The sequence below is a fragment of the Acomys russatus genome, chromosome 7 (genome assembly GCF_903995435.1).
Source record: "Acomys russatus chromosome 7, mAcoRus1.1, whole genome shotgun sequence".
Lineage (NCBI taxonomy): Eukaryota > Metazoa > Chordata > Mammalia > Rodentia > Muridae > Acomys > Acomys russatus.
In genome coordinates this window covers 16457414-16745771 of record NC_067143.1, presented here as the reverse complement: position 1 = coordinate 16745771, position 288358 = coordinate 16457414, and the positions used below count along the sequence as shown (strand labels likewise).

Genomic DNA, 288358 nt, shown 5'->3' with positions numbered 1-288358 from the left:
AACACAGCTGGTCTGAATCTCCTCACTAGCATGAATGGAATCATGCAGAAGCCTAGCTCTGCTCACCTAGCCAGGAGCATAAGGTGTAGAGCCAAGTCTCCTGGTGCAGAAACCAGGTCACCTGCTGGTTCCAGAGAAGAACTCACTAATCCCCACAGGCAAGGGCATGTGACCTATAATCACTCACCAACTACCTACTCTCAACAACCAGTAAAGGACACAAGAAGCTACCACCAAACATCAGAAATACAAGATCATGGAAGGACAGCATAAGAATGCAAACAACAAACCCAAAACAACTCAGCATCCCTAGTTCCAAGCTATCCCAAAGAAAGCAACCATGAGAACTCAAACACAATCAAAATACAAGAAAATGACCTCAAATCCTTAGTAATGAAGATGATAATGGAGGAAATGAATAATCTCTGTAATCAAATCCAGGAAGAAGCAGCCAAACAGGTGGATTATATAAAAGAGGTTTATAGAGAGGCACTGGAAAAAAATTCAGGAAAATACCAACAACCAGATGAATGAAATAAATAAAACAGTTCAAGATCTGAAGTTAAAATTGGAAACCGTAGCAGCCTTGTTCATAATAGCCAGATCATAGAAACAGCCTATGTGTCCCACAGTAGAAGAATGGATAAAGAAACTGTGGTACATTTACACTATGGAATACTACTCAGCTATTAAAAACAAGGAATTCCCGAAATTTGTGGACAAATGGATTGAACTAGAAATGATCATAATGAGTGAGTTAACCCAGAAGCAGAAAGAATCAAATGATGTATACTCACTTATATCTGCATAGTAGCCCAAGGGGCATGTCCCACGAAAGCCTTCACTTACCAGGAAACTGGGACAGAGGGGAAGACATCCTACTGGGACTCTAGATGAGAGAAGCATGGGAGAATGGCAAAGTAGAAGGATCCAGAGGGTCCTAGAAACCTACGAGAAGAACATTAGGATAGGCAGATTTGGGCCCAGGGGTCCTGCTCAAACTAAGGAACCAGCCAAGGACAATACAGGTGGTAAATTTCAAACCCCTACCCAGATCTAGCCAATGGACAGGACATTCTCCACAGTTGAGTGGAGAGTGGGGTCTGACTTTCACACGTACTCTGGTGCCTCATATTTGACCATGTCCCCTGGTGTCACTCAGAGGAAGGATAACAGGCTACCAAGAAGAGACTTGATAGGAGCATATACAGGGGGAGGAAGTCCCCCTCAGTCACAGTCATAGGGGAGGGGAGTAAGGGGAAAATGGGAGGGAGGGAGGAATGGGAGGATACAAGGGATGGGATAACCATTGAGATGTAATATGAATAAATTAATAAAAATGGAAACAGTGATAAAAGCACAGATAGAAGAAAAGTGAGAACAAGAGACCTTAGCAAAGAAAGTAAGCAACACAGAAGTGATCTTCTCTAATAGAATCCAAGAAATGGAGGAACGAATCTTGGGACTAGAGAATACAATTGTAGAACTCGAAGCAACCATCAAAGACAAAACTAAATCTCAAAAATTTCTCACACAAAATATCCAAGAAATCAAGGACACCATGAAAGGACAAAACCTGAGAATAATAGGCATTAAGGAAAGAGAGGAGACCAGACTCCAAGGCCCAGCAAATATCTTCAACAAACCCATAGAAGAAAATTTCCCCAATTTAAAGAAGGAGATGCATATAAACATACAAGAGACCTACAGAACACCAAATAGAATAGACCAGAAAAGAAAATCTCCCCACCACATAATAAAAAAACATAAAATATACAGAACAAAGAAAAATATTAAAAGCGGCAAGAATAAAAGGCCAAGTAATATACAATGGCAAACCTATCAGAATTACACCCAACTTCTCAGCAGAGACCATAAAAGCCAGAAGGGCCTGGACAGAGGTCCTGCAAACTCTAAGAGACCACAGATGCCAGACCAGATTACTATACCCAGTGAAACTATCAATAACCATTGACAGGGAAAACAAAGTATTCCATGACAAAAACAAATTCAAACAAGTTCCTTTCCACAAGTCTGGCTTCACAGAAGTTACTAGACAGAAAACTTCACCCCAAAGGGACAAGCCACAACCAAAACTACACAGGGAATAGATAACTACACCATCGCAAAATCGCAACCACACAAATGTTCTACTATAACAAACATCAAAAATTAAGGCACTTAACAGTCATTTGTCATTAATATCTCTCAACATCAATGGTCTCAGTTCTCCAATAAAATGACACAGACTAACTGAATGGATGCATAAACAAGATCCAACATTCTTTTGCATTCAAGAAACACATCTCACTCAAAATAACAGACATTTCCTCAAGGTAAAAGGCTAGAAAAAGTATTCCAAGCAAATGGTCCCAAGAAGCAAGCTGGTGTAGCCATTTTAGTATCTAAGAAAATAAGCTTTCAACAAAATTAATCAAAGAGGATGAGGAATGACACTTCATACTCATCAAAGGTAAAATCAACCAAGATGACGTCACAATTTTGAACATTTTGCTCCAAATACAAGGGCACCCACATTTGTAAAAGAACTATTAACAAAGCTTAAACCACACATCAACCCCCACACAATAATAATGGAAAACTTCAACACCCCACTTTCACTGAAGGATAGGTCATTGAAATAGAAACTAAGCTGAGAAATAATGACATTATCCAATGTCATGAATCTAACAGATATTTACAGAACTTTTCACCCAAACATAAAGTATTATATCATCTTCCCAGCACCCCATGGAACCTTCTCCAAAACTGATCACATAGTAGGTCACAAAGCAAACTTCAACAGATACAAGTAGATTAAAATAATACCATGTACCCTATCAGATCACCATGGTCTAAGGCTGGACTTCAACAACAACAGAAATAACAAAATACATATACACACATGGAAACTAAACAACTCTCTACTTAATGCCACCTGGATCAGGGAAGAAATAAAGAAAGAAATTAAGGACTTCCTGAAATTAAATGAAAATGAAGGAACAACATATCTGAAATTGTGGGACACATTGAAAGCGGTGCTAAGAGAAAAATTCATAGCACTAAGTGCCTTTATAAAAAAAAAAAAAGTAGAAACATCCTACATAAGCAACTTAACGAGACATCTGGAAGCCCTAGGAAAAAAAGAAGCAGAAACCCCCAAGAGGAATAAATGTCTGGAAATAATCAAACTTGGGGCTGAAATCAATAAATTAGAAACAAAGAAAATGGTAAAGAATCAAAAAAACCAGGAGCTGGTTCTTTGAGAAAATCAAGAAGATAGACAAACTGTTAGCCAAACTAACTAAAAGGCAGAGAGAAACTATCCAAATCAACAAAATCAGAAATGAAAAGGGAGACATAACAGACAGTGAGGAATACAAAAATCATAAGATCCTACTTTAAAGGCACATATGTCATAAAATTTGAATTTCTAAGGGAAATGAACAATTGTCTTGATCGGTTCTACTTGCCAAAATTGAATCAACATCAGATAAACAAATCAAATAGTCCTATTTCTCCTATAAAAATAGAAGCAATCATTGATATTCAGGCAACCAAAAAAAAATGCACAGGGCCAGATGGTTTGAGCACAGAATTCTACCAGACCTTCAAAGAAAAGCTAATACCAATACTCTTCAAGTGACTTCAAAAGATAGAAATGGATGGAACACTACCAAATTCTTTCTATGAGGCCATAGTCACATTGATAACTAAACCCCACAAAGACCCAATTAAAAAAAGAGAATTTCAGACCAATTTCTCCTATCAACATTGATGCAAAAAAAACCTCAATAAAATACTTACAAACCGAATACAAGAACATATCAAAGATATCATTCATCATGACCAGGTAGGCTTCATTTCAGGCATGAAGGGATGGTTTGATGTATGGAAATCTATCAATGTAATCTACCATATAAACAAACTGAAAGGAAAAAAACACGTGGTCATCTCCTTAGATGCAGAAAATGCATTTGACAAAATCCAACACACATTCATGTTTAAAGTTTTGGAGAGATTGGGAATAAAAGGCACATATAAACATAATAAAGGCCATATACAATAAGCTAATAGCTGACATAAAATTAAATGGAAAGATACACAAGTAAATTACTCTAAAATCAGGGACAAGACAAGGCTCCCACTTTCTCCACACCTCTTCAATATAGTTCTTGAAGTTCTAGCCAGAGCAATAAAACATTAAAAGGAGACCAAGGGGATCTAAATGGGAAAGGAGGAAGTCAAATTATCCCTATTTGCACATGATAGGATAGTTAGTGTACATAAATTACCCTGAAAATTCCACCAAGAAATCCTACAGCTGATAAACACCTTTAGCAAAGTGGCTGGATGCAAAATTAACTCAAAAAACTCAGTAGCCTTCCTATATACAAATGAAAATCATGCAAAAGAAGAAATTGGGGAAAGTACATCCTTCATGATAGCCACAAGCAATATGAAATATCTATGAGTAACTCTAACCAAGCAAGTGAAAGACATGGTTGAAAAAAACTTCAAATTTCTGAAGGAGATTGAAGATGACATCAGAAAATGGAAAGATCTCCCATATTTGTGGATCTAGAGAATTAACATAATCAAAAGCCATCTTACCAAAAGCAATTTACAGTTTCAATGCAATCTGCATCACAATACATACACAAATTTTTTAAAGACATTGAAAAATTGGGCTGGACATGGTGGCACACACCTTTAATCCCATCACTCAGGAGGCAGAGGCTGGTGGATCACTGTGTGTTTAAGGCCAGCCTGGTCTACAAAGTGATTCCAGGACAGACAGAGAAACCCTGTCCCCCCCCCAAAAAAAAATAGACATTGAAAGTTCAATTCTCAACTTCATATGAAAAAAAAACCAGAATAGCTAAAACAGTCCTGAACAATAAAAGATCCCCTGGAGGAATCTCCATACCTGATCTCAAGCTAAACTATAGAGCAACAGTAATTAAAGCAGCATGGTACCAGCATAGCAATAGGCTGGTTGATCAATGGAATCGAATCGAAGACTCAGAATTGAATCCACACACATATGGTCACTTGATTTTTGACAAAGAAGCCAAATCTATCCAATGGAAAAAGGATAGCATCTTCAACAAATGGTGCTGGTCTAACTGGATGTCTACAAGTAGAAAAATGCAATTAGACCCATATTTGTCACCATGCACAAAGCTCAAGTCCTAGTAGATTAAAACCTCAACATAAAACCATAGACACTAAATCGGTTAGAAGAAAAAGTGGGAGACAACTTCCTGAACAGAACACCAATAGCCCAGGCCTTATGGTCAACAATTAATAAATGGGACCTCATGAGTCTGAGAAGCTTCTGTAAGGCAGAAGACACTATCAACATAGCAAAGCAACAGCCAAAGACTGGGAAAATATCTTCACCAACCCTTTATCTGTCAAAAGTCTAATACCCAGACTATATAAAGAACTTGAGAAATTAAACACCACCAAACCAAATAACCCAATTAAGAAATGGGGCTCAAAATTAAACAGAATTCACTACAGAGGAATATTGAATGGCTGAGAAATAGTTAAAGAAATGTTCAAAGTCCTTAGTAGTCAGAGAAATGCAAATCAGAACAACTCTGATATTCCATTTTACACCCACCAGAATGGCTAAGAGAAAAAACTCAAGTGACAGCACATGCTAGTGAGGATGTGGGAAAAGGGGAACACTCCTTAATTGCTAGTGGGAGTGCAAACTTGTACAACCACTTTGGAAATCTATCTGGCACTTTCTCAGAAAACTGAGAATAGGGCTACCTCAAGACCCAGCTATTCCACTCCTTGGAATATACCCAGAAGATGCTCCATGGCACAGCAAGGACATATGCTCAACCATGTTCATAGCAGCCTTATTCATAGTAGCCAGAACCTGGAAAGAACCTAATGTCCCTTGGCTGAAAAACGGATAAAGAAACTGTGGTACATTTACACTATGGAATACTACTCAGCTACTAAAAACAAGGAAATCCTGAATTTTGTGGACAAATGGATGGAACTAGAAATGATCATACTGAGTGAATTAACCCACAAGCAGATAGACTCACATGGTATATACTCACTTATAATTAGACACTAGCCCAAAAGGGATGTCCTCTGAAAGTCTTCACTTACCTGGAGATTGGGATAGATGTGAGAACATCCTACTAGGTAAGAGAAGTATGGGAGATTGGGGAAATAGAAGGATCCAGAGGGTCCTAGAAACCTACAAAAAGAACATCATGACAGGCAGATCTAGACCCAGGGCGTTCTGCTCAAACTACTGTACCAACCAAGGACAATACATGCAGTAAACATTGAACCCCTACTCAGATCTAGCCAATGGACAATACATCCTCCACAGTTGTGTAGAGAGTGGGGACTGACTCTGACATGAATTCTGGTGCCTCATATTTGACCATTTCCCTTGGTGGGGAGGCATGATGGCACTCAGACAAAGGATAAACAGGCTACCAAGATGAGACTTGATAGATAGCCTATGACCATATAGTGGGGGATGAGGTCTTCCTCGGTCAGAGACCTAGGGGAGGCAATAGCGTGAAAGCAGGAGGGAGGGAGGAATGGGTAGATACAAGTGAGGGGAAAACAATTGAGATGTATTTTGAAAAAAATAATTAAATTTAAAAAGTCTAGACTGTCTCACTACAAACTGTGATGTTAATCTTGCTCATCAACTTGATGTGATTAAGACACACACCTCTGTGTGAGTCTATGAAATCCAGGAAGGGTAAACTTGAAGGTGAGAACATAAAAACACTCTTCTGTTTATATTGGGAAAGCTGCCTGAAATACATCATGGTTGGTTGGAAGAGTAGTTTTAGATTTAAAAAATATGTAAAAATGAGAGTTTTTTTTTCTCCAGGGCTTGGTGATATCTGGACTTTATTCTCCAGTTCCTAAAGTTGATATAGACTCTCTTGGTCAGATGAAATACACTCAGGGTTGATTGTATGAGTAAGAAATTATGTAAGAAAAAAAATCATCTGGTTCTTCTGTCTTATCTCTTATGAGGAGCAAGGAATGTACTAATTCTCTCTATAAAAGTTTTGAACATTTTTTGAAAGAGACAGAAAATACAATTATGATACCTTGTTGTATATAACATCTCTATATAGAGTAACAAAAGAAAAGTATAAGCTCAGAGGGAATTTTTCCAGGATACAGATTGCATAAATAATCTAGAAACTTAAATGTGTCCAGAGATTCTTCTTTCTACTAGACATATAGAGCTGAAATTGTCAAAAGACAGAACCAATCTCTCATCATGTGCCTGGCTGATTAACAGTGCAAGTACAAACCCTCGTATCGAAGGATGTCAATGGCTAAAGTAGAAACACTGATTAGAATAGAAAAGTGTGTAACTTGGGATGAAGATGTATTGGAGGATGCAGGTGATGTTGAAGACGTTGACCTCTGGCAAGCCAGCAGTACACATTCACTGCTTTACTTCAAGGATATATTAATTCTCCATAGTCTGTTTCATAACTTAGCTCACAGGGATCTCAATCATTCTTCTTTACTACAAGGTATCAAAATGCCCTATTATATTAATGATATATGCTGACTTGACCAAATAAGAAGGAGGCAGAAACCACTCCCAAATTCTTGATAAATCATGTGGGCATAAGAGAATTGGAACTAAATCTGGACATGGTGGCACATGCCTGTAATCTTAACACTGAGGAGGCTGAAAGGAAGGGATCCCTAGAAGTTGCTAGACAGCTACTACTATTGAATCAGTCAGTTTCAATTTCAGTGAGACATTCTGAAAATGGAAAGTGATAGTGTGAGAGAAGACTTGTGATATCCACTTCTCACTTGCACACACACACACACACGTACATATACACACAAACATGCACATAATCATGTACATATAAATACATTACATATCACATATGCACACAGGAATGAGGAGAGGAAAGGAAAGGAAGGGAAAGGGAAGGAAGGGAAAGGAAAGGAAAGGAGAGGAAAGGAAATTAGGACTGCCTAAGTTCAAGCAGAAAGCCTAAGGTTTTCTGGCAATACAGATGACTCAAAGCCAGGTTGCAAGCCTAACCATAGGTTATGTCCATGTCACTCTCCACCTGAGTGTATTTGTATTTGGGATACAATTTTCATGTGAGTACAGATTGCCTTGACTGCAATTCCTAGTAACCTGATTTCAAGTTTGTTGCTGTTTATCGTAGAAAAATGATGGAGAAAATTTTACTCTCAGATTTCAACTTCCTTTTTCTGAGTCTCATTCCAAGTGTGAAATAAAGATTCTTTATTAATATTGGTGGCTTTGCCATACTCTTAAGGATAAATTTAACATCATCCATATATTTTCATTTATCTCAGAGCAAAAGTTGGTCTGCCATTGTTAAAAGAATACATTACTTTCCTGCGTGGAGGAAAATATTGAAAAGAAAAGTCTGTACATATCTGGAAGTTAAGCATCAGCTTTGATGCTTGTGTTTCAAATAAGAATAGATTTTCTGAGAGTATCCTGTAATGTAATGGGAGTATTTTAGATAACCCAGACCAAAAACTCAGAGGGCTTCTCATGCCCATCCTCCAGAGGTAGAAGGTAATTTATTACTAAAGACATCATATGCTTCAGAGGCCCTTGAAATGAAACTGACTTGAAAGTCTTCTCCTTGAGAATCAGCTTTCATGGAACACTGCAAGGTTCCAAAGGAGAGAAGCAACCACAGTTCTACACAGGCATGATGTGTATGAGCCACAGCAGAAATAAGGATAGTAGGAAAACCCTAAATTGGCCTGTCTTGGTTTTTCATTGCTGTGAAGAAACACTATAACAAAGGCAACTTATAAAGGAAATCATTTAATTTGGAGCTTACAGTTCCAGAGAGTGAGTCCATGACCATCATGGTGTGGACCAGGACAGCAGACAGGCAATCATGATGCTGGAGCAGTAGCTGAGAACACTACATCTTGATCCACTACCACAAGACAAAGAGATAACTGGAAATAGTATAGGCTTTTGAAAACTTCAAGCCCATCTCCAGTTACAAACCTTCTCCAACAAAGCCACACCTCCTAATCCTTCCCAGAGAGTTCCACAAACTGACAACCAAGCTTTCAAACATAAAATTCAATGAAGGCCATTGTTATTCAAACCACAACATGAAGAAGTGGCATGCATACATTGCTTGTAACCAACAAGTGTCTAATTGGCTTTAACTCACCCAACAAAAGGGAAAGCATGCTTGCTACTGGAAACCAAGCCAGTATTTAGGACCAGTGAATGCATGGAATGTAGGAAAACCAATAGTGGCCATTTTACTAAGCCAGAATGATCCCTAACTACATTCTAAGTGTTTGTCCTTATGTCCACATGTAAGTATAGGCCTCACTACTTACCAAGAAAATTTCTCTTTGTAACAGAGACCATTACAGAAAACAACAATGAATCAAAAGGCAGAGTTGTGCAGCCTAATCTCAATGGACACACTTAAAAAACAACTTCTGCACCTCAGTCTTAGAGATCATTGAAGAAGAGGGGACAGAAAGATTTTGAGAGCCAAAGGAGAAAGGACTTCTTTGTGAGATTGTTTCTCCTAGTAATCTTAGAAGCTGGACCCATAACAACTTTCCAACAGGACTGCTTAAACATGATATAAATAAGGACAACAACAATATATACATTAAAGTGGAAGGGGAAATACCAGAGACCTCAACTCAACATAAGAGACTACAAATAACTATAGAGTGGGAAAAATAGTCTTCCCAGGGCAGAGCACACCAGAGAAGAAAAATGCTGAGATGATCCATTTTTTGTGGCTTTATTTGGAGGATTATAATATATTGTTTTCCCCTCCCCTCCAAACACTCCGGTATAACAACTCTTTGTTCTTCTTCAAATCCATGGCTTCTTTTTCTATTATTGGCTATTTCTCTCTGTCTCTGTCTCTTGCTGTCTCTCTGTTTCTCCCTCTTTTTCTTTCTCTGTCACATACACACATACTCAGAGAGACAGAGACAGAGACAGAGAGAGAGAGAGAGAGAGAGAGGGAGGGAGGGAGTGAGAGAGAGATGTGATATACAATCTGTGCTAACAGAAGCTTCTTACTAGGTCTACATCCACTGTCTTCCTGACATGAGGTGGGCAATTGAATGTGCAGAGATAAAGCAAGAGAAGCCTGTGTGGGTGCTGTTGGTTAACTTTCACTTGAGACAACAGAGTGTGGTGATCTTGAGGACTTGTCTTGTAGTCACCAATCTTTTCAGTCATCAAAGGCTGACTCCATACTTTCTGTTGTTAGCTGTTAATCTTCAGATATATAGGTTCACAGAAATCTCCACAATCAATCTAGAAGATCTTTCAAAAGCCTATATTCTAAAAGTCAGGTGTTATGGTACACACCTTTAAGATAAACACTTGGGAGGCTGAGGCAGGAAGATCTCTGTAGGTTTGAGACTAGTCTAGTCTACATAGAGTGTTGCCAGAGAGACCTTGTCCTGGATAGTTTTCTGTCAACTTGACACAAACTAAAGTCATCTGAGAGGAGGGAACCTCAATTAAGAAAATACCTCTATGAGATCAGACTGCAGAAAAGCCTGTAGGAAGTTTTCTTAATTAATGCTTGATGTGAGAAGGTCCAACTCATTGTGTATGGTGCTATCCCTGGGCTGGTCATCCTGGATTCGGTAAAGAAATGAGCAAGTCATGAGGAGCAATTTACTGACCCGCATCCCTCCATTGCCTCTGTATCAGCTCCTGCTTCCAAGTTCTTGCCCTGCTTGACGTCCTGTCCTTTGATGATTGTACTGTGAGGTGGAAACATAAGTCAAATAAACCCTTTCCTATCCAACTTATTTTGGTCATCGTGTTTTATCACAACAATAGTAACCCTAATACAGAGCCTGTATCAAACAAAACAAGACAAAGCAACAACAACAACAACCTAGATTCTCATATTGAGCCCTGAGCTCTGAAGATCCCTGTGCCTTATGCAGGCCTTATTTCCAGAGTGAAGCACTCATCTCCTTTGGGCAGATAGATCAGAGCTAGCTTACTAGTTTCTTAGACACTCCTAGCCTTTCTCTGCTATTCTTATGCCCTAGGACTTTTGGCAGGTCAATGGGATGGACTGAAAAGTTGCTGCTCGTATTTCTGTACCAATGTCCAGTGGTACAGACAAGCATGCAGGAATCACCTCACTCACCACCTACTCCTTTTCATCCATCTCTTCACTCTCCTCACTTCCTCTTCTTTTGTCCCTACTTCTCTTCTTCCTCTGCCCTATGCTCCTTTCTTTTCTCTGTCTTCTTTTTGTGTCCTTTTTTTTTCACATCCAATTTTATTACCAACATTAAGCTCTTTTCAGTCTCTAGTACTCCATTTTCTTTGAAAAAGTATAAAAATCTGAAAGAAAATTAAGAAAGAAAGTGAAATAACGAAAATGAGCCTGACATCCTAGTTTTTGACTTGCTCTGCTCCCCATTAGTTTGATTAAAAGATGTCAAGCTTGACACACAGATATTCAGTCTTCATCCCAGGGCAAGGCCATTTCTCCTGAGTTACTGTATTTGGGCCAGGGTGTAGCATTTTCCACCTGTAATTCCTATTAATAAATCTCTCTGGAATTTAAAACTTGCTGTATTTGGAAGCTTTGAGGAATGATTCTGTCACCTGTGATATTGGTTCTTGTAATTCTTTGCCTATCTGCCAGGGCTATTCTCTGCCAGGGCTATTCTCTGCCGGGGCTATTCTCTGCAGACCTGGCCCACTTTGTGGTTATGTAAGCCCTAAAGAAGGTTATGCTGGGATCCAGAAAGATGAGGTTGCTTACAAGTAAATTTGTATTTACTTGAAGAAAAAAGAAGTCTTTATTGAAATGCATTTATTAAAATTAGAATGTTTAAGAATTGTATCATACTTTGTTTAAAAGTTACTGTTCTCCCTAAAACTTAAACAGAATTGTGGTATGACTTAGTGATTCCACTTCTTAGGGCAATATCCTAAAAACTTTAGAGCAGTGCTTACCTGTGATCCTTTAGTCTAATGCTCTCCCAATGGAGCTATTAACACAGCTGTTTGACTCATGTTTCTATACTCATGTTTGAATGAACATTTTACAAAAAAAAAAAAAAATAGTAGTGAAAGTCTACTGAGTATGCATCAGTGGAAGAATGCCCAAACAAAATAGGAATGTGGAAGTTCAAAACAGAATATAATTTTGTCACATGCTCAGTGAAGTTTTGTCATCCTGCTAAAAAATTAGAGGGGTCATATTGCATGTGTGTGTGTGTGTGTGTGTGTGTGTGTGTGTGTGTGTGTGTGTGTGTGTGTTTCTGAGTTTGGCTTATTATAACATGAGGATTTCTACTTCTGTCTATTCTTCTGCAAAATCCTGGTTTCATTTTTCTTCATGGCTGAATTAAATTTCAGTGTATATTAATAGCATCTCATCTTTATCCATTCATTGCTTGATGAATATCTAGGCTGGCCCACTACTTAGCTATTATGAATAATGCTGAAATGAATATGAATAAGTAAGTGTCTCTGTAGTAGGACTTAGGAGTCCTATAGGTATATCCTAGAAATGATCATATGGTAGTTGTTATTTTTAGCTTTTAAAGAAAGCTCTGTACTTTCCAAGTGGCTGCAAATTCTGCAGTGGCTGTACCAGGTTATATTCCCCTCAATAGTGTATATATATAAGGGTGTTCCTCCTTCCACACATTCTCATCACCATATATTGTTTTCTTGATGATAGCCAATTTCATGTGTTAGTTTTAATGTGTAGGTTTCTAACATTTATTGGCCATTTCTGTTTCTTCTCTTGAAAACTACATTCAGCTATTTTTTTTGATGGAATTACTGGGAATATTTTACTATTTAATTTTTATACCTCATTATTTATTCTAGATGTAACTCCTCTTTTTTGTTATTCTTTGGCAAAAACTTTCTCCCATTCTGGAATATCTTTTCACATTCACTGTGATGTTTTGCGGCCATTTACCAGCACTTAGGCTTATTTCTAAGTTGTAAGAGCCTTTTCAGAGAGTCTTTGCCTGAGCCTGAGGCTTGAAGGACTTTTCCTATGTTTTCCTCTAGCACTTTCACAGCTTCAGGTCTTATATTAAGGTCTTTAATTCATTTTTTTTTATTTGATTCTGATGCAAGGTGAAATATAAAAATCTTAGAGTACGTTAGGGTTGTTTTAGAATCTGAGATGTAGTGTACTTTAGAGAAATTTCCACAGGCCATGAGAAGAACGTGTGTTCCATATCTTTTGGTGGAATATTCTATAGTTACCTGTTTAATCCAATTGCTCTATGGTACTGCTTTGCTTTGAATTTTCTTTATTGATGTTTATCTTGGAAAACCTTCCCAAAAGGCAGGAGTAGTGTATTGAAATCTCCCATTGTTATTCTGTCAGTATTAATCGAACCTTTCATAACTTTCAACATTTGTTTTATGACACAGGGAGCACCAATGTCTGGTAAATAAGTATTTATAATTGTTACAGCTTCTTGTTTAATGTCCTATTACTATGATTACACGGTACATTAATATATACAATGATATAATGTATATATATGCTAATATGTCATTTAATACATATATGTAGCGACCTTCTTTAGTTTTGTTTTATAATTTTATATATACTATAATACATAGTGACACATTAATTATAAAACAAAACTAAAGATGTGGTGACATTCATAGGTAGTGTGACCATCTTTTTACAAAGATTGGCTGCTTTATGTCCAGGATTTCTGTTTTGCTTTTTTTTTTTTTTTTTTTTTTTAAGATTCTTGATTTTACTAGTTAATTTCTTTTTTTTTTAATCTTCATTTATTTCATGCTGAATTGATTTATACCATCATTTTTCGCTTCTTCAGTTTCTTCTGGCATATCTTTTTTTTTTTTTTTTTTGTGCAACCTCCTCTTCTGGCTTTGGAACAATCTGTCCCTTTTCAGTGCAGATAATCCATGTGTCAGGGGGAGCTCACGTGTGATTTAATCCTGCCATGAGCTCTGTAAATTCATTGGCACACCTTACGTGCCCTGTTCACCTGGACATGTTCAATGACTAGAGAATCTACATCTAAACCCTTAAGCCCAGCATTACTCTCTACATTATTAAGCATGTGCAGCAAAAATTCAGCACTCTTTTTTGGCCACCAACTCTGAGTCCAGCCCCACTGTTTGGCCTGGGCACACCTCCTAACTCCACCATTATACCACCGGAATGGCACATAGTGCTTTTTTAAAGTGACGTCTTTCAGATACTAGGTGGCCTGGGCACTTTCTTGGGTGTTCTTAAAGTGGACACGAATCTTTGAACCTCTTGATTTGTGTGATTTTGTAGGTTGTTCTGGGTCAAAAGAGTAGCAAACCATTATCAGAAGTCACTTCTGGCCCCTTCCAGAAAGAAGAAGTAAAAGAGCTACTGGGAGAATTCTTCGCTAGTTAATTTCTTACTCCACGTTTTGAAGCTCTTTTCTAAACTGTTGACTGTTTGATATATTTGTTAGCCTTCTGACATAGGTCCTGAATTGATTTCCTTGCTTCATTCACTTGTTCATTTGAGTCCTTTATTTGGTCTTTGGTGCTTTTAAAAAGTAAGATTCTGCTGGGATTGCAAGAATATGTCACTACACCTGGCCCATATTTATTCTTTTTAGTGCAGTTTGGCTCCTGTTGGTGTCCTCTAACAATGTATTGTATCCTCACTGTTAAGTGACCAAATCTTCACCAAAGTGTTCCTGTGTGCAGCATTTCTATCAGTGTTTCCTTTAGGAGACTATGCCCAGAAATCTCTTTTTTTTGCCATCTTACTGATTAATATACTGTCATTAATATACTGCAGGGGTCCCATTACCTCCTCAGAGTAAACAATATTCCAAAAATCTCTTTAAAAATTACATTTATTTATGATGTCATATAGGGCTTCTCATGATCTGCCTTCTGCTGAATTTTTTAATTTTTTTAATTGAAAAATAAAATCATTCATATTACATTTCAATTGCTATCCCATCCTGTGCATCCTCCCATTCTTCCCTCCCTCCCACTTTCACCCCATTCCCCTTCCCTATGACTGTGACTGATGGGGACCTCCTCCCCTTGAATATGATGCTAGGGTATCAAGTTTCTTCTTGGTAGTCTGCTATCCTTCCTCCGAGTGCCATCGGGCCTCTCCATCAAGGGGACATGACCAAATAAGGGGCACTAGAGTTCGTGTGAAAGTCAGTCCTCAGTCTTCACTAACTGTGAAGAATATTCTGTCCCTTGGCTAGGTCTGGGTAGGGGTTTGATGATGACTGCCCATATTGTCCTTGGTTGGTGCCATAGATCAAGCAGAACCCCTGAGCCCAGATCTGCCCATCATAGTGTTCTTCTTGCAGGTTTCTAGGACCCTCTGGATCCATCTATTTCTCTATTTCCAATATTTCTCCCACCTTAGGGTGTCCTCACCACTATCCTATTTTCCTGGTAAGTGAAAACTTTCATGAGACATACCCCTTGGCCTAGTGTCCAGATATAAGTGAGTATATACTATTTGAGTCTCTTGCTTCTGGGTTAGCTCACTCATTATTATCATTTCTAGTTCAATCCATTTGTCTACAAATTTTGGGAATTCCTTGTTTTTAATAGCTGAGTAGTATTATCCATTTTTCTACTGAGGGACATTTAGGCTGTTTCCATGTTCTGGCTATTATGAATAAGGCTGCTATGAACATGGTTGAGCAAATGTTCTTGTTGTGTGTTGGAGCATCTTCTGGGTATATTCCAAGGAGTGGAATAGCTGGGTCTTGAGGAAGCCTTATTCCCAGTTTTCTGAGATAGCGCCAGATAGATTTCCAAAGTGGCTGTACTAGTTTTCTGCTGAATTTTTTATTGTACTCTCCTTGGCTCTGTAGACTCTAAAACCTTATCTGAGTGTTACTAGACTACTCACATTGCTAAAGTGAATAACCTTCCAGTTTCTCAGGCTTCTTTCTTTCTTTCTTTTTTTATAGAGGGTTTTTAATTAGTATAGTACCTTTATACATTAAGAACTGAAGAAGAGATTGTACATTAAATGGGTTCTTGTCTCCAGGGAGGCTGCTGTCTGTGGCTGGTTATACAAGAACAAAAGAAAATGTCAGTGTTTTGTCTGCTATAAGATTCTCACAGTTCGTCTTTCTTGGGTAAATATATTTTTTGTGGCACTGTGATGGTTAACCTTACATATAAAGTGTAGATTTATTGTGCTTGGGAACCAAAAAGCAAAGAAGCCTCTAACATGTAAGCTTCTAACTTGTACAGGATGTACCTTAGCATCCCACTTCCCTTTGCTCCGAGACACTGAAGACAGTTCTTAATTTGACGGATCTTGCAAGATTTGCTGTTCTAGGAAGATATTAGTCATAAGACTAATTGCTATTTCTGCTCTTGTAATCAATCTTGCTTACTCTGCTCAAGACAAGATGACTAAGACAACTATATGATATATGTGTTAAAAATTAGACCCTGAGTACTTGTAGACAGAATAAATATAATTTTCTGGGATTTGCCTTAATAGTCCTTGGGCTGGTGTGGCTAGAAGTTGCATCTTCGAAGTGTTCTCAGATGCAGTCCTGGACCCACATTGGATGCAAGTACTAAATAAAAAAAACCTCTTCTTATTAAAATTTATTTATGTACATGGTCAGTCCTCGAGCTACCTCAGCCCTATAACAGCATGTTCCTGTCAGCACTCTCCCTCACCTTCCACAATCTTTCAGTTTCAACTCCAACTCATTTGTTTGTGATCCCTTCCAACTTTCACCCACCACCTCTTGAGCACTAGAATTTTTGATATTTTCATAAGGGAACGGCCAATGGCTTATAAGGTCATAGTGGCAGATGTAGGAACATGATTAATAGCATTTTCTCCATAAATATCAATGTTCACTATGGCTCATTTGGTACTTTGTCACTGGGACTTCCCATAAATGTCTTAAAAAGAATTTGTCTTCAAACATGAGATTGTGTAATGTTTTCCTCTGAGACTGAAACAATCTGCCCTTCAGGGAAGCTCCTTAAGCCAGAGGCTTAAACAACTCAAAATAGCATTAAGAAGTCCCTAAAACTGACCAGATTCAATAAGCCCCTCCCTTTCAAGAGTAAGTAATAAATACTGTTGAGAGTCACTCTCAAACAAGACAAGTTACAAAGAGGGTTCTGAGTCCATGCCAGATAAGCTGCCTGGAAGATGTTTAAACCAACTGAGTCACTCAGCAGGTTGTGCATTGTGATACAGGTGTCAAACTTTTGTGAGCTGTCTTAATCTCTGATGGTACAGCTCCTCACACACATTCCTGTAAGTAGCCCTACAGAACTCATTGCTTCACAAATTGGAATTTGGTGGTATCCACTATCCACACTTTGGTCCTGCACTCCCTCTCTGGGGTGAATAGATATGTAATAGTCTCTCTCTCTCTCTCTCTCTCTCTCTCTCTCTCTCTCTCTCTCTCTCTCTCTCTCTCTCTCTCTCCTTCTCTCTCTCTCTCCACTCCATTAGTTAATGTTAAAACTTTCTGAAGTTTTACTACAAGAGTAGCATAGCTAGAGAAAGGAATCTGAGGCATTTTTTTATTCCTTTTATATATTTTAAATCATTTCTTCATTCTCATTCAAGCTTTCATGTCCTCCAACCCTAACAACATGCATTTATCAACATTAAAACACCTTTCTATAATTTAAACTTTTATGGCCTCTAATCTTTATAGCTTGCATTTACACATGTTATTTAAAACACCTTCTTACATTTTTAGACCCACAACTTAAGCTTAAGTCTTATCCTGAGACTTACATAAACTTTATATCTTTTACTTTATTTATTGAATTATTTACCGTGAGACACATATTATTGGGAGCAGTCTCTGTGAAGTGAGTTTCTCTGAATAAAGAATAGTAAAAAGTTATTTTGAAATCTAATCTCTAAGTCTGCTAACAAAGAAAATTGAGCAGTAGTAGCAACTTTAGGAGAGTGAGGCTTGTGGTCTGATTTTCACATATTAAGAGAGCTGAGAAGGCACCCAAAATCTTGGTGGTTGATGTTGAACTGATAAATATTTTATTAGCCTAGCCTTTAAACCTGAGAAGGAAATTTTTAACTGAGTAAACAGGAAGTGAAGAATAAGCAGCTTCCCATCTATTAAAAATGACATAGTCACTCAAGATTCCTCTGATTTGTGGGGCATCCATTTTTGGCCATCAGGCCCAGAAGATGTGACAGATTTTCCTGTGAAGCAGGAATTTGGGGCCAACTGTCCGACCCTGTCAGTTGACTTCCTGGTGTCATTATGGCACTGTTATGGGCCGCTGTCATTTTTCTGTAGGACTTAGTTTATCGAAATAATTACAGCTTAAAAGGCAAAGAAGCTACACAGACATTATTGTGAATCTGAGTAGAACTTAGGAGTTTATAAATCTTGATTATCAAATATGCCTATTGATTAAACATATGTTATTTATCTGCATTTTCTAGCAGCTTGGTGCTGAGCAATTAGCAAAGATATAAGCACATCTTAAATTAGTTTTTGTTAATTTGTTAATTTAAGTAGACCTTTATAACTTTAAATTTTCATCATCATATATAGTATCTTTTAAACCCAAGTTGAGTAACATATGTATTATGTTGTATTTACTCTAGCTCTAGTACAGTACTACTAATATTATCATAGTCACAAGCTAAATTTCCTCTGGTTGTCTTCTAAGTATAGACTTAAAAGGGACCTCTCATTGTGCTAAATCTACATACAACAATTCTTCTAGATAGAGGGAAAAATATAACCATAAATTTTTTTTAATTAATTTATTCTTGTTACATCTCAATGTTTATCCCAGCCCTTGTATCTTCCCATTCCTCCCCCCCCCCATTTTCCCATTATTGCCCTCCCCTATGACTGTTCCTGAGGGGGATTACGTCCCCCTATATATTCTCATAGGGTATCAAGTCTCTTCTTGGCTACTTGCTGTCCTTCCTCTGAGTGCCACCAGGTCTCCCCCTCCAGGGGACATGATCAAATGTGAGACGCATGGGAGAATAGCAAAATAAAAGGATCCAGAGGGTCCTAGAAATCTACAAGTAGAACAATATGATAGGCAGATTTGGGCCCAGGGGTCCCGCTCAAACTAAGGCACCAGCCAAGGACAATACAGGCGGTAAACTTTAAACCCCTTCCCAGATCTAGCCAATGGTCAGAATATTCTCCACAGTTGAGTGGAGAGTGTGATACGACTTTCTCACGTACTCTGGTGCCTCACATATAACCATAAATTTTTATCCATATAAAAGTTCACACTAGTGTAAAATATTTGAGATTTGTTGTTTTCTTGTTCTCAAAGAAGATACAAGAATAAGCAGAGAGCTCATCAGGACTAAGAAGTTTTACAGTTGTTACTTTATACCATGTGGTCACCTTAAGGTGGTGAATTCATATGGCAGGTTGCCAGCCATGTGGGCACTTATATTCCAATGGCGTCACCATCCGAGATGGAGAGCTATATGGTTGTTCTTTTAAAAATACTTGTTTTCCAAGTAGATCTTATATTTTTAAATGATAGTTGGATCCAAGTTGCATGCACAGATACATGCAGATTAAATCCAAGTTACATGTAACTTTCATCATCCTGGTATAAGAATTCGTTAAATTGATGGGTGAGGGGAGCATTCTCAAAGGAAAGAAAACACACATTTCCAAATTTATATGATTTCTATTTACACTAAAGTTATGTTGTCACACAACACATGGTGAGAATCTGTTGAGGTCCAAAGGAGTATGAAGCAGACTTAAGAGATAGAGTACTCTGAGTTTTAGGCTAATTAACTCAAGACAGATGTTTGGGCTTGTCATATGTTAACTAGTGTTATCTGAAAAGAAGGCGTTTCAATTGAGAAAATATCTACATGAGACCAAGCTGTATGGCCTTTTCTTAATTAGTAATTGATGGGGAGAGGACCCAGCTCATGGTGGGTGAGGCCATCCCTGGCCTGGTGGTTCCGGGTTCTATAAGAAAGCAGGCTGAATAAGCATAGGGAGCAAGCCAAGTAGACAGCACCCCTTCATCAGCGCCTTCCTCCAAGTTCTTGCCCTGATTCAGCTCCTGTCCTGACCCCCTTTGATGATGATGATGTGCTTTTGGTAATGGTCTTTTGTCACAACAATAGAAACCTTAAGACATCATTCACTCACCATTTGACCAAATCTTGGAGATCTCCCGATGCTGAGAGAAGATTTCGTTTTTGTGTAGCACTTGCCCACACAGTGCTAAGCCTGACCCAATGTGTACTATGTTGGTTTGACATGGACAATGGTGCTCTTATCATTCCAAACCTGCATTCAAGAACTTGACTTGTGGCTTGAAGTTGGGTACAGGGGGAAAACTCAAATCTGGGAACTGACAAGCACAAGTACAAATCTGAGCAATTGTCTTGGAATGCGAATGGTTGGACATATGTCAGTGTACTACCAGTTTACAAAAAACATAGGATTTATAACACATTTTCTTTAGTTGTGGTGAGGCTAAGGTGGCCTAGAACTTTGCAGAAGGTACACCATTAATGATGATGTGAAAACTACATGCCAAGAGCAGGAAGTAAGGTCACTCTCCATGTGAACTCTGCCAACTCTATAATTATTGTTTCAAGGCTAACTTTCTTTTGGCTACATAGTGTTCCTTCATTTGGATGGGTGAAGATTTTTCTATCATTGAACTGTTTATAGATTTTTTTCCTAATGTAAATGATATTTCAATAAAGTTGTAGCAGGATACAATACCAAAAGTAAATTTCCATGGCAGGGCATATAAAGATCATCAAAATTCTAAATACCTCTTGTCAAATAGATCACCCAGAAGGTTATAGACATTCATACTCCCCCTATAGTCATCTTAGTTCACCAAAAGCTCATCAAATACTTGGACTCAGGACAGAGAGAAGATATGCCAACCACCTCTAGCCCCTCTGTGCACAGACTCTGCTTTCCCACTAAGCTGGGTGCATTCTGAGAATCTGGCAATCTATGTTCTCTCTGGCCTTCATCTACTCTCTTCTTTTTGACATTTGCTTTACACAGAGTTCCCCCCCAACCTCTCTTCTGTAAATTGCCATCACTTTAATTTTAGGAGCTACCCTCAAAAGCATGTGAATTAGTAGATGCCAAGAATGGGTTACATCTATTTGAGTTGTTGACCCAAGTGGCCTCTAGAAATCCAAAATAACTCAGGCTATTTCCACTGTTTTTGGTTCCTCTCCACAAACTGATGGTGAGGTCCTAATGCTAAAGACAACTTTTATATATCTCACTGAACACAGAGAATCTGAGCTAGTGAATATATAGAGCCTTCACACCTATTAGCTAGTGTTTATAGTACAGGAAGTTATTCTGAACACTACTAGAGAAAAAAAGTAAACAACAACTCAGTTGTAAACTGATGATGGCCTGCTTGTGATATAGCCTGGAAAAAAAATAGTGGCACAAAAGTTGTGGGAGAAACCAACCACTATCTAATGGAATTTAAAGACTACTCAATAATATGGAATCCATCCCCACACTTTTCCTCCACTGGCCAAGAATCTGAGACTAGATAGGCCATGAACTTAGAGGAAATCAAATATACTTACTCTGCAATAAACACACAATGATATTCCACTGGACTCATAGATCAGTGACTCACTTGACTAATGTCAGACAAGCTTCACCCTGCAGTAGATGGGAACTAACACAGAGACCCACAACTGTACAATGTGCAGAGCAAGAAACTTCGGAGCATTCAGTCCTAATGTCTTAATCAAGTCCCTCCTTTCAGAGCTCAGGGTGTTATGCAGAAAAGGAAATCAAAAACATAGTATAAGAGCCAGAGAAGATGGATGGTACTAAGGACACAGTGTCTTTCAGACACAACTGGAATAATGCACATATGAACCCTCAGAGACTGACTGCATGCATATGACATTCACAGGTGAAACTAGACTCGGAACCACTACTGAGATGGGTCATAGACATGAGCTTCCATCCATAATCAAGAAACTATGTCTAATTGGCAACTACTTGTAAAGGAAAAATCAGTTTTCTCCAATGGAGCTTCACTGGTATATAAACTATACTTAAGGATAGACCCCCATCCCAACAGTAGATAACCAATAAAAATGAATTCAATGGTGTTTTTGGTCTCATATATGTAAAATATAAGACAAATTTTTATTTCATTTATATTACATAATATATAATTTAGAGAAGTGTGTGTGTGTACATGTATATTTGTATATAGCTTGAATGTATTTTAAGTGAAGTTACACCATTTGGGTTGATGATGCTGTCTCCCAAGAGCCAAAGACTACTGTGGTGGTTTGAAAGGGAATCGGCTGCCATGTTTGGTCTCCATTTGGTGGATTATTTAGGAAAAATTAGGAAGTGTTGCCTTACTTGAGGAGGTTTGTCAGTGGGTATGGCTTTGGAGGGTTCAAAAGCCCACAACAAGCAAAGTCTCACTCTTTCCCTCTGCCTGCTGTCTGCAGTCAGTTAGCTCTTAGTAACTGCTCCAGCACCATGCTAGGCTGCCTGCTATTATGCATCCTGATATTATAGTCATTGCTAATACTCTGAAACCGTAAGCAAGCCCCCAATGTAATGATTTCTGTTATAAGTTGCCTTTGTCATGGTATATCTTCAAGGGATAGAACAGCAACTAAGACAAACTATCTAACAAAAATTACAGAGCTGGATATGAAAAACATCCCTTTGAGTTATTGCTCATGTAGTTATTTAGTCCATGAAATTTCTAAAGCTATATATAGGCTACTGACACTGCACAGTCTAGTACTTTGAAATCCAGCCAGGAGGGAGGAAGCTCCAGGTTTATACCAACTTTATTTCTCTAAGTACCATGACCATTGTGTGTGCTGTCTTTAGCCATACCAAAACAGCATCACATTCTTGTGGGCAACAAAAAACAATAGCTTTTCTTATTGTTCATTTCAGTAAGGTGCCAAAATTGCAGGTGAAGTAGTGTTGCGTACAGAGGAATCCTTTGAAGTTAAATAGTTCACCTTCCTTCCAGTGGCCCCTGGGTACAGCAGCATCCTCCTAGCATTTGACTGTCTTCACTCCTTCCAGAAGCCCATTCTACTCCAACTGGAGCATTTATAGACCTAGAGATATATGTCTCTGAGATAAGAAAAAACAAGGTCTGGCTGCTTCCAGGATGTAAGATTTTTGGCTGGGTCTGTAGCTGGAACTAGAACTGATTAAAGATGATCATGCATACATATAGTGCTTTTTCACTGGGAGCTTTATGTTTCATCCACATGAATTCTAAGCATATTGGAAAGCTGAGCAGGCACAATTACAGGATGCAGCATTGTACTGCAGGCGCTCAGGAGTACCTGTCAGCCAGAAGCAACCTGAACATACATACCAGGCAGCAAAGTTGGGGCTACAGGAAGGGGCTAATGTAAGAATGCATAGATACAAAATGCCAGTGGCAAGCATTCCTCTACTGACATATACTTCCCAGGAAATGGTAAGGCCTAAGCATGCAGCAGACCCTCCAGTGTCATGTTTTTCTCTCAAAATCTCCTTCTTCAGCAGAGATATCTATAGATTCATCTGTACCAACTTTGAAGACTTGGGGGCTCTCTCTCTCTTAGTTTCCCTACCTTACATGGCCCCATACACAACATGTAGGAAGCATTTGCAGCTACCATATGAATACATGTCCTGAATAGTCTCAGGATTGGGTTGAAAAGATCTTTGTTGGGTCTGATGATGTACTGCTGCTATCATATTTCCCATGTGGTGTTTGAAAAGTGAAGCTGATCTGGTATTATAGTCTTCTTTGCAGTTTGGCTTGTCTGAGACTTAATTGAAAAAGTCCCAATAGGATGTCCTCCCTCTGTCCCAGTTTCCTGGTAAGTGAAGGCTTTCGTGGGACATGCCCCTTGGGCTACTATGCAGATATAAGTGAGTATATACCATTTAAGTCTTTCTGCTTCTGGGTTAACTCACTCATTATGATCATTTCTAGCTCAATCCATTTGTCCACAAATTTTGGGAATTCCTTGTTTTTAATAGCTGAGTAGTATTCCATAGTGTATATGTACCACAGTTTCTTTATCCACTCTTCTACTGAGGGACAGTTAGGCTGTTTCCATGATCTGGCTATTATGAATAAGGCTGCTATGAACATGGTTGAGCAAATTTTCTTGTTGTATGCTGGAGCATCTTCTGGGTATATTCCAAGGAGTGGAATAGCTGGGTCTTGAGGAAGCCCTATTCCCAGTTTTCTGGGACTCTAGATGAGAGAAGCATGAGAGAATAGCAAAGTAGAAGGATCCAGAGGGTCCTAGAAACCTACAAGTAGAACATTATGATAGGCAGATTTCGGCCCAGGGGTCCCGCTCAAACTAAGGCACCAGCCAAGGACAATACAGGCGGTAAACTTTAAACCCCTACCCAGATCTAGCCAATGGTCAGAACAGTCTCCACACCTGAGTGGAGAGTGGGATATGACTTTCTCACGTACTCTGGTGTCTCACATTTGACCATGTCCCCTGGAGGGGGAGACCTGGTGGCACTCAGAGGAAGGACAGCAGGTTACCGAGAAGAGACTTGATACCCTATGAGCATATACAGGGGGAGGTAATCCCCCTCAGGAACAGTCATAAGGGAGGGGAATAAGGGGAAAAGGGGAGGGAGGGAAGAATGGGAGGACACAAGGGATGGGGTAACCATTAAGATGTAACAAGAATAAATTAATAATAAAAAATTTTTAAAAAAAGAAAAGAAAGTCTTTCCTGTTTATATAGTCTTGGGAAGGAATATAACTAGGGAATCTTGTTGATTTCAGGAACTTTTTGGGCTCTTTTGAGTTGTTAAACTTCTATTTTAAGGAGCCTCACTTAGAGATGAAATAGTTCAGGCAAGGGTCTGTGGATCTTGCTTATTTTTCTCAAAGAATCAACTCTTAGATTCACTGATTCTATTTTTGTTAATGTTTCCATTTCATTAATTTAGAATCTGATTTTTCTTATTTCTTGCCATTGACTGGGTTCATAGTTGGTTTGCCCTTGGTCTTCCAAATTTTGAGTTATATTAGTAAGTAATTTATTTGTGCTCTTTCTGGGTTTAATTCAGGCATGTAGATCTATAAATTTATCTTATAGGATTGCTTTTAATGTGTCACAGAGATTTTGCTGTCCTGTAGTTTCATTTTAATTTAGTTACAGGAAGTTGTTTTTTATTCTTAATTTGTTCTTTGATCCATTAAACATTCAATAATGAGTTGTTTAATTTCCATGAGTTTATGTACTTACTAGAAATCTGCTTGCTATAGTCTAAGTTTTATTGCACAATACTCAGTTATAACACAATGAATTGTATGAATTTTTCTGAACATGTTAGTATTTCTTTGTGTCATAGGAGCTGTTCTATTTTAGAGAAGCTTCTATTTGCTGCTGAATAGAATGTACACTCTGGTCTTTGCATAGAATATTAGTAGATATGTTAGGTCCATTTTTGTATTTTGTAATTTAATAATGATATGCTATGCTCATTTTTTGTTCATATGACCTGTCTATTGGAGAAAGACAGGTACTAATATCACCTACTGTTATTTGGTTGATGTTAATCTGTGTCTTTAATTCCACTAATATGCTCTTTGTGAAGTGGGGTATCCCAGAGCTTGGTGTATGTATGTTTAGGATAGTAATGTCTTCTTTTAGTTGCATGGAGTGTCCTTCTTTGTTTCTTTGGTTTGCTTTCAGTTGAGTTCTGGTTTGTCAGATATTAGAATAAGAAGGCTAGCTTTCTTCTTGGTTCCATGTAATTGCAATATTTTCCATCTTTTGTGTTTTTGTTTTTCCTAGACAATGTTTCTTTGTGTATCCTTTGCTGTCTTATAAATAACTTTGAAGATGACATTGGCCTCAAACTCACAGAGATCCTCTTGCCTGTCTCCAATCGCTAAAAAGAAAGGTGAATACCACCACTGCCTGGCTAATCTTTTTACTCTAAGGTGGTGCCTATATTTCATGCTAAGATGTGGTTTTGGAAGAAGACCAATGAACAGATTTTTGTTTTATTATCCATTTAACAAGTCTGTGTCATGTGATTGGAGAATTAAGGACATTAATATTTTGAGTTATTATTGAATATTGTGTGCATATTTCAGGGATTGTGCTGCTGATTTTTGGTGGTTTGGTTGTGTAGTGTTATTTTGTGTTTCACTAATCATGGCTTTATTTGTTTTCCTTCTGCAATCTCTTGGATATGCTCATTCTTCTCTTCAGCCCAAAATATTGTTTCCAGTATTTTCTTTAGGTTTGGTCTATTGGTTATTTTTTTTTAAGTCTTAGGCTGTTTATATCATGAGAAATTTTTCTTTCTCCTTCAATTTTAGCAAATAGTTTTGCCTCATATGTTAAACTAAGTTATCAGTCATGATCTTTTAGGACTTGGGATTAATTGTTACTGGCTCTCCTGGAATTCAAAGTTTCCATCACAAAATCGGCTGTTATTCTGTTGGATTTCCCTTTATATGTGACTTGTGTGTTTTCTCTTGCAGAATTCAATATGCTTTTGTTCTGTACTCTTAGTATTTTAACTATGATAAGCCATGAGGATTTTCTTTCTTGGTCTTGTCTATTTGGTGTTTTGTGTGCTTCTTTTATGTGTATGGGTGTTTCTTTTCATCTACTTCTAGTCATGGAGTCAACTCTTTTTTAAAAAGCACTTGGTTTTTTAATAATTTATATATTTTTATTTTATGTCCATTGATGTTTTTCCTGGACATATGTCTGTGTGAGGCTGTTAGATCTTGGAGGTACAGACAGTTGTAAGCTTCCCTATGGGTACTGGGAATTGAAGCCGGGTCTGGAAGAGCACTAAGTGCTCTTCACTGCTGAGCCAACTCTCAAAGCCCAAAGGGGTCAATTCCTAAGTCTAGTTAATATACCCAGTGAGATTCCATTGGAGAACACATTTTTTTCCTATAATGAAGATGCTAATTAAGAAACAGCTTCTTGATCAGGGATGGAAGCTTGTGTCTACCTCCATCTTACAACTGGGACTCCACCTGTCCTCAACCTGTGAGGGACCTCTGCATGCTGCAAGTGTGCATCAGTCTGGTTGTGTCTAAAAGACACTGTATCATCGGCATCTTCCAGCTACTCTGGATCTTATAATCTTTCTACCTCCTCCCTGAGGACTGAATGTTCCAAAGACTCTTATTCTCTATATATTGTCTAGTTGTCAGTCCCTGTGTTAGTGACTTATTTGTGACGCTAGTGTTTCATGCAGGTAGGTATATTTCTACACAGCAGCTAGTTTCACCAGAGCCAGTGATTCAAAACAGTGATAGACTCTACCACACATTTTGTGGACCAGTCCTGGGCATTATACAACCCATCATATCTGCCAAACTTTAGAGCTCACACCAGTCAGACCTTATCAAGTGTGAGAAGAAACTACATATATGAGTTTGAGTGTGGGATGTTAGGATTCTTTTTGGTTGAAATCCAGAGAGAATTAGATAGTGCCTACTACAATTTAAATGTCATATTGGCAGTACAAATTTCTAATTTTGATAAGGAGTAGTTTAAAACTGTAAGCAATCAAAATTGAGTAGGTAAAAATTATACCACTTCAGCCTTCCCTTTCCTTTCTCCTGTAACTGTTATGCTCTGAGAGGAAAGGTTTCCTGGTAGCCAAGAAATATCACAAAGTCACACTGTGCAACAAACCTCCCACAAGAGATTTATTGGGAAAGACACAACAGGGTGTCTGCCTTTGCTCAGTCAAGTAGCCGCAGGGAACTGAGTGGAAGGTAGGGTCATGGTGGATTTCTTGGGAGCAGAGTTTTCCAGGGTGGAGATTTTCAGGGTGAGGTGTGGTGGTATTTCAAGCCAAGCCCAGGAATTGGTAGGGTTTGGTAGGTTTTCACACCCAGAAGTAGGCTCAGATCTTTTACCCTACTCCTCTAGCCCCTCCCAGTCCCCCTTCCTTCAACTCCTTCCATGACGTCTCACTCTCAAATTGAAACCCTCCTTATTATTGTTGTTGTTTTACACACATACACACACACACACACACACACACACAGAGAGAGAGAGAGACAGAGAGAGAGAGAGAGACAGAGACAGAGAGAGAGAGAGAGAGAGAGAGAGAGAGAGAGAGAGAGAGAGAGAGAGAGAGAGAGAGAGAGCGAGCCTGGTGAGTCTGTTTGTTGTATATGTGCTTATGGTTTCTGGAATGACCACTGTGTACTGGATAATCAGTTTGGGGACTCATCTCTGGGAAAGGAAAATTCTCCTTCCCTCAGTAGTCATTAGTTGCCCATAGTTCTTTGTCTACTGACAAAGCTGCTTGAGATTTCGTCCTTCCATGTTACCGTCTCTATTCATAGGCTATTGTTTACATCTTGTTTATTCAGCCATTTCTATAAGAGACTGTTTCACAGCAGACTTCCTAGTATTCTGGTTCTCACAATCTTTACGTTTCCTTTCCCACAATGTTCCCTGAGCTATCGATGCAGGAGCTGTGCTTCAGCTGTATTTGCCGAGGGTGAATGGGTTCTCCGTAATCCGCCGATATCTGTGTACCGTATTCAGTTTTGGTTTTCGTGATTGTCCCACCCATTTGCTGTAAAGAGAAGCTTTTTTTTATGACAAGTGGGTACTTTTATTTTTCTGTGTGTATAAGGATAACTTTTAGAGTATAATTAGGAATTTTGCTGGTCTAGCAAAGTGGCAGTAGTATATTATCTTCTAAGGTCCACGACCTTACTAGTAGCAGTTAGTTGCTAGGTTTCTAGTATCGGGCATGATTTCCATACTGTTGAACAGGACTAAAGTTCAGTTAGACTGCTGTTGCTTACCACTAACATATGAGTGCCACACATTGTACCTTTGTAGGTATCTCATCATGCTGGTCATTGTGGGTCACAGGTGGCTTGGACTGTGAACTGCTTTAAATTATTCTGAAGTGATACCAACCCACAATCTTGATCTATAATTCAGTTCATCCTCCACACCTCTGCTTGCACATTATGTACACTGCTTCCTCCCTCATAGGTATATTTAGACACTGAATCAGACACATACTGACACACATATTTATGCACATACTCAAACTCACTTATTCTCAAATGCACATTCATACACAAAATCAAGTAATCATATACATCAATTCACATTCATACATGTATACACAAACATAAACATTTACATATTTGTGTATTCTCTCTCTCTCTCTCTCTCTCTCTCTCTCTCTCTCTCTCACTCACACACACACACACACACACACACACACACACACACACACACACACACTGCCCTTGAAGCATCCGTCCCATTGGCCTGGGTACATTCACAGAGCATTTTGTCTACTGTTAAGAAATCCCTGCCTCTTCTTTTTCAGACTTCCCCTGTTCCCAACCCCCACAACATGCTTTCATCGAAACATGCTCACTTTTACTCACTTCACACGCCAGACCTTTGGCTTCACTCTGATTTTGTGCATGCCCATTATTACATTATTATGCATTCCTCTTAAATTCCATGGCCTCTTGGTCTGGTTTTGTATTTTCCTTCTCCTAGATTGCTTTCTCCTTTCATATTAGAAGAATTTCCCTAACCCTGCCTCTTTATCTGCTCCTGGCTACCCCATCCTGGGACCAAGACTCAGCTGGATACATCAGCTGCTCTTCCTTATAAAATTACAAGATTTCGGCATGATAGTCAGAAGGATACTCTGGAGTTGGAATGAGATGTAATTTTAGCTGGCACTCTGTTCCAAACACTTCTCTGAACCTCTTTAGCTTAATTTGAAAATTATCCCCCAAAGCCCAGACAAGACCCACTAAGCATGTGGGACAGAAAGAAACATCTTCCGGGGCTCACTAGGGCTGTGCTCTGCACATTCTCCAAGCTCATTATTTCACTCAGGGTGTTTATTCTTAGCACATGTCTCTGTCTTCACTAACTTGCCTGTGAGAACTTGGAAACATTCCTGCTTAGAAGGCGATTTATATGTGCACATGGGGACTTGGGCAGCCATGAAGGTGGACACCAGGAATGAAAAGTGGTTCCTCTGGGAGTCCACAGCCAATTTCATGAAACAGAGAGGATGAAATGTTTCTCTGCTCCATTTGGAAAGCCAGTGTGATGAATAAAAAGGACTTACAAGTTCACTGACTCTGGGTGGTGGGTGTTTATGTCCAGTTCTTGGTGGGAATGAAAAGCTTTATTAAACACAGTATTTTGCAGCAAAATAAAATATTCTAAGATAAAACAAAAATAATCCCATAAAAGTTAGACAAGGCAAATGAACAGAAGGAAAACACCCAAAACAAAGGTACTAGAATCAGAAACCCATTTGTTCATACACTCAGAAATCTCATACAAATACTAAACTGAAAGCTATAGTACATACACAGAGTGCCCGGTGGGCCCTGTGCTTGCCCTTCCCATCTCTGTGAGTTTATATGAGTTCTGATCTTGTTCTTCTGTTGGCCTGTTTCCTCTGGTTCTTACATTCTTCTACCTCCTTTTTCATGGGGTTACCTGAGCTTAAAGAAGAGAGATTTGAAGGAGGCATCCCATTTAGAGCTGTGTGTTTCAAGGTCTCTCTCTCTGTATCTGTCTCTCTGTATAGCTCTGTCTCTCTGTCTCTGTCTCTCTTTGTCTGTCTGTCTGTCTGCCTGCCTGTCTGTCTGTCTATCTGTCTGTCTGTCTGTCTGTCTGTCTGTCTGTCTGTCTGTCTCTCTCTCTCTCTCTCTCTCTCTCTCTCTCTCTCTCTGTGTGTGTGTGTGTGTGTGTGTGTGTGTGTGTGTGTGTGTGTTTCTCTGTGCATAATATCTGGTTGTCAGTCTTGATAATTGTTCGCATTTCCTGAAGGAGGAAGCTTCTCTAACGATGAGTGACTAAGCCAATGATCTATGAGTATAGCACCATATCATTAGGAGTTATTTTATCACTTTTGTTTTTATTGTTGTTAAGACCGGCAATAAGTGATAAAATGGCTCCACTTTCAGTCTACACATAAAATGCATTCTGTTTCCCTCTCCCAGGAAGATCCGTGTAACTCCCCAGTCCCTTCCTTTACACCTTATGTCTCTGGGTCTACAGTTTGTAGCTTGGTTATCATTGACTCAATGGCTAATGTCCGCCATATTATCTTTCTGGGTCTGGGTTACCTCAGTCAGGATGATTTCTTTCCAGTGCCATCCATTGGCCTACATGTTTTATAATGTCATTTTCTTAAACATCTGGATAATACTCCAATCTTTAAACATGTAGGCAAGAATGTCTAGAGAGCATGCATAGCTGGAGTGAGGAAGCTATGCATGGGGTGGAGGTGGGGAGAAGGGAGATGGTGTTAAGGGAGGGAACGTGAGGAGAGACATCTAGAATTAAGGTGTAATTGAGAGGTGGTATGGAACCTAGTGCATTGGAAACTTCCTAACTCCCATTATGTCCACTCCACACTACACCACAACTGTCTAAATTCCTTGGCCTTAAAATAAACATTTCCATCCTTTCTATAATTTAGAGATTTTTAAGTGCATATAATTCATGGATATTATAAAATAAAACATAAAATATTTATGTAGATTTGGTGAGACCAGAGCCCAGTACAATGTCAATGAGGATATAAAATGATATGGCCACTATTCAAGACAGTATGAACAAACCTTAAATGTAAACAGACTTGCTATATTCTCCAATAATGCCAGTTCTGAGTGTATGCCCAGAGAAGTGAAAGGAGGGCTTCAAAGAGGGATGTGCAGTCTCACATTTATCTGAGCATTGTTTATAATAGATCAAAGATAGAAATTATCCAAATATCTATCTATGGAAAAATGGATAAGAAGAATGGGAAGGCTGTATTATTTATCTTTAAAGAGAAACAAAATTCTGATGCATAGTACAATATAGATGGACCTTGAGGAAACTATTCTAAGTGACCTTATCTTACGTAGAAATTGCCCACTTTAAATGAGAACCTGCCCAGATTTCACTGTCTCCCTGGTACTCTAGGCAAGCCTCACTCTTGAGGACAACTGTCTAGAACCCAGATTAGCTGCATAAACCATAAATGCCTTACAATAGATGCCAGCCAGGTAGGTAAGTATCTCAGTCTTGCCTGTTTCTGACTTCTCTGTACTGAACCTCTGGCCACAGTGAGGTCCTCACACATACATGCACTTTCAGCTGCTGTAGTCTCTTTCAAGCACTTAGTGACTGACATGGGTCAGGGAATATTTCTATGCCTGGGCCTGGAGAGTCTGTAGCTGATTTCAGGTTGATCTAAATCTTTGGAGGTGCTTGCTGAAGAAGTGCCTCCTTTTCTTGCTTGGTTTCTGTCCGTTCTAGATCTCCTATCAGTTGTGGATACTCCAGGCTGCTCTTAGGGAAGATTGGTTTCCTCTCCTCTCCAATCAATTCAGTGATGGCTAGTGCCGAGGAATTAAATCCAGGCCCCAAATCTTCACTCTTCAAATGCCCTCTGTTTCCTCCCATTTTGAAGCTTGATGATATATCTAAATTACTCTCTTTATTATATATTTGCTGTCCTTGATGAATGGGCCAAGGGTAAGCAACCAGTGCAGCTAAGAAGGAAAGAGTTTGGAAACAGAAATGCATGGCATTGAGCCTTAACTGGACCATGCCCATGCTTTGTGACTGAAAATTAACCTAAACTCATATGGATTTGGATTTCTTGTTGGTAAAGCAGACTTGATAAACACTTTGTACAAGCAAGTATTTATAAATACGCTGTCTCCCCTCCACTTCTGTGTGAAGTTTAGAGTAGGAACTGGATGGAAGGTATCTTGGAGGAGTGTGGTTTGTCATGCAGATCTCTAGTCCTTGATCATGAAAGTGGAGGAGCAAATCCTCTCTTGACCCACAGGTGACTGTTCCCTGAATACACGGGGATAATTGACATGACAGAGTCAGCTAGTAAAAGCAAGCTTTTCTATACCAAAGAGCTTGGCTTCCTGTAGCTGTGCAGGAAAGGATGGGGGAATGGTCACAATCTAAGAAAATGGCTTTTACTGTGGCTATGCTGCCTGAAGACGAGAGACTTATGAACCCTGACAACATGCGCTGCTCAGTGGTAAGGGAGAATCTGCACTCAGTCTCATGGGCTATCTGATAAACTTTCTTCAGCTGGCTGGGAACCAGTGCTGAGCACCTGTTCAAGGAACTAGAAATGTAATGTAATTGATAGGGCAGGGCAACTACAACTAAGATCCTAATGGTGACCAAGGTTTGTGAATAAATGATAGAGAGAACAAAATCAGGCATGTCATGTGGGGAAACAGTGCGCCAAAAAGAAGTGGAGAGAGTGGAGGAAAGTGGAAAATTACAGAAAGGTGAAAAGGGAATAATACTAGAAATAGTTTTGCATAGTGATATGGGATGGTGTTTATCTTGCAGAGTCTTATCAGAGGAGCTCAGCATGCACCAGGGACACTGACCAGTACAGGTACAAAGCACAGTGATGTGTGGTCAACCTCTAAGCACAATTTCCGTGAGTCCTCTGAGACATGTGAAGTTACTGTTTACAGTGGGAAGCAGGTGCCAGGGATTATATTTGTCTCTTCACAAGTTGTACACTGTGTGATTCCTTTCTTTAACACATAAATGGTGCTTGAAGATGCCTCTAGAGTCATAGTATTGCAAGATCCTGACAATTCATACTTGGTATGAACTTTGCATTGAGAAGCACAAGCTTCTTACTGACAAAACCGAGTATAGAAAAAAAAAAGATAGTAAGGCCTGTGGAAAGGCCAGGAGTGCTGTCATCAATAGGCCTTTACCCATTGGAAGAAAGCTACAAGCAAAAAAGCAGAAGGCCTAGGGGTGAACACTGGTGTTAAGATCACAGCAGAAAAGAGAATACACCACTCATCAATAGCTCTACAATGATGGCAGGTGAGAGACAGTGCTGTGTGTATGGGGAAAAGGTGTGGTATTCTCTGCTTAAAGTCCAACTTGACTCAGGGTTGCTAAGTCCCCTCTGAAGTGCCTGGACTTCCACATACACATTACCATGAGCATCCTGCATTCAGTTTTAGCAGAAGTCTGTTTCATTTTGCCTACCCTGTCACTCAGGGTATGACTGTGGGTATTTGTTGCCTTGTGGTTTGCAGAAGCTCTGTATAACCTCCTGGGATCAGCTGGATCACTGCTACAGCCTTATGGCTGTAACTAATGCCAGGAGGAGGTCCTATCTTCAAGCCCAAGGAGCTAACAATTCTGCAAGTACAATTACTGACAGAATGGTAATTGAGGACCAACAAAGTATCATCAGAGTAACTGAGGGAAGAGTGGCAGACTCAATAGGGCTGCCTTGCTGTTTAGGTAAATAAGCATCCAGGTAAAACCTCATAGAACACTGGTGGAAGTGGGATTAAGAAATTTGAAATTTTCTGGTTTGCATTTAATCCACTGTAGACTGGTTGCCATATTATTTCTTCCTCTATTTTTTCCTTAGGCTGCATAGATGAGGCATTAAACTGCTGTATCTTCAGATCAAGCCTATTTCTAGAGGTGGCATTCTTTTTTTTCCTCTTTCTTTTTTTAAATCTTTTTATTTTTATGTATATAGTTATATTATTAAACATATATAAAATAAACTACATATAGCAAGAAGAACCACAAAATAATTGGGAATTATATTAATGTTACATTCATAGTGCTTTGGCTATTTGTGTTTGGCAACCTTGAAGAAAACATATTTCCTATTTTGGTGAGTCTAAAATTCTGAATGTAAATCAATATCTATTATATCTCATCTTTACCAACTTAAAACATCAATCTAAACCTAAAAATATCTTAAACCCTAAACAAATAAGCTTAATTGTAAAACTAAACTATCTGGTCTTCAACTCCCATCAGAAACTTGAGAAGGAATAAAATTAATTACCTGCATAAACAAGAAGTCTTTCTTCTGCTCATACAAAGAGTAGAGAACCAGCCTTAATTGTTCTGTGCATCACACACACCTCACACATTGATAATTTTAGGACTGTATAATGCTTGTGAGGAATATGTTTCAGAACAAAAGGACCAGGCAATGAAGCCAGATCAGATACAACTGGATTCATTCCTCTCAGCATGCTGGACGCTGACATGCTGCATCCTTCATGTTCCATCACTAAGTGCTTCAGTTGCTGTTCCTCATCAAAACAGGACAACTCCAAAGACAGCTTTGAAGAAAGCTTCCAATCTCAATTGGTCCAGCATTTCAGACTGTTCTACACAGGACTCTAATTAAGCCTAGAATTTCTCAATATTTAGAAACTAGACCACAATTGCTATTACTAGCTTGTTTAACCATTTCCCCCAATTTTATTGGGCCCCTAAAAAGGTATTATTTGCCCCAAATCTTAAGAAAATGATACCCCACTTCCTTTAAGAAGGATTGGGTAGGTTTTTTCTTATTTCTTGGGCTATAGATGTTTATTTTCATTGGAGTTGGTTATAAGTTACCCTTGGTCTTACCCAGAAAGAGTTTGGACTCAGTAATATGTATCTTTTCCTTTACCTTTCTAGAGTGGGTGTTCTTAAAGCATAGAAAACACCTCATGGTCCCTGTTGCTCTATAGACTCAGGAACTCCTTTATGATCCCAAAGGTCTATGGGAAAAAAGAATGGCAATGGAGAACTAAAGTGTAGCAGAAGATCCTAGGATCTCTGGCAGGTAGTTTGGCTCTTGGTTTTAGTGAGGTTCGTTTCTATGTGGTCAACACAAGGGCCTGTCCCATGGCTTGAAGAATAGAACACATATATGAATCTTTCATTCTATTTCAGAATGAAAAACATTCTCTGTCTAGTTACTTTGAATGGCAAAAATCCAAAGATGGGGAGAGTGAGTAGCTATACCTTACCCACAAGTGTTGTTGTAAATAGTAATGCAGCCTTTATCTGAGCTACTATATATAAACAAAGGTTATTTACAACAATTATAAAACATACTACTAACAAATCAAACAAAAAATACCTTAGCCAGGCAGCTGTGCTCTTTCTGATCATGAAAACAATATCAGTTTGAGTAAATGTTCAATTTTAGTATGACGTAAGTAAGCCCAACTTCAGAGCTAACAATGTACATTTTCCAGAGACATCCCAACCAACATTAAACTTTTATTTGTTTGGTTGATTTTTTTTTAGTGTTTCAAGACAGGGTTTTTCTGTGTAGTGGTTGTCCTGGAATTCACTTTGTAAATTAGGTTGACCTCATACTCACCTGCCTCATACTGACACCTGCCTCTGCTTCCCAAGTGCTGGGATTAAAGGCCTGAGCCACTGCTGCTGACTTGATAAATAAATAAATAAATAAATAAATACTATCTTAAAGATTTATTTACTTTTTTGTGTGAGGGGGTCTGTTAATGTGCATATATATTGACAGCACATACAAGCTTGGTGCCCTCAGAGAAAAGAAAAGAGCAACATATTCCATGGAGCTGGAGTTACAGACAATTGTGAGCTGCCATATGATTGATGAGAATGAAATCTAGCCTTCTAGGAAAGTACCAAGTGCCCTTAAGAGCTGAGCTACCTTTCCAGTATGACTGTGTCTTATTTTTGTCTTTGTTGTTTTCCTCTCATTAAACAAGAATCATTAGGTCTAACTTCAAAAGCCTTTAGGCCACAAAATTTGAAAATCTAAAGGAATTGGACAATTTTATTGATATTTTACACCTGCCAAAGTTGAATCAAGATCAGGAAATAAATTAAATAGTTCTATTTCTCTTGCAGAAATAGAAGTAGTCATTAAAAGTCTTCCAATGAAAAAAAAGCCCAGGGCCAGATGGTTTCCATGCAGAATTCTACCAGCCCTTCAAAGAAGAGCTAATACTGATACTCTTCAAACTACTCCACAAAATAGAAATGGAAGCAACATTACCAAACTCATTCTATGAGGACACAGTTATCGTGATACCTAAATCTCACAAAGACTCAACAAAGAAAGAGAACTTCAGACCAAATTCTCTTATGAAGATTGCTGCAAAAATACACAATAACTGATTCCCAAACCAAATCCAAGAACACATCAAAGATATCATTCATCATGATCAAGCAGGCTTCACCTGAAGCATTCAGGGATAGTTCAATATATGGAAATCCATCAATGTGGTCTATAATATAAACAAACTAAAAGAGAAAAAAAAACACATGATCATCTCCTTAGATGCTTAAAAAGCATTTGACAAAATCTAATACCCATTCATGTTTAAATTTTTGGAGAGATCAGGGATTCAAGCCACATATTTAAACATAATAAAGGCTATCTATACACAGCAAGCCAATAGTCAACATCAAATTAAATGTAGAGAAACTCAAGGAAATTCCACTATAATTGGGGACTAGACAAGGCTGCCCACTCTCTCCATATCTCTTCAATATAGTACTTGAAGTTCTAGATTGAGCAGTAAGACAACAAAAGGGGAACAAGGAGATCCACATCAGCAAGAGGGAAGTCAAATTATCCCTATTCACAGATGATATGATAGTGTACATAAGTGACCCCCAAAATTCCATCAGAGAACTCATAATAAACACCGTCAGGTAAGTGGCTGGTTACAAAATCAACTCAAAAAAGTCAGTAGCCCTCCTGTATACAAAGGACAAGCTTGCTAAGAAAGAAAACAGAGAAACTACACCTTTCACGATAGCTGCAAGTAATATAAAGTATCTAGGTGTAACTCTAATCAAGCAAGTGAAAGACTTGTATGAAAAAATCTTGTCTCCGAAGAAAGGAATTGAAGATGATAACAAACTATAGAAAAATCTCCTTTGTTTGTGGATTGGGAGAATCAATATAGTAAAACATTGCCATCTTACCAAAATCTACTTACAGATTCAATTTTATCCCTAACAAAATACCCACACAATTTTTAAATATGTTGAAAGATTAATTCTCAACTTCATATGGAAAAACAAAAAACCCAGAATACCTAAAACACTCCTTCACAATAAAAGATCTTCCAGAAGACGAATTCCCATCCCTGATCTCAAGCTGTACTATAGAGCAACAATAATTCGAACAGCATGGTACTGGCATAGAAATAGGCTGGTTGATGAATAGAATTGAATCAGAAGACCCAGAAATAAATCCACAAACTGATGGACACTTGAATTTTGACAAAGAACCCAAATCCATACAATGGGAAAAAGATAGCATCTTCAACAAATGATGCAAATGGTCTAACTGGATGTCTATATGCAAGAACATACAAATAGATTCATATTTAACACTCTGCACAAAACTAAAGTCCAAGTGGATTAAAGACCTCAACATAAAACCAGACACATTAAGTCTGTTAGAAAAATAAGTGGGGAAGAGCCTTGAACTCACTGGCACAGGAGACAACTTCCTTACCAGCACATCAATAGCTCAGAATCTAAGATCAACAATTAATAAACTAAAAAGCTTCTGTAAGGCAAAGGATACTGTCAACAGAACAAAACAGCAGCCTACAGACTGAAGAAGATCTTCACAAACCTTATATCTGATAAAGGGCTAATATCCAAAATATATGAAGAACTGAAGACATTAAAATCCACTAAACCAAATAATCTAATTAAGAAATGAGGTTCAGAGCTAAAAGAGAATTCTCACAGAGGAATATCAAATGGCCAAGAACATTTAAAGAAATGCTCCATGTCCTTAGTCATAAGGGAGATTCAAATCAAAACCACTCTGAGATTCCATCTACATCCCTCAGTCAAAATGGCTAAGATCAAAAACTCACGTGACAACACATGTTGGCAAGGATGTGAAGAAAGGGGAACATTCCTCTATTGCTGGTGAGAAAGCAAACATGTACAACCACTTTAGAAGTCAATCTGGTGCTTTGTCAGAAAATTGGGAATAGTGCTACCTCAAGACCGAGCTACACCACTCCTGGGCATAGACCCAAATGATGTTCCACCATACAACAAGGACATTTGCTCAACTATGTTCACAGCAGCTTTATTTGTAATATGGAATATGGAAACAACGTAGATGTCCCTTAGTTGAAGAATGGATAGAAAACTGTAGTACAGTTACACAATGGAATACTATTCAGCTATTAAAAACAAAGCAATCTTGAAATTTTCAGACAAATAGATGGAAGTAGAAATGGTCATTCTGAGGTAACCCAGACCCTGAAAGATACGTATGGTCTACATTTACTTTTAAGCGGATATTAGCCCAAAATAGATGTCCTCTGAGTGCCTACACTCAGCAGGGGATCGGGACAGATACTGGGTATCACTGCTGGACTCCAGGTGAGAGGGATATGGAGGAATGGAAGGATAGAAGGAACAGAGGGTCCAGGAGCCCCACAAGGAGACCACCAAGGTTGGTGTATCTGGACCCAGAGGTGTCTGCACAAACTGCTGTATCAACCAAGGACAATGTATGCAGTAAACTTAGAACTTCTGCTCAGATCTAGCCAGTGGACAGCTCATTCTCCACGGTTGTGGGGAGAGAGGGGACTGCCTCTAACATGAACTCCGTTGCCCCCAATTTGATCACTTCCCGTTGGTGGGGATGCCCAGTGGCACACAGAGGAAGGGGAAGCAGGCTATCCAGATGAGTCCTGATAGGCTGTGGTCACATGGTAGGGAAGGGTGTCCCTTCTGTCAGAGGTTTAGGGGATGGGAATAGGGCAAAAGGTAAGGTAGGGGAACAGGAAGATACAAGTGAAGGGATAACAATCAGGATGTAATCTGAATAAATTGCAATAAAAAATCTTAATTAATCCCCTTTTCTCCTTAAGATGTGTTCAGGTACACCAACTTTTCTGCATATTAAATTCCTAGTCATGTAGTAAAGAAAACACAACTAAAGTATATAATTATATATTAATTTATATAGCTTATATATGAGTATATCATTATAATAGTGTATAATGATTGGATAACTTTTGATCTTTGAGTAATATTTAAATTCTTTTCTTTTAATAAAGACTAATTTTGCCTTCATGGGTCTTAATAAGAGCCCAAATCCATCTACCTTTTCCTGTAGTAATTTATATCCTAAGGGTAGGGCCTTTCTATTATTATCAAAATGATAGATAGATGATAGATAGATAGATAGATAGATAGATAGATAGATAGATGATAGATAGTTTCCAAAATTAACCCTAACAACGGAGTCTTTTTGTAATGGCCTTCAAGACACTTAATTCCTATAACACTAGTATCAGAGAAGAACTGGGAGAGTCTCCCTGTGCATCTAATACTGTAGAGCTGAAGTCAAAGGCCATGTGTGTCTCCCAGTCTCTATCACTGAAGTCAGAGGCCATCTGTGTTTCCTAGACTCTAGCCCTGAAATCAGAGGCTATGTGTGTCTCCTAGACTCTAACACCAAAGTCATGTGTATCTCCTAGACTCTAGGACTGAAGACAGAGGCTGTGTTTGTCTCTTAGACTCTAGCACTGAATTCAGAGGCCATGTCAAATTTCTTGTCACATAAGTGTTGTATAGCATGCACTTTCAGGCATGTGAGCCTATTGCTTGCCATTTACTAATGAGTAATTAATTGGTTTAAGAAGTTAAGGACCAGTTTGTATCAGTCTTGCCTCTCCACTTGGTTTGATGGCTAACTTCCTCCCACATCTTTTCATCTATTTTCTGCCTGTGAATCTGTGGTTCCTTGTGATAGTCTATTAATCCATAATCAGATGTTTTATGTTTATGCCAGTCACTACCCTTCTCATGGTAGTCTTTCTTATAAGAGGGCAACCATATTGGATAGGGATGCTTCTTTTTTCACTATAACCTCATCTTAACCAGCTGTGCTTCAATCCAGATGCCCCTGGAAGGATTCAAGGTTGATAACAGCAGACACAAACTAGACTAAGCATTTCAAGAAGATCCCACACACATACAGAGAATGAAAGGTGAGTTCAATGGATGATAGGGAGAGGGACTAAAAACATCATGTTTCAGAAATGTGCCTGACCACCTGGCCAGACCAGGAAGACTAAATTTGAGAATAAATACCTTTGTCTCCCCTGCCTCACACCTCTGGCTTCTAAAGTCTGCTGCCTAATAATTAGATGCAAGGCAATATTTTGAGGGGATTAATCTGCTACCTTCTCAGATCACTGGATCCCTAAATAAAGAACACCTTTAAGATGTAGACCCTGTCTCTCCTCATCAAGCTTTAGGATAATAACCACCATGAGTATTCTGCTTATGACAACAGTAGCCTCCTTGACAATGACTCAAGAGACTAGAGACATGGTTATACCCCATCAAACAAAAAAAATTTGCACAGGCTTGGCCACACATTCATTTTAGCAACATTGCCATCATTAACATACTGTTGATGTTCTCTTAAACAGAAGTCCCTCATTCCTACAAATAGAATTTTCTTCCAACCTGTGAACCCTCCTACCTACCCACCTTTTCTTTATATCAACTGCTTTTTATTTTGAATATACCTTTTCTGAAACCCAGCCAACCAATATTAGTATTATAAATGAATTTCAACTTTAGCAGAAGACATGTGATCATAATTTGAGCTTACTTTGGGACTGCCTTTGAAGAGTCTGTAGTCCATGGATGAGTGTCCTGAGCTTAGAAGGAAGGGATAAGCCAAACTTTTTCTCATTGTGTAACCCTCAGTATTTTGCCTTATAGCTGGTTTGAGGCTCCCCAGTTGAACAATTGCCCACAAGAAACTCAATCTATCTCACAGATACTAATTTTTTGAAGTGAAGATGATAGCAAGTAAAATTATTATTAAAATCAGAGGAACACCAGCATTCTGGGGAGTGGAAAGAAGGATAAAGAAGGAATAAGGAGGAAGGGAAAGTAATGGAAGCAGGAGTTAGTGATGGAGGAACTATGCTTAAGAGCTCTCAAAATTAGATTCCATCTCACTCAACAGCAAGTTGGAAAAGGCTAGGTCTCAGCTCCCTTATGACCCTTATGACCATCAGGCTGAAAGCACAAACCAGGGAATAAGGAAAGGAGCATTGTGTGGTGAAGTAGTATTCTGAAAGGATCTCTTACTGTCTAAGACACTGGAACATTTTTTGATGGGCCTTACATCCATAGTTAATAATGCACCTTGAGGTCAATTAAGACAGCTGTTCCATTATGTGTGTAAACTGTTGGTTTAACCTGTTTTAAAAGAAGAATGTACAATCTACCTTACTTGCCTTGAATCTCCCGTATAATCAACTTTTACCACCTAAGCTCATGCGCAGCTTCTATCTTACGGATTGTTCTCTTCTATGCCCCTGACTCAGATAATGCATGTGCATGATTTGTTGGAAACATTACATACAGAAGTTTGAAGCAACATCCAAAAATATACCATAAAGATGGAAAGCATCCATGTGTGGATATTGGTTCATAAACTATGATGTATTTAATCTGGGTCAGTTAAAGCCAGTGATTTAATGTCTTGTAAAACTTTTAATATATTTCTGTAAAGTATCCCATTCCTTCCTCATATGATGCTTTATATGTTATTCAAGAAAGATAGAGTGAGGTCCTTTTTTTATGAACAGAGACAGACACATACAACCACACAGACACAAAACAGAAACACAGTTCACACAATAGACAGACACACATAGGAATAGACACACTGAGACACAGGGACAAACAGATTCATAGTGCAGCCTTCAGGCAGGCTCAGTTTCAGGCTCGTAACAACAGACAGACAGAGATCGGAAGATGTGGAGAGTTTGAAGCAGAAAATTCAAATCTTGATTCACTCTTAGTTAAATGACTCCAAGGGGAGTAATTTTTATGTTTCGTGTCTTTTCTTAGTGCTATGGCAATAAATTATTGGCAAGTTGAACTTCATCGCTAACACACTATAATCCAAACACCAGTAAAGGCAGGAAGGAGAAGGGAAACAATGAAAATGGGAGAGTCCCGCTCACCAGAGCAGAGACTGGGGATGGATAATAGGAGGACCTCTAACCTTCTCTCCTTGGGACAAAGGACAGCTTGGTGAGATGATGTGATCCTCCCCATCTTCAATTCCATTAAATCTTGCACCCTACAGCAAGGCTGTATTCAGCTTGCCTGTGCCCTTCTTTCACAAAGTCCCCTCCCACAGAGGCACAGTATCTGGAACTAAGTAACGGCAGGTGAGCATTTCTCAGTATTATACAGGCTGGGACCAAAGATGCCTTTATAAGAATAGAAGGAGATGAACAAGTGCAAGGGCCCTTATAAATAGATTATAAAGCTGTGGTGGATTTATCTTTGCTTTCACAAAACGTCTGAGTTATTCTGGCCCAGAATAGGTGTCCTGAAGCTTTATTACCAAACAATACCCTCTCATGCTTCACTTTTTTTTTTAAATCCCTGAATAAGCAAAGTGTAAATGTAAAGAATGTCCATGTTAAAAATAATTCATTTTGTAAATATTCTAAACTGGCAAGAAAGTTCCTGATCAACATAGGAGCTCACTTGGTGAAAGCAAAGAATGGTGGTTTGCTAGCCTAAGGCGTTGCAAGAATTATTTGAGCTTATGTCTGACAGTAAAAGTGGAGGGACCAGTGTGGAAGTGGGCAGGGTATGTTCTGCATACAAGCAACCATGTAGACAGAAGACAGAAATGCTGGCTAAGTCATTTACCTGCGCCTTGCAATCTTTTATGCAATGTTAGAAAAGTTAGAAAGAAGAATGAGGAGTTTCTCAACACCAGTCCCTCTCCAGCTATGTGTCCACTGGAGAAAGGCGGGTGGTGGATGAGGTACTGACTTGGGTCAGGGCATCAAAAGCATCTTCTCTGCTCTCACATGTTCTTGTTGTTGATTGTTGTGACATTATAATGGGACCTCCATTCATCACCTGAAGGGGCAGGCTCTGTAGAGAGGATCACATGGATTCTTTTTATTTTGTATTTTTTGTTGGGGTCTTGTTCTTTGCTTTGTTTTGTTTCTGAAGAGAAAACTTGTAGCGTCTTATAATAATAGTCCTGGAGGGTAGCAGGTGCTCTTGAGAATCTGAAAAGTTATAGGGCTGCTGACTCTGGACTCTGTGTACCATGAGACAAGCATTGAGACTCTGGAATCACTTTCTGGATTCTTAGACTTCAAATAAATTTCCACATTTATTCCATTTTCCAACCTATCTATCCCAGCCTTGTCCAGTAACAAGCCTAGAGAATGCTTCTATGCTTCTAGATTCTACTAGTATATTAGTTTTTATTAAAACAACATGCCTGCAATAATATGTAAGGAATGTAAGAAATATTAATGAATGTGTGCTATATGACACATCAAGAACCCTAATGCCATAGATGCATTAGAATAATAAAGCCCAACCTGCTTCAGTCTGTGGAGAGCTGCAGTGCTACAAGGGGACCCAGAAGGCTGTGGACACTTTGGCCTGACCCAACACACATTCAGAGACCCAGGATGATTACAGGACCCACAGTACAGGGGAGTACGGGATCACTGGCTGTGAGAGATCAAAAGAACAGGGCTAGCCTCCTGCCATCCAGACCAGTGAAGCATCAGAGCTTCCAGCCTAGGGAAATCATGAGAAAACAGGTAAATCTATCCCCAGACTCCCTCCACCCAACTCCAGAAGCTACTTGCCAAAATGGCAAGATGGCTAAGATGACTAAAGGACAGCATAAAATCATATGCAAAAAAAAAAAAACAAAAAACAAAAAACAATACGGCATCTCTAGATACCAGCTATCCCAAATAAAACAACCAAGAGAACTCAAACACAATGGAAATACAAGAAAATGACCTCAAATCCTTTGTAATGAAGATGATAATGAAGGAAGCAAATAAAATTTGTAATCAAATGTAGGAAGACGCAGCCAAACAGGTGGAAGACATAAAAAAACACAAATAGACCCATACTTGTCACTGTGCACAAAACTCAAGTCCAAGTGGATCAAAGACATCAACATAAAACCAGAGACACTAAATCAGTTAGAAGAAAAAGTGGGGAAGAGCCTGGAACACATTGGCACAGGAGACAACTTCCTGAACAGAACACCAACGGCCCAGGCCTTAATGTCAACCATTAATAAATGGGACCTCATGAGGCTGAGAAGCTTCTGTAAGGCAGGAGACACTGTCAAGAGAACAAAGCAACAGCCTATAGACTGGGAAAAGATCTTCACCAACCCTACATCTGAAAAAGATCTTATATCCAAAATATATAAAGAACTCAAGAAATTAAGCACCACCAAACCAAATAACCCAATGGAGAAATGGGGCTCGTAAATAAACAGAAAATTCTCAACAGAGGAATATAGAATGGCTGAGAAACACTTAAAGAAACGCTGAACCTCCTTAGTCATCAGGGAAATGTAAATCAAAACAACTCTGAGATTCCATCTTACACCCATCAGAATGGCTAAGATCAAAAATTCAAGTGACACCACATGCTGGCGAGGATGTGGACGAAAACTCCTTCATTGCTGGTGGGAATGCAAACTTGTACAACCACTTTGGAAATCTATCTGGTGCTATCTCAGAAAACTGGGAATAGGGCTTCCTCAAGACCCAGCTATTCTACTCTTTGGAATATACCCAGAAGATGCTCCAGCACACAACAAGAACATTTGCTCAATCATGTTCATAGCAGCCTTATTCATAATAGCCAAAACATGGAAACAGCCTAAGTGTCGCTCAGTAGAAGAATGGATAAAAAAACTGTGGTACATTTACACTATGGAATACTACTCAGCTATTAAAAACAAGGAATTCCCTAAATTTGTGGACAAATGGATTGAACTGGAAATGATCATAATGACTGAGATAACCCAGAAGCAGAAAGAGTCAAATGGTATATATTCATTTATATCTGGACACTAGCCCAAGTGATATGTCCCTTGAAAGTCTTCACTTACCAGGAAAGTGGGACAGAGGGGAGGACATCCTATTCGGACTCTAAGTGAGAGAAGCATTGGAGAATGGGGAAATATGAAGATCCAGAGGGTCCTAGAAACCTACAAGAAGAACATGATGGGCAGATCTGGGCCCAGGGGTCCTGCTCAAACTATGGCACTAGCCAAGAACTATACATGTAGTAAACATCAAACCCTGATCCAGATCTAGCCAACGGACAGGACATTCTCCACAGTTGAGTGGAGAGTGGGGTCTGACTTTCACACGAACTCTGGTGCCCCATATTTGACCACATCCCCTGGATGGGGAGACCTGGTGGCACTCAGAGGAAGGATAGCAGGCTACCAAGAAGAGACTTGATACCCTATGAGCATATACAGAGGGAGGAAGTCCCCTCAGTCACAGTCATAGGAGAGAGGAGTAAGGGGAAAATGGGAGGGAGGAATGAGAGGATACAAGGATGGGATAACAATTGAGATGTAATATGAATAAATTAATAAAATATATTTTTAAAAAGTAAAAAAAAAAGCTATGTTCAAAGTGTCTTTTAATAAACTGTGGCTCTGTTGAGAAGAGCACATATACATGTCTCAAAAAAAAATGAAACAAAAAATTTCCAACTCTGATTAATGTTGGGTAATCTTGATGTTTCTCCCTGCCTCAACTCCATCAATCCTAAGTTTGCCTAAACCAATGTCCCAAAAAGATGAAGAGAACGCAGAAGACTTAGCTGGTTGTATGGAGCTCTGCCTCTGTCCCTGTATCACTATTATACTGCATCTCTTCTGGGGCCTTGAGAACATGATATGCACTTGTTGTAACCACTCCTATTGCTAATTGTTAATGTGACAGGCCTTCTCCTGGCTTCAGAAGGGGAGTGTGCTATCATCATCTCTGCAAACTAAAGGTATAATCTCATAAGAAAGTTTTGTGAGATTAAATGTAATGAAGAGAAGCATGCAAGAACTTTAAGAAAATTATCACTTTTATAAAGAGGAATTATAGGTGAAAATCAGCATACTTATTCTATAAAAAGAAAAATCAATAAAGTGAGAGCCTGGAATACAGGGGAAAGAGAAAGAATTGAGGTGTCAGAGATAGACTGTAGGAATGAATCCCAAGAGAAGGAATTTCCTCTGCAAAGAACATGCCTGCCAAGGACAGTATGAAAGTGAATATTTCAATTTTATTTAGCAAGTTAAATAACTGCATTTAACTTAGTTTTATCCTAAAGCACAGTGCATTGTATTAAAGTACAAAGTAAAGAATGAAGTGATGAAGAACATCTGATATTCAGGGAAAGGGAATGAAGCCACACCAAGAAGAAAGAGAGATGCTGCTGAGAAGGGTAATCAGCTCGGAATCCACCCGGTGGAGTCCTAGGATGCAAGGCTAGGAGTGAGGGTGCAGTGAGCACTGCAGGATCATTGCACAAAATTCATGGAAATAGATCCATAAGACCTGAACTCTGGATGTGGGAAGCAGAAGAAGTGAGATGGTGTGACAATAGGGTGTATGCCCACTGAGGATGGAGGGCCCCTCCAACCCTTGCCTCAGGTGAGATCGTGACCATGTATTCAGGGAGAGATACCCTCTTCAGACACAGACTGGGTACTTTGTTATTGTAGGACTTCAGCACCACATAGCAAAGGCCCAAATATGGCCTGATTTGTGAATTCCACAAGAGTTGAGTCCTTATTTGATAGCTGCTCTCAGAGGATCTTAATACTTTCCATTAGATTCCCATATTTTATTTATTTATTTCAATATTTTACATTTATCTGCATGTATAAAAAACTTACCAGATATTTGAATCTTTGTGGATGTTCTTCAAAAAGCTGAATGTAGATCTACCACATGACTTAGCTATGCCACTCTTGGGCTTCATACTTTCTCTGGAGATAGCTGCTTAACCATTTTCATCACGGTCCTATTCCCAATAGGGAGAAAATGGAAACAGCCTAGATGTTCATTAACTTATGAATGGATAATGAAATGAGATATGTTTACACAATGAAATATTATTTGGCTGAAAACCCCAAACATCCCATGTTTACTGTTATTTATGGGATGTTAGCTTTAAGTCTTCAGATATGTGTTTCACATGAAATACCCATGGAGGTGGGATTTTCAAAGCAGAGGAGATAAAATACACTGTAGTAAGGGTTAAAATGACTCAAGTGTCCTCTTGTGGGCCCTACTTGGATTATTTCGGTCCATGGGTTGGAGCATGGTTATCCTGTATATTGTGGCTAATGTCCACTTACAAGTGAATGCATACCATGCACATCTTTTCTAGTTCAATTTATTTGCCAGCAAATGCCATGATGTCTGTTTTTAATAGCTTAGTAGTATTCTGTTGTGCAAATATACCACATTTTCTCTATCCATTCTTCAGGTGAGAGATATCTCACCTGCTATGAACAAATGTAGTTTTGGTAGGGTGGAACATCTTTTGGGTATATACCCAGGAGTGGTATAGCTTGGTCTTGAGGTAGTACTATTCATAATTTTCTGAGAAACTGTTAGATTGATTTCCAAAGTTGTACAGTTTGCCCTTCCACCATCAATAGAGGCATGTTTGCCTTTCTCCACATCCTGGCCAGCATGTACTGTCACTTGAGGTTTTTATCTTAGCCATTCTCATGGGATGCTTGATTCTCATGCTGAAGAGGAAATAAAATAGTCATCTGAAGTAGATAGAGGGAGGGAGCTGTGTGGGAGAGGGTGTGGGGAAGATAAAGAAGGAGAGAAATCAGGAAGTGGAGAGAGAATCAAAATCAGTGAGGAAGCATCTCTGTGACAGGGGAGGTTCCTAGGAGTCTATGGGGTGACTCTAGCTGAGACTGCTAAAAGCAAGGGACATAGAGCTTGAACTAACCACCTCCTGTAGTCAGGTGAGACTTCCAATAGAGGGGGGGGCACCAACCCACTCATAAGATCTTCAACCCAAAATTTGTCTTGCCTACATGACAAACATAAAGATGGAGCAGATATTGAGGAAATGACAAACCAGTTCCTGGCCCAACTTAAGACCCACCCCGTGGGAGAGAGCCAACCACTGATACTCTGCTATGCTTGCAGACAGAGGCCTAGCATAACTGCCTTATGAGAAGCTTCATCCAGCAGCTGATGGAAATAGATGCAGAGATCCACAGCCAAACAATAGGTCAAGCTCATGGAGTTTTGTCAAAGAGTAGGAGGAAGGATTGAGAGAGCTGGAGGGGGAGGATTCAAGGATATCAGAAGACCTACACAGTAAACTAATCTGGGCTCCTGGGGACTCACAGAGACTGAACCATCAACCAAAGAACTTGCATGGGGCAAACCTAAACCCCCAACATATATGTAGTAGACTTACAGCTTAGTCATTGTATAGTCCCCTAACAAAGATTTTTTGTTCTTTACCTTATTTGTGTATATTTTATTTTGTTTTTGTAATTGAACAAGTACTTTACTTAAATACATAATTTTTAAAATAAATACATTTTCTTCCTTCCTTTTTCTTTCTTTCATTTTTGCATCCCTACTGCAGTTTCTCCTCCCTCTTCTCCCCCAAGTCTTTCTCCGCACTTCCCCTCTTCCCTTCTCATCCACTTCTTCTCCATTTCTCTTCATAAAGGTCAGGCCTCTCATAGATATCAATCAACATGGCATATCAAGTAGCAGTAAGACTACGCACCTCCCCTCATATTGAGGCTAGAGGAAGCAATCCAGTAGGAGGAAAAGGGTCCCAAAAGCAGGCAAAGAGACAGCTAACCTGATCCCAGTGATAGAAGACTCACAAGAAGACCAAGCTACTTGACTGTAACATATGCAGAGGGCCTAAGTCAGTCCCTTGCAAGGTCACTGGTTGTTAGTTCAGTCTCTTTGATCTCCTGTGAGTCCAGCTTGATTGATTCTGTGGGGTTTCTTGTTGTGTTTTTGATTCTTCCATCTCCTACACTCCTTCATCCCCTTCTTTACAAGATTTGATGTGGGTTTCTGCATCTGTTTCTATAATTTGCTTGGAAAGGCCTCTCTAATGACAACTGGACTGGGTACCAATCTATGCCTATAGCAGAATATCAAGGAATCATTTTCGATCCTAGGTCTCTGGGATATCCAGCCTCTAGGTCCTGGACCTACAGCCAGTGTCAGAGGTTGGCTCCTTTTCATGATGTGGGTCTCAAGCTGCATACATCATCGATTGGCCACTCCCACAATTTCTGTGCCACCTTTACCCCAGTACATCAAGTCAGCAAGACAAATTGTAGGTCAAATATTTACCCAATCCCTTCACTGAAAGTCTTGCCTGGTTACAGGAGATGGCCAATTCAGGCTCCATATACCCCATTTCTAGGAGTCTTAGTTAAGGGCATCCTGGTAGATTTCTAGGAGTTTCCATTGAAGCCAATTTCTAGCTCTTTGCATTTGTCTATCCTGGTACTTTTCCTCCATTATTCCCTACCTGATGCTCCTGTTGCCATATTTCCCAGACAATTGCCATCCACCCACCATGATGTCTATTATATTTCCTGTAGGCTCTGTTTCTTAACAATTAAACTTTATTATACAACCCAACTAGCTTACACAAGAGGGAAAAAAGGTTAAAGGGAAAAAAGAGTGAACCTTCTAGTATCTATTCCATGGGACAGGTCCCTAGGTGTCTCTGGCCTGCCTGCTGGTCTGGCCTGTTCTCTGAACCATGTGGGCTCAAGCCCGGTCTGAACCTGCTGTCGCTCTCTCCTCTCTGCTTGCCTGTCTCACATGTGAAGGGGCGGTCTCCGTCTCCCATTGAGGGTCTATTAGAAAAACAATATTCCAGGTAGAGTCCCCAGGTCTGCTTCCTGAATTTCAGGCCCAGGATGGCTCCACCCAGTCTATCTCAAGGTATCCATGGTGTGTCCAAGGGTAAAGCCCGCCAAGACTGCTTTCACCTGTGACAAAGCTTACAGTCCTTCCCACAATTTCCCCTTCATAGGTGAAATTCATGATTCACCCCCCCCCTGGACACCCAGCACTCCTTGAAACAAGAAGATTTAAAGTATGGTGAAACAGGGGAGGGGAGGGGAGAGGAGCAAGGAGGAAAAAAACATAATAAGTCGTTCAGAATGTCATATGGAAATCTCCAACTAGAGAAGTCTTCTCATGAACACACACACACACACATACACACACACAGACACACACACACATACAGAGAGAGAGAGAGAGAGAGAGAGAGAGACAGAGACAGAGACAGAGACAGAGACAGAGACAGAGACAGAGAGAGAGTTAAAATGGAAGTATCCAATAATAATGCTCTTACTGGTCACCAGAGGCTAACACATAAAAGACACAGTGCCAGGAATGGGCTATTCTTTTTAAGTTCTTGGCCAGTGATGTACCATTGTCACTCAAACATTACAGGCTATTGCTGTTGCTCTTGGTTACCCTCCAGAACCTAACAGTAAGACCTTATTGCTTTAATCCACTTGGACTTTAGTTTTAAACAGGGTCATAAATATGGATCTATTTGCATTTTTCTATGTGTAGACATCCTGTTAGACCATCACCATTCATTGAAGATGCTATCTTTTTTCCATTGAATGGTTTTGGTTTCTTTGTCAAAAATCAGATGTCCATAGGTGGGCAGATTTATTTCTCGTTCTTCAATTCTATTCCATTGATCAACTGGCCTATTTCTATGCCAGTATCATGCTGTTTTTATTACTGTTGCTCTATAGTACAACTTGGGATCAGGAATGGAGATTCCTCCAAAAGATCTTTTATAGTACAGAAATGTTTTAGGTATTCTAGGGTTTTTTGGTTTTCCATATGAAGTTGAAAATTGTTCTTTCAAGGTCTATAAAAAATTGTGTAGGTATTTTGATACAGATTGTATTGAATCTGTAGATTGCTTTTGGTAAGATGGACATTTTTACTACGATGATTCTCCCAAACCACAAGCATGGGAGATATTTCCATTTTCTGATGTCTTCTTCAATTTCCTTCTTCAGAGACTTGACGTTTTTCTCATATAAGTCTTTTACTTGCTTGGTTATATTTATACCAAGATACTTTATTTTATTTGTGGCTATTGTGAAGGGTGAGGGTTTCCTTAATTTCTTTCTCAGCCCATTTGTCATTTGCATACAAGAGGGCTACTGGCTTTTTTTTTTTAACTTGATTTTGTATCCAGCCACTTTGCTGAAGTTGTTTATCAGATGTAGGAGCTCCTTGGTAGAATTTTTGGGGTCACTTATATATACTATCATATCATCTGTGAATAGTGACTTCTTCCTTTCCTATTGGTATCCCTTTGATCACCTTTAGTTTTCTTATTGCTCTAGCTAAGACTTCAAGTACTATATTGAAGAAATATTGAAGGGAGTGGACAGCCTTGTCATGTCCCTGATTTCATTGGAATTGATTTAAGTTTATCTGCATTTAGTTTGATGTTGGCTATAAGCTTTACTATGGTATATTATGGTATACTATGGTATATTGCCTTTACTGTATTTAGGTATGTGCCTTATATCTCCAATCTCTCTAAAAGTTTTAACATGAAAGGGTGTTGGATTTTGTCAACATAAAACCACTAAAGAACTCAAGAAATAATAATCCAATTAATCCAAATTAAAACATGGGGTACAATTTCTTGAGGTCTTTGTATATTTTGGATATTAGACCTTTGTCAGATGTAGGGTTGGTGAAGATCTTTTCCCACTCTGTAGGTTGTCGCTTTGTTCTCTTGACAGTGTCTTCTGCCTTACCGAAGCTCCTCAGCCTCATGATGTCCCATTTATTAATTGTTGGTATTAAGGCCTGGGCTGTTGGTGTTCTGTTCAGGAAGTTGTCTCCTGTGCCAATGTGTTCCAGGCTCTTCCCCACTTTTTCTTCTAGCAAGTTTAGTGGCTCTGGTTTTATGTTGAGGTCTTTGATCCACCTGGATGGGGAGGCCTGGTGACACTCAGAGGAAGGATAGCAGGCTACCAAGAAGAGACTTGATACTCTATGAGCATATACAGGGGGAGGAGGTCCCTCTAAGTCACAGTCATAGGGGAGGGGAGTAAGGGGAAAATGGGAGGGAGGGAGGAATGGGAGAATACAAGGGATGGCATAATAACTGAGATGTAATATGAATAAATTAATAAAATATATAAAAAAAGAAAAAACTGTACTCAACAAAATTGAAAAATCTCATTGAAATGGATGATTTTTTTTGATAGTACCACTTACCAAAGTTAAATAAAGATAAGACAAACAATTTAAATAGAAAAAAAAAACCTAAGGTACAGAGATAAACAGAGAATTCTCAACAGAAGAATATCAAATGGCTGAAAAACACTTAAATAAATGCTCAGCATCCCTAGTCATCAGGGAAATGCAAATCAAAATGTGTCTAAGATTCTGTCCTACATCTATCAGAATGGCTAAAATCAAAAACTCAAGTGACAGCACATACCGGTAAAGATGTGGAGAAAGGGGGAACTCCACTGCTGATGGGAGAGCAAACTTGTACAACCACTTTGGAAATCAATCTGGTGCTTTCTCAGAAAATTGTGAATAGTGATACCTCAAGACTCAGCCATACCACTCCTGGATGATATACCCAAATGATGCTCCACCATACAAGGCCATTTGCTCAACTGTATTCATAGCAGCTTTACTTGTAATATCCAGAATATGGAGACAACCTAGATGTCCCTCAACTGAAGAATGGATAAAGAAACTGTGGTACATTTACACATTGGAATACTATTCAGCTATTAAAAACAAGAAAATCCTGAAATCTACAGGCAAATGAAAGAACTAGAAACAATTATCCTAAGTGAGGTAACCCAGACCCAGAAAGACATGCATGGAATAAACTCACTTATAAGTGGGGCCCAACATAAATGCCCTCTGAGAGACTCCACCCAGTGGGGGATTGATAGGAACAGATACTGGTACTCAATGCTGGACTCTGGGTGGAGAACTGAGAGTTGTAGGGAAGAGTAGAGGGATAGAAGGTCCGGGAGTGATCAGGAGCTCCACAGGGAGACTGTCAAGGCCTATAGATCTGGACACAGAGGGCCTGCACAAACTGATGCACCAGTCAAGGACAATGCATGCAGAGAAACAAGACAGCTGTTCCATACATGAGCCACCAGAAAACAGAGTGACACAAGAAGTAGTCAAGAATATAATATCACCAAGAGCCCACTTCCTCTATCTCAGAACCTCTCACAGTAATATTCTCAACTAGGGAAGAATCATTCATACTATGAGCCCATGGGTGACACTGCATATTTAAACCACAAGCCCTGAAGGTCAAATTTATAGAGACAGAAATGTAAAGTGATAATTGCCAAGGGATACAGAGGTGTGAAGAATGGGGAGGCAGTGGTTTAGTTTTGTAAAATGAAAAGCATTAGAGAGACACTGTACTGTTGACTGTAAATATGCTTAACACTACTCACCCATACATTTCTGAAATGGTTAAAATGTATAATATGGTACATGCCTGTAATTTTGGTATATGGGAGGCATATGCTAGGATTACAGGTATGGTTACAAGCAAAACCAATCTGGACTGCATGAGATCCTATTTTTAAAAATAAGTTTTGGGGGACACTGGTGGTATAATATTCTTGACTACAAATTGTCAGAAGATTAATATTGTGTTTTTTTAAAAAGATTATAATTTAATTAAAATATTTCTTTCTTCTCTTCCCTCTCTCCAAATGCTCCCATAATACCTCCTTCACTTTTTTCAAGTTTGTTACTCCTTTTTATATTAGTTGCTATTGCATGCCTGTGTGTATATGACTATAAATATACATTCCTAAATATAACATGTTCAGTCCATAAAATGTTACTTGCATGTATGTTTTCAGGGATCACCATTTTGCATTGGATAATCAGTTGATGTGCTCTTCCCTGCAGGAAGACCACATCTCCCAAACCCAGCTTTCTCCAGTTGCCTATAGTTCTTTGTATAGTGTTGAGGCATTGTGGGCTTTTCCTTGTCCAGTTTGGTATGGTCATTGTCATTGTACTTGTTCATCTAACATTTGGGTAGTCATGTCAGTGACTATTATTAAGAGACACAATCTCACAGCAAACTACAACTCAAGCTCAACTTTCAATGTATCTCTGAAAATAATATTTGACAGTTCAATCTAAAAATTCATGTTTCTTTGTTTTGGGCATTCCCATATATTAATTTCTCTCCTTTATTTTGTGATTTTTCCCTAAAATATGTATTTCTTTGTATATCATTTCCCAACTTTTCTTCTCTTTTGCCTCATTAAACATATAAATAATTCTTAAATATGTAATTGAGGTTATTCATTGTATTTTTGTTAGACTTTCAACTTTCAAAAATGTATTAGTTCAACTCCCATCTCCCTCCTACCCTAACTGTCTGGTGACATCCTGGTCTTATCAGGATAGCCTGCATCCCCTTACTCTTTGGGCCCACTAGGACATATTGCCAAGGAACAATGACCAAATTGTAGGCATCAGAGTGCATGTTCAGCAGCAGTCCCCATCCTCCTACGTGGAGAATCTGCAGTCCATCAATTACATCTGAACATATGGCATTAAGCCATGGACTAAACTTGTAAAACAGTGAGCCAAATTACATTTTTTCTCCCTAAAGTGTTTAAATTGCCTATGTGTTAACACAAAGTAATTAACACAGTCATCTATGTGAACTTCACTGTGTCTGTTTTCCATACCTTACCCCCCCCCCCCGCCCAAAAAAAAGCATTAAGTGAACATTTCTCCCTAAGGCTGGGGAAAAAACATGAAAGTAATAAACTCCATCAAACAACTGTAATTTGATGTGACCTGTCCACCTTTGTCTCATTCAGGCTGCTGCCTGCATGTCAGCTGTGTTGTAACATGCATTGGAATCCCTCCCCTTTCTTCTCCATCTCATCATCATCATCATTATTATTATTATTATTATTATTATTATTATTACTATTATTACTATTATTTTGTTGTTGTTGTTGTTATATTTTAGATAAGATCTACCTTTGTAGTCCAGGGTAGCCTAGTTTCTGACTCAGTCAATCCATCTGCCTCAGCTTTCTAGGTTCTAGGATTACAGCTGCAAACTATTATGCCTGACTTTAAGATTTTTTTTTTCCTCTTCGCTGTGCTTGGTGGTGCATACTTTTAATCCTAGCACTCAGTAAGCAGAGGCAAACAGATCTGTGGGTTTGAGGTCAGACTAGTTTACATAGTGAGTTCCAGGCTAGCTGTGCTACATAGTAAGACCTAGTCATCACAGACCTCAGACACATAAATAAATAAATAAATAAATACATACATACATACATACATACATACATACATACATACAACCACCTCCCTTTCAAAAGCAGAATAATATTCCCTTGGAAGTATAGGCTGCAATTTGTTCTTCTTTGTTTCATCAAGAAACACTTGGGGCATGGCCACTTTTTTGCTATAGGGAATGGTTGTTATTTAAATATATTTGAAAAATAAATAACTAAATATGGTTGAACCCCTCTTTTTAATTATTTTTTATATATATGCAGAGGACCATTTACTTGCTGAGTCATATAGCAATTCTAACTTTGTTGCTGTTGTTGTTTTAGATTTTTTTAAGTAGTGTTTTTCATTTTATTTTTTTCCATTTCCATTTTGATCTGTAGTAAATTTGCCGATTTTCATTCCCAGCAACAAAGAGAGTTTAAATTTCTCCACATCTCCAACAACAACAACTACTTTAACAATAGCCATCTGAATGGTAGCTAAAAATTTGTTTTGTTTTACTTTGTTTTGCATTGTTTGAGCTCAGAGCCTTACTGAGTAATCACTCTATTTCTGAGCTTATATCGTAATCATATCCTGTTTGTTTTTATTTTCAAATGATTTTTTTGGCTGAATTACTCAGACTGGTCTCAAACTGAAGAATACCCCGCCCCCAACCTTCACTGTGGCTGGGATTATAAATGTATACCACCATGCCTAATGGTACTTAAAGATTTTCACTCCTGTCCTAGTGTTAGCTGCCTTCCAGGGAACACTTTCTGGATGGCAGCATTCTAAATGAATTAATTCTGAGGCACAAACAAGACTCTTATGTCGTAAGAGTGTGTGTATTTCAGGTATAAAATATGTTCATTTTCTATAGGTTTCCAGCAAAGGGTATACTACTTATTTATTTTTCCACAACTCCTGGCCCACTACTCCACTGAACTTTTTGCCTTGTAAACACAAGCTCCATGGGTGAACACACTGCACGCATAGGATAACACATCTTGGTCACACAAGCGAAGGGATAATAGTTTTGCTTTCCTTGAGTAAAACATATGTTAGCATTATTTTGATCCTCCCTAAAATCTATTTCAGCACCTTTAAGGAGATGCCCTCACCCTGCACAACCTAACCACTTCCACCTGTGCTTTCAAGTGACCCCCACCCCAGGCTACCCTGTTGCTGCTAGCTTAATGGTATACCCTAAATAATGTTTAGGCTTATAATTATTACAGTGGTATTATCTAACCCATTTTTTACAAGCAATAAAGACACAGACATCTGATTTATCTTATAAGAGCCTATTTTCACCTGGGGCAAGGTAGATATTACCTCCTAAGCTATCTTCATTTATATCCCAGCCTCTGTCCCATGTCATTTGCTTCTACTAACTTCTATTTAGGCTACTTCCCATCCATAATAACAAAATACTTGCTAAGTTTGTTCATTAGGGCCATGTGCAACTTCAGAGTTCCTCTTCTGGGAACATGTGGCTCTTTCCTATTCCATGGCAATGTTCTATCTACCTTCTTCCTCCTCTGGTACCCTCTGCTTGTCTTTCCCAAGATCTTTCTCTCCTCAAAGCCCACAAACTTTCACTGCACCCCTTTCTTCTGCCTTGCCCACGTGTAGGCCTTTTATTCAACTAATCAGGGAGCCAAGCAAGACTTGGGGTATGTGAGAATGTATTCATCAGGGCTGCAACTAGATTTTGGGATCCAGTAATCAGCATCAGGATGCATAGCACCAGACCAACCTTCCACACTAACCATTTTTAACACCATATTTTACTTTTGAATCGACCAACAACCAATGTAACACTAACAGCCACTCTACTGGCTGGACATGTGACCAGATGACTCCTGGTACCCTCAGTAGCAACTCAGCTGGCAGCAATCAGAGTGCACAAGATCCTGCAAAGGCTGATAGGGCAGAGGCATTGAGAGGTGGAGAAATGGACTTACTGGTGCTATGTACCTTTAGAGGATTGGGGAGGAGCCAACATTACTCTGCTCTAACAGGGTATGTGTCCTGAAACTACAGGGTGCCAGACTCAATTTGCCACAGTGATCTGATGTGGCTGCTTGATCCTGATGAGACAACGTCAGCTATGGAACAGAGTTAAGCATGGTGTCTCATGCAGGGAGAAAGGGGATAGGCCACATCACACACAAATGTATGATAGAATTTTCTTGACTTTCCATTTGTCTCTCAATTTTATGGGAAAATGCTCACTCAACACTTAGCCGTTTTTGGGAAGATACAGAAAGCATACTTATGATGGGTAGTTTCAGTTGGCAACTTGACACAACATAGAGTTGCCTAAGAGAAAAGTCTCCATGAGGAATTGTCTAGATCAAGTTGACCTGTGGACACATCTGTGGGGGGATTATCCCTTACTTCATTAGTTGATGTGTAAAGCCTACCCCACTATGGCTAGCACCATTTCCCAGACAGGGGATCTTTACCTGTACAAGAGTGAAAAAAGTATGTTTGGTGTAAGAATGCATGAATGAATCACGCTTCTCTGCTTTTGGCTGTGAATGTAATGTGACTTGCTACTTCAAGTTTCTGCAACTTTGACTTCCTCATGGTGATGGATTTTAAGGTGAAGGTGTGGGCCAAATAAACCCTTTTTCCTTTATGTTGCTTTTGTCAGTGTATTTGATCATAGCAACAGGAAGGAAAACTAAGACAATACTATCTTCTGATGTTTCACCGAGTACTTTAGGATGCCATTTTGTTAATTGCCTCCAGGATACCACACATGCCTCTGAGAGAATGCACATGCACATAAGAGAGCAGAACTTGTTCAATATATCACCCCTCAACTCCTCCACCCCTCCACTCCACCCCTCCACTCCTCCACCCCTCCATTCCTCCACTCCTCCACCCTAGCAGTGGCCTGACTCTGGGATAGAGTGTGCTGTGCTGTCTCACACTCTGTAAATACACTCCTCTGCCACCTGCATGTAAGAGCCTTTTCTCTGTAGACTCCCTAAGTGACACCACATTCTCCGCACTCCCTATTTGGGAGCTGTTCTGCTTGTTAGCAAAGATACCTCTCTGCAGGCCTTGGGACGTCTCATTTCATCAGCAAATCTTTGGCTACCCTACATCAAATCAAGGACTGGAAATGACCCCAACGGGAAACTGACTGGCAGCTCATCTTCAGCAAGTGTGTTGCATTAGAAACTGTGTTTTCAGAAATGGGATCTTACTCTTTTATTTAGTGCTAGGGGTCAAACCCAGACCCTTGCTCAGTAGGCATTCTGTCACTATCTCCCCAGACCAAATAGGATCTTAATTAAAATATAGACTGTTCACATGACAAAGGATTTCTGGTTTTACAGAACCATTGAACTTGAGCTGGCTTTGAGTAGATGCTGAGCCCCATACTTTCGGAACCATTTCTAAGAACCCTTCTGTCACTTCACAGAAACTCCTGTCCCTAGTCCCACCCCCGCACAGGAGAGACACACAAGAAAACCTGATTATGAAATTGAGACTTTTGCTGTGAAAAGAGAGGACTTTGTAGCCCTGGCTTGAAGGATAATACTTCCACTACTCTGTCAACTTTTCCCTATACAGTGAACTTTCCAGAAGTGCCCAGAGGCATTGTTTATGAGAGAAACAAGAGAATGTATCTGGTTGGAACAGTCACCCTGACCTTGGTATCATTCTCTTCTTGGCTACTCTGCTAATTTGGTAGTTAACCTACTTGAAATAGCTTGTGACAGTATGTGTGAGTCCGGCTTGCCATCCATTTATTCACACGTTCACTTCAAGGAGCTTATTAGGGTCCTAGTTGAGCCAGGTACGGCTTTTGGCACTGGGTTACTAAAATGAACAGCACACACTTTCCTGTGTTTCTATCACGGTAGAAACAAGAACCAATGAGGCTGTTTATAACTTTGTTATAGAGTTTATCGGAGTATGGCCTCAATCAATGTCAGATAAATGGAATGATGGATGAGTGTGTAGGGATTCCAATGAAGCTCAGAAGGAAGACTCCAAAGACTCTAAGGCCTAGGATTCACGTAGAAGCAGCCACATGATAAACATAGGCTTGTTATCTCTGGAGGGTCAAGGAGAACTCTAATGTGCATAGAGATCAGCCCTTGGACAGGCAAGGAAGGAGTTAACCACAAGGAAAAGCAGTAGAATCTGGTCAGGTTTTGATGTTGAGTCTGTAAGATTTCAGCCAGGATTGGAAGAGAACAGAGCCAGAGGCACTAGCAGAGGAAAGGAGTTGAGTGTGATTCAGATGTGGGACGTATTGGCTTAGGATATGTACATGAAATGGGAATGTGATTTCACATTAGCCATAAGCCATGTGGCCATATCCAGATATCATACTCACTTTACATTCAGTAGGGAACTTGGATGCTCCCTGAGAGCCTGCTATATTCAGCCATCCAAATCCCTTCTAAATTGGGCTCAGATAACTATTCTATTACTTGAAGATATTCTATTCATTTAGAGCTTAGAGAAATGAAAAGGAAGCCTGGCCCGTAATTGCTTGAAAGGTAACACATCTCCTAGCTCAGCTTTCTCCATTCCAGAGGCACTGAAAGTTCAGGTCTTGTCCTGAGTTGTAGACTGCTTGTCTTCCAGATTAAGGGAGGAATGAAGCAATATAGAGACTTCTTTAGATTTTAGTAGGATTTTTAAGAAGATTCATGGAAAAATAAATCTGTAAGGCGTCTTTTTGGTGTGGAAAGGAGCTTGAAAGAGATTTTAATATGCAGTGTATAATTGTATAGGCTTCTCAACTCATCATGCTGTCTTTCTTGTTGCCACTTGTTCTGCTTAAATACCGCAAATATTCCTTCTCGAATTTACACTAGAAATGTATCCCTCCTTCCCAAGAAGCATGTCATGGCTCTGAGGTCACCAGTTCACAAAATTAATATCTTACTGTGGTGTGCAAGTGGCCTGTTTCATTTCTCTAGATGTGTATACCCACAAACGAGAAGCACAGCCACAGGATGAGATGTAAGTAGAGTGTGATTCATGCTACCTTATTTGTCCATTCACAATTACCAAACATTCATGTGCAGCGAAATGTTTAGCAGTAATACTATGGTAAGCAGGATCGCATAATCCCAGTGTCCATGGGATTTACAATCTAGCATGGAGAAATTTCGCTTTATAGAGTGTGTTCGGTGGCAAAATTGAAACAGACTCAGAGATGGCAGGGAAGGCTTCTTTCTGTGACTGGCCACTAGGATAAGAATCAGCTGGGCGTGGTGGCACACGCTTTTAATCCCAGCACTCGGGAGGCAGAGGAAGGTGGATCGCTGTGAGTTCAAGGCCAGCCTGGTCTATAAAGTGAGTCCAGGACAGCCAAGGCTACACAGAGAAACCCTATCTCGAAAAAAAAAAAAAAAAAAAAAAAAGATTGGACTAATCACATTGGTCAGGGGTCCAGTGGGTTTCAGTAGCCTGGAATGCTAGCAAGCCCGAGCTGAGGTGTAACTAGTAGGTAAATAGGGTTTTAAGCCCATGAAATGTTTTCTACAACACTAAGATTAGGTGCCTCGTGAGCTGAGAACTTTCATCTACCCATATTGGTGAGTGGTAGTTTTCTGAACAACATGGAGAAAAGGTGCCCATCAGCTTGAACAGATACATTTTTCCCTCACTAATCTCCAACAAATATTTATTGTTTCTTCACATTGTAGATGTAACACTCAGAGGATGCTGAGTTCAATTTCAATTTTATAAAAATGAATAATGTTTTACAATAAGCATGTCCTACATAATATTTGTAACAAAGTTATACCAAAATTTATTCATTTTTCCTTCAAAATGTAAATGTCATCCTACATTTTGTCTGGGAATCCCAAGATCTGTTCCACTGGCAGTGAGCCATGTCCAATCATATTATGATTATTGCAATTATCATGAAACATTGTCTGTACAAAATTGCCACAGTTAGTAAACCAAGAGTTAGATTATTTAGTTTTTTTAATGAAGCTCATTTATTGCTGTATAGCAATTTTATTCATCTTTTAGAAGCTATTTTACTATTACAACATAATTGGTTTCCATTGTCATATGATGAATTTCATTTCATGCACTTAGAAACATGATTCTGTGGAAAAGCAAGATGATTCCATGACTAAAAGCACTAGTTGTGCAAGCCAGGAGACCTGAGTTCAATCTCCAGAACCCATATAAATGTGGAAGGAAATAAACACTGCACAAAGCTGTCATAATACCTCCACAGGCATGGTGGGGCATGCGTGCCTCACTCTTCATACAACATACAAGCACAGGAACTAATGGTAAAAGCAATAATACTTTTTTAAAACAGTTTTCTTTTTTAAAATATTTATTTATTTATTTGTATATGAGTGTCTATCTGCATGTACACCTGCATGCCTGAAGAGGACATCAGATCACATTATAGATGGTTATGAGCCACCATGTGGTTGCTGGGAATTGAACTCAGGACCTTTGAAAGAGAAAGACAGTGCTCTTAACCACAGAGCCATCTCTCCAGCCCAGCAATAATACTTGTAAGAAGAAACATGAGCCTGGGAAGGAATGCATATCAAAGAAAGATGATGCAGCAATGCATCCGACCTTCAAGCACAGGCCTAAGCTTCTTCCAAGTTATCTTGAATTTGCCTCTCAGCATGTACCTTGGACTGTCCCAGAGGCTGCAAGGCCTGTTCTAGCCCAGAGGACCAGAACCTCAGGTTCCACAGGCCTGACTTTAGCTGTAATTAGCAACCTAATCAACAGAGGGCAAACAGTGTTAGGACACCCCTGGGTAGTTCTGAAGCCCTTTGCTCTCCTGAGGTCCTATAGACTCTCCTCACACAGAGTCAGGAGCTGCTCTGGACTCTGTGGTGAGTGCAGGGTGAAGTGGTATGGGAATGAGAGCAAGGCTAGAGACTGAGCAGCCCTGAAGGGATGTTCAGAAAGGACATTTGGACAAAGGAAAGAAGGAAGGAAGAAAAGGTCAACTTGTTCCTTCTCGTAAATTGATAGGAGAATGGATATGGGGCCTTATTATAATTATCATAGATTTTATAGAGATTTTTCTGTAAAAACTTTGCCCGTGCTATATCTACTCACGTTTTGGAGTTTTACAGCTGTGTAGAGATCTAAACGTGTGCTTTCTGGAGTCTTGCAAGAAAATCACTCTCCGCTGCTGCCCAGACCCTTCAAAGAGGCACACCCCTTCCTGTTTCTTTGTTTTGCTCAAGCTATGAAGTTTCTCCCAGTACTACAAGTGTACCCTGAAGGAGAGAAACCTGTTCTTTAGGATCCCAAGTGTGGGATGGAATGGTCTAGTAAGAGAACAAGTGATGTTAATTCACTAGAGGAGCAACCACCCCATGCAGGAGCTTAATTGCTACCAGATGAAATAGATCCTGTGAACGGACTCTGGGAGGAGATATATAAATGAGCCCAGAACTGGCAGCTGCGCGGATTGAAGACTTGGCATAGATTTGGCTATTCATCACTGCTCTTCAAGATGCTTCTAGAGAAAACCACTCGAGAGAAGGCTTCAGAGCTCCAGCTCCTGCTGAGGCTCTGGGGTCTGGTTACCCCTGGTTCCAGTGGAAGAAATCCTGCTGCTCCAGACCGGAGAATCATTCCTCAGGACTGATATGCTTAAGGTTTTGTTATTGTGTCAATTAATCCTCCCTCCCTACTGTTTTGGTTAATCGGGTTATAATTGATAATTGACGTAGACTTGGTCAATAAGTTGTTAATAAAATATTTTGGTTAAGAAAACTGAGTCTACAGTACCCCCTCAGATTGAACTCACCATCCTCCCATTGCCCATGCCGGGTCCTTCCATTAGGCCCTTTCAAACTGCATAACACAGATAATACAATGAGCTGGCAGTTTTTCCTATGTGACAGTATCCTAATGAACTTTACAAAGATAGACTGGAGTTGACTGAGCATCGTTCCTGGAGTGAGGAAATAAAATGAATTAAACAGTAGCTACTATAGAAACCTTGATTTAGAGGGAATATGAATGCTGAGAGCAGAATTTGAAATGGAATAGTCTTCCCCAGGGAAGGGCACACCAATTAGTTATCCAATACTAAATGGTCAGATCTGGAAACAGATGTGTAAATATCGTACAGACTAAGCATACTAAGCAGGTTGTATTTATGTATTTAGGAACACACAAACACATACACACACACACACACACACACACACGCAGCAGCAGCAACATCAACAACAATTAATGAAAAGAGAGAACATGACTTTGAAAGAGAGCAAGGATGGCTATATGGGAAGGCTTAGGGGGAGGAGAGGGAAGGGAGAAATGCTACAATTATATTAGTATCTCAACAATAAAAATAATTAAAAGTAAGTAATATGAGTCCCACTAGAATCAGCTTATGTATTTTAAGTTTCTTCTTTCACATTTGAGAATGATACTTCATATGTCTATGTTCAAATAAAATTTGCAACTGGCATGTGGAAACCATGAGTCTCTCCAGCACTGTGTGGTAATGAAGACTCAGACCAGCCCGCATGGATCCAAATTATAGACTTATGGTGTGGGTGGAGCACATCCATTGTATTCAACAGCTGTTAGAGTTGCCTATTTGCAAGATGGGTATTTTTCAGATTCTCAACCAACTACTGTGACAGACAAGGACAGTACATAAGTGCAATCACATAGCGAGATGAGTACTTATGGTAAGCAATAACTAGACCACAGAGAAAGTAGTATTAAGAGGTAGACAGGCATAATAAGTCAGATATAGGAGTGCAGTTAGGTTGTCAGACCCCATTTTCACCTAAATGAATAACCAAACTGCCTTAAAATCAAAGCTAGTGCCTCTGACTTGAGGGCCAAGCCACTATCTTTCCTATTTTAAGCCATTTACTTAAAGGTGTAAGTAGACTACACGTGCAAGCATGCGTATGCGTGTGTGTGTGTGTGTGTGTGTGTGTGTGTGTGTGTGTGTTTTGGGGTGATAGACTACATTTTTCTTGTTTCTATGACCAAAACTGGCAAGGAGAAAAATTTATGTTTAGTTTAATTCATGATGGTAACATCCATCAAGTCAGGGAGAACATGGTAAAGTTCCAAGTGTCATGAGAGTGTGACTGGGACTCTTTGCATTTCAGCAGACTAGGAACTAGAGTTTGGACAAGAATCAGCTGGGATGTAATCTGTAAGCACCTCACTCCTCCAGTCATCCACTTATTCTATCTTGATCCTACTTGGTTTTGTTTGTTTGTTTGTTTGTTTGTTTTGTTTTGTTTTGTTTGATAATCTATTCACTTTACATCCCAGTAGTAGCTCCCTCTTTCTTCTCCTCCCAGTCTAACCCTCCCTCCCTCTTCCCCATCACCCTGCTCCCATTCCTCAGAAAAGGGAACCTCCCTCCCTGCCATCCATCTCAGCTCATTAAATCCCATCCTTTCCCCTGTGGCCTGGCAAGGCAATCCCGCCAGAGAAAAGTTGATCCTGTTTCTTAGAGGGTCTACAGCTCTCCAAATAGCAAGAGCATCAGGAGGCAAAGTGTTCAAACCCATAATCCTGTGGGAGGCATTTCATATTCAAACCATAACTAGTGAGGCTTGGCTTGAGAAAACACTCTAGAGTTCTGTATGCACCTCATCTCTGGGGCATTCCACTCACTACACTTTTTCACTCTGTTATGTTGAATAAGCTAAGATAAAAGGAAAGAGGGTTTGTTGTTGTTTTTTAGTGGTAATTAAAATAAATATTGGGTACATACATTTATTCAGGAAAACATGGAGAAATAATGTCATAATGGTACTCTTATTCAAAGCAATCTCTCTGGGGCCTCAGGCTGGGGTCTTCTGGATTCCTAGCCAGAGCAGGAAGTGCAGGGAGAGAGAGAGAAGGGAGGAAGGAAGAGTGGGCCTCCCTCCTGGAGGAGGGAGGAGTGGACCAGTACTGCTTCTGCAGCAGTCCAGCAGGGAAGCCGCAGCCAGCAGCCCCACGTGGCCAGCCCTCTGAGAAAAGAAAGATAAAAATAGCTCAGAGCCTCACACTTCATGGCTGGCAGAGGCACGATTTTTCATCCAGTGTCAGGAGTGCTGCTCAGAGGGCTCTGAGCAAGCAATGAAGAAATCAAAGCAGCTTATTTCAATCTGTGCACCTGACATCACCAGATGCCTGGGTGCTCTCTTCACTCCAACGCCTGTCCACAAAATCTTCAACATGCCTGTAAGGACCACAGGACAGCCCTTGAACATTTATCAGGGGAAGATTTGCGGGATCAGGTAGTCTTCCCCAAAGCCTCCAAAGATACTCTGCTTTGTGAATAAGGTCCCCCAGCAGATAGTGCTTGAGAGAACAGATATTCCTGGCATAGCAAGGGAGCTGTATTTTTAGGTGTAGCAAAAAATCCAGCCCCTTTGTTCATACAGTAGAATATTATATTGCAATATTAGATTTCCTTAGAAACAACAAAGCAATGTGTGTCATCTTCAGCAATAAAATGTCATGTTTGCTTCCAGGGCAAGATTCAATAAAAAAAAAAAAAAAAACCCACAGTAAAGGGTCTTTGGAGAATCTTTTAAAAATTAAAAAATTTCAGGGTATATACCATTAGAAATTTTCTTTTATAAAAACTACTTTAAATGCATAATTTAATAATGTGTGCTTATAAAACCCAGCCCACAAGGAAAACGGTAGATTTTGTGCATTTGTTTGTTGTTTGTGTGTAAATAAACAGATCCCAAGGAATATATCTCTTCCCTGCTGTGAGATGACACTATTGTCTGAAAATGACTTTTGACAATCATGAAAAACACCCTCAGTTAACCATGAAGAACACAGTTCCTTCTCTCCGGTGTTCTCACAAGGACCCTCCCTCACTCAGTGATAAAAGAGGGGTGAGAGGGAGGCAATAAACAGGTGAAAAATGAACAAGCTGGTTCTGTGACAGGTAACTGCTACAGAAGACTTAAAGCATGTATGCCGTGCAAAGCCTGGCCTGGAGGTGTTTTTAGGGAGGATAGCAGAAGTGCTCAGAGAAGCTCTGCTAGAGCTGGGAAGCTGAAAGAATGTTGTTTTCTCAGAGGAGGCAGGTGCTAAAAATAGCAGGACTTTCCTCTAAGAAGTTCAAGTGTGATGTGTTTCCCACTTGTGAGCCATAATGCAGGACAAAGATTTATGGCCACCTGGGTCCTAGTGGGTTATTTTGAGCTTCCAAGTCAGGGCAGATGCATTTGTCACCGTGCTAATTTTATAGGGAGATAAATTCTCAGACCATCTGCCAGTAAAATGTGCTTTGTGTGAGTTAGTCACGGAATGAGAAGGTGGAAGACCTGCAGGCTGATTTCCCAGCACCCCCAGTTTCCCTACATGCATTGGAGATGTTGGGGGAGAGCCAGTTCTGCCCACATTTTCCCAGGAACGTCTCTGTAGAAAATTAAAAACAAGAACCAAACGAGATCGGGCCTCCTGGGTATCTGCAGGGTACAGCTCCCTCTCTTGTGAAACAGCCAAAGAGATGTAGTAAACGACAGCCAAGCATTCGGGGCTGGAGAGGTGGCTCAGAGGTCAAGAGCACCGACTGCTCTCCCAGAGGTCTTGAGTTCAATTCCCAGCAACCACATGGTGGCTCACAACCATCTATGATGGGTGCTGGGAATTAAACCTGGGTCCTCTGTAAGAGCTGACAGTGGTTTTAACCACTGAGCAATCTCTCCAGCTTCACACTAAGGTGGTTTTTTTTTTTTTTTTAACATTTTCAAGTATGTGTTTTTATTTTAATTCCATCTAGACTTAAAGTTGTGATCCATCTGCCTCAATGTGCTGAGTACCAAGATTACAGATGTCCACCTGGCTCAACTATACTTCATATAAATATTTTTATATGTGTATATATATATATATATATATATATGCCCTGCAAAATGTGTGTGTGTGTGTGTGTGTGTGTGTGTGTGTGTGTGTGTGTGTGTGTGTTTCAGCACTATGTTACGTCAAGAACATGACATAGATACAGACAGGTTCAAATTCAGTAGACTTACTAAGAATACCCTTGGAACCTGGGGGAACATGAAAGCAGGAAGAATCAGGATGCTATGATGCCAGGCTTCCTGTACTGTTCAGAACAGAGGCAGAGAATGAGGCCTTGGTATGCCGACGTAGACAGAAATGGGGATTGAACTGTGCTTGGAAAGAAACCTGAACAGCAAGGGATGGATCTGGGTGGCACGTTAGATTGTCTATAATGGAAGCTCAAATTTTATTATTTGTGGTGTTGGGATAGAACCTAGGGTCTCATGGATGACAGGCAAATCCTCTACCATTGTACTCTTTACACCCAGACCCTCAACTTTTCACCATTCTTTATTTTTCTATATAGGATGATTTGTGCTAGAATAATGAAATAAATTAACATTTTACGTTGTTGACATGGAATATACTTCAACTGGAAAAGGGTTTCAAAAGGAGAGTTGACAATTTTGGGTTACCATTTTGGATCTGTGACTGAGCATGAATCAGGCTTTGTGACTCTCATCTATTTTGTGGAAACATGCTGTTTTCAGTGATATGCTCTAAATCCGGATGCTTACAGCGATGCAAACCTACCCGATCCCATGAATTAGACCAGCAGGCCCTCAAACATGTTGGATAAACAGCATTCCTTCTTGAGCAGTCTCAAAAACTTCCATTTATCCCCCTCCTTTTTCTGAGATGGTGTGTCTCTACAAAGCTCAGGTTGGCCTCAACATAAATCCTCTTGCCTCAGTGTTCTACACAGCGGGAATCACCTCAGTGTTCTACACAACGGGAATCACCTCAGTGTTCTACACAGCTGGAATCATAGACACATAACACCATAGCCAGGTTTTTAAAAATCGATTTATTGCATTTATTCTTCAATATGGCACATGTATTGAGTACATTCTGGTTACTGTAATCCATGCTTTCTAAGTTTCTTTTCTGCATCTAGTGCCCTTCTTCCTTCCTGTTGTCTTTTTTCCCCCTTTCTACCCATTTAGTTTCAATAGGATCCTCTGTATGACCCTGCATTTGGAATAACACATCTGCTGTGGTTTTAAGTGTCATATGCCCCAGCTCTAATGGTCTCATTACCCAGGTTTTAAGGACCATATACCCACTGCCACACAGCCTCATGCCGAGGTTTTAAGCACTGTCATTTGGTTCTTACTTTAGAACATACGTTGTGTTTAAAGTGCCAGCATTGAACTGGGCATTAGTTGTGCAGGGCTTGGTCTCTAACGTTGCAGAAGGGAGACACTTCTCTCCGTGGATTCCATGTTTGGGGGATCTGTAATATTCCTGATATTTCCTGAAATTGTTTCACTGACATTCCAAAATGTTTCCCAATTTGTACCACTAATTACCCAGGAATACCTCATATGAACATAGCTGGAGATTTTCTTCAGATTTAGTCCCCAAAGCTGGGTTGGGAGATGGCTCCTCAGGTAAAGTACTTGTGGCAATCAAATGTGCAGATCCCCAGAACTCACTTAAGAGATGTTTGGAGTGTGAGCCCTGACAGTACACACAGCACATGGAGACAGGTGATCCCTGGAGCAAGATGGATAGCTAAACCAGGTCGATGGAGAATGAAAGGTTCGGTGAGAGGTTCTGCCTCAATATATAAGGTAGAGAATAACAGATGATACTCCATGTCAACCTTGAACCTACACACACTTCCACAACTGTGTCTGTGTACCTGCATGCATATGTGCCATACATGTGTAAACATACACACACACACACATACACACATGCATATTACGTACATTTACATATGCAGAAAATATTTCACCAAAGTAGATTCACTGGGTCAGAGAGACAGGGTGGGTGTTCATAGGTAGCGTGTTCTCACTAAAATATAGGAATTCTCAGTCAGTCCAATCTTTGAGCAAATAGTGACTTGATAATTGTTATGCATAGTGCTCATTTGCATAACATGTCATTTCCCATTAGATCAGGCCTTTCCATTTTAATTCTCACTTAATACACAAATACAGAAATATTTTTAGTGCAAATGACTTTCCTCTTTGGAGGTTTTATTGCTATTTTTCAGCTAACGGCCAACTTTCTTATTAGATTTGATCAGCCAATAAACTGCCCTGGAATTGCCTGATGACATTCCAGGACCAGGGAAGAGACATGTCCTCATCACAGCTTCTCTTGCTTCCCAGCAGCGCAGAACCCCAGGGTCTGCAGGAATAGCCTGCTAGAAGCTTCTATATAGTTCTAGGTAGTAGGACTGAACAGGAATGACAGATCCACAAAGAGAAGATGAGCCTCCAAGGTTGAGACAGGTGCAATGAAAGGCCCAGTTAACAGGACCAAGTGAAGGAATTCGGGGTTAGGAACCCGCCAAAAGATAGGCAAGACCCCACGAACTGCCCCGTGTGTCTAAGGAGTCACCTTCAGATATTTGATGATACTTGATTTCAGTTTCCCCTACCTACACTATAGCTTTCAATTTAAAAAAATCAAGTTTACTTTATTGGGACACACAATTATTTTCTACATCAATATGATTATATGTGATATACATATGCCTATATGTAGTATACATGATTTCATAGTCTCATTGATTCTTCATCCTTTTAAACAAATTGTTTTTTATTGTAAAAACGCATATCATGTTTCTTCTGTTCATATATTTTTCTTGACCTAATTGCACATTAAATATCCAAATGTCATAAAGCATCTTCCTATCTGAACAGTCCACTAGTCCTTAATGATCTTATCTGGGCTTATGTTCAATTCTAGGACTGGCTAACACTTCATTGTATAAAGCAGACATTTTCTGTCCATGATTTATTTGATGGTATTTTCTTTGGTGTTTTTTCTGCATATATCATCCTACATAAACTCTCAAACCACTTTGCTAATTTCAGAACTACCCATATAATGAAAACCGAGAATGCCCAACAGAAAATACGTGTGGAATGAGATGGCGTCACATTTTTTCTTACAGACAAGGCCTGCTTTGGATTAAATCTTCCTGGATTCTGATTAGCTGTCTACATTCACAGAGATTGTTCTTTAGTACTTCTGTTTTTCTTCACATTGTGGCAACTGAGACATTTCCAGCCTTCACTAGTACATCTTCCTGATTCCCACTGCTCTCTATGGGAATTGTGGCTTACTTTCCTTTTAGTGAAACTATTTCTCCCTTTCACTAATTCTGCGAGCCTTTTAATTCATTCATTTTGGATCTTCCAAGTATACAATCATATTATATATGGACAATGGTTACCTCAAATTTCTGCCATTCCAGTAATTCATTTAAAATGCATATATTATTGCATCAGCCAGAAAATCTGGAAACTATTAAATAAGCAGCGAATTATAACAAGCAATTTTTCTTGAGCATGATTCTAATAGGAACATCTTTAATTTTAATTAATAGGTTGATTCTTCTCCTATCCTAATATTTGCTGAATGTATTTAAGTTGTTAATTTCTGTGCAGTGCCAGGCATTCAGAGCCAAGTGACAGAGTATCTGGCCCCTGGGAAGTTTGTTTTGATTTTGAAGCAAATAGCCATGCTGTACAATCTTCACTAGCTAGTTCAGTCAGTTTGATGCCCAAGGCAGGGTGAGCCCTCAAGAGCAACCATCATCTTGGATGGTGATCTGATATACTTCCTCATTAAATTATTGAGAACCTCTTATTTGTTCACTTGGATTTCCAGGTATCTCCCCCAGTTGTATGTGAATAATGGTGATTTTGGTCTCTCACGTTTCACTAATAACTCTTTAAATATTCAAAATTTCAAATGTTTTGTCAGGTTTGGGTGATTTGAGGTGATGTCTTTTATGTGGTGCTTTCAGAAAGAATCATGACTTTCACCTCATACTGCGCTACTTTGAGATAAACGTGGTTGCGATTGGCTGAAATAGATTACAATGAAAGCCATGGATATTTCTCATCCCATAAACAGCTAACTGCCACACTTCCTGCAATATTTACTTCTCTAACATGGCTTTGCTATGCGAGTTTCTGAAGCTAAAACCTGCATGCTTCTGCTTGCCAAGAAGCCTTCTGCTCAGAGGGAAGATTTCTCCAGGAAAGAAGCAAGGCTGTGAGTACAGGGTGTCTAGACACTGGGTCATTTTGAAGTGAGACACTCATAGGTGTACACACACACACACACACACACACACACACACACACACACACACACACACACACACACACACACACACACACACATGCTCATTGCTCTTGTAATAAGAACACATCTTCCCACATTAATACTTTCCAGATGTGTGGCTCTCAAGAACAGAGAAGCTAGCAGCAGATATGGTGGGGAAAGGTTAGGATAGCTGCTGCCTTTGATCCAGCATTGCTAGTGCTAAAACTGCCTCCCACTTCCTTCTGCCACTCCCATCTCACAGCACCCAGGAATCCCTCCCAGCTCTATTAAGGAGCCCTAGTATGAGAGCAGGGAAAGCCCTGAGAGAATGAAGTCCCCGATGGAAATGTGTGTTGTTGATATGGGCACAGACATGTCGAGGATGCTGGCCTCAGACCCAGAAGGAAATGGCAAAGCTTTCCTTTCTGTTCTATCTGTGGATGTTGACAGTGTATTGTCAAAAATGTCTACCACAGCTACTTGCTATCTGCATGTTAACAGCATGTGGACCACTCTCCTATAGACTGTTCCTCCTAATTTACCTAAACCTGTCTCTGGTCCAGCTGTATCCCATAACCATTGCCTCCTTGTTTAACTGTATGAAGTAACCCTGCCTCTCTGTTCACCTCTATATAATAAATAGACTGTGCTCTGGGTGATGATGCTTCTCTACCAGACAGCCCAGTCCAGCCCCCCAGCCCCCAGTGTGTGTGTGTGTGTGTGTGTGTGTGTGTGTGTGTGTGTGTGTGTGTGTGTGTGATTTCTTCATTCTTTCACCACCATTGTCAGGACAAGTCAGCACCATAGAAAGGATACCTCTCACACAGTTTACTAGTAACTGGTTTGAGAGCTGCTGTGGAACCTCTTTATGGGAGATTATATAGACACTAGGAATGCTTAGAATGTGAACAGAATCCCCCCACCCCCTTTGGCTGTGTGACTGTAGTCTTAGCTGACTGGAAAATATGTAGCACCAAGAAAAGAGGCACCCTTTCAAGACTGAACCCCAAAACTAAGGGAAGAGATACGGTGACAAGTCCTATGCCTTTGATTTGTTTTTTGTTGCTAGAACAGAATACCTGAATCTGGCTGATTTATAAAGTTTCTTCATTGCAGTGCTGGGTGCTAAGAGTTTGATGTTAAGGTGCTTGCATCTGTTGTGAGCCTTCTTGATACATCAGCACAATGGTGGACATCTCAAGAGCAAGAGAAGAAACCTAGTCTTGAAATCTCCTTTTGATCACAGTGTTAATCCATTACGGATAAAGCCCGTGTCCTGAACATACAACACCCGACAAAGCTCCAATGTATCAGTGCTTTTATATAGAGGAGGAAGTTTCCAACATAGAATTGGAGAGGGGGCATTTATAGACTATAGCAACCTGGATCTGCGTTGCTGAATCCAAGGTCCCTAAGCCCCCTCATCTATCTAGAACTGATACAGTGAGCTTCCACTCTGAGGAATGAGGAAGATTCTGGTGCTTACAAGAACCAAATTTAGTGGATAGTTCTTTCTCAAATCTTTATCGTTTGTTCCTTTGCTTTGTAGTCTGAGAAGACAGATACCCAACAGACCAGCCTGAAACACAACCCCCCTGCTTACTTCCTATCCCAAGGGACAGGGTGAGACAGAGTGGGCACTACACGGAAGATGAGTTAATATTGTCCTTGAGATACTAGAGTTTGTCATTAGTTTTAACCACTTCCCTTCTCCCTATCCCTTTTGGATGAGGAGATATGAGAGCTCATCACACAAAAGCTTGAAGGTAATTACTCAAAATGCATAAGGGTTTGGTTGTTAAAGTCTGGCTGGTGCCCATGGCCTGGTGCAGGGAGACTGAGGTAACCAGTTATCTGGCCCTGTCCCTTCATTACAGTTTTCTTCGGTGTCTGAAAGGACTTGGATCAGGAGGTGTCCCCACAGTTTTCAGAAAAAACCCACTTAAGTCATACATCAGTATCTTTATACAGCAGGGGCTGCCAGACACTCTTTTTATAAAGTGGAGGTTGTTTATTGCTTGTGGTGATTTTAGCAAGAAATACACACAACACTGGAGCTGTCATACCTATGAGGTGAACTTTATGAAATGCCTGCACAGAACTGAGTGTTGTCAGGAACTTCACATGAGTTTTTCTTAAGGCTTCACTTTCCTTTTTGATGTGGTAACATTGGAAGCCAATGAAGGAATTTGCCTCAAAGGCCACATACCCTCCCTTCTGTCTTCTTTCCTCCCTGTCTTGTTTCCACACCCACCACAGCCACCCCAGGGTTCACTGTAGTAGTAGTAGTCACACATTTATGCCTGCCTACAGAAAGCAAGGGCCATGAGTGCTGAGAAAACAAAGCACATTGCTTTTCTTTACAAAATGAGATGAAAAAAAAAAATAAATCTAGACACTCTTCTTTAAACTTTATATATAGATAAAGATATGTGTTCTTATTTTTCATCAGTATACTCTACTTAGAACTTTAAAAAATAAACTTTCTTTTTTGGTACCTCTGGTTTCCTATATTTGTCTTGGAAACAATTAAAAAATACATCTTTCTAGAACTCTTCTGTGCAAATAATAAACATAAATAACATTAACATCTGTTTCATCATAATAAAAAAAGGCCATTTCAAGGATTTCTTTGTCACCACAATTGGGTATGGCCCTTTGGAGGTGATGCTAGAAGTAGCCCGTGACTTGTCCCTGTAAGCTGTGCAGGTCCTGATCTGGCTGTGAGGGATTGGACAGGAACTCACCATCCCGCTTTTCCACCTGTAAACTACTTCTGGACAATTGCAAGACACTTCCCAACCCACTGGCCAGTGATAGTGAGGAGATCCAGTTGAGTGAGCCAAAGCTGGGCAGATGGAAGAGTGACGACAAAGGGGCTGCCTGAATAGCACTGGTGTGTTTCCTCTTGGAGTCCCCAGGATGCTCCTCTGAAATAGCCTCCCTGTGCATCGAGGACCCTGAGGCCTGAGTGCCCAGTTCTTCGAGCAGGGTGTTCTCTCTTAATGGCATGTTTGTATCCACTGCACTGGGCTCCCCGCTAGCCTCTGGGGAGCAGGCCAGTTGCTGTGTGAGCTGGGAAGCTTGGGAGGCACAATCCCTGGGAAGGGACTCAAAGGGTCCTCCCATGGTCTTCCTTTCTGAAAGCTCAGTTTCTGAATCTCCAGGTGGTTGTCCCTGAGTGAAAGTCTCTTTAAGAACATGGAATTTGCTGGAGGATTTCTTGGCCGACTGGCGTCCCAGCTGGAGTTGGGTGGGGAAAAGGCTCCCCTGGAGGGCTTTGAAAAACAATCTAGAAAGAATATATGAAAAAAGAATCAGATTCCCTGGGCTATGACTTAGCTTCATGAGACTCATACAGGTCCAAGGCAGAGTGAGGCCAAGGGGTGTGTGCTGCAATTGTTTATCACTTGGACGTCCCGACTCTGGCACTTACCTGGGCAGCAATGCAGCAACAGGCGCGATGAGACAAGTCAAGTAAAACAGAGGGTCACCCAGTAACGTCTGCATGGTCCAGTAAGGGTTAGATGGAGGATAGCATGTGGCACAGGAGGTGTTGTAAATCAGAGCCACGGAGAAGAACAAAAAGGTACTGAAGCCACAGGCTAACCAGTTGAGCCAGGTCTAAAAGGAAGCAGAGACAAAGGGCTTTTACTTCGCATTAACAGTGGCAACAGCGACAGCAGCATGAGTTTGTCAGGCATGGCTAAGGGTGTGCCTTCCAGGTCTTAGTGAAGACTCTTGACTTTGGTGGCTGGTTGGCCTTAGTGGAACAGCCTCGGACACGAGTGTGAGGATGAGAGGGCAAAGCAGGGGCATGGCAGGAAAGGAGACAAGGCAGGCAGATAAGAGCTGCTCAAGAAACTAGGTGGTGGGCTGTTCCCTTTCCTAGGCCAATAGCTTTGAGTAGGTGTCATGTTCCTTCTCATCACATAGCTAGGGCAGCTTTGTAGCCTCCTGTGTGTGCAAAACATGTGCTGGGAAGTATGTGACCCACATTACCAGTCCCTTTTGGAATATGACCTTCCCCGTGGCTCTCACCCAGGTTTTGGTTTCAATACCCAGATGCAACAGGAAGGTGAACAGTGCTATTGCTGTGACTGGGGTCCCCCAGGTAAATACATCCACATCGGAGTCATAGTAGGCCTGAAAGACAGAAGCAAAATGGCCAAGTTCTATGTGCCCATAGGTACCTAGAGGCAGCTGAGGGAAAAAGCCTATGCTGGGTTCCTACTTACCAGATAAGGAATGAAAAAGCACACCAGGCTCTGGAAGGCAGCATCCACCATATTTAACCAGAATGCTTGTGGACTGTATTCCTTGGACACAGAAACAAGAGGGATTAGAGAGAAGTTTTTGTCTCTTCCAAGGAATTTTTGACCATGGGATAACCTAAATACTTAGGCAAAAAACTGGAGGAAAATGTACTGTTTCAGGATGTGAGAAGAGCAAGGCTCCAACATAGTGGATAAGAAATCAAAACAGGCAGGTTCACAGAGGAGTAGGTAGCTGGGTCACTGGGAGCCTTTAAATCAGGAGTATGAGCCATATAGGTATAGGTCAGCAGAGGCCATGAATTTTAAAGGGAGTGGGGCTGGGTGGAGAAGCATGGGTGGAGTTGGAAGGGAGAAGAAGAAAGGGTAGAAATGATGTCAGTATAGTCCATATTCATGAACTTTCCAGGAACAAAAAAAAAGACACTGCTTACTAATCCTTACAAAGGAACTTTTCTTTCTTTCTTTTTTTTTTTTTTTTTCTTTTTGTTTTTATTTTTTTTTTACATTTTTTTATTAATTTATTCATATTACATCTCAATTGTTAGCCCTTCCCCTGTTTCCTCCCATTCCTCCCTCCCTCCCACTTCCCCCCTTCTCCCCTCCCCTATGTCTGTGATTGAGGGAGACCTCCTCCCCCTATATATGCTCTTAGAATATCGAGTCTCTTCTTGGTAACTTGCTATCCTTCCTCTGAGTGCCACCAGGCCTCCCCATCCAGGGGACATGGTCAGAAAAAGGGCTCCAGAGTTCGTGTGAGAGTCAGATCTCACTCTCCACTCAACGGTGGAGAATATCATGTTCGTCGGCTAGGTCTTGGTAGGGGTTCGAAGCTTACTGCCTATATTCTCCTTGGCTGGTGCCTTAATTTGAGGAGGACCCCAGGACCCAGATATGCCTGTCATAAAGTTCTTCTTGTAGGTTTCCAGGACCCTGTGGGTCCTACTATTTCCCCATTCTTCCATGTTACTCTCGCCTAAAGTCTCAATAGGATGTCCTCTCCTCTGACCCACTTTCTTGGTAAGTAAAGTTTTTCATGGTACATATCCCTTGGACTAGTGTTTTGATATAAGTGAGTATATACCGTTTGTCTCTTTTTGAACTCACTCATTATGATAATTTCTAGATCAATCCATTTGTCCACAAATTTTGAGAATTCCTTGTTTTTAGTAGCTGAGTAGTATTCCATAGTGTAAAGGTACCACAGTTTCTTAGTCCATTCTTCTACTGAGGGACACTTAGGCTGTTTCCATGTTCTGGCTATTATGTATAAAGCAGCTATGAACATGGTTGAGCATATGTCCCTGCTGTGTGGTAGGGCATTTTCTGGGTATATTCCATGGGAACTTTTCATCAGCAAAGAACGGCTGAAGTTTTGGGCCTGTCTCCTGATCTGAACCTCCTCCTGAACTACCCCACCCCCACTCCAATCTGGGCCCTCCTTCCACTTTGAAAAGGTTTTATGGTCCTTTAGAAAGACTATAAGATCAGACCTGGGGAGTAGGAGTGGGAGAACAGAAGGCATGCAGAGAAAAGAAAAACTGTTAGTGGGGTCAGCCTCTCTCTGACAAGATGGAAACCTAAGTCAGAGTAGGTTTCTAGGAGGATATAAGGGGTTTCTAGCTGAACCTTTAAGTAACAGGGGCCATGGAGACTGAAGAGGACACTAACTAGACAGGACTCCTAGTCGGGGGGAAAGGAACACAAGTCCACCCACGAAAATGTTGACCCCAAAATTACCGTGCCTTCAAGATGTGTAGGGATAAAGATAGAGCAGATAGAGCAGAGATTGAGGGAATGTCCAACCGATGCCTTGCCCAACCCAAGGCACACCCATGAGAGAGAGCCAACTCTGACACTATTAATGAAACTCTGCTATGTGTGCAGACAGGAGCCTAGAAGAGTTGTCCCCCAAGAGGCTCCATCCAGCAGCAGTTCAAAAACAGATGCTGAGTCTCACAGGCAAACATTGGGTGAAGTACAGGAGACTTTCAGAAAAGTGTTGGGTGCAGGGGAGAAGGAGAACAGAACCACAAGGTGACAGGAGCTCCACAATAAGACCAACAGAGCCAACTATGACCCAGAGGGCCTTGCTAAGACTGAAATACCAACCAAGGACCACGTATGGACTGGGTCTAGGCCCCCTACAAAGATGTAGACAATGGACAGCTCAGGCTTCATGTGAGTCATCTAGTAAGGGGAACATGGGCTGTCTCTGACATGGATTCTGTTGCCTGCTTTTTGATCACTACCCCCCTGGCAGGACTGCCTTGCTAGGCCACAAGGGAAGAGGATGCACTCAATCTTGATACAACTTGATGAGCTGAGGTACGTGGGTAGTGGGAGCTTTCCTTTTCTGAAGAGTATGGGAGAGGGGGTAGAGAAAGAAGTGGTCCTGAGAGAAGAGGAGGGAGGAGAATACAACCAGGATGTAAAATGAATGAATGAATGAATGAATGAATGAATGAATAAATATTTGAAAATGCTAAAAAAAAAACTCGACTCTTAAAGAGCCTTGAATTTTTAAATGAAATGATGGATGTTTGTTAGAGGATATTTAGAATTATTTATTTTTATTTTATGTGTATGAATGTTTTCACCTGCATATCTGCAGGATTTGTAATGCACTGCCTAGAGCAGAAAGTGCTCTTAACCATCAAGGCATCTCTCCAAACTTTCATAAACAAAGAAACTTTTACTCTGGTTTTGATTTGGTTTCAGTTATTTACTGATGCTTAATCCTCACCAGGAAACATAAGAGAGAGATAGCTGAGTGGAAGTGGTGCTCACTTTAGTACCAGGAGGCACAGCAGGCAGAACTCTTGAGTTTGACCAAACCTGGTTTATATAGTAAGTTTCAGGACAGCTAGGGATATACAGAGAAACCCTGTCTTGAAAAACCAAACCAAATAAACAAACAAAAGAGAAATATTTACAGGGTGGAAACTTGATGGCCTTTCGGACACAGGATAAAACCCCTGGGAAGAAGCTACCTGTGACTGACTTATGTGAAAGAGACCAGAAGAGATGCATTCTCATGACTGCCCTGCCATGCCATGCTTTCAGACCCTGTCTACACCAAATCCATCACCAGATGCAGCTCTTCAGGACCTTCAGGACTATAAGTCAAAACAAACTACTTTTCTTTAGTTTTTTTTTTTTAACTTAAATAATTTGGCTGTAGTGGTTTGAACGGAAATGATCCTTATAGGCTCAAATATTTAAACATTTGGTCTCCAGTTGGTGGAACTGTTGGGAGGTATGGCCTTGGAGCAAGTGTGCCTGCTGCCATGTTCTCTACCAAGTTGGCTGTGGACTCACCTTCTGAAACCTCAAATACCTAATAAACTCTTTGGAAAAGTTGCCTTGGTCATGGTGTTTTGTCACAGCAATAGAGAGGTAACTAAAATACTGACTTACGCATTTTGTTATAATAATGACAAGCACACCATGACAACTCTATACTCATGGCAAAAATGACTTTGACACAGAGTGTTCCAATTCCCGAGTAACACAAACCTGTATTTGAAGAAGTAACCAGGACCCCGGGATCCCCTCAGTAGCAGCCTAGTAAGTCCTCAAGTAGCTGACAGAGGCTTTGTTTGGCCAGCGCAAGATACACACAGGAGACAAGAGGAGAATTTATCAGCACCTAAGTGAAGTGTTGGTGACATTCTCACTGGTTACCTCACACACATGACAAGCTTAGGGTGTCTTGTTCGTGGCTGGCTGAGGACAGTAAACCATCATGGATGGGAATCCTGTCAAGACCACATATAGCACCCAGAAACCCCTTCGGTTTCTAATGAGCTGCCTCCTGAGCTGTGAAGCCTGTTCCTATGGGAACTCAGTGTCAGTAGAGTAGCCATAGGAAGGTAACATGAGGCAAACATGTTCTGAGTTAGACACTCTGCAAAAGAAATAAGGTGTTGCATTCTTTCTGCACATGTAAAAACTAAACTGGTAAAAGAGAAGCATACATGGTTTACTGTCAGGGATGGCTGGGACAACTAGCCATCGGTTTGCCAAACAGGTTATACTGATGTAAGCAGAAATTTCATTTGTCTGCTTACTCAGTGGTTTCCCTTTGAGTTTGATATCTTAATTCATGTTAAAAGTGACACTTTGCTTTTCTTTGCCTGCTTTAGAAAAATTGCGTATCACCTGTAAGTCAGTCAGATCTGACGTAGACTTTTCTTGGGTTCCCGGAGAAAGCTGAACTGGAGAGGTTTTTACTTGACACACTTCATGAATGCAATGGCTTTCATCTAGGATGTCCCCAAAACATGTGTAGTGAAACTTCGTGCCAAGAGTGATACTTGCAGGGTGACGGGGGAGGGGGGGGCGGATGACAAAACCTTCAGGAAGTGGAGCTTAGTAGGTCCTTAAGTCACTGGGGCCATGCTGCAGAGTGGTTCTGGTTGCTTTCTGGTTCCTGACATGTGCAGTTTGCTCCACCATTGCAGGCATGCCAACCAGAAGCCCAAATGGGATTGTCTGATCCTAGAACTTCAGCTGCCAGAACCATATATGAAAACAATCTTTTCCCTTGTAAGTTAATTCTTTCAAGATAGATAGATAGATAGATAGATAGACAGATAGATAGATAGATAGATAGATAGACAGACAGATAGATATTGTTATAGCAAAGTAAAGCTAGCACTATGTATCACAGAGTCTAATAGCATCCATTCTAAAATTTCAACACTGTTCTCAGGTGTCTATTACTAGGGATTTTGGGAGAATTTCACATTCTGGAAGGTGAAAAGGAAAGTGGTGGGCCAGAGGATGGAAGTAAAGACAGGTGGGCTTACCTCCATGTTCTGGCCACTCTTGTAAAGCTGTGGCTCTCTCAGCAACATGTCATCTGGAATGTCTTTATCCAGCACCCCAGTCACGAGTTGGGGAAGCGATGAGAAGAGCAGATTAAAGAAAATCAGATACCACTGGTCAATCATGGCGGATGCAGAAAAGCCACAGTAAAACTGGAACCAAAACAGGAGGCCCACAAACATCTGCAACAGAGAACGGGGGCATTAAGAACAGGTTATTTTTCCGGCTGTCCTTGCCAGAGACTCAGCTAACGGACCCAAGACTCCTGCAGAGAGTTTCCGTAGTTACCTGGCTCGGCTATGATTTCTCCCAAAGACAGCCCTAACTTCCAGCCTTGTTGTCGGCATGCCTCACAATCCTCCTCTAGCACAGCCTTCTGTTCTCAAGAGACCAGCAGCAGGGATTGGAAATTGCCAGGAACGGCCCAGGGAGAGATGGGACTTTGTGCCAGAGGAGCTAGAGACCATCAGTGTGAAGCAATCAAGTTGTGCCTGGAGCTTAGGATGGCTCACTTTTTAAGAGGCCTCTGGCTTCTTCCCTGGGCCCTTCCTATTTCTATCTTCCCAAATACCTACCCTACTAGGATAGCTCTCTGAGTCCATGTCCTCTTGTTTTTTTCTCTCCTCTTTCTTTCAGCTCCCTCCCCCCTCTCTTCTTCCCCCTCTCATTCTTTCGTTATCTCTTCTTTCTTTTGTGGGAGTAGGGCTAGCCTTTCATTCCTGATCCCCCCCATCTCTGCCTTACTTTTGAAAAGGAACAGTGGAAAATTGTCAAGACCATCTTTAAGAGGAAGATACCCATAAGGGAAGTGCAAGGGCAGAGGTAAGGAAGTAAGAAGCAGAGAGCTTCAGACCTGCTCAGCAGTGGTGGGATTTGGGTGGATGTCTGTCCACTTTCACAGGGTCAGAGAGTCAGTGGCTGGAGTGCCGTCTGACAGATTTTGTAAAACACTGTGGATTTGATCATAAATGTCTCCCAGAGGCCCCTGAGTTATAGTTTGTTTCCCAGTTCATAGAGTAGTAGAAGCTGAAAGAGGTGGTTCTAGTAAAAGTCAAGGCAGTGAGGGCAAGTCCTTAAACAAAACTGGTGACCTACTGCTCTGCCTCTCAGAGAACGGTGGGATGAGCAACTGTGCTCCCATCATGATAGGCTGCCTCATCGTAGACCCAGAGGAAACAGGGCCAAGTGTCTGTTCACTGAAACCTTTGATACCATGAGCTCCAATTTTTTTTTTTTAAAGAAACTTTTCTCTTATAACTTATTTATTTAAGTTATTATACTATGGTGATACTAAAACAAACACAACATATTCTCACACCCACTGTGTAATCGGGCATAGACCATATCACCCTCTATACTTATGTTCTACCCTTTCCATGCCACACCAGTGAGACCTACATGGGGCTTGGGAGTGTGTGGAGAATTGAAGGATACCTTTAAAGATTAGCTCCCTGGAATGCTGTGGCTCTCGTCAGAGGCACACTCTCCCTAGTTCAATGTCCTTATTTCCTTCATTGAGGTTCAAGCTCAAAGTACTCTTAACATTTACAGAAAACTTATGTTTGAGATATAAATAAAAACACTCGAACAGAGTATGAGTCGCAAATCCAGCCTGTTCAAACACAGATGATATTGGCCTAAGGGGGTAGGGGGCCAGGCTCCACAGGACATGTGGCAGGGTGGAGGAATGCTCACTGGGCACAGCGAGGACTGGGTCTGGGTTTTGGAGCTACAGCTCTCCATGCCTCTTGAATGAGTTGCTTTATATCTCTGGCTCTTGACTCAGCTGCTTTACCTTTCCCGGCTTTGGTCTCTTCCCTTGAAAATGCCTTCTGAGGATCAGAAGAAATGCTAGTCCATGTGGGTGGAAGCTATGACTAAACCCCCAAAGTACTGTTTAATCTATGACTTAAGTTTCCTAATACGCAACCTTCCTCCCTCCACACCAACCACTGACAGACGACAGACTTGGGCTTTTCATTGATTTTCTCCCCTGCCTTCCTCCCACAGCTCACTCTTGCTCACCCACCATCGTCGTGGGCTCAGCCTTATGAGTCATAGTAGAGCAAATGGAGTCAAAGGGAACAGGAATAAAAAATACTTAGATAATTGAGAGCCTCCCCCACCCCATAGTACCAAAGAGCTTTATTCCCACACCTCTGTTACTATGGAAACTGTTCTTCTCTGCTCTTTATTGGAAAGGCCAATTTATTCTTAAAACTAATGACTTTCTTCTGAGAGGAGTGATTACCCTTGAACTTTTCACGTGCGTGAATGCTCTGAACAAAGCTCTGCATCTTATATGAAGGAAGACAGGAGGCTCCCCCTCCCTGTGCTCTGCAACAAGCACAGGCTTAAGATGGAGGGCAGGAGAAGACTGTACCCACCTCAGGCCACCACTTTGGCCTTCTCAATTTGACAAACTTGAATTGGGAATTACAAAGGTCAACTAGCTTAACTCCTAGTTTTGGTTTTGGGGATTAAAAAAAAATTATAACTCAAAAAAGTCAAACAGACATGGTCCTCAATTTAGGATTTTTTTAAACTTTTAATGATGGTGTGAAAGCAATATGCATTCTGCAAAACTCTGAATCTTGATTTGGATCTTTGCCTGGGCTTTATTCTCTCATGAAACGCTGGATAGTGGCTCTGAGCTGAAGCTCCCAGGTGGTTACCCCATAGCAATGCTCCAGTGTGCTGTGCCACTAAGCTATGATAGTAGATGACTTAAGTGTACTAAATGTAGTTTTCATTTGTGATATTTTCAACTTCTAATGGGTTATTATCGAGACAACAAAACCCTACTATAAGGAGCAATTATACTTAGGATGCCACTACTAAGGACCTAAAGAAATGTGGCTGCATTCCATTCTAGCCTACTCCACAGGGGCCATTCACTCCTGTGTAGGGATGTGGGATCCTCTAGTTCTGAGTATCAGCCGCCTCTCCATACTAGTAATTCAATACTAGAGTCTAAAGAAAGGAAAAATGAGCTCAAAAGAAAAAAAAAAAAAAAATAGCACAACTCTTTTTGGATGTGGTCCCAGGCAGAACTTGATCTGAATTAATTTCCAAATCTACTCAATTAGCCATGTCCTGACTAGTTCCAAACATCTGTATTCATTTGTTAGAAGACAGTTTGGAAATCAGGCAAGTGAGTGGGTGGGAGAGGTTAGGAACGGAAAATGTGTCAGCCTCAAGAATGAACCATTAAGAACATAAAAAAAGAGCTGTACTCACATGAAGGTTTTCATCTGGAATAAAACAAAGACTTTTAACTTATTTTATTCCTTTTCAGAAAAGCACAAGATATTGTTGACACTGCAATTCTGGTACCTAGACAGTAAGATTTATGGGACAATCTTAGATGGTCATTTATCCCAAGTTTAGTTTGTCTCCTTGTTGGTTCACTCAGCCTTAAGCTGCCAGAGGCAGAGCCAAGAGCAGCAGTCCTGCAGCCCCTTGGGAGAGTGTCTAGAAACCTTACAAATGAGTCAGAGCTCTGTGATGATCCTGTGGGACATCCTGCAGGCCTCTGGAGTACGAGGGGACTATAATTAAACAGGAGGGCCATGTAGGAGAGATCAGGAAGAGCTCTGTATTCAAAGCTCCTGAAAAGACACAAATGTTCCCAGCACATTAGGCTGGGAGTCTTGACTTAAATGGAACTACCTATTAAGCTAGCTCGAAGAGTGTATATCTGCCCTGAGCCTAAGAGGATGTGGAAGCCCATTTCTTACTAGGTTCAAAGCCTCACTTTGAGCAAGGTACAATCTGTACAAAGCCTGGTGTATGCCTCTGAGAGACATGATTCAACATAGAGCAAGACAAAGTAAATTTCTGATTGCAAGCTTACTGAGTACTTTTTTCTTTAATCTTCCTGGCCTACAGCAGACAAATCAGTGTCCCACTGTGGACAGCCCAATGGAAGGCTCCTAAAAAACACACGCAGACAAGCTGAGAAATTGAGAACGGAATCAGATGTCAGATAGCAACACAGAGTTGGCAACTTACTATCTATTTAAGCACTTTGAAACTGCTTGCCTTGTCATTATGCCGCTTTATACAGTCACATATGAACTTTCTTGTGTTGCCTGCCTGTTTATAAGACCTTTAGTCCTTAACAATGCAGCTGTTTTCACTTTCCATGAGTTAGTCTTTAGATATTACAGGACACAAGGCCAGGCTAAGATCATATTGATATAAACCCAAAATAATGAAGCAGACCAGAAATTGTGGTGGTTTGTTGGCTTTATGAAGGTAGCGATCCTTTTAATTGAAAAACTCTAAAGACTCATGTCAAATACCTACTGTGTTTTTGTAGAAGAAATACAGCACCATGTTGGCCAGTCTGGAGTAGCACCAGTGTCCATGGACTATCAAGAGTCTCTCCAGGTATCGGAATCGTGGCACTGCAAAGTCACTTGCCATCACGGCCTTGAAAAGGAAAATAATTATCATCACTGTTGATGCCCCACTTGGCACAGAACAAAAGCAAGGCAAAGCAAAGAGGGGAGGAAAACATCCAGTTTCAAACACAGTGCTAAGGGTGGCTTTGTCGTATTAACTTCTTTAATTAAAAAGGAAAACCACTCAGTACGCACTGTTGCCCTAGGATGCTACTTTCTAGAACTATTTAATGCCTCCAATACCAAGATATACGATTAATGAGTTTAAAAGGTTCTCAATGTTCTTTTCTACTGCTGTTTCCTAACAAGGCACAAAACACAGAGAGGCATGGGGCTCCCCCCAACTTTCTCCAACTCCAACACTACTTGTTTCTCTATTCTATTCAAACCTCAAAGATGAGCTACAGCTAACTGATGGGTAACAGACAGACAGACAAACATCAAGACATCCTGGAAGCTGCATTTTTGGGCTGCTCTTCCAGGAGAATAAACAGTCTTTTTAAAAAATGACAAGGAAAAAACAATCTCTCCATGTTTGGCACTCGGGCACTTGGTTCCCAAGTATCATCCCCTCAGCTTCTGGGATCTGTCTCATTAGACATGTAAGTCAGCCTTTTGTGTTTGTGGGAACAGAATCTGCAGACTCAAAAGATGGCGGGTGTAAAACACTTGGTGAAAAACTATTTGAAATGTAGAAATTGTTCTCTTTAAACAACGCAGTATAACTACTATCTGCATAGTGTTTCCATTGCATTGGGTACAATCATCTAAGATGACTTAAAGTATATAGGTAGGTGTATGCAGGGTTTATGCAAATATAACAGTTTATGTGGGAGCCTTATTCACCTGTGGATTTTGATCTTGAAGCATCTCCCTCTGCTACTGAGGGGCAACTGTACTGTATTTTGCTTCCAGGTCTACCATCTGACTGCTGTTTAATATGAAGCCAGAAAGTGAATGTTCTCTGCACAGCCTTGCATATAGCATATAGTGAGTGGTCGGTCCACAAATGGTGATTAAATGGTGCTTAACATTATGATTTTAAAATCCCACTGAATAAACTGATTCCTAAAATCTTTAATAAGTTAAAAAAAAATGTGACTCAAACTTGCTTAAATGTTTGAAGCTGTTGTAATGCTATATCCGGAATCAGCACATTTTAAGTTAACTAGTGTGTTCAACTTCTGGAACATTCAGAACTGACACAGAGACAAATGAAAAGCACAGAAGGAACTTCCACAGGAGTCAGGATGACTACACTCCATCTTCAGAGTGGTGTTGGGTCCCAACAGTGTCATGAGGCAGCATGTACAGAGTATAGCTACTGTTGAGCAATAGTAAACAGAAATGCCTCCTGGAAAGAGCCAGAGGAGGCCATGACTCACCTTGGCTCTTAGAGTCAGAGTTTCCCAAAATATACGTGTGTTGACACAGGCAAAGATGTTTACTGCATGTGGCCTCATTAACAGAATGACAATTTATCTCAGCTTCTAGTGGCTTGGCAGAAGGTAAGCACTGGCCCATACTGAAGGCAAATCCTTCAGCTTCATCAGAGGCCAGAGACAGGTGTGAAAACTTGTGAAATGATAGGATAAGAGGCCAAGAAGGGCCATTTGGTCCTACAGGACAGCCCAATTGGTCTTTTACCTGCATGCCCTCCTGGCCTGAGATCCCCACGCCTACATCTGCCACCTGGATCATGCTGACATCATTGGCCCCATCACCTAAAAACAACACAGGCAGGAAGAATTGATTCTGAGATGCATAGAATTACAAAGACATGTTGAGCCTTTTGGGTTCCTGCTGGACTGAGTTCTATGAGAAAGATCGTGGAAAAGGCAGAAAGAGCAACTTCCTGGGAAAGCTGAGATAACTGATCCGAATTTGGCATAGTCCCACATGGAACTGCCAGTCATATCAAGCTATCCCACAAAGCAGCAAGCACTTAGCTACCATCTTATTCAGTGGGCTCTATACTGACTGGATATACACAGAAAACATCCTCAATGTGATGTCTAGCACAATAAGAAAAGCCATCATCATCTTCATCTCTGTTGCAGTGAATCAGGGCATCAGGACGGCTCAAACTCATAGTCACCATAACAATTTTCTCACTGCATGGAGCAGGTTGAGTTCTCTTCAGCATTTTATGCACATTGATTACCCCCAGTGAATTAACCACTATCTGTTTTTGTTTCTTTGAGGCATAGCAAAGAAAATTTCCATTTGCCCCATCAGCTGTTGATTGATGAATGTTAAAACAAGAAGTCAGAGACCTTGACTTCTTTGGGATGTCAAAACAAACAGCCATTACAGCTGAGACAATAGTGACCATTCCTAGAATTAGACTCAGAATAACCCAAGGCAAAGCAGACATGTCAAGCTATAAAAATAAAAGATGTAGGTATACAAAAGTCAGAGTAACTCATGATATGGTTATAATTTGTCCCTTTTATTCCTGCCTTTCCCCTAATTTGAAAAACAAACCTAGGGTTTTCACAAGTATTCTGCAACTGACCTATATCCCAAGTACTCTTTTTGCTTTTTATTTTGAGACAGCATCTCACTGAGTTTGTCATAATGGCCTGGAACTTACTATGTACTCTTAAGGCTGGCCTTAAATGCAATCCTTTTGTCTCAACCTTCTGTGTAGGTTGGATTACCTAGGTATATCTCAGGTCTGGATTAGGGTGTCTCTTCCTTGTGAGTTTATTGTTTTTTTTTTAATTGGGCTAAACTCAACAGTTAGTACTTGTTGAGTTAAAATTTTGTGAGGCAATGAACTCTCTCTACCTTCCCATAAAGCTCCATTAAAAATAAGTTATGATGCACAGTGGGGCTCTCTAAATCTAAACTGCTGGCTTTTTAAGACTGGGGCACATGGTCTGAGAAATGATATGATGTTCTAATGGGAGAGTAGCTTGTCCTTCCCTGGAGTAGATGCTACCTTCCCTCAACTTGGACCAGGGGAGGCAAGCTGAACACTCTGCTCATGCCATCTGAGCACATATCCTCATCTATCTGTGCATTCTCTTTACTGGATATTATGGCTCTCCATAACTCTTAGGGTGCTCAGATGATGGCCACTAAGGTCTCACATTTAATGCTGGCTTCTTCCTAGTGGGTTTAGTGCCTGTGGCAAAAGAGATTAATACCACAGACTGTCTTTAAATTATACTATAAATATAAGTGACTGGTGACTGACCAACTGGTAAAGATACCTTATCACTGAGCTCCTTCCCAGGGATGAATCATACTTATAATGTTATGGTAGGTACTGCCTTCCTCACCCTCACAAGGAAGTGGCTAAGCCTGTGCTGGAGACTGTAGCCAATTCAGAAATGGGAAGAGATGCTTCCCTAAGGAGGTGTTAAGTAACCTCCACCCTGTCATTGGAGAGGAATCTAGGAGGGTCCTCAGCTAAGAGCTCCTGCAAGGAAAAAATAATGTTAGATATAGTCCTTCAATGATACAAAATGGTGTTGTCTTGAAAGGGATGTATATGCTGTCTTGGATGTATTTGCTGAGATGCTTGTCTCAGAATAGTCTACAAAACTCAGCTGAGAAGAGTCACTGAGGCTTGTGGTTGGGGTAGTCTGGGTCCTTAGAACATCATAAAGCCTTAACCCCAAGATACATGTGACAACTCAAAGTCCTCGAAAAAGGCCTTTACTAAGTCAACATGTGCTAACATAGGACGTCACTGTGGCTGAACTGTGTGGTAGGTATCTAAAGTCCTGTCTCCTAAGAAGTAGTCTACACGCCAAATTGTCTTCTTACCACGCCTTGTGACTCTTTGATCTATGTTTGATGTCTAGAATACTCCACTTTACCACACTGGGTATACTACTGTAAATGGAAACAGGTGAATAAAGCTTCTCTTATTTCATAGTGTAAGATGGAAGAGGATCAGAAATTCAGGTCACATTGAGAGGGAGTGGCTAAATAAGTCAGCTGCAGGGTCAGGCCCTGAGGTATTAGCCTAAGTACTTGCCTATGGCCAGGGTCATGGCCTTGAGCTTGCTTCTGACCAGCTTTACCACCATGCTCTTCTGCAAAGGGGTCGATCGGCAGCAGAGGACAGAGCGACACTGCTTGGCAAGGAAGAGAAATTTGTCCTCCAGGCTTTTCTCAAGGGCATAGGCCAGACTTCTCCCATCAATGACAAGGCTTGGGCTGGGGCTGGAGGCAGTGGATGTGGAGGCTGGGTTGAAAGAGAATCCCACGCTCACATTGCTTTCAGTGTTCTGAGGATTGCTTCGGGAGTTTCTGGTCTGCACGTAGTGGAGGCATTGGTCCAGCAGGGCTGCACATGCTTCCTGAAATTGACATGCAATGCATTTCAGTAGAGTCATGTCACTGACCCTTGCTATCTGCCTCAACACCCCAAGCAGAAGTCCTTCTAGGGCATTTGGCTGTCGTGCATGGCTCTTTAGATTCCAGAAAATGAAGTTCAGCTGGAGAGGATAACTTCCTGCATGGGAGAGGAAGTGCTAAGCTTCCACAGGATGTGCTGGTGTGCTGAAGTTGAAATGGACAATGTTCACTTTCTTAGGTGTGGCTCCATTACTGCTATACCTGACAGTATGCAGATGCTGAAGGTTCTACAGTTCTCTGGGGCCTTTACTAAACCTTCCTGCCTTGTACTAAGCCATCAACAGTGGTGAACAAAGCACTTTCAAAGCCTTTGATTATATAGAAATTCTCCATTTCAACAAAGAAAGAAAAAAAAAGAAGTCCAATTAATGTTTTGGGTTTTTTTTTTAACTACTCGTGCCCTTCCCAAACTGGATCTGAGTTCCTGAGAGAATGAAGAGAATGAAAGGTTGGATAAGAATATACTTTGGGAACTTTGGCAGAGACCAAAAAGGCTGCTCATTTCTAGGAACAAACACATCCTGGTGAAGTTTGAAAGGCTCCTGTCTTCCTGTAGTCAGACAACCCACTGGACGAGAGCCTAGTTCCTGACAACACACTATGGACACCAAGCTGTGGCCAATCAACACTTACCGAAGACTGTTACGTTCAGAAACTAATAAATGTGAAAAGAGATTGCCAGTGGCCCTTAGGAAGACTTGGAGGTAAAAACTGGTCCCTAGACATGACCAGTGTCAGTCACAATTGGGAGACATAGAGATTTGTGACTGGAGATAGAAACCTCTGCTGGAGGAGGGCATTCTACAAACTGGGGAACACTTAAGAATAATACGGATGTAGAAATGCCTTGAGGCCCCTGTTCCTATTATAAAGCATCAGTGTAGCTAGTTCACTGTGAGATGAAGGATGCTCACCCTCCCCTGACGCAGCTATTGTACATGACCAGGTGCACAGAACATGAATTCATGAGCCCTGAAAGAAAATAATAACATTTGGCTAGGGAAAGGAGATTATCATAACAAGGAAACGAAAGAGTGGCAAATATTGCATTTTTACCCCAGAAGCCTCTGCCATGCCCCAAGGGACCAAGTTATCAAAAATGGATGCCAAAGTCCAGGAGCTCTGGAAGAAACTCTGAGCTCTGGCTGCAGGAGGAAGGAAGGGTACTCCCAATGCTCAGACCAAACATGAGGAAACTGTTTTCTTCTAGTCCCACCATGCAGATTTTGCTCTGCTGGCAGCCAATATGGTCTTCATCTAGGGATGAAGACTCAGAGGGAATGGCACCTGCCTCCTTTCATAGGTGCTGTGGTGTCAAAGCAGCAGTATTATAATTGCCTTTTTTCTCTGTCCTGCCATTGTATGCAGGTCAACAGGGAGGAAAATAGGACACAGAAAATAGTAACACACATCCTGGCCTTCTCACCAGAGGGCAGAAAAGTGGACATGGGAAACTAGAACATACTGGACAGATGGTAAAAGAAGATACTTTAGCTGGCCCTATAATGCTATTTATGAATCCATGGGTTCATTATATGCTGGGCACACACAGGCATCACCCTGAGGGGTCAGCAACACTCTAGAGAATGACACTCCAGTACAGACACCACCCTGCTTCAAACTGACCTCGAAACAGAAGTATGTACAAAGATCGACACGGGAAGCAGACAAAGGCTAAGCAAATGACTCATCCAGAAGGTGAGTCCAAATCCAACAGGGCTACCTGATCCAATCCTCCATACTCCAGAGGAATAAAAAAAAAAAGGGTGAGAGTCATAAAATAATAGATATAAGGCATATGACCAAAGCTCAGTGTCAGAAGAACCTGGAAATCTCAGCTCCTGTGGAAAAGCACAATACACAGACGGTAACCCTGACACCAGAATAATCTAGTAGGGACATTACAGAAGCCAGCATGAACAGCTTCAAGCAAGCATTAGCGTTCTGGAAATCAGTAGCAAAACAGCTTTTGAGGAAAGATTGTGAGCAATATACAGAAAGACCCTGTAGAAATGCAGATGTAATTCTAAATACATAGAATCTCTGCCCTCAAGGGGATGGACTGCAGCCCCACATTCATTAAGTGTGTGTGTGTTCACAGGATTTATTTCCAAAGAGTTCAGGATAGAAAAGAGTAGGGGTACGGGGAGCTGTATTTCTTGTAAAAGGGATACAGGGGGCAAGTACTAGGTCATTACCAACATGATGGCATGACTATATGATTTGATAAAATACTGGTACCTCACAACCTCCACACAAAATCCACAGCTTCACTGTAGTAATAACAAAACAATCGGATAAACCTAAAGATCAAATCAGTCTATAAACAAGTTTATCAGTCCTCTTCAAATTGCCAAGGACATGAAAGACAAAGATAGTTTGAGAAACTGTCACAGCCAGTGACGTTCAAGAGAGCTTTGACCAGATGTAATATGAAATCCTAAAATAGGATGGGAGAAGCCAGGTAAAACAGTGCAATGTAGCATGAGCTTTGGTTAGATCACGTCCTAATATTAGTTTGTGGTATAGCAGATGTGCTATGCTCCTGTGAGATGCTAATCAATAGAAATTAGGTATGATATAGGAATGCTCCAAAGACTTTCCCAATCATATTTGTAAAGCTAAAACCAAACTCTATATATTGAGTTTATTCTCTAAAATCCTCACTATATAGGCTTAGTAGTAAAGAGACAATAACAGATAAAAGTGAGTGGCCTTGAAACACAAACACACCATGATCCAACTGCTTGAAACAAAAGACAAAGAAAAAATCCTAAGAGCAGCCACACAGAAACAGCCATTGGTTATTAGGCAGCAAAGGTTCAAGGGCAGTTGTGACTTCATTTGGAACCATGTGTCTGGAAGCAAGTGGAATATACTCAAGAGTGCTGAAAGGAAACAACTGTCACTTCAGTCTTCAGTACAGTAAAGACATGGTTCCAGAAGGAAGGTGTAGGAAAGCAATAGCATTTTTTGTGGATCTTCCCTAAGATAATTGCTTCAGACGCAAGGTAAGTGGGGAGCCAAGGATACTCAGGAGCTCCGGTCTCCTGGCCCTTAAGACACAAGAACAGAACCATCCCATTTACCAACTGAATGGCACTGAATTTGGAGAAGACAGCAGGTAGCCCAACACAATGCAGACCAATATAGACCATTCCTTTGGTTATTGAAAAACTAAGAAAGTTCAATGAACTAACTAACATATTGTTTAACCATGTTGGAATCAAACTAGGAATCAGTAACAGAAAGGTGACAAGACAACCTCCAAATACTTGGAAATGAAACAAAACACTTTGAAATAATTCACAGACTGGAAAGGAAACATAAGAAATGTTTTGTTTTTTTTTAAAATTGTGATCTGTATGTAACTGAAAGCACACTTCAACATTGTGAGGCAAAGACAAATAGTCCTGAGTGAAACAATTATATTACTTATACTAGAAGAGAAAAACATTTGAGCACAAGGAAATAAAAACAAAACAAGCACGGGACAAAGAAGAGGATGAAAAGAAGGATGATGATGATGACAATGAAGAAGAGGAAGAGGAAGAGGAAGAAGGAGGAGGAGGAAGGAGAAGAAGAAGAAGAGGAAGAAGAAGAAGAAGAAGAAGAAGAAGAAGAAGAAGAAGAAGAAGAAGAAGAAGAAGAAGAAAGCTCAGATCATCAACAAAATGGAAAAGAAAATAAACCAACAACAACAACAAAAAAAAGAAATCAAGACAACCCCACTCTTGTTTTTGAAGAGTCAGTATAATTCATAGACTGGCATCAAAAGAAATCAAGGAACAGACACAAAACACCAATATCATAAATAAGAGAAGCAGTGTCACAAAAGACCCACAAACATCAAGATAGCAAGGAGAGACTATGAAGACGTAGCTCTTAGGGGCAGGGTCCTGAGGACTGGACAGCTGATGATCTGGCTGTGGAACTAGAAGAAAGCCTTGAACATCCATAGAGGTTTGAGCTCCCCTAGGAAGGGAGATGAGGAGCTATGCACATGGAGGAAGACTTAGGCTTCATCAAACACGCTGTGGATAGCCTGAAGAGACTTCAAGTGGAGCTCCTGGGAGAAATCAGATTCTAGGTCAGGGAGGTGCTGGGAGTAGACAACCCTTGCATACTTGAGGATTTAAGCAGATAAATGTGGCTAGACCAGTGAAGTGGTGAGAGGCAGTTCATGAAACTAGAGAAGTTCATGCTAAGTGAATCACTGCCTTGGCTCTACGTTATAGACATGTAGGATCTCATTTTTTTTTAAATCCAGTGATATGAAAAAGGTAAACTTTACATTAATAAAGACCAAATGTGGATTCTTTTGGTATTAAGAAATCCCAGATGCAACCTCTCCACCCAGGAGACATCCTTCTCCAGAGTCCAGCCTGATAAGTGTAGTCCACACCCTTCATCAAGGAAGCTTCTCTTTGCAATAAATAAAGACCTTAGCATACATAAAACCTTAGCCAATGAAAATGCAGAGGTGTAAAGCCCAGTACCAACAGATATATTTATAACACAACTCTGAAACCTAAGGCACGGGGATCATAGGGAAAAGATGGCAGAGCCATCATAAGAGCCACAGGAACATGGAATTTGCTGAGATTATTTCTCCTATACATGTCAGAAGCTACATCTATGAAGTCTTACCAACAGATAATAAGGGCAAGCTAACAGGAATGGAGGAAATCCTAGGAAGCCTCATCAGACAAAAAGAAATATAGGCAACCAAAGAATGCTGAAAGTGGAAGCATTTATTTATTTTTTCCTTTTAAAAATAATTTATTTATTATAATTTATTCATATTACATCCTGAATGTTATCTCCTTGCTTATATCTTCCTGTTCCCACTCTCCCTCCCTCTTCTGCCCTATATCCCCTCCCCTAGATCTCTGACAGGGAATCCCTCCTCCCCCACAGTTGGACCACAACATATCAGGTCTCATGTGGATAGTCTGCATCTGCTTCCTCTGTGTGCCCACATGGGCTCCCTGCCAAGGGGGAGGTAACAAATCAGGAGCACTAGAGTTCGTGTCCGAGGCAGTCCCTGCACCCCCCACAACCATGGAGAATGAGCTGTCCATTGACTAGCTATGAACAGAGGGTCTAGGTTCTTTGGATGCATTGTCCTTGGTTGGTGTAACAGTCTGTGCAGGCCTAAGTGGGAGCACTCATAATTAACAAATATTTAATTAAAAAGAGGGGCACTAAATTTGAAAGAGAACAAGGAGGAGGTATATGGGAGTGTTTGTAGGGAAGGAAGAAAAAGAAATGATATAATTATATTATAATCTCTAAATATAAAATATTTATATATTTATAAATATAAAATATTTAAAATATTAAATATTTAGTATTTGATATTAAATACTATTTATATATGTTTATAAAAAACATTTACAAGGCAATGATAAGAATGTCCCAAGTCTCAGAAATAGCACACATGCTAAGAGGGATGCAGGGGGTAAGTAGCCTTCTCACAGTGGGCACCAGAGGTGAAGGCCTTGGTGGCTTTCCAACAAAGCTCCATTTTGGAAGCCTTCAGGATTTAAAGGCCACCCTGGGACAGGACAAAGACTCTCTGGAAGCCACCTACCTGAGACTCAGCATTCAGTGTGATGACCTCCTCACCATGGTCCAGCAGTTTGCAGGCATATGCAATGTTAATGGCTGTTTCTTGTTTGTCACCTGTGAGAACCCAAATCTGCAGGCCAGCTTGTCGTAATTTAGCGATGGTTTCAGGTACTCCATCCTGAAGGCGGTCTTCAATCCCAGTGGCACCTGGTTAAACACATGACAGTTCCTGTGAGTTCATCTTCACAACTCCAAATGCCATGGACCAAACCTACCAAAGACAGGTGTGGCAGTACCAACTACCTAAGACTCTCCTGGGGCTCACCTGCCAGATGACACTAAGTGGTGAAAAGTCCCTCTGGAAGCAAGCTAAAATGATTTACCATTTCAGGACTGTGCTGGACACTGTTGACCTGACTCAGTCAAGAATTTGTAGGAGGCCGGGCGGGGTGGCGCACGCCTTAATCCCAGCACTCGGGAGGCAGAGGCACGCGGATCGCTGTGAGTTTGAGGCCAGCCTGGTCTACAAAGCAAGTCTAGGACAGCCAAGGCTACACAAAGAAACCCTGTCTCAAAAAATACCAAAAAAAAAAAAAAAAAAAAAAAAAAGAATTTGTAGGAGAAACAAATACAAGTTACCTAACATAATTATGTGCACTCATAAAGCGTACCTTGAAATCTTTCTGACTAACAAGCAGCTAACTTTACATATATTCTGAGAACACAGACCGTGGAGGGAGGAAATTACCATATGCCCAAGAGATTAAAAGCAAAGTCTTAGTAGTTACCGATCCCCTATCCCCCAGAGAGTTTCCACTCATGAAATTCAATGTTTGCTCTCAACCATGTCAGCCATTTGTTATCCAAATGGATGGTGCAGAAAGACTCATTAGTTTTTTAAAGAAACATCATCACGAATGCTTTTCCCACAAACATAGAGAATTGAAGATGTAAATTCCCCTTATTGACTTCATTACGCTTGGAAAAATATGTGACTAGTTGAACATCTCTAAGCTGAAAAAGATGAAATCTGAAATGTTCCAGAATCCTAAAACTTTTAGATCTAACATGATCCCAAATCAAAATCAAAGCACAAGGGTGGAGGAAATCATCTGAAACCACCTCCAGGCTATGCATAAGGTGTAAGGTATACAAAATGTAAGGTCACAGTCCCTGTGTATGTACTAAAAAGCACAAACACTCAAAAACCAAAACAATTCTTCTTATCCTAAGAATTGTGGGTGTAGAATAAGCAGCCTGTATCCAGGGCTAAAATGTGCCCAATCCTGCCTTCACTGTTCATCTGCACAGCACACATATCCCGCTAAGATGGTTTCTGTCTTCCTACCTCTAAGAGTGAGCTGCAGGCCATGACTTCCTAGGCTCCAGCCCTGGTTGAGGCTCCTTGCCATTCCTCCTTCAAGCTCCCTGTGCTGGGGGGAGGAGAGGGCACTGCTATGGATTGCATGTCTGTGTCCCCAGCTGCCAGCAGTGCTTTCAGATTCACAGATGGAAGTCCTGACTCCCAATGTGACAGTGTTAGGAGGCGGGGCTTTGAGGTGACTATGTTTAGATTAGGCCCATGAAGGAAAGTCCCATGATGCATGGAAGTACTAATTTGGTTCTACAGTCTTCCACGTACCCACAGTATAATACCCAGGTGTCAGGTGGCTTCTGATAGAAGGGGAAAGGACTGGAGCAGTTTCAGATGACATTTAAACAAATCAGCAAAATTCTGGGGGGAAACGAGCAGAATGCTATAGTTAAACTTTGTTTCTTGCCCAGAGAAAGCAGTTTAAGAACCCGGTATAAAAGTGACCCTTCCTGCTGAACTGTTATCTGTGGTTCTCTTAGATTATCGTAATCACCTAAATTCAACGACTTTTAGAAATAGAAATTTGACTTGGAATATTAAAGATATAATCTGCCCCTTTCATCTTTCTCAGAGATGTGTGCAGACTTGGACACTTCCTGAACTCCTCGTCCCTTGATAACGCTGTGCTGGGTAGCTCTTTTTAAAGCTTAGGTTCCATCATTTAAAACATAAAAATTTCCAAGTGATAGGCGGTACAGAGTGGTTAACAACTGGTTCTCGAGAACAAGGAAGATCTGCTGGATTTTGCCTATTTCTGTGAATTCATACAGAAGACCGAAAGGTGAGTTGATCTCACCTTCAGTGTGAGATTAAGGTTTACTGTGTGGCTGTTCTAACTTGGGGTATGTTAACACAGACATCACAAAGAAGGGAAGTGGTGGATGTCCAGCTGCCAGAGACGATCTGCAGAAAACAGAGCAGTCAGGCCATCTCAGGGCGTGTGGACACAATCACATGAGATTCATCAGCTCACCAGGGGCTGAGAGCTAGAGCCCATGCCCTACCACAGCTCGTGCTTCATGCCAGCTCCTCCTTCCACCCCGGCAGCAGCCTTTGCATGCTGGAGTTACTATTGCCTGTATGGGAGATAAGGAAACTTGGATGCAAAGACTAAAATTGTACGAGCTTCCCTGGTTAGTAAGTGTCAGGACCTGGCCTGGATAACCAAGCCGCAACTCCAAACTGAGAGGAGACAGATGGTAGGGAAAGGGCAGTGAAGCAACTTACAGCCACGAGGCCATGACCTGGGAAATGAAAGGGATTCCATGTTCTTTGCTTTACAGTGGGATCAACACCTACCACAAGAATGTACCAGGAAGCAAACTAAACTCCATCTGAGGAGTTAGCACTATCTAAAAGAAATACCCCCCTCACCACTCACCCACATCAGCCATGAAAAGAGAGCGCCTGGGAGCAAAGACATTGGGCAGGAGGTCTAGGGAAATCAGCAGGGCACGCTCCCTCTTATCACTCTAGCCATCAATAAAGAGCATTCCAGAAAAGCCCTTTCTGGGTTTTTAATGTCTGATTTTTTTTTCTTCTTCTTTTTTAAGCTGGGTTCCTCTAGGTAGCCCAGGCTACTCTCAAATTCATAGCCTCTTGCCTGTACCTCTGCATCCTGGACTTAACACGCATGCACCATCATATCTGGCTGTTTGCTTTCTGAAGACGGGGTTTCATTATGAGAGCAGCTCTAATCCAGTAGCCAAAGCAGTGACCTAATATAGGCAGAAAGGCTTTCACGGGGCTTCATTTAATTTACTAGAGACAGCATTCACTATGTCTCTCAGTTCCAAGTCCTGCAGCTTTCTGAGTAGGATGTGATCTATCAGACACAATGGACAAAGCATGTGGTGGTGCTTTGTCTAGAGCACATTATGCCATTAAATATTAACAGTAACTATTAAAAGAGATATGTATATATAGAAATATAGATTCCCAATTGTCTTGCCAGAAAATGAGGACAAGGGAGTGTGTCCTTTGTTAAATAAGAAAAGATGAACTGCCTGGAGCTTTATGGGAGCCCAGTGGAATCTGAATAACATTTCACAAAAGGGGCTGTCCTTTACTGTCACAGCCAGTTTTTCTGTGAGCAGACATCATATACACAGCAAAGAAATACTCAACTGAACTTACTCACTATTTTGAAATGTTACAACTTTGAGAAATTAAATATTCAAATAGGTACCAAAGTAATAAATACTTTCATGCCTTCCTAATGATTAATTAGATTTTATTAGATGCAAATAGAGACAAAGGAGGAAATATGAGCCGTTTTCTTTTCATCCCAAATGAATCTGAAATATTTATGAAATGCAAAACTCAGCATTTCCATGAATGTTCACATAGGCTGCCAGAGGGGCTGAAATCTTTCCAGCTATCTATTATCGAAAGGCTTGCTCCTCCTAGCCATTTTGGTTGGAGAGTATGGCACAAAGGAGTCAAGGAGACAGCCAACCTAGAGTGCTTGGCACCTATGTGGCACATGGAAAAAGCCTACAGAAAACATTCCTCTCAACCTGGGGAGAAGCTAGCTTCAAGCCAGGTGGTTCCTCACATAAGCCCAGCACAGTCCAGAGCAAGAGATGCAGCCATTTCACTACTCGCTCTAGGACCCCTGCAACCAGCACTGCCCCATACAACAGGCATCTGGAAAGTTAATTACCCAGCAGGTGCAAGTTCGTCTCCAGGCGAACTGCAGACTGGAAGAGGAGCTCCTCACGGCCGTCCACAGATGCCTCAGCTTCTATGTGGCGCTGTAGCCAGCAGGCATACTCTTCTTTGCTCAGAACCTATGGAGACACATGGTTGAGTGCTGCACTGGGTGCTGTACCTTAGGAGTCAGATGGGGGGGGGGGAGTTGGCAGTGTCTGTCTGCCCTCCTAAAGGCTCCCCTCACACACACTCATGAAGATATCCCTCACTCACCTTCATGAAGGCTCCCCTCACTCACCTCATGAAGATGCTGCTTACTCACACCCATGAAGGCTCCCCTCACTCACCCTCATGAAGGCTCCCCTTCACTCACCCTCATGAAAGCTCCCCTCACTCAACCTCATGAAAGCTCTCCTCACTCACCCTCATGAAGGCTCCCCCTCCCCTTCACTCACCCTCATGAAGGCTCCCCCCACTCACCCTCATGAAGGCTCCCCTTCACTCACCCTCATGAAGGCTCCCCTTCACTCACCCTCATGAAGGCTCCCCTTCACTAACCCTCATGAAGGCTCCTTCACTCACCCTCTTGGCAATGCACAGGGTGCGCAGGCCTTCCACTGCATAAAGGTTGAGGTAATTCTGTGTTTTACTCCGGATCTTTTTCTGATGCCTTCCTCTGGCGTCATCTAGGTCAGAGTACAAGCAGAATGAGTGAAAGCACCCCGAGACCTGGTGGCACTCAGAGGAAGGACAGCAGGTTGCCAAGAAGAGACTTGATACCCTATGAGCATATACAGGGGGAGGTAATCCCCCTCAGGAACAGTCATAGGGGAGGGGAATAATGGGAAAATGGAGGGGAGGGAAGAATGGGAGGATACAAGGGATGGGATAAACATTGAGATGTAACAAGAATAAATTAATAAAAAAAAAAAAAAAAAAAAAAAAGAAAGAAAGAAAGCATCCCAGCAGAGTTGCTCCCTGAGAGCCTTCCTAGTGCCTGGCATATTGATTACAAATGGTGTGCAAATGTCATAGAAATCAGCCTGCTGTTAATTTAATAAAGGGACCTCATCAAAACACAAGTTTGAGGTTGTTCATGAGATACTTTGAGAAACAGGAGAAAAAAAACTTTATCAAAAATGACTTGACATGTTTTTCTACCGTCTATTAAATAGATGTGTATACCAACTTACTTATGAAAAATTGAACTTCAATGCCTCATTTCTCTCCACACAACCTCCCCTTCTGTCAGTAAAAGATGCCCAAACAGTGGTAAAACTTTTCCTAACACACACACACACACACACACACACACACACACACACACACACACGCAGCCACAAGCACACTCACCCTGTATTTGAAATTTACATGTAACAGAACAGTCTATATATTGTATTTTCTATCTCTAGCATTTCTGAATCTTGAGACCTCTGGATAGAGGAAAACTTGTCTACTATTCAGGTTCAACTCATGACAAGCTGGACCTGGCCAGCAATACAGGAGGTGACAGATAGGGTGGGAAATCTTATTCTCAAGTACAAAGCTGAACATAAACAGACAAGCAATACCCTATAGCAGGAGCTGGAGAAATGGCTCAGAGGTTAAGAGCACTGCCTGCTCTTCCAAAGGTCCTGAGTTCAGTTCCCAGCAACCACGTGGTGGCTCACTACCATTTATAATGAGATCTGGCACCCTCTTTTGGTCTGCAGGCATACATGCAGGCAAAACATTGTATACTTAATACATTTTTTTTTTTTTTTTTTTTAAGTCTTGGCAGGCCCATTATTAAAGGTGGCCTCTTATGCTCAGTAATGAGCATGAAGAGTTGTCCTGGATTATTTAGCTTTAGTCTTTAAATTTACTGAAAGACAAATTCAAAGGCACCTTATTTTGACTGCCTTATGCTGGTTTCTTATCACTCTGGAAAGCTTTCTGAGCCTCTGGTCACTGATTTGGCTTTAAAATTAAAATACAAACCACCAAGCTCTTTAGTTGTCCCTGAAGAAGGGCAGATGGCTCAGTAGAAGAGGCAAGTAGGACAGTTATTGGAAGAAAAAAAACAACAACTACTTGGGCTGGACAGATGGCTCAGAGGTTAAGATCACTGCGTGCTCTTCCAAAGGTTCTGAGTTCAATTCCCAGCAACTACATGATGGCTCACAACCATCTAAGATGAGATCTGGTGCTCTCTTCTGGCCTTTAGGTGTTACATGCTGGCAGAATACTGTATACTAAATAAATAAATCTTTTTTTAAAAAACTACTTGAATTTAAGATCAGCTAGGTTATTTAAGACTTGGAATAAATAGAGATAGGGGTGGCCATAGGCATCCATTTCTGGTGTGGGTAGACACTAAGGGCTATCTACACAGGGCCTGGCAGAAAGAAGCATGTGCACTGCCCACTAAAAACTGCTCACTGGTCTACCCTCATCCCAGACACAAGAACTCAAGGCTACCACTTTTTAAGAAAACTTTTCTACACTGTCAGGCAGCTTTCTAGAAGAGATTCTTACAGCCCCAAGGCAAGGCAGTCAGAGGGAAAACATAGTGTTGGGCCTTGGGGGACCTGTTTTTATGAATGCTGGGTTGGATCTGTGGTCTGGTAGAGAATACAGGAGGTTGGGAATGGTCCACATGACCATTTCTGAGGATCTTGGGAGTCTAGGGAGATTACATTGTGGAACAAGGGTACCCACTAGTCTGTTCATATCTGGGACCAAAGCTCAGGTTTGCTAACTCAGGTTAAAGCCATAACATTCTCAGTGCATGTGAGGTCGTAGTCAGGCAAAAAGCTTCTACAGCAATTCATTCCCTTTGTTGCCTACGTACTAATGAGAGAAAATTCTGTGTCTGGTGATCAGCTCTCTAGAAATGGAACATTAGTACACTCAGAAGCGCCCCTCAGGCTGCCAGTACCTTCCCTGCTTGCTAAGGGCTCCACACAGAAGGATGCTGAGTCTGTGCCAGGGCACTGGAGGGGCTGACAACGTGCCAGAACGACAGCTCTTGCCACAGACTAGAAAGATGGTCTTTATGTTCACCAGCTTCCAAACGCAGCATGACTGAGAGAGCTACAACTGGCCAGACACTGGGAGATGGCTGCTGACACTCACAGCCCTGAGAGGCTCCCAAAGCGGAGTACAGCTGCTCTTCCTGATCATAGTGTGTGCTTTCACAAAGTGCTAAATGTTACATCTTTTATACTTTGGAAATTATCTTTTCCAAATAAGAAATTTTACTTTATTAGTGCAGGACACATAAGGAGATATGATTCTTGCTTGTTCATGAGAGAAAAAGTAAGTTTACTGATGTACTTGTGTCAACATATAAGTCGTTGCTGGGCAGTGGCTACACTCTATCCTTGCTCTTGCAGAAGGGCAGAACAGACTAAAGGTTACATCTTAAAGACTATACAAAGTGGTGACTCCACCAAACCACAGGCAAGGAAATCTTCAGGAGAGGTCAAAGAGGGGTGGGAAGGGGTCCACCTTATGCTGTCAGTCCACATCATACCAGAAATTTAGCCCATGTGTACAGGGCTTCCTGTGAGGTAGGCACTGACACACAGAAAGTGAATGACTCATCCGGAGTCACAGAAGCCAGGAAATGCAGCACTCGTATTTGAACAGAGAGATCTGTGAAGCCTTGGGTGAGATGGTGTCTTGTACCTAGCGTCACATGACTTCCCACCACAGCAAGCAAGACAAAGCCTTGGCTATGTGCATGCTGATAGTGCGATATATCCCCTCCCACCCTGTCACAGTCACTACTTCTCAGGCAGCGTGGGATGTTTTTGGTGATGTGCCGTGAGCTCTTTGAAGAAAACTTGTGGGTTTCATCCAGCTAAGAGACATGTGCACCTTCCCACCATCACCATCTCTACACAGGTGGCATGGCCTGGCCACTGTGCGCTGCTTCTTGGTTACTCCAAGCCATCTGTAACAAGTCTGTTCTTCTCCATACCTGCCTCATCTTCTCACTCTAAAAGCTGAACAATGTATGTACATGGTGGGTGAGTCCACAGTATGTTACATGGTGGGTGAGTCCACAGTGACCCCAGTGCTATGCCATAGATGCTCTCCCTGGTGTCTACATTTTCTCAGTCTTAAGTTGTTCGCTATTACCTATACATTTTTTCCCTATCCAAACCAACTACAATATTTCCCAGAGGAAGTTGGAAATCCGTACAAACAAACAAATCCACACATAAAGAAACGATTTTTATTTGCTCTCTACTTGCCATGTGGCACTTGAGAATGGAAGGTAGGACTGTCACCACGTGGGTCTTCCAGGGTTGTAAAAGATTTGAGCTCTGCTCTTATTTGCAGCTAAGCACAGATGGCAGGCTTCTTCGTGAGGCCCATAATAGGGAGCAGACAACAAAAAGGCAGGTGAGTGCACAACAACCCTTTCTTGGGTCAGCATGACTGAGTGGAAGGGGCTGCAAGGCTCCCCAAAGGAGAGTACGGGCTCCGAACCTTGAGCTTAAAGTTGGTTCTGGATCACTCTTGGAAAGGGTAAATATTCTCCTGCTTTGCAGATGCTGTACAAGAAAAGGCTTGGGCACACTTAGCAGCCACCGTGCCTGGTCCTCCGCTTTGTTCCCTCCTCACCTGCTCAGGAGTGTCTTGACAGTGCCCCAGACAATGTCCCATCCCTTGTGGTGTAGTAGGAGGAAAGGAGGAGGTAAGATGGCAAGCGGTCCATAGTGCTACATTTATTTAATGACATCTGTTTCTGAGATGTCTGTTCCTTAGCATTGGTTGGCTTTTAAATGTCTTTTTAAAGTGAAATAGGTGGTCCCAACACCCACAGAAATTTTCACCAACCCAACATCTGGCAGAGAGCTAGTATCAAAAATACATAAAAAGTTCAAGAAATTAAACACCAACAAACTAAATAACCCAATTAAAAAATGGGGTACAGAGCTAAAGAGATAATTCTCAACAGAGGAATCTCTAACAGCCAAGAAACACTTAAAGAAATGCTCAATGTCCTTAGGCATCATGGAATTGCAAGACAAAGATTCCATCTTACACTCTTCAGAATAGCTAAGATCAAAAACTCAAGTGACAGCACATGGTGGCAAGGAGGCAGAGCAAGGGGGACACTCCTCCATTGCTGGTAGGAGTGCGAACTTGTAAAAAACCACTGTGGAACTCAATCTGGAGGTTTCCCAGAAATTTGGAGCTAGACCTACCTCAAGACCCAGCTATTCCACTCCTGGGCATATGCCCAAAAGATGCTCCACCATGCCACAATGATACTTGCTCAACTATGTTCATTTCAGCCTTATTCATAATAGCCAAAAACTGAAAACAACCTAGATGCCCCTCAACTAAAGAATGGAGAAAGAAACTGTGGAACTTTAACACAATAGAACACTACTCAGCTATTAAAAACAAGGAAGTCATGAAATTAGTGGGCAAATGGGTGGAACTAAAGAAGAATACCCTGAGTGACATAACCCAGACCCAAAAAGATATACTTGGTATATACTCACTTATAAGTGAATATTAGCCATATAGTACAGGATAACCATACTACAATCCACAGACCCAAAGAAGCTAAGGAGAACTGAAGGGAAGACACTGGAATCTCACGCAGAACAGGAAATACATTAAACATCCAAAGCAGATGGAGGGAGAGAACTGGGTGGGAGATGGGGTGAGGAGGATAATGAGAGTAGCGACCAGGTGGGCAGAGAGAGGAGGGGAGGTGAGGAGAAGACCTGGGAAAGAGAACAGAAATCGGGGACGGGGGATCTCTGGGACAGGGGCGACTCCTGGGAGTCTATGGCGGTGACTCTAGCTTAGACTCCAAACAGTGGTTGTTCAGGAGCATAAAGCAGGCATCTCCTGTAGCCAGGTAGGACTCCCATTGGAGGAGGGGGACAACAGCCCACACATAAAACCTTTTAACCAAATTGTGTCTTGTCTACCATAAGCATAAGGGAAAAGATGGAACAGAGATTGAGAGACTGGCAAGCCAGTGGCTGGCCCAGCTTGAGCCCCACCCCCACAGGAGAGTGCAGACACTATTAATGATGCTCTGCTTCGCTTGCAGACAGGAGTCTAACATAACTGTCTTCTAAGAGGCTTCCTCTGGCAGCTGATGGAGATAGATGCAGAGACCCAAGGAAAAGCAATGAGCCAAGCTCGGGGAGTGTTGTGGGAGAGTGGGAAGGATAGAGGGCAACAGAGGGATGAAGGACACCACAAGAAGACCTACAGTGTAACATAACCTGGGCCCATGGGGGCTCACAGAGACTGAACCACCAACCACAGAGCATGCATGGATAGAACCCAGACCCCCCTAGACATATGTTACAGATGTGCAGCTTGGTCATCATGTGTGTCTCCTAACAGTTAGGAATAGTGGCTGTCTCTGAATTTGCTACCTACTGCCGGGTCACTTTCCTCTACCTGGGCTGCCTTGTCATTTCCCAGTGGGAGAGGTTGTGCTCAGTACTGCAGAGACATGAGATACCAGGGTGGTATTTAGATCTGAGCTAGCTTGCTCGTGACTTTACAGGCAATCAGAGCACTGTGGTTTCTGACAAGAAGGTCTTATAACATATTAAAGACAGTGCTCAGTTCATGGTGGTGGACAGTACATAGCTCATGGGTCACACTATTTAGCTATTTAGTTATGTGTGCCAGTGAGCTCTGCCTCTCCTTCTCTGGGAGGAAGGAGAGCGGGGAATGGTAGGAGGGGGTGAAGGGGGAGACTAGGAGAAGAGGAGCGAGGCGGGTAGGATCAAAATGTAAAGTGATTAAACAAATAAATAAATAAATGGAAGAAAAAATAAAGCAAAGCGATGGTGATAGTTTGAATCCTCCAAAGGCCCATGTATTAAAGGTGTCCCCACCCCCCCCAACCCCCGCCACCCTTTTGAAGCAGGACAAATGATATCCACAAGCTGAAGACAGGAGGAAGGTCATTAAATCATCAGGGATATGCTTTCAAAGGACTCAGCGGCACCTGGACTGTACCCCTTCCAGCTTTGCCTCCTAGTCATGAGACAAGAAGTTTGTTCCACTAGGCGAGCCTACGACGACACCATACCTCACCACAATTGTAGGAGTGAAATGTCAATTGTACACTGAAATCTCTAAACTGTGATCCTAAATAACCCTGCTCCATAGACTGATACTGCCAGGTATTTTATTGTAATGGTACAAAGTTGACTCACAGATGGCATTACAAGACTTAGTAATAAAAAGTTTCTTTATGATTTGTCTCTACAGTCCTGATGCTCTTAAACATCTTAAAATATGCACTGGTAAAGAGCATACATGCACACAGCTGTGGCCTTCTCCCCGGAGTCTATTTCCTTGAGGAGCTAAGTAGGGCTTACTGCCCTCTAGCTGTGATGGAATGGGCTTCCTCAGCTGTCCTTTTCCCCACCCTACATGCCAGTGTGTCCATTCTTTGACAAGTTCATGCATGCACAAAGCACATCCTGGTTACTGTCGCCCTGCCTCTCCAATCTCCCTCCCACTCACGCCTCCTGCCTTGCCCCATAAGCTCTTTCCCCTCAGGCCTTGCCCTTTACTTGTGTTCGAGGCTGAAGCCTGCTAATCCCTCATTCTGCCTGTAGTGCATTGCCCTCGATAGGACTAGGTGATCGTGGCAGCAGAAAGAAATCTGCTCAGATAGCTCCCTTCTCTGTGGCTTCCTCCACAGAGGTAAACAAGGATCAGGAATCCGAATGAAGCCAGGGGCACTCGGGGAGGCAGAGTCAGGTGGATCTCTGTGAGTTCGAGGCTACCCTGATCTACAAAGCAAGCCCGGGACAACCATGTCTACACAGAGAAATCTTGTCTCAAAAAAAAAAAAAAAAAAACAAAAAAGAATAAGAATGATTATCTTGGCATGGAAAATCATCCCATTAACAGGACTCTGTCCTGAGTCTGCTGTCAATGAGCATCAAAGATTCAATAAATAGCATCTCAGCGCAGGTGGTACCCAAGCTGATTCAAGAATATGCAAGTCAGGAAGTTTGCAGAAGTGAAGCAGCAGAGCCCTGGGCTGGACCCCTTTGACCATTATCAGCAGTCAGCCTCCACCTTCCTCCTAACTCCTAGCGGTGATCTCACTCCTTGGTTCTGACTGCAGTGCTGACAGAGGAAAAACCAAGTTCACTTTACAACATGGCCTGTGCTTTCCTTCCGAAGGAGCTCAAGAGCATTTTGAACTGGACAGAGTTACAACCTTTTTTGATGATTAACTGCACTGTACAATTTAACACTAAAGTAATGGGAAGAGACTGAGGCGAGACCGTTTGGCCCAGTCAGAGCAGAGGAAAGATGCTAGCAGGCCCACTTCTTGAAATCTCAGTTTACTCTTACACAGCCCTACAAACAGGCTGAAGATTGTGGCCTAGAAATCAAAGCTGTCTCAAGTCTACAGCAGGACTTGTAGTCAAGGTACAAAGCCCCTAAATTCACACCAGGGTAAATCCTTGGCGCTGAGAACACTGGGACTCTCTCAAATGGTCTGCATTATAGACAGTGTTAATAAAAATCCCTTTACTCAGCTGGGTAGGATTTCCCAAAACGCCCTCGCAAAAAACCCAAAGGAATCTTTCTGAGCAAGAGGAGGAGGCTGTTTACCTGAGGAGCAGGGCAGCAGAAGATCCATGACCACTGAATCGGCCCCCTTGGTGTAGACATTGATCTCATCAGTCAGAGGGTGGCGGATCACCACTGACATCCTCTTGCGGATAGAGTCGAAGCCAAGCGTGTGCAGTAGCTCGAAGGTGAGCCTGCCTAGGTGGGGCAACTCCACAGACACCTGGTCATGAAGCCGGTCCACCAGTGCGCAACTGTAGGCTCTAGCCGCATACACGAGCGCAGCCTCGTCTGGGCTCTCAGCCTCATAGCGCAGCTCCCGTTCTTGCTGCTCTGCAGGGTACTTCTGCCCTGGAGTGCACTCTGGGGTCCAGTCTTCGGCCTGGCTGGCCTGGCTGCTGTAGCCATTGCTTGCAATAGTCGGTGTTGCTTGACCTAGCTTTTCCTCCAGCCTCAGAAGCATGCTGTCCTGAGACAGGCTGGGCAGGAAACCAGATGCGGATTTGTGGCTGGACTTACTGGTTGTCAGGTTTCCGATACTGCTGCAGCCCGAAGCCAGGCGGCTGGGAGTGAACCTCCGAAGGAAATCTTCTATGGTCTTCACTGGGGACTTCAGCTCAAACCTCACCCTTACCTGGAAGGGAAGCAGTCCAAAGGCAGGTGAGAAAAACCCCGCTGATCTGCCACTCTTCATAATTACTTCAGAGAAACAAGTGGTTCACTGATGCCCGCCCCAAAACTGGGCCTGTCTCCTCCATCCACACCCCAATTGAAAAAAACCACGGAAAGACAAGCAAGGTGAGTCAAACCTCTAATACCAATACTCAGGAGGCTGAGTCAGGAGGATCACAAATTCCAAACTACTCTTGAGTACTTAAAGAGACTACTTGATATATTCTTTAGATTGTGTCTGTAAAATCGTTTATACACAAGTTACGCATGTTTCTCAGCAAATTAATAAACTGATTCATAATCCAAATCACTAAAAACAAATTTAACAAGCATGAAAAAAGAAAAAGGAGCTGTACACACAATACTGTTAAAGGTTCAAAAGGTTAACCACAGAGCAATGGAGCCACACTTTACTTAAAGGGCAAATATGGAAACAACAGAAGCTGGAAATAAAGTATGAACAACCATCAGACCAAATCCCAACAGGGAGAGAGGAGGCATGAAGTCCCACCGTAGGCAAGGAGCTGTTGGCAATGGATTGCTTCCCAGAAAGTCAAGGGAATGCCAATTTTAGAGATGTGAACCGTGCTAAGCTGACCGGGCTCCAATGGCAGCCATACCTCCATGAGTATGGACAGCACCATTGTACTTATCGGTTTTAAAAAATGGGGTAAAGGAAAACGCACAAAATTTGAGTGAGTAGGGAAGAAGACATGGGAGGAACTGGGGGAAGAGGTGAATAAGTAAAAAAATACATTGTAAGAAATTCTCAAAGTAATAATAATAATAATAATAATAATAATAATAATAATAATAACAACAACAACAATAATAATGATAATAATAATAATAGATGGATGAAAAAAAACAAATATTGAAACAACCCAATTCTACGGATTCTTAAAACTTTGTAACTGATCCTTTGGGACCAGAGTTGTGAATTATCATGGTACTTTCCAGCTTAGCCAGGTATTAGGAAAAGTGAAACACAGCCTAAATCATGACAAAAGCATTTTTCCTTTGCATCTATAGTGCCTTCTTTTTATTCAATTCTTTTGGTTCGAGGGACTGAATCCAAACCTCAAGCATGCTAAACCAGCTTCTGCCACGGAACCACACATCTGAGTTCACTAGAATAACTAAATGCGCTCTATGTCTGAGTGGGGGATAGGCATCTCCCTGTACCACCTGGTGGCTCCAAATGCTCCCAAAAGTGGTGTTCCCTAGATGCAGGAACATAAATGCATCCAGAAACTTAACTATTTGCAGTCCCGGTGTGGGTGATTAAATATTGTTTCCTCTGTAGAACTGACAACACGTGTGACCTTCAGAACACGCCTTAGCTACCCTGGAATCTTTTGCTTACTTAACAACTGCTGTATTGCTTATATCTGTTAGGCAGAGGGTGACCTAGGGAACGCTTAGCTCTCCAGGGATGTATATGGCAGGTAAGGGATGCTCAGGCAGCTTGTACCACAGTAGGAAGCAGCTTCACTCGAAGCTGGCAGTACACACATGTGGTGAGAGTATACAGAACTGCCCACTTGGGATCTTCCCGGTCCTTTAGTGCCTTGCCCAGCTGAAGCAGTGAGACTTAAGAGCATAGCTGAGCGGCAAATGTTTTCTGATACACTGCCACAGTAGACAGGGTTGGTCCACCTTGCTCACTCCACATAACCCACCAGGGGTTCCATTAGTGGTCGCTGCTGGAAGACCTGAGCCAGGAGGCTGGTAAGGGGGCAGGTCTAGGGTACACATTCAGCCCTGAACACCATTTCTACCCATTCTTTGCTTGATGCAGACATCCAGGCTCACAGGCATCTGCTATGCAGCCTGACTCATGAGCACAATTCTCTGGGGGAACACTTGAGTTCCACAGGAGTCCTTTCAACATAAACATTTCGTCTCTCCAAAAAAGAATCTTAATGCTAGACCAAAGCAAACCCAACTCCAAATAACCTCGGACTTAATCTCTCTCATCCACTTTACCTTGAGGGACAATGATAAATGCATTTATTACCATCATTTCAAAGCTTCTGTGTGCCAAAACTTGACTCTGAGACCTTCCTTTAGGTCTGCATAACTTCTCTATGGCCCCAATGACATTCTCAAGAATAACGTGTCTAAAGCTTCTAGTCAGGACTGACGACTGACGTTTGCACATCTTGTCCCAGAATCTGTTCCCGAACTTACCTTTTTTCATCCCTCTTATGTGCTTCTAGAAGCTTATGGCTCTGGATAAGTCCCTTTGGATAGCGATCCTTCAGCCTCTGCCCTAGACCATGAGGTTCAGGAAGTCCCAGGGTAGGCGGGAATCCCTCAAAGTTAAATATCTAACCTTGAGGCAAGGTCTTCACATGTTTCTATGTGCGCACACGCACGCACACACATACACGCATGCACACACATACACACACACACACACACACACCCTGTGCTCAAAAGGTATCTAAAAACCTCTCCTCTAACCTATTGCAGCTTGATGCCTGCTTTGCCCCACATGCACTACCCTGTCACATCCCCTAAAGCCTGAGGCACCACCCATGAGCAGCTTCCTGCAAGAAAGTGAAGGATGCTTACTGCCATCAACCAGGAATCACAGTGCAGGGCTCAGAGAGAGTCAAGAGCACTTTGGGGTCTAGTAGATAGTACAGAACTTGCCTTTTGCCGTGGCTGATCTGGAGAAGTGACAACTACTGTATTGCAGATGGTGAGAGCAATGAAGAAGTCAAAAACATCAGATAGCTCAGGTGAGAGATGGGACAGAGGGTGTTCCTTGTGCCTTGCAATGGCAAGGTACCTGTCACACTCGCTCACTTTCTCCAACAGCTTGGGGTCAGGTGTAATGTCTTTCTCCTGGGGAGAAAATTAGAGCTGCATGAGGAGTTTGAGCCAATAACCTGCCCAGTGCTTTGGTACTTAACTATTTAAGTAGGCTTTAATTTATTGTAAGGTACAAAAAGAATTTAATACCACTACATTTATCATTTTACAATTGTACATTATATGAAATTTCAATTATATAAAACACTTACATATTGAAATAAAAACACATATATATTATGGTAGAAACATTATATTATATTAAAAACATAATGTTAATATACTTCTTAGGGGATCAAACAAGATATACTCTCAGTCTAGAAAAACTCAAGCAGTCTACATTGCAACAACCCACAGAATATCTGCCTTTTGAAAACCATGTTTCTACATTTCCTTGCGATCTCACCTCTTTACATTTAAATTATTAAAATACTTTATATAATCAATATATTCTATGAAAAATAACAATAAATTGACAGTTTTATCTCAAAGCACATCATATGAACTTTTTTCATGCCTCAAGAGTATAATGAGAACACATTTAAAAAACCATCCTCAAAGTGGACGGGCACAGACTAATTATCTGGCTACCATTTCTCACTAAATATTTAACCTTCACCATTCTTATAGTACAAGTAAAATACTGATAAACTTCTGTTATAGTAATTGTTGACTGAGTGACCAAATTGCTATGGCATAAAGTTTGAATAGTTCATGTAATCTTGATATATACTGTAGAATGCTGCAAGAAAAATATGTCCCAATGCAGTCTTCCCCTTGCGTCCCAGAGCCCTCCTTCCCACATGACATAGGTGAACTGAAAAATGATAATCCACAATTCTAGATATATCTGTATGTAAATTATAGCTTCTATATGGGTCTAGAAAGTCTTAAAAGAGCAAGGCCATTCAAAGTGAGCACAAAGGGTTCCCTCTCAATTCTTAAAACGTTGCAGAGGTGAATGGATCTTTTCAGAGATTCTTGCTCACTTCTAAAAGTTTCCCTGCCTAATGACAGCAGTCCATAAACACTTTGGCCAATGCAAGACAAGAGAGGAAGGAGTTTTACTTACATTGTAGTCATCTAATTAAAACTTTATGGGGCAGGTAACTGGCTCTGCCTTCTCACACATGTCACCTTGTTCTGATGTTTTGTTCATTTCATTCAGCTAGGCTTCCTCTTTGTTACCATCCTTAAGTGGCTCACCTGGCAACCACCCAGCAGCAGACACCATGGCAAAGAGGCTGAGTAAGTGTTTCGGGAAGGACACAATGGTAGAGGGAGGTGTTGGCTAGAAAGCTTCTGTCCATGGGGCAGAGCCAAGCCTGAGCTTATTGGTGTGATTAAAAAGAGATAATTTTGATTGTTAGGGACAATGGAGAGCAGGAAGAAAGCAAGAGGATAGTCTGACATCCCTCCAGAAGGGCTGCTCACTGCCTGCACTCACCATTGGGCTGCTGAAGGCAGTGTGCTTAGACAGCATGCTGACTCGCTTGGCCTCAGCCCGACTGCCTGTACGCCGGTGGGACTTGATACTTTGGTTCTTATGAGTGATGCGGATGCTCTGATGGCTCCCAGTGCTGCCACGGTGGGATAGTGTGCCCACCTTGGGCACCACTTCCTCCTCTTCTGAGTCCGCCTCTTGGTATCTGGCCAGTCGCTGGGCTATGGGGGGGGGGGGGGGAGGGACACGATGTAAGACATCATAGGGGAAGACTGAATCAATTCAAGCTCTTGTAGATTCCGTGAGCCTGTGTCCCAGAGGACTCTCAATCTTCACTGACTAATGGCGAGGCTATATTTAGTACACATTGACAAGGGGATTTAAAAGGTTCCTACTATATCCCTACTTACCTGCACTCTCCATAAACTAACTGAGAGGCAAGCCTGAAGGCAGCTTAACTTTTTGATTTTATTGTTGTGTTTAATGTCTGTCAATCTTTCACAGGAGAGAAGACCAAATCTCATGCCAAAGAATTTAAGGAGCTTATTATGGTCCTACGACAAAGGGGAACGAAGATGAAGGTGTCACCCAGGTCCAAGGAATTCCAAAGCCTGGGTCCTGTCATGTATGGCACAGTGGCTACACTGCCATACTCACCTAGACTTGGGCTCCCAGCTGCCCTTCTATTCCAGTACAACATAGATACGTTTTGGTCTGGGGAAAGGCAGGGCAGACCTCAGGCTTACCAACACAAGAGGGCTCTTGAAAGATTCCCTACCCTAGAATGGCCTGCATCATTGGGGCCTTCAAAACAATGAGACATTATCCATGTGAAATGGAGGATGGGCACCAGTGTAGGTGCTTGCACATAATCACATGGCCATGTGGGCAAAAGACCTATCTACATGCATTACTAGCCCGTGAAGTGCTATAGAACAGCAAGATTCACTCTCTTGAGATTTCCCAGCCTAGCCACATGTAGCCAGGTCTGGACCCAGCCAATGAAGCTCTATCTGAGAAGATCTTAACTATGGTCCTAAGCTTAAGTCTTGGGGAACCACTGGCTAGTAGCGTCCCCACATCCACATGAGTGCCTGAAAAATGGCACAAAGTCATGCCACTGTTTTTTTGTCTTTTTGCCAGTGGCTCTGAACAAATGTTCCCAGGTTTCCCAAGTTAGGCTGGCTCTCTTAGTTGTGGGTGAGCAATAAGAAACCTATTCAGGATTACTTCTTCAAACCAAGCATTTAATCACGAGTTCACACACAGGCCCAGCACTTGGTGGAAGCATTAGGGTAGCCTAATTTCAGGGGACTTCTGAGAGATGCCCATAGCATTAGTCAGCCACGTGGGCAATTCTCCTCGATTAATCATCACGCCTTCCTTCAGAGATGAGAAAAACAGGGATAAGGAAGGAGTCACTTGCCCACTGCCATCAGGCTAAGTACTTCTCCATAGCAGGATGCCAAACATCCCATCTGTTCTCTGGTGATGTAAGTCCCAGTGTGCTACCTAGATTGCAAGGAGGAGCAAAGCCCAGGCATGGAGTTGTGCCCACTTTGTCGAATCATGCACTGAATTGGATCCAACCTGGAGAGAGGCAACCTGCAACCCCCAGGCATCTTCCTTCCCCGTGAGGCCGGGGAGCCAGGAAGGAACCACTGCTGTCACATGGTGGCCTGAGGCCTGTCTCTGACTCTCGAGACCTCAGAGAAGCCTAGACCAAGGCATGCAGCCAGCTAGCTATAGATTATCAGGCCATGAGGTGAGACGGGAATATACCCATAGTCTCTGTGGCTGTCTTTGGCATGTGACCTCAGGCCCATTGCTCAGATCTGTATTCGTTTGTTTACTAGTGAGTGTCAAACTATAGGCTGGACCGACTGAAGATGCTATGTGTTCCAGTGCTAGAACTTCTGCACATCTGTCACAGAGATGCATTAAGACTGATTTCATTCCTCAAGTGCTTCGCTGTGTCCTCTGAAAGTGACAGAACTCTTTAGCCTTATCTTAGGATTTGACCTCAGTCAAATCTATGATTCTGTCCCATGAAGCCTCACATCCCACCTTCATTTTTTTAATGGTGCTATTAATATTATCTTTGATTGACAAATCATAACTGTACATATTCACAGGATACAGATGTTTTGTTTTGACATCAGTATAAAATGTGCTTTGCACACATGACGCTAATTAATGCATCCATCATCTCACGAAGAGGACACATCAGCATTGATTCAAGGTACTGCTGTGCAAGAGATCTCAAACCTGCTCTTGTCTATCTGAAAGTGAGGCCCAGCTTGAGAGGGCTGCTGCAAACACAATGCCTGGGAGTACTCTCCAGTGCACAAAGCTGAGTAGGTAGGAAAGGGAAGCGAAGGCAACAGGGTTAGAGTGTGAGGTAGGGCCAGGGGAATGAGGTTAGAAACGTAGACAGGGTAGATCAGTAAAGGTATGGAAAAATGTCAGTAGCATTTATTTGGGGTGCAAATAAAATGTTAAACAATAGGTAGATTCCTGTGCCTTCTGTTATACAGTAGACAGAGAACAATGACCATCAAAGTAATTCTTAGATGCTGGAGAAAGAGCTCAATAGCTACAGAAGTGGTCATTCATTGCTTCCCCCATTTCACCCTCCATTCTCTTTGGCAGTGTGTTGTTGTTGTTGTTGTTGTTGTTGTTGTTGTTGTTGTTGTTGTTATAAAGAAAGGAGTTCTGCAAGGCGGTCTTTACAAAGTTGCCATTACTCCAGAAATAGGACTGCAGTGCAGGCACCCTCACCACTGTGCCATCTCTTGGCAAGGGGCTTAGGAAGCCAGCGGCTTTCCCCTAGCCTTCCTTCAGCAAAAAGGGAGGCAGCAAAGGACAAGGAAAGAGACAGGAGGCAGGGCTGCCTGCGTACCCAAAGGCAGAGAGACTCATTTCTCTTAGGCTCCAGCGGACATGGTGTTCCAAGGGTAAGAATGCAGCATAAAGTACACAGTGCCCGGCTGAGAGCTTTCCGCTGATAGCTGAAAGATAAATGAGTAACAACAAGACAAAAGCCTCCGTTCCTCCGTGAGACAAAGTGAAGGCACTGCTGAAACTAGCACTTTAAGACTGCTCTGTCCGGCTGCTGTGCTTGCCTGCCAGAAAATGAGCCAAAACAGATGCATATCATTCCAGACACAGCAGCGAGCAGGGCAATGTCAGCCCACTCTATAAATAGCACCGGGCTCCCAAGTGACCGCCAAGGATTTATTCTCCCTTAAAAACCAGCAAGCTCTAAAAGCTTGTGTATGGTGTCTCCTGTCTCCTGTCCATGCAGCTTTGGGGAGAGCAGTTTTCTAATCCAGCCCAGACTGGAGGCCTCTGTCCTCACACTCACCGTTGGCATCATGAGAATATTCTATGCCGGACACGGTGCATCTTCGAAAGACCATCTTGTTCTCAGTTAATGTGCCAGTTTTGTCTGAGAAGATGTACTGTATCTGCCCTAAGTCTTCCGTGATGTTCAGAGCTCGACACTGCAGCTGCGAATCTGTCTCTTCATCATACAGCTCTATATCCTGGTTAATGAAGTACACTTGGCACACTTTAACAATCTCAATGGAAACATATAAGGAAATCGGAATCAAAACCTAGAAGAGAAAGGAGCATAGGGTGAATGACTAGGAGAACCACGAAACAGTGGAATTAACACAACTGAGTCAAATGACAGAAGACCAAGGAAGCAGGAGCTGTACTGTACCTTTACGAGCACAATTAGGTTGGCTTAAAGTCACTATTGGAAAAGGATTAGAGTACTGGCAAAGAGTTTAAACTAGGACAGCCTAGGCTGATGCAATTGCAGAGCGGAAATCCACTCCTATGTCTGGAAGGATAACGATGGCCTGGAGACTAAGTTGTGCTTGAGAGGGGCTGGGAAAGGAAAGAGAGAAGAGAAGAAAACAGGCACAGTCAGAGTCCTCATGAGCAAAGTCATCTCTAACGATAGCAGCATTCCCCCTCAGGTTTCCCGTGGGACCCAGTGACAGGAACTGTCTAGCATCCAAGGATGTGTCCCCACAGTCTCGGGGGCAACCACGGAAGGAAACAGTTGTTTCAGTGGCTGGCCTTATGCTGCAGGACAATTTTGTGATTTTTGTGCAATAGAGATCAAAGGGAAGATGGCTTGAGAAAAATACCCAGTTTTGATTTGACCACTCAAGACCAACTTGCTGGAAATGAATGTTTATTTGTAGAGCCACAGCACTGAACTAATATTTATGAGCCCTCAGAATATAATATTCTGACTAACTGGGCTCTCTTGGTAAATTAATTATGCTAATAAGACACCAACTATTATCCTAACTGAAGGCTAGAACAACATTTACATTTATAAAAAAAAAAAAAAAGACTAATTTGGAATGTTAAATGAGACCGTTTTCCCCATAGGAGGGAAGCACTTGTAGTAAAGAGACAGGAAGATCTCAAGTGAGGCTCGACATATCCTCTGGTTACTCTGTTCTCAGAGAGGCTAGTGGTGACCCTCACTGCCCCTTAGAGGCCTGGGACTATCCTTACTCTTTAGCAGACCTGTCTGCATTCTGCCTCTCACTTACAGGAAGGAAGGCACATGAATGCACACTACTGATGTCGAAAACCAATGGTGATGCATGCGGCAACATCAGGACAACTCCTAGGAGAGCAGTTAAGCTGCAGGGATGCTGTGAGTGAAGTAGCTTGGGTTTGGCTCACAGCAAAGCATACAGGTTGGTTTCCTAGTCTTTATGGAGTACTCCATCAATATAACACACTATTGTCAGAGAAACTGGGGGAGGGGCACATGTGGCTGTTCTCCATTAATGGCTGGAAATGTTCTGTAAATCTAAAAATTACTCCCAGACAAAATTTGTTTTTTGTTTTTTGTTTTCTAACAGTAAGTCAACAGAACTGAGGGTAGAGCTCAACGGGTAGAGCACTTGCACAGCATGTGTGAGACCCTTGGTTCAAATCAAACTGGCCCTTGGCCAATAAAATAACAACAACAGAAAAACAAGGAAACAATGGGAAAAATCCAATCATCAAAGCATTAATCATTTTAAGAAAAGCAAAGAGTAGCATCAACTTGAAAGTCACCAAAGAAATAGCCTACATTAATAGAACAATAGGCAACACCCAATTCTGATTCTTGAAGATGCAGAAATGATAGGAAATTCTTAGAAAGACTTTTGAATTCGCTTGAGGAAATTAAGGGAATTACCATACGATATCTATTACTGTTACCTGCAGAACTATTATCATTGTCAAAAAAGAGTAAACTGCAGCCGTGGCTGGGGATAAAGAGCTGCCATCAGACTCAGGAACATCAAACAGTGCTTTCTTCTCTTGATAGCGCCGTACCCACAATCCATGTCCTGTGCGTGTTCAAAGAGAGGCAACATTCATCTGACAGGAAAGAAAGAATGCGGCTTGGGAAAATTAAGGCAAACAATTTTTAAGACTATTACTGGGCATGACATATTTGGCCTATCAGCTTTCTTTGACATAAAAGAAAGCATGGCACATCATATTCATGGACTCATGGGCGGGCAGCTGGAAAGAGTGCACACTTTGTGTTTTGCTCACATCGAGAGTTCCTTAAGCTGGGTAAGACACCACACACCTGTAACCATGTCACTTTGGCAGCTAAGGTAGGAGGGTCAAGCATTCCAGGCCATCTTGGACAATATAGCAGGAAACTCCTAATCACACCCACAGGTTTCCTATTCAGGGTGCTGAATGGCACCACTGGTCATGCTATAAAAACTGCCTGTGTGCTGGAAGAAGGATTTCACCATCCAGATGCCACAAAAACAGAGTCATACAGGCCTAGGTAAAAAAGGATTAGGACCTCAATACTGCCCATGTCGTCACTGCTGGGAGACTCAGCTTTCACTTGGTACAGATTCTTAGTAGTCATATTTCTTCCAAAGCTAAGCCCTACACCTACCTGGTTACAGAAACCTTTTGGTGTCTGTGTGGCTCTGTTTTAATCATCTGAGACCATCAGCTGGCCCATGCTGACAGCTGAGCAGGGACAAGGTAGAAACCAAGGACTGAGCCAGGCGTGGTGACACATGCCTTTAATCCCAGCACTCGGGAGGCAGAGGCAGGCGGATCGCTGTGAGCTCAAGGCCAGCCTGTTCTACAAAGCGAGTCCAGGACAGCCAAGACTACACAGAGAGACCCTGTCTTGGAAAAAAAATCCATTCTTCTACTGAGGAGCACTTAGGCTGTTTTCAGGTTCTGGCTATTATGAATACACTATAGAATACTACTCAGCTATTAAAAACAAGGAATTCCCGAAATTTGTGGATTGAACTAGAAATGATCATAATGAGTGAGTTCCAGAAGCAGGAAAAGTCAAATGGTATATACTCATAGCCCAAGGGATATGTCCCATGAAAGCCTTCACTTACCAGGAAAGTGGGACAGAGGGGAGGACATCCTATTGGGACTCTAGATAAGAGAAGCATGGGAGAATGGGGAGAGGGTCTTAGAAACCTACAAGAAGAACATTATGATGGGCAGATATGGGCCCAGGGGTCCTGTTCAAACTATAGCACCAGCCAAGGAAAATACGTGCAGTAAACTTCAAACCCCTACCCAGACCTAGTCAATGGACAGGACATTCTCCACAGTTGAGTGGAGAGTGGGGTCTGATTTTCATACGAACTCTGGTGCCCCATATTTGACCACGTCCCCTGGATGGGGAGGCCTGGTGGCACTCAGAGGAAGGATAGCAGGATACCAAGAAGAGACTTGATACCCTATGAGCATATACAGGGGGAGGAGATCCCCCTCAATCACAGTCATAGGGGAGGGGAGTAAGGGGAAAATGGGAGGGAGGGAGGAATGGGAGGATACAAGGGATGGGATAACAATTGAGATGTAATATGAATAAATTAATAAAATATATTTAAAAATACTGTATGTAGATAAAAATAGAAAAACCAATAAATAAATAAATAAAATAAAATAAAATAAAAAAGCAAGTGCCGGACTCTCAAAGCATGTTAATGTAAATTACCTTTTGACCTCTTTTTTTCTTTCTTTCTTTCTTTTTCCTTTCTTTTTTTCTTTTTCTTTTCTGGACTGATATTTTTTATTATGTTTATTTTTAATGTACACATGTATATTATTACACATGAATAAAATAAACTACATACAGCAGGAAGAACCATGAGACAATTAGGAATTATATAAATGTTATATTCATAGTGATTTGGCTACTTGAATTTGGCAAACTTGAAGTAAATATCTTTCCAATCTTGTTGGGTCTAAGTTTCTAAATGAAGATCATTATCTATCATATCTCATCTCTATTAAGTTAAAACATCTATCTTGATCTAAAAATATCTTAACTCCTAACCTACTAAGCTTAATTTTAAGACTAAACCATCCGGTCTTCAAATCCATCAGAGACTTGAGAAAGAATAAAACTTGAATACCGGAGTGAACAAGAAGTCAGCTTCCAAAATGAAAAAATGACTGATACAATTTACTGCTTCAACACATTCTATAACATTGGAGCATTGTCTTCAACCTTCTAGCCCAACATATCTGACAGACATATTTGTGAGGCAGGAACTACTAAGGACTTGCTTACCCTGTCTTGGCAGAGTTCAGCCGTCGACTGTGCATTCATCTAACTTTGCCCATTTTTAGGCAGAATTCTGTCTGGGGCAGAAACAAGGACATTTTGCCCAGTAATCCTCCCACCACATAACAGTCTAAAGAGGGCTTTCGACCTCTTTTTAGGACACAAATAATTGTTTCTTATACAGCCCCATTGCCATATGTGTGCCTCTCACTATTGCTGAATCCTGATCCGCTGGGCTCATTACTACTGCTATGGTAAGCTCATCCTTCCATTCCAGTACTCTTCTACTCAGAAATGAACATTACTCTGCAAGCCAATTCACCTCAATGAGGTATCACATCACTGATAGTGATGCAGGCATTCCTGGAATCCAAGTAGTGAACACGGTGTATTTGGTCTTTTAAGGTGTGGGGTCTAGTGGACTTGGGATAGTCCCTAAGCTTGCCTGTAGGCTTTCCGGCAGTCTACTTCACTGGGTGCTCATCTTAGGGGACTTACCAACCGCTGAAAATAGAGACATACAGACGAGGAGGAGGACACACCAGAGGACGTCGCAGTTCATCTGCCTTTCAAGCTGGCTGCGCTTGTAACGGGGCCCGCTGTTGTTCAGCAGGGCTTTGGTTTCATGTCCTGCAGAGGAGGATGGAAGGGAATGGAGTACCAGCTTCCTGTAGGCAAGGAACAAGTGCCTGAATCCTACAGAACAACTGTGCTGGATGACAGCTCTCTAAGAACCTTAGTCAAAACAGGATGCAGAATGAATTTTGTAGCCGTGAAACGAAGGGAAAAAAAATAAGCTGAGGAAAAAAGAAAAGGAGGAGGAGGAGGAAAGAGGAAGAGAAGGAAGAGGAAGCGCTTCTCTACTGGTTGAGTTGCTATTATTTTTCTAGACTGGGCATATACAACTCTTATGATCAGATAGAAGTTAGGAAGAAAGGTTGGGGAGCACACAGCACAGTGTGGCAGTACACGGTCTGAGATTCATCTTGTGCCCACCTGCGTAGATGACAATGCCAGCCACTGCTTCTGTATTCCTAATGGTACACCCTCGAAGCAGCAAGTTTTCCTTATGCAGTCCAGCCTTCTCCCCATTGGTGTGGATGCTGTGGAGTAACACGGAGCATTCATTGTCACATGGCTGCACAAGCACTTCCAGAAGCACCCATGGAAACTCCTAGAAACCTGGGTGCTGGACAGCGAAGGTGACAGAAGGGTGCTTGTCCTGCTAGGTCTCCATAGCTCCTGCAAATTAGCAAGTGGGCTCACAGAAGCCCCAAAACTGCTATTTAATCTCCTTTTCATGGGATTAACTGGGGTTTGGCTACAGAGGGGGCCAACTCTGTAGTCACAGGGCAGACCTGGGAAGCTGGCAAGGACAGTCTCACTGGATGCTAGCTGGCGAATCTACTCTACCAGAAATACTAGTGCTATTCAGTGCCTTGTGTTGTTACATAATATGCAGGACTTGGGAAGAGATGGTATCAGTTTTGACAACTCTGTGTGTGTGTGTGTGTGTGTGTGTGTGTGTGTGTGTGTGTGTGTGTCTGTGTTGTGTGCTGTGTGACTGTCTGTGTGACATAGGTGTATATGCCAACATGTGTGTACAGGTACCAACATGGAGGCTAAAGGAAGAGGTCTGGTGTCCTGTTCTATCACTCTTTGTCTTATTTCCTTTAGGCAGGGTCTGTCACTGAAACTAGAGCTTGTCAGTATTTTAGCCAGGCTGTATGGCTATGTTGCTCTTCACTGCTGCCCCGAGAAGTCTTTTCATCTCCAGTTATCCCTAGACAAACGTCCACATTGGAGGTACGGCAAGGGAGTTCTCTCCCTGGGACAACAATGGGGCAGGGCTTTGTAGGTATATGTCTATACCAGCAAATACAGCTATCCTTCTGTTTCTGTTCCCACCTTCTGCCTCCGGAGCTAGTGTCACAGGTATGTATGGCCATACTGGATCTTTACATGCGTGCCAGGGATCTGAACTCAGGCCCTCATGTTTACAAGTTCTCTCATCCACTGAGCCACCTCCTGGACCCCAATTGTTGTAACATTTTACATGTATTTTTTTTAAGTTATTAAGACATTTAATCTGAGGTGTATTTAAACCTATGAGTGTCAGAAACCATATCACTGCTGTATAGATTCAGAAGTATGGTCCAAGTTTAAGCCATTGACTTTAAAACTTATTCTCTTGCTACAATGACCAGTGCTGGCCAACAGGGTCTATGCTATCACTATATACTGGAACAGATCCAGGTCACCTATCCATACCCACCCTAGGCAGCCTGTTTCCCTCCCACAGTCCAAATGTCTCCTCTAGGCACTCAGACCTCTGAAAGTCTTTTCTTCCTGACAGTGATGGACATTAGCTGCAGAAACAAATACATTTTCTATTTAAGAAGAGAAACTATATAAAATCAAGACTAACATGCCTGCTGCACTTAAATTTATTGTAATTAATTTAATGTAATTCACCACAGTGCCGCTTCTTCTGCAGAGCATGTAGAAAGGGCCACTCAAGGGACTTGTCAGTCAGCCCTGTGCTGACGGCTCATGCCAGCAAACCCAAGACAGACAGAGGTTCAGGACTGAAGCTAAGCATCAAGAGATTGGGCAGATACATACAAAGCCCTGCCCCATTACTGTCATAGGGACAGAGCTCCTGTGCTGTATCTCTCACATGGATGCTGCTTTAGGGATAATTGTACTTGGAAAGACTTCTCTGTGCAGCAGTAAAGACCAATCACAACCACCTCAGTCATGCTTTCTAGGAACAAGATGAACTCAGTAAAACCAAGAACAGAATTTCAGATTCAACCTTCTTTAATATGATATGTAACTACAACCAGCCCTCCATTATCTGTCAGCTTTGCAACTGCGGATTAAAACAGCTACATGTAAGTGACACTGGGGGTGAGAAATTGCCTATAGTGAACAGGTAGATTTCTTTTGTTTGTTATCTCTTGTAAAAAATAGTATACAACAATTTATACTCTATAGTTTTTATAAGTCATATTGTTTAGAGGTTACAGGAGGATATGTGTAGCTTATGCAGATACTATGCGATTTTATATAAGGGACTTAAATGTCCATGAGTCTTGGTACTCACAGTGGATACCTCTAAGATACGGAAGATCTAAGAATTGTCTTTTGTTGTCTGATTCTCTCCTCTTCCTCTTCTCTCCTCTCTCTCCTCTCTCCTCTCTCCTCTCTCTCTCTCTCCCCCGCCCCCGATTCTGTGTGTGTGTGTGTGTGTGTGTGTGTGTTGTAGTAAGGATTAAACCCAGGTCTTCAAATAGGTAAGTGCAAGTTGCATCTGAGCAACACTCTGAGTCCTATACTATACCTTTAAATCAAACCTACTGAGAAGGGAACTTATAAACAGAAGTTGAACCAGCCTATATAAGGCCCATAGCTGCAGGAATACGTAGCAGACACATTCCTGTGAGAACAATGCCCATTATTAGAGGTGGAAGGAAGACTGAGAAGGGAATCACTCAGTGGATTCAGCACTCAGTAGGTGGTGTGCTGCCCTAAACTTCTTTTTTAAATTACTATAATTTATTCACATTACATCACCATTGTTATCCCCTTGCTCTTATCTTCCCATTCCCACCCTCTCTCCCTCTTATACCCTATTCCCCTCCCCTAGACCTCTGACAAGTGGGGTCCTTCTCCCCCACCATCTGACCATAGCCTATCAGGTCTCATCTGGATAGCCTGCATCCCTTTCCTCTGTGTTCCCACAGGGCCTCTCCACCAAAGGGCAGTGTTCAAATCACAGGCACCAGAGTTCGTGTCAGAGGCAGTTTCATGCTCTCCCCACCTGCCACTTCCCCCACGTGGAGAATGAGCTGTCCATAAGCTATATCTGAGCAGGGGTCTAAGTTGTCTGCTTGTAATATCCTTGGTTGGTGCATCAGGTTGTGCAGGACCCCAGATCCACCAGCCTTAATAGTCTCCTTGTGGAGCTCCTGACCACCCACCACCACCACACGCAACTCTTCCATACAACAGTGCTTCGACCAGAATCTGGCTGCTGAAAGCTTCTGAGGTGGGGTATTCCCATCAACATTACAACAACCACAGGAACATGCCTCAGTTCCAAAGATGCTCAGGAAGAGAGCCCACCAAGCTGCCATCAGCACCCGCTTCTTGGTAATAGGGCCCAACTATGCTGTCCTTAGGATCCATATGTTGAAATCTCAATCCCTGGGACCTCAAAATATGATAGGGTCTGTAAGAAAGTAATTAGGTTAATTAAATGAGGTCATTGGGGGCAGTCTCCACCCAATCTGACTGGTGACCTCCTAAGAAGAGAGTATGGCACAGACACACAAAAAGAGACGGCAATGGGAAGACAAGGGGACAATTTGGTGAGCCAAAGGCCAAGCACAGAAGTATTGAAAGAAATCAACACACTAATGCCTTGGCATCACCTTCTTGGCTCCAGACTGAGCAAATAAACCTCTGTCTTCAATTCTGCCCAACAGTGGTACCTTGGCAACCAAGCACGTCCTTTAACATTTAGTCTAGGATACTTGGAAGCACTCAACCAGTTCAAGTCCCCAGGCTTCTTGACTCAAATAACCATGCTTTTCTAAATGAAACCTCTCTGAAAGCAGAACTTTATGAAGAAACGGTTGATAAGATCAAGTGATCCTGGGAAACAGCAGAGCTCAGCGGATAAATCTTTTGATTTAGCTCTTCTCTCTCTAACTCATGTGTTGTTGGGAACAGGTCGCATTCATCTGAGTGTGGTGCATGAGGAAAGGCAAGTACTGGTGACCACTTACGTGACAAGGGCCAGGGATGAGGTGAAAAAGATCATCCAGCTGCACAGACACAGGATGACAAGGATGTGATGCTACACCTGCCAAGCCTCACAGCGCAAAGGAGCAGCAGCTTGCATAGGCTCCAAGTCAACTCCTCCCCTAGGGTTGCTAATCTGTAGTATTCAGATACCAGAGCCCTCAACCTATCCTGCCCCAATGTAGCTCTTGGTCTTGGGGTCCACTAATGACAAATTAGACTCATGTGTTACTTTTGCGCCATCTCAATGATCAGACCTCAACAGTATAGTCCTAAATTTTGTAAACCAACGCTTCCCACACACACACACACACACACACAACCATGTATGAAACACTGCCCGATTCAGGTTTCGCAAACTTCTCTGTCGGAGCCTGCAGTCCAGCCTTGCTAACCTTGTCATCCCCATCTCAGGACACTCACACAATCTTCTGTGCATGTGCACCAGCACTGAGCCCCTCTGGGAGTAGGCTTTGAAGTCTGTGTTCTTCCTTAGCGTCCCATGGAGGTTTCCGGTCTGCAATGCTTTGCTTTTACTTTGTAGGCTGTCTGCTCTGGGCGAGCCACACCATGGAAATGCCCTTATCCCATCACGCTGGCTTTGGTGTAGAGAAGGTCTCTTTTACAGTGTAGTCTCGGTTTTACAGCTTTCATGTATATCCTCTCTGCTAAATTTCTCGGTCCCCGGGCAGGAGCCCCATGTCTTATTACAGCTTGTACCCTGCTGTCCTCCTCAGTACTTGGTAAATGCTAACTGCTGACCTGACCTTGGCTTTGGGATGGAAATGTTGGGAAGGATGGGGAAGGAGTAGATGCACACAACAGAGGATAGGGAGGAAATTTCCTGTGCCTTCTTGATCAGGGAGCACTGAGTGACTGTGTCTCTTGACTGTGCAGAGTTCCACCTAGTGGCCACTCCTGCCATTAAGTCCATGGGCCTTGTGGTGACAAAACAATTGCTATTGATCCAGTATCCCTACAAGCCTTTCACGTACCTAGGCCTCCTCCATCCCTGTACTCTTACTTCTATGAATCTGAGAACTCCACCTGCCCCTACAAGCACACTGACTGGCATAGGCAGAAATGATAGAACGATAGGTAATTGATACATAATGTCTGGAGCTGCTGAACCATATGCAGACTTTTCTTTGATGTCATGCATTGGTCAGATTTCTGTTCAACTAATTTATGCGGTATGTGGGAATTACTAAGCTGCTTTGAGTCACTGTTCCAATTTCTCAAGGCATGATTATGTCTACAAAGGCAAATGAAAGCACCTTGACCGTTGATGAGTCTAGCTGATGTGATTCCAGTTCACCTTAAAGCCTGTTCATTGCCACTGAAGCTCGTGGATATGTTTCTCACTCTTGACACTGGCTAGGAGCGGATATGGAACTGACACAGTTCAGGTGTCAGTAAGGATCCTGCTGTTATGTATCATGGAGTGCAGTGGGTTTAGTGAGAATGGCTCCCTTAGGCTCATGCATTTGAATGCTTAGTCCCCAGCTGGTGGATTGATTAGGAAGGCTTAGGAGATGTGACCTGGTTGGAGAAGGTGTGTCACTGCAGGCCCCTCCTCATGTTCTTTCTGCTTCCTGCCTGAGGATCAGGATGTGAGCTCTTGCTTCAGGGCCTGCCCATAGCCACACTCTCTGCCATGATGTAAAAGGACTCGCCTTCTGAGACTGTAAGCAAGTCCCTAATTTAACACTTTCTCCTATACGTTGCCCCACTCATAGTGTCTCCTCTAGCAATAGAAAAGTAACAAAGACACAAAGTGACAACAGTCCCTGAACTGGTCATCCACCAGGGTGAGGAGGCTACCCCAGTAAGCAGGTTGCCTTTCCTAAGGGCATTCAGCAATCACCCTGGTGCTGTGATGTTGTGCCCAACTCTATGACATTCAGGCAGGAAAGTTCTGTGAATTTGGGAGCAAGAACGGTAACAGAGAGCAGAGTAGCTGGCTACACTTACATGAGACAAATAGGCTTGAGACAAAAAAAAAAAAAAAAAAAAAAAAAAAAACCTGCCCAAGAGACAAAAACAAAACTTCTATATTATATTTTTAAAAATCAACTCACCAGGAAGATAATAGCAATTATAAATATACCCAACATGAAAGCACCTAAATATAGAAGCAAATACAGGAAGATCTTAATGGAGAAAATGTGAAATGAATTTTACATCAGTATATGGTGATATAAAATCCAATCTCTTTATCTTTTAGGGAAAAGTGCAAATATTCCACTAAATAATGATCTCAAAGATCATCATGTGTGGGGCTGTGGAGGCGGCTCAGTGCTTAAGCTTGCTTACCACTCTTCTAGAGGACCTGAGTTTGTTTCCAGGCACACATGTCAGCCTGCTCAAAACTCCCTGTAATTCCAGCTCCAAAGGATCTGACACTTTCTGAGCTCTATGCGTACCCACACACATACTTATAAATAATAATAATAATAATAATAATAATAATAATAATAATAATAATAATAATAATAATAATAATAATAATAAAATCACCACATGCTATGAAGCTGACTGAACAGGAAAGGCTTTTTCTCCATTCACAGGGAAAGGCAAGCCTTAGACCTATGCTTGTGAGAGAAGATTGGAAATAGCTGAAAGTGGTGGAGAGTGCTTCTAGGGATCACATTAGGGCTTAACCATAGGGACCAATTTAAAGAAATATATTACACACACACACAAATAGACTTGAAGTATTAAGCCCCTGACACTTATCACTTCCTATTAACCTGTAATGTATTTCCATGAACCACAATATTTTCTCATTTAAAATACAACTGTTTATATTTTCAGCACTGTGAAATAATTCAGGAATTTTTCCTCCAGCCACAAAGAAACCCTGTACCACAGCCAGTCATTCCCCTTTCATGGCTATGCTGCTTTCCCCAAGCCCTGGTAACCTTGGATTCCTACCCTGTCTCTAGGGACAGCCCTACAATTCCTATCAATGTAACCACACAGTGAGGCAAATACTACTCTCTCCATGCAATGGCTTCTAAGTTGCATGGTACTTTACACAGGTCGTTTCACTTGCTTCTGAGGTCAGCCCGAGGCTGACATGGCAGTCATGCTACCTACAGAACTAGACCAGGGCTCAGAAATGCAGGATAATATATTCCTACAAACATAAGCTCTGGCAAGAGGTGGGAGCTAAAAGCCCCGAGTTATATTTTCTAAGTAATAATGACTCAGTAATGACTGAGTAATAAAGGATCCGAGTTTGGATTAGTTAGTCCATATAAGAGCATAATATATACAGGCATGCCTTGGCAGTGAGATCGGTGGCAAACCATGGTTTCCTGGCCAGCATCTTCTGTTTCACAGAGGCTGAGGGGAGGCCACCCTGAGAAGACTGCAGAAGCCCCAGACCAAGGTCAGAGCCTGTAGCTGATATACTTCATGATCTAGCTCCTGATGTAAGTATTAGGACTCGGGTATGCTGAGGTGTCCCTTCTCTGGGGGAGCATCAGTAACTCAGCACAATCAGGCCTGCTCCTGTGGAGGGTACAGCCCTCAAACCCAGATTCCCCATCTGATACCTGCTCACTTGCATCCATGCCCTCTCTCTGTACTGTCCCCGGGAATAGCTTTAGCCTGACTGGCTGGGGCAGAGCTCCTCCCTCTTTGGTGTTTCAGAGTTGCAGGATGTTCTCTAGGATGCTGCTGCCTACAGCCCACGTTCATTCAGAGAACCACCCGATGTGAGCACTGCAGAAGGGGCCCAGTTTGCCCCCGTAGAGTCCATCCCATGGCCTACTTAAACTACTGTGCCCAAAAGAGATAGAAAAAAGGACGCTTGGGCACACAGCACTCAGACCACCTGTGTGTCTGTCATTCTTTACCCAGAGCTTTGTATAGACTATCAAGCAAGGAGGACAAGGTGAAAGAAGTAAGACATGACTGACTGGAAAGCCAGGTGTAAACTACATCATACTGTACTAGGTAGCTCTCTCTGGCAATGTGCCAGCCAGGACATTTATATTGTCATCATCAGAAAAGCTTGAAAAGGCAGCATGAAATCCACCAATGAGGTCGTCTTCCACAGTTTCCAGAGAAGAGAAAGCAGCACTGGGATGCCAACCCATCAGGAGTGGGTGAGCAAAGGGCCACAGCCACCCTGTACTCAAGGCTCCCCCTTAATATATGAATTCCCTCGTATCCCTCTTACATATAACCAAGCTCTTACCAGCCTTAGCCTGTTCCTACTTTGTCTCCTCTGACAAACTGTCCACAGTCTCCAGGCCTTCATCTCTGACCTTGACCCTTTTCAAGACATAGTTTTGGAGTACTGATCAATGTGTTTCTCCATCTGCTGGACCACTGGCCTTTCTATTTGTTCCCCATGGTGGTCATCACTTTTGTTGAACACCAGAATACTGAAGACTCCCCTTCCAGTGTCTCCCTTGTGTCTCCTCCTCCTCCCTTGGACACTGCCCTATGATGTCATCCCTGTCACATCAAAGATGATGTTCCTAATTTTTAGGGCTACTTTGTCGTCATTTCTTTCATTTCTCCCCCCATGCTCTTATCCTCATTGCCTGGCCTCTTCACTGACTGAACAAGTCTAGGCAAAGGGTCTTCAAATCTGTATCTATATTCCTGATGTGGTTTCAATATCACATGGTTGTCTTCCAAGGGCTCATGTGTTGGTAACTTGGTCCTCTGTGTCAGTCAGCGAACTTCAAGGGGAAGGTGAGGAGGTCACTATTAGCGCTTCTCTAAGATCCAGTTTCTTATGTAGTGTTCCCACTTGCTTACAGTCCCACTATAATGTCATCCATGCTGGAGACACATAGTTAGGATTCCTCTCCAGAGTGGTGCACACCTTTAATCCCAGCACTCAGGAGGCAGAAGCAGGCAGATCGCTATGAGTTTGAGGCCGACCTGGTCTACAAAGCGAGTCCAGGACAGCCAAGGCTACACAGAGAGACCCTGTCTCAAAAAGCCAGAGTGTGAAGCATGTTGTGCTTTCAGCCTTTAAAACTGATGCATAAACATCTTTACATTTACCTACATTTTACTAACAATTCAGTCATTCTGCTTTATGCATTTGCCATCCCCTCAAACCCACCTTCCTCTCTCCTATAGCCCTTTCTGACACACGTAATACAGACAGAGTGTCCTTTCAGCCACCTTGTGAACTAATCTCCTTTCTAAGGACCATCTCCTATTTCCTGGCACTTCTCACCTGCTGCTCTGTATCACCTGTAGTAGTGACGTTAATGGCAGCTGTTGGAATGACAGCGGTCAATATTTAGAATGCACTTACCATTGTGAAAACCTTCTGTGCATTAAATGAACTTTCAATGATGACCTGAGAGATACCCTAAAATCATGCCCACTACACCAAGGACCCAAGGTTATCTAAAAGTATGGTCTTCAAAAACCTGCCAACATTAATTACCACTAGTTTGAGTGTTCAAACTTATCTTTTAAGGACTCAAAAGACACTTAATTCCCTGAAGGTCCTCAAGGCAGGCATGCAAAGTGGCTGATGAAGGATTCGGTCTTCTTTTGTGTGAACTTAACCCTACAGCAGGCACAGTATGGCTGCTGTTGTCACGCAACAGAAGGCAAAGGGAACAGAGGCCAAGGGCTAGGCCAAAAGCCTTTGGAAAAGGCTCTACCCTCTACTCATTTTTTATTAAGTGGCCAACATAAAATTGCCTTCACCTCATTTAGCAGTTATTTAATGCCAAGACTTCGAAACACCTGGCACCTGCTCTCTGCAGCTGGCTTGGCCTCAGGATTCACAGAGGTCCTGGAACTGGTGCTGCATGAGTGAGCGCTTAGCAGCTGGTCAAGCAAGCCAGATGAGGGCAGGCCAGAAGTCAACAAAGACCTTAGGAGTTGGTTTCTTAAAGGGGCCAGCAATGATTTGCAAGTTCTGAACTTGAGGGCAAGCCCAGTTAGTTCATGAACCAGGCCGGTTCATCTCCAGGTCACAAATGCACTTTCTCTTTTTCTATGAAGCTTCCATTTGCTAGCAAAGCCCAGTGTGCTTATGGGCCGGGACTGGGCAGAGGATACTATCAGCACATCAGGGACTCACACAAAGGGAGTTCTTAGAGATGAGACCCATTTTCACGAGTCCGTTAATGAGGGAGGCTGTTCTGCACTGCACAGTGGTATGCACAGGGAACGAAGTGTACGAGTTCTCCTCTCACAGAAAGGATCCTGTGGCATGCCATGGCAGCCTGAACCTGGTGTCCTTAGATCCTTATCACCTGCTTCCTTCTCCATGACACTGCCACAGCTCCAACCCTGCAGCCCAGCAATTCCAACCACATGCCTCGCTCATTCCCTGTTTCCCCCATACTAGCATTATTGCTATCATTAGGAATTTTCCCAAACAAGCCTAAGAGCAGACTGAATGGTAAGGTGAGTGACCTCCTCAGCTCCACATACCCGTGACCCAGATTCACCAAGTATCACTGCATGTGGCCAATCCCGGGCCATTTATCCACCTGGGTCTTTCTGCTTAGGAACAAAGAAGGGAGCTAAGCTATTGCATACACCAATCTTTTTTTTTTTTTCCCCCTAATTAGAAGAAATAAACATAAAGGCAATTGCTGTCACTGCTTTATAGTCAGTGCAGTGGCTAGGACCAATATACAGTGAATTCTCAATTAAGTGGTGTTCAATGGCTGACCGATCAAGAAAGAATCCATTTCTACCAAGACTCTTCCCGTCTGGCCTCTGGCCTCTGACTTCCACTTTTGAGACTATGTATAATGGTCATAAGCTACCTGTCCTTTCTTGTGTTCCTCAGTCTCATGGGGGAAAAGTCAGTCGCTCCTTAATGACACAGGGCCTTTCTGATAAGCACCTACTGCTGATGGGTGTGGCAAAGAATATACAAAAGTGTGTTATGAATGTGTGTTTCTATGTGTGCAAATGGTTTATCAAAAGGGAAACTAAGAAAGCTTGCAAAAATGCACAATACTCACATGCAGCCACGGAACCTACTCAGGTCATTGTTTGGCTTCTCACACTCGATTACACTGGTGAACGTCATAGGATTGAATTCAGAGACCTGAAATAACAGCATCCACATGTTAGAGGAACCTGGGCTCTGGTCATTCTGGTCTAAGAGGCTCTTGTTCATCTGTCCCACACATGTAGAGGAGCAATCATGGACTCTGGCTATGAGTCTCTGCAGAATGCCGCACATGCGGCACTCAGTGCATGCGCTCTTATTTTTATAATGAACAATAAGTAAGTGCTTTAGCTGCGAACAGCAACTAGCAGGCTCATGATTAGTGAGATGAAATGACTCGTTCTAATGCAAACTCAGAGACTGAGATAATAGCAAAGGAAGCACCACCTAAGGAAAAGGGATGTGTGGAGTTTCCTGAGACACAGAAGGTCCTTTCTATGTCTTCATAGCAGTTTAGAGAAACAATTCCCACTTGAAAATAGGAAGTTAAGCTAAAAATCCCATTTCCTTGATGTTCTTTAAAGATTCTTTATTGACCTTTTCTAAGAAGAAGTTAGATAGCCAACTATATGCCAGCAGTTCAGCGATTTCTTTAGGATTATGTTCCAAAAGAAATGACAACTCACTGTAAAAGAAATATGCAGATCTTCCACTGATGAACGTAAATGGTGCCTAGCTCCCAAAGAGGTCGGCAGGAAAGGAGGGGACAAGATGATAATGGAGAAAAATGGAGTCGACAAGCCTTAAAAGAGCCCAGGGGAAACAAGAGATTTCTTTCTTTTTCTGTTTCTTTTTTTAATCAGCCTCTGGTCAGGTTCATTGGATTTTCTTTTCAAGTGCCACAGAAACAATAAACCACCGAGCTGTCTTTGCTCACATATGTCATTGGAAAACAGGCAGAAACATCACAAAAGAGGAGAGAAACTGGTGACGTCAGTTCAGATGAGTTGTGTTCTATCACAACAATGCATCTCCCTGTATACAATATAGCCACAGAGGTAACTACTCAAAAGTCACATGTTACTGTTTTCCAATGCAGCCTGTGCACATTGAAGAGGCCTAACTGGCAATGCTAGCCCCAATGCAACAGCTGACTTTTGAAATATTTAAACTTGTATTTATTCTGCAGTGCTAGGGTTTGAACCTCTGGCCTTGCATGTGCAACAAGGGTGTTCTACCCCTGAGCTCTGCTTTCCATTCATGGAATGACATTTATAAGGGTTATTATTATTATTATTATTATTATTATTATTATTATTATTATTATTATTATTATTATTATTTACTTATTCATTTTACATCCTTGTCATAGCCTCCTCCCTCTTCTCCTTCCAGTCTCACCTTCCCTCCCTCCTCCCCATCAAAGTTTTTGTTGGTAGCTGGTGTTCTCCTCCCTCTACTAGGAGTCTTATCTAGTTTAGAGATGTTCTCTTCAGTCTCTGTCGGGTAAAGAGCTAAAGAGAGAATTATCAGCAGAGGCCAGAAAGCACTTAAAGAAATGCTCAACATCCTCAGTCATCAGGGAAATGCAAATCAAAACATCTTACACCTGTCAGAGTGACTAAGATCAACAATCTAAAGTGACAGCACATGCTGGCAAGAATGTGGAGAAAGGGGAGCACTTCTCACTGCTGGTGGGAGTGCAACCTTGTACAACCTCTCTGACTATCAATCTGGTCCTTTCCCAGAAAATTTGAAACAGGACTAGCTATACATCAAAACCCAGCTATACCACTCCTGGACATATACCCAAAAGATGTTCCACCATACAATAAGAACATTTGTTCAACTATGTTCATAGCAGCTTTATTTGTAATAGCCAGAATCTGGACAAAACCTAGATGTCCGTCAACTGAAGAACGGATAAAGAAACTGGTATATTTACAAAATGGAAAACTACTCAGCCATCAAAAACAAAGAAATCGTGAAATTAGCAGGCAGATAAATGGAACTAGAAAAGATCATCCTGGGTGAAGTAACCAAGACCCAGAAAGACACAAATGGTATATACTCACTTCTAAGTAAATTTTAGTCATATAGTACAGGATAAACATGCCACACTTCACAGAAAAAGAAGATAAGTAACAAGGAGCATCCAAGAGAGGATGCTTAAATCTCACTCAGAAGACAACATAGAATAGACATCAGTAGTGGCTGAAGAGAGGTAACAAGGCAGGAGAGGGAGTGCAGAGAGAAATGAGAGTCAAGACCAAACCTAGGGAAAGCAGGCTCTGGAGTACAGAAGGCCAGCAGAGAAAAGAGAAACTGTGGGTGGGGGCCTCTCTGTGACAAGCTGGGGACCTAAGTTAGGGTAGGCTTCTGGGAGGATATGAGGAGCTCTAGCTAAGACTCCTAGCAATAAGGGCTTTTCTTAAAGTCTCTTAGTCACCATAAGCCTCTCTCCCCAACAGAAATAGCCTTGCGTTCCATTTGCAGAGTGGGGCTCTGCTTCAGCGTCTAGTGTTTATTTAAAGCTGCGTGAATTGTCTTGAAACTAGTGGACTGCTTTTTCCAAAGCAGACAGTGGCAGATACAGCATCCAAGATGGCCATGAAGGGAGTAGCCTCTGCAGAATGCCAGGATGATTTTTGGCAGACAAAGGAGGTATGACTTAAAATATTCCATCTCTGTTTATTATTCATTTTCACTAAGGGGGAAAAAAAAGTACTATGCACAGCTTGGAAACAGTAGAACATTCTGTCCCTGAGGCTTCATCAGTGCATTGGTAATGTTCTGCACCAACCATGTGCCTTGAGAAACATACATGCCCAGGGTACAGATGTCTGTCTGGAACTATGGAGGGCTTTTAGAACTGGAGGAATCTTCAGAGTCTGTGGCAGTCTGAATTGTACTTCTCTCGTGCACAGAATGCATATGCTGGGGTCATAACCTCCAGGAATACAGAATGTGCTTGTGTTTAGAGACAGGACATTTAGAGAACCAAGTAAGCTAAACCGGGCTTGTGAAGACAGTGTTGATCCAACAGGACTAGTGTCCGTATAATCAGAAGTGGGTGTGACATAGGCACATGTGGTAAGGGCAGAAAGGAAAGCAGTGAGTCTAAAGAGAGAAGAAGATGGCCATGGGAAATGTCTCAAGAGACATCAAACTACCAATACTTTCAGTTCAGACTTCCAGTCTCCAGAACCCAGACAAAATAAGTGTCTGTTGCTTCAACCCTCAATCTGTGGCAGGTCCACCAAACCACACCAGGGCCACTTCCAGTTTCTTATTTAAAATGTCTCTCACTCTGGAGATGGAGCTCAGTGGTAGAGCACCTGTCCAGCCTGTAGGAGACCCTAGACACCTGTCCAGCCTATGAGAGAACCTAGATATCTGTCCAGCCTACAAGAGACCCTAGACACCTGTCCAGAGTATGAAAGTTCCTAGACAGCTGTCCAGCCTATGTGAGACCATAGGCACGTTTCCAGCCTATGTGAGACCTTAAGCGCCTGTCCTGCACGTGTGAGACCCCAGGCACCTGCCCAGCATATGAAAGAACTTAGACACCTGTACAGCCTACTTGAGACCCTAGGCACCTTTCCAGGCTATGTGAGACATTAGGTGCCTCCCTAGCGTATATGAGACCCCCACATATTTATGCAGTGTCTCTGAGGCCCTAGGCACCTGCACAACCTCGGTGAGAGCCTAGCACATCTGTCTAGCCTATGAGAGACCCTAGGCACCTGTCCAGTATATGTAGGTGTGTGTGTGTGTGTGTATTTTTGCCTAGATCTACCTCTTCTGCTTTTATTTCTTTAATTGTTTTGTTTGCTTTCAATTTTGTTCGAGGGACTGAGCCCAAAGTCTCAATTACACTAAGCACATGCGCTGTTCTGAGCCTCACATAGAAAGGATAAAATAACGTTGAAAAGTCCCAATGGCTTACATCAGGGTCACCATGATTAACCCAGCAACAAGTGTTTGATAACACACAAATGTCAGGTGTCATGCTATGTTCAGTGCTCTTTCAGAACCCTACTGAGGAAGAATTTTTTTTTCTAGTGTATTTTATTTTTAGTTACGTGTCTCCATGTGGGTGTGTATTCCTGAGTGCAGGTGCCCTGCCATGCCAGAAAAGGGCTTCAGATCCCATGGAGCTAGAGTGACGGCCTGATGTGAGTATTAGGAACTGAACTTGGGTCTTCTACGAGCCATCTCTCCAGTCCCCTCAGTTGTTACACTGCTTAGAATTTGGGACCCTTAATAGTGATAACCAAGGTTAGAGCGTCCTTATAGTAACTGAAGCTGCCTTGGGCTTCACCAGAGACGGACACTCACTGAACACTGATGCCACATTAACATGAGACCATTCCACGTCTAATATACCAGAAGCTGTGGCGTACATTCTATCAAACTTCCCCTAAAAGAAGGATGGTGGTTGTTATGGTGGCTCACTGTTCCAGAAGCAGTAATATCTACAAGAATGGTGCTTGCATATACAAACCAGCCTTGAGCCGAAGCTGCAGCCTTCAGCAGTTTAGCCATAAGCTGCCAATACTCCAGGATTAAGTAAACGGACAACTGGGAGGTCTCCTCCACTGCAAGGCAGTTGCCACATACTCAGTGGCTATGTAATGCTCCAAGCAACTGGTGTCCTTCAGCTCGCTCTGAACAGTACAGAAGTTAACGTAGGTGGACCTCATTAGTTGAAAACGAAGAGGCAGCATGGTGCTGTAGTTTTCCTTGAATTTGAAATTCTGCCAGAAACTACATCAGCCTAGGAAGCAAAGTCACCAAAGTGGGTGATGCTCCTTCCTTTCAGAGACACCCAAAGCCCTAAAGCACGGTGTCTTCCTAATGCTCCATGCACCTCCATTCCGAGTGGAATAGATGTCTATGCAGATGCCTTGGTCCCTCCCAACCATGCAAGGAGGCACACTGCTGCAGGCATGACTCCAGGAAATAGCTGAATGAATTCTATTACTTACAGAAGCAATTCTGTTACAACCCTTGCATTTGATATGATGGGGAGAGGTGTGTATCCCAGGCTCCACTCACACACAATCAACCCACCACAGCCAAGACAGGACTGAAAATATACAGAAAAAAAAAAAAAAAAAAAAAAAAAAAAAAACTACACTTGAACAATCTGTTTTCTGTCCCTGTTCCTTAGTCAATACAGCATAACAATTTATATAATGCTTGCACTGTATTAAGCCTTTTAAGTTAACTAGAGATAATTTAAAGTATTCAGGAGGATCTGTACATGCACTATGTATAGTACTATAAATGTGTGCTATAGCTCAAAAGGGACATGATCACTTTCAGAGTTTATATCCTCAGAGTAGGGGGAGGGAACTTTGGGACCAGTTCCCAACGGATATCAAAGTAAAATGGCATTTCACACTTGCATTAGTCAAATTACTCATAATTATTCAATGAAAACAAAGCAGATGGATAAATGAAGACACACACAGAGAGAGAGAGAGAGACAGAGAAAGAGACAGAGAGAGAGACAGAGAGAGAGAGACAGAGAGACAAGACAGAGACAGAGAGAGTCAGAGACAGAGAGACAGAGAGTCAGAGACAGAGAGAGACAGAGACAGAGATAGACAGACAGACAGACAGACAGACAGATGAGAGACATAGTCAGCCTTCTGCTTCAGGACTGAGAAGAGGTCTCCTGTACCCTGCAAGTCAGCCCAGATCCTGATACTTAGACATCGCCAACAGGTAATGCCTGCTTATTCTAGAAAGAGCTTAGTGCATCACACACTTCTTCATTATTCCAAATCTCTGTGCTGGGCTCATGTGGGTCAGGGGCTAGAGCCCCTGCTGACTGCTGTTTGCAAACAGCAAACAGGCTTCACCTGTCCTTAGGGAAGGTGTGACTGCTAACACACTCAGAGAGCTTCCCTATAGTTCCAAACATATAAATCTTTAAAGAAAAACAAAACAAACAAAAACCAAAAACAAGACGAAGCATGCTTCATCTCAAAAAAAAAAAAAAAAAAAAAAAAAAAGTAAGATGATTTCTCCACAGCCTCTATCTAATCTTGTTCTGTATCTCTTGACAGTGTGTGAAAAATACTGATCTAATTTAGGCAAGCATTTTAACCCAAATTGATGGAGTAATTACCCCACTCTACTTCTGCACTTGGGAGGCAATCTGTGTTCCACACAAGCCTGGCAGTGTTGGGGGAATTCACAGGAGGACAGTGGCCCAATACTGGATGAGTGAGTGAACTTCTGTGCCAGCATCGTTTTGACAAACCAAAATCTTCAACCTGTTAAGCAAGCAATCTGTCCAGTTCACTGTGACCCATGACATGTACTGGGAAATCAAGCCTGTTTATTAAATAAGCATGTGTTCAAATGGCATTTTGTTGTTGCTGCTGTTGTTGAGGGTAGACTACTTTAAACATAAGGAAAAAAGTGATTATTTTCCAATCAGTATCACATATGTAGTGCTTATACTAACCATTTATGGCTTGATACAAAGATTAAACAGGGCCAATTTAAATTAAATTTAACGTGCAAGAGTTTCTGTGATGGTGCTATATAAGGTACTTTTAATACAGTCATGCATAAGTAGGCTGGCACTCAGATAAAGCACTCAGGTAACCCAGCATATGACAGTTCGTTTCCAGGGTAACAAAGCAGAGACTATGAGAACAGCCTTAGGATATCCACAATTCTTCAGGGGGGAAAACGTCATGCATGTCCGTATCATAGGTGGCTTCCAGGAAGCCCAATACTTCTGATAGGAACTGAGGAAGGGAGTCTGGGTTTTCACACATTTCTCTTCTAACTGCAAATTTTCTTGTCATAAACCCAAGCATTACAGACTAAAGTGGCATTTCTCTGAGCGTAGAGAGCCAGCGTTTCCCTCCCTAATTCTGTTCTGAGTGTGTAGGAGCCTTTCCCTCCCCTCTCTTCCCACCTTTTCATTCTTTGTTCTCTTGCCTCCTGGTTGGTTCACAGCCCAGAACCCTAGAAGTTTCATTTAGATGGTAGCAAAATTCAAAAGGCTCAGAGCGCTGTGCTTGAGGCTGCATTCTCAAAATCAAAGCCTTTCTTTTCCTTTTGGCCACAGATGCCTCACGCTGCTCTAGCGGACCAGTTGTCAGCAGAGCCCCACATTACCCTTTATCAAATATGTTTAAGTGCATCAGAGACTGGTTGTACATTTAAATAGCAAGTCATGAATGCTGCTTCACACAGCCCTGAAATGAGGGCGGTTCTTTAAGATAGCTGGCTTGAAAAAGTCTGTCCTTATTCCAACATGGTGCCACCACAGGAAGCATACTGCAGTGGCACTGCTGAGCTAATCTGCACAGCCAGGGCACAAGTCCAGGCTCTACTCTGGTATCTGCATCACAGCCACCAACTCCTTTGTGTCTGTTCCATCACTATTAGTGCAAGGGATGATGACAGCAAAGATGGGCATGTCTAAGAGACCACTGAACACACAGCCTATGAAAGAAAAGGCCATCTTGATGGGACAAGCATGCTAACAGGTATGGGTTTTGTTTTGTTTTTTAATGAAGCCATAAAGAAAGGCACCCCAAAGAATAAGTGAATTGAAGGAAAGATCTACAACATGGAGACAGAGTGACAGGTAGCTGCAGGCAGAAAGCAACTGAGACCTCGGGTCTACTTATAAGAAAGTGGTAGGAGGAGTAATACTTCTCTTACACGGTTTCTGAGAAAAACTGACATGAGGGATACAGAAAGAATCCAGCTAAGGCGTTTTTATTCTAACCTGGAGAATGACTGCACGACTGAATGGCGACTGGGATGTGACATTCTAGACCACAGGGAGACTAGCTCCTCCATCAGATTCAAAAGACGGATCAGAGCCATCACAGATCAGAGCTCCATCACCACACAAGCACATGCTGGGACAGAATGCTGAAGTCACCTATCCCAAATACCAACTTTAACAAAAGATGAAGAGGCATCAAGCAGGACCCACAAAAGGTACAAACTCAGGAGAGCTGATGTCAGGTCTTTCCAGGTCCCCTTTATCTTAGATGTTTACCAGTTCTCAGAGAGGAGGATGAAAACCTGAGTGAGGCTAGTAGAACAAATGCCACAGCATAGGGGGGCTTGTGGTCACTTTTTCTGCCACTGCAACAAATAACCACAGACTGGACCCAGAAAACAACAGGCTATTATTACCTTGTTGCTTTCTAGACTGAAGTCAAAGTACAGGCTCTAAGGCAAAGGAGGCTCCAGCAGAGAATTCATGCTAGATTTTTCCCAGGTGCAAGAGGCCACCATCTCTGGCTTCTGCGTTCCACCTATTTTCAAAATCAGCATCGAGATGACAGATCTTTTCTCCTGTGATGTCACCTTGAGAACTTGCCCGTTTTCACTTGTGTGGGCTACATAAAGTTCACAGAGATAATCTGGGACTTATGTCTGCATCTTGAACGAAGCTGACTGATCATTTAATCTCATTTTTCAACCTCAATTTCCCCTGTCATTGGCTCAATCTGTTAAAAGGTCCAGAGGATTGGGATGTGGAATACTATAAAGCCTATAAAGAGAAGGATCTGAGGAGCAGCCATGGTTTCTCATGAGGTCATGGAGAATTGCACTCCCAGAGAATGAGGGGAAACCAAAGGAAAGTTCCTAGCATGGAGATTGCATGACAGGTACCTCTTAATGATGAGTTAACTTGGTGCGAATTACTATGCAGCGGAGAGTCAATTGGGAGGCCAGAAAATCTCAATCCTAAAATCAGACTATAGTGAGTCCACCTAGCTAGGGCACACAGAGAGAACAGAGTCTCCTCTCTGAGTAGAGAAATAAACATACACACATAGGTACAAATATGCATACATGATCCAAGCCCTCAAGTAAGAAATCAAACTTTCAAGTACAGCTCAGATACATAAAGATAAGAGCACAGAAAAGTAGATAAGCCAACACACATACACAGGGTGGGGGAGGGAGAGGGAGGGAGGGAGAGGAGAGAGACAGAGAAGGAGGTGGGGTGGGGGAGAGCAAGCGTCTTTGCTATGGTCATGATGGTGACAATAAAATTGAAAGTTTAGTAGTGCAAGAAGCTAAAATATAGTCAAGCAGTTTGAGAGCCCCCAAATCCCAATTTAAAACTTGGGATACAGCTAGGCATGGTGGCGCATGCCTTTAATCCCAGCACTCTGGAGGCAGAGGCAGGTGGACTGCTGTGAGTTCAAGAGCAGCCGGGTCTACAAAGCAAGTCTAGGACAGCCAAGGCCACACAGAGAAACCCTGTCCCGAAAAACCAAAACCAAAACCAAACCAAACAAACAAAAAAACTTGAGATATATAAAAATAATGGACTAAAGGGACATCAGAAAAAGTCACTCAGAATAAAGCACTGTGTGGGGCGCTACAGGTTGGGAAATAAGAACAGAGATGGAAGAAGCTGGTGGGGGTGGGGCAGCGGGGACACACACACACACATACACACACACAAACACACAGTTTCAACTGAACACATTGGGACTGGAGGGGGGAAAAGCTGAGGATGCAGTCTGATGATTATAAGGCACAAAAGATTCAACCTCAAGTAAAAATGAACAGAGAGAGACCCTTCCTAGGCACGTGGCATTGAAATGCACCAAGTCGGTCAGATTTGCAGCTTGTGTCTGTGGCTCCAGCATCCAGGGTCTAAGTTTTGGGAGGAGCCTTTAGACTAGGAACAAGACTTTGAGACTTCTTGAGACCTGCTGAAAACCAAAGAAGATAAACCGAATAACCAGAAAAAGAAACAGAGCCAGAATCACGGCTCAGTGGGCAAAGGCACTTGCAGCACAAACTGGGAGACCCTGAGCTCTATCTATCTCTGGAACCAACATAAACGTGGAAAGAGAAAAACAGCTCCACAAAGTTGTCCTCTGATTTCCAAACATCTGCTGTGACATATACCTCTTTATATCACCCACACATAGTAATAATGATGATGAATTAAAAACACAACAGAACTGAGGGAATTGTTACCAGGAGCCAAGACTAAAAAAAGATGTTCAAAGAGAAGGGCAAATCAATCTTCTTGAAAGAGCTCAAACACTGAAAAGAATGGATCCAATAAAAGTGGTTAACTGTGGGTTATGGACGTGCATTGAGTGGACTTGTGATGGTGATATCTCTGGGGCTTACAGACAGATATGATCACAACTCATGAGTGCATGTGCTAAGAGAGAACAGAAAGACACAAGGAATTAGAGTGTTCTTGCACTGCCTGGGTGAGTATGAAAATAGACCCACACTGAAGATGGACAAGCACAAAAAGAGCAGCAACAGAACCTCTGAAAAATGGATGATAAAACAGTCAAAAGAAGGGAAAAGGGAAAACAGATCAGGCAGGATAAAAAAAAAAGCTACATATATCTCAAGAGGAAAAAAACTATCAGTAATGAGGGATTGGAAAGGTGGCTCAGCAGTTAAGAGCACTTGCTGCTCTTGTAGGAGACACAAATTCTGGCCCCAGCCCCTACCTGGCAGATCTTAACCATCTGTAGTTTCAAGGGATCTGACACCCTCTTCTAGCCTCTGAGGGCACCCCACAATATAAATATTGTTTTAATCTTTTAAAAGACCACAATAGTAAGTTTTAAAATAGGTCAATTAAAATATTTTAATGAAAGCACAAAGACTGCCAAACTAGATTTTTTAAATGCCCCATAATATTATTTTTTACTAAAAAAAAAAAAAAAAAAAAAAAAAAAACATCAAAAGCAGACAGATACCAGAAAACAAGGTGAAAGGAAACCAAAAAAAAAAAAAAAAAAAAAAAAAAAAAATTGGTGCAGGGTAGCACAGAGAAAGTTAATGTAACTGAAATGGCAACAGTTCAACGTGTTAGGACAATAAAATTCTAGACTTACACGGAGTAAGGAAAATCATACATCCTTGATAATTGTTTCACAAGAAAGAAACAAAGGGGAAGTTTAAACCTGTCCACTAAAAATAGTCTGATGCAGATGGTTTCACCAGTGAAGTCACCCAAGAATGTGAAGGAGGAACCATACTCCTTCCAATAAGAACAAGCACTTCCCAAAGCTGACACCTGTTTGCAGCACTATATTAAAAAAAAATTACATGCTTTTCTAGTTATTGAAAAAATCCTTAATGAAATGTGAACACACTGAGCCTGGTTCAGATATAAAGATACAAATAATTCTATACTAGGGAAGAGACATGTTCCAGAAGTTCAGTGTCAGCTTAGCATTAGATAAATCAGTTTAATATCTTCATTGACACAGAAGAGAAATCCTGATTATCTCAGTTGAAGCAGAAAATGTAGGAATTGCAGGATAGAATTCAACACTGACTCGTACTATTTGTATCAAAAGAAGAATAAAAGGGTTCTTGTAAAAAATATTTGCTAGTATCCCAATTCAATCTCAGTATCAGGATACAATGTTCAGTTTCCCTTTGAAAGTCCAACTTCCGATTTTCAACTTTAAAATGTGAAAACATAACCACACAGCTGTCACATTTTTCACTTTCAGAAAAATCCTCAGTGTTGATACATTCAGCAATTGATCTACAAATCAGGCTCAGATGATTTTGCCCAATCACAGGCTAATGGTGGTGGGTGTTCTGAGCACATTTGGGATAGGTTGGAGTAAGCCATGATGTGGGTTGGGAGTATTATTATGCACTCTGGACTGATGACATGTTCAACTTACAATGTGCTTATTAGACCATAACTCCATCAGAAGCTGAGGAGCATCTACATTTTGTCTGCTGTTTGCCATCTCAGACTCTAGGGTCAGCCAGCTTCCTGAAACTAACCCTACTAGCAAAAGTATGTGCCATAAGTAACGAGACTTCCCTCCCAGCAGAAGATGCTTTTCCCGCAGATATTACACTTGTCTTTAAATGCACTTGGCTATGCCGCTTAGAATTTTCTACACACCAGAAATAAACAATCTGGATAGGAAATGAAGAAAAGGTATCCTGCATAAAATATCATTTAAAATAGTGAACTATTTAAAATAGTGAACTAACTGAAAGTAAATTGAATCAAGGGTGTGAAATGATTGAGTATTGAAGATCATTATTCAGTGGAAGAAAGGACAGAAGTCACACATAAATGAAAACACAGCCAGAATGATTTAAAACTGTGATGATGACATACTATCTATGATGATTTATACTGAAGGCTCTAGGCAAGACAGTAAGAGATTATCTAGATTAAATAACTGAGGTAAGAAGTCCCACCTTAGCTGTAGGCAACACATTCCAAAGACTGGATTCCCATGCTGACAGAAAGGAGAAAGGATATGGAGTACTGGCATCTACCATTCTCTGCTGCTGCTGAAACTTCTGTCATGATGGTCTGTCTTTTTTTAATTTTTTAATTTCTTATTTTTTGGATTTTTAGAGACAGGGTTTTTCTGTGTAGCCCTAGCTGTCTTGGACTCACTCTGTAGACCAGGCTGGCCACAAACTCAGAGATCTGCCTGCCTCTGCCTCAGGGTGCTTGGCTTAATCGCTTGTGCCACCATGCCCGGCTGATGAGCTGCACTTTTGAACTGCAAGCCAAAATAAGCCCTGACTCCCTTAAGTTGCTTCTGCCAGGGCATTTTTATCGCAACAAGAAATGTAACTAAGGCACTACTCAAGTAGCCCTCCAAATGCAGTGCAACCTTTCCTGATGCCAGCAATGTTTTTCTTTCTTTTGTTTTTCCAGAAATGGAAAAGCCAACCTTCACGCGTATGTAGAAATAAATGCAGGGATCACAAACAGCCAAGACAATTCTCAGAAAGAAGAGAAAAGTTGATTCTAAAATGTGTTCTAAAGAACTACAGAAATCAAAGCAGTGTGCTATTGCTTTAAGGCCAGAATATATAGGCCAGCAAACCAAAACAACTATCAGTACCTCCTTGCACACGTCGGCAAATGATACTTGACATCAATATCAACAAAATGCTGCCAGGTCAACTGAGTTTCTAAATGTGAAAGGATATTTGCTCAGCAGAAGCAAAGGTCACTATAAATTCAACGCCATCCTGGTATACAGTGAGTTCTGGGCCAGCCAGTGCTGCACAGTGAGGCCCTGTCTCAAACAGAGGAAAGCAAAGAACTAGGGAAATGGCTGTCACATAAACATGAAGACTTGAGTTAAGACTGCACCCATGTAAAAACCAGGTATCTCCCATCTGAGGACTGGGGGTGGGGGGCTCCCACAGTTTGTCACTGGCTAGACAGTCTAGCCACATCAATAGATCTAGATTCAGTGGAAAACCTTGTCTCAAAAAGTAGGATAAAGAATGATTTAGGAAGACACTCAGTGTCTACCTCTGGTGCACACGGAGATACACATCAGCATGAACATGCACATACACCACATACAAAGACCAACCAACCAACCATCCAACAAAAATGAGTATACTTGGAGGCCTACATCACACACCCTATAAAAGATAATTTAATATGGGTCAGTGATCTAAATATGAGTTAAAGCCATAGAACTATTAGCAGAGTATTATGGTAAATATGCCTAAAGAATGTAATGATGGGCTCTAAAGTATAACAACAAATGCATAAGCAACCCATGGGCAAAAAGAACTTTGTAAATGCTGAGAGCATTGGTACATGGGGGATGTTGTCATTAGAATGGTGAGAACTGTTCACAATATCTGCTGATAACGTACAGAAGACTATAGTCATGTCTCTGATAAGAATTTAACATATAAGAGTAGAAGAATAATAACTATAAAAACAAAAATCTGTCAGTGAGAACGTGAACCAACTGTGTGGCTCGCACTTTTAATCTCAGCACTCAGGAGGCAGAAGGATTTCTGTGAGCTCAAGATTAGTCTGGTAACATAGTAAGTCTCATGGTGTTGCAAGCTCCATAATGAAACCCTGTTAAAAAAAAAAAAATCAAGCCAAAAACAAGAGTAAAGAACTAAGTGAGCAAATGAGACCCAGCATTGGGAAAATGGAAATCAGCGGTGGAATCTCTAATCTATGAGAACACCTACAAAAAGAGTAAAGTCAGCAAGGATGTGGAGCTTCCGAGCATCACAAGTGGGAGCAAACAGGCAGTTGTCAAAGGCTAAACACAGAACTCACAAGGTAAGTATAGCGAGAACAAAGCAGGTAGATTACCAGGGGCTAGAGGATGGGGAAACGGACCAACAGCTCCTGCCTAGTGTTTTAAGAGTTCCTGTATGAAATATGATAAGTTTGTTTTGGGGGGGGAGGGGAGTGTGACAGTACTGCATAATACCTTGAAAAAATCATCATTAAATGTGCATTTAAAAAGACAATGTGGCAAGTCATACATCGTCTATGCCATCCACAACTGAAGCAGGTGCACTGGCTGACCATTTCTCAATGTCAAGTGTCCCTAGAGATGAGAAGGAATACTCACGCCTTGCTGGTGGGTTACACAATGGTTCGACCCTTGTGGAAAGTTTCCCAGCTTTTTGAGTTCATGCATCTATTTTATGATAAAGTCAGTGCATTCTTGGCTTTCATTTTTGGAAGGGAGATGGGCATGACTTACCTGTGAATTTTCATAGCACCTTTATTTGTTAGCCCCATACTGTAATCCCCTCAGATGTCTATAAGCTACTGAATAGGCCAACACAATAGACTTAGACAACTGAATACCCCTGTTGCTGTAAAAAAAGGAGCAAACTATCCATCCACACAATGTCACTCAACTTCTAAACATTCATACTGAGTGGGAAAAAAAAAGGCCCGAAATTTACAAAGTGCATTTATAGGACTTGCTAGGAAACTCTAGTCTTAAGTGACTGAAAAAACAAACAAACAAGCAAACCAACCAATGGTTTGGGAACTCAGGAAGAAGTGCAGAAAGTTCCTCCCAATGTTAGGGTGAGGGGTGTCTGACTGTTGTGTGGTTTCCCATTTTTGCCTGGGCTCATTCATGCACCTGTACACTTCCAGACTTTCACTACGTGCAGTCTGCTATGTATCAACCTGACCTCAATAAAGCAAATTTAAAGACGAGAACTTGAAACAGTGGGTGTGTGTGTGTGAGACAGGGTGTGTGTGTGTGTGTGTGTGTGTGTGTGTGTGTGTGTGTGTGTGTGTGTCTTTTCCATTGGTAGCACACTAGTTTTCCTTTTACTTTTTGAGAAATTCTTAACAGGAAGCTAAAATATCTGGCTTACAGGAGTGACACAGTCATCTGACTGATGGAGGTTAGCTTCATCTTAGAAAGACTGTAAGAACGTAATTGCTTTCTACTTCCACACATTGCACAGTGCAGCAAAATTACCTGCTTAGAGTCCTGATTTACTTTTCCAAAATCTAAACTACATGTGTATATAAATTTTGTGGTTGTTGTTTTCCTTAGAGACAGGGTTTCTCTGTGTAGCACTGGCTGTCCTGGAATTCACTCTATAGACCAGACTGCCTCAAACTCAGAGATTCACCTGCCTCTGCCTCCCAAGTCCTAGGATTAAAAGCACGTACCACCACCGCCGAGCTGTGTATGTAGTTCTTGGATTAAATTGTCTCCAATGGAACTGGGTATCTTTTTTACTCTAGTTAATAAATAAAACATCTGCTTCTTAGGTTTAGAGTATTAGCAACTGGTAAAGCTGACTAATTCCAGGTGACAGCCAGGTTCCAGTTGGGGGCAACTCCCTTCACTGCATCCCAGGACTCCCTTCTGGACACTCAATCTTTCCTTGTTCCTTCCATACTGAGTTACATAATGAGACTGCCACTGCCTTCCTCAGTCTGCTTTTATTGACTCAACCTCCCTCCCCAAAATCATGTAAATTTCCCATCTTCCAGTCTTCCTCTGGGTGGTTACCACTCTGTCCTTAGAAATACCCATAGTAGACAGCACAGAGATGACAAGCACTCATAACTGTACTACTGTTTTACTGAGCAAAAGCTATTAAACACTGGGTAAGAAACTACAAAGCCCAACAGCACAAAAAGCACATCTGGTGAGACCCTCCTTGCTACTTCATAATATGCTAGGGGACATTATGAGCCGATTTTCTTCTACTACTAATATCATTGGGGCGGGGGGGGGGGGGGACTCTACCTTATGACCTCATCTAATTCTGCTTACCTCCCAGAGGCCCCATCTTCAAATAGCATCAACATATCGTGTCGTACTGGTTTTCAGCAGAATGTTCAGGAGAGATATTCAGCTATAGCAAACTGTAAATCTGTCTCTGATCCTGAGGGCAGCATGGGCAGTATTGTCCAACTCATATTGTACATACAAAGCAAGTGGGAGACAGAGGGCATGTCACTGGCCCCAAATAGCGACAAGGAGGAAGCTAGCCCCCTCTCTGGAATCATTCTTCTTTATATTTCTCATATCCTTCAGGCTTAACCTAACACACATAATGGAGTTTACAAGGAAATGGACACTCAGGCACTTTTCAAGCTTAGGGTATATGACAGGAAAGTCTGGAAACCACGGGGTTTCCAGTGATGGGTGCAGAGTAGGAGGGCAACCAGGATCATGGTAGCCCTCTAGAGGCTTCTGTGGTAGAATGGTCCTTCTTCCAAGGCCCTCAACTAGTTTCAGAAACATTCCTCCCCTTTCATTTCTTATACTGACTCCAAGAGAAACAGCACTAGATACCAGTAACACGCATGTGAGGGTCAACTGCGTGAGGGAGCTTGAGTGGGTGCTCTAGCCAAACACTGTATGTTCCAGTCCACTCTAAGGAAACTGGATGGAACATGAGCTGCAGGTTAGTGACCAGGACACAGCAACACGACAATACCTGATTCTGCAGCATGAACTGGAAGATAGTTTGCCCCAGAAAACAGGTTCCTTCTATTTTATAGGATATAATAGGACAGCAATAAGCTCTCCCTACATGGGTCAATTAATAAGAAATATGAATAAAGCATCCCTAAAGGTACTTGTATGGAAAACTTTAAAAATTATTTTACATATATATAAAAAACTTCTCAAGAACACTTGTTGTTGTTGTTGTTGTTGTTGTTGTTGTTGTTTGTAAAAGATGATCTAGGTGTGTGGCTTAAAAACCAAAACAAAGCTGGGCAGTGGTGGCGCATGCCTTTAATCCCAGCACGTGGGAGGCAGAGGCAGGTGGATCGCTGTGAGTTCAAGGTCAGCCTGGCCTACAAAGTGAGTCTAGGACAGCCAAGGCTACCCAGAAAAAACCCTGTCTTGAAAAAACCAAACCAAACCAAACCAAACCAAACCAAACCAAAAAAAAACAAAAACAAAAACAAAAATGTCTTAGTGAATTATGGAAAGAGCAAGAAAGGAATGGATATTTCACTGGTGGCTAGAAAACATGGCAATTAACATGCACCTTTAGGACGAGGTGGAACCCACCTCTGTCAACATGACCTTTACTGCAAAGATGCCTGCCCTGCCCTATGCACATGAGCCAAGAATCTTTCGGATTCCAAAGCAAGGCAGGGTCCAGAGTGATTCAACCATCTCCTGATCTAAAGTCCTATAGAGTGACAATCCACAGCCCTGGCCAGGTATCACCAAGTACCTAGACTTTTGGGACTCTGTTTTTACTTCTTGAACAACCTGCCCCACACAGATGGTGATGTTCACTGATAGGGCAGATTCGTCTTTACTTTTCTCTGTCACTTCACCTACAAGTTCGGATTCGCTCTCCTTGTGGCAGTCAGCGGGCAACTCCTCTCTAACATAGTCTTTCCATGATGGGAGTGCTTAATAACCGCAGGTATTAAGGGCGGGTGACAAACACATGGCAGCCCATTTTGTATGTATTAAAACAGAGGCCCAGAGGGATCCAATAACTACTCTGGATCATAACAGAGCCGGTGCGGGAGACAGGTTTCACAGCTTACCAGCCCGCCTATCTTCTTCTTCTTTTTTTAATTTTTAAAATTTATTTTTATTATGTTTCTTTTAACATATACATTTACATTATTACACATAAATAAAATAAACTACAGCAGGAAGAACCATGAAGCAATCAGGAATTATATTAATGTTACATTCATAGTGTTTTGGCTATTTGTATTTGGCAACCTTGAAGTAAACATCTTTCCTAACTTGTTAAGTCTAAAATTCTGAATGAAAATTAATATCTATCATATCTCACTTCTATTAACTTAAAACATCTCCCTAGATCCAAAAAGTCTTAACCCCTAACCAACTAAGCTTAACTGTAAGACTAAAGTATCTGGGCTTCAACCCACCAGAGACTTGAGAAGGAATAAAACTTAAATTACCTGAGTGAACTGGAAGTGCAGGTTAGCAGCTTCCAAAATGAAAAAAATTACAGACACAATTTACTGCCTGAACAGTCACCCAAAACTCTCTATAATGTTGGAGCATCATCTTCAGCCTTCTAGCTCAATATATCTGACAGACATATTTGAGAGAGAGGAACTATTGAGGACTTACTTACCCTGCCTTAGCAGAGTTTCAGCCCACCTATCTTCAAGTGGCATTCAGCCAGGCTCCTACTTAGGCTCCACCAACACCTTCCCTTCCGTGCTCTTCTAGTGGGCCAACAGGAAGGTGCAGAAAGACAGGCAGCCACAGGCTACAGAAGGTGTGGGCTTTACGTACATATCCTAAGAAGAGCTAGGGCTACAGGAGCTAGTACTCCAGCCCACTGGCTCTGCTCCTCTGATCTGAGAATCAGGAGTTTTCTTATGACAGCTCTACAGGAGGGATTTGGGTGTCAGTGCTAAGCACTGAAAGCACAGGCATTCCCTCTGCCTGGAAGGAAACCCTGTGATGTAAGTGTAGGCCAGGAGCCAAAGTCTTCCTGTTTCCTGATGTTTTGCTCTCTGCAGCATAAGAAGGCTTTGGTCTGAGTCATGTCTGCTCAGGTTTACTACCTAAAGGAAAAACAGTTTGGCCTTTGGCTTCTGTTTTTCCAGTTTCAACTACAGAGACTGATGCTCCACGAATCTGAGAGAGTGAAGAAGCCTCTCAGAGCTACATGTAGACTCCAGTTTGCTTTCAAATGCTTCTACTTGACCCCTCCCTCTTCTGCTCTATCCACTCCTCAGGCTAGCAAGAGATGAAAGGTGGAAAATGAAAAACACAGCAAGGGTTATCTCTTTCTCCACACCACAGCCACACCTCTACTGGTGACTTATTATCCGAGAGCCCTAAGAGCTACCAGTACATACCACTGCTCACTGTGAGGCCCTAGTACTCTGTGGGCCTTGTTTGAGGACAGCTACTTTCCATTCTGGTCTGCCTAGCTGACATGCACACCCACCTTTCCTGAATGTGTAGTGTGCTGTGCAACAGGCCACGTGGAGCACCTCAACCCCCTTCAATGTCAGGAGGTCTCCTTATGACCTCTACCCCATGGGAGTTCGGGAGGAAAAACAAGAGTCCCGTCTCCCATACCAAGCAGGGAAGCTGAGGCCTGGGGGACAGGCCTCTTTGTTCTGCGACCCTAGAGCTCCTTGTGTGTGCTCAACAGCCAAAGGCTCACAATGCCTCTGCCAAACCCCTAGGAGCACAGCCAGGTTGGGGACCAGAGCTGTTACTCAGTGAGACACCAAGTCACAATGCATCACCCATCGAAAGTACTTCAGAAATAATCTAGTGAGAGTCTTGTCAATAGCCTCAATTGGTAGAACCTTCTTTTCAAATCAGTGGCCCCTAAGTGAGCTTCACATGTGCTGTGTTTGTATGGGAAGATATGTATATGCACAGGCATTTTGCTCTTCCTGGATTTTGGCATGCACAGCTTCCCTTAGACAGGCTATTCAGTTCCGCAGCGTATTGCAGTCAGATTTGTGCACGGTAACCGAATCACCTTCCACCTGTGCTGGTCTAGAGAGCTATTCCTTTATTTCACTAGAAAGCTCAGAGCGCCTCTTTCCAGTGAGGCCCATAAGCCAGAGTTCCAAGGTCAGATCTATTATTTGGGCATGACATCCTGACAGCAGCTGCTGCAAAGCATGAGCTGACTACAGAGACCAAGACTACATGGCATGAGGTAGAACTCTTGAGAAGGCCACTGAAGGAGCCAGGCCAGGCTGTCCTGTCTTCAACATGCAGGATAGACAGGACAGCAAATATATAAGAAAGGAAATAAGACAGGAAGCAGAAGACACATGTGGTAGGAACCAGTCTCTGGAGCCTCAATGCTGAGCTTGCAATGTGACTAAAAAGTGCCACCTCTCTAAAGCTAGCCCCTCGCTTGTAACACAGGAAAGCAGCCACACACTGCCTCAAGCATGGACCCTTTTGAACCCAGAACAATTCCAGGGCATGACCTACAGGGCAGGACCTCACAATAGTGAGTCCTGTTTGCTTATAAAGAGCTAGGGGGCCTCTCTTCCATGTAGTGAAGGGGCCTTCTGGGGCAGACAGGTTCTCATCCCGCTATCAGTAGCAGGTGTGTATGGGCAAACAGTAACCACCACCACAGGCAAGGTGATCTGAGCACAAGGGGGTCAGTGGGACTTCAGATGCAGGAGCGACCTTGATTGTGGAGCGACCTTGATTGTGAAACGACCAGGCCACAAACAGAATGCTGTCTGTCAAGGACCAACCCAGTAGAGGAGAAAGAGGTCAGCACTTAAGAGCTCCCCAGGGCTCATGACACAGATAACTGTGGACATTGGGTGAGTGGTGTTATCAGAGAGAAATTGTTCCATTTGTTTAAAACAATGTTCATGCTTCCTAATGCCCTTATTTCACAGACGTGGAGCGAGAAACATGGGCTTATAGTGGAACAGGGACCCAAGTCATAGATATACGCCACTCCTCCAGCCCAGCGGCACCTTGCCTGCCTCCAACACCGGGTCAGGATTCTAAACGGACTCTCAGCACATCTTTGCTTGCTATTTTTTCATTAACTGAGGGAACAAGTCAATCCAAGGCCCGGCTCTTTTTACAATGTAAAACAAACACTAGCTAGGAAAACACAAGATCTCTCCTCCACTGGAAATGAGTCTTCCAACAAGGAAACTGTATGATTAAAAGTAGATTTTAGCCAGAGATTGAAAGGCTTCCTTTCACTATTTCTACAGAAAATACTTGGTAAAAAGAAGTTCTGTCCTGGCTACTAATAGTTTGACTTACGCAAATGATACATATCGAAAAACCAGTAAATAAATAAATACCCTCTAGCTGAAGTTCTGAAAAGTGTCCTACAGTAGATTCTGCCTCCTACCAATGCCCTGTCATCCAGAGACTTCAGTAAACAGCACCCTACAGTGGCAATCAGCTCCCCGGGAGACGGCAGCAAGTATTACCGTGCCAAGGTTCTCCTCCATAACCGCTGAAATTCCCAGCCAGAAATTCAACAAGAAAAGGCCCTTTCTGCATCTGCGAGCAGAGCAAGCTGGAATGAACTCTGAGAGGTCATGGAGATGACCAAGGTGACAGTGCGCCATTCACAGAGTAAAGTTCTCTCTGGAAATACACTGTGGCGGTTGAATTACACACCCTTTCAAAGTCCTATGTAGAACCACCAAACATGACCATCTATATGGAATGAGCCTTTGAAGATGTGAAGGAGTTAAAAATGGAGATTTAGAGTAGGCCCTGATCTATAATGTCTGTTGTTCTTATAAAGACAGATGAGGTCACAGAGGAAAGACCCTGTGAAGACACAGGAAGAAGTGGCTACACACAAGCTAACGAGAGAAGTTCAGAGAGAGCCAACCTTATAAAGCCCTAGGTCTTGACCCCTGACTTCTGCTCTCCAGAACTGTGAGCAATAAATTCGGGTTTAAGTTCCAGAATGAGTAATTCTTTGTGTTAGGAGTCTTAAAAAATGTGTGTGGGAGACTCCACCCACTCTGCCCATGACTCCAGCTGTAACAGCTCTGAGAGCTTACAGCTGACACATGTCAGCAGGTAACTCTGCTCCTAGACTCCTCCACATGGAAACTGAAAATGAGCAGAGATCCCTGATCAGTGCTAGGCCCTGGGGTCTGCAGGCTGTCATATGAACCCAGAGGACCATCTGCACCATCGCACTGGGCGTCACTTTCCTTTGGGTAGACACACAGCCTTTCTCCTCCATTCCTCTGAGCATTTTCTGATACAACAACTGAGCTTTTGTGTGCTTAGTCTATGTTGGGAAGAGTCGGCACCACCCATGTTTCTAGCCGAGGGCCATAGTTCTGGAGAGACTGCTATACCTGGGAAGCTCAGGGGCATTTCTTATTGTTTTCACCCAAGTAACATGCCAGCAAAACTGTGTCCTCACGGGACAAGAAGAGAAATCCTTTCTTAGAGTTGTTGAGAACTGCTGGAGGTGTTATCATCCCTGACCTCAAACTGTATATCAGAGCAATTCTTATAAAAACAACATGGTATTGGCACCAAAACAAAAAACAAACAAATGAAAAACAGATACATTCATTAGGGAAGTTACATTGAAGACCAGATACAAATTCACACACCTATGGACACCTGATTTTTTCCATAAAGAAGCCAAAAATATACTCTGGAAAAGACAAAGCAGCACTTTTAACAAATGGTGCTGTTCAAACTGGATGTCTTCATGTAGAAAAGTCCATACTTATCACAAAACTCAACTTCAAATGGACCAAAAACTTGCCAGGACACAGGGAATCTGATGGAAGAGGAAGTAGAGAACAGTCTTAAACTCATTTGCACAGGACAAGACTTCGTGAACAGAACACCATCAGCACACACACTAAGATCAACAATCATTGAGTTCATGAAACTATAAGGCTTCTCCACAGAAAAGGCCAAAATCACTCAGACAAAGGCAGCCTGCAGAACTGGAAAAGATTTTTACTAACTCTATATCCAATAGAGGACTGATACCCAAAATATATAAAGAACTCACAAAACTGGACCTCAAGAAAAAAACAACCAAATTTAAAAATAGTATATAACTCGAAGGTGAGGAGGAGTGGGGCTACTACCAGGATATAAAGTAGATTAATTAATTAATTAAGTGTGTGCATCTAAACAGAATTCTCAAAAGAAGAAACATAAGTGATTGAGAAGCACTTATAGAAATGTTCAACATCCGGGCTGGAGAGATGACTCAGAGGTTAAGGGCACTGACTGCTCCTCCAGAGGTCCTGAGTTCAATTCCCAGAAACCACATGGTGGCTCACAGCCATCTATAATGTGATCTGATGCCCTCTTCTGGTCTGTAGGTGTATGTGCAGGCAGAACACTGTATACATAATAATAATTTTTTTAAACTTAAAAATAATAAAAAATAAATGTTCAACATCTTTAGTCATCAGGGAAAGGCAAACCAAAACTTCTTTGAGCTTTCTTCTTAGATCAATAAAACAAATGGCAAGTCATGCTGGCAGGAATGTGTAGTAAGGGGAATACTCATCCATTTCTGGGGACCTGAAGCATGATAACGCTGGACCAATAGTGATGAGAAGCTTGTGGGACTAATCCACTAATATCTGACTAGATTTAAGGCCCACTCTATGAAATGGAAGCCATACCCAACGCTGCTTTAGCAGACAAGAACCTGAGAGTAAATAGGTCAGGGACCTATGGGGAAAGCCAAAGGAACATAGCAATAAAACTCTGCTATACACACAGATCAGAGCCTTATTCAGCCATCATCAGAGAGGCTTCCTTCTGCGGCAAATGGGAACAAACACAGAAACTGGTACAGGCAGAAGATATGCAGAGAATGGGAGACCTTGAAATACTCCACACTAAACGGAATGTCTCCAACAAATCTCTTCCCTCTAGGCTCGGGGAACTTTATGGAGGAGGACGTTAAAAAAAAAAAAAAAAATGCAAGCCAGAGTGGATGCAAAACAAGGAAAGAAGGCCTTCTAAATACAGCACAGAGGATGCATATATAAACTCAGAGACTGTGGCAGCCTGCACAGATGGTCTTAGAGCTAAAAGGAGTAGACACAAGCTAGCATCCCTAACTCGGAAGCAATCTCCAACTGATAACCACTTGCAACTGAAAAATTAGGTTTTCTCACAGGGAATCTCAGTGTGGAAACAAACCACTTTTAAGGGTAGGCCGATGGCCAACACAAGGTGAATTCAGTGGCATCACTGAAAGGTCTTTGTCTCATAATGTTGAGTCAGAGCACATTTTTAAACCTTACGAGTCCCTTTTATGTATATATTATGTTTTTCTGTGGGATTCCTGTGTGTGGAAATGTGTGGCTCTGCAGCTATGTGTTTCTTGTCTTTTTCCCCTCTGCTTGTTTTGTCCTATCCAGATTTGGTTTTTGTTTTGTTTTAGCTTACTGTATTTCGTTATTGTTCTTTATATGCCTGTTTGTTTTCTACCAAGAGACAGAAAGGGTATGGATCTGGGTGAGAGGGGGGAAGGGGAGGAAATAGGAGAAGTAGGGGGAAGTGAAACCATAATCAGAATATATTGTACGAGGAAAATCTGTTTTCAATATAAGCAAAAACTTTAAAAAGTCAGTGAACAAAAGGATGTGGCACACAGTGGGTGAAAGGAGTACAGCTGCTACTGCTAGAAAGTGCTAGAAGGCCTTGACACTTTACCAGAAAATGCCACAGTGTAAACTGAAAGTATCACCTAAATGTTACCCGGCTTGGTCTCCTGCATGCATGATACCACCGGGCCCTGATTAGGCCCTGATAGAATCTCTAAGACGCTGGGCCATTTGGAAGAAATTAGGTCAGTGGGGGACAGTGGGACCACCAAGACCTTCCTCTCCCTCTTTTCTTCCTGGCAACGGGTGAGTAATTTTGCTCGGTCTTGTGCTCCTACTACATCTACTGAACAAACAGGTCATGAACTGACACCTCCCAAACTATGAATCGAAAGAAGCCTGTCTGTCTTATCAGTTGGTTATCTCAAGCATTTGTTCCAGTGAAAGAGAAGGAACCCAGGCTAGCCTCAAATTCACTAGGTAGCTGAGGATGACACTGAACTCCAGATCCTCTTTCCCATTCCCTGGGGGATCTTTTGATTTTAATGCTGGGACAGACAGTCTGATTTTAGCCTCAGAATCTGACTCTACATAATACCTTTCCAGCCTTTCTAAGTGAAATGACAACAGCCCACAGGGTCTCCCTGAGCCAAGGCAAAGACACAGAGTCTGCCCTGGAGAATTTCCTGCCTGGTGCTCAAGGCTCCTCATGCTTGATAAAGGCCGGATGAGCAAGCCAATCATTTGATGTTTTGTCCAAAACAAGCCTAGGTCTGTAAGCCTTTGAAGTTGACCTTACTTAGCCCTTCTTACAACACAATGAAAAAAGCTTACTTTCAGCTCATGACAGGTGCCCTTGGTGAAAGTCAGCCAGTCCAGGTGAATAAGAATTATTTATTCTTTTAACTCAAAGACAATGTTTAAATTAAACATTTTTGCTTAGTTGAATCCTTGTAGTGGGAGGCACAGTAGATTCCTGGCTGTAGATATACACATATATTCATATATCCATATATCCTAAGTACCGCTAGTAAGAGAGAAAGAGACAGATACATAGATAAGATAGATAGACAGACAGACAGACAGACAGACAGACAGACAGACAGACAGACAGAGACAGATGAGAGAGAATATCTTTAAATGGTTCTGGGCCAATTCCTAACCTATGGGCTTTTGACTTGATGCCGCTAAGTAACTGCTCCTTGAAGCCCAGGGGAGAACATTTCTCATCACAGTCAGTGACATCCACATTTCTTGGCCTTTAGTAGATGAGGAACAGTGGGGAGTAAGGTATTCTGACACGTACATTGAGTGACTAAAAATTGCTTTACTGAATCTGAAAGGCAAGAGAAGTTTGGTTGGGTTCCAATCTCAGCTTACTTAAGATTCTCAAGGGGGCCTTAAGTAACTCTTCAGCACAGGAGTCACTCATTAGCATAAATAAAGTGTAAGGCTCTGATTTTATGTCACTATTAAATCTAACCTTGTCAGATATATCGTGGTTTCATACACACTTGAGTAGATGACAGCGTTTTCTGAAGTCAGTCTCATGTCTTGTAAGGTCTGGTTTACAGTCTCATCATGAGGAAAGCTTCTCACTACTTCCATCTCCTCTACCTATGGATGGGTGAGACTCACTCACCAAACATGTGAGCCTAAACGCAGTGTTCCCTTTGGAGGCCACAAAAAAAACTAAACAGGACCATGTGGAAGAAATGCAGGGGTAGGTTTGTAGAACTAAGAAACAATGGCTATAACTAAAATGCAGTGAGCTGGCCTCTGCTATGGTTCTGGGGACATGGATAAGTTTCCTCCTATTGAGCACTCTGCTCCCAAAATATCTGGGACCCAAATGACACCAGGCAGGGCCCTTCAACAAGGAACAGAGTGTTCTGTAGTCACTTTGTAGTGGATGGACAGTCTGGGCACACTGACCTAATGGCTGGCCATCACAGCCACGTCAATGACAAGACTGAAGGCAGTGTTCCTCAGAACATTATCTTAGAGACCCACTGTTTCTAGAAGACAGTGTTATCAATACAGAAAACATTATTTATTCTTCTGTAAATTTAAAAGTAATGCAAGTCAAGTGTACTGGTACATGCCTGTAACCCCAGCAGTACAAGAAGCAGAAGCCAGAAGATCACAAGCTTGAAGTTGACCTGAGCTACATAACAACACCTTATCTCTAAAAATTAATTAATTAAATAAAATACAAAAGTCATGCAAAATTATCACATAAAAAGACAATATATTACTTGTACTGTGTAGCTGTATTTGTACAAACTCATGTGCACACGTTTTCGCGTACAGACAAACACAAACATATATACTCACACCCACTTATAAATAGAAATTTATTATCCACACACACACACACCCACTCAAGAAAAACCATCAGAACACATTCCTTTGCTAAAACAAACTGACAAAGAAACCACTCCTGGAGAGCTATTCTCCAAAGGAAACTCCTGGACTGCCCTGCCTTCCTCTTCTCACCATCATCTGAACTGCCCACCACCCACTGCCCACCCACACCCTATGGTTCATGACCCTACTTCTGTTTTGTTATTTCCACCTTCCGTTTACCACTTCAACCATCTACCCAGTTCACTTATTTACATAGACGATATGAGTACCAGGAGAAGAAGAATGCATGTAGTTTTGATAAATGAAGCTTTGATGCCTAACAGATGCTCAATAAATACTTGTCGAATGAAACAAAATTTGCAAAGAACAGTGTTGTATAGGATGAGATGCTTAGACATTGCCTGCTTCTGCAGAGCTGCCCAGGCGACTATTAGAGGTAAACTAGAACTTCTTTCCTGGGCTTAGGAGGAGTCGATACAGCCTCAGGCCAGGCCAGGCCTGCAGGTCTCAGTGAAGGGATTGGAACACAGAAAACCTGAATGATTCTGACCCCTCCCTGACAGTTCAGACAGCCCTCCTTGCTCCAGAGCAAGGATGAAAAAAGGTGGTAGGCAGAATCTGTGCCTTGCCTTCTGTATTTCACACTGGTAACACACTGGGATGGTCATTATTTCATAGGATTCATTTTTGAAACACGTATTTTTTTTAAATAATAATTTTTTAAAAATAATGTTTGCAAAGATATGTTAAGGTCTGGCTCCTAAGAGAGCAGCATAAATGTGACTCATAAACCTGAGTGCAATTTTTAGCCCTGGGATACCTTTCTGAATTCTTGGATGCTATCATTCAACTCCAAGTTTTAAACCAAACGTTTATCTTGGTGGTGGAGCCATCCACTCTGTCTGGATCCTCATCCTTATATCAGGTCTGGGTGGGGCATGCCCATCACCTCCTGCCCGTCTCACAGCCCCTCAACTATGTTCAGTTGTACCTGATACTCTTGATTAAATATGCACATTTCTACCACTCACATTGTGTGTAAGTCTGTATGACGGCAATGGAGACCTAATATCTTTTTTTCTTCTTTTTTAAAAATACATTTATTTTATTCCACATGTATAAAACAAACTACATACAGCAGGAAGAACCATGTGACAATCATGAGAACCATGAGTTCTATACATGTTACATTCATAGTGGTTTGGCTATTTGTATTTGTCCAGCTTGAAGTAAATGTCTTCCCTGTCTTGTTGGGTCTAAATTTCTGAATGAAATTTAATATCTATCCTATCTCAACTCTAATAACTTAACTACTTTATCTTGATCTAAAATGATCTTATCCCCTATCCAATTAAACTTGATTGTAAAACTATACTATCTGGTCTTCAGTGCCCCTCAGAGACTTGAGAAGGAATAAAACTTAAATTCCTGAGTGAGCCAGCAGTGCAGGTTAGCAGCTTCCAAAATAACATCTTAACCTTCATTCTAGCCTTCAGATTAGGTCCAAGCCCTTCATCATAAAAGCATCCCTTGACAGCCAAGGATGAGTACGTTTTCCAACTTCAGGCCCCAACAGGAGCATCATCTGGTAGACTTGAGTTAGTTCTTTTTCCGTAAATTCCAAGGCCTGACAGTCTCTATAAACAGATGAACACTTTATCTAACATGTATGATAATGTATAGGAGAGATGCTAAATTCTATCTTGTCAGTAGAGGGCGCTGGTGGAAGGTGGCAAAGTAAAGGAATACCTCCAGCTGGAAAGTGTGTGAGAGGAAGAGGGAGAGAGAGGGGGGAGGGAGAGGAGAGGAGAGAGGGGAGGGAGAGGAGAGGAGAGGGAGGAGAGGAGAGGAGAGAGGGGAGGGAGAGGAGAGGAGAGAGGGGAGGGAGAGGAGAGGAGAGGAGAGGAGAGGAGAGAGAGAGAGAGAGAGAGAGAGAGAGAGAGAGAGAGAGAGAGAGAGAGAGAGAGAGAATATGAGAATGGTTGGGGGCTCACTTCAAGTTTCTCCTAGATTTAGCCATCCCAAGCAAGGCTGCTTCTACCTACAATCTCACCTTGCCTCTTGTATTCAAAGGCTAGGGCTCCTTGGGGCAACTTTCTAGGAGACATCTACCCATCTTGAGTATGGCTCACTGCAGCTGCCAGGGCTGTGTACCCTAGCAAAATATAGAGTGTATCCTCCCCAGTGGCCAGTGATCAGAGCCTCCAACAGTATCCAGCAAATTCCCAAGCTTGGTAGTTCTCTATTACCTGACGTGTTAGACTTGCAGCAAGTCCCAAGAATGGAGCCCCTCAGTAGTCCCTCTCTCCCATAAGCTATGGCAGTCTCCTGAGCAGGAAGTGGTGTCTTAGACCTGCTACCTGCAACAGCTACTCCTATACCTCTTTTCTGCTTATGTCACATTAAGTTTGCTTCATGTCTGTGCTGGAGTTTTAATTCTGAGGCAGAACACCTGCCCAGTGAGTGCAGTACACTGTGCTCCATTACTAGTGCCACAAGAACACACAAAAATCCTTTGTAAACTGTCTCTGACATAGCTGAGTGTGGTGGTGCACACCTGTAATCCCAACCCATAAGAGGCAGAGGCAAGCAAATCTCTGTGGGTCTGAGGCCAGCCTGGTCTACAGAGAGATACAGGATAGCCACAGGCTACACAGAGAAGCCCAGTCTTGAAAAACAAACAAACATCAACAACAAAAACTTTCTCTGATGTAATCATGTGTATGACTTGTCTCCTGATTGGATTCTAATGATATACTCATGCCCTGTGAAAATGACAAGGTCAGCTATTATTCTTATAAAATACAAATATAAATCCCCTCTAATTTAAGTTTTCCTGAAGTCTACAGTTTCCAGTTTACTATCTATCAAATTGGTAAAATATTGCTTTGAATCTGACATGAATCAAGATCCAGGCCATGGTCCATTATTCATGTTTCTGTAACTTAATTTTTTAAAAAAACTTAAATAAAGAGAACTTACATTGTAATGCTACTATGAGAGCCATGGTTTCTCAGTTGTTGGGCATTTAAAAGTCAAAGGCTTTTTTAAAGGCTTTTCACTTTCCATACTGGGAAAAAAAGATTCATGAGTTTCAGAATTATAGCGTATACACAGTAATTCTGAAAGTGGAAAAAATACATCAATATGAAAACCAAAATGTACATACATCTTGAAGAATGTTGCTGCTGTCAAAGAAACTGTTACTAAATAGTGGGAGTTATTTAGGTGTTAGTTTGACCCAATTTGACTAGAGTATGGCTGTTCTATTTACTTCCTCAAGTGTCCCTAGAGGGTGATAGAGAACAACTATTTGCATTAGTTACTTTTCCTGTTATGACGAAACCCACTTCTGCCGTTCCACAGATACAGTCTGCCATGGCACTCTCAACAGTCATGGCAACAGACACAGGAGGCAGCTTGGTCCCTCTGCATCCTCAGTCTGGAAGTGGAGCCTAATGGATGCCGGTGCTCCTCTTGCTTTCTCCTTTCTGCTCAGTCCAGAACCCCACGCCATGGGGTTAAAGTGGGTCTCTCACTTCAATGAACCACTTAACCCCTCACCAACATTCCCAGAGATTTGTTTCCATGGTGGTTCAAAAACCCATCAAATGAATATAAGCCATCACACCATCTTCGAATCTTAAGCATCCTACTTTCACCTGACTTGTTTACGCAAAGCATGATATAGATGCGAAGTGTCACAGTTGCTGTTGGGAAATAAGAGGGTGGGAGGTTTAGATGACTTCAGAAGTTGAAGGGTAAAGATACGAGGTGAGCAAGTTCTTGAGAGTTAAGGAGTCAGTATTGAGGCCATCCCTCCCACAGACACTCTACTCCTGGCTTTGCAAAGCATCATCTTTCCTTCAACCTCTGATACTCACACCTGTTCACTTAAGTTGCCTTGTTGTCATTAATTTAGAAGTATGGCCTAATAAATGTTTATTATTATGCTATAATTACTACAGTGGTATTTTCTAACCCACAACCAATCAATAAAAACAGTGACACCTGTTATATTTTAAAATAGCCTTGGTTCACCTGGGGCAGGACAGATATTAATCCCTAAACTACCTTCCATATCTCTCTGCCAAAATCCCATGCCATCTGCTTCTAATAATTTCTATCAAGCTGCCTCCCATCTATAATCCCAAATACTTGCTAATGTTCCTCATCTGGGCCAAATCCTCCATCCACGCCGCTGATGGCCATGTGCTTCTTACTCCATCTAACCCGCGGTGGCCTCTTTCCTTCTCCTCTTCCTCTTTCCTTCGAGAAATCCTCTTCCCGTGCCTGACTGCTACCCTTCCCGAGAACCTCTCTGCTGCACAAGCCCTCAAACCTTAGCCACATCTATCCCACTTGCCCTGCACAGATATGCTCGCTTTTTACTCGTCAAACAGGAGTAAGGCTTTAGGCAATGTTACAAACATTTTGGGGTACGTGAGTCTGCTCATTTGGGCAGCAACCACACCAACCTCCAATACCGCCTCATCCTCTACACACTGTTCTTTGTACTCCATCCCACTTTATCCTGCTTCCCAGTGAGATGGTGAGAAATGGACGGGGACTTGTGTCCCTTATAGCTGTCAATGCTGCAGTGTTAGTTCCCCACTCACATATTTGTCCAGGACAGCCAAGGCTACACAGAGAAACCCAGAAGAAGGAGAAAGAAGAAGGAGGGAGGAGGAGGAGGAGGAGGAGGAGGAAGAGGAGACAGAGGCTTCATGTTCTGGGACATAGTGGTCCAGGTGGAGAAACCTGGACATAAAGACATACAGCTGCGTTGGTGGACCCTCATGACTACCAAATTCAGGAGAGCATAATTATAAGGCAAGGCCAGAAATTGAATGGAGGACCCTAAGAAACAGGCTTGGCAGCTTTTCAGGCCTGGGATGAGTGCTCCACTTAAACACACACACACACACACACACACACACACACACACACACACGGTGGCCTTCATGGAGTGTGAAGTGGCATCTCTGCCACTGATGGGAGTGAGTGAAGTAAATTGCAATACATTGTACAAGTGGGAGGCCGGGCTCCTAGCCCCCCAGCAATCCTCATCAAAGAACCACCACACCTGCCATGTCTGCAGTGCCTTTCCTTCAGCTCTGTAACTATCAAACAAAGCCAGCTGCTAAAAGCAGCCCCATTAGCCCTGGTTCTAGGCCCCAAAAGAGCTCTACTGTAGGCGTGGGTAGAATGGCCTCATGTGGCAGAAGAGATCTCCAGTGACATCCTCCCTTAAATGCAGGACCCCGTCTTTGACTGACTTTTCAAGGCATCCTCAGTACATGCAATGGCCAGACCGGAAGGAGTGACTCAGACAAGCAAAGCAGGGTAGAGTGCGTAGCATTAGGAGGAGGCTTCCCTACTTCCTTTTAGACCCTTCCTGATGTGTGGAGATGTGTGTCTCATTATTTTTCCCTGCTGTTAGCAGACTTAGAAGGGGCAGTAATTTCTTAAGAACACCTGTGGGAGCAGGGGCTGGAGAGATGGCTCAGAGGTTAAGCACACTGGCTGCTCTTCCCAAGGTCCTGAGTTCAATTCCCAGCAACCACAGGGTGGCTCACAATCTATAATGAAATCTAGTGCCCTCTCCTTATGTGCAGATGTACATAAGAACACAACATTGTATACATAATAAATAAATCTTAAAAAAAAAAAAAAAAACACCTGTGGGAAAGTCCCCCTTGGGGATTCTGCATTTTCAAGCTTGTTCGTGGCTAAAACCTCCCTTCTGACTTCTCACTCAACCCCACTCGTAGCTGTTGGTTAACATATCTGAGGCAGAACTCAACTTTAGAAGATTTGAGGGTGAACCAAAAAAGTCCCCTGAGGAGATAATGTTCCCAACCTACATAGAACAGGCCGTGACTCCGCTGTGCTGCCATTTGGTGACCTGACACAATGACTCAATAAACGCTGTTTCAGAACGTTCCCTCACAATTCAAAGTCTAAATATCATTCTGAGAAACTCATTAAGTGTACACTGGAAATCAGTCAGAAAAAAGCCCCATGCCCACAGAATCAGGTTGGCCATAGCTTAGGCAGTAAGAGCAGCTATCAGACTCTCACTGTCTGTCTGCTAGGAAAAGTGGCCCAGGCTAGCGACAGAGGCTCGCCAGGGAGACCGATGCCCAGCGACAGAGGCTCACAGAGGAGACAGATGCCCATGGTGCTCTGAGAATGCAGACCACTTACAAGCTCCGAGAAGCCACGGACCACTTGCCGTCGCTTCAGGTTAGTCTCTCCATCCAGGTTAGCAGTCTCAATGTGGCACAACCCGTCAGGGTCACTGGATGACAGCAGCAGAATGTCCGCGGGTATGATCTCATTGCAGCGAAGACGGACAAAGTCGCCCACTCGGATTTCTTTCCAGTATCGATTCACATACTTCTGTTCGTCCCTAGTGAGAGACTCTGATTAACATGGTTGACAAGATCCAACTATGCTGAATTTGACTGATGAGTATTTGAAGATCATTTAAATTTTGTTTCTACTCTTTCACGGTTGCAAATTATTTTCAAGACCAAGATTAAGGCTATAAATGCATATAAATCTATTTGAGATGGCCAGAATAGCAGAACTATAGGGACAGATCGTAGAAAGCTACTGTGGCTGGAAGGTCAGGAGACGGAGACTGACTGCTTAGTGAGCAAGGTGGGGAGGATGATTTGGGGCTGACAAGCATGTTCAGGGACTAGACAATGATGTAGGAGCTCAGCACTGTGGATACCATAAATGCCATGGGCGTCACCACTGGAAAATAGTCAATATGACCACTCCCGGGCCTCTGCCCCAAAGAACAGAAAGTAAGGATTCCAACAGGCCACCTCTGTTCACTGTAGTATGATAGTAGCCACAACGTGGAATCAACCCCTCCTCCCACAGACGGACAGGCAGACAAATACAGGGCACATGCAGTGAGATATCACCCAGGACGTAAGAAAGAACGCACGTGAACCTTGAAGGTCTTGTGCAAGTGACCTGAGGATTCACAATAGGACTATCATATGCCTCCACTCATGAGGCATCTAAAACATCTACATAGGAAGAAAGATATTAGAGTTACAAAAGGCTGGAAGAGGAAAAAATATTTCTTCATGGATATAGTTCCACCTGGCAATGGTAAAGATCTGGAATACTACCTAGTCATTAAATACACTAAATGACATACTTAAAATAGTTACAATGGCAGATTTTGTTATGTGCCACAATTTTTTCATTTCAAGAAGTGTAACTTAATTGTAGTGGTAAACTCTACGATACGTTTATTTGCTTGAAATTTAAAAAAAAAAAAAAACATAATTTAAAAACTTTAAACCCTGTCAAACTAGAATTATATCGAACCTGACATAACGTAGTATGATAGCACCTGGGGGCCCTGGAAGTGACTCTGAGCAATGCCACATTTCACTGTTGGGTCTGCAAAATAAATCTGAGACCAGGTCCCCACCAAATCAAGAAAAAGCCCATGACAGCAGTTACAGTCACCAACCTCAGTAGCCTTCAGAAGCCACTTAGGTTGTTCACATGATCACTGGAAAAAAAAAACCCACTGATCCAACACAAAGGTCATTTTTAACCATTTCTTAGATGCTAAGTATAGAGCATAGATCGTTTTCAGCTGAATTCTACACTAGGTTTGAAGGAATCCCCACACACTTCAAGGGCTGCCTGCTACAAGTGCCACCTTCAGAGTCTTCCCCGTTTCCCCTCCCTTTCTCTCTCCTCTCATCTGTCTGTCTGGGTCACTGTCTCTTGATACAGAGGCTGTGCTGCTCAAGCTGGCCTCAAACTTCTGGGATCTAATGACCCCACCCCAAAACTCAGGTAGCTGAAACTGCAGGTACACACCAGCATTCCTGATGTTTCTTCCACTTTGAGCCTCTATTTTCTTATGTTGTACTAATTCAAGATCCACCAAACCAACTATGTACAAAGCACAGCACTGGCCATTATAAAATAAGATTTAAATGTAGCATCTATTCTGGAATAGAGAGAGAAAACCACTAGAGAGCATGCTGTGAGCAGTGGCAATCAAGTAGTTGACCACACCCCCAACACAGCAAAATGTGCTTCTGAGTCCACTGTAATGATCATGTAGACATACTATATATGGCTCCCTGGTCACACTAAGATTCCCCTCTCACCCCACCCCACCCAGAGATGGATAGTTCTGAGATAAGGCACAGAAGTGACAATCCACCACCCATCTTGTTTGCCAATTACCAGTCTGATTGCTTCCAAACTTAGAGAAATATCAACTTGATGTCAAACATATTAAATATGTTAAGCACATTTATAGTTCCTTTTCTAAAGGTCACACCCTGAGTTTATATCATTAGAAGCATTTGCCTTTAATTTCCCTTCTTCATCAACACCATTCCTGAGTTTCTACAGAAAGTACAAAGCAATTTAAAAGAGCTGGTCCTTTTGACAGACATTTTCCATCACAATAGATATACTCAAGCCCATGGGTAAGGCTTTGAGTCCAATGGGAAAGCCAAATCAGGTGGTCTTAGGATCCATTCCAGGACAGTGACTATAGACAACAGAGTTCAGCGGCACAATCTTTGATGAGTTTGTACATAGTATCAAAACTCAGAAAGCTCAGCTTGGCCTGCTCAGTAGATCTCACTTTTAGAACAGTAATCGAGGGGGCATGTGTGTCCTAAAGGAGATTCCCAGACAGAGATAACCTCCAAGGGCAGTCTTCAGTGAGACACTGGATAGGCTGTAAGCAAGAGGAGCAACCCCCTTCAGGATATGTAGAAAAATAAGGCTCTGAAGGAAAGACCCTGCAGGTGCAGGGATTCCTGTCTTAGGCAGACCCTGTGAAACTCCACACTGGCAATGATTTGTAAAAGAACAGTTCACAAGGCACCATATTGCCGCCATAGACCAAGGATCTCTCAAAAAAAACGCAGGCTGTATTCTCTTCATGATAAAAGTCTGCATACTTATGCTTATGTGCAGTTCATACAATCCCACTGTGGGAAATATAATATATGCTACATATTTCTTGCCAGTCTTTCCTAATATTATGGGCTGGGTTGTGTTCCACTAAGTGTTTATGCTGAAGTCCTATCCCCTACTATCTCAGACTACACTTGGAAATAGGGTCTTTCTAGAGCAGCAGTTCTTAACCTGTGGGTCACAATCTTTTTGGCAAATCTCTATCTTCAAAAATATTTACATTGAGATTACAACCATAGCAAATTTACAGTCATGAAGTAGCAAAAAAAATAATTTTATGGTTGGGGTCACCACAATATGAGGAACCATATTTAAGGGTCACAGCGTTAGAAAGGTTTAGAATCACTGCTCTAGAAGGAACTGAGTCAAGAGGGTGTGGTGAGATGCTACTCAACCTGAGTTGTCTCCTCAAAACAAGGAAAGAGGTATCAGAGATGTCTGCACAAAACAAATGTGAGAGAACACTGGTTCAATGGCCATTTACACACCAAGGATATTACAGGACATTAGAGACTCCTGAGGACTCAGCTCTGAATACATGGCTATGGTAGCCCATATAGATTAATATAGCACATAACCATTTCAACAAGGTCTGCTTAGTGCCAGACCTCTGCAACAGTGAGCTATGTCACATAATGACATGACAGCTGTATAACGCCATGGTGTAATACATGACTTCATATCTACAGTATTCTGGCACAAGCAAAGCTGCTGTGCTACAAGCTATATTTACCACAGCAGCGATAACAATATACAGAATATAATATTAGATGGCACGTGATGATGTCTCCTCTACACATTTACTGTTTTTCTTCCCCCCCGCCCCCCAGTCCTGGGCAACTAAGCCCACAGCTGTTCTACTACTGAGCTAAACTTCCAACCTCTTCATGATAATTTGAATGTACACATCTGGTCATAAATAATGTTTACTCTAAAGCAGCAGACTGGTTCCTCTGGCAACAAATTTGTGTACCCATGGTTACTATGTCTCTTGATTACATCAAGAGTCAACATGGAGTGTCCAGCATATATCTGTGTAACTATGTGTGGACTACTACAATGTTCCCTCAAGAACAAGATCGCCTGATGATGCCTGTGTGGGAAAGCACCCCCACTGTTAGGCATTAAATGACTACTACCATTCTCAGGACTTTGAATCTTGTGTCTCTAACAATAATAGCTCACAGGCTAAACTGCCAGAAAAGAGTGTGCAGAGGAGGCAGGTTGGATGAGGGCAACACGGTATGTGATTTCTGCAGGCTCCATATCAGGGCACAGGGAAAGCACTGTAGAAAGGGCAGAAGCAAATTCACCTGATGCACAGTGGCCTCTTAGAAACACTCTTTTTGAGGCTTGGGTTCACCTCTACTCTCCTCAGACTTCTGTGCTCAGTGTTGTTGAAGTTATGTTTATAAAACAGTGTTTGTTTCTCTTAGCTTGTTTCTTAACCTGGCTACCACACAAATAGTTGAGACTCTTTTATAATACAAGGTTTAACAACACAATCTTGAGCAGTTTAAGTCTGTTCTTAATCTTCTATGCTATTTTGTCTTACTCCCAGCAATACTTGCACTTTGTAGTTTTCCTCAGTTCCAGCTCCTTCCTTGGATCTCTACCCTTGGCTCAATCCCCTGGCTGAATCCACTACTTCTCCTAACTCCTCCTCCCTTGGTTAGCAGGAAATCCAGCCGAATTCTCTCCCCCGCTCAGCAATTGGCTATAAGATGCTTTATTGGTAGATCAGGGGGACAACTGGAGAGCAGAGCTTACACTCAACATTTAGACAGGAAATCAGAATTTCAACTACACAATAAACTTATGCCTACACAGTGCTCAAGTGGATACACATTAAACATTCTCCACAGGGAAAAAAAACCTCAGAGGTCATAGTACTCCATGTCTGCAGATGCCCTCAGCCTAGACCACCCAGAGAAAGATAATCTTTCCCAAAAACTGTGAGCCAGCTGAGTTGCACTTTGTACAGCAACAGAGCAGGGCTAGTGCTGTAGCTCAATGGTAAAGAATATGACAAGTATGCATTAGGTCCTGGGTTCGATCCTGACCTCCCACAAAAGAAAAAGAAAGAAGGAAGGAAGGAAGGAAAGAAAGGTAAATGAATTGAGAAGGTTTGCAGCAATCATAGTCCTTAACCCAGCAGATGAGCCTATAGCAATTTTAGAAGTGACACTGTTTTTAAAAAGAGTACCATATTGAATTATTTTTAAGGTCAGATGCTACCCCTATGTGGCAGCTGATTTCAAGATGACCCTAAGATCTGTAACACTGGTACACAGGATCATGCATGGTTTCTGTGATTGGGTTGGACTCAGTCACATCCATGGAACTGAGGTGACCAATCATCATGCTATGAGCTGACACATGGGGGCAACTTCCAGTGGGAGATCGACCTAGACACATAAGTCTTGAGAATCTATGGCTGATATCAGAGGATATCTGAATGTGTAAGAGAGCAAAAAGGAGGCCACATGGCCAGAACCTGAGGGTGCACCCCTTGTCTATCAGACGCCATGAGAATGGGATACCTCAGACTGTCACCTTTTTTGTTGCCATGAATGAATACCATAGACTGGATGATATATAAGCCACACAGCTTATTCTGCTCCTAGTTGTGGAAAATAGGAGGTTTCAAGGCCAATGCGCAGTATCTGGTGAAAGATGTATTTGCAGGCCGGAAATCTGCCCCCACACAAGGCACAAAGGTACAATGGGAAGGGGGTCCAAGGACTACAGCCAAACTGATTTTTGAGACAGAGACAGTCTTGAAACAACCCAGCAGTTCCTTAATCTGTGGGAGGATTAATAGATCAGTGTCTCACCTCTTAGTTGCTCACAATGAAGACTAAACAGCCTTGTAAGTTTTTGTGGAATCATTCCAATTACAGCCTAGACCTACCCAACAGGAAGAGATGAACAAGAATACCCTCTCCGAAGTGCAGAAGCCTTGGAACTTTCTATGTGAGGAAAACTGGGTCCTTTTCCCTGACAAGATTCAGAGCAGAAGATCCAGCTAATCCCTGCTGGCCAAGAAAGTGTGAGATTGTGTTGTATAGTGTTTAGCTGCTTATATGTGTGATATTTATTACACAGACATAAAAACCAACACATGTCATCTCTAATTCCTACACCAAGTCCAGAACCCTTTGGGCTTCCATCTCTCCCATTCCCCTCTGCCCTCTCTTTCCCCTACCCCATTTTCTTTTTCTCCCTTCTTATCTTTCCTAAGCAACTTCATAGCCTATATACACCAAGCGGTAAATAAGAAATGTCACCAGCATTTATTCGACAATATCCATGCCTGATTAAGAACTACCTTGTGAAAAGGAAGTGTGGTCCACCAGAGGGTGAAATGACATACACACAAAGAAATTTGACAGTGAACATCCTTGGAGCATGAGCTGGGATGTGGTCACACATCATAAATCATGGTCAGTCCAGAGGCATGATAACCAGTCCTTCTGTTTTCTGAGATCCCAGCTCAAGATTGAAGAGGGGACTAACCTAAGATAGTCAACTGAAGAAGAGTTCAAAGAGGACTTACGGGACAGAAAATGTGTGTTTCTCGAGACTCATCATCTACCAGTGACTGGAAAGGTCATGAACCCTAGAGCAGTGATCCTCAACCTTCCTAATGCTGGGACCCTTTAATACAGTTCCTCATGTTTTGACAATGCCCCAACCAAAAAATTATTACCATTGCTATGTCATGACTGTTATTTTGCTACTGTTAGAAATCATAATGTAAATATGTTTTCTGATGGTCTTAGGTGACCCCTAATAAAAATGACCCCAAATAGGTCACTGCCTCCAGGTTGAGAACCACTGTCCTAGAGGATAACCTACTACCAATTTTCTAAATCAATATAATTTCTAACTATTCTACTTTTCCTTATACTCACAGATAGATGTAGCTGTCACCCGTCAGCCCCTCCCCCAAAAAGCTTATTTCTGCATCAAATGGAGACCATTACAGAGATGCATAACTCTACAAACTGCAGAGAATAGGTGACTATGGGGTGGTTGGTCCCAACTGACACATGTACAATGCAGCCTTTACATATAAGATTTATGGGAAACTGGAAAGGAAGGTGGAAATATTGTAAGCCAGAGGACCAAGATACCTGCAGCAAAACGGTGTTATCAGGACGTGATAAGGAAGTTACACCCATTACAGCTCAACAATATGGAGGCCTGAACAAGACCTGCATAATGACAACACCAGTGGCCATGCCAACGAAGATGGGAGAAATCTCACAAGAGCTACATGCAGGAAGTAACAGCTGAAAAGGAGAATTTTCTCCAGTGGTGAGTTCCAAGTGGCCATGCCTAAACACATGCACATAAGGAGCAACACTAAATGGGCTCAGTGGGTTTTCTTGCTTGGTTGGTTGGTTTTTTGGGAGTTTGGGTGCAGGCAGGGCTTCCATACATGAATGCCTGTATATTTATAACAATGAAAAAGAAAGAACTCGTGAATTTGAGGGGTCATAGTAGAAGTTGGAGGAAAGAGAGGGAGGAGTGGGAGTGGAGTAAATGTAGTACTCATGTATGAAATTCTAAAAAGAAATAATGAGAAATATAATAATAAAATAAGAACCAAAGAAGAAAATAGTAAGGAGAATGTCTTAAGTTCAAACCAGCTGGGCCTAAAGCTACAGGTAAAAGCAGGTCCTTTCAAGCAAGGCAGAGGTCCAGTCACCCTCCCTGAATAGGGTAGAAACCTGGTCTGGTCAATCAGCCACAAATCACCTGTGTCCCTGAAACACCACCTTTCAGCCTCTGTTTGCTCAGCTGGAAACCAAGGGTGTTAAACAGATTAGAGGGAATCTGAGTCTTGAGCTTCTCCTCCCTCCCCCCTGGCCCCCTCACTCCCACCCACACCCACACCCCACCCTCAGTTTTCTTCTGGGGAAAAGTTATTAACCCTTTATAATCCAGCACACATTGCCTTGCTGTTCTCACCTGTCCCTTGTTTGTCTATCGTTAACACTCTAGGGGTGAAGGATCTGGTGTAAGAATTAGGACGACCAATTTTATTTAAAGGGAGAATAAAATACAATCTCCTAATTCATCATTTTTATCATTGGTTTAAGCTTGGTTAAAACTACATTACTTATAGACATTGTGTTTTTAAGACTACTAAGTAATGAAGAATTTAAAGTAATTGCTATATGCAGATAAAAAGCAGTTTTGCTTCAGGCCAGGAAATTGATATGACTCCTATGTATTTCTTCATAAATTCAAGGCTTAAGCATTAATTAGAGGTGTATACATCAGGATTTCTACTCGGTATATGATTATCATGGCTCCCCAGGGTCTCCACGTTGTGAGAGGCCTCTACTGTGCATTTACTTATCTCTCTAAAGTGGAGAAGCTCTAGTTCTACAGTGGAACATGAGGAAACCTGTAAGAAAAAATGAGAGATGATTCATATCCACTGTCAACATGACTGGATTTGGAATTACCTACGAGTTACATACACCTCTGGATGTGTCTGTCTGTGAAGGCGAAATTTCTAGAGATGTTTAACTGGTGCGGGAAGACCCTGATTGAGTGCAGCTGGCACCTTACTATGAGCCACAGGGACAAAGTGAATAAATCAAAAAAGGCAGAAAGAGCTGGGCTGGGCATGGTGGCGCACGCCTTCGATCCCAGCACTCCAGAGGCAGAGGCAGGCGGAATGATGTGAGTTCGAGGCCAGCTTAGTCTGCGAAGTGAGTCCAGGACAGTCAGAGTTACACAGAGAGACCCTGTCTTGAAAAAACAAAAACAAAAAAAGGAAAAAGGCAGGAAGCAGCAGGATTCGCCTCTCTGTACTGTGGACACAATAGGACCAGATCTCTGTGCTACTGCTGCCAGGATAGACTATGCCCCCAAAATGTGAGCCAAAACAAACAAAGATTTTGTTTTCTCTTAGGTGAAGACAGATTTGGGCATTTCTCGCAACCAGGTGAGCATAGGGTTCCCTGGAGTCGCTGCCTCCTGTGATCTGCTGGCACTGAAAGCAAGGACTACAGCACAGCGTGGAAACCCTGCCTTAGCCTTCTGAACATGCTGAGGGAATGCAGCTGGAAGACAGGCCTGGAATGCGAGCGTGGAATTGCTGCATCCTTTAGCTTCTGGAAACTGTAACTCCCAGAGGCTCACCCAGGAACAGAGAGGGTCATCTCTGCAAACATTCCTGGCATGCACTCATCTCCCCAGAGACTCCTCAGTACTCAGATGCATCAGTCTGTTTAGTCTCTTGAAAGACACAACTGCTCTTCAGAAACAGCCCTCTGTGCAAGGGCCGAGGACACTCCAGAGAGACCAGCGCTTTTATTTGTTGTCTATAGCTAACACTAGCTGCTCAAGATGGTTTAGATCGTAGTTTCTCTCAGCAACAGGACTCCATAATCTCAATACTGGCAGTAACTATAACCAAAAAATGAACACAGCTCCCCCCACACTGCCAGATGAAGTCACCACACAATGTGCTCTCCAGCCTGTATCTTGGGAAGCCCTCTCTTGGTCCTAACAGTACAGTTTCTTTCACACAGAGAAAGGGATCCTGAAGGAACTGAGCAGTCCAATGTCACAAAGAGTAACAAGTGCTTTGTTACTCTGAATCCATGGTGGCAAAAGAGGTTTAACTTTGAAAGCACTTCTGAGCTGGGCATGGTGGCGCAGGCCTGTAATCCCAGCTGCACTCCGGGAGAGAGAGGCAGGCAAAATCTCTGTGAGTTCAAGGCCAGCCTGGTCTAAAAAGTGAGTCCAAGACAGCCAAGGCTACACAGAGAAGCCCTGTCTTGAAAAAAAAGGAAAAGAAAAAAGAAAGCAGGGAGGAAAGGAAAGGAAAAAAAGAAAGCACATCTGATCACATGGCCTAAAGAAGGGACATCCCACATAAACTAAGGAGGAGACTATCTCCCCTGTCCATTTGAAATTCCTCAGCCAGAGCCTGGTGTGGTCTGAGAATTCATATTGGCATGCATGCTAACGACACAAAGGCAGCTGGGGCTGGACAAACACTGCGGTGTGTTTGAGAGGCACAGAACAGCAGCTTCTAGCCCTTTTGTCAAAATGCCTACACACTTGTAAACAGAGAGACCTCATCCAAGGTCAAAAGACACCAAATTAGAGTTTGTACTACCAGTTGTCACATGTACCCTACACAGGCCTGAGCAGACTGAGAGATTAGCTATTACTCCTGGGACCCCATGTGTCCAGAATGATCTGAGCTGTGGTCATAGGACAGTGCTCGGGTGTGGCCTCCCACCCTGGGCACTTCCTTCTGGAGCTCTCTCTGAGATGGAAAGCTGTCTTTTTTCTTCTGCTTCAGGCTGAGTGGCAGCTCTGAAACAAATAAAATCTGACTGCAGGAAGAAGCCACAGACCTCAGGTTTGGGCTCTGTGTAGCACAAAGCCACGCTCATATTCTCGCAGGATCCTTCTGTGGGGTCTATTTATAAACCTACTAAGCCGCTGACTTTGGAGTGATCAACTGTTGTTCAGGATGTAGCCCACCTGGCCACTGCTTTCATTTATGGTCACACAGCCCAGGTGCATATAGTCTCACTTGAGCTGTGACTCATCCTGAGTCAGGCTCTGGGTTCTAAATGCCTCAACTTCCTGATCTACAAAAGTGGAGCCTGAGGTAGTTCAGTCACCCAGCAAGGCCGCCCCTTCACGCTCATAGCTCTTTAGCCCTGCCTTACTCACTTTACCCTCTCCTGGTACCCGACATCTGGACTTCGCCTTGCAGGATGCTTTGTGTGTGACATTCCCTCCAATTCTGCCTTTGAAGCAAGAGTTCCAATGTAACTAATAAAAGTCAGAAACACCGCAAATGAGCTAGGTTACTTCTTACATTTGATTTGTGGTCTGGAGTTAAAACAAAAGCTAGCATATTATTTTTGAAAAAGACTCAAGTGTTCACAAGATTCAAAGAAATCAAGCACATAGGTACAATTTCAATATAACCATATAAAATATGACAATGTGGTTAGTGTCTTTTTTCTATCCTATTTCATCACAAGGCAAGGGTCTTTTATAGACATCATGTTGGCTTCTGGTCTCTGTCTGCTTGTGTTTCCTGCTAAGACATGCAGGGTTGAGTTGGGTTACATTACCACCAAAACGGTTACATTTGTCAAACCAACAGAAATGCGGTTGAGCAGGCATACCTGGGTGCGTCCTGTTTTATAAGCAGTCAGATGTGTTCTACATTCTCCACAGTACATCACAATCAGGTAAATTTAAAGATAAAACCTCTAGTAAGGTCCAGAGCAGATGCATCTAAGAAAAGGGGGAGCCCACCACTCAAATCAGCTCCCCTGAGGACTCCCAAGCACCCTGAAACTGATTGGCCTTTTGGCTCACTGAAGAGGCACTGCTTGGTCCTTCGTAAGCAAACAGAACAAGTCTTTGAATGAAGAAATATAAAAATTCAGAAAACAAATAAAATAAATAAAAGCAAAATGGCTGGAGAATGTGAAGAGAGGGAATTAATGCCTGCAAAAAATTTTTTTTTTTAAATGATGAGCGATAGAGATTTGCTGGCAGGAGGCAGGCTGCTGTCAGACATGTCAGAACCTATCAAATCTATTGCTTGATGTAGGAACTGCTGCAGAGTTCAGCTCATCCTAGATGTTGAGTTCTCAGAGAGCCACAGAATGTATAAGCATGCCATCCGCATCTGGCCCTACCCGCTGACCCTGATGAAGCCCACACCCACTATTCCTATCCATTGAAATTGTGCTTCCATTTTGCAACCTTAATCTGCTCCCAAGTAAAACCACCTTCGCTCTATTTCAGCCTTGTCTACAATCTCTCGGCTTACAAAGTCTCGTGAAATAATTGGTGAAAATGACCCCAGCAAGTGGAACAGGAAATCCTCTCATGGGATTCAATTTTCAGAGGATGGGCAAACAAACAAGTGTGTGTATGCCTGCATGTGTGCCTGTGTTTAAAAGAGGAAAATGGAGAAATAAAGAAGCGGAGATAAAAAGATGGAGTCAGAAAGGAACAGAAACTTAGACTGTTAAAATTATATAAATGTTATATGGCCTCATTCCTCACATAGAGGGAGCCCCAGAAGCCCACGTCAAGGGAAGGCCAGGAGAGCTAACAGCTTTACAGGGTTTCACAGTTTCATCACGGCTGACATGTTGAGCCAGGTAGTCCTGGTTCCCTTCCCTCTTCCAGTGCTGGACACTGAGCTCAGGAATCACACATCCTAGGTTGCTAAGATACAGCCTGTCTTTCTATTTTTTTATTTTGTGACAGGGTCTCACTAAGCTGCCCAGAATATTTCTGAACTTGCCATGTTACTGCCCTGGCCTCCCCAGTTAGCAGATAGTAGTTGACTGCAGAAAGCCATCTGTACATCACAAGTCGATGAGTAGTACCCCTGCACTCAAAGGATGTCAGCATCCTTCCCCCTCACTGAAGAAGCCCAACTGTAGAAATTGCCAGATGCCTCCTGTGCATCAGAATTGGCCCCAATTGAAAGGTGTTGCATCGGAGCACCCAAGAAAGAATATTCTGGCAGAGGAATTATTAAGTAAACATTTACGGAGCAACATATTTTTAAAATCATGTAGGTGAGAACTCATCAGAGAAACGGAATGGGCAAAATCCAAAGCAGAAACCCGAGCCAACTGTGTTGTGTAGCACCCAGGATGGCTCTTCCTCCTACCACAGCTCAAACATCTGCCCCTTCAGCACCCTGCACTAACTGATTCCGAATCTGACATGAAACCAGAGGCAATGAAAAGGGATGCTGGGAGTGGCTCTTTCGACCCAAGTCTTCTGAAACTATTAAAAATGCCATCATCTAAACAATCAACATGAAATGTACTTTCTGATCTCACGTGGAATCTTTAAACATTCATCTCACAGAGGTAGAGAAGAGGAAGAGTGGACTCCACGAGATGAGGAAGGTAGGGCAGCTCAGAGAGGTAGAGAGGAGAGCAACGGATGGACACAAGTTGGTGGGGAGGTTGGAGGACGGGTGATTTGCTTGATATATGTTAAGTTACAGTTAGACAACAAAAATAAACCCTGTCTTATACTCCAGAGCCACATGATGCTGGGTAACAGTGGCATTTTTTTTTTTTTTTTAAAAGCCAGGACAATGACCTGAACTTTTCTCCTCAAAGAAGTTTCAGGTGAATGAGAAGATCCCTATGCTCCTTCTGATTGGCCATTACACAATATAGTCACTGTCAAAACATCAGATGGCAGCCCAGAAATAGGTACAAACTTTTGTATGCCAATTAAGAAAATAAGTAAAAATGGAGAAGAAAACCACATATCCTAAATTATTTTCTGTTGCATGTCTCCCTAAACATATAGGAACACACATCTGTAGTCAAGCAATGGAGAAACTGAGGCAGGGGGCTATTGAGTTTGAGCCCAGCTTAGGCTACAGGACAAAACAAAACAATGGGAAATTCTGGCTACTCCAAATATGAAGTCAGAAAGCTCTGTGCAACATCGCAGCAGAGCTCAAGCAGAAATGAAGGCCTTGGCTTCTTTGAGAGCAGGCCAGGAGGCCAAGTTTCTTGGTCTAAGAAGAGGGCACACTAAACTGCTCAAAGAGCAGAGATATACACTCCAAGGTAACGCTGAACACCCAGGATAAATGACTATTTCCTAGTAAATATACCAGCCCAGGAGAGCAAAATCATACCTAAATCAAGGTTGCCTACAAAGTCTGTGAGTTTTGAAGCACTTCTGGATGGTCCTTCTAATGTGGTCATTCTCCTTATAGTGAGGACTTTTCAAAAACACACTGGTTCCTTGTTATCCACAGGGATCTGGCTAGGACCTCGCTTGAATATCCAAATCCACACACCCTGTGAGATCACCTACCCATCTCCTCTTTATTTCTTTTCTGCTTTGTTCCTTTTTTCCGACCATCTTTCTCACCTCTCTCCCTCCCAGCCTGCAACACTTTTCTTGTAGTCTGTGCTTATGGTGTGATACATGGGGTAACTTTTGTAGATCATTAAATACATCTATGTCTCTGGACAGGACTCTGGAAGCATCTGGTGCCAGGCCTGTTCATGGCGTTTCCTAGTTGACTTTATTATAAGGTGAGTACAGAGAATTTTCCTTAAACACATTTCAGTGTTCAAACCATCTGATACCCTGTTTTTATGCTACAGCCTGAGGGAGGGTTTATATTACTTTCCTTGGGGGAAAGATGGCAGCTGGAGTGTGAGATGTGTGAGGTGATGGGCCACATCATGTCCATAGTCTGCGCGCAGAGGGAGGGAAGGCAAAAGGTAAGGCTGAACTATAAACCCTCAGGGCCTGCCCCTCCATAGCCCACTTTCTCCAATGAGGCTCCACCTAGTAAAGGTTCCAAAACAGCACCATCAGTGGAGGACCAGGTATTCAAGCACACAAACCTATTGAGGGCATCTCGCATTAAAACCACAGCAGTGTCCAACACATTTTTCCCGGCCAACTACTCCTTATACTCCTTATAATGCTAGTTATTAAGCCATCCTTTCCCCCAGTGAACGGAAATGCCCCTCTGCTCTGTATAGAATGGTTTGGGCTTGTCTACTGTGTTCTGCTAGTCTCTCTGTTTTGTTTTGTTTTGTTTTGTTTTTCATGTCAACACCACACTGTTTCTGATGAAACAGGATATCTGATCAGCTTCACCACTACCTTGGGAACTGGGAAGAACTTTCCTGCAAACTGAGGAAGATATCCCAGCCCCAACTCTGGGTAAGAGAAGCCTCAAGGCTGTGCCCTTGAGCCTCGGAGCATGTGATAGATAAGCTTCTACATGTCTTGCTTTGTAACACTTGTGAGTCACACCAGTTCTAATATCTGGTGCAAAGCTCATTCCTTGTCTTTTCCAACATCTTGGTAATAGCTGCCTCCAGGTGGAAACCGCCACAGCACATACAGGCTTGCTGCCACTCCTCACTGGAAGTATTCCTTTCAACTCACCCCAAGCAACACCACTCTGAGTGTTACCTTCTCCCTTCAATCAAAATTAGAAATCATAAAAGCAATCACTTCTCAACAACAACAGCTTTTTTTAAATGTCACCAGGGCAACATGTCCTGGTAATATACTTATCAAAAATGCTTAGGATCACTCAAGGTCTGTAAAGAAACACTGCCATGTCTTGACAGAGGCAGACACAGGAGTAGCAGGGCTATTACATATGAACAAAGATGTGTTACTAAGATGCAATTCCTTCTGAGGCCACTTGTGGGGTGACAAGACATCTCAGAAAATTGCCAGGAAATTGCCAGGCAGGCCCAAGGAAAATGCTGTGTGGTCTTAGGCTTGTTCACCCTGTGGTTGACTGGTGATGTGGCTGAATACAGTTGGGACTGAGGATTTAATTTCCTAGGGTACACAGCACCCTTGGTTTGATCCCTATTGCTGTAAGAAAACAAATGCAGGTGCTTTGTTTTGTTTTGTCTTTTTCATAGAAGTCTGTTAACTCCATCAAGGCTTCCAGGGACCTGGAACTGACTAGGGCACTGAGGGAGCAAAGAGCCCCAGACAGAAAGAAAATCTAGAATTGTCTTGTCTTGTGTTCTCTGCTGGAGAACCCACTGCACCCTGGCAGCTTGGAGTATTTATTATACAGAGTTGAACAAAGGAGCAGGATTACTGCACCCAGTAGAACAAGACTGCAGAGAGTTTACATATAGAAAACAGAGAGGCAGGTTTAGACAGTCTCTGTGGAGGAGCAGTTTGCACGACATAAACATCCCAAGGATGGGTGGGTGAGCAGGGGGGCAGGAGGAAAGGCAGGGGAGCTATGGTAGACATTTTCTGCATTCACTACAACATCCACACACGGACAAGAACAGAAGGCCATGCCTTGTTCTCAGATCCTCACTCCGAGGAAAATGGTGTTGTATCTTCTCCATGGGTCTGACGCTCTAACATCCTGGACATGGCTGTGCCCATGTCAGCAACACACATTCACTCAAGAGTGCACTCACTCAAGGTTTCCTCTTCTCTTCTCCTTATGTAGGTCCAGCAGTGTAACTGTTGCATTTTTTTCTTAGTACCGTTTTGTTTTTCTCCTTCTTGTCAGATGCACTCTCACCACTTCCCCTTGTAAGTGCTCCCTGCTCCCTGCATTGTTGTACATATTCTTATGACGTCTGGCTTCTCCAGGTGTGAGGTCTGAGGTCTGACTCCATACTCTCCCAAAGCTGCGAGGTGCCATGTTCAACAGTTATTGTTCTTGCTTATCAGGCCCAGACTCTGCCTGCTTTCTAACATCATGCCAGGTTCTGCCCCAAGGCAAGTAGACAGCTAGAACTCCCTAGAGGTCATCCTTACAGACTCTGTGATGAAAGGAAGGGGAGTCAGCCCAGGAATAGAGTGGGTTAGTGACCCTTCCTTGTATCTTTCCCATTGGTGGTCCCCAACCTCTGCAGGCTGTGCTTCTCAGGACTCAAACAAGTGCCCTCAACCCTCCCCCCCCCCAATCCCCAGCCTCCCCTTAATTCCCACCCTCCTGCCATGTGTATTTGACCATTTGACCCAGTGCTAATCAGGAAACCAGGAAATCTGACAAGTGCTACCCTCAGACTTGTGTGAAGGCCAAGGTCTGCCCCAGAACCTGGGCACACGGCACCCCAGGTGTGCAGTAGAAAGATGAAAATGGTTAGTCCATACCATCATGTCACCAAAGCCACGGCTTCCTCCAAGTCAAAACTATATATTAAAGGTACTTCATGATAACAGCCGTGCTCCTCCTTGGCTTATGAGAAGACTGACAGGCAGAAGGGATAATGGGCTTTCTCACACACAAAGAGGAGCAGCCCATATCAGTGATGCACATGCCTCCTGAGGCTTGCTGCTGGCCCTCACTGAAAGGACCCCAGCACCCCAACCAATGCCACTCTAGGTGCTGCCTTCTCTCCACAATGCAAAATTAGACATCATAAAAGCAACCTCTTCTCGGGGGAAAAAAAAAAAAAAGGCTTTCTAAAAATGCCACCAGAGCAATATCTCCTAATAATGTATTTACTGCAAATGTCCTAAATCATGGCAGGCTACACAGTTATGATTACTCTGGGATCATAAATAAACACGACATGTCCTGGTGGACGTGGACACTGGAGTAGAAAGACTGTTACATATGAATTGAAACGTGCTACCAGGATGCATTTCCTTCTGATGCCACTTGTGGGGTGACAAGTCACCGCTGTGATTTAAGGTTGGAGGCCACCTCCCAGCTCTCTTCAGCAAAGTAAGAGGGGAGGTGGCAGCACCTAGACAAGTTGATCCTGTCAATTGTATGTAAGAACTGTATGCAAGAATAAGCAGTGGCACCGGAATTCACAACAAATTGTTTCCCTCTCTGCCTCTAAACCTGGAGGCCATAAGCAGGAAACCCCAGGATGACTACTGCAGATTCATAGCTCCTACTTTGTCCTCATTGTGTCCCCATGAGTAGTGTGGACCTCCCTCCAAAGCCAATCTGGGCTACGTAGCACCACTCTGTTTCTAAAACTAATTGACGAGCTATGTATGCCTCCTCCTGGGCGCCTCAGAGGGAATACCTGAGACGGGGCCTCCAACCATGTCAGAACACATAGAAGCCACCCAGCAGAGCCATGCGTGGTGCCATGGACCCCAAGCACAAAGCTTGTTAAATGACTATCACTTCCATATGGGGTCACCTGGCTTTGCCAGTCACCGTCAGCTCAGTTTTTTTATTTTATTAACTTTAACATTTTAACTGACGTATAATATGGCCTAATTATTATAAAGCACATGTATTCTAATCTATGTATACATTGGATAACAACCAAATTGGGGAAAATAGCTTATCCATAGCCTCAAAATAATTGTTTCTTCATGGTGAGTGTGTTCAAAACCCTCTCTCTCAGCTCCTTGGAGTTCTGTAATGAACTCTTACTAGCCACAGTCCCTTATACAGCATGCAATATAGGCCTGTCCCTTCTTCCTGACCTCAATTAGGGCCTGTTCATACAATCATGGTGGCTTTGGGCCTTCACTGCAGACTGCTGTGAAGACAAATTCCCTTCTCAATTCTCCCTGGTGACTTGGAACTAAAGACTTGTAAACAGGAGTAGGAATTGCCTTGATGTTCTGGGATTCCTAGCTGTCTTCATCACTATGAATGACCATTGGGCTGGATTTCTAAATCTAGTTTTAGCGCTGTGTCACTATCCTCTTTTACTGCCAGTAGCTGCGGTTCTTTCCCAAAATGTGCTGGGCCAGGTACTAACACTAGAATTTTTAGCTGGAAATATTTCCCCTGCTATTCCTCTAGTCCTTCATTCCAGAGTTCTGGGTGATAAAAGCTCACTGGGAGAGAACTGGGCATGTGACAACAGTGTTTCCAAGCTCATATGCATGGGCTCAGCAGCTGTCCCTCAGTGGTAAGTCATAGATCTAGCTGTGACCCTGTGTGCATGCACAGCTATGCCGCGAACCTGGAGGGCGTCACAGGGGGACTATAAGGCTTTTATATATGCACAAATGCTTTGAAGATGAATCACCAGAGAAGATTTACCCATGAGCACTGGGGAACATGGCTTGTACTAATGGATCAATCTACAGATATCCCTCAAAGTCAGAAGGGCATTAACAAGTTGCTACAGCCATATGCATCCTGGACAGGTCAGCTCTAACTGAATCCTGGCTGTTTCCTCTGAGACTAGCAGACCAGGCGGAGGAACAATTTGTGGCTGAGGAAGGGAGTGACAGCAGGACAGGTTTCCCTCTCTCTGCAGCTTGAGAAACATTCTTCCATTGCTTACATTTTAGATTTTTAAATGACTCATAACTGTCAATCTATATCTGAGCACACAGTGCAACATTTTGATATAAATTCACAGTGCAGGTATCAAGTCAAACTATTTAACATATCAACCACCAGGTGTCTTTGTGTGTATATACTGGAGACATTTAAAATCTCCTGGGCAGGGGTTGGAGTGATGGCTAAGTGGCTAAGAGCATATACCATTCTTGTAGAAAATATGAGTTCAATTCCCAGCACCCACATCTGGAAACTCACAATTGCCTGTAGCTCCAACCTCAGGAGATCTGACATCCCTCTGTTCTCCTCATGCATATGGAGACATATACATATGTATATAAATAATAATTTTTAAATCTGCTTAGCAATCTGAAACAGACATTAATTATAGTCACACACTATGCTGTGCAGCAAATAACCACACTTATTCATGTAATCTGTCTTAATATTGGAGCTAGAGAGATGGCTCAGAGCTTAAGAACAGTGACTGCTCTTCCAGAGGTCCTGAGTTCAATTCCCAGCAACCACATGGTGGCTCACAATCATCTATAATGTGATCTGATGCCCTCTTCGGGACTCCAAGTATATATGGAAGCAGAGCACTGTATAAAAACAATAAGTAAATAAATCTTTTTAAAAATTGCATACTTTAACCAACAGCTAGATATTTTCTAGTTTTTAATTATGTTTCTATATTGTGTATGTGTGTGTGAGCGTGTGGGGGGGGGGGGAGCGCGAGCATGCATTAGGCATACATAAACATTCAAGTCTTAAAACAAACATGAAAAATTTGGTGCTAATAATTTCAGAGAAGGGACCGTCACCCAGTCTTGATAAGTAGTGTTTGCTACAGTTATATGACATCCCTCACGTCCTCCAAATTCTTCTGTGTTATAACACATTGTGTTTTGTTTTGTTTTGAGAAAAAGGTTCACAAAATACAAGACTCTGGACTCCTTATGCCACTAGGTCAGCCTTGAAGGAACCCTAGCCAGCCCTACGGTGGTGGCAGGCTCTGGACACTCCCACACCTGCCTACACATTTTTAAAAAGATTTATGTATTTATTTATTTATTTACTATGTATGCAGTGTTCTGCCTGAATCTGTGTCTGCAGGCCAGAAGAGGGCACCAGGTCTCATTACAGATGGATGTGAGCCACCATGTGGTTGCTGGGAATTGAACTCAGGACCTTTGGAAGGGCAGCCAGTGCTCTTAACCTCTGAGCCATCTCTCCAGCCCCAGCCAACACATCTTGCAAAGATTCTGTTGTCCTCAAATCAAGACTCCTTTTCACTTCTTCCCCACTTTGCAAGTTTGTGCTGCTATTTTTTAAGTTATTACTTTAAAGACTCTCATAGTATTGAGATGTCTTCAGTCTGGTCTAGCACCTGACTCTGCAGCACTGGATGATTGGAAGGAGGACCTCAGCCTCTGAGGTACAGGGATGCTGACCCCAAGAGACTTCCTTCCCACAAGTACTTGGCACTCATAAGTGAGTAGCTACTGTCTCCTGGTGGGAAATAAGACCTAAAATACCCCTTCTGAACTGTACAGCACAGGCAACAATTGCTTTTCACTGTAGAGTGACATCTATCAAACTGAATGTTATGTTGCCCAGAAAGATCAACCTATGGCACAACAGATTTCTATGAAGAATGAGCATGAGACTTTGCTGTGGTGTACTTGGCCTTTTTGTAAAAATGCAACCACTACAAAGTCTGTTGGACCACAAATTTGGGAAGCTAGACTCTTAGCAGGGCAAGGGAAGGACCTTAGGTGAGTGCCTCTTTTTTTTTTTTTTTCGTTTTTCGAGACAGGGTTTCTGTGTGTAGCCTTGGCCATCCTGGACTCACTTTGTAGACCAGGCTGGCCTCGAACTCACAGCGATCCGCCTGCCTCTGCCTCCCGAGTGCTGGGATTAAAGGCTTGCGCCACCACGCCCGGCTGAGTGCCTTTTTCTTTTGACAAGCCATTACATAGCGAGAAAGCTTTACTATGCCGCCCATAGTGGGTGCGCTTTGTCACAACAGTGCTGCCTAGTGGAAGAAATGAACCCCAAAGCCAACAACAACAACAACAAAAATTCTAGTCTCCATGGGACAACTGTACACTGGAAGTACCTGGAACAATGTGTCCTTCCTGCTTTAGGGCCTGAGTACAAGTAAGAGCCACACCCAGATCAATCCCATGTCCTCCTGTGTAGAGAGAGACAGCAGGTAAGGCCAGTACTCTTCTGCCTCCGGCCAAAAGTCTGGACAGTCTCCCAAGAACCTTAAAGATAGCTGTATAGATCATCAGTTATAGAAAAAAAGTCCATATATGTGATATGTCACTGGAAGACTTGAGTATCAAAAGCTATGGGATGGAGGGGGTATCAGATGGCCTTTCACAGCCAGTCTGGACAGTCTACAGAGTGGCCAGGGCACACCAAAACAAAGGGGAGCATCAAGTCACCAGCAGAAAAAGGAGCCTTTCTTCTGTTTGTGAACTGCTAGACTACAATCTGGCACAACAGCATCCAGGTTCCTACGGCCAGAGAACACAGCAGTCTGAGGCCACACTCCAGTGCCCAGGACATCCTGACAGCTTGCCAAATTGCCTAGATTAGCTCTGACATGTCCCCTCAGATCCACAAGCCAGAAAGAATAATACCACCTAGAGACCCCGTTTAGACCAGCAGCCCGCCCCCCCCCGCCCCGCCGGCTTCACCAGAAGTTGTTTCCATCTTTACAGATGGAAAAAGCATAGCAAGTCTTAGGTAGCCAGCAACTTGAGATGAACCACCAAAGTTTAAAAAAAAAAAAAAGTTTGTTTAGAACAAGAACAAAACAAAGCATTCAACCAAGTGACATCAACACACTCTGGAAAGGAATAAGAAATAAAAGGCCCAAGAAGGCGTGGCTCAGAAGCAGCAGTTGAGTGGGTTTGATCCAGATCAACTGAAAGGGTAGATTCATAAACAACAGTTCTAAGCCATAGTTCCTCATTTTCTGGCCCTCTCCAAACGCACAAGTCAACCACAGAAAGATCAGCAACAGTTTTCATGCTCAGGGAGTGATGCTCAGCCATGCTGCTTAGAATCCAGCCAGTTTCACATATTTATCTGATAAGACAGTCTATCCATTTATGGAAGTTTAGTGTGATGTTTCCATAAACATTTGCATTAATAAACCAAGGCACTTAAAAATATATCACTCTAATATTTTTTAGAGTTTTTGTTTTGTTTTTAATAAGCTTGAGCTTCCTGGGGCCCAAGTAGGGCAGATGAGACTGTCACCATCCAAAAAAAATAAAATAAAATCTCAGCACTCAGGAGGCAGAGGCAGGCAAATTGATGTCAGTTCGAGGCCAGCCTGGCCTACAAAGTGAATCCAGGACAGCCAAGGACACACACAGAAAAATCTTGTCTCAAAAAAACAAAAACAAAAAACAAAAGGAAAGATCACTAAATGTACAACAATTACATAACTGTGTGAAAATTTTTGATAGAAAAAAAGGTTAAATGTATGCAAAAAAACACTGGCAAAGAAAACACTGAAATTTACAGAAGAGATCATCACTAGTTTTAATGGGGTCTTAGGCTCCTATAAACTTCCCAGGTTTTTGAAGTTCTGGACTTATGAGCTCTTTCTCTGCTTGCCCAGACCTCCAACCACTTCACACCTTCACACCAGACAACTCTTTCTTCCTTAGGACCTCAGTCAGTCTCTCTCTCCCCTCTCTCTCTCTCATTCTCTTCCCCTCAGTCTTCTCTCTTACACTATTTCTCCAAGTTATTATAATAATTATGAAGTAATCTATGCTGTAATATATATATGCCATGTGGAATGAAAGGATCAAGCTAATTAACATACATATCCATCACCTTGATATTAATACAGGATGCCTTCTAACAACTTTGTGCACCATGTCCCACTCCCTCAGCCTTCTGGTACCCTTCCTCAACTCTCTGTTGCTGTGAGCTCCACTGTTTTAGATTCCACATGTACATGAGATTCTTCTACAAGTAAGGAGCTGTCTTTCTGTGTCTGACTTATTTCATTTAGCACTTTCTCCTCTGGGTCCATCCTTGCTTTGTTGTGGAAAGAGCAGGATATTTTATAAAGTGGAATAACATGGCATCATGTATATCTAGCACATTTTCTTTACCTACTCATGTGCTGAAGACTGACTCCATGCCTTGGTTCTTGACACTGCTGCCCTAAGTAACAAGGTGGTTCAGATGTCTCTTCCACACACTGGCTTCCATGTTTTGAACACATACCCCAAAGTGGGATGACTGGGTCATATATGATAATCCTATTTTATCTTATTTTATTCTTATTTATTTTTAAACTGGGAGGAGATATAATATTTGTACATTCTTTAAAGGGTGTTTCATCTTTTCACTTAGATCATCATTCCAATGTTAAAACATGATACCAGCGAAAGTACCATTGTAAGCCTTTGAGGAATGGCCATGCTGTTTGTTATACCTAATCTTTATTGCCACCAACAGTATGTGTGAATTCTACACACACACACACACACACACACACACACAAACACACTGGGTGGCAGTGAGACCTAAGGTCACAGGAAGGTGTGCTAACAAATGAAAGCATTCTTGAAACCACTTGAATAAGTAATGGGAGAGTGAGTTTCTAATGCTGCCCACCTGGGAATACATAGTGACCTTGGACTTGGTGAGTCTGCTCTGGGTGGAGGGAAACTTGTCCCAATTTAAATAACTAACCTTAAAAGAAAGAACAGTTATGTGCCCCCAGGGAGACAGGGCTTCATGCAGGGCTTTCATAAAAGTATGCATTAATCCACACTGTGCTCTGTACATTATGGAGTTTAATGCATGTTCTTAATGAGCAGGCCATTTCAGGCAACAGCAATCCATGCCCTCTGGTGAAAGGACTGCAAAGTAGGAACCAGAGTCACAGTACATAGAGGTTATTTCTCTGCTTAAACCCTAGCATGAGAAGTCATGAGCTGCACAGCCCATTGGGTCTTGGACTAAGCATCTTCAAATGGAAAATAGGGTAATGAGGACACTACAGTGTCTGCATCACAGGTAATATGGCTAATATAGTAATAAGCTGTTGACATCCAGAAGTTTGTGACTCTTAAAGCCACTCTGCATAGGCCCTCTTGTGTTCAACTGCCAGGAAGCTATGCCAACACCTGAGCTCCCATTTATCAGACCTAAATTTACCCACAGTGATTCTTGTACAATCTGGTTTGGAACAACTGCTTTTGTGGTCAACATACCTTTCTCTTCTCTGCAGCTCCCTGAGGCTTCTGCATCCCCAACAAGACTAGCCTGTTCTACTTGCACTCCACACAATAGGGTAGGAATGGTATCATAATTAACCAGGTAGAAGCCCTAATACTTACTTCTGAGCCCAAGTTTGCTGCCTAACGGATGGCACAAAATCAATCCAAGTTCTTAAGAAGCTGGTCACCAGCACTGGACAGAAGGCTAGAGACATCCTGGTACTCCAAAGCCAAGGGTCTCAGCAGCATTCTCATGAACAAAGAAGGCATGTGCTCCCCATGACTGCATCATGTGGTCAACAAGTTCAACAGAAAACACAAAAGTGCCATTGTTCATTTGGGAGGCTTGGTAAAACTACTTTCCTGTATTAAGTTGTCAGGATATTTCCTGAGCCAGAATTACTTGGGACCTCTCCATCTGGATACTTTGCTTCTTGGGGAACAGCACAGAAACTGCAAAATACACTGTGGAAATGGCATGGCTCATCATCCAGGGCTCTAGGGGCTGCTTCGTGCTACAGGGAGAGAGTGCTGCTGTGCTGTGCAGGCTGAGCTGCTGATTGAATCCCTGGAGGAGCTCTTCAATATCTACCCTGGGCCTTCCTTGCTACTGTCCCAGATTTCCACACACTTAGTAGCAAAAACCATTCAAATGTACTGTCTGCAGTTCTACGGTGTAGATTCCCAACAGATGAGCAAATTCAAGATCCCAGCATGGCTCTGGAGGTTCAGGCAAAGTTGCTCTCTCTCTCCCTTTCCCATCTTCTACAGGACACCTATGTTCCCCAACGTGCACCCCATCATCAAAACCAGCAACAGTGCCGGTTCTCTCCTTGAGCTGACATCTCACTGCTTTTCTCTTCTATACTTAAGGACCACTGGCCTAACCACGTCATCCAAAGCAACCTTCCTACAGATTAATGCCTACATATCAAAACCTTCCTTCTCTCTGCCATGCAAACCAGGAGACTCACAGCTTCTAAAACCTGGATGTGTACATCTTGGGGCCACTGTTGTGCCTGAAATGAATCATGAGCAGAATTTAGGTAAACCTCTATTGTACACTTGAGGAGACATTGCTTAACATAGTTAACAGCTAAATAGTGGAACACTAGTAATTTTTTAAAGGAAAAATATGTAGAGTTAAGTATATCATGTTCAGGTCACATATGCAAATACGTGAGTGGACTGAAGAGATGCTCCCTCTGATTAAAGTTTACCACCTCCACCCTTGCCCCATGCACAGTAAGCACAGCTCTTCATTCTGCCAATGACAAAATTAAGCCTCTCTGTGCATCAAAAGCATTGTCTACTCCTGAGCTTTATTCTCAGTGTGGCATTTGCTTATATATCAGGTTCAGTGTGCCAGATCGCTTAAAGATCAGGAAAGGATTGCTTCAACACACCCCACAGATGTCTTCCAGATGAGCTCAGTTCCCAGGTATGAAGACAGTTCCCGTAAGTGCCCACTGACTTTTGAGCCATGTGTTATTACGTCACTGTTTTCACCCACTAGGTCACCAGCCTGAATCTTTACTCCAATTATACGACAAATATTATGCAACTTTGGGGGAAATGTGAAGCAGTTTCTTGAAATGTGGAGGGTTGTGTTTGACCTCAGTACTCAAGTCAAAGCAGACTTTCTCAGGCTTTGAAAGGGGCCCAAAAATAGCCACGAAGACATGGAACTCTTGAGTGAACAGGAAAACATGAATAGAAAATAAGAGACCACACAGCCCTAGCTAGGCAACCTTGGCAAGAGGCCACTTGATAGCCGCAGTATCCTCTATGCTCTGCAGAGACCTTCATGCCACCTGTCGGATGGTGGGGACAGAGAGGAATGAGGAAAAGTCAGCCGAGTGTAGGGTTGTGACAGTGGAAGAGAGCCGAGAGATGGGGCCAGGAAAAAGCATGTGTCTTAGGGGTGAAAGCTTCAGGGTGACTTGATGTGGGAGGGGAGTGGAAAGCATGCTTTTCGTTCTCATTTTCCTCAGGAATGTGCTTCCTCTTAAAACCAAAGGAAAAAAACTCACAGGAAGTGTCAAAGATTAACTGAAGAAATACATGCACTTCATCAGAAAGTTGCTGTGCGCTTTTAAGAATGAACATGTGAGAGATTTATACAGGAATGGCTTTTTCTATTTTGTGTGTGTGCAATGAGGTCCATTTAAAGTAATACATAAATTAGAACTGTGCTTTAAATGCCTCATTTTATTCCATTTTCATTTTCTTCTGGGGAAAAGTCCAAAGTCCTTCCCATTCCATATGTGCAGCTTGTGCCTGGGAACAGGGCTCCCAGCAAGGAGGGCTGGCTGGGAGGGGCCTCCACACCACATGCCAGCTGCAACGCCATCATCTGGAACACCACCATGTGACTGAAGAAGGCTTCCTGACAAAGAGTCCCCAAATAGAGGACAAATGAGATATGGGGGAGAGGGGGAAAACAGGTGCCCCCCCTTTCCTGTGGCCTTTCTTCTGAGTTTCACCTCAGCCACCCAGGTGGTAGGATCAGGTCTGATCACCCAAGGAGGAAGGAAGCTCCTCCACCGGGGAAGCTGTGAATCGGCCATGCTAGAAAATACATGCACCTCAGCCACATCCAGGACACGCCTGACAAACAACCTAAGCAGAAGACATTAATCCCAAGGACCTTCAGTCCTGTTTGACAACAACAAAAGAGTGCCGTTTAATTTGGAGATTTGTCTTAAAAGTCAGCATTATCCGCAGGGATAGAATTAATGCTTAGCATCCTACCGGGCCCCAAGTTCAATTAACACACAAACATAAAAGTCAGGTTGTCAGATGAGAGAAGATGGCTGAGAGTCCCCCCTCTCACTCTCTATGGTCCACCACAATGTGAGGGAGGAGACGGTGACAGAGAAGGAAGAGAATCTTCAAAGATCTTCCACACCCCAAATATTCTTGTGTGATCTGCTGCCAAAAACCCCCAAGGACCTGGATGCTGGTCATTCCATAGTGCAGCTCTTATAAGAAACAATGGAGTTGCTGAGGGTGGAATCCACAGAAGGAGTTCCCCAACTCAGGGGAGATTCTTACCTCCAAAGGAACCCGAGGGGCCTGCAGTGCTTAACATGAGCACTACACTCAGTCTGAGGTCAGGCATGGCCCAATGCTTATACCTGTCCACTGTGTTAGTTCTTTTAATGAGAAGTTCTAAGAAATGATTCTGTGTGCTTGTTTTCAAAGCACAGCAATGCCTATAGGGTCCTGGGTACACTGACTGTTCTGCAAATGCTAAAAGTACACATTCATGGATGCTGGCAAAAGCAAACAGTAAGCCGGGTGTGATGGCGGACACCTTAAATCTCAGCACTTGGGAGGCAGAAGCAGGCAGATCGCTGTGAGTTCAAGGCCAGCCTGGTCTACAAAGGGAGTCCAGAATAGCCAAGGCTACACAGAGAAACCTTGTCTTGGGGAAAAAAAAAAAAGCAAACAGTAACTAAACCAAGCTCAGATTATGTGTCCAACAGGGTTTTCCTCATAGCTGCCTATAGTAGACACAAATCTATTGGGTGTGTGTTTGTAGCACACGGTACAAAGAGAAAGCAGTTCAGCGTACAGAAACAAGGCAAGGCATGACCTGATTCTGACTCTCTGGAAGTCTAGTGGTAACCATCAAAGTCAGGGAGATGAGAGACTGTGTAAGTTCCATGATAGCTAAGTGGAAGTCACCCTGCATCCTCCCTGCTTCCCACAGTCTTACTGTGCAGGCGGTACAATGCAGAACTGACTGAGTCCCAATGTCAGGTAGCTGTAGTATAGCACAGTTGCATGTATTCACTTATTTACTCATGGCAGGGCTGGGGATGGAACCCAGGGCTTTGTGTATGTCGGGCATGCGCTCTGTCACTTGGATCACACTCACAAGCCCCGTAAGCTGTGGCTTTAAAAATGTTTTTAATTCCATTTTATTTATTTATGTGGGGAAAAGGTACATGGGTGTGCCACAATGTGCATGCAGAGGTTAGAGTACAGATTGCAGGAGTAACTTCTCTCCTTCCACAGTGTCCCAGGGATCAAATTCTGGCCATCGCTTATGGTGGCAAGTACCTTTACCCACTGAGCCCCAAACTATATCTTTTAATGGGGTCCGGAACTGTACCATCAGGCAAAGCTCATGACCTGCCAGCCTCCCTGGATGCCTTGACAAGAACTTGTGTCATAGTATTTATTAAAGTCCAAAAGTTCTTGCAAACTATCTTTACAACAATAGGATCACGCCAAACATAAGTCATAGAGAATTAAGTGTGGGCAGACCAGCTCAAGGAGGGTACCCTAGCCAAATCCAGAAGACTCTCTTAGGCAGAAAGGGACATTCTAGGGTATCGCTACCTGCAAAACATAAGGGAACCTCTGAGACAGGAGCAAACTTTGCTTACAGACCTGGACTTTCCACCAAGTATAACGAATTCCTCAAAGCAAAAGGGACAGTTGCGAGAAAAGAGATGGAGCTAAGAAATCTGAGGAGACGACGAAGATAAGACATCAATGCGCTGGGAGAGCTGTGGTGCCTGCCAGTGTGGAGACTCCACGCCTCGGTGACTCCTCTGGCTTTTCACACTAGATCCCTCTGACCCAGCAGAAAATAAGCGTCCCTTGGAGATGGTGCATACACTACTATTTTTACTTATTTCTTTATTTAGAGACAGTGTCACTATGTAGCCCGTGCCGGCCTGGGACATCTGCTATTTTTTAAAGTGCCTGTGGCGGGACTATAGGTAGAAAGTGATGGGAAATCTAACAAGAACAGAAATTTAAGAAGCACTTGTGAGGTCACAGGGAGACACCACCAATACATGTGATGGCTCACCTGACATCCCAACATGCACAGCACAGTCTAACCCACCTGGCCTCCCATGGCTTCCATAGCCCCACCTGTCATGCCTGGCTGGACCTGTCCTCCTTTCCTTGATGTAGGTGCTGAGACAGCCCAGACTGCCCTAATGCCGGAAAAAACTTAGGCATGCTACTAGACATTGTAGGCAGGCTGAGTGCTCGAGCCTAATGGACACACGGCCTCACATGAGATGCCTGAGTATCACTCAGCACTTGTTCTCGTAGCCTCATTCAACACTTACTCTCTTCTGAAATGGATAAAAACATAATTAGGAAAGTGCTATGATTGCTGTGGGGGAGAAATGTCATCCACCGTGAACTCTGTGAACTCTAATAATGACCAGCACGGCAAGCTATGTCTATAGGTATAATAATGGGATATATGGTATTGGAGTAACAAATCTCATCCTTACTGAATTTAAAGGTCACTCCACAGGGAGCAACACATACCCGGTACTGCAAATCTGGCCAATAACACATGATTTTGGAGCTCACAGGTCCAGGGATGAACCTACTGCTATTATTTAGCTAAATGGACCTAGTGTTAAACAATTCCCTAAAGTCATATCTCTTTACCCATAAACTACTGTAGCTCTCAAACCTCATCAGACAAATTTGTTGATGCGGTCAATAGTGACTAACTTAGAAATACACAACTGGTCACAGTGCAAGGAATACATGTCAATGGCAGGCTCAGTCACAAAGTCTCTATCATCGCTATCACATCTCCAGGACTTAAAGACCACCATGAAAGGAGGCAGCAAGAATATGAGAGCCAGGCGTTGGGGAGGTCCAGGATGAAAAAGTGTCTTCTGGATATGCTAAGACAATGGTACTCATCAGTTCACAGCAGCTGTGGCTGCCTGCACAAGACCTGCATAAGATCAAGCCAATCAGCATGCTTGCATGGAAGAAAAGGGGTTACGTGAGTTCCGTGCCCTAGTTGAGGGGCTGTGGATATCCGAAGGCACCAGAGAGAAGAAGAGTCAGCTTTGTTTATTTACCAATTTCAGTAGATGGCCCTACATCTCCGTGTGTGTGTGTGTGTGTGTGTGTGTGTGTGTGTGTGTGTGTGTGTGTGTGTACACATACAGCACAATTTTAAATCAATGGGATAGTTTAGGGGCAGGGATATTAATTTTTAAGAGGACCTCAAGTTGAAGGGGGGTGCGTAGAGAGTACGGGTGGGCCAGGAAGAAGAAACAGGGAAGAGTTGAGATGAACCTGATCAAAATACGTCCTATGAAGTAATCAAATGCTTTTAAATATATATATTTTTTAAACCCACAGGAGGCAGAGTAAATGTTCCATAAGAGCAAAGCTGGAAGCTGTGGCCTGGGCTTGGCTCTCTAGCCAGCTGAAAACTAGGAGTTAAAACCCAAATCATTTTTCATGTTAGTGTCTCTCTTCCCCCCGCCCCCAACTGCTTTCTTAGTTTCTGAGTATTATCTGGCAAAGACTGTGGTATCAATCACACTCAAAACAACAAAGCAGGAAACAGGAACCAGCACTCAAGGTTCTCGCCTGCCACAGAGAACGTCTGTAGTTTGATATCGTGCTCTGTACCCAGGTCAAGCCTGTTTGTTTCTGCTTTGTAGTGTGCAGTGCTGTGTTCCACTGCTGCACAATTGCTCTGAGGAAATATCACTATAAAAATAAATACATTTCTCTTTTCATTCAAAGTGAAGGAAAATAGCCAGGGCGCCCTGAACACACCCACAATCCTTTCCCTAGAACATTTTACACATGTTCCTAAGTCGGTAAGAATGTTTTGCTGATGGTATCAAAGTCTTAATTTATCTACAATCAACCTGACTCAAGTACAGAGGAAAAAGAATACTCATTTTGTTCCACATTAAATTAAAGCAAGATTTATTTATTTTTTTACTTTGGGGGGGTTGTCTTTATTTTTCTTTCAACAAAGGGGAACACATTACTTAGTATTATTTTCTCTTGGCAACCAAACACATTATTAATCTCTGAACTTGATGTGGGTTTTTTGTTGTTGTTTTGGGGGGTCTTGGATTTTTTGTTTTGTTTTGGTTTTGGTTTTGAAAAAAATCAAAGCTTAATTCTCTTTTATTTTATGACAAGATCTCCTTCAACTCATTACTAGCTGAGGATGACCTTGAACTTCTGATTCTCCTACCTCCACTTCACAGTGCTGGCATAACTGGTGTGTGCCACCACTGCTGTTGGTTTTATGCAATGCTAGGGACCCAAGTTAGAGTCACTCTAAAAAAGTGAGTCAACATCCCCAACTCAGCATAAATTAGTTTTTAGCAGTGACCATAGCTCTACTTCTGACCAAGACGCCATTACAGCTCTGGATCTAGCCACCTCCATCAAATAAGTGACACATTTAACCTGGGTTTCAGACACTAATCTGTAGAAACATAGATGATGATCCTACTGTAAGTACAAAGGCAGAGCTATGTCAGCCCATTTCAGCACCTGAAGTCTCCGAGCTATAGCATACATAAGACAGGGAGTGCCAGGCATACCCTGCTCCCCACTGCAGAAACCACCGAGCTTAGGGCACAGACAGAGCAAGCGAGCCAGAACTTGCAGGGTGGAGCCCTAGAGAGTACCTTCTGGGTGTCCTCAGAGAGTCCCGTTGGAGCTTTGGCAAAGTCTTGATGATGAGAGAAAGGAGCAGCCACAGCCAGAGAGAAGCAGTAGTCACAGAAAGCATTGCCTGTGTTCAGCATCTCAAAAACAGCCCTGTTGCCACCAGCCAGGGCAGAAGACCTATCAATTCAGAGGTCAGCAGCTGAGCTGGTGGATACTATGTCGGGGCGGGGGGGGGGGGGGGTAGCCCTTGAGAAAGCGCTGCTTGGATCCCACTTAGAAAAAGTAAAAAGGAGGTCTCCAGAGAACTAACTAAGCTAACCAAGCGTAAAGCCACTTGGGAGTCTACAGCCATACCACCCTGAATGCACCACATCTCATCTAAACCCATTCAAAAACCAGGATAAGAACAAAAATGGCCATGGGACCCTCTAACAAAAAAAATGACAGGCATGTAAAGATGCAGGAAAATGCACATGCTGTAAATTGAGTAAGAGTGACATGAGAGAAAGATCCAAAAATGGCACAGATGGTAAAAATGAACTGACAGGGGCGTCTCAACAGCTGCCATGTCCACATGTACAAACTCTCAGAGGGAAAACTAGAGGATGTAGATGGAATGAATTTAAGAAAATACTTTTAAGGATGTAAACCCAATGTGTAAATTTAAAAACTATAAAGATAGATGGGATCAACAGATTATAAGAACTCTGAGAAAAAGAGAGTTCCTGAATCTGAAGAAGCAACAGGAGATCCCAAATGAAATAGACTAAAAAAAGAGCACCAGTAAGCCATGGGGCTGATACAACTGTAAATAGAAATCAGGCTGTGGCTAAGGAAATTGTTTTCAAATTTTTCCAAATACAATGAAAACCTTACAGCCAGAAATTCAGAATGTTCAATGAATCCTGAGGTTGGTGGGGGGAGGTGGGGAATAGACCTAGGCTCAAAAACAAACAAACAAACAAACAAAAAAAACCCGTTGAGATTCAAATTAACAACTAAATAGTAAACAAACAAGTAAATAATGATGTACAAAGGAAGTAGAGATGAAGACAATGACCAAAAATTATTAAAAGAAAATGTTCAGTCCTATAATTTTCCATCTAAAAATGTATTTTCAAAACAAGAGAGAGATAAAGACATTTCCAAACTTATAAAAATGGACATAACTTATTAAGGGCAAACGCGCAAGATGGAAAATAGTAGAGTTAATCCTTTCAAGCAGGATTGGAAAGTCTGAAATGATCTGCAGTGTGCCAGGCAACAGAGGGTACCAGACTGGAGACTGTGCCATACACCTGGTTTCCCTGACAATGGCTGATGACCAATACCATGGGACATGGGTCCAAGCCCCTTTGTCCTTCATCATTACTGTCTGTGGTAAGTGGGACTCTGTGAAGTATCTATTTCCTTGCGATCCCTGGGGAATCCGAGTCGTAAAACTGGCTTGACAGGAGCCAGTTACTTTAAACAGGCTATTGCACACTGCCTTTGGCACTATATTCTTTCCAGTTTGGGAACTCGTTTGGTGTCTACAACAAAGTGGGGGGCGGGGGGAAAAAAACCAACTCCTTTTAATTTTCCAAATGAAGCCAAGGAGACGATAAAGATGGAGGCTGCCGTATCACATGATACTATGAAGTCTGTCGGAGTATGAGATCACTGTTGAAAAACAGATGGCAGTATGCGCAAACTTTTGTATTTCTTTTGTATGTACACAATGACCCTTAGAAACTGGAAATATCTACTTGGTTTGTGAACGGTGGGTTTGTAAGAACGTTCTCACCAGGGACCAGAATGTCTTTTTTAAAGAAATGATGCTACAACTGAGTCCCAGATGGCTTAGTTCTACTCCCTATACCCTCTAGCAGCTTCCCCAAGCTACAGGGCACACAGAGGTCGAATTCTATAAACCCAACTCTCCAGCACAAACATAAAGGCCAGAGAAAGACACCCACCACACAGTTTGGGTTAGTTTTAGGGCACTGACTAGGGGAGATTAGCAGCGCCCTAAATGATGACTGTGACTTCCAACCTCAGACCAAGTGACTGTGTGCAAAGGGCTTTGGCCACAGACAGGGCAGTCACATGTTCCAAACTGGGTTCTCTTTCTCTATGACACAGCCTTCTCGTTCCACAGTAGTCCAAGGTTTTGGGTCTAGCATTCCTGAGACCCCATAGAAGGTCTACTCTGTGGGACCCTGGAGCACAATGACAAGCTGTCAACCAGTGACAAAAATCCTCTTTAAAAAAAACGGCTATTGAAAAGACACTTGTCAGAATCTCCACGTCTAATTTGTTAGGAAACTCACCCAGTCATTACAGCAACTACACAGGCTCATCTTCCAGGGTGGACTGGCTTTAACAGATACCCAGTGCCTCCATCTGGAGCCAAGGCCCCTGTACCACTGGCTCAATGTCACACCCACCACCCAGCCCTCTCTTCCCTCAGAACCTCCCACCAGTTCAAAACTTTCCGTGACAAGAGTAACCAGTCTGCAAGTGTGGTTTGAGGGTGTTGGCTCAGTAGTAAAGTGTTTGTCTGGCAAGCCCCAGGGACAGGGACTTAAATATATCAGCTTCATCAAAGGCAACGCTAACTCCCAAAACATTGGATTGTTTCTAGCGGTTATTATAGGAACACAAGCTAAAAGCAAACTTGAATGCTTTTTGAAAAAAAAAGGGGGGGAAGGACTTGGTTAAGTTTAAGTGAGTAAACTTATTGGGTGTATGAAAAAATCACTTTTCTCAGGAAAATAAAAATGTAGGGGCTGGATGGCTCAGCAGTTAAGAGCACTGACTGCTCCTCCAGAGGTCCTAAGTTCAATTCCCAGCAACCACATGGTGGCTCACAACCATCTATGATGTAATCCAATGCTCTCTTCTGGCCTGCAGGGCTACAAGGAGGCAAAGCACTGTACACATTATAAATAAATCAATCTTTTTTTAAAAAAGAAAGAAAGGAAGGAAGAAGAAAAGAAAAATGTTTCACAAGTTAAACAGTGGACTTCTTCCATTATAGAAGAAAAAGCAATGGCTTGCCAGCTCAGCCTGGTGTATTTTGTTTTAAACTGGGTAATACCTTTATGCTTTAATTGACTTTATATTAGTTCCAACTTTTGTGAACATAAGGAAACTTTACCTTTCCAATTCCAGGTGGAGAATCCAAGACTTAATTTAGAATCACATATTATGGGAAAGTGTTGAAAACAGAGAAAATATAATGCCATAAAAATATGTGTTCAAACCAGGCGTGGTGGCTCACGCCTGTAATCTCAGCACTCGGGAGGCAGAGGCAGGCGGATTGCTGTGAGTTCGAGGCCAGCCTGGTCTACAAAGTGAGCCTAGGACAGCCAAGGCTACACAGAGAAACCTTGTCTCAAAAAAAAAAAAAAAAGAAAAAAAAAGAAAGAAAAGAAAAGAAAAAGAAGTATGTGTTCATGGCAGATGACTTGAACTACCTTTACATTTTAATTTATAGGCCAACCACAAAAATCAGCTCAAATGTCACCTACTTGTTTCTTTGCTAACAATAATATTGAGGTCTTAAAGTTTGAAATATTTGTAGTTTTTAAGAATTTGAAGAGAGGGCAGGAGAGATGGCTCAGTGATTAAGAGCATTGCCTGCTCTTCCAAAGGACCTGGGTTCAATTCCCAGCATCCACATGGCAGCTCACAACTGTCTGTAACTCCAAGATCTGACACCCTCACACCAATATACATAAATTAAAAATTAAATAAAATACTTTAAAAATTTATTTGCAGAGAAACAAAAATTATGAATAAAATAAAATTCACGCTGCTTTCTAACTTTGATCTTTTTTAAAAAGTGGAAAACTATGCGGTTGATTTTCCCTTCCAGTATTGCCTAAAAAATAAACTTGGTTAGACAGAAAGCAAAAATTCAAATTCCACTGGGTATAGTGGCACACGCTATTAATCCCAGCACTTGGAAGGCAGAAGCAGGCAGATCTCTGTGAGTTCAAGGAAAGCCTGTTCTACAAAGTGAGTCCAGGCAAGCCAGGGCTACATGGAGAAACCCTGTCTTGAAAAACAAAACAAAATTCAAATTTCTGTTAATGATTCATGGCATAGCAAAAACAGAGAATCCAAAACATTTAGTTTTGGGTTTTGTTTTGTTTTTTTAACAGTAGAAATACATTTAACACTTGCAAAATGCTTCAAGCCCATTAGTAATATCATTTGAAAAGCTGAAGAGTGACAACAGTTACAGAGGATTTTCTAGTTCCTTAGTATCAACAGCCAGGCTGAAGACTTGAGACAGTACAGTTGGTCTCACAATAAATTAACAGTTGAAAAAACAGTAACTGTCTTACTTTTTAAAACTACATTAAGATTTTTGCCAGGCGGTGGTGGTACACGTCTTTAATCCCAGCACTCAGGAGGCAGAGGCAGGCGGATCGCTGTGAGTTCGAGGCCAGCCTGGTCTACAAAGTGAGTCCAGGACAGGCAAGGCTACACAATGTAACCCTGTCTCAAAAAGAAAAAAAAAACTACATTAATTGTTTCAATTATGTTTTACAGGGTTGGGAATGGAACCCAAAACCTCTTATGTATTTGGTAGGTCCTCAACCACTGAGCTTCTGCACACAATCTTCACTTATTTCTGAGCTGTATGCTCAGCCACTGAGCTGAGCCAGTGTTATAGGAGGACTTGTCTCGTGCATTAATTAGTCATTAATTAAAATGAACTAAAAAAAACAAGTTCCAGTATTAGGAAGCTTGTTCAAAGAATATGCTAGCATTTTTAATAAAACAGACACACGAGGACAGACAGACAGACAGACAGACAGACAGACACACACACACACACACACACACACACACACCACTACCCGAGTATGGAAATAAAATTTCACTTAGCCTACTTCATGGTACAAATGAATCTAAAAACTGGTTACAGTAACTTACACGTGAGAAGAGACAACAGCTGCCCAGATGCACACAGAGCTGCTTACACTTCCTTTCCATGAACTGCTTCCTACCACTTCCCAGCTACAGTATGCCACCCACACCTAGACTGAAGAGGACAGCGAAGTTCACGATCAGCTCAATTCTTAACAGACACATAACCATCTGTACATAGGGTTTTTTCTTTCACCTTTCTAACATCTTGTCTCTAAAATAAGACTCTTGTAAAGATTAAACATGCCCACATATCTTTTCTTAAAGAAATTTTATTGATCAATAATTTCATTTTATCAGTCCACCACTCCCAGATCTAATTCCACAAGCAGGTCCCTAAGAAGCAATTTGAGAAGCACTAGTAACCACCCCACCCCCCAAAAAACAAAAAATCTAACAATACAAGAATACTCATAGGCACAAAATGAATGATAAAGAAAGGTCACAAAGCTAGTAGTATAAACCAGTTAATCTCAGCACCAGGGAGGCTGAGACAGAATGGACTCTCCAAGTTCCTGTCTAGCCTGGGCTATAGTGAGATCCTGTATCAGAGGGAAAAAAAAAAAAAAGGAAAGAACAACAGTAACAAAAAGATTGTTCTAGTGATATATATATGTGTGTGTGTGTCTGTGTGTGTGTGTGTGTGTGTGTATTGGTATATATAATCAGGCATTGGGAAGTGGACGCAAGATCAGGGCCATCCTCTACTACACACTGAGTTGATAACTAGCCTGGGGTACAGGTGACCTCTGGCGGTGAGGGTAATAAAAGAACTTGAACCTCAACATCTAGCCTGTGGGGTGGCCTTGCAGGGTCTACGGGAAGCCTGCTTGGAGATTCAGCTTGATTTTTCATCTGCCAGGCCATTTCTGCCCACTGTCATCTGTTCCAGCATCCAGGTGTTGTAGCATTGAACCTGAGTCTCTGGGAAGCACCCAGCATTTTGGTGAGTTTGGTGCAGCCAGACATCAGAAAGCGGGGTGGTGCTACATGTTGGAGTGGCCCCATTGGGCACTGAGAATCGGCTGCTGTGCTCACAGCTGGTTGAGGGCTCCGAGGGGTTGATGGGAAGGAGCCTGTACCTCCAGCTTGGTGCCCAGCAGCAGTGGCCTTTGTGGGAGGCACAAGAAGAGATGTTATCTCAAGAGGAGGAGAAGGAGGACTGCTGCAGCTAGGCAAAGGGAGGACGAACCAAGTCTCAACTTGTGAAACTCCACAGCTTCCCAAAACAGTACCACCAACTGGGGAACACACTTTCAAAACAAGAGCCCGTGAGGGGCATTTTAGACCCCAAACCTGACAGCTATTTTAAAGAATAACCCATACATTACACCACCAACTCAGTCTTAAATCCCATAAAAATCATCTTCAAGAGAACAAACTCTTTGGAACAAACTCACATACATCCTAGGTTGAAAGTGAAGTCTGCATGGCCCATGATGACCTTACACTACTGATTGTTCTCTCTCTACCTCCCACGTGCCCATATTACAGGTGTGTGCTATCATTCCTGGTTTGTGGGGAGCTGGGCGTTCACCCACGGCATTGTTCAAACTAAGCTACATCCCAGTGCCTCTAAGGATAGCTCCAAATGGCCAATTTAGCCTTGGCCTTGAAAATGCACAAAATATAAATCATTTTCTGTTTATGAGAAATGGGGCTACAGCAAGGTCAAACAACTTATTTAAACTTGAAATATATATTATTGGTCTTTTAAGTATGAGAAAATCTTAAGAAAACGCAGTAAGTTAGTGTCTTCTATTTTAAAATAGAAGACAGTTAAGGAATAGACCAAATTATACAGGCAAAATTTTAAAAGTATAGTCAGTAGCACTATGATCCTAGTTAAAGTTTTAAATAAAACAGCCTGATTCATAGGACTGGCTTCTTAGGCATCAGCAACAACTAGCTCAGAACTTCAGGAAAGGGATCAGACAGCACTTAGGGACGTTGATAACAGCCCAAAATGACAAAAATAAATAAATTCATAACATTATGTGAAGTATCGGTACTGAGAAAATGACAGAGACCTGTGCTGCATGACAGAACCCAGGTGCAAATAAAGATACGTGTTCATCTAGCATGCTTACGATCTGAGCAGGAAAGTAAGAGTGAGAAAAATAACAAGGTACAGTCATAAGACATGAGCAGAAAATGGAGGTGCTTTCTGAATGGCTTTAAAAAAAAAAAAAAGCCTGGAGAATGCAAAACCCAACATGGCCTGAGTGGAAGCACTCATGTCTCTATCAGGTTGATGGTAGTTCTCGTTATGTGAGGAAACCAAATAAGAACTGCGGGAAAACTTGACAGTACCTATTTTGGGGCAGGAATCGGGGTTAAATCAATAGATAAGAGACCCAACCTCAGTGGTGGAAAGTTTCACCATCGTGTGTTACAAAGTTTATAAATGTATGCTCTGGTTATGTGTAATAACATCAGTGGCTAGAGGTGGTTTTTTTTAAGTTTTTTTGAGTTTGCAAATTTATGTACAATATCAGTACTGATAAACACAATCCATTATATGAATGGGGAAAATAGAACTTTAAGGAGTGTGTGATAAAACCCAGGCCAGGGCTCATGTCTGCAATCCCAGCATTCAAAAGCAGGAGGATCAAAGAGATCCAGGCCAACTTACTCAATGAGGTCAAAGCTGGTCTAGACTGCAGATGGCATTTCAGAATGGGAGAGAAGACTGGCATGTAACTCATTGGTAGAAAACTCTTGCCTAGCAGGTTTATGGTCCTAGGTTCAATCACCAGCACCATCAAAGAAAAATGACAAATTAAGATATGAAATACTAAGCCTAAAAAAATGGGTAGAACTAGAAATGGAAAGAACATCCCCGAATGCATGTGAGGCCCTGTGTTAAATCTCCAGTAAGGATCAGTGGGATAAATACAGGCTCTTTCCTTGTTAGTGTCTGGCAGCTTGACACAGCCCAAAGGTATCTCAGAGAGTCTCAGTTTGGGGGTTTTCTGGATAATATTGACCCACAGGCACATCCATGCAGTATTTTCCTGACTACTAATTAATGTAGGAGCCCCCCCCAACATACACACACACACACACACACACACACACACACACACACACACACACACACACACACTGCACGAAGTATTGCCCCTAGGCAGGTGGTCAGGGTCAATAGAAAAAGCTGAGAAGCTGAAAGTGAGAGCCAGTGTTCCTGGAAATCTAGGCCAGATAAACCCTTTAATCCTCTAAATTGTCTTTTGGACAAAGTATTTTTATTATAGCAACAGAAGGCAAACTAGAAGAGGATCTCTTGGGGTTTCAAAGAATATTTTAAGTTTTTGTTTTTCTAGGTACAAAAACCAAAAAGTGTAGGCTTGAACATAACCAAGTTTTTATATTTACATGTCGAAAATACATTAGTGGTGTTAATGATGAAGTGAGAAATTTGTATGCATTGTACCTACACATTTACACCACTTACACATTAAAAAAAGAGAGGAGGAGGAGAGGGGGTAGAAGGGGTGAGAGGAGAGGAAAGAGAGAAAGAGAGAGAGACAGAGACAGAGAGACAGAAGGACAGAGAGACAGAGACAGACAGAGAGAGCCATCTTTTAAAAACCAAGACCTGGAGGTGTGGCTTGGTGGATGGATGCTGGCCCAACACGCAGAAGGTTCTGAGTTTGGTCATTACCACCTTCTAAAATGTTAATGCATCAGTTATTCTTCACAAGAAAAAACAAAATATGAGTAATAATCCTGAAGGGACAGTGTTCACTCTCTCTGGCTAAAGACAAGGACAAAAAGATATGAGCCAATACCGTGTTTGCCTTGGAGGCAAAGACTTGATTTAGAAGCTAGTGGAAGGTCCTGAGGTGGAGAGGCCTTCTAGATATTTCAGAGACGTCAAATACTAAAGGGAGGAAGCTCTGTTTGGACTAAACAAACAAGCACAAAAATTTTACGGTCAGGGAGATGGATCAGCACTAGCCATACAAGCCTGACAACCCAGGTTTGATCCTTGAACCCACATAAAAGTCTGGGTGCTCTGTCATGCATCTGCTATCTCAACACTCCTATAGTGAGAGTCAGAGACAGATGATCAAATGTGGAAGCTTGCAGGATGCAAGAGAGACCCTACTTCAGCAAGGCAGAAGAGGACTGACATCTTCAAGTAATCCTTTGACATGTGCCATATGCCTTATGCCTCCACAGGTGCCATAACACAAACACACACACACACACACACACACACATGCACACACACTCACATGTACACACAAACATACTCACATGGACACACAGAGGCACATACACACACACTAAGTACACACACATGACATATGTGTGCACACCCACTTACACAAATTTGTCTACAAGGAGATATGGTCACCATGACTACACCTATCCCCTAGTGAAGAAATGGTGGCAGTCTTGTAGATAGAAACTTTTTAGTCTTTAAAAATCACATTTTTATCTGGGTGTTATAATACATGCCTGTAATTTTAGCATGGAACAAACAGAGGCAGGCAGATCTCTGGGTTCAAAGCCAGCCTGATCTACAGAGTAACTTCCAGGACAGCCAAGGTTATATAAAACAAAAACAAAACAAAAAAAGGAAAGAAAGAAAGAAAAAAAAACCTTGTCTCAAAAAAAAAAAAATCACATTTCTAAAGTATATTTTATGGCACAGGAAAGAAATATACCCATAGTGAGCTGACAAGGACACAAAGCTACATTCACACAAAGTCAGGGAGTCAGGGGTGTAATCAATAGCAAGGAATTATTCAATAGAATAATAATGCAATATAATTCATATTGTGTGGTCCCAAGTCCTCAGCGCGGAACTGATGCTAAAACAAATCACCATCAATAATAACCTGTATTTATTTCAGTAACACTCTAAATTTTTAACCTGGATTATAACTGTGGGAGCCTGGGTGAATTTTATTTCCCTGATCTATGCTCAGTCCTGTCCCCAATGACCTAATAATAAGAGTACCAGGAGGACCACAGGCCCTGATACCACCCAGTAAGGCAATGAGAGGTACACAGTATTCCAACTTGTAGAGGAACAGAGGATTTGAGTCCCACACCAAATCAACAATTAAAATTATCTCCTAGACAGCACTGGAGATAAGCCCCAGGGCGCTGCCACCCACCAAATGCAAACCACAGAGCTCCCTCATGGTCTCTGATCCCATTTGCACCTCTTCTCTCTCTCCACTGAAGTCTTTCCACACACAGCCTCTAACCTTTATGTGGTGTATTATCAGTTCACCGCTGAATACATTTCATTTGTTTCTTCTGTTAATTTTGCGACTGTTTCACTCTACGATGGGCTGGTCTACAGCTTCCAGCTGCTGGGATTACAGGCCAAGCCAATGTTTGACTGTGGTAAATCAAAGCTACTCAAACTGAATTGCAACTTCCATCTAGAATAAAAACAAATTAGGTTCCTATGAGGTCCTTTTCCTAGATCTATAGACACAAACTTCACATCCACAAAGCTGCGAACTATTGAGCCTACGTGAGAATTCCTGATGCTCCTGCAATGTGCAAACTTAAAGACATTAACCAACTGTTTATGGAAATAATATTTTCAACATATTACAGTATAATTTTTTTAATTCCAAAACCTCAAAGTTTGAACCTGAGTTTAGAAATCCTGTATTGATTTTGAGTTAAGAGTATTCATTAATGAATATTTAATAAAAGTCTGGCTTCAAAAACATAAAACTCTTTTTAAAATAATCTCCATTCAGGCTCATGATTTCTGGGCAGGACCCCATAGGACAGTAAACAACTGTGTTAAACTGACATGTGAGACCCCTTCAGACTAAAATGCTCCTGCACAGCCAAGAGAGGGAGTGGCTGAAATGACAGGCTCAGGATCGGCACGTATGACCAGCTCCCCCTTGAAAAAGAGTTAATATCCAGAATGCTTAAGGAGCTCAAGGAATTTAATAAAACTAGTAATCCAACCAAAACTATAAGCAAACAGTCTGAACTTCACTAAAGTACAAATAGCCAAATATGAAAAAAATATTTGATGCCATTAGCCACCTAATAAAGGCCACAAAGGGATGCTATCTCATGCCAGTCAAAATGGCTATTATCAAAATAAATAATAAATAAAAGTAAATAAATTCTGGGGAGGAGGTGAGAAAGATCTCCTAGATACTGTTCCTAAGCATGTAAATAAGTGCAGTCACAATGGAGAACAGTATAGATTTTCCACCAAAAAAAAAAACACTCAAATTCGATCTGCCATATGATCCCACAAACCCACTTCTGGGCATCCATCCAAAAGAAATGAGATCTTCATATCAAATGGACACTTGTCTTCCTGTGTTCAGCCCAACCCTATTACAAGTGCCAAGATACAGAATTAACCAAGCTGCCTCTGAGCAGATGAATGAGTAAGGAAAGTCTAGAGTAGAGCCGTACAGGGACATTGCACTCAGCCATGAAGGCTGGAAAGCCTGTTACCTTGTAGCACAGAAGGCAGAGCGGGAGGACATTAGGTTCAATAAAATAAGCTAGAGACAAAGCACCAAGTGGCACCTGGTCTCTCTCCTGTATGGAGACTTAAAAAAAAAAAAAAAAAAAAAAACAGAAGAAGAAGAGATTGCTAGAGATTGGAAGGGGTGGGCAGAATGTGTGCACACATGAACCCCGTCAATACCACCATTGATACATGTGGATAAGCCAATTTCACAGAGGGGAACTAGTATAGGCACTGAAAACAGAAGGAACTTCCTTTGTATCTTCTTTATATACAAAACAATATTATTAGTAATAACAGTAATGAGTAATTTTTAAGTTCTCACACTTCATGAAGGATAATCACACACATGACCTCAATTGACTCACTTTTTTAAAAAATTAGGATTCACTCCTATTTCTGTGTATGTGTCTGTTGGGCACTTGCTTGTGTGTGCAGATGCTCGGAGAGACCACAAGAGGGTATCTGATCCCTGGGGCTGGAATTAAAGGCAGTAATCAACCACTCAACCTGGGTACAAGGATTCTAAGAACCAAATGCTAGCTCTCCGAGAGGGTAGCACGTGCTTTAATGACTGAGCCAGCTCCCTCGGCCCTGATTCCTATATTTTTCCACGAGAGTTGTGCCATACCAATCTACAAAAAGAAAATGAAGGTCAGAAGGTGGACTCTCCTGCCCAAGTTCACACAACTGATAAAAGAAAACTCGAGCCTCCACCCCTGCCTCTAAACTGGCACCTTTCTGTGGGACCCAGGCCCCTAACAAGGCATTCCTCCTCCTTTGAGCCTCGAAGTCTACCATATTGTATTCAAACGTTAAAATTTATATTGCTAAACCAACTTGTTTCCACACACAAGCTTTCAAAAAGCATAATATATGCAGAGCATAGAAAACATTACTCAAATTAATTCAGCTTCTGTTGATCTTAATTTCCATAAGGAAAACAAAACATTTCCATATCAAAAAAAATTGTTCTGAGGAATTCATTCTTGAAAGCAACAATATGCAAACTAGGTTAACATATTTCCCATTCATCACAGAACAAACAGTGGGAATGACGGCTCACATCTGTAGTCCCCATTCTCAGAGGCTGAGGCAGGGGCAAATTCAAGGCATGTATAGAGAGAGGTATGGAAGCCAGCCTGGACCACACAACAAGACTCTGTCCTGGAAAAAAAAATTGGAAAAAAAAAAAGTAATTGTAAAACGCTAACTTATTTCATTGTGTTCGAGGGATTACAGACTTGGTTCTGTGAGGAGCTTGAGACTCTCTTTGCAACTGTTTACTTGTGTCTGCAGGAAGGAGGAGGCAAAACACATTCCAATGAAAGTCTGTGTATCAAAACAAGGGCCGCCGCCATTTGTTGACACTTACCAATAACCAAAGCCTTGCAGCAAAGCAAACTGATTTGTGCATGAGAACACGCTCCAAAGCCAGCGCTTCCTGCTTTCAAAGAGAAAAAAGCTTACTACACCATGCAACTGGAAACGGCTCAGTTGCCCGCCTTTCTTACAGATTAACAGTTTGCTTGTTTGTTTTTAAGTCAGTTACTTTCTGAACCACGGCGCTAACCGAGCAGGGAGCCATGCGCACCTGCGCAACAAGGGAACAAACAGGGAGGCCTTACAGTTTGTTCAGAAATGTCAACATGCAGACAGAAAAACAGCAGCAGACCGCAAGGAAAGAGAGTTCCAGAATCTCTACATTGTTGTATTTAAATTTGTTTTATCTTGGGTTTTGGGGGGGGGGGGGGGGCAGGGACTTACTGTGTAGCACTAGCTGGCCAGGAACTTAATATGTAACCGAGGTTGAGCTCGAACTCACAGAGATCCATCCGCCTCTTTTTTTGAGTATACACCACCCCAAGCGGCACTAAATATCATTTTCAACAAAGAAAAATCATTGAAGCCAGGTATTGTGGCCCTATTCCAGAGTTGAGAAGCCTGGGTTCACTATTAGGCTGGACCCTATCTACTCTACAAAAAGGAAGGAAAAAAAAAAAAAAAAAACATTAACAAGACACAAAAATAAACAAAAAAAGCACATAAAACTGACATAGGAAAAGCAGCCCATGAGCGAACACAAAGATGAGTTTACTAGGCGAAAGAACTAATAGTCTAAAAAGCTAACAAGAGGTATGATGATTACACATCTCCTGAAACAGTACGTTAGTGAAGAGGGAAAAAAAAGAAAGATGTGTCAGACATCATATACAGACATCAGCTGAGGAGGCTTCAATAAAACAGAGAGAGATTCAGCCACAGAACCCTAGTAATATATATGATACCATCATGTACACAGATGTACGAACAGCTAGAGTTCTAGGAGGAACATACATCTGAATGACTGAAAAATATGATGAAATTGTCACAGAAGCTCAGTGGACGACTCAAGAGAAAGTGAAATGTAAATATCTAAACCTATGAACATCGCAGCCTGGTGCCTTGTTCTTTCAGTAACAGAATCTTTAAAAAACATGAGAATTGTCTTCTTGTGCAAGGGGCATCAATAACCTCAACAGCCAATTTCTGATCAGAAAAACTGGAAGACAAAAGGGAACTTAGTGGCATTTTCAAAGTACTGAAAGAAAAACTATCAGACACTAATTCTATGTCCAAATACAACTATTGAGGAATAAAGATTTTTAAAAAACTGAGAATCGCTGCTTGTAGACCTTTGTTTCAAGCAGTAGGAAAGGCGGTCCTCTGAATAAAATGAAAGCTGACAGGACAGCAACTTGAGCATAAAGAGCTATTAAGCAATAGGAGCTGTTGGCAACATGAACAGAAAACCAGAAATGTAGCTCTTAACAACAGCATGAAGCAGTCAGTACTTAGACGTCTATGCGGACAGGCTCAGAGATATAAAGATGAGATGAGATGACAGCATAGGCAAACTGGAGGGCTGGCCTGCAGAGTTTCCAGGAGCCAAACCTTTCACAGAACTGCGATCCAGACCACATTACTCTGAACTAGATTGCCAGAAATTAAGATGTTTGTTATAATTCTTCTCAAAGTCATCACTAAGAAAATGATTCAAAAGAATGGAGGAAAAAAACAAGGGGTTAAAATGATATTCTAGGAAACACTTGTTTAGCAAAATAAGGCAGGAATGGAGAAAGTGGCAAACAATAATATGTGGCATAATGAAAGGAAAAAGCAAGATGGCATGCTTAAATTCCACATTCTTAATACACACAGTTAGTGTAAATGGGTCAAACTCTGATGAGAAGTAAAGCGTAGGTTCTTTAGAAGCATCATGCATTTGCACGTTCAGTATAAAAAGGCAGATGGCATTCCGAAACAAATAGGCTGAAGGCAAATGGTTGAAAAAAAGTATACGAAGCCGGGCGTGGTGGCGCACGCCTTTAATCCCAGCACTCGGGAGGCAGTGGCAGGAGGATCTCTGTGAGTTCGAGGCCAGCCTGGTCTACAAAGCACGTCTAGGACAGCCAAAGCTACATAAAGCAACCTAGTCTCGAAAAACCAAAAAAAAAAAAAAAAAAAAAAAGAAAGAAAGAAAGAAAGAAAGAAAAAAAGAAAAAGAAAAGAAAGAGACAAAAAAAAAAAGTATACAATGTCCACAAAGTTATCTAGACTGACTGTTAGAATGTGGATACTAACCCTCTGGGGACAAAGGATGTTCTGTAGTAATGAAGGGGCTGCTCTGTGAGGAAGTCACAGTAATTACAAATGCACCAAATAGACTCCAAAACACAGGAAACAAATGGCAAAACCAACAGGGCAGTAATTCAACAATAATTGAACTTTTTCATTCCTTGACTTTTAATAAAAAAAAAAAAAAATCAAACTGGCAGAAACTTAACAAGGAAACCAAATGAACAATATTATAAACCTGGTATAGCTATAGAATACTCCAATTTACATTTCTCTCAAATGTACATGCAATGCTCTGCAGCCCACAGTGCATGGTGAGAGGAGCCTCAGCAAGTTTAATAGGCAAATGACACACCATGCACCTTCTTTATTGGAACGAATTTATAAAAGATAACAACAGCAATAGCAATTTGGAGGAAAGGATAAGTATATGGGCATTACTAATTAACCAGTAAATTAAAGAGGAACCCACAAAACAATTGGATACTTTGAGATCAATGCAAAATGTAACACGCCAAAACTGGCAGAATGCAGCCAAAAGCAATGCATAGAGTACTTCATATTCTTTGTACTATCATATCCAATCTTAAGCATTTCCTTGTAATTAAAAAGTACTTAAATGTAATGTAATAAAGAGACAGCATCCCAATGGCTAAATGTACCATAACATCTGTTTTTGCTGCTTTAAAAATAGCTACTTTAGCCGAAATATCCCTCAACCAAAAATAGATAAAGAAAATATGGTAGCTCGGCATAGTTGTGCATGCCTTTAGTCCCAGCACTCAGGGAGGCAGAAGCAGGCTGATCATTATGAGTTCAAGGGCAGCCTGGCCTACAAAGCAAATCCAAGACAGCCAAGACTACACTGAGAAGCCCTGTCTCAAAAAACAGAGAGAGAGAGACAGACAGACAGACAGACAGAGGCAGAGACAGAGAGAGAATATGGTACACTTACACAATGAAATATTATTCAACCATTAAAAACAGTGACATCATGAAACGTGCAGGCAAATGGAGAGAACTAGAAAAGATCGTCCTGAGTAAGGTAACCCAAACCCATAAAGACAAACATGGTATGTACTCAGTTATAACTGGATATTAGTCATGAAGTACAGGATAATGATGCTACAAAGCACAGAGCCAAAGAAGCTAACTAACAAGGAAGGTCCAGAGGGGCATGCTTGAATCTCACTGAGAAGGAGAACTAGTTTAGACACAGGGAGAGGGTGAAGAGAGAACTGAGTAGGGGAGATGATGGGAAAAGAAGGGATGAGGTAGTGGGGAGGATGGAGGGAGAGTATACTGGGAGAGACAACTTGGTGGAGGCAAAGGAGGAGGAAGCATCTCTGGATGAGCTGGAAACCCAGGACATTAGCAACTCCCAGCAATCTATGAGGACTACCCTAGCTAAGGCTCCTACCAAGAAGGGATATGGAGCCTGAGTCAGCCATCCCCTGTAACCACTCATGACTTCCAATGGAGAGATTGGGACACCAACCCAACCACAAACTCTCAGACCCACAATCAGTCCTGTCTACAAGATGTGCAGGGGTAAAAGATCAGATTTTGAGGGAAGTACCAGCCAACGATTGGCCCAGCCTGAGACCTATGTGATGAGAGGGAGCCCATTCCTGACACCTTATATTCTGCTACACTTACCTAGCATAACTATCATCAGAGAGGCTTCACCCAGAAACGGATAGAAACTGATGCGGAGACCCACAGCCAAACGTTAAGTGGAGCTTAGGGAATCCTGTGGAAGAGGGAGGGGAAGGATTGAAAGAGCCTAAGGGGTCAAGAACACCACAAGAAAACCTACAGAATCAACTAAACTGGGCCCATAGGAGCTCACAGAGACTGAACTAGCAACCAGAGAACATATATCGGCTGGAACTAGGCCCTCTACACATACGTAACAGTATCCAGCTGGGTCTTCACGTGGGACTCAAAGCGACAGCAGGGCCTGTTTCTGACTACAGTACCTGCCTTTCCCCTACTCCAGCTGCCTTAACCTCAACAGAAGAGGTACCTAGCCTTACCGCAACTTGATATGCCAAGGCTGGCTGATATCCACAGGAAGCCTTCCCTTTTCTGTGGAGGAGAGAAGGGTAGATAGATGGTGGGGGAGGGGAGAAGAGAGGAAGGGGCTGGGAGGAGAGGATGGGGGGAGGCGGCAATGCAAATGTAAAATAAGCAAACAATAAAAGGGGGGGGCTGAGTATTTGATTTCATTAAAGATTCTTTCCCAAAGATAGATTATTAATGGAATTCTTTAGCTAAAACATAGGGACCATGGGATGTGGTGGCATTGTCTGTGATCCCAATACTTAAAAGACTAAGGCAGGATGATTATGAATTCAGGGCCAACCTCAGCCACATGGGGAGACTCTATCTCAAAAAGCAAACAACAACAAAAGCATATGATTCTTTGGCTGGTTATAGCAACCACAAAGTTAAAATCAACACGCAATTCTGGTAATCCTTGAAAAGGGGGCTGGAGCAGCGGGTGCTGCAACTCCAATCTGTCTGAAGAAGCATGGGAAAGTGGAAATTGGAGCCTATTGTGTTCTTGCCTTTCCATTTTTGTTTGTTGCACAGAAGAAAATGGTGGAATGTGCCTTTAAACAGAAGAAAAAACTATGAAACTTGTTCAAATCTGTTGATGGAAAGAAGAGATGCTGGTTCACAGATTCTCACGGAAACAGAATAATGCCACTGACAATGATAACACCTCTGTCAGTGTCCATAGACGGATCAATGACTGGCAGGACTTTCCACCCATTGTCTTTAAGCTTACATTACGTACATATTACCAGCCAGAACATAAAAATTAACCAAAATGGGAAAGCCAGCAAAAAATAAGTTTTGGGGCTCACAAGATCGGGGCTATATACACCTGCAGCTAAGACTAATGACCTGAGTTGGATCCCAAGGACACAAATGGTTAAATGAGAGAACTCCCTAAAATTCCCCTCTGCTCTCCACATAGGAGCTGTAGCGTGCGCACACACACACACATACACACACACACACACACACACACACACACACACACCCCTGTATACACACAATATTTTTTTTAATCTTAAATATATGAATGAATAAATACGGAGTAAACTATTATTAGTCTTCAAACACACACACACACACAAACACACACACACACAAACACACACACACACACAAACACACACACAAACACACACACACACACACACACACACACACACACACAGAGCATCTTTCATGAGGCAGGCAGGTATTTCTCTACTATAGCAACCAGACTTGCAATCACACACAAAACAAAGTTCTTGCTCCTGTGAGTTTACATTCTTACACTGAAAGAGATTTGGGTACGAGCCAAATACACAAATCTGAAAAAGGGCAGAGTAGTGGTATGTGCTATAAAGATAAATAAAAGAGAGTAAGGCAAGAGATTGTGTAAGAAAAGAAGGACGAAACCCTAGGATGTATGAAAGTGAAGTGGGAGTCAAGCAGGAGCTGGAGGAAGGTTCCAGTAAGAAGAGCCACGCAGAACTGTAAAGTGGAGCTGCCCTTGGAGTAGCATGCACAAGAAAGATGACATACTGTGGCGGAATGTGGAGTAAGGAGTGAGGCACCAGGCACGCGAGTACGCACGGAGTCCTGGAGACCAAACGAAGCTTGGGTCTGCTTCCAGGGAGGTGAGAGGGCCCTGGCAGCTTCCCAGGACTGCACAGATAAGGTTTCCAGGCCTCACTCTGGCTGAAGAGGCCCCACGGATGGAGGGAAGAGCTGTGAGAACAGGTTGGAGGTCAACAAGGGGCCTTATTATACCTAGGAACAAGATAATGGTAGTGGAGTCCAGGAAAGTGAACAGAAAAAGGTCTTTAGGCTAGACTGGAGGAAGCCAGAAGCACAGTTGGGTCAACAGTGACGAAGTGGAGAGAGACAGGGGACCTCAGCAAGTGTGTGTGAAGCCCAAGCTCTTCCTATCCTCCTCTCCTGCACCTCACACAAGTACACCTTGTCAACCTACAGGGTACATAGAAAGTTCATGCTGACCCTTCAGTGTGCCCTAAAACTTGAGGGTGCCATGCAAAATGAGATGGTTTGATAGAGTGACCAATCTTAATACCTAATATTATATCATTTCCAGGGTCACAGCCTGCCTTGAGTAAGAATTATTTATAATCCCAAAGAAAACCATGCTGAGCTGAAATTTGTACAAAGTCTAGAATTGGACCCCAGGGTTCCTCAAAAAGTACCCTGCAGGACCCCTCTAGTCTATACAAGAATAACTCTCACCTTAAAGGAAATAAAAGATAGTTTATTCTGGAGTCATGGTGAGGGAAGACAGATTTGGTTCACTCCAAATTCCATGTTCCACCATGGAAGAAATTTAGTGAAGGTTTTATAGTAACATAACAAAGACAGCCACAATCAAGACACATTTTAAATACTTTGGTGGGTATATTGGATAGGTTGGTTATAGCAAAGCAAGAAAATCCATAGATGGTTCCTGACACCATTCTTTTCCCTTTGATTGGTAGAAACTAGGGGTCTATCTATGCACTGCAAAGGATTTGTATCTGTTAGCTAAAGGTTAGTTCCAACACGGAGGTAAGTAAACCATGCCTTTTGGGAGGCTAAGAATAGCCCGTGTTGAGCTGTAATTTGCTGCTAGACCTGCAACATTGCCACCTTTCTATATCACTGCAATTCTAACCAATCACAGCTTCTTTCCAGGAATTCGTGTCCAGAATCTCTTGCTTCTCCCACTGTGACATTATCTCTAAGAAGCAGCCTACAGAATCTTTCCATTTCTTCTTTCAGATCATCACAGCATCCCTCCTCTTCGCTGACTTGACCCTGGGGTCTTTCTTCCAAGCTATAAACTTCCAACCATTTTCCTACATCTGCACTGTCCCATGGAGAAACGACACCTCAGCACGGTCTACTCCTTCTCATTGTTATTACCATACCCTTTCAAAAGACACAAGTAGCTTTAAATAAGCCCGTTACCTAATGAGACCTCCAGAATGTAACTGCCATGGGAATCAATACTTCAAACAAAAGAATTCACTTCCTAGAACTGTCAGTGAAACCAGCGAAGCAGCTGTCTGTGATAAGTGTGTGCTGAGGACGCTCTCTCGACTTTCCAGAACGCAGCCTAGAATTGAACCAAATTGTACTTCAGCTACATTATTCAAAACCAAAATTCTATTTGGGGTGAGGAAAGAATCCGCAATGAAGGCAAAACACCTACCACCCACCCAACCATCCCCAGCACGCATTCAGCACACAGGCCCAGCAGCCCCTCCACTGGGTCTGACCCTCTGGATCATCAGCACCCACCCTCTCTCATTCCAAAGCTGTGCGTGGTGTGGGGCATTCAGGGCTTTGGGGGGACTCCTCCCTTACAAGGCTCTCCACACTGCAGCCGTACATTGTTTGACAATTACTATAACTGTAATGGGTTCTGTGTGTTTATGCTTGCCCAGAAATATGCTGACTTTATCCATGCACAGTTTAATCTAGTAGATAAAAATGTGCAGGGAAGGGAATTTCTAATGGGGTGGGCCCACTCCAGGGCAATCCAAGACAACATGCTGTGTGAAGATATGAAAGTTTTTCATCAAGTTTAAAGGACTCATGCGTGCTGTGCAATATTCTCAAAAATACTTGAATCCAGGGTGGTCTTCATAGACTCTACAGAATGAATGTACCATTTCTGAGATTCTGGAATTCATATGATGTGCCAGGGGTTGGGTCCAGCTAGCATGCACTCACCTGTACATGTCTAGAAAATAGCAATGACATGTATTTCCAAAGAACCATACAACCACCTGCAATTAATAATTCATTATGTGGTGCCAAAGGGGAGCATTGAAAGAAATGAAGAAAGATTTGGGAGGGGGGAGAATCCCCTGGAGAGATTTGCAAGCGTCAATAACAGCCTGTGATGAACATGAGGTGCAGTGTATGCCCCCGCAATAACTGAAGACCATCTTGAACATCAGAACATAACCTTATTTGGAAACAACGCTTCTGCAAATGTGAGCTCTATTATGCATTATGAGGTCATAATAGATTAAGGTCAGCCCTAATCTAACGAGTAGAAAACATAGACACAGGGATTCACCCAGCAAGGAAACAGCCATTATGAGAGAGACTGAGACTGTAGTGAGGCATCCATAAGCCCAGGAATAGACTGGGACATCTTCTCCCAAGAGCATTCTGGGACCATGGTCCTGCCAACAATGACTTGCAGATCTGCGGCCTCCAGAACTGAGAGGCAATTTCTGCTGCTGAAAGGCATCCCTAAGACTCCCATTCTGCAGTAGATGGGAGTCTGTGTGCTACTCTGCCCTAACCAGACCACAGGGCTCGCTACAGCAGAAGCTCTAGAGCACACCATGCTAAGAGCGACACAGCACTAAGACTGAAACTGCAGATCCTTCACAAGTGACATTATCCATGTGCCTAAGGGAGGAAAGCAAATGAGCAAAAGATTAAAACACACAGGACTCATTCTCCAAAGGACCTCACTGAGATGCTGCAGTGATGTCACCTAGCAACCAGCCAGAGAAACAGAGTACTAAAAACTAAGTGGACAGAAGCAATCATTTGACAGCAGACCCTATCTGCCACACATTCCTCTTCCCTTGACATTGAGGGAAAATGTTTGTGCTGTTGGCTAGCTAATTCAAGTATTTTGGGGAGTGGAACAAAATCTTAAACTCTATTGCTCACAATTCTAATGTAACGTCAATTATGTAACCATTAACTATCACACAATGAATACCTACTTTAAAATACCTACACACCATCTTCATTCACTGAAAAATTAATAAATAAAATATTTTTAAATGTATGTTATCTGCCAGACAGTTTAGCATGTGTCTGTAACCCCAGCACTCAGAGACTGAATGTGGGCAGCCTAGACTACACAGCTCATGAGACTCCTTCAAGAAAACAAAATAGTATGCATAATACGACAGTGTTTTTCTTTTTCTTTCTTTTTTGGAGACACAGTCTAAGCTGATTTTGACTTTCTATGTAGCCAAGGTGAACCTCGAACTTTTGATTTTCCTATCTCCACTTCCCAAGGACTGTGCCACTAAGCCTCATTTGTTAGGTGCTGGGGATTGAACGTACGCTAGCAGCACCTTAGGTTAGCACTCTACCAACTCCTAGTCCAGGAAAGTATTTTTCAAGTTGTATCTGAACTGGGACTTATACCTACTAAACCAAAATTACAATGAAGAAATCTAATTACAAAGGGCCAACAAATAGGTATTCCTCCAAAACTCATAAACAGCCACTGGTCAGTCAGCATATGGGGTGCTCACCATCAACAGCATTGAAGAAGTGTGGGAGAAAAATTAATCAAGCCACAATGAACAATCAATTCATAGCTCATAGGGTAACAACAGTCAAGAGGTCAGGTAAGCATTAGCAAGGACACAGAGACATTAAAACCTCACTTACTGCTGTCTCTAGTTGAGGGCTTTACTTGGGAAATTTCAGCTACGCATCAACTGTAGCCCAAAAGTATTAGTGAAAATTTTCAAACTGCATGCCATTCCAAGTAAAATGTTCGTATCTAACAACTGTCCTACTCCACAAGTCCAATATATCAAGGTGCCCCACCTGCTAGTAACTTAGCAATAGGTTCAGTCATCACATCACATGCTTATGACATCACAGACATCCTCCTGAAAACTCTTACTCTGATAACAGTCCTAAAGCATGAGACAATGCTGGCAATTTGGACATGCAAAGAAAAGCATGTGAAATGGCGAAAACTTATTCTACCCATATGTGTATAGCAGAAGCAGTACACACAGGGTTGCACACTACCGGTGCTCCAAGCATCAGCCATGAGCCTTGGAACATGTGCCTGCAATAAGAGGGGGCTAATGTACTTGACTGTAACATCCTCTCCCATTTCCTGTACTATTCCTTTCCCAAGTATCTCCTTGTGGCCCTTTTCGTGTGCCCTTTTCTCTTTATTAATTCTCTTACCTTTGCAATTTCCTTTTGATAGGTGGTCTCGACCATTTTCTAATTAATGGGGCTGAGTTGAAAAATACGTAGCTCCTGACCACAGAAATAACAGGACCAGCATCAAAATGAGGCATATTTAGGGCACACAATGCAGGAACACAGAAGTTAGGCCATCACATGTGCATGCACTGCAACTATGACCCACCTACCTATTCAGGCGTGAGATTTCTCCAAGGCCCAGCATGGACCCGATCTTCTCCAGGACATCTTCCTCAGCTGAGTAGACAAATGACTGGCCTGTTCTCACAGACAGTCTTATCTATGCCCATCTACTGAGCAAATATGTGCACAGTGCCATCTCAGTGACCGGACTGCCCTAGCACTTCCCAAGTCCTGGCTCATAAGTGCTAGTACCCTCAGCAACCCTGTGACAGAGGTGATATTGCAAACTTAAAATCCTAGAATGTAAGGCCATCAATGCATACATTTGTCACCCTCTCAGTCTCTAGGAATCTCAAAGACAAAGACCATGTAGCAAGTGACATGGAACGTTCTCTTATTTTCTTAAATATTATTATTATTAATTCAGGTATAGTGGCAGGTGCCTGAAATCCCAGGTACTAAAGATTGAAGCAGGAAGACTGTAAGTTCAAGGTTAATGGGGGCAACTCAGTGAAAATATCTCAAAATAAAGATGGAGGAGTATTTCAGTGATAGAGCACTTGCCTGGCATGTGTGAGGTCCAACACCTCAAAATATATCTAAAATATATAGCATAATGTTTTGATATTCATGTACACGGTGAGATGATTTCACTTAGCAACAGGCAGATTAAGATACTCATCGTTTCTATTTTCTTGTTGCTTAACTTTCTTCCCTAAATTGGCTCTTTTAACAAATTTCAAGTATACAGCACAATATTACTACATTATTGACTATAATCCCTCATGTTAAAGGTTATACATCCGTCTCAGCCACGTTCCACTTCAGCACCATTCACAATAGCCAAAATATTAAACCTACCTAAGTGTTCATCAACTACATAAAGGAAGTGTTGCTAAAAATGCACAGCAAACTATTATTCAGCATTTTAAAAGACGGAAAATGTGTCAAAACATCACATGTATTTGATAGCTAAAAATAAAAGGCCAAAGAGGAGCTATCAAAGATCATGGAGACAGGAATTACTGTGATTTGTACATGGAAGAATGGACCATGCTCCTCCTCCAGAGCTACCAGGAGTCGATTTCACATGGCAGAATCAGCTAGCCACATGGAAAGCTACTTTGCACATGTACTCAACCACAGCAGGTTTTCCTGAGGTAACATGGGCACTAACTGTATCAGATTCAAACATAACAGAAACTGCAATACAGGGAGTCTGCCCTTTACCCACAATTCTTGGAACCGGAAGTGGTTCACATTTAAATGTCTCTGATTTGGGAATATTTACATATGCATACACTACACTGTAGTCACTTGGGCATGTCATCTGTGCTGATCTGCTTTCTGTTGCTGTGAAAAACACTCTGACCAAAAGCAGCTTGGGGAGAAAAGGGTTCATTTGGCTTTTACTTCCATGTCACTGAGGACAGCAGGCCGGAACTGAAGGAGAAACTATGAAAGGTATTGTCTCTTGGCTTGCTAACTGACTCATGCTCAGCTAGCTTTCTTACACACCCCAGCCCCACCTGCATAAAGGATGCTGCCACTGACAGTAGGCCAGGCCCTTCAACAGGCCTCTCACAGACATGACGACAGACAAATAGGCTTAAGGCATACCTTCAATTGAGGCTCCCTCTTTTGGGTAACTCTGGGTTGTGTCACGCTGACAATAAAAACTAACCCATATAGCACTCAAGTCTAAACTCCAATCATATTTAAAATTCACTAAAACACAAAGCCTAACATTAATTTTATTCAATATTTTAGTGTGCCTTCTCCTTGACCATGGTCTGTCACATGAGGTCAATTGTAAAATTTTCTACTTCTTGCATTAAAAAGTTTCCTCCATACCCCATGCGTGCAATCACAGCACGAGTGTGGCTGAGAGGAAAAGCAGTTGAGCCTAGGACTGAAACTAGCCTTCTGGGTCATCAGCAGCTCAAGAGAAAAGAGAAAGGGGGTTTCAGGTTATCCTCTAGGAAGTCTGGACTAAGGATATTCAACCATAGTTGGGCTTTTTTTTTTTTTTTACTCTGAAAATGAATCCAAGAGCCTTGGGGATATACAGCTCATTACCCTACAAACACAGGAAGAAGACACTAGAGCATTAGTCATCTGCCTAGCCACTAGTTACCAGTTTCCTTTAGGCCAATGGAGTACAGGTGTTGGACTGTCAGATGGGAAAGAGCCCATTGTATATACAGCCAAGTGATGGTGACAGAGTCATATCCCCATAAAAGCTACCCTTGTGCGACATTCCTAGCCACATATTAATGTGAAACTCCGAGAAGCCTCTCCTCACCTGGTGAACAGTGTTCAAATTACAACCTCAGGAAGAACTGTCACCTGGCTCAGTTCTCAAAGCTGTCCTTTTCAGCTATAGCCCAGGATAGTTTTTTTTTTTTAATTGAATTGAATGACTTGGTGTTTTCTCTCAACTTCAGATAAAGTTTTGAGTTCCTCTCATCCAAGGATTAATCAAGACTGACCCTGCTTAGCTTCCAAGATCTATCAGTTCACAGTGATATAGCTATAAATTTGATGCCTTGCAACTTGAAGTCACTATATATTAAAGGCCCTTGGGGATCCTGGAGAGAGGCATCCTTGTAAAAATTGTGACTCTTGATAATAGTACTGTCTGTGGAATGTCCTTAAACAGTTTCCCTGAGGAAATAAAAGATGGAAGTTGTTACAAGCACCATTGCCTTTACTAAACCAGCCTTCTTCACCATTAATGATCAACATTGTTTCAGAAACATGCCCTAGTGAGAACGTCCTCACCCTGCTCTGTGTTCTCTGCACACAAGTCTCAAAGAGCAGGTGTCTCTACCCATAAGCTTTGTATTTCAGGAACATCTCATAACACGGTAGTATTTCTCTATGAGTTCTATGTCTCCTAGTGTGTTCACATGTTTACCAAGTGCCAACAGTGGTTCAGATTGCCCTCGCTCATTAACAGTTAACTCCAGCAACAAAAGTAAAGGGCTGTGGCGTTCCAAGATTAACACATGAATAATGAGCAGTGCGGAATGTGTGCATTAGCGCATCTCTTCAGATGTTTGTTCATGAAGGTAACACAGTGGAGCCTGTGAGATGGGTCACAGCGTAATGGAGCTGCCTGGAAGCCTGACCACCCAGAGTTTGATCCCTGGAACCCACAAGAACAAATAAGTTGTCCTTTGGCCTCTGTAGAGTATGTAGGAGCGCGCGCGCGCACACACACACACACACACACACACACACACACAATGCAACTTAAAAAATTTAAAACCAGTAAGGTGCAAGATGTTAACAACAACTACTCAAAATTCAACATTAACAAAACACAGAATACACTTTGAAAACAGGTGAGAGATGAACTAGTTTGCTGAAGAAGACAAGGGTAGGACAAGAAAAGCCAAGAACATCATCCTCCCATCTACTGCTCTAGCTGTGGAATGATGCATGAAGTGCTTAGCTTTTGCCTACACAGGTAAGTAGTTCTGGTTCTGACCGCCTGTGACCAGGTTGGATGGACCTGGAGTTACAGCAGAAGCCCAGGTAGTGGGTCTACAGCTCCCCTGATATCCCGGTAGCCACAGTTTAAAAAAAAAAAAAAAAAAAGAGTTGAATTGTTGGGTGTTGAATTATTTCCAAGGTCAAGTTGTATTTACAGGGAGGGGCATATTAAAGTGAATTGATACCATCTTGTTCTAGCACCAAAAGTATCTGTTTTCACATTTTTCTACAGTGAACCGACAACAATAATAGGTCCAGCCCTCAGCCATCTACGCCAGTCTGGGCTGGGTCAGCTACATTCCAAGTTTCACCACCCAAGCCCACACCGGGGTGGGCTGAAGCTTCCTAAGACCGCAGCTCCACAGATGTTAAGATTGGAGGAAACACAATTCAAGACACTCAACTTAAGCCAGGTCGAGAAGCGGGCAGGGAAGATGGCTCAGTGCTTACTATGAGAACATGAGAACCTGAGCTCAGATCCCAAGTACCTATGTAATAGGATTGGTGTATGTATCTGTCACCTCAGCATAGTGACATGCTAGGGGCAGAATACTGCTTGCCTTGTTTCTCTTCAGTTAGTGTGATCAACCACTAAGACCAAGGGAACTTATATAGAGGTTATCTGGGGCTTATATAAGTTTTAGAGGGTTAGAGTCCAGGACCATCATAGAGAAGAGTACCGCTGCAGACAGTAGCTGATAGATTACATCTTGAGACACACATACAAAGCAGAGGGGGCTAATTGGAACACCATGGTGTGGGCTTTTGAAACCTCAAACCCCTCCACCAATGACACACCTCCTTGCAGAAAGCCATAGCTCTAGTCATTCCTGAACAGTTGCTAGTCAACCGAGGTCCAAAACATGCAAACATTTGGTCCTATAAGGTACCATTCTCCTTCAAACCACTGAGCAGGTAGCTCTGTAGGGAAAGATGGCCACTCCGGGCTGATTAGTAAACTCAAGGTTTAATGACCAGCTCTGGGTCAAAAAGTAAGATAGAGAGGTGAGAGAAGACAGCAAAGTCCACCTTGGGCCTAAGAGTGCTCACAGGCATCTGTAATTCCAGCTCCAGGGATAGGCTAAACTTCTAGCCTCTGTGGGCACCGGCACTCACATTCACATATCCACACACAGACACATATGCATACTAACACTAAAATAAATCTTGAAAAAAATGAGGAAGGAAGTAACCAGTAAGAGCTTGACTGAGCGTTAGCTCCAGAGAAACAGACGGAGGCCCGCAGGACATCGGGTGGGCAGGCCTCTCTGTGCACTCATCTACCATGTACAGCTTGCATTATAGGAAAAGCCCATTTCTAAAAGCCTCTGATCCCTCCAGACTGCTAGTTATGCAGCTGCTTCTCCACATTCCTCCAAAAGCCCTCACCCCATTGGTCTCCATCTCCTCCCGTCATCCAAAGCATGCAGAACAGAATAAAGTTTGGGGGATATTCCAGAAAGTTCCCTCCCCTCAGAAAGATAAGTTCACAGCCATGAATATGAAGAAGCCCCTAACATTTGAGCTCTCTGCTTTTCTGCCAAGCTCACGGGTGCAAATGCTGTTTCTGAAGCAGCTCTTTCCAGTTAAAATAAGAAATGCTTAAGTTCCGGTACAAGCAAATACTGGTATAAAGGACAGGCCTGTCCTTCTTACCTGATTCCTCCATTTCCTGGTCTTGATACACAATTTTGGTTGACTTCCCTAAGATGACAACATTTAATTTCTGGATGTTACTCAGAGACAGAGCACTTGTCTGGTATGCCCCAGGCTCTGAGTTTGATCCTTGGCACCACAAAAGTATATTTCTGTAGTGAAAATATAACAACACTTACTCATTTTTAAGATGTATGCTCTTTCATTTACTGTCACACACACACACACACACACACACACACACACACTCATAACATTGAGGAAGCCAAGATACTACAAATAGCACAAGGGCATAAAACACCTAAGAAGCACTAAAAATCACCGAGGGGACTTTGATTACATACTTATTCCTTGCCACTGGTTATAGTACACCATGGAGATCTGATGAAAGCCGGCTATTCAGTAAGTAGCTTGAGATATAAGGGCCACATCTGTAATGCCAGCATCTGGGAGGTAGAAGCATGAGTCAATGATGAGTTCAAGGTTGTGGTGGGATATTAAGTCAGAGTGAAAATGATCATACAAAAGAAATCAGTGAGCGAGAGATATGATAGATATTAATCTCCATTCAGAAATTTAGACCCAACAAGATAGGAAAGATGTTTACTTCAAGTTTGCCAAGTACAAATAGCCAAATCACTATGAATGTAATATTATATAATTCCTGATTGTCTCGTGGGTCTTCCTGCTATATGTGGTTTATTTTACCCATGTGTAATGATATAAATGTATATCTTAAAAAAGAAACATAATAATTTTTTTTAATTAAAAACATTTGTTCAAGGTACATGCCAGGGCAGCCCCTGGGAGCAGCTGCCTCCTCTAAGTAGCCTACTCTCTTTCTGTTGTCTCCCTCAAATTGTTCTGAGTTCCCTCAGTCAGCAGAATTTCTGAGCCACTGTGTGTTGGAGATGACTGAGCTACAGGTCTGGGATACTGTCACTGAAGTGACACTGATTTCCCGCCCCCCCCCCCCATGGGGAAAGACCCTGGGCAGTGTCTGGTATGATCTCTGACTGAGCCTTGGAAAGAAAAGGCCAGAGAAGGACATGGCCACACCCTCTGGCTTGGCAATAGTCAGACGTCTCCAAACTGTTATTCCATGTCCTTAGGAGTCTGGAGAACTGGACTGCAGAACAAGTGCTGGTGTGTGGGTTGAAGCAGACCAGAGCGCTTCTGTGCTCCTCCCTCCTGAGTCACTGTGGCTCGCTTGGCCAGCTGGCCGGATTGCCTAATGTGGACAGTCATGGGAGAGACATGTGGAAGTAGAGCAAGGGCACAATTCTCAAGCTCATCTCTCAGCTTCAGTGATACATACTTCTGGGCACGGAAGTCCCGCAGGTCATAATGACAAAGGCTGTCAGCAGACACCAAAGTGTAACTTCTGAATGTGACTATTCCTGACGATCATTGGAAGCACAAACACAAAATGCCACACAGTAGTGAAATCAGGGCAGGCATGTAGCATAGCTATTAGACACTGGCACAGTATGTACCAGGGCCTGGGGCTCATCCCTTGCATAGCAAGAAGAAAAACAAACAAACAAACAAGGGGTAATAGATGGACATGGACACATATGTGTAATCACAGCTCTCAGGAATGCAGAAAAGAGAATCAAGAGGCTAGCCACACAACATAGTAAGAACAAACACCCTGAGAGTTCCAGGATACTCATGTCTACATACTGAGACCTTGTCTCAAAAAAAATGAAACAAAACAGTGCTGTTCAAACCCTTACAAACGACTGCAGTCAAATGTAAGACTTCAGGACTCTTACCATCCCGTTAGTTCCTCTGGTGCTGAATTCTACTACAGACTGTGACTTCTTGCTGAGGAATACTGTCTGGGGAGTTTCTACTGTGGGGTTTGGTCAACTCAGAACGCTTCCAAAGTTGTTCTTACCCCAAGGACTTTCGAGGAAAGCCCTACACTCCACACACGCTTCAAGCCTGATGCTGAAGTACAAATAAGGCTAGTCTCTGAGCTGCTGGCATCTCCTTAGTACGGAAAAGGCCGTTGTTCCCCAGAGGACCCATGTCTTCGCTGTGGCTTTCCACAGCATCTTTCTGAGGAGGCTCCCTCCCTCCAAGACTGGTCCTGATTTATATTTCTTTAAGAAACTGTAGAATTTTTTTTTTGGAATTTTTATTTTTATAATTTTTCATAGGCAAACACACACACACACACACACACACACAAAGATTAGTTCTCAAAGCTAGAAGATGGCTCAACTGGTGAAGATAGCATCCACTGAACTTGACAACATGAATTCAATGCCAGATTCCACATGGTAGAAAGAGATAAAATGAAACAGACAAGCAAGCTATTCTCTGACCTATAATGACTTACACACACACACACACACACACACACACACACACACACACACACGTACACACGCACAAATAAACAAACAAATGTTTTAAAAGACCATATCAAAGGCACCATTAAGTGGGCCAGTGAATTAAAATCACTTTATGTTTTTAACACAAAAGCAGCTAGGCTGAGGCAGACAGATTACTATGAGTTTCAGGCCAGCCTGGACTACATAGTAAGTTCCAGGTCATCCAGGGTTACATAAGTGAGATGTCCCCAGTCTCAAGAAACAATAAAAACAAAAAAGAGAGAGAAAAAAAAAAACACAAGGTATATTTAAAGACTAAGCTACATTGTTAAATTGTTAATTCAAATAATGCCTTACTTTTATTTTTTCAAAGAGATTGTACGTGCAGTCCCCATGGTCATCCTGGGATTGTGTGCAATCCCCCAAGGTAATGGTGGCATTGTGTGCTTTCCACTCTCTGTACCGTACTCATGATAAATCTATATGAGCAGATGATAGGTTTGTCTTGGCTAGAAGAACATTTAGCTCACTTTGAAGACTGACTGGTCACACTGTGATGTAAAGGTCTTGGTAAAAAAGGAAATTGCATTAAGGCTATAATGAGCTGCACTAACCTGTTCATACACGTACCTGCCCATCAGATGGTCTCTTCTACCCTTTCCACGTTCAAGCCCTTATTCCTCACAGAACATGGAGGGGCTTCTGTCTGCACTGTGATTAGACAATATCACTCCTCAGGTTTACATGAGGCTAACTTAAAGTAATATAATTCCTTTATTACTGATAAACCAATGTAGCCTGCAAAGTATTCCAAGATAAAATATCTCCTGTGGAAGGATGGCCAGAGAACGTGTATGGGGCAACGCATACGAACTGTGCTTCAGCAAAATGCAAAACCAGTCAGCACAAAGAAATCAACTGGCAAATGAGTAAAGAGAGTGTGGTACAGATACGCAATTTAATACTATTTAGCTGTTAGGAAAAAATGATGTTGTGAAATTCAGAGATGAATGGATGGAGCTGGAAAAGTGTTTCTGAGTGAGGTAAACATAGATGGCTAAGGACGTTCTAAAAATGTAGAAATCAAAATAGCATCTGCATTTTTTCCTGTAAGTTATTTCACCCAGCTATATATAGCAAGGAGGTCTTGAACAAATAAGCCTTCTTGGCTTCCCTGTTCCAGGAACCAAGCAGGAAGAAGCTGGCCACCAAACTGTGAAGGGGAAGAGCCTGCAGGTCCCACCATCTCAATCTCCCAACCAAGAAATCCAGATGTGTGCGTAAGCTTTGCCTCCAGAATGTTCTTCCAAAAATGCTTTCCAATGCCTGCCTAAACGGTGTTCATGGGTGGGACTGTCCCAAATGGAACAAGAAGAACATTCAGCAACTGTGGCTCATGAGCATCCAGTCGCAGGAACTATGGAAGTCACTGTGATAACTACCTGCCACACACCTGATGACAGTTGCGGCCACACTAGGGTAAGAGATCTGACCACTCTCAGCAAGAAGAACAGAAGCTGCAGAGCTGGGAATCACCATAATGAATGATGGGATCCATCGAGGCCGTGGAAACTTCAGCTACAAAAGAACTGCATTAGAAATAACTAGGCCATCTATGAATCCAGTCATGAAGCAGGAAATATGTAAGATGGACCGGGTATAAAGGATAAAGGAAATGATCGAAGGTTATATCAGGAAGACTCTGAAGTCAAGTCAAATGTTTCCTATTGACTAAAAAATATCAGTTACAAAAATACCTACAGAGCAGGGGAGGCATACAGCTAGGTAGCAGGGTGCCTTCCTATCACAAGCAAAGCCCTAGGTTTCACTTGAAACATGAATAGATGATAGATGGATAGATAGATAGATAGATAGATAGATAGATAGATAGATAGACAGACAGACAGATAGATCTTTTACTCAAGCAAATTATCTATTTTAAATCTGTAAATTCATAAAAATAAATATTTAAATTAAATAGCCTCTACAAAAGTGTCTGACTGCATACTGGAGCAGGCATTGTCTGTGGGAGTACAAATTGTTTCAGTGGTTACAGAAATCAGTGTTCAGGTTTCTGAAAGCTAGAAGTGAGTCTACCATATGATTCAGCTATATACCTATATACCTAAAAGATTCTATATTTACTATTCTCTTCATCAATGTTCATTGGTTCTTTGTTCAGAGAGCAAAGCCAGAGAATGAAAACAACCTAGATGTTCATCAACTGATAGATGGATAATGAATGTGTGGTACATATACACAATTTAATACTATTTACCTGTTAAGTATTGTTACGAAAATTCAAAGATGAATGGACGGAGCTGGAAATAATGATTTTGAGTGAGGTAATCCTGACCCAGAAAGACTAGCATCGTATATATTCTCTCTCCCAGATGAATGCTAGCTTTGAACCTTTAGATATGTATGTTTTAATTAAGAGTGCCCACAAAGCCAGGCATGGTGGCATATAACTTTAATCCCAGCACTCAGGAGGCAGAGACAGGCAGATCGATGAGAGTTCAAGGCCAGCCTGGTCTACAAAGGCTACACAGAAAAAACCTTATCTTGGAAAAAAAAAAAAAAAAGATTGCCTATAAAAGTCAGAAAACCAGTAGGAGACAGTTAGTAGGTAGCTCTTGATAAAGAGTTGATAGAAGGCAGCTGGCATGAAGGGGAAATGGGGACTAAGAAAGTAAGAAAGGGGCTGGAGAGATGGCTCAGAGGTTAAGAGCACTGGCTGTTCTTCCAAAGGTCATGAGTTCAATTCTCAGCAACCACATGATGGCTCACAACCATCTATAATGAAATCTAGTATCCTCTTCTGGAGTGCAGTCTTTACATGCAGACAGAACACTGTATACATAATAAATAAATAAATTTAAAAAAAAAAAAGAAAGAAAGAATGGTTAAGTAGGATGGAGGATGGGAAGACAGGGTGGAGAAGGATGGTGCCAGATTCTAGCACTGAAGACTTTTGAAAAACCCAAACGCAAACCTATTCTTGGGTTGGAGGTGACTGACTATCCAGACACCATGGGCCAAATGCCAGGAATGGGTTACTTCTTTTGGAGTTGTTGGTCAGTGGGATGCAATAGACACTATTGCCATTGCTCTTGATTACATGATGGTAAGACCCTATTGTGAAAATACCACACATTTAAGCCAGAGAATGTGGGAATATCAATCTGGTACTGAACAAGAAGCTTCAGGCCTCCTGACTAGCTGTCATAATGCTGGAAGGTGTTATGCTCACGTACCCATTTGCAAGTTGTAATAATGATCAGTGTGGCCAGACATGCCATCTGGTGCAATAGTGGAATGAATATTATGGGACTGAACAACAACTTTATGATTACATTTCAGGCCCACTCCACAAGGTGGAACTTAGGCCTGCCACTACAACTGGTGCCAAGAATCTGAGGCCAGATGCCACCCGTGTCTGGTCTCCACCTTGGGGTCTCCAGGCTTGTTGCATGCACACAGAGCTGGACTGGGGAAAGAGAAGCTTAGTCAGGATGGGTGGGCGCACTGCAAGATCTTGGTTAGCAGTGAGGGTGAAATAAACAGCTTCAGTGAGACAGCTAATTTAATTTGGTTGGGGGTGGGGGACGGGAGGGACGAAAACCTTTGCGGAGTGTGTAGAGGTTTCCAGGGTGACGGTACATCTTGGCTAGTGATAAAGGTGCTGGGAATGCCTTATTTGCATGAAGAGGAATTCCAGGTTCTTGATGGACATGACTTTTTAAGAAGAGAGTAATTTAAACCTGCATCTTGGCCACCAGGCTATGTGACCACCTCAAGAGTGACAGAGGTGGAGGCCATAAGGCTGCATGCACCTGGACATGCAGGCCCAGGACAAGGAGGGACCAGTCCTGCTCTCTTGCCCACCTCAAAGTGAGAGTTTCAAGGTTTGAACACACCTCAACCTCACTCTTGCTCCAGCCTGGTTCCCCGGAACAAACGCCCCAACCCTACCCCACAGCCAGGAATGTCATAGACCTTGGGGAGAGCCCACTGCTATTACTCTGCTAAATAGACACAGTGTTAAACAAACTCCTAAAGATTTGTTATAGCAATGGATTAATCCACCTCTCAACCCTCATCGAAGAAGCTTCTTTTTGCAGTAGTTGGTGATTCACACAGCAGCCCAGAACTCAACAGGCAGAGAATAGAGATTGCAGAGGGCTCAGCAGGAAAGAGACCTTTGCATCACACACTCCTCCTCTCCAGGCTCAATGATCATCTCACTGAGAGGGCTATAACATTCCTGATTGCCAAAGGCAGTGGATGGCTACATGGAAACTGTTTTCCAGCCACAACAGGGCAGTTGCACACACTAATTGACAGTGGATGTGACAGTACACACAAGGTCAAGCCAGATAGAATCTGGGACTGAGAACAGGTGGAGGCAAGAATTCGCACCCTCACATGGGGAGCTTCTGGCAAGTGATGGCTGGTGAGAGAGGCAGAGTCAGCTTTCTTCAAGAATGTGTCCCCTGAAGAGGTTGCTGATGTTCCAGTAAATGTTCCTACACCCACGCACGTACAGTAAGTGGGGATCGTGGTAGAGAAGAGGGAAGGAGGTGGAGGGAAGGGGGGATGGATTTGATTTAAATGCATTACATGCTTCTATGGAATTCTCGTTCAATAGCATGAAGCCAAAACACAATGTAAAAACTAGTTTTGTCCTGTTTGTTAGGAAGGCATGGACTCACTGGGAGGAACTACACGACACGAGGTAGGCTTTGAGTTTATAGTCTCGCCCCACTTTGCTCTTTGATGATGATGATGATGATGATGATGATGAAGATGGTATTTCAAGACAGGGTTTCTCTGTGTGTTCTGTCCTGGACTTGCTTTGTAGATCAGGCTGTCCTCGAACTCACAGTGATCCGCCTGCCTCTGTCTCCCAAGTGCTGGGATTAAAGGCGTGCCCCACCACCACCCGGCTCTTTGCTTCATTCTTACAGTTAATGATGGGTTTTCCCAACTCTCTCTTCTTCACAGCATGCTTACTGCTTGCTGCACACCTCTAACCTGCCATGATGGTCTCTTACTGCTCTGGAACCATAAGCCAAAATAAACATTCTCTTAAGTTGCTCTTGGTCATAGTGTTTTATCACAGCAACAGAAAAGTCTAGAAAGAGATAATAAACTAAGCAATCATATCTGAAAGAAATAAATACAAATGATCAATAAATATTTGAAAAGCACTCCATGTCTTTAGGAATCAGGGAGAAACAAATTAAAGTTACTTTGGGAGTTCACCTCACCGTGGTCAGGACTGCTGTCAGCTGTCATAAACAAAAGGAATGAAATCAAATGCTGCTCAGCAAGTAAGACAAAAGAAACTTTATATACTACTGGGAGGCGGGGGTTGGGTGGTAACTAGGGCAGCTACTATGGACAGTAACACACAGGTCCCACAAAGCCTGAAAACAGAGCTCATAGACTATCCAGCTACCTACTCTTAGACATAAATCCAAAGAATCCTAAATCAGCAACACAGATACCTGCATGCATGTACATGCTTGCTGTTGCTCTATTCACAAAACTGAAATATGGGAGCCTAGATGTTCACCAGTGGATGAATGGATAAAGAATATGTAATGCGTCATATTCATCTGTAAAGGACATTTAAATTGGAACACTGGAAAGGGTTGATCTACAGGGGAAGGTGACGCAAGAATGAGAAGCCTATGAAATATATATGGCATGTAAGCACAGACTATATAAGGAGAAGAGACCAACAAAAGAAAGGGAGAGAGGACATGAGACAGGCAACAAAAACAAGCAAACAAAGAAAAACAAAGTATAGATGGGCGGTAGTGGTGCATGCCTTTAATCCCTGCACTCAGGAGGCAGAAGCAGGTAGATCTCTAAGTTCGAAGCCAGTCTAATCTACAAACTGATTCCAGGAAAGCCAAGGCTAAATAGAGAAACCCTGTCTCCAAAAATGCAAAAAAAAAAAAAAAAGTATAATCACATGTATATGAAATGTCACAAAGAAACCACTATTTTACATTCTAACTAAAAAAATATTTTAAAGAAACTCAGACTATTAAAATCAATAGGAAAAGATACAACATTATCAAACTAATAGAAAGAATTATAAAGAAATACTACAAACAACTCTACACAAATAAATGAGTTGGGTGCAATACACGAACCTCTATATAGACGTGAAGCATCTCAAGTAACTCAAGAAGTTCAGAATCTGAACAGTCTGGGAAGAGATCCAATTAGCAGTTTCAAAATTCCCCATGAAGCAAAGCCCAAGTGCTGCAGGCAGTGGCAGCTCCCTAGGCTGTCAGGTTATAGAAAGGCCACAAGGCAGAGAAGCAGAGCTGCGGCAGAAGCGCCAGTATGCCCACACTCAACTCCTGGGGCTGCTAAGACCTAAGATGAAGACTCAAGTGTGTCCATCTGGCCTGGGGTTTGATGGGCAGCCAGAAAGTGGAAGCTGCTGCACCCAGCCCTGCAAGTAAGAACATCAAATGTTTTGGTAATTGATGGCTCAGGCTGTTTTGTTGTTGTTGTTGCTGCTGCTGCTGATGTGCCAGGCCAAAGACTAGGACATTAGAGCTTTGTCCCTGTGGATAAAGAAAACGCTTGGTAAAGTCTGAATTCTCAGCGGGGCTCGCACTATACAGCACACATTGGACAAACACTTAGAATTTTAGATGAACCTTCACCTGAGAAATTCTAGGCAGCCCACTAAACTTCAGAATTGGAGGAGATAGATCAGTATAAGAATGTTGTGCTAAACTGGGCAGTGGTCAGCCAAGGACAATACAGGAGGTAAACTTTAAACCCCTTTCCAGATCTAGCCAATGGTCAGAATATTCTCCACAGTTGAGTGGAGAGTGGGATATGACTTTCTCACGTACTATGGTGCCTCACATTTGACCATGTCCCCTGGAGGGGGAGACCTGATGGCACTCAGAGGAAAGACAGCAGGTAGCCAAGAAGAGACTTGATACCCTATGAGAATATATAGGGGGAGGTAATCCCCCTCAGGAACAGTCATAGGGGAGGGGAATAATGGGAAAATGGGGGGGAGGAATGGGAGGATACAAGGGATGGGATAAACATTGAGATGCAACAAGAATAAATTAATAAAAAAAAAAATAATAATCAACTGTCAAAAAAAAAAAAAAAAAAAACTGGGCAGTGGTGGCACACACCTTTAATCCCAGCACTTGGGCAGAAGCAGGTGGATCTCTGAGTTCCAGGCCACCCTGGTCTACAAAGTAAGTTCAGAATAGTCAGGGCCGCACAGAAAGACCCTGTTTAAAAAAAAAAAAAAAGAATGTTGTGCTAAGAGATAGGATTCTTTTATCATGGACTTCATGAAATGATTCTTGGTTTGGTTTTTCCTGACAGGGTTTCTCTGTGTAGCCTTGGCTATCTTGGAACTTTCTCTGTAGACTAAGCTGGCCTTGAACTCACAGAGATTCACCTGCCTATGCCTCCTGAGTGCAGGGATCAAAGATGTGTGCCACCATGCCCAACTGAAATGAAAGATTCTTAATATAGACAGGCAGTAGATTGGACTGTCTAATTATGTATTTTGGGCATTAAGGAATGACAGCACATTAATATACAGATGGTCATTTGTATGCTAGAAATTCTTTCTTTTTCAAGACAGGGTTTCTCTGTGTTATCTTGGCTGTCCTGAATTCAGTTTGTAGACGAGGCTGGCCCCGAATTCATGGTGATCTGCCTGCCTCTGCATCCCAAGTACTGGGATTAAAGGCGTGTGCCACCACACCCAGCTGTATACTAAGAATTCTTTTCCAATTTGACCTACAAATCATATTGATAAATGACAAGACTGCAGGGTCTTCTCAACAGAAACCTAAAAATCTAACACCCACCAGCCCTATGTATCTATGTATTTATGTATATTGATATGCATATATCTACAAATAAATTTTTACACATGAATAACATATATAAAACCCACAGCTAGAATTCTAACTCAGTGGCCCAGAGTCTGCCTAATAAATACAATGCCAAATACAGTGCCCAGCAAAACAAACACACGTGTGCGCACGCGCACCATACTTATTGGTGAAATACAGTACTTCCCTGAAGATCAGAAATAAGACAAAGATGAGCTTCAGAGATGCCTGAGAGGTTAAGAGTACTGACTGCTATTCCAGAGGTCCTGAGTTCAATTCCCGGCAACCATATGGTGGCTCATAACCATCTATAATGAGATCTGGTACCCTCTTCTGGCCTGCAGGTCTACGTGCAGACAGAAAATTATATACATAATAATAAATAAATATATTTAAAGAAAAGAACGAAAGAAGGAAGACAAGGAGAATCTGATTCCTGCCAATTTAATTTTTGAGACAGGGTTTCTCCATGTAGCCTTGGCTGTTCTGGACTCACTTTGTAGAGCAAGCTTGCCTCAAACTCACAGCAATCCGCCAGTCTCTGCCTCCCCAAGTGCTGGAATTAAAGCCATGTGCCATCCTACCATTTCTTATATAACACTATCCTGAAGTTCTGGCCATACTGATAAAACAAGAAAAAGAAATATAAGGCAAAAATTGGGAAAGGAAAAAGTAAACCAATCTCTATTTGTAGATGATAAGATGTATAAGGAGCCCAACAAAACAAGCTTGCAAATAACACAAGTTAGCAAAGTGTCACAGCAGAGGATATGAGGACTGGATTTTACTGGGGACCTGTGACTTCTGTCACATAGCCCTGGGCCCACGGCTTGGTGGCAGACGTCACATAGCCCCCTATAGGCACTGGCTGGCACCAGCCAATCCCAGTGGTGGGGGGGGGGGGGTGGTTACATGTAACAGGATGCTCCTGATCCCACAAAGACCTCTCAGGAAAGATCAGAACCAATCAGCCACTAGTGTAACCATATATGACCTAAGGCTTCTGGACCAGTCATTTGGTCCCACCCTATTAGCTTATGCCCCCAGTAATTGCTCCTTAGCCCACCCAATCAAAATAGAAGATTGCACACCCTCTTAGCAGTCCCACAGCTCCCTATAAAAAGGCCTGCAGGCCAAGGCCATTGTGTATGGTTGGTTGACCCCTGCATGCTGGCTGTTTCTGCAGAATAAACACTCATTGTTTTGCATAATATTTGAGTCTGGGGTCGCCATAACCCAAACTCATTAATGCATCAAAGGAAAAACTGTTTTGAGATGACAAAAACAACATAGCTTAACTGCTTTTGAAGCTGGAAGTGGAACTCTGATGGAATGTCCAACACCAGGGGAAAAAAATTCAAATTCATAGCTTTGTACAGATATTAGCTTCTGTTTTGTAATAAAGTTAGAGAAATGGGGAAAATGTTAACATTAGCCCAGAGTATACAATGAGGGCTGAGGAAGAAGCTCAGTGATAAAGTAAGCCCTGGATTCAGTACTCACCATCACACAGAAGGACTGGGAGGGGAGTAAATGTACTGTACTAAGAATTCTGAACTAAAGCCCGGCAGTGGTGGCGCACGCCTTTAATCCCAGTGCTTGGGAAGCAGAGGCAAGCGGTTCACTGTGAGTTCAAGGCCAGCCTGGTCTACAAAGGGAGACTAGGACAGCCAAGGCTACACAGAGAAACCTTGTCCCAAAAAAGAAAAAATTTTAAAAAAAGGAGATCACTGTGATTTCAAGGCCAGCCTGGTCTACAAAGCAAGTCTAGGACAGCCAAGGCTACACAGAGAAAGCCTGTCTTGAAAAGAAAAGAAGAAAAAGAAAGAGAAAAAAAAAAAAATTCTGAACTATTTTTATAACTTGCTTATGAGTTTAAAATTATTTCAAAATAGAGTTAAGAAACTTTAGCAAGTTAATTTTTTCTCATTGGAAGACAATAGAGACACAACACTCTCTGGGTTTTTTTGTTCATTTTCTATTAGAGCTGTACAAAGTGAGGACACCTTGTTAGAACCATTTCCACCCTCCAGCAACTCAGGCAGTGCAGGGAAGGTCCCAAGTACTGCACAGCAACAAGGGAACCGCATGTGAGTCTAAATAAAGTGCAAACACCACCTATGAACATAGTTTTGGCCAAAGCAAAATTCAACTGAGCCTGATGGAACTCTAAGGAAGAACAACCTTGCTGTTTCATAGATGTTTAGGTAGAAACATGCTAAGAAAACTACATGTGTCCTCAACATGCTAAGAAAACTACAGTGTGCAGGCCACAGGCCATACAGCACAAATAGCCCAATTCCTAAAAATAAATTCTGAGGTCAAACCAAGAGAAATGAGCAGGGGAGGGCTATAAGGGGACTCTACATACTGAAAGAGACTTAAAATTTACCAGCTAATTGCAATCAATAGACTTCATGTGGATCAGATTCAAACATACAAACTGAAAAATGAATCCACTTAAGACCTGTGAATATTCACAGACTGGGCTATTTAATAATTTAAAGAACTTAACAATTTTAAGAATGATGATGATATTTGTAGTTTCATTTATTACAACTGTCAGGCTTTTTTAAAAAGTGTTTACAGATGAAATGTCATGATGGCTGAGAGTTGCTCCAAAATAAGTGAATAGTGCTACACACCTGAGAAAGGAGGATTGTGCTTGTGAGAACACCTTGCACTACACAGGGAGACTCTGTCTTAGAAAACTGAGAAGGGCAGGTTAGAGCACAGAGGAACAGCTTTGGCCATAATAAGTAGCTGCAGAGGCCATAGAGCTTTGGACCCAGAGCCCTTGTTTCCCTGGGTAACACTAGAGTTGTAAACAGCTTGGCCACTCCTTAGGAGTTAAATTACCATCTGAAAGGTAAGGCCCCTTTAAGACAAAGCTACTTCCTCCCAGTCAAAAGAATACAATCTCTGTTCTACCTTGAACCCCCAAAACTACACATTAGTCTTCTTTTTTTAAATAGTAAATTCCAGGAAGGTATGCTCGGAGAAGCGACTGAGACCTATGGACTCAAAGTTCTGGGCAGAAAGAGGCAAGCTCACTAGAAAAGGGAAAGGAGGGGGGAAAAAAAAGATCACTGAAGGTGGGGGTAGACAGGAAGGCAAGGTACAGGGCATGGCATCGCATCGTGGGAGGAAAGAAAAACAGTTGAGGCTTTGGTTAACAGAGTATCACATTCTCAGCTCTCCTGAAACAACAAACCATGCAAACCATGAAGATCGGGGAGCACTGGCTAGAAGTAACCCTGGCTCCCTGGAGCAACAGAGATGAAAGGAAATGGAACAGGGAAATTCCAGTAGATAGATTAGATAGATAGATAGATAGATAGATAGATAGATAGATAGATAGACAGACAGACAGACATACATACATAAATAGATAGATTGAAATAGCAAATAGACAGATAAAGACAAAGACAGATACATACATACATACATACATACATACATACATACATACACAGACAAAGACAGATACATAGACAAAGAGAGACAGATAGATTTATTTCAGTTATAGAACAAAGCCTTTGAATGTGTGAGACTTGTTTTAAAAGCCTGTAGGGAAAAAAAAAAAAAGATAACGCAGTTACGATAATAGGGAAATGATAACTCAGGTAGTACATAAGCAAGGGAGGGGCTTAAGCACCAAGGTTCCATGCACAGAGGCAATCATCTACAATATATCTACTTCAGGCACTGCTGCCCCAGGTTAGCTCCCTAGAGCTGAGGGGAGGAGAATGCTGTCTCCAGAGTGTTAGACTGACTTAAAAAGGCAGCTGTAGAGAGATAGAAGTAGGAAAGAAAGAGAGGCTTGGTCTGACCTTAGGTAGGACGATGTTTATTCACCATGAGTGGGCATCTTATCACCCACATGTGCGGATGACCAAAATGCCTGCAAGGGAAGATGGAAGGTGGCCCTTTGTATGGGCCAGAAATGATTTCTGTAGTCCACAGGGGATGCTGGGAAGTGTAGTCCTTCAGCAGGAAACTATGCATAGACAAGCTTGGAGAAATAGTACTCCATGTATATTGTCAAAATTAAGCCCAAGACAAGTAACTCAAAACAAGTTTAAAGTAAACTTAGTTTACTTAACGTACATATTCAAAATCAGGTATTTTTTTTTAATGGTTATAAAAGATTTAAAGCTGAAGTAAAGTGGAAAAAGTGTACAAAACACTATGGGGCAGGAAACTCCCAGGCTCAAGCAGTTCTCTTGGATGGAGGCGCATCCCACTAGAGTATGTTGCATGATAGCTTCCTTAGAGGATGGGGATGCACGGGAATAAGACCTGCCAGAAATCTGCTGCTTCTGCCTCTGGATGCACAGCCATCTCCGGCTATATAGGTCTGACCAGCTATGGCCTGGTAGACCAAACCAGGAAAACAAAACAAACCCTCCTTATCTAAAGATGAATTGCTCCCTGTGTCTCACCGGACAGAGGGAATGGATCCTCTTCCTCAGAGGGGGGGATCTGAGTCTACACCCACATCTTAAATGTCTCAAACAACAGCAAGACAAATAGCAATTACTCTGCCTCTCAGTGTTTCCCAGTCTGACATAAGGGGATGCTGTGAACAGAGAAACCTTGTACCTAAGCCTACCACCCAACTGGCCTGAGACCTGAATAACAGATCAATTTGTCACGCTCTTCATTCAGTTCTTCCTCTTAGCAAAAGCTAAGTTCAGGGACTGTACCCTAACCATCCATGTTTCCTCATTAAAGTAGCTTGCCAGGCACTCACTCATCAAACTCACAGCTTTGGAAAGTCATTCAGAACACCCAGGCTGTATAGTTCACAGTTGGTTTTATCTGTAGAGTAACAAACGACTCAAGGGGTACAAAGACATTGGCAGTAATACTTATGGATGTTTTCTAAGGAATTCCAAAATCCAATACTTGTTAAAGCTTATTTAATTTTGTTATTTTGCTTTACAAATTATGCCTCTAAACAAGCAACCTATTTTTAAATAGAATAATGTTAGTAAGTATGCTTTACTGCTGTTAGTGAATAATGACCTAAAGATTTACCCCTAGGAAAAAGGACTAAAAGATTGGCTTTAGCCTTCTTTGTTAACTCAATCCATAATGTAAATTATTTATTATAGATTTGATATGACTGAGTGCTTCCATTTTTCATCAAAATGAAGACTTTCAAAAGGTTCTGTTAGTAGGGCTAATTTTAGAAAACTTTGTTAAATAAATCACTTACTCTTGACATGGTAGTCACTGACTTGGGCAGTAACAGGATTTTCTGGTGGTTCTCCACCTTAGGTCGCAACCCCTATGGAGGGGGGGGTCAAATGACCCTTTCACAAGGGTCATCTATTAGATATTCTTTACATCGGATGTTTACATTATGATTCATAACAGTACAAAATTACAGTTATGAAATAACAACAAAATAATTTTATAGGGTCACCATAACATGAGGTATATTAAAGGGTCGCAGCATTAGAAAGGTTCAGAACCACTGTCCTACTGTGTTCCAAAAAAGTGACTGTTGACAAAAAATAAGGCAGTCACTATCTCTGGAAGTATATTTTTTAATGAAAATTGAAACTCATTTCTTGGGGGGAACACAACTTAAATTGCCTTTTTTGGGGTTTTGGGGTTTTTTCGAGACAGGGCCTCTCTGTGTAGCCTTGGCTGTCCTGAACTTGCTTTGTACACCAGGCTGGCCTCGAACTCACAGCAATCTGCCTGCCTCTGTTAAATTGCCTTTTTTATGAGCCGGGCGTGGTGGAGCACGCCTTTAATCCCAGCACTTGGGAGGCAGAGGCAGGCGGATCGCTGTGAGTTCGAGGCCAGCCTGGTCTACAAAGTGAGTCCAGGATGGCCAAGGCTACACAGAGAAACCCTGTCTTGAAAAACCAATAATAAGAATTTTTAAAAAAAAAAATAATAATAGTCTCTCTTACACAGCTTGACATATAAAATGTATTTACTATATAACCTTGGGTATAACAATTTGATGTTAACAAAATAAGTATTATGCTTTCAAATACTACATATGGTTATTTAAGGTGACAGTTCCAAATTTTAAATAGTTTAGCCTATCGGATCATTTCTGGTTTTGTTCACTAAATAATAGCTGGTATTGTTCTTATTTGATAATACTTAAAACAAATACAAATACAAAGTTCATCATATGCGGAAGCAAGGGACAAGACTTGCCGTTCAGATTCATCCCTTGGATTCTGACTTTGACTTCCTTTACCAATCTTCTAGGTTCTTGTTCCTTATGCTGGAGTCTGATGCAAATCAACAGCTAATTACAGAACTCTGGAACATGGTCAATTGTACAACTGAATTTAACTCATGCTAATCTTGATGAAAACTATTTTCCTCATATAACTTTGTCTTTTAGTATTTCCCCCATAGAGGTGTGCAGTTCTTACCTCCTGACTTAGGTTCTACATCACTGTCAGCTCTTAAGTTTTACCGTAACACCCGGATGGACCCTCTTCGGAGACACTCTTAATTGCTGCTCCCCTTACCGCCCTTCTGTCCACCTTGAGGCAGTTACCAAGAGATCAACGCCCTGAAGCCCCCAAAAGTAGTTCGGCTGACCTCTAAAAGCGGTCTAAGGAGGCACGGTCCATCCAACTCATCTCTGTTCCTGTCATTCTGGACATTGATTTGGGGACTCCGAATGAAAACGGCTGAACTGGAGCCTTCTCTCCATTGATTGACCTCTCCGTCTCACCAGCTTAGATCAGCTTAGCACCCTTCAGGGCCAGCTCAGGACTCCTTGGCTGTTGCAGTACTCCAAAAAGGACTAGATCTGACTGCTGCCAAGGTGGTGATCTATGTCTTCTTCAAGCAAAGCTGCTTCCAGGCCGGCGAACCCTAACTGGTTTGAAGCAGCACGGCCTAAAGACACAGGGACCACACAAAATTCCTCTGGTTCCCTCCCCCTCTGGTTCTTCCCCTTGATAATGTTTTTCTCATTAACCTCCTATGTTTTTACCTTGCCTTTTAAATGTTTTACTTATTGAAGTTCACCCTCTACCCAAACAAGACGTGCCATGGAAGCTCTCCCAATAGCTTTCACCCTACAATAATACAAATACAAAACATACCACTCTTCAATGCCCATTTTTTCCCATCTCTGTTCCTCCCTATCTCTCAACCTCTCCAGGAAATTTCAGTTTTACTCTGGAAGTTAATATATTCAGGATATGTCAACAACAACAACAACAAAAACAAAAAACAAAAAAACTTTAAGAACCAGGAATGGTGGCACATGCCTTTAATCCCAGCACTAGAGAGGCAGAGCGAGGTCAGGCTGGTCTAAATAGTAAGCCTAAGACAGCCAAGTCTACACAGAGAGACCTTGTATTGAAACACAAATACAAACACAAAAAAAAAAAAAACACTGTAAGATGCTGTGGAGAAATTCTGGTTAAAAGGGACCTTCATCCTTCTTACCCTGAGCCAGATACAATTCTTTACCCTGCCCTCTATTTTCTCCTGTTCCCTTCCTTGGATGAGCTGTAGCTCCCTGCTACTTTTGTTAGTTCATGTTGGTCCAACAATCCTGGCAATGGGACCAGTCACTGTCACCCAAAATCAACTTTATGCCCACTTTCTCCCACCTCTGTTCCTCCCTATCCCCCAACCATCCCAGGAAATCTGTTTTACTCTATAAGCAAATCATCTGCTTACAGCCCTCTAATAACTATTTCCCAATTCGCTTCACGAGTGTGGGGCAGCAATCACCTGATCCGTCATCGCCCATCAAGTTAAGACTTCCCCTGCTACATGACCAGAGGACCCCTTCTTCAGTGGACCCTGAACTACTTACCCACTCTAGCAAAGACCCTCCTCATCAGAAAACAGCTATCACACCTCTGTCCGCATGGTTTTATATTCTCTCGTGGCTAAGAAAGAACTACACTTCCAAGCTTCCCTTGTCACCCATAAGAGGCCACCTCCCATTTTCCCTTGGAGGCATTTTGGCCATCTCACACAAGGGTGACAAGACACCCCTCTCTGTGAATAAACATTGTCTTACAAAGCCTCAGACAAAGCCTCCTTTCTTTTCTGATTTTGGTTTCTCTAAGGCTGCCTCTCTTTGATTAGATTAACACTGAGCACCTTCCAGACAATAGTAAAAGGGTGGATCCTTCTGTTGCTTTATCACAGCTCACTGTGTCACAGCCAGCCCTCTCCATACCTGAGGGACACACATCCAAGGGTCCAACCCACCTTGAACTAAAAATAAAATAAAATATGTCTACGTGTCCCTTTCTTGTCCTTGCTACCTAAACAAGTCCAAAACAAAACAAAACAAAACCTCTTTTTGCAGTATTTCCAATGTTAGGTATTTGGACATCTAGGGATGATTTAAGTTGCAGGAGGATGTGCGAGGGTTTAATGTAAATAACTACACACTTCACATAAGGGGCTGAAGGATGCACGGTACGGCATGGTTGTTAGTACCCACATGATCCCTGCTGTACACTTCCTACTATCGATTGCTATCAGCTATACAGCTCTTGGACCGTTGCCCTGGACTCTCTATCAGGACATATGCTATGGGCTATCCAGCTCAGCACTTTCAAGCTCTGTCCTAGAGTCAGATATTTCTCTGGCCTACTAAGTGTGGCTCAGGGAATCTTCTCAAATAGAGTCTGAAATCCACTATAAGATAAAATGTGTTCAGAAGACAGACAGAGAATGGCTGCTTAAAATGCACTGCCTAGGAAGCCACACTCCTGACAAGCACTGTAGAGGATCCTCAACGCAAGAAGCTCAAGACACCTGTGGCTGGGGCATACACACACAAAAGGCTATATAAAGAATGGCATGCCATTAATCCACTTTTAAGGACAAGGTCCTTGGTAAGGGTTCTCATGCTTGGAGCACAAAGTACTGGCCCCCACCTATAGTCCCAGCTTCTTGGTGACTGAGCCAGATGGGTTACTTGAGCCCAGGAGTCATGGCCAGCCTAGGCACCAGACTGAGATTACCCATTCCAAACAAACAGAAGAAGAGGAAGAGGAGGAAAAGGAGGAAGGTTGCTCTAATTGAATAAACACCTCGTTTGCACTGTATCTGAAGCAGTGGTACCCGGAATAGGCACAAGACCAGACAGACCTCCACATTTCACAGTGGTCTGTAGCTGGCTGTGCTCACAAAGGCACTAGCCAGACTGACTTAATACAGGTCTTTTCCTGAGCTCTCCCAGTACAGTGGCCCATGAGCCAGAGTTCATGTCCAAACCTCACTCTCATATGCCTTATAACTCATTCTTGATCCATGGCATGGTTAACATGTGTCACCCCATCTCCACCAACCCTTACCTTCAGCATCTACCCTCGCTGAGCCTCTTTGGTTCACATCCCTCTGGTCCTTACGTGGCAACCGAGGCTCTTCCATGTCTTTTCTAAAAGGTGTCTTCTGGTAATCACCCTGCATCACAGGGCCAGGAGCCCAGCCTAGGGCTTTGCTCAATGCCTAACACCAGCCCTGGATGGAACCCAGTTTCCTCCTCCTTTCACCCCAAGGACCCTGATAACATCAATCCCAGGCTTCTGGGAATGGAAGAATCTGATCTGTCTTCCTATAACAAGGAAGAGAAGGGGAGCATTAAGGCTAACTGCTCTTCCCGCAGTTGGTAAAGTGATAAAATGCTGGCAGCTTCTGCACTGGGATGATGACAAGGTTAGAGATGGAGGTGAGATATCTGAGGTGAAGCTCCACATGCAACCACTATCTCAAGCCCACTAACCACCCAGGGGCCTTTCCTAGTGGACGGGCGAGTCCTTCCAAGGGAAACTAAGAATTTAACTTAGAGCCAGGTTAAACTGGGGGCATAATAGGCCTCCCTGGAGGCTGTACTGGACGCTCAGGAACCAACTGGGAATCTTAAGGTGGATTAAGTTTTCCGGTATCTCAGTTTTCTCTTCCACAAGGAATGTTATCCAGGGACAAATGACAAATGGGCAGCACTTTGTCAACTGAAAATGAACTATATCCTAAAGCTTACATACTTCTGAAAAAGAACCTACTAGAACAGTAGGCTGGATGGAGGTGGGAGGAACATGTACCAGATGCAGAGGCCTATTAGGAGCCCCACCTCGATGTGCTCAGCGGACAGACACCCAACTGCCTGGAGTTTGAGACACTGAGGACTTTTGTGTAAAGGAGTCCGCACTCCCTTGCTGAGGCTTCTGGTGAACAGGACTCAGGAAATTCCATAGCCCTTTCCATCCGCGTCACCATGTCTGGTGACTGGCCAACGAGCACCTCTCCAGAGCAAGCGATGGGCTTTACTCAAATGTGGGACATCACACAGGAATCACCTCTTTGCTATTTCATATTTATTTATTCCTGGGCCTATTCCCAGATCGGCTGAGTCTAACCCATTGGAGATCTCAAACTTTAAAAAAAAAAAAATTTCCAGTGCTTCTTACAAAGTTTGAAAAGCACAAGCGTAGGAATATGAGAAAACCATTCGAGCCCCAGCACTTCTCTGCAGTAGCTGCAAGTTACTTAATCTTTCTGAACCTTAACCACTGCTCAGGTAGTTAAAACATGCAAGTCGGCCTAAGCAACAAAGCAAAAACCTGTATCAAAAAATAAACAAACAACCTCAAAACTCAAGTAAAGAGGAAATGACTCCTGTTTTTTGTTTGTTTGTTTGTTTGGGCTTTTTGTTTTTTTGTTTTGAGGAGGGGTTGTTGGGGTTTGTTTTGTTGTTGTTGGGTTTTTTGTTGTTGTTTTTGTTTTGTTTTGTTTTTTGCTTTTTTGAGACAGGGTTTCTCTGTGTGGCTCTGGCTGTTGTAGAACTCACTTTGTAGACCAGGCTGGCCTTGAACTAACATTGATCAGCCTGCCTCTACCTACTGAGTTCTGGGATTAAAGGCGTGTGCCGCTGCTGCCTGCCTGCCTGCCTGCCTCCTGGTTTTCTAAGCTATTCCAAGAGGCAGGTTCAGCAACATCACCCATATGTGTAGGGCACAATTTGCCACTGAAAGGCAAGGGCTTCTTAGGGTACCTTCAGGCATGAGAGAAGTTGCACATGAAGAATGTCATCCAATGATGAGGCTATGTCCAACAAGTTAAGCCAGAGAAAAGCAATGAACTGAGCTTTAGATGAGGGCTAAAGGACGTCGCTGCTGCTGGGCCGAGAGCTCCAAGATGATCTGCCTCCATCTGGACATCCATGTGGGCAATACAGAGAGAAAGCGCACCAGGAAACTCTGCCTCACACCACAGCCTTAGGGTTCTGAGAGTAGGAGACTTACACTGCAAGGTAGTAACTCCCTGTCCGGAAACATCTCAGCCCCCTAAGGCCTCTTTTTCAACTGGAAACAAGCTCTTATTAAGAAAACTGGCCAGAGCTGAGTGGTGATGCCCCATGCCTTCAATCCCAGCACTCAGGAGGCAGAGGCAGGTGGAAATAGGTATTAGAGGCCAGCCTCCTCTACAGAGTGAGTTCTGGGACAGCCAGGGCTACACAGAGAAACTGTCTAAAACAAAAACAAAAAAGAAAACTGACGTGGTGGAGCACGCCTTTAATCCCAGCACTCGGGAGGCAGAGGCAGGCTGATCGCTGTGAGTTCAAGGCTAACCTGGTCTAAAAATCAAGTCCAGGACAGCCAAAGCTAACATAGAAAGCCTGTCTCGAAAAGCCAACAAAAGAACAACAAAAAAAAGAAAGAAAGAAAAGAAAAAGAAAGGAAGGAAACTGGCCAGTGTGGTGGCTCATGGCTGTAATCCCAGCACTGGGGAGACTGAGGAACCAAAATCATCGCCACTTCAATGACATCCTGGGCTACAAAGAAACCCTATCTCAAAAACACTGGGTAAAAGGGAAGACGAAGAGAAAAGAGAAGAAAAAGAGGGATGAGTTAGGGAGAGAGATGGTACCAACTCGGAGGCCGAATCACATTAAGTGGATGGACTGTTTTTGTGCCCGGACCTTCAATCTGATCTGTGCCAGGTACATCAGAACTTTTTGTCCCAAGACAGTTATTATCTAAGACTGGCCTATATATTCCTGTGTGTTCAATCCCATGGTGTCTGGCCAAGGACTGAGGCCAGAACTTCGGGTGATCACATCCTAGGCATAAAATGGGGCAGCTGTGAATGATGCTGCCCCTAAGCTTCCAGATGTCAACCATGGTTTGTTCTTGATTAGAAGTTGAGTGCCAGACTGTGCCTGGGGACCGGTGTGGCCACCTGCTTCTAGGACGCTAAGGTGCCTTTGAGGCTGAAAGACTTCACCTAGCCAGGTCTGCTGCTGCTTGGGCCACCCTGGCCTCCTGTAAGTCACACCCAACACCAACTTCCCTGAGGCTCTCGGGACCCCTTGGAAACCAATGAGTCTCACCTGCTGAAAACAAGGCAGCCCAAGTGGTTGATTTCGTGGTCCGAGCGGTGGCGGCTATAGTCCTCCCACAGGTCCTTGATGGCTGTGACCGCCAGAATGAAGAGCACAGGCGCCAGTGCCAGGCCAGGCTGGAAGGCGTTCACCGCTGGCACAAAGTTGAGCAGCGCGATGAAGACGAAGTACACGTTGGCCAGGCGGTGAAACTGCTCGAAAAGATTCTTGGGCAAGAAGGACAGCAGCGTGTACTTGGTGGTCTTGAGGCGGTTGTCGGCCAGGTGCTGTGTACAGCCGCGCATCAGCAGCCGCTCGCCCTTGGGGGCTCCAGTTGCGGGGTCCTCGGTGCCCAGGGGCGGCAGCAGGTTGGAACGCACCGTGCGCGTCCTGCCCTCCCAGCGCCTTCTTCGCGGACGCCGCCGGCCCGGGGGTGCGGACTCGTCGGCCGCCGCGGGCTCCCGCTCCATGGCCGCGTGTCGCCGCGCCCGGCTCCTCTGCCGCTCGCGCCAGCCTCCTAGGTGATCATCGCCTGCAGCCCGGGCGCGGCGGCGCGGGCTCCCCTCCTGCGGGACGCACGGAGACCGCGATCAGCGTATCCGCCCCGCCCAGCCCTCGCGGCCTGTCCAACCTTCGAGGTCTGCAGTCCCCGCCCGGCGGGAGAGCACGGGCGGGCCGGCACTCTGCCCCTAGCAGTCCCCTCCCGCCACCCCAGCGGCCCGGACGGTTTCCGCCGAGGTGGCTCCTCTGCCCCGCCCATACAAAGCGCCCAGATTCAGATTGGGCGGATAGCGGGAAACAAAAAGAGCCAGAGCTGGAAACTTTAGAGAGGTTTACTTTCGTTTCTCTGAAGCATCCAGTTTAATCTCAGTTTGCAAACGCACTTTGCCTCTATTAAGAGAGGGAGACTGCGGGATTGAGAGTCAGGATGGCCCATCCCCTCCTAGTTTGCGCTCCCTGAGTAGAGCAGACAGACTTGATCCTGGACTAGGAAATGGTGTCTGGAGAGTTGGAATAAGCACCTCATGAAAGCTGGAATCCCTTGGAGTAATCCCTGGAATACCAATTTTCCGGTTTTAATATTCTATTTTGAAGAGTGCTTTGGCGCCTAAGAACTCTCTATGAAGTCACTATGCCTGCCGTTTTACAAAAATCTTTTACCCTACTGTCCAGCCCACACTTACTTTCTAGTGTAAATTTTCGGTGAACCAGACATTTTCTTTTTCTTTCTTTCTTTCTTTCTTTCTTTCTTTCTTTTCTTTCTTTTTTAGAATCACTACCAGTTTTTTTTTTTTTAACTCCCCAAATAAGGGTGGGTTTTGTTTTGTTTTTTAATTTCTTCATAGGAGAAAAGACTATAAAGTAGTACACGTTTCTCTGCCTGCTGGACTAGGACTGAGGTTCCTTAGGGTAACTCTAATTTAGAGTGCTAGGACCTGGGCAGTGAAGGCCGCTGAGAGCGAAGGGTGTCTGTCCTATTGGTGGGAGAGGGGAATTTGTATAAATTGAATACGGAGAGATTGGGGCTCACTTTGAAAGGAGTTTGGAATCAGCATGCCAGTGAAGTAAGGACCATTTCCACTCTCTGTGGTTCTCTTTACAGATACAGAGATGAGAAATGGGGATATTTGTAGTCTGGGAGGCCATGGGCTTGGGGCTCAATGAGAAATAACTTTGGGGCACTTTGTGTCCAGATTTGAGGACCTGTGACAGGCAACCCCCTTCCTTTCTCTCCTTATCTCAGCAGCTTGTGCTGGCCCCGGGTGTGTCCTCTCTTTGTCTGCTGACCATTCCCTACCCTGGCTTTACTCAAGTCATTTGCCTTCGCTTATCCCTCTTTTTGGATGATCTCAACCTTGTTCTGCCTGGTTAAAACCCTAAGCAGCAGCTGTAGAAGAGTCTCATCCTTGATGCAGCCCCATAATATTCACTAGAATCCAGCATAAGAAGAATAAAATAACACACACACGGGGGAGGGGGGGACAGGGAAAGGGAGAGAGGGAGAGAGAGAGAGAGGGAGGGAGGGAGGGAGGGAGAGGGAGAGAGAAGACAATTCCCTATCAAATACCCCCTCACCTGAAGTAAATGGTCCAAATTTGAAGGGTAAAAGCCACACCAGAAAAACATTGAGCTAAAATGTCTGCATTTCTGAAAAACACCTCTTACCTCACCGTAGACCAGTAGCATCCTAAACTAAAAAACAGCAGCACATCAAGTCCTTAACACCTGTGGCTTTGTTTTCAATTCCATCAACTTACCCAGTGGAGTTCCCAGGCCCACCAGTTCACTCCATTCCTTGGCTGTCTCCAAAACCTTCCAGTTGGTCTACCACCTCCCAGTCTCCTTCCCTCGTTCTGGCAGCACTGTCAAAGTAGTTAGTTACTTGAGCACTCCATGCTCTGTCCTTACCCTGGAGCTTCTAGGAATCCCCTGTTGCTTTCAAAGTCAAATGCTGACTCCTCAGGCAAAGGTCCCTTCAGGCCCTAGGGGAACTGGCACCAGCTGGTTTAACTCTGCCCCTTCTTGTCCCTGGCCACCCCAGGGTGAGAGGTCTCCTTACCCTTCTCAGAACAGACCATGTCCCTTCTGTCTACATTCCATGATAAGGTTCCAAGATTGTGTGAGTCACACTGCCCCACCAGTCTGGAATCTTCGCTCACAGGCTCTTCACCAATCCAAATTCAGTGTTTCCAGTTGGGCTTAGCTCATCTCATCTCCCAGAAGATCTACACACACACACACACACACACACACACACACACACACACACACACACACACACACACACGATCCTAGTCATTCTAGGACTTTCTCAATTTAGACGTTGCTCACTAGCTTAATTCATAGAGTCTAGGCTGTCAGCACAAGAGCAAGGCTGTGATGTTGCCTGGCCATCACTGTGCTCGCCACCCAAACCTCTGAACTTTTTATGACACCAGTCTGCTGGGGCCTGGGCAAATCACTGAAACCATCTTGTTCAGCGAGCCTCTTTTTCCACCACTGGCATTGTGCTCTGGAATTGTTATAAGCAGAAGGAATGAAAGGAAAAACTGTCAAGGTCAATAAACATTCTTGTGGCACTGGCATCCCAGTAGGAAGAGAACGCACCCCACAAGAAATCCTGACAACCACCCAAGAGTCACAGGTGGAACCCTGTAGGGGTGCAAGGGAGGGCAGCATCAACAAGGAGTGAAACCTGGAGGAGGCAAGATCTGTGGTAGAGCCAAGCTGAGGATAGTCTTCTGCACAAAGACCTTAGAGCAGCACAGCTCCGGAAGTGAGCTCTAAACAGGTAGGGCTCTGTCTGCCGTTCACTCAGAATCCCGCTGTCCTTCCCCCACGCCAAGCCTATGCTGAAGTCAGTGACAATACTCCACAAACACCACCATATCCCAGTGTAGTGATCCCTTCAGAGAAGACATGGACGTGCTGGAACACAGAGCACGGGACAGTTGAGTGTGCAGCTCCTGCCTCTGCGGACGGAAGTCAGGAGCCTTTCTGACAGCTCTGAATACATGTGTGAGGCTGTGAGCCAAGCAGATACCAAGTTTAGGTAATTACGGAGGGGTCTAGGTTTAGCAGAGGGACCTGAGTGTCTGGAGTTAAGTGAGGGAGAAGAAACATAAAGGTTGCATAAATATATAAATCCTCCCGAGAATTTTGACTTTTTTATTGAGTACACAGGGAACCCTTGAATCATGTGAATGGACTCAGGAGTTCAAACTTGTCCTGTGTGCTGTGTTACTTTAAGGGTCTGAATAGAAGCAAAGGAGGCAGCATAGTAAGAAGTCACTGCAGTGAAAAAAGGGGATGGTAGCTCAGGCAGATGGTTATGTGGCGGTGAAAAGGAGCTACGATGCAGAGTAAGAGAATTTACTATTAGTTGGGATGTAAAGGAAAGAATGGGGCATATGGCCAAGCAGCTGAAAGTGAGCTCCCACCCACTGGTGTGGCAAGGTCGAGGCTGTTGAGGCATTTGAATTCACTGGGGAAGAGCAAAGACTTAGACCCAATTCAAATTTAATTTAAGTGCATGTACTCTTACTGTTAGTAAAAGGGTGGCAGCCTTATAAGCCAAACAGCATAGCAGCACGATGGGCCGAAGTGGGCTGAAGGAAGGGTTTATCAAGATGGATATCAAAGGTGTACATTACAGTTATCAATGGAATCCACAGCTGGGCAAGAACACTGTTTCGCTTCTTCAATTGTTTCTCTTCCCTGTTATCTAGTATTAGAAAGACCACTTCATCCTAGTCCCCCAACAATAAGCAGGGTTACAAAAGCAAAACACAAGCTGTTAAATAACTCATAGCAAGAACACCATTATCCCATTCTATATTCTTTATTTTATGATCATTTTTTCAGATTATATCCTGATTGTTATCCCCTCACTTGTATCTTCCCGTTCCCACCCTCACTTCCTTTTTTGTCCTATTCCCCTTCCCCTAGACCTCTGATGGAAACCTCCTCCTCCATCATATGACCACAGCCTACCAGGTCTCATCCAGATAGCCTGCTTCCCCTTCCTCTGTGTGCCACTGGCCTCCCGCCCCTTCCACCAAGGGGGAGTTTAAAGAGAAACTACCTGTAGATGTCCAGCTTGGATACTGGCCATGCCTGTTCAGGATGCTGCAGCTCAGTCACCTCATTATTTTCCCAATTGCCTCAGAATAGCACAGGGCTACTTTCTCAGATTTTGAGCTTTCTCAAGGGACCCATTGGGTGGAAAAAATCACTTTTTAAAAAATATAAAATGGTCTTTGCTAAATTAACTCCAGAATACAGTCATCTTTCCATATTTGTGGGGTACTAATTTTAGGATCTACTCCCCAGTCTTCCACCTCTGTGCAGATACCAAAGCCATGTGTGCTAAAATCCATTATATTCAAAATTGTCAAATAGTTATTTATAACCTAGTCATACTCCCATATACTAAATCCTCCTTAGGTTTTTTTTTCCTAATACTCAATATTGTTGACATGCTAGGTAAATAGTCTATATTTTCAGAGAATAACAGCAAAAAAAAAAAAAATACTTATACATGTTCAATGCAAATGCACTTTCCCCCAAATATTTTCTAGCTGTAGTTAGGTCAATCCTTGACTGCAAAATATGTTGACAGTGATGGGCTGATGTACTTCCAAACCACATCCTGATATATCACTTATATTTATGTATGCCTTCCGTGTATCTGTCAATATATGCTTGTAGGGTGATATCTAAATAAAGCTGATGGATTTTGTTAGTTATCATGTAAATATATACTTATGCTTCATATACGTTGTATAAAGTTACATTTAACTAATATATTAAAGTTATATAAATATAAGTGATATATTTAAGTGTAGTAATTTACCTGACATTATATTAATCATTAAACCTGTTAAATCTAATTTTAGAATATTAATCTTCTGATTGTCATACATCTAGATATCATTGCTAGAACTAAGGAGAACTAAGGATCCCTATGTAGAGTTGTGGTGATTCCACTGCAAGCAGGCAGGGAGAATATGATCAGAGTGAGGTAAAAGCAGAACTCAGCTCAGCCAGATTTTACTGTAACTGGTGCTGGACCAAGACTTCTGAAGCCTGGCTCAGATAATTTTACTTTAGCCATATTGAAGCACAGCACAATTTTGATGGGAAAAAAATCAGATAACTTTAACTCAGCCCCAAGTGCATAACAACTTAAGACATGTTAAAGATGAGATTCTTTCAAAGTACACCTGGCTTCTTTCACAAGAATGGGTACCGTTCACTTAGAGACAGTGCCCAGGATTTAAGGTCTGGGGAGCTGGACTGAGGTAAACATAGTGCCTGAGGGGTGTCAGGATTGGTCTGTCCCTAAAATAGCATAAAAATCACTTAGGCTGTTGTAAGCACAAGTGACATTGTTCATAGGAGTTAGTTTTTTGTCTAAAAGCAGTGCTCAAGATTTAGGAGTTGGCCTTCTGTCAGAGGTCTACAGGAGGGGAATAGGGCAAAAAAGAGAGGGAGGAAATGGGAAGATACAAGTGAGAAGTAAATATATTATATAAAAAAATTAAAAATTAAAAGAATGGTCAGAACATTCTCCACAGGTGAGTGGAGAGTGGGATATGACTTTCTCACGTACTCTGGTGCCTCACATTTGACCATGTCCCCTGGAGGGGGAGACCTGGTGGCACTCAGAGGAAGGACAGCAGGTTACCAAGAAGAGACTTGATACCCTATGAGAATATACAGGGGGAGGTAATCCCCCTCAGGAACAGTCATAGGGGAGGGGAATAAGGGAAAAATGGGAGGGAGGGAAGAATGGGAGGATACAAGGGATGGGATAACCATTGAGATGTAACAAGAATAAATTAATAAAAATAAAAAAATAAAAAATAAAAAAAGAATAAAGATTTAGGGGAAAGGGCCTGGGCTGGGTAAATACAAAAATTCTGGAAGATGTGGGCAGAGGCTGTCTCATCGGACAGCCAAGGATCACCAGGTTGTAAAACTGAGTCATTCCTGACATTCCAGAAAGAGCAGCTGAACGTTTCATTTGCCTGAAGAGGTGAGCTGTGTGTTTAACTTTTCTAGCTTTCCCTGTGCAAAAGTCCATTTTAGCCCTCTCCATATAGTATTCACATGCTAAATGGTATATTCAGAGGATAAGCCACAAAAAATAGAAACACAAATTCCACTATCAAAATATAATGATACAGCCGGGTGGTGGTGGTGCACGCTTTTAGTCCCAGTAGTTGGGAGGCAGAGGGAGGCCGATCGCTGTGTGTTCGAGACCAGCCTGTTTTACAAAGCGAGTCAAGGCTACACAGAGAAAACCTGTCTCAAAAAAAAAAAAAAAAAAAAAAAAAAGATACAAAGGATATATCTTAGTATGTGTTTTGTTAATAGAGGTACTGTTTCTGGTGTTCTTTGTTTGTTTGTTTGTTTGTTTGTTTTTCGAGACAGGGTTTCACTGTGTAGCCTTGGCTGTCATAGACTCCTTCTGTAGACCAGACTGGCCTCAAACTCAAAGCGACAGCGATCAGCCTGCCTCTTCCTCCCAAATGCTAGGATTAAAGGCATGCAACACCATGCCCAGCTTCTTTATATATATATATACTTTTTTTAAAATTAAACTTTATTTTATGTACATTGGTGTCAGATCTCTTGGAACTGGAATTAAAGACAGTTGTGAGCTGCCATGTGGGTGCTGGGAATTGAACCCAGGTCTTTTGATAGAGCAGATAGTGCTTTTAGTCACTGAGCTATCTCTCCAGCCCCATTTCTGATGTTCTTTAAGCAGATTTATACAACTGGAACAAAAGAGCCCAGAAACACAAATCTCCATATACTGAAATTTTAATTTGTGATGAATGTGGTTTCAAGTAAAAGAGGAAAAAACAAAACAAAAACACTAGGTTATGACATTAGGGAAACTGACCATTTCAAGAGGAAAGTAAATACATCCTTACTCTACTTCAGATGTATTTGTTATTTAAATATGGAGTTATTTTTATATGTGTGTGTGTATTTGTATTTGTGCCTGTATGTGTGTGTGCCTGTGTGTTGTGTCTGTCTATCTGTGTGTGTGTGTGCCTGTGTGTGTTATATCTGTGTGTGTGTGTGTGTGTGTGTGTGTGTGTGTGTGTGTGTGTGTGTGTGGTATCTGGGTATAAGTTTGTACACATGGAAACAGGAAGAGAGAATCAGATCTCCTGGAGCTGGAGTTCCTGGCAGCTGTGAGCTGGCTGGTACAGTTTCTAGGAACTAATTTCTGGTCCTCTTCATGAACTGCAAACACTCTTAACTGCACAGCCATTGCTCCTCCACCCCTTCCCCTTTTAAAGAAAGGGCTGACCTGGAACAACTCATGGCAGATGTTCTGTGTGCTTCCTATGTTGGTGGATTACAAGAATTCTCTACCACGGTAGTTTTTTTCATAAAAAGCATCAAAAACATATATGTCGTCATTATTTGTTTGTACGTTTCACTGTACATGGTATTATATTTTTATAAAGCATATATTTTTGCTACTGATATCCCATCCTCCCTGCCCTCCCTTTGCCTTGTACTTCACATTAGCCTGCTTTCCTCATCTAGAAGCTTTACTTTTACTTTCTTGTCAAACATGTAGACTCCATTTTATGTATCTACATAGAATATAAGAAGAGAAAATATTGAATATTTGTCTTTCTAAGACTGGCATGATCCACTTAACATAATGATCTCCAATTGTACCCATTTGCTGCTAATGACATAACTTCCTTCTGTACGGCGTAAAGTGTCTTATTTATAAACCTTTTTTTTTTTTTCAGTTTTTCGAGACAGGGTTTCTCTGTGTAGCCTTGGCTGTCCTAGACTTGCTTTGTAGACCAGGCTGGCCTCGAACTCACAGCGATCCACCTGCCTCTGCCTCCCAAGTACTGGGAATAAAGGCGTGGGCCACCACTCTCGTCTGGGTGCATCTATCATTAATTTGTTTAAAAGCCTCCATACTTCTTTCCATGGTGACTAGACTACTTTACATTCCCACAAATGAATAAGTGTTTCCTTTTGTCCACATCCTTGCCAATATTAATTACTTTTTTTTTTTCTTAATAGCTGTCATTCTAACTTGGGTGAGAAGGAATTTTGATACATGTTTGTTTTTCATTTCTCTGATGGCAAGTTGGGTTGAAAACTGTTCATATGTTTATGGGCAATTTATATTTTGGAATTTGAGAAAATTTTGCTCATTTCCTTAACGTGTTTATTTATTGGGTTGTTTGATTTCCTGTTTAGCTTTAATTTAACAAATCAAAGCTCATAGAAAGTAGTGGAGGAACCAGGCTTGTTAAACACAAACATGGATGCCTTTTCTTTTCCAAAGGAAGGAAATGACTGGCCAACTCCTGGTCACCTAGTAGGTGAAGTGGGTATCCTCTGAGAACCTGGTGATATTTTTGCTATTCTATGGAGCCAGCCTTCCTGAATTCCCCAATAGCCTGGTCAAATTTAAACCCTAAATCTGCCATGTTTTTATGTGTCTCTACCCCTCCAAAAAAGGAACAGCAACCACAGGAAGCTATTGAAGAGAGTCCTTTAAGACTCTGATGGTGCTGCTGAAGTCACAGTTGGTGGCTTCTGGGGAGTGGGGGTGGATCTCAGTTATCTTTCTTTTTTAATATTTTATTAATTTATTCATATTACATCTCAATTGTCTACCCAGATAGATTCCCCAGTACCAAAGAAACCAGGCATGCTGATACCTACCTGGGATTTAGCACTTGGGAAGCAGAGACAAGATCAGAAGTTCAAGGTCACCCTCAGCTACCTAGCAAGTTGGATACCAGCTGGGGCTAATAGAGGCTCATCAAAACAAACAAACAAACAAACAAACCAAAACAAGAAGAACAACAAAACAAGTTTCAGAGATTGCTTTTCCTGAATTTCTGTGGGCCTTGCTTGACCTCCTGGGTCTAAGAAGTATGTGCCCTTCAAAAGTTCCAAAATATAACAAAGCAAGAAAGGTGACCATGCAATCGTGTATGCTTCATGATGCCTTATGATGCCACAGGAGAGCAATAGCCTTCACCATATCAAAGGGATAACACAGGCAATGCCACATGCATATGAAGAAGAGGCTTCTGTTTCAGGCGAGTGGCATCTGGTAGGCTCAGAAACCAGCTTGTGTAGTTCAAATGCTTTTCTTGCACAGTCATATGGCAATTTTGCCTTCAATAAATTGGGTTTATCTGCAAAATAAATAAATAAATAAATAAGCAAGCCTAAATCTGAGCTTACTCTCTCAGTGAATAGAACCCACCCTTATGAAAAAAGTCCCAGGTGCTTTACATCCTCCATCAATGTTATCTACCTGAATGCTTATTACAAATCCACCCTTCTTAGGCCTTACGCTGAGGACTGTTTATCAGTTAATGGAACTCATTCTTATTGTAAACGTCATGGGTGCTTTGCTACGTGGCTAGGAAGTGTCTGTATAGCTCTGCCTAAAGCTTTGTTGTGATAATTGTCATGTGAGAACTTTTCCCACAATTTTACTCTGCTTAAATGTGTAAGAAATAAAAAATGCTAAGGTCAGACTCTGGAAGATTTGACACAGCACCTGAAAAACTGGTGCCGACTTGAGTTTCATTCTCTACCTTGGACAGATCATTTCCCTGCTGGAGTGATGCTTGCCAGTTCCCCAAATAACAAATGACTTGTATAATCTAGCTATCAGTCCTCTTTCAAATATACAGGTAGCAAAAAAATAAAAAATAAAAATCCCAGTTTGACCACTGTATTTTCACTTAATTGTCCCTGTTGCTGAACAGAGGCTTTTTAATTGCATGAGGTACAGTGTGTCTGCCACTGGACTTATTTCTTAAATTCTGGGTGACCTATTTAGAAAGTCTCTGCCTATATTTATCCTTTAAAGTATTTCCTGCTTTTTCCTATATTAATTTTAGTTCACATTAAAATCTCTGACCCACTCAGTTGATTTTTTAAAAATGTTTTCTTTATATTTATTTATTTATTTTATATGAGTGCTTTATCTGCAGAAGAGGGCATCAGATCACATTCTAGATGATTGTGAGCCACCATGTGGTTGCTGGGAACTGAACTCAGGACCTCTGGAGGAGCCGGAGGTACTCTTAACCACTGAGCCACCTCTCCAGCCCTCTTTAGCATCTCTGAATTATACCTAATAATGGGTTTCATTTTGGCATTTTGTACCAGACTTGAATTTTCTCCTGTGTAACAAACATCAACCTCAATCAGAAAATAGTTACCCCCTCCCCCAAACATTATTGCACCAACAGGTTCATCTTGCTTGGCATCCTAGAGTTGATTTTATTTTATTTTTTGGTTTTTCGAGACAGAGTTTCTCTGTGTAACCATGGCTATCCTGAACTTGCTTTGTAGACCAAGCTGGCCTTGAACTCACAGCGATCTACCTGCCTCTGCCTCCCAAGTGCTGGGATTAAAGACAGGCACCACAGGCCTGGCCTGAGTTGATTTTATTTTAACAACATTAAAGATACTGATTTGTTTTATTCTTCTACATTTGAGTATCAAGTTTTCACTACACCGCTATTTCAGGTTAGGTGGCTGTAGCTTTATAAATTTACATGCAAGTCCTCTAGTCTGTCTCTTGACATACTTTTTTGCTTTTGTGTGTCAGTTTAGTGTTAGTATTCTTAGTATTTCTCTTTAGAATATCTTGAAATCAGATATAATGTCCTCTCCAGCATTCTTATTTCTACTCAGAATTCCACCAATGTGTATGCTAGTTTTTTTGTTTTTGAGTTTTGTTTGTTCTTGTTTTCTGTCAGCTTGACACTAGCTAGAGATATTTCTGAAGACAGAACCTCAGTTGAGAAAATGCTTGGCCTGTGGGAAAGCCTGTGGGGCATCTTCTTGATTAATGATTTATGTGGGTGGGGCCATCCCACGGTGGGTCTCGCCACCTCTGGGCAGGTGAGTCAGAATTGTAATATGAAGCAGACTGAGAAAGCCATGAAGCACAAGCAGGTAAGCATCACTCCTCCATGGCCTCTGCTTCAATTCCTGCCTTCTGATCTTGCCTGGAGTTCCTGTCCTGACATCCCTCAGTGATGCATTTATAAGCTGTAATAAGCCCTTTCCTCCCCAAGTTGTTACTGATAATTGTGTTTCATCACAGCAACAGTAACCCAAACTGATCTTCAAGACACCTACTTCCAATAGTCACATTCTGAGGTGCTATGAGTGAAGACTTGAACATATAAACTTCAGGGACACAAACTTAGACAGTAAAAAGCAATATGTGTTAGTGAAATGGTTTGTTGAGTATAAAAGAGTAACTTTTATTTACCTGAAGTAGTTCTTGTCTCAGAGGCTTCTGCCTCTGTCTGCTACGTATAGTCCTGAAGGCTTCTAGCCTCCACACAATCTAATTTCATCCTAGAATGTTTTCAGCCTCTGAGGCTTACTGCTGAATAAGCTCACCCTTTCTAGTTCTTTCTGAACTCTTGTTGGCTGATTTAACTCAGCTGTTCTGGTACAAACTAACTCTCCAACCTGACTTAGCCAAACTGGCTTCTCTCTCAGCCTCTGACTGAATTGCTCTGCTTGACCTTATATACTAACCTTGGCAATATGTTCTAACCTTCTGGTTCATTCTCATTCTCTGGCTCGTTCCGTCTTCACTTGTGTCTTTCTTGTTCTCTCTTCGCAATCTCTCTCTGTACAACTGTCCGACTCAAACTGCCTCCTCCCTCTCTCCCTCTGTGCTTCTTTACTATGTCCCCTTTTTCCTCTCTATTCTTTGTTTGTTTATTTGTTTGTTTGTTTTTCAAGACAGGGTTTCTCTGTGTAACCTTGACTGTCTTAGACTCACTTTGTAGACCAGGCTGGCCTCAAACTCACAGTGATCCTCCTGCCTCTGTCTCCCGAGTGCTGGGATTAAAGGCGTGCGCCACCACACCTGGTTCCACTCTGTTCTTGTGAGAGTTGAGCATATTTTGTTCTGTCTCATTCTGTCAAATCTTTCTCTGATTTGTCACTTTGCCTGCCCCTGAATTAGACATCACTCTCTAACATCGGTGTGTAGTAAGGGTGTGCCTGTACTCCATTCAGACGGACTAAAGGTAAGTGGCGTGTCTGCATTCCAGCTGGATCACATAAGCCTAGATCTTCAGATGTAATCTCTCGCCACAGCAGCCATGTTTTTGGATTAAAACGTCTCTACAGTTGAGTAAATGCTTGCTATGATCAGGCTGCAGAAGGACAAGAGTTGAGAAGGAGAAGGAACACTCGGGCTGAGGGTCTAGCTCAGTATGTGTTTTCTCTGTGCATATCCTGGACTTGGTCCTTAGCAGCCTCTCCCATCAATCCAATTTTATCTTATAAAATAACTGAGTTAGTTTTTGGATAAATAATGAACTGCTTGATATCCAGAACAGATAGGAAATGTGCTATTAAGTAATGAAAAATAGGGGAGAAATCTGAAAACATAGGGAACTTGCAAAAAAGAAACTTCAGAATTCTACATAGCTTCAACCTAAGTCCTTGACTACAAAGTATGCAAGCCCATGTAGGTGGATACTTGGCAAAACCCGTTGCTGTGCAGCTGCAGTGTAAAGTACAAACTCCAGGGACCTTGAAATGCTTTTGAGTGTCTTAAGTGCTGGACCTCCTACCCACCTGCTTTTTGTCTTTTAAAATATCAAGTTGTGTGTCCTGAATAATCTAATGGGATCCCAGGAAGGTCATCATGGCCTAAAGGCAGAGCTAACTCAACCAGAAGAGCCACAATATTGTAATCCAGTCAATCTGAAACAATTCCAACCACAGTCCTTTATCATCTAAAGAATTAAACACACAGAACTGGGCATGGTGGTGCACGCCCATAATCCCAGCACTCAGGAGGCAGAGGCAGGTGGATCTCTGTGAGTTCGAGGCCAGCCTGGTCTACAAAATGAGTCCAGGACAGCCAAGGCTACACAGAGAAACCCTGTCTTGGAAAAACAAAAACAAAACAAAACAACACACACACACACAAAAACAAAAAACCAGCAAAACAACACACACACACACAAAAAAAAAACCAGAGAAGAGAAGATGATTATGCATACAAATGCCAAGTATGGGACAGAATGACACTACAAAGCCTGGTAGGTAGCTCTTAAGACAGAACCTTACATAATGAAAACGGCAAAACTCCACCTCTCTAGTTAGTTGTGGTAGCAGAAAGGGGAGGAGGGAAAGACAGAGGAAAGAGGAGGAGGAAGAAGATAAGGAGCAGTCTGGGAGGAGGAGGAGGAGGAAACATCAATTTATATGACTAAAGTCTGAAATAAGAGAGCAGGATATTTTAAGGTACTATAAGTGTATTCAAATATATAAAAACAGAGAATATTTGAATATAAAGAAAACTATGGTCACACTGAACTTAAAACAGGTTATATCTGCAAGAAAATAGAAACTATAAAAAGATCCAGCTGGGCATGGTGAAGCACGCCTTTAATCACCAGCACTTGGGAGGCAGAGGCAGGTGGATGGCTATTAGTTCAAGGCCAGCCTGGTGGTCTACAAAGTGAGGCCAGAACAGCCAAGGCTAGATACAGAAACCCTGTCTCAAAAACTAAAACTAAAAAAAAAAAAAAAAAAAAAAAAAAAATCCAAATCGAAGTTTTAAAGCTGAAAAGTACTATGTTAGTGGGTAAGTTGTACAGCAGATTCAAATTTTCAGTACACAAGGAGACGTAAATAGATTATCTGAACTGAGTGCGTAACAGAGTCGAGGAGCGCTTGCTTGCGTTCAGTGAAGGCCCCACATTCTGCTCTCAGCAGCCAAAAAAAAAAAAAAAAAAAAAGCAAGCCAAATATATACACATATGCGTGTATATATCTGTGTGTGTATGTGAATTACTCAATCTGAATAGCAGAGAGAAAAACTCTGTAAGACAATATTTCACATTTCTGTGTGTAGGGGTGGGTGATCAGGAGAGAACAAGCACTGTCTTGGGAGGAAAGGGGCAGTCCACGGTAAACACATAAGCTTCCCTGAGTTCTCAGGAAGCTCAGAAAACTCTGGGCAGGATGGGTAACAGACAACACGTTTGAGTCCAACTGCTGAAAGTCAAACAACAACATGAAAGCAGACAGAGGGAGAACAGGCCCCGTGAGTAGAGGGGAATGCTTAGAATCCAGCTACTTTTTCTTGGGGAAAATGGGTTCTAGAGGACAAAGGAGTGATATATTTAAAGTGATGGTAGAAATAAATACCAACCCCCAAAAGTAACCAATCAATAATTCTGTAGCCAGCAAAAAAAAAAAAAAAAAAAAAGCTGCCAAAAACGAGGACAAGCTAGGGGTGGCACACACTTTTAATCCCAGCTCTTGGGAGGTGGAGGTAGAAATATGAAGAGTTCAAAGTTATCCTCAGCTACGTTGTTCAAGGGCAGCCTGAGCTACATGAGACCCTGTCGTTGTTGTCACCATCCTCATCATCATCCTCTTCATCTTCATCGTAAGAATGATATACATAAATAAACACCATTTCTGTATTTTGTTTTTGTTTTTGCTTGAGACTGTTTCTCTGTGACGCCTTGGCTGTCCTGGACTCACTTTGTAGACCAGGATGGCCTCCATCCACCTGCCTTTCCCTCCCGAGGGCTGGGATTATAGGAGCCACCACGCCTGGAGGAAAAAAAATTATTTGGCTTTTCAAGATAGGGCTTCTCGGTGTAGCCCTCCCTGTCCTGGATTCATTTGGTAGACCAGGCTGGCCTCGAACTCACAGAGATCCACCTGCCTCTGCCTCCCGAGTGGAATTAAAGGAGTGCACCACCACACTCAGCTCTGTAAACCAATTTTAATGACGAAAAAAAAAAATTTACGATTCATAAAAGTTATTCAGGTTTGGTATCACAAACCTAAAATCTCAGGACTTGGGAAACTGAGGCAGCGGGTTTCAAAGTGTTTTTTAATCTGGGCTTCTTACAAAAACCCAATGTCTCAAGGAGGTATAAAGGTAAAGCAGATAACAACCAGCTGCCTTAATTAGAAAAGAAACTGAAATGCTCCAGGAAATTAGTGTAGATGGAAACCCAGATCGAAAGTCAGTGAAGAAGCCAGGTCTGGTGGCGCACATCTTTCATCCCAGCACTTGGAGACAGAAGCAGGCAGATCGCTGTGAGTTCAAGGCCAGCCTGATCTACAAAGAGAATTCACTGTTACACAGTGAAACCCTGTCTCAAAAAAAAAAAAAAAAAACCCAAAAACAAAAACCCAGAGATAGGGTGTTTCTAAATGCTCGGGCAGTTTTTATTGATTTTATTTTATTTTATTTATTTTTTTGGTTTTTCGAGACAAGGTTTCTCTGTGTAGCCTTGGCTGTCCTAGACTCGCTTTGTAGACCAGGCTGGAGCTCAGTTTTTAAACTCCTGAACTCAAGTCATACTCCGACCTCTCAAGTAAAGATGACAAATTCAAAATAAAATCAAGGTTTAGGTACACATCCACAAACACAAGAATGACTACAGGAAGAAATGCCCCGTGCTGATGAATGTGAAGAAGGAAGAGCATAAGCCTGAAAATAGTAGTTTTCAGCTTTTAAATTGAATTTCACAGATTCTTCCCATGATCAGTAACTCTAGCCTCAGACAGTTATGGAGAAATGAAAACACAGATACACAAAAAGGCCTCTTGCCGAGCTCTGTGGCTCATGCCTCTAATCCCAGCACTAAGGACGTTGAGACAAAGTGGTGGCCATGAGCTCAAAGCTAGTGAATTCCAGGCAAGCCTGGTCTACAGAGTAAGACTCTATCTCAAAAAGTAAAACAAGCAAAAAAGAAAAAAGCTTGTTTATTGCAGCTTTTAACAACATGCCACAAAGCCGGAAACTAAAGCACTTTCTCAGCTAGTGAAAGAGTGGACAAATGTGTCAGGGAAAGCCAGTGTCTGTTTTTCCTCTGGTCTCACACTACCACCAATCCAGAATGTGTGTGTGTGTGTGTGTGTGTGTGTGTGTGTGTATGTGTGTGTCTATGCATGTTTACATGTATATACTATTTAGCAACTTACAAAGATACACTTACAAACATGGATAAATTGAGTGAAACCAAGGAAAAAATATTCAGGATGTTTGATTCCGTTGTTTTGTTCAAGGTCAGGGAAAAAATAGTGTCTGCCTGTGGATGGAGGTGGTGCTGATTTGTGGGATTGGAAATATACTCACTGGATAGAGTGTGTGCCATAGTTTTTCTGCCTGTGCCATGCTAACCTCTGGAAGGAGCATATGCGCGGATGTAAAGTGTTTGTGAGTGTGGTAATGTTCTGTTTCTTGACGTGTAAGCATTTATTTAGGGATCATCCTTAACTGTGCATTTTTTAAATGGGATTACTCCCTGAATGTTCCTAAATGTTCTGCACTTTAGAAACGAGTTGGATGATGTGATTCTGGGATAGGATGGCATGGAGTGGAGACCTGATAGGAGGACCAAGCCACTGGCTGTCATTCAACTGCTGGGATTCTGGTCATGGTTGTTCTATTTATGTATGCTCACTGTCGTGTGAACACGTTTTGTATCCTGAAACTGAATCTCTAGTGCTGGCTGAGGTCTTTTGGCCCCGTCTCTTGTCTCTTGCTTTACTTTCTACCGAGGATGCTTTTGTGATGGTGGGGGAGCTTAAGTCCCGCTGAGGAGAGGGTCAGTGTGAAAGTCTCTTTTAAAGATCTTCTTCACATCAGTCTACTTAATGATTCCTTACTAGACTTCACACCTCCACATCCACAGGAGTCTCTTCCCAGGGAGGAGCTGGTCTAATTGGCATAATGAAATAAGACTTTGTCACAGTTCTCTTTAAAATAACATGTTATTGTTTCTTTTAATTAGGGACTTCGTGGAAATGGCAGACTTGCTCTAGGTTCAGTAAATGAACACCCTGGAAAACTAAATGAAACAGAGGAGAAAGCACACTCCCTCCTGCTTTATCCACGTCCCCCCCACACCCCGCCACCCCCACCCGCACATCTGCCCTTTTTTCTGCCAGCCTCTGTACCTCACCTGTCTAAGTTGGCTCAGCAGGTCTGCCCTACCTGCCTCACACATGCCTATTTACCTGTTCCAGCTCTGTATGAGAATGCATCTGACAGCCATGGCAGAGGGAGACAGGGCAGCAGCCTCTCTGTGGACGCCCTGCTGGGAGACACTGGCTGCTGCGGCCTAACTTCTTCATTGCTGTTGCTATGGGTGGTACACTACTTAATTCTCTTATCTGCGGATCTACAAGCATTTTCACCCTGGAGTCTCCTCAACAACTAATGTCACTGTCAGCACTCTGAACTAAATCAACCTTTTGTGGGCTTAAAAAAAATCCTCTTATATTAATGCTGTCTTCTTTCTTTTCCCTCACTGGTCTGCAGAACGCTAGGCTGCATGCTCACTGTCCAGTAGTGGCTAGTTTTAAAATTCTAGCTTTGCCCTGAAGGTTCTCCCAAACAGTCTATCCCTGACACCTAGCCTGTCATTAGCTGGCACATGCTGCTCTGGCCATCCAGTTATTGCCAGTAGATGCCTCTTTAAATTGTCTTTTGGTATTCATTTTTTTGCTTTTTTTTTTTTTTTTTTTTTTTTTTTTGAGAGAGGGTCTCTGTGTGTTGGCCTTGGTTGTCCTGGACTCGCTTTGTAGACCAGCCTGGCCTCGAACTCACAGCGATCTGGCTGCCTCTGCCTGCTAAGTGCTGGGATTCAAGGCATGTGCCACCACGCCCGGCTGGTGTTCATTTTGATACAGGTTCTCTGTAACCTAGGCTGGCCTTGAACATCACAAAGATACATGCCACACCTATTTAAAAAAAAAAAAATCAGCTTCTGTACACTTTTTAAAGGAGCAGCTCTAAGACCTTTTTAATGTCTATGTGCTAAAAAAAAAAAGAATCTGTTTCCAAGTGACGGGAGACACTGAGGAGCAGTGTGGCTCCTGGCCATTCGGGAAAGAATCCTACAAGCCTCAGCCAGCTCATCTTCTTGCAAATTCTGAATAAGTTATGTTTAAAAGAGGCCCTTTAACACTAAGAAGGCGTAAATCCTTTTTGATAAGTTGAATAAATACATAAAAATTAGTTCAAATCCCCAGTGAAATCTGTCAAGCTAAAAGCAACAAGAAAGGAAAAGGCAGAGAAGAGGAAAAAAACGAGAGGAGCTGGAGCCAGCTCTCAGTTCTCAGACTGGCTGCTGGCCTCCTTCCTCAGCCTACACCCGGATGCAGGCTCCTAAACACTGCCTTAACCACCACCCCCACCCCAACTTCCCCCCCCCACCACCACTGCCGTCCCCCTATAGTGTGTGTTTGTGTTTAGCAAGGTCAAATAGCGCCCCTAGGCTGGCCTGGCACTCGCTATGTGATTCAGACTTGCCTTGAACTGCTAACCATCCTCCTGTTTCATCCTCCTGAGTGCTAGGATTGTAGTCATGTGCCACCATGCCTGGCTTGCCCCGAGATTTTTTAAACAGTCCTATTTCTGCTTTCAGTGCCCCTTTGTGCACCTTCTGTTTCCTTCACAGTAGCAAGAGTGACATTTATTCCTTAAGACGTTTTTATTTCAATTTGTTGGAGTGGCAGAATTCAAACCCGCTAGGCGAATGCTCTACCACTGCGTTATGTCCTCAGTTATCCCCAAGGGTGACATTTCTGAATATGTGTATTAAACAGGGTTCCTGCTCTGTTCAGGGTCCTCTGTGAACTCTCTGCAACCTTTTCTGGGGTCTGTAGGCCTAAGCATGCTTCCCAAGCTGGTGTCTCCCTGACCCCACGTGTTTGCCTCTCCTCTTGCTTATTTTTGTGCAGCAAACCCATTGCTTCCACATTTTTCTGCTTTCCTTCAGCCCCTGGAGGAAGCAGTTGTCCTCTCTCTGTTCTCTTTGGGCACTACTCAGGAGCTACTCATTTTCAAGGACCTGATCATCACCTGGTACTATTGTCTTTGTACCTCCTGCTGCCTGTTTGATTCTAAAGCCTTTTTGAGCAGGGCAGATGCTGTGCTTTCTGTTTTCCAGAGTGTCTGCCCATGAACACCCGGGCCACAAGTGACACTGGAGAGGAGAACGGGAAGCTGAAGGCCTGGGCTTGTAGACTTAGAAAAAAAAAAAAAAATACTGAGGACTTGGGAAGAGAGTACGTAATGGTGAAAGTGCTAGATGAGGCAGATGCAACAGAAACTGAACTGAAGAGGAGGATCCAGTGAGTGTCCAGCATGTCCCACTTCCCAGGAGGAAGAGGCAGAAGCAGGAGGATTGCCTGAATCCCGAAATATAGAGCCAGCCTGGGCAAGATAAAGATACCCCTAACCTCTGTCTGCTGTATACACACACACACACACACACACACACACTATATATACACACACACACTATACACACATACAGTTATATGTGTATGTGTGTATATATATATACATATATATATACATATATATATATATATATATAATGTATATACATCTATGTGTATATATATTACTCTCTGACTTTCTTTGGTAGGGTTTTGGGTAATCTAAGTTGACTCCAAATTTTCTATGTAGCTGAGGCTGGCTTTTTTTTTTTCTTCTAATTTTTATTGTATTGTATGTTGGTCATTTGACTGCATGTATGTCTGTGTTAAGGGTGTTGGATCTCCTGGAACAGGAGTTACAAACACTTGTGATCTGCCATGTGGCTGCTGGGATTTGAACCTGGGTCCTCTGGAAGAGTAGCCAGTTCTCTTAACCCCTGAGCCATCACTCCAGACCCAGAGGTTGGCTTTTACTTTTTTTTAATTAATTGATTGATTTAATTTACATCCCAATTGCACTCACTTCCCCTCTTTCTTCTCCTTCCAATCCTTCCCCAATACCACCTCACCCCCAATCCATTCCTTCTCACTGTCTCTTCAGAAAAGAAAAAGCCTCCTATGGACATCAAACTGCCTTGCCATATCAAATTGCAGTATGACTAGGGCATAGTCTATTGAAGCTAGACAAGGCAGAGCCCATTTAGGTGAAAGGGTCCCAAAGGCAGATAACAGGCCCTGCTTTCTCTCTTAAGAGTCCCACATGAAGACCCAGCTACATAACTGTTACATATGTGCAGAGGGCTTGGTTCAGTCCCATGCATACTCTCTGGTTGATGGTTCAGTCTCTTTGAGCCCCTATGGCCCCAGGTCAGTTGATTCTGTAGATTTTCTTCTGGTGTCGTTGACCCTACTGGCTCCTAGAATCCTTTCTCTGCCTCTTCCATGGGATACTTAAAGCTCTGCCTAATGTTTGGCAGTGGGTCTCTTCAACTGTTTTCATCAATTGCTGGGTGAAGCCTCTCTGATGATGGTTATGCTGGGCTTCTGTCTGAAAGTATATCAGGATATAATTAGTAATGTCAGGGGTGGGCTCCATCTCATGGTGTGGGTCTCAAGCTGGACCAGTCATTGGTTGAACATTTCCTCAACTTCTGATCCATCTTCATCCCTGCACATCATCTAGTCAGGACAAATTGTGGGTCAAATTTATGGCTGGGTTGGTGTCCCTGTCTCTCCATTGGAAGTCTTGCCAAGTTACAGGAGATGGCCAGTTCAGGATCCATATCACTCATTGCTAGGGAATCTTAGCTAGGGCTACCCTCACAGATTACTCAGAATTTCCATTGCCCTGGGCCTAGAAACACAAACATTAAGAATAACCATGCTATAATCCACAGACCCAGAGAAGCTAAGTAAGAAGAAGGGCTTAAGGAGGGGTGCTTGAATCTCACTGAGAAGGGGAACTAGACTAGCTGTTGTGGGTGGAGTGGGAGTGCTGGATGGTGGAAAGGTGGGAATGAGAATGGGGGGATCAGATTGAAGGAGAACAGGAGCAAGAGAGTACTGGGAGAGACACGTGGAATTGGGGGGCACCCCTGGGATGAGTTAGAAACTTAGGGCAATGGCCTTGAATTCGTGATCCATCTATCTCTACCTTTCAAGTTCTGGGATTGCAGGTGTATACCATCATAGCTGGCTTTGGACATCCCAATCTCTCTCTAAAAAAATAAAGAGAATGGAATTTATATAGGAGGAAGTAGAGCAGACAAACAGACGTTGTGTAAGGAGAGCATAAGGGAATTGCTCTATCCTTCCCTTATTGGCCAGCCTCTCAGTGCCTCTCTGTGCCTAGAACTTCAGTTTTTCTCCTTGCTTCTATATTCCTGCCATTTGCCATCTTGTATAGCCTTGGGTGGAGCATGAAGAATGGCTTTTCATAATGAATTTCACAGAAGTCTCGCTCATCTGGCTTTCTCTGCCATGAAGTTTCAAAAGTTGGTTTTGAGGCCTAAGGGCGTAGCTTGCCAGTAAAGCCCATAGGTTGCAATCATAGTTATCTGGAGAAAATGAAAGCTCTTTCAAGATGAAAAGACCCAAGCTTTGTTTCAATGTTCTTTAGCTGGTGGTAACTCAGAACTTACCAGGTGGGTGTAGAAATGGGAGAAGGGCCAGAGGAGGCTGTATATAATACATGGCTTCATTGGCATCAACAAAATATTTTGCTACATTAGTACCTATTAGGACAAAAAAAATCTGAGGGTATAGAAGAGACAGAGACTATGGAGGGGCATAGCAGACATGGAAGGATACAGGGAATAGAATAAATATAGAGGCCATGGTGGGCCAAGAGGGCATGGAAAGGACACAGAAGGGCACAGAGAGATGAGCAGAGGGAAATATTAAGGGAGAGCTAAAGGATGTGTATAAAAAAAAAAAAAAAAAACAACCCAAGCCCTTAAGGAGAAAGTTCAGTGTTACCAGCCTAGTTCCCCATACTTCCTCCTCTGGGCTTGGTCTCTTCCTTCCTAAGCAGTCTTACTCAATATCAAGATTGTCTCTCAGGTCTGTTTTGTAGAGGTTTCTGTGGTGCACAGAAAAGGGCATTGGGATATTCCAGGAAGCCTCCTAAACCAAGGATGTTATCACAATATATCTGCTATTTTCATAGATATAATACTGTACCTTGTTAGCTGAGCATGCAATTTTTATTACTATGGACATTTTCCTAGACGAGTACTCCCCCTCCTCCTCTCAGAGGGAGGCTGGAGATGGAACCCAGGCCATCCTGAATGACAGGTTGGCTGCTATTTTCATACATTGGCTCTTCTATTATGGGCTCCTAAGAAACGCCCTTCTCGTTGCTCTATGATAAACTTTTAGATACTTTTTGCTTTTCATTTTGAGGCAAAGTCTCAGTATGTTGCCCAGGCAGGTCTCTAACTTCTGGACTCAAGGGATCCTCAGGAGGAATTGAGATGGTAGACTCATGCTACCTCAACAAGTTAGGGACATTTTATTTTATTTTTTAAAATTAATTTACTCATATTACATCTCACTTGTTATGCCATCCCTTGTATCCTCCAGTTCCTCCCTCCCTCCTGCTTTTGCCCTAGTCCCCTCCACTATGACTATGACTGAGATGGACTTCCTCACCCTGTATATGCTCATAGGGTATCAAGTCTCTTCTTGGTAGCCTGCTACCCTTCCTCTGAGTGCCACTGGGCCTCCCCATCAAGGGGATGTGGTCAAATATGGGGCACCAAAGTTCGTGTGAAAGTCAGTCTCCGCTCTCCACTCAACTGTGGAGAATGTCCTGTCCATTGGCTAGATCTGGGTAGGGGTTCAATGTTTACTGCACGTATTATCCTTGGTTGGTGCCATAGTTGGACATTTTAAAAATGTTACTAAACAGATTATACTCGAAGCTTCCTAATATAGACTATTCTGTTTCCCATTTGATCACTGTGGTAGTTTGGTATTGCTACTGCCCGACAATTTTAAACTTTAGTTCATCATATATTTATTTTAGGCATCTTTTTTTCTCTCCTTTCTTCCTCCCTTCTTTCCTTTCCTCCTTCCTTCCTCAATATATAACCTTTACTTTTTCTTATCATGTTGAAGATTGAAAACAGGGCTTTGTGCTTTCTAGGGAGGTTAGTACTTTCCACTGAGCTACATTCTTAGAATGTTATATTTTATTTTGAGGCAGTGTATTTAATATGTGCAGGCTGCCTATGAAATACCAGTCCTTCTGCCTCAGCCTCCTGAGCAGTGAGATTAGTCATGCATGTCAGTAAGCTTAGCTACTTAGATTGTCAATTTGACACGTTGCATATTGAGCAACAAATAACTTAAAGTGTCTTTCTATCATAAATGGTGTGGCCACAAACATATTGGACATATGATTTTGTGTTCAGGATTATGGAAATATACAGGAGAAATTCCTAGAATTGTTTTCTCAATCTGTCAAAGGAAATGAGTACGTAACTTAAAGATACAAAGACCGTTCTAGCTGGGTGGTGGTGGCACACGCCTTTAATCCCAGCACTCGGGAGGCAGAGGTAGGTGGATCTCTGTGAGTTCAAGGCCAGCCTGGTCTACAAAGTGAGTCCAGGACATCAAGGCTACACAGAGAGACCCTGTCTTGAAAAAACAAAAACAAAACAAAATAAAACAACAACAACAAAAAACAAAACAAAAACCATTCGAAATGTACTATAATGCATGGAATTTGTCTGAGTGACTGTGATGTCTGTAAAATGCATGAAACATGCCTGTATCAGTGCAGGATACATGCCTGTATCAGTGCCTGGGCTGAGTCTACCTCAATGCCTAGAGCAAGCTGCTCTCCCTATATTCAAGCAGCATGTTTACTCTCTACCCCTCTAATTTTAGTTATGGTATGCAACCAGAAGCAACGGCAATACCTTATACTATTTTGGAGACCGCTGTAGCATCCCTGGCAGGTCACAGGGCCCGGCATTGAGATTTTCATCTAATACCCCATGTTCATCATTGTACATTGTCCAAACATGCAATGCCTTATTTAAATGACTTTATGTTCTCTATCTTGCCGTTACTACCACCCCTTTCCCCGATTCTTGCTTAAACATTTTATACCAAGTTTTCTGGTCCTCCTCTTTCATATGACAAGTGTTCTACTGTTCCATGTGTGTGTGTGTGTGTGTGTGTATGTATATATCTATACCTTCATTTTCCTCATTCCTATTCTCCCTACTTTAAACTTTTCTGCCCCTAGTATTCCTCCTCTACTTTCTTTTTACCTGTGTTCTACTATCCCCCCTTAACACACACCCTACAGTGACCTGTTTCCACATATGTCCCATTAAAAAAAAAAAATCCAAAGATAAGATGCACATATGAGAGAGAGCATGTGGCATTTGTTTGAGAGCCTGAGTTATATCATTCAGTTTCTAGTTTACCTGCAAATTTCATTTTTTCTTCCCAGCTGACTAAATTCCATTGTGTGTATGTAACACACTTTCTTATCTACTTATCAGTTAATGGATGCCTAGGTTGATTTCATTTCTTGGCTTTCGCAAATAACAGATGCATAAGTATGTCTGTATTAGGGTACTATATTAGGGTATGTGCCCAGGAGTGCTATTGCTGGGTCATATGATATTTTTCTAGGCTTTTAAATTTGAATCAAAATCTCCACTCTGATTTTTGAGGTGACTTCACTGGTTTACACTTCCACCAAAAATGTATAAAGGTCCTCTTTCTTCACATCCATGTCAAAATTTGTGGTCATTTGTATCTCTGGTGATGGCCATTCTGTCTGCGGTAAGATGAAATCTTAAAGTAGTTTTAATCTGCATTTCCCTTAAAGACTACAATGCTGAACACTTTGTGTGTGTGTGTGTGTGTGTGTGTGTGTGTGTGTGTGTGTGTGTGTGTGTCCTACCTATTTGTGTTTCTTTTCCTGAGAATTTTCTGTTCAATTCCTGTGTTGGTTAAATATTGTTGCTGTCAAATTGAAACAAGCTAGAGTCATTTTGGAAGAAAGAATCCCAAGTGAGGGATTGCCTCCTTCAGACTGCCTGTGGGTAAGGTGATGTGCATATGATTGATATGGGAGTGCCCAGTCCATTGTGGATGGAGCTATTCCTGGACAGGTTGTCTTGGGTAAAAACAAAAAACTAAAACAACAACAACAACACCACGATGAACAAAGCAGTAAACAGAGAGACTCTGATTCTCTGTGGTCTCGGCTACAGTTCCTGCTTCCAAATTCTTGCCTTGAATTCCTTTCCTTGATGATAAATTCTATCCTCTGAGCTGAAATAAACCCTTTCCTCTGCATGTTGCTTCTGCTTGCCATAGTAAAGTTTATGAAGGCAAAACAAACCAAACTATATCCACAATTCATTTTAAAATTGGGTTGCTTGTTTTCTTAATGTTCTGTGGTTTTAGTTCTTGTATATTTTAAGCACCAAATTCTTTTGTTTAGTGGATAACTGGCAAAGATTTTCTCCCATTCTTTTTTTTTTTTTTTTTTTTTTTTTTTTTGATTTTCTCCCATTCTTTATGCTGCTTCTTCATGTGATTGATAATTTCTTCTGCTGTGCAGAAGCATTTTAGTTTAATGAAACCCTACTTATCAGTAGTTAGCCTTATTTCTTGCGCTACTAGAGTCTTATTCAGAAAGGGCATATACAGTCAGGAACAGTCCTTTTTCTCTAGACGTTTCAGGTCATGAGGTCTTCTGTTGAAGCACTTGATCCAACTAGGGTTGACTTTGTGCAGGTTGAGAGACAAAGATCTAATTTCATTTTTTTCTGTGTGTGAAAACCCAGGTTTCCTAGAACCATTTCCTGCAATGTGTATTGTCAACCTCTTTCTCAAATAGGTGGATGAAGGAGTGTGGACTTAGGTCATTGATGTGTCAGTTTTTGTGTCACCATCATGCTGTTTTTATTACTGTCTTTAGTAATATAATTTGAAATCAACTACAGTGATACTTCCCACAGTATTCTTTTTGTTAAAGGCTGCTTTGGCTATTTTTGGACTGTCATGCCTCCATATACATTTTGAGATTGTCTTTTTCTATGCTTGTGAACAATGGTCCTGAGATTTTGACTGAGAATGCATTGAATTGTTATATTAATTATTATCCACGCATATGGGAGGTTGTTCCATCTTCTAGTGCCTTCCCTGTTTCTTTTTCCAGTGTCTTAAAGTTTTGTTGTAGAGATCTCTCATTTCCTTGGGTATGTTTTATTTATTTGTGTGGCTACTGTGGATTAAATTGTTTCTCTCATTTTTTTTAGTCCGTTTGTCATAGAAAAGCTACTGTCTTTTGTGTGTTCATGTTGTTCTCGGCATTTTGCTGTAAGCACTTATCCCCTTTAAGAATTTTCTGTTGGAATGTTTAATGTCTTTTCTAGATAGACTATATAATAATGTGCAAATAGTAGTAGTATTTCAACTTCTTTTCCTATTTGTATGCCTTTTATTTGCTTCTCTTATCTTACTCCTCAGGCTAAGAATTCAAGCACCTTATGGCACCAGCCAAGGACAATACGTGCAGTGAGCCTCAAACCCCTACCCAGATCCAGCCAATGGACAGGACAGTTAAGTGGAAAGTGGGGACTGACTTTCACACGAACTCTGGTGCCCCATATTTGACCATGTCCCCTTGATGGGGAGGCCCAGAGGTACTCAGAGAAAGGATAGCAGGCTACCAAGAAGAGACTTGATACCCTAGGATCATATATAGGGGGAGGGGGTCCCTCTCAGTCACAGTCATAGGGGAGGGGAATAGGGTGAAAGCAGGAGGGAGGGGGGAGCTGGAGGATACAAGGGATGGGATAGCAATTGAGATGTAATATGAATATTATCAATAAAAAAAGGATTCAAGCATTTTATTGAATATGAGTACACGTGAGAGTGGGTATCTCATGTTCTTCCTTATTTTATTGAGGATGTTTTGAGTTTGTCTTCTTCTATCATGATATTGGCTGTATGTGTGTCTTATATAGACTTTATTATTTTGCAGTATGTTTCCTCTGTCCCTGGTGGCTTCATAACTTTTATCATAAAGGGATGTACAATTTTTGTCAACAACTTTCTCTGAATTTTTTTAGATAATTATGTGATTTCTGTCTTTGAGTCCACTTATATGTACATTACATACGTTGAACGAATCCTTAATTTCTTTTTTTACTTTTCTTTTTTTTTTTTTTTTTTTTTTTTTTTGTTTTTCGAGACAAGGTTTCTTTGGGTTGCCTTGGCTGTCCTGGACTCGCTTTGTAGACCAAGCTGGCTTCGAACTCACAGCGATCTGCCTGCCTTTGCCTCCCAAGTGCTGGGACTAAAGGCGTGCACCACCATGCCCGGGCCCATCTCTGAAATTCTTGAATGAAACTAACTTGTTCGTGATGAATGATGAATGGTCTCTTTGATGTGATCCTGATCTAGGTTTACATTTAATTGGAACCTTTTGTGTCTGTGTTCATCTGGCAGATCAGTCTGTAATTTTCTTTATTTGTCATGTCTTACTCTGGTGTAGGTATCAGAGTAATACTGAATTTATAAACCAAGTTTAGAAGGCTCTTCTCTTCCTTTTCTATTTTGTGGAGTTCTTGAGTGATACTGTTATTAGTGCTTCATTGACGTGAATTCACTAGCTCCTGGGCATTTATTGTTGGAAGACTTTTTAATTATTGTTTTAATCCTATTGTTGATTATTAATGTTTAAAATTTTTAGTTATCTTGGTTTAATTTTCTCATGTCATGCTCATCTAGAAGAATTCATTTATTTCTTTTAGATTTTCCAAGTTAGTGAAATATAAGCTGGTTTTTTGTTCGTGTTTGGTTGGTTGGTTGGTTGGTTCGGTTTTCCAGCACTGGCTGTCCTGGAATTCACTTCATAGACCAGGCTGGCCTTGAACTCAGAGATCTGCCTGCCTCTGCCTCCCAAGTGTTAGGATTAAAGGCGTGCACCACTACGCCTTTATATCAATCTTTTATGTTTTTACTTTATATCTTTTATATCCTTGTTTCTCCAATGTGGAGAAATATAGACAAAAGCAGACAGTGACAGTTTTATTTCTGAGTAGAAGGAAAATTGCTGCTGCCTCTTGAGTTGGAGAAGGAAACAAAGCTTAAGAAGTATGAAGTATAAAATATATATACATAAAGAAAAAGAAGTATGAAATGAGGTCTGGAGAGGAGTTGGTGGTAGAGCAGTTGTAGAGCACTTCGCGGCCTATGAAAGTATGAAGGTCTCTGGGCTTGATCCCTATGACTGGGGTGGGGTGAGGGGGGATGAGGGGGAGAGGTGGGGGGTGAGTACAATGGAAGCACACTATGAAAAGTCTTGAATGAAATAGTTATTAGTTGTAGTAGACTAGGATATGAGCCAAGGAAGTGTTTGTAGGAATTGGTGATTGTGAGATTAATAAATTACATGCAAATTTTATGTAATTTAACCTCCCATTTCTTAATACTTTGCAACTTCTCTGGTATTATTTATCAGTGCAAGCTTTTTTTTTTTTTTTTTTTAAAATCAAACACATTTAAGAGCAGTTTTTTTTTTTTTAATTTGCAGTAAAATCAAAAGGAAGGTACAATGTCCCTATATAACCCCTGCCCCAGTGTACATCACCCTACCCCAGTCAGAGTTAATTTGTCATAGCTAATGAGCCTAGTTTGTCACATTATCATTTAAAGTCTCTGTGCTTGCAGGCCGCTCTGTGCACCCCATGGATGTGAACTAACGTATGATGGGCAGGACCTAACCTTCCATTATCAAACAGTCTTTCTCTGCCTTACTCACCCCTCTGATACTCCAACTCACCCCTCCTTTCCATTAACCCATGGCAATCACTGAGCTTTTCTCTCCCGCCATTCCCCTCCCCACTCGCTCTATCCTATTTCCTTCTTTCTCTCCTCCTTATTACTTATTTATTTTTATATTTATTTTTCCCGATGTTAGGAATAGAGTCCAGGATCTCATATGATGCTGGACAAATGCCCTTTGACTAAGTTGCAACCCAGCCTCTGATTTTTTTCTTGTCTCAATGGATTAGCCCCCCTCCCAGAATGCCATGTTGTTAAAATTATGCATAATACAGTGGTTTATTTTACTCACTGACATGCATTTGAGTTTCCACATTTTTCTCATGGTCTCATACCTCATTGCTTTTTATGGGTACATAGTTAATGTGCCCACTCACATGAATAAAGCTGTGAGTACATGCTTTTATTCATTTATTTATTTTTATTTATTTTATTTTTTATTATTTATTTATTTGTTTTTATTTTTGTTTTTGTTTTTTGTTTTTTGTTTTTGTTTTTTTTTGTTTTTTTTTTTTTTTTTTGAGACAGGGTTTCTCTGTGTAGCCTTGACTATCCTGGACTCACTTTGTAGACCAGGCTGGCCTCGAACTCACAGCTATCCACCTGCCTCTGCCTCCCGAGTGTTGAGATTAAAGGCATGCGCCAACACTGCCCCGCTTCTATTCATTTATTTTTATGATTACTTTACAGTGCTGGGGCATGGAGCTATGTTTGAGTTGAATAAAGAAACCTAACAGCTTTTGGAATGCCTTAACTTCCCCAAGTAGTGCTAGCTAGAAGCTCAGGGCGCGGGGTGGGGTGGGGCGGCGCGGGACGGCGCGGAACAAAACAAAACACCAAATGACCTTGGAGTCTTGCAATCCTGACAAGGGAGAGATAACTCAAATCCGAGTACCTGCACATTCCCCCGCCCAACCACCCCATGCAGTCTCTGCCCTGAGCCAAGGACCGAATCAGCTCTGGTGGATGCCGCGAATGCAAGTCTGAAGGGCAGCCAGAACCAGGCATTTGACAAGCCAGGAAGAACTGCGACAGCAACACAATATTTCTCTGTAAAGGGGCCAGGTATAGGTCTTGCCGCAATGACTTTCAGACTTAGCAACACGAAGCTTTCTAAATGGAGAGGGCTGTCCCAAACTGGTGAGAGAGGCTCGGGCCACTTTCAGTTCTTTGTGTCAATGAGTAAGAATCTAACTTTCTCAAAAGTTGATTTCCCTCCGGAGGAAGTATACACAACACAGCATTTTATTGCAACAGTTTTTAAATAAATACAATCAAGAGAGTAACAACCACTCCCAGATTCCCTTCTGCTTTTACCGTTTCAGGGTGCACACGGTACGGTCTCCCAGTTTCCTGTAGGTTTACATGTGGGTTATTTTTGGTCCTTTGGTGCAGTAATAAACACCCCACCTACATATTTTCATATTCTTACAAGTATGTCTTTAAGCTGGATTCTCGGAAGTGTGATTTTAGAGTCACGAGCAAATAGTGCGATTAGCTTAGTTAGAATTGTTAAATTGTTCTCTGTGGCAGTATTGCCAGCGTCTGGCCCTTTAGCTCAGTGTGGCTTCTCATCAATAATTTTTACTTTTGCCATTCTAGCAGATTTGAAATGCTGTCTCAGTATTGTCTTGATTTGTGTTTCTTTTATTTATGTGGGATGGATAGTCTTTTCCCATAATTAAAAAAACTATGCATATTTTCCCTGTAAGGTGATATACATACATACACACACATATAATCATAAATCATTTTTCTGTTGTTAGTCTTTTCTTTTAGTGGTTGTAAATTTCAAATTTGGAGTCGTACTTAGAAAGACTGAATTTCACTCAAACTTAAGGATTTTTTTTTTTGGGGGGGGGGCTGGAAAATAAGATTTATTATTTCTTATAGAAGTGAGTTATTTTCAATCTTCTATGTTTAAAATTCCATTATAGTCACAATACACAGTTCTCTGACTCAGCCAGTTTTATTTCTGTAGATCCAATCAAGCACAGATTGAAAATATGTGTGAGCCATTTTCTCAGTGCTCAGTATGTGTGAACGTTCTCTGCCCTCATTTCCTAAATGACAAGGTATAAGAACCACATACATGGGACTTACAGCATGCTGGGTGTTAGAAATTATCTAGAGATAATTTCACACATAAAGAATGGGTGGGTTTTGGTTCTATGCAAATGAACTATTTTTATAACAGGAGTCTACTCTTGATTTTGGTATCTGCAGCACATTCTGAGTAACCTCAGCACCTGGGGTGGGGGGTGGGGGAAACATTAGTCTCACACAGCTGAGATATACATTTAGTTTTCTTCTAAATAGCTACCTATGCCAATGTCTACTTGAGAACTCTTTCTTTTCCTCCCTAATATCACACATGATTTATGTATGTTTTGTTTCAGAACATGGTCTTATTCTTCCTTGGCCTACAAAACTTGTTGCTATTAACATCACATTTTTCCATTATTGTTGTTGTTGTTTTTAAAGATTTATTTATTATGTACTCAATATCCTGCCTGCATGTGTGCCTGCCCACCAGAAGAGGGCACCAGATCTCATTATAGATGGTTGCGAGCCAGCCTGTGGTTGCTAGGAATTGAACCCAGGACGTATGGAAGAGCAGACAGTGCTCTTAACCTCTGAGCCATCTCTCCAGCGCTTGGGAGGCAGAGGCATGGGGGTCGATGTGAGTTCGAGGCCAGGCTGGCGTACAGAGCGAGTCCAGGACAGCCAAGGCTACACAGAGAAACCCCGTCTCGAAACCAAAAACAAACAAACAGCAACACATATATAGAGAGTTTCTTTTCTTAATATATTCTTTTTTTTTTTTCTTTTTCCTTTTTTCTTAATATATTCTTAAAGATTTGTTTGCTTATTTGTGCGTGCGTATGTGCTGGTGTGTGTGAATGTATGTGTGCATATGTGCATTTCCATGGAGCTCATAGGAGGTGGTCCGGTCTTGTCCTCTATCACTTTCTATGTATTCATTTGAGGTAGGCTCTCTCCTTGGAATTGAACTTGAGGCTCATGTTTACTCAGGGAGGAGAGAAGCCAGCACACTTGGCTGTAGAGATGGCTCAGAGGGTAAGAGCCATCTGCTTTCCCAAAGGTCCTGAATTCAATTCTCAGAAAGCACATGGTGGCTCTCAACTATCTACTGTGAGATCTGGTGCCCTCTTCTGGTGTGCAAGTGTACATGCAGGCCAGAACACTGTATACATAGTAATAAATAAATAATCTTTTAAAAAAGGAAGCCAGCAAGCATCATGTACATAGTATTAAATAAATCTTTAAATTAAAAAAAAAATAATAATAAAGAAGCCAGCAAACTGAGCTCTGATGATTCTTCTTTTTCTGCCTGGCTCAGAGCTGAGGCTAAAGTGTGCTGTATAGCCAGCTTGTCATATGATATTTGTTTGTTTGTTTGTTTTTTTGTTGCTTTTGTTTTTTTTTTTTGTTGTTGTTTGTTTGTTTATCTGCTTGTTTGGTTTGGTTCTTCGAGACAGGGTTTTTCTGTGTAGCCTTGGCTGTCCTAGACTCTGGTTTGTAGACTAGGCTGGCCTTGAATTCACAGCGATCTGCCTGCCTCTACCTCCTGAGTGCTGGGATTAAAGGCGTGCACCACCACACCCAGTTTGCTTTTGTTTTTCGAGACGGTTGTTCTGTCTATCCTTGGCTGTCCTGGACTTACTTTATAGACCAGGCTGGCCTAGAACTCACAGTGATCGGCCTTCCTCTGCGTCCTGTGTACTGGAATTAAAGGCAGACACTACCACTCCCAGTGTCATATGATGGTTGGATCCTAACTCCAATACTTGTACAGAACGTGCTCTGAACTTCTGAGTCATCTCTCAAGCCTCTCATAAAATATTGGTATCAAGAATGAAAAATTCCTGCTTGTTTTACTTCTTAAATTTTTTGAGATTTATTTTTGTTTTGTATGTATGGGTGTGTTACCTGCATGTATATCTGTAGACCACATGTGTGTGGTACCCAAAAGGGCCAGAAGAGGGCATTGGATACCCTAGAACAAGAGTGACAGTGGTTGTAAACAACCATGTGGTCGCTAGGAACCAAACCTTGATCCACTGGAGGAGGAGCCACTGTTCTGAACTGACGAGGCATCTCTATAGACCACTGCTTGTTTTCTCAAGAGTATTGCTTATGATACATATGTATGTTTAGTTAGATGCTTCTGTATCAGTGGTCTTCAGCTTTGCTTTCTGCTAAGTTCTGACCAATAGTAAAGGAGTGTCTTAAAACACCATATATATACTTTTAGGTATTCAGGTCTAATTGTTCAGTATAGTTGTCTGGAATGAGGCAGGATCAAACTATGATGCTTTACTGTCTCCTTTACTATTGGTCAGAACCTAGCAGAAGAGCACTGTGATAGATGCCCATAACACAAAGAAGAAATCATAAGGTACCAGAATACAGAGGCCATTTAATGAAGCATTTAACTGAATATATGTGCTAGAGCTCAACTCAGTTTTTGATTATATTAAATGAATGGATGCGGCAGAGGTAGAATACAATGCTGCAGTACAGAGAAGAATGAAAAGAGAGAACCGTGTGAATAGGCTAGGAGGCACTTGTAGGGGGTGTTCGTTCTCACGCAGTGACATTGGGGTTGGAGAGCAGGAGTGGGAGGGAGATATCATGAGCACAGCAGGAAAAAAGTCCTGACCTTGGGAGGTGGGAGAACATGAAATACTGGAAGTCTTTACTTGAAATGGTTATGAACCAGGAGTTCATCGTGCAGGAAGAAAGAGCCATTAGTCAGGGTTTCAAGTACAGCAAACTATTATCGTTATTTCAGTTACAATAATATTAAAAGAATACTTTTAAAGTTTACATTGAGTCCTCCCAGTTTCATGCTGAAAGCTAGAATGGAACATGCTTAAGATAGGAAAGCTTGGCCTGAATTTTTTCTTCCTTTTTTTCTTTAAAAAAAAAAAAACAACAACTTGTTTTGAGAATTTATTATTATTATTATAGTTATTATTAAATTGCAACATTTCTCCAAACGCTCCCTCCAAATCTTTTCATATACTCCTTCCTGCCCTGTTTCAAATTCATAGCTTCTTTTTTTTACTAATTGTGATTGTATGTATCTATGTATGTATATTACACATATGTATACATATACCTTATATATATTGTATATGCTTAATATATATATGGAGCGCTTTCTCTTTTACATATACATATGTAGCATGTTCAGTCCATGCAATGTTACTGTGTATGTTTCCAAGGCTGACTTTTTAGCACTAGACAAGGAATTGATGTGTTTTTCCCTAAGGAAGACACCTCTCCCATTCTCAGCTTTTCTCAGATGCCTACAGTTCTTTGTGTAAAGTTGAGGCCTTGTGGCCTTTTCCCTGTCCAGCTTGGTATGTCTTTTGGTGTTGTCCTTTGTCTGCTCACATTTAGGCAGTCATGTTGGTAACATTTTATAGGTATACCTCTTAATATTAATAAGAGATGTATCATCACAGAAAATTCCTTGGTCGTATGGTACTTAAAATCTTTCTGTCACGTCTTCTCTAATGCTCTCTGAGCCTTAAGTGTAAGGGTGGTGTGTGGATGTATCCATTGGGATTGAGTTCCAAAATCCCTCACTTTTGACTGTTGTTTTTTGATTCCTTGATGAGGGGTAAAGACCACACTTATCTGTGATATAAGGACACATGTTTGTGTATTGTTAGGACTATGCTGGTTTAATACAATGCTGGTTGTAGCTTCTCCTCCAATAACCATGACTGCACAACCACTGAGTTCGGTAGATTTCCAGTAACAGGCAGGGATGGTATCACTCATTAAGTGAGTCTGAAATCCAATTAGAGAGCTGTTGGTTATCACTGAGGTATGCTTGCCACTATTGCACCCTCTGGTTATTGCGCCATAATGGTCATTGATGTGTTTCATAAGGATCATAGCTGGAAAGAACTATTGTTTGTCTCCTTTTGGAAGCTTGTATCCTGCCTTCTGGTATGATGAAAGCTAGTTTTTGTCAGTGGGTATTTAAGTCAGTTGTAGCACAAATGTCTCTGGGTCATGTTTCTGGAGTACATGGTGGCTTCAACAATAAGGACTTACTTTACACCTCTGGGCGGTGGATAACCAAAGGCCACAGTCATAGGCTGTATGTTTTGTGAGTCTGTTGGATATTTCTAGCCAACAGTTCGAAGGAAGGTTTCTCATGTCTGGTCATAGGGTTTTTGTTAGGTGATCTTTGTCTCTTTGAGAGAGCACGGTCAGTCCAGATGAGAAAAGTTAATTAAAATGACACACACACACACACACACACACACACACACACACACACACACACACACGCACAGAGTTGCACACATAATGGTTTTCTTAGATGAAAGTCAATAGTATGGTTTTTTTTTTTGTCATTTTCAGGCATCCTTATTGTTATTTTTACCCTCTCCCTCCTTCTCCTTTATTTACCTCACTTTCCATCCTTTTTCTATTTCCCCATCACGTCACTTTGTATCCTGCTATTTCCCTTTACTCTCCTTACATCTTATTCTGTACTTACTTCTTTATTGTCCATAAAGAGGCCCCCTTTCCATTTTCCTGATTAGATCATTTTTACCCTGCTCTTCTCTTCTCTATTGCTCCCCAATCCCCCTTATCCTGGCAATAATCTCATTATACTTTCCTGATTTCTGTAGTTACTGCAGGCTATGTGCTCCCATCTGAAGATTTGCAGCTAGGGCCTCTAATAAAAGAGAACAAGAAATATTTTTTTTTTCTGGATCTGGGTTACCTTGCTCAGTATGACCTTTGTTCAACTCACTTATCAGCAAAGCTCATGATTTCAGTTTTCATTAAATCTAAATAGCATTCCATAGTGCATATGCACTACATTTTTGGTCAGTGTTTCTCTGTTGTATCCCTGGCTGTCTTGAAACTCACTCTGTAGACCAGGCTGGCCATGAATTCAGAGATCCACCTGCCTCTGCCTCCTAAATCCTGGGATTAAAGACATGCACCACCATACTCAGCATAGGAACCAATTACTTGGTGGCCTTAATTCTTGATAAATGAAGTCCTATCTAGAAAGTTCTTTCCTAAACCTATATCACGTGGAGTGCTATCCATGTTTTCTTTAAGGAATTTCAGTTTTCAGGTTTCATGTGTAGGTCTTTGAGCCTTCTGCAGTTAGTTAGGTGATAGATACAGGTCTATTTTATTTTTCTGCATGTGGACATTCACTTTTCAAAGCACCATTTGTTGAATGTGCTTTCTTTTCTTCGGCTTATGTTCTTGCTGTCTTTTTCAGACACCAAGTAGCAGAAGCTATGTATGCTCATGTTTGTGTCTTTGACTTGTTCTATTGATCAACACAACTCTTTATATATTTCAGGATTGTTTGGCTATCCTGGGTATTTTGTGGTCCTATGTAAAATTCAGGGTAGTTTTTTTTCTATTTCTATTCCTACAACGAATGATGTAAGGGTTTTGATTTGGACTGCGTTGGATCTGTAAATAGCTCTTGGTAAAATGATCATTTCACAGTGCTAATCCAACCAATCCATCTAGCATCTTACTTAATGTCTTTCTTCAAGGGTTTAAAGTTTTCACTGTAGAGATTTTCTTTTACTTCCTTTGTTAGGTTTATTCCTAGAATTTAATTTTTTCTTTGAGTCTACTGTGAATAGGAGTGTGTTACAATCTCCTTCTCTATATGTCTTTGTTAGTGTATAGAAAAACTGTTGACTTGCGCAAGTTGATTCTGTATCCTGACACATTGTTGAATTTGTTAATCATTTATAGAACTTTTCTGGTAGAATTTTAGGGATCTCTAATGTATATTATCATGTTATCTACAAATAGGGATAACGACTTCTTTCCCTAATTATATCTCTTTATTTCTTCTCTTGCCTTATTACTGTAGCTAGTACTTCAAGAGCAATGTGAGAAGGAACAGGGAGTGGACAGCCCTATCCAGTTCCTGAAGTTAGTGGGATTGCCTTTTTTTTTTTTTTTCTTCTTCAAGATTTTCTCCATTTAAAATGATTGGCTGGGGCTTCTTGTATACAGTTTTTGTTGTGTTGAAGTATGTTCCCTGTAGTCCTACATTTGCTAGGGTTTTTATCATGAAGACATGCTGGATTTTGCCAAAGGCCTTTTCTGCATTTATCGAGATAACCATGTTCTTTTTGTCTTTAAGTCCCTCTGTGTTTAACAACTTGCATAAACAAAGTATTTCTACATTTTAGTGATAAAGAAAACTTGCTCATGGTATATAATCTTTTTTTATGTATGCCTCTGTTCTCTTTATAAGGCTTTTGTTTGTTTGTTCATATTTTTGATCCTATATTTATGAGCAATATTGGCCTATAGTTTTCTTTTTGTTGTTGTCTTCATCTGGTTTGGTTTTTAGAATGGCATTGGCTTCATACAAGGAGTTTGGGGGTGCTTTTTTTGTTTCTATTGTCTTGAATAGTATAAGAAGGATGGGCTGAAGATCTTCAAATTTATCATAAAATTCTGCTGTGAATCCATCTGGTCCTGGACTTTTTATCTTTTTCTTTTTAGCTAGAAGACTTTTTATTACTATTTCAATATCCTCATTTGGCTTGGTTCTGTTTAGGTTGTTGATTTCTTATTGGTCTAATTTTAATGGTTTCCTTGACTACAAAATCATCTAGTTCTTTTAGTTTTCCTAGTTAATGGAGTTCAGTTTTTAAAAATATTTTCAAATAATATTTTGAATTACTTGAAATCTGTTGTAATGTTTCCCTGTTCATTTATGGTTATGTTCGATTGGGTTTTCTCTTTCACTTGGTTAGTTGGAGACCTGTCAATTTTGTTTATCTTCTTAAAGAACAGCCCTTAGATTTATTGGTTCCTTTATTGGTTTCTTCATTTCTATTTCATTTTGGTCTAATTTTCTTATTTCTTGCCAGAAACTGGGTTTGGATTTGAGTTGTTCTTGTTTTCTAATCTTTTGAGTTTTATTATTAAGTCATTTATATGTGATCATTTCCTGTGTGTGTAGAATGGAGTGGAAGAGGGGCATCTCATCTGAATTTCTTTACGAAGATATTAAGTCGAGGGTGACATAGAAGAGACCTAGGAGTGCAGGTAGGGCAGTTCCTGGTAGAGATCTAGAGCCTGGCTGTAGCTCAGTCAGGTTTGTCAGAGTAGGCTGGGGTACAAGATGTGCGATCCAGGCCAGAACCTGGAGAAGGATGTGGGAATTCTGGGTACTTAGTGAGATGATGGAGGCACTTCAGGAGGGAGCTGTGGGTGGTTGTAAGTAGAGCAAGTCCTGTCAGAATCCTAGAGGTAGGCAGTGGCACAGAAGAAGATGTTGAAACTAGGCCCACCTGGGATATGGGGCTGTGCAAAGTCTAGACATTGACTTCTATACAGGCACAGGTGGCCAGAGCAGGCCAGGGCACTGACTGTGCCACGCAGGCTAGGTCTGATTGATTGTGGGAAAATGAGTATAAGGTGGCACAGGGTACTCACCAGGCTAGTCCCTGGAGGAGAACATGGGGAGTATGTGTACGGAGTGCAGTGATGGAGAGGGTGCCTCACTGAATTTCTTTTCAAAGACGTCAGTGGATCTGACTTGATTCTTTACAACAATGGACCAATACAGAGAATGGTACACTGGTTCTTCCAGGATTTATGAGCTGCTTTATTTCTTGGCCCAGATTTCGAGCCGGAGACAGGAGGATTATTTAAAATTACATCTGAGGTTATATAGCAAGACCCTGTATTAAAGAGTACTTTTCTCTGGGTGGTGGTGGCGCACGTCTTTAATCCCAGCACTGGGGAGGCAGAAGCAGGCAGGTGGATCTCTGTGAGTTCGAGGCCAGCCTGGTCTACAAAGTGAGTCCAAAACAGCCAGGGCTACACAGAGAAACTCTGTCTCAAACACCCATCAAAAAAGTTCGTTTTAAAAATACAGAAAAGAAATTCTGTTGTAGAAACTGGTGTTTTATGATGACGTAATTTTTAATACTTGAAATCTTTAAATCCCGTCTGCCCAAAGAAATCCAGTTTTCTCTTCTATACAACTAAAGAACACAAAATGTCCTTAATTCCTTGTTCTCTTAGAAGAAAATACAATGCTCCAAGCTATGAGACCTGCTTCTTCATTGTTTCCTCTACTTCTCAAGCTTGCACTGGCTTATGCAGCATGGCTAGAGAGCTGCTGAAGGAAACAGGAAGACAAAAGTTCAGAGTTAGAAAGCAAAGAGAAGGGGCATATTAATCTAAGCGCTACAAAATAATCAAAATGATCACAAAGGAGGGTTCTTAGTTATTTCCTTCCCAAAAACCTTGATCCAATCAGGGCTCAGTGATTGTAATCTCCTCAGTGTCTGAGGAGACCTGTTGGTTCTTTCAAGCCTTCCTGCAGTGGCAGAGCTTTGTTCCACCTTATCAATCAGTACATCTTCTCATTCCATTTCTTGTCTCACTGTGTGAGCTAGGACTCCTGGAACATGGTGTAAAGAAGTGACAAGGAAGTGCACCCTGCCTCTGAACCAATCTCTGAGGGAAGTGCCCCTTACTGAGCATGACATTAGGGCCACCGTCTGTGGACATTCTTCTTGAGTGCCCAAGGTAATTTCCACTATCCTACCGCACTGGGAGCTTTCATCACAAAAGGCTACTGGGAGCTGGGCATGGTGGCTCACGCCTTTAATCCCAGCACTGGGGAGGGAGAGGCAGGAGGATCTCTGTGAGTTCGAGGCCAGCCTGGTCTACAAAGTGAGTCCAGGACAGCCAAGGCTACACAGAGAAACCCTGTCTCGAAAAACCAAACCAAACCAAAACAAAAGGCTACTGGATTTTGCTCTTTCTGCAGCTATTGTTTTGATCAAGCAATTTTTTTTTCTTAGTCTTTTGATATGATGGAGTATATTGACTTTCAGTTATTAAAAATATCAAAAGACTCCCTCTTGGTTGTGGTATTCAAATATTTCTAGTTCAAAGAAGTATTACTCTTATTACATCTGATGAACACTACGTACAAGCTCTTCTGAGTGATGCCAAACATATGTACATTAGTAGCTGAGTCCAGCATGTGGGGCGTGCAAAGTGTGGTAGCAGGAGGAAGTCCACTTCAAATCAGTAGACAGAGGTTAAGAGAACACTGAGGACAGACTTTCTTTTAGGAAAAGTTCCAGCATCTGAGCTGAAGTTGTTTAATCTTTCCTGACAAGATGTCTTGCTGGTCTTTCTGCCAGGTGAGAGCCACCATCTGGCCTGTTCACAGATGGGAGCAGAGTATTCTGTGGGCTACAGAAGTTCAGGCAGGGCACCCCTGGCCTGTAAAACTGGAGTCCACCCCAGATGGCACTGTGCACCCAAATGTCACTGGACTCTGTGAGTAATCCTGGCTCTGCATTCTATACCCACACCAAGAGACTTTTACTATGCACAGACACATGGGTTGGAGGTCCTGAGGCACTACAAAGAGAAAGGTGAAATTCAAATTTTTTCCCCTGGTATGGGGATGAGATATGGAATGAGATAACAGCAAACATACACCTTTTATATTTGTGCCAGAAGGAAGTGCTTTTT

General features: G+C 42.2%; 1 protein-coding gene across 1 annotated transcript; it reads right to left on the bottom strand.

Annotated features, from left to right (window-relative positions):
- Window positions 1-74517: 74517 nt before the first annotated feature.
- On the bottom strand, window positions 74518-248370 carry Atp10a (ATPase phospholipid transporting 10A (putative)). The gene is made up of 21 exons (XM_051148651.1): window positions 247703-248370; window positions 165494-165698; window positions 132638-132723; window positions 121848-121954; window positions 121350-121481; window positions 118493-118623; window positions 116613-116865; window positions 113249-113466; window positions 111640-111834; window positions 108349-108940; window positions 100309-100412; window positions 99737-99863; window positions 95719-95903; window positions 89740-90064; window positions 87393-87469; window positions 85648-85773; window positions 81318-81518; window positions 76468-76548; window positions 76271-76375; window positions 75666-75853; window positions 74518-75521 (listed from the first exon to the last, which is right to left on the bottom strand). The coding sequence occupies exons 1-21, from the start codon at window positions 248161-248163 to the stop codon at window positions 74900-74902; spliced, it is 4521 nt and encodes a 1506-aa protein (XP_051004608.1). The 5' UTR covers window positions 248164-248370; the 3' UTR covers window positions 74518-74899.
- Window positions 248371-288358: the final 39988 nt, after the last annotated feature.

Coding starts and splice junctions, on each gene's coding strand:
- Atp10a (XM_051148651.1), bottom strand. CDS start 248,163: ATGGAGCGGGAGCCCGCGGCGGCCGACGAGTCCGCACCCCCGGGCCGG. Junction 95,904..99,736: donor GACGAACTTGCACCTGCTGG/GTAATTAACTTT, acceptor GTGTTTAACCAG/GTGCCACTGGGATTGAAGAC. Junction 90,065..95,718: donor CACTGAATGCTGAGTCTCAG/GTAGGTGGCTTC, acceptor TGTCAATTTCAG/GAAGCATGTGCAGCCCTGCT.